The sequence below is a fragment of the Chrysemys picta genome, chromosome 4 (assembly GCF_011386835.1).
Source record: "Chrysemys picta bellii isolate R12L10 chromosome 4, ASM1138683v2, whole genome shotgun sequence".
Classification (NCBI taxonomy): domain Eukaryota; kingdom Metazoa; phylum Chordata; order Testudines; family Emydidae; genus Chrysemys; species Chrysemys picta.
In genome coordinates, this window is record NC_088794.1 from 127,828,070 (window position 1) to 128,116,427 (window position 288,358).

The window sequence follows — 288,358 nt, forward strand, 5'->3', positions numbered from 1 at the left end:
GCTGCCACTCCTATCACCCTGGGCAGTGATGGGGGATGGGGTACAGGAACAATTTGTATAATGGGGGTGCAGAGAGCCATTGAACCAAACTGTAAATCCTGTATATGATGGAAACCACGTCAAGCCAGGGGGTGTGGCAGCATCCCCTGCACCCTTAGTTCCAGCACTTCTGGTGGGGGAGGTCATCACACTGACACAATGGTGTCCTAGTGCAGGGGTAGTCAGTTTTTTGTCAAGGTCTATATTTCTTGGTCAAGGTCCAGACTCCAGAGAAAATAATAAAATAGTAAGTAAGTTAGTAAAATGATTTTGGGTTCTGTTCAAAAGCAACTGCTGGCCCATAGGCCCCCTGTTTACTACCCCTGTCCTAGTGATGATAGTCCCAGAAAAGATTTACCTGGGCCTGGTCAGCATTTGGATAACAGCAGCCCCTTCCTACGGCCTCCTGTAGCCTTGGTGAGCTGCATGAGTTGCTGCTGTGCAGCAGCGTCCAATTGAAGAATCGCAGCCTTGGGATGGTCCATTTTATGTGCAACACAGTTGGAGCCTGAAGACTTGGCCTTCACCACAGCTGTACTCTCACTGGTGGGTGCAGACAAACTGCATGTGTAATACAGTGCATACATGGGGTCATGTGCTTTTTACCTGTACTGCCATTCAAATAGCAAGCATCATCCTTCAACAGACAGGGTGGAACATTGGAACCCAAAGACTCCATGGCAGTTGGTGGCTCAGTAAATGGAACTAGAGGTAGAAAGAATTTTGGAAGCCTGAGGTTCCATGCCATTACCCCCTTCCCTCCCATACACACACTGGGGCGGATAGGCAGGAGACAGGGTGGATTGTTGGAACCAGGATGTACTGTGTCAGTTGGGAACAGCTGATAGATCTCACCCCATTACAAATGCTTCTTTCTAGTCTATTTTCCATCCTAGATGCCAGCAGCAAAATTTTCCTATAAGCCCAGTGTGAGGTATTTTACAGACTTGCCAGCACTTGCACACACTAAATTTTGCATCTCAGGAACTCCACTAAAGTCAGAAATCTAACAGGTATCACTGACCTCAATCATTCTACTTCTGCCAGCTGATCTGTAAGTTTGCCCCTCCCCACATCCTGAGCATTAGCAGAGTTCATTCTTACCTTAACCCTGGGTCCACTGAAGTAATTATTCATTCCTTAATTCACTTCTCATCTACTGCAATTCGCTTTCAATGGCATAATGTGCATGCTGCTGTATATTGTGTCTTCTGCATGTATCTTTGCACTGTAAAATTCAGGAGGCTCAGTAAGCTATAACCAAAAAAATATTGTTTTTCTCTCTGCAGGAATGGGGCAATATCAATCATATTAATTATTAATATTATTAATTTGCATATCTTGGCAGTAACATGAAAGCCAATGGCGATGTCCAGAAGGATACCATGTCACAAAATGGCAACGTTTACATAAGTTTTGGTCATCAAAAATCTACAACTTAAAGGCCAAACTACAAATCTTCAACGCAAATGTTATTTCCAACTCACATGGATATGAAAGCTGGAAATCCACCAAAGGTACAGATGAATGTCTAAATATCTTTGAAAGCAAATGCCTTAGAAAACTATTACATGGAATTAATTTATGACAAATGCTGAGATTCTTCAAAGAGTTCAACAACCCCTTATCTCTAAAGTTATCCAGAAAAGAAAATGAAAATATTTGAAATATGCAAAGCAACTGCCACAGCTGGCATGCCTTTGGGCAGCTGGAGGATCATGCAGAAGGCTCTGACCAAAAGAATCCCTCCTTTCAACATACTCAGAGAGGGAGGGAAAGCATATGGGACTTTACAACACAAAGGACCTGCAAAGAGCGGTCCAGGATAGACAGAAATGACTGAGCCTTATTTGTGCCCAATGTGACATTCAATGACATGGGAAGGATTCAGAATAATTATAATCATTTGTATTGTTGTCACACTCAAAGGTCCCACTTAAGATCAAGGCCACAATTAGGATCAGGCCCATGGTGCTAGGCACTGTGCAAACACATTAGATGATATGTCCCTGCTTCAAGTGCCTACAGTTTGATTTAAGACCAGACACAGCAAGTGAGTGTGACAAACAATAGGAGGAAAGTTGGGGAGGGAAAGAAAGAGAAGGTTACTCACCGTGTACAATAACTGAAGTTCTTTGAGATGTGTGTCCCCTAGGGGTGCTCCACTGTAATTGTAATAACACAGGTATTCATGAATTAACCATAGGTATAACTTGATGGGTTCAAATTATTAACATACTACAGTAGCACCTATAGGCCACAATCAGGATAGAGGCTTCATTGTGCTAGGCACTATGCAAACAAATAGGAAAAAAACGGTTACCTACCTTTCGTAACTGTTGTTCTTCGAGATGTGTTGCGTCATGTCAATTCCATTCTAGGTGTGTGCACACCCACATGAAGAGTTGTCGGCGAGTTTTGCCTTAGCAGTATCCGTTGGGCCAGCTGAGGCACCCTCTACAGTGCCACGCTCATGCCGAGTTGTATCAGGCGCCGCCGGCCCTACGCCCTCTCAGTTCCTTCTTGCAAACAACTCCGACGGAGGGGCAGGAGGGCGGGTAATGGAATGGATATGAGCAACACATCTCGAAGAACAACAGTTAAAAAAGGTAGGTAACCGTTTTTTCCTTCTTTGAGTGCTTGCTCATGTCGATTCCATTTTTGGTGATTCACAAACAGTATCTATGGAGATGGGCTCAGAGTTCACCGCTTGGCGGCTTGCAGTACTGTTCTATCAAAACCAGCATCACCCCAGGCCTGCTGGGTAAGCGCATAGTGACATAGGCGCTGACTCCATGGGTGCTCCGAGCTGGAGCACCCACGGAAAAAAATTGGTGGGTGCTGAGCACCCACTGGCAGCTCCCCGTGGCCCCGCCCCACCCCCCTGCTCCAGTTCACCTCCGCCTCCTCTGCGAGCGCGCCGCCACATCCTGCTTCTCCCCCCTCCCTCCCAGCGCTTGCGCCGTGAAACAGCTGATTCGTGGAGCAGGGAGGGAGGGGGGGAGGAGGGGGAACGCAGTGCGCTGGGGGAAGAGGTTGGGCCGGGGCGGGGATTTGGGGAAGGGATCCAATAGGGGCAGGGAGGGGGCGGAATTAGGGCGGGGACTTTGGGGATGGGGTTGGAATGGGGGCGGAACCAGGAGCGGGGATGGGGTGGAGTCGGGGCGGGGAAAGGGGGCGGGGGGGGCACGGGCACCCATCGGTGCCAGAGAAAGTTTGTGCCTATGTATAGGTGGACGTGAAGGTATGGACCAACGACCAGGTGGCTACCCTACAGATGTCCTGGATAGGCACTTGGGCCAAAAAGGCTGCCAAAGAGGCCTGCACCTGGTAGAGTGTGCGGTGATGATCGCCGGGGGCAGCACCTTTGCTTGATCATAGCAAAGGTGAATGCAGGCAGTTATCCAGGAGGAAATCCTCTGAGTGGAAACAGGTTGACCTTTCATCCTGTCAACCACAGCGATGAATAATTGCATCGACTTGCGGAATGGCTTGATCCTTTCAACGTAGAAGGCCAGAACCCTCCTGACATCTAGGGCATGTAGCCTGCGGTCCCTCCTCCAACTTACGCAGCTTTGGAAAGAAGACCGGTAAGTAAATGTCTTGGCTTGAATGAAACTGAGAGACCACCTTAGGAAGGAAGGCCAGGTATGGTCTGAGCTGGACCTTGTCCTTGTAGGAGACCATGTAAGGCGGCTCCGAGGTGAGCTCCCGAATCTCAGATACCCAGCAGGCTGATGTGACCGTGACCAGGAACGCGACCTTCCAGGAGAGGAGAAGGAGACAGGAGGGAGTCAAAGATTCGAAGGGGGGGCTCGTGAGCTGTGACAGCACCAGATTCACGTCCCACGGAGGACCAGGATCCCTGACGTGCAAGTAGAGGCGCTCCAGGCCCTTGAGGAAACTGGCTGTGATATCCTGAGAGAAAACCGACCTGCCTTCAAGCAGTGGGTGGAAGGCCGAAATGGCCATTAGATGGACCTTGATAGATGAGAGCGACAAGCCCTGATGCTTGAGGTGCAGGAGGTAGTCTAGCATGATCTGCAACAGGGCTCGCTCAGGAAAAAAACCCTTATTTGCCATACAGCAGGTGACTCGCTTCCATTTGGCCAAGTAGGTGGCCCTGGTGGAGGGCTTTCTACTGCCCAACTGGTGTATTGTGAGGCTTATTTAATATATGTAAAGGGTTTTGCGAACCTGAAATGAAAGGTACTATAGAGGAGCAAAATATTTCATCATCTGTGTCACATGGGTGAACCTCTGACTGACATTGAGCACACTGTCCCCCATTATTAAACACAACAAAATGACTAGGTATTGCTTCTAGTGCATACAAGGGGCATCCTTCTGCTTCTTCTTAGAAGAATAATTATATCCTGTGACAGAACCTAGGAAAGAATAGCTGTTCAGTCCTATGCAGTGGGAGTTGTCACAACACATGTGTCTATTTCTCCACTTATGTCTGGAGCACTGGCGGAAATTGGCATTCTTAATAATTTCTGAAGTAGAATTTAGCAGAAAAAACAATCCTTAAAAATTCTTTGCAGGCCACCCTTAAAGAAACAATTTGTTTCTGATTAGGGGAAGTTCAACTAAAGGGTACGTTGGGGAATTAGAGTTCTAAACTGAAAGGTTATTCATGGAAAATAAGCAAAAGGGCCCAGATTCTCAAGGGTATTTAGGCACCTAACACTCACGGATTTCAGTGGGAGTTAGACACCTAAATATCTTTGAAGATCTGAGCTAAGGATTCAGAGAAAGAATTGTGGGCAATTACCTTCATTTCCACACCTCTGCTCCCTCAATCAGTCACAGGAACATTTGATGTAAGGATACAGTAAGGATCACACTTGTGCTGTATTTTATCCTCTTTTATCATTCTGATTTAGGGTGACCAGATGTCCCGATTTTATAGGGACAGTCCTGATTTTGGGATCTTTTTCTTATATAGGCTCCTATTAACCTCCATCCCCTGTCCCAATTTTTCACATTTGCTGTCTGGTCACCCTATTCTGATTGTTTTTCTGTTTTGAAAACACTGATTATTTTAGGACACCTAGTTTGTAAGTAAAATTGATTTTAAATGTTTATCCCCAGACTGTAAATTCAGATAATTTCTTCACAAATTTCTTACAAAGATTTTAACACTAGGCTATGTAATGTAGCCTGTGCAATACAGAACACTAAACAAGTACAACATGCAGAGCATTTCAACTTCCTGGACATCCTGTAATGTGTTTTTATTATATATTATTATTGTTGTTATTTATTATTATTATTATTATTATTATTATTAAAACAGGTTGATTTAGGGTTACCATATTTCAACAATCAAAAAAGAGGACGGGAGGAGCCCCACCCTAGCCCCGCCCCTGTCCTAGCCCCGCCCCCATCCTGTCCTAGCCCCGCCCCTGCCCCTTCCACTCCCTCCCACTTCCTGCCCCCTCAGAACCCCCAACCCTCCCCCCCACTCCTTGTCCCTTGACTGCCCCCCAGGACTCCACCCCCTCCCTAAGCCTCCCTGCCTCTTGTCCCCTGACAGCCCCCCCCCAGAACTCCTGACCCATCTAAACCCCTCTGCTCCCTGTCCCCTGACTGCCCCCTCCTGGGACCCCTGCTCCTAACTGCCCTCCAGAACCCCACCCCCTATCTAAGACTCCCTGTTCCTTGTCCCCTAACTGCCCCCTCCTAAGACCCCCCCCAACTGTCCCCCAGGACCCTACCTCCTACCTGTACCCTGACTGCCCAAAACCTTATCCACCCTCCCCCAGAAAGCCCGCCCCGAACTCCCGACCCCCCCCGCTCCTTGTCCCCTGACTGCCCCCTCCTGGGACCTGTGCTCCTAACTGCCCTCCAGAACCCCACCCCCTACCTAAGCCTCCCTGTTCCTTGTCCCCTAACTGCCCCCTCCTGAGACCCCCCCCCACCTGTACCCTGACTGCCCAAAACCTTACACCCCCAACCCCCAGACAGCCCCCCCCAGAACTCCCAAACACACACCCCCCGCTCCTTGTCCCCTAACTGCCCCCTCCTGAGACCCCCCCACCTGTACCCTGACTACCCAAAACCTTACACCCCCAACCCCCAGACAGCCCCCCCCAAACTCCCTGACCCATCCAACCCTCCCCCTGCTCCCTGTCTCTTGATTACCCCCCCCCAGAACCTCCCTGCCGCTTCTCTGACCCCCAGCCCCCTTACTGTGCTGCAGAGCCACGTGCTCGACAGCGGGGGAGGGCAGCAGGCTCGGAGCTCCAGACGAACGGCCGCCGGCGATCTGTGAGTGCAGGGAGGGGGAGGGAGAGGAGGAGTGGTGTCAAGTTTCAGGAGGGAGGAGGGGGAAGTGCAAGCAGGGCTCTGGCTTTGGCTGTTGGAGCACCGGCTGCTTTGTAAGCCGCGCGCACGCTCTGCATGGGGGCGGGGGAGGAGGGGAAGTCCGGACAGTGACAAATTCCCCCCGGACGCTATTTTTAACCCGAAAAAGCCGGACATGTCCGGGGGAATCCGGACGAATGGTAACCCTAGGTTGATTGGATTGAGCAAGAGAAATAGGCATTGCCAACTAATTAAAATCTCTAACAAAAAAGGAAGGGATAGCTCAGTTGTTTGAGCATTGGCCTACTTAAACCCAGCGTTGTGAGTTCAATCCTTGAGGGAGCCATTTAGGGATCTGAGGCAAAAATCTGTCAGCAACAGTACTTGCTCGTGCTGTGAAGACAGGGGACAGGACGGGACTGGACTGGACTCAATGACCTTTCAAGGTCCTTTCCAGTTCTATGAGAGAGGTATATCTCCATATTAAAAAATAAATAAAAAATTGATGTCTTCTTCCATGTGACAAATGTTGTAAGGCAAAGAGAAATTTCTTTTTTTCCATTTCAAAATTTATACTGTTTAGTTGTGTTTTGTTTTTATTCTGTCATGAGAGATTTTTTTCCCCTATTTGTGTTAGAATACTCAAAATTGCAACCTTTAAAATTATTTTACTCAGTCTGTTCCGGTACTTGGCTTTGTTCATGCTATTGAGTTTTGAAATCATGCCAGGAGAAAATAGGTCGTGCTTTTTGGCTCTGTGCATCTGCTCAGTGTTCTAAAATGGATCCTGAAGTGATTTCTTACTGTAAGTCAATGGTGACCTCTATTGTTCTCTGCTGTTGAGACCAGCTACAATGTTGTCTTGTTACTTTACTACACACACTACATACAGTTTCACTGACACATTTTGAAATAAGCTAACAATTTTCTGGGAGGGAGTATTGCCCCACGGTTGAAGCAAATTGCTGGGAAGCAACAGACCATTTCTATTCTCAGTTCTGGCACTGGACTTGCTGTGACTCTTTGGTCAAGTCACTAAAATCTAATTTTCATCTGGACTGCAACCTGGCTGCCATTTTTCTAATTCGTAATTTTGCACTAGCATGTCTGCAGCTGCAATAAATTACAAGCACAAATGCTTATGACTTACCATTGTTACAAAAATATAAGGCAAAACAATACCCAAACAGAGTCCATTTTAAAAACCTAGACTGGGACTTTCAAAGGAGCCCAAGGGAATTTCAGTTAGATTTGGGCATCTAACTCCTTAAGGCTCCTTTGCAGATCTTATTAGCCCTGGGCTTTTGTGGTCTGTGCCTCATGCTACCCATCTGTAAATGAAGACTAATGTTTCAATGACATGGTGTTCAAACCCCACAAGTCAGGAATGGTTTAATGGGCTGCTAGGAACCCAATCACTCCCCTGACACCTGAAGCAGGTGCCAGGCTTCAAGGGAGAAGCTATAAAGGTGAGAGCCCAGCTCTGTTGGCAGCTCGCAAGGAGGGGGAGCAGACTCTCACTGCAGGAGAGAAGGCTCGCAGGGGCCAGAAATTGAGGAAAATGCTGCCTATAAGAGTGTCCCTGAGGGAAATTAGGCCCAGCCCAGAACCATTGCCTTGTTTAGCTGCCAATGACCAATTTAGGCTTGCATGAGGTGAAGCAGGGCAGAGGCATTTGTTCTTGGTGTGCTGCAGAGCCCTGGAGAGCTGAAGATTCTGCTGAGGACTGAGCCCGGGGTGAGGGGTAGGAATGTGTTTCTCTGTGTGTATGTTTTGAGTGACTAAAATACACTTTTGCTGCTTTTTATTCCTGTTAAGCAATGGGTTTGCCCAAGAGAAACAGAGGTTATAATTGACATGCAGCATCTTTACTTGTGATGATTTCAAAAGGAAAGAGCCCAGCTTGACTTTACAGATCCCCGGTTACGCTCACAGGCTGGCAGTTATAAAACTCATCATTTTGACTCAACAGAGCAAGAAACAAATCTGGAACCCCATATTGCCATTTTTATCAAAATTGTGTATGTGCTATAAAATGGTATCTGTTGAATGACACTTGGACCAATGACTTAAACACTAAAAAAAATCTTAATATTGAATTAATTAATCCGTTTCTCTGGTAAACAAAGACTTTTCTGTATTTGTTGATCTGAAACTTGCTTGTTCATTTTGTCAGGAAAGAAACACAACCAATAGCGATCTAGACACTCCTGCTTTTGCATATCAAATATAATATTTATTTGTGTCAGTGACTGTCACACAGTACAATATTGGTAAAGGGAAATCTAAGTACACAATTATTCCTAGGAAGCAATTTTTTCATATGAGCTGTATAGTTTTTGATGATTAATCAGAACAATGGTTTTAACCTGAAATGAAAACACATCTCTTGAGATAAAGAAACTAGAGCAAAAAGTTTATGCTGACAGCTTTGGAAGTGACTTGGATCACAACTAATAACAACACAAATCATCACTATGCCCATTTCTCTCCTTCCAAGTCTATAACATTTATTAATGAAGAGATCTGATTTACATGGGAACACTTACAAAAATATGTCAGTTTCAAGGGAAATGCAGTTAACTTTGGTACAGTATTAAATATAAGGGAAAGGTTTTATTCTCCAGTGATTAAACCAGAAAGCAGGTAGCCAGACCTTTGGGGGCCAGATCCTCAACTGGTACAACCTGTCAGTCAATGGAGCTCTGGTATTTTATGCCACCTGAGGATTGGGCCCTGGGATTCTACTTCCAGCTCTGTCACTGATTCTTGGTAAAACTTTGGGCAAGTCATTTAACCTCTCTTGCCTCATTTTAGCCATCTGTAACACAAGTATAAGAATATATCTCCTGGAGGTATTAGGAGAATTTTATTAACTAGCAATTGTAATACACTTGAGATTCTTAGACCATGAGGGGTATATAAGAATTATTACTCTGCAAAGTGAAAGATTTACCTGCAATATATAGTAATGGCTGACAGACAAATAATGTAGCTAGATTATCATTTTCTTATTAAACATACACATGGCAAAGTAAATTCCACAAGTGCACAGACCAGCCATAAAACATTACTGCAAAGATATTGAATTCAAAGTATTTACAACAGATGGAGCTATATATTTCACTTTGATCAACTCACATTTTGTTCAAAGGTAGCATGTATATCGAGGCAGGGGGAAAAATCGGTAGCTAACAGCACTACCCACTCAAGGATTGCATAAAGTCACTAGGAAGGCATTTAGAAATGATTGTAATAAGCTCTCCTGAAGTTTATCTTTGCAAGTCAAAAATTACCTACATACATGTTATTAATATCTAAGGACAGAGGTGTTGGTCAAGTCTGAGACTGTTGCAAATGTAAAAGCCATAGGCGCTGACTTCGTGGGTGCTCCGGGGCTGGAGCACCCATGGGGAAAAATTAGTGGGTGCTCTGCACCCACTGGCAGCCAAACTCCCCTCCTCCCCCCTCTGAGCGGCTACCACCAAACAGCTGTTTGGCAGCTTTAGCACATCCTGGGAGGGGGGCGGAGTAGAGCGGGACCATGATGCACTCAGAGGAAGAGGTGGGGCCGGGGCAGGGATTTGGGGAAGGAGTTGGAATAGGGGCAGGGAGGGGGCTGAGTTGGGGTCGGGACTTTGGGGAAGGGATTGGAATGGGGGTGGGGCCTCATGGAAGGGGTGGAGTGGGGGCATCGTGGGGGCAGAGGTGGGGTCGAGCACCCAGGGGAAAGAGGGAAAGTCGGCACCTATGGTACAAGCAATTACATGTGGCATTACTTTCAGCTCCTAGTAATCCAAGTCCATCCACTCATACATTCCCAGTGTTCAAATCCTGCACTCCATAGACACACGACTCCTAAGGCCTGTAGAACTTTGGCCCTACAGGCTTGGCCCTCAATTCTGCAGTTAATATTCACCTGATATCAGGATCTCACCAAGCCTGCTAAGTACTTAGGCAGTATCCTTAGCCACTGTACCACAACAGCGCATTGAAATGCTACCCCAATCAACAGCCTTAGTGCTAAAGACGTACAGACCCACAGCAGCCACACCCCAGGCCCCTCATTGGATGGACCGGCAGCACTCTCATTAGGTACCGGGGCTATTTAAAGACCGCAACAGGAAGAGGATGGAAGCTATCTGAGCAATAGACCATTGCCTGTTGGATGCTGCCTAGATCGCCTTGCCTGACCCTGCCTTGCTGCCTCGCCCAACCTCACCTCCCCAATCAGCTGATCTAGCCCCATGGATTGGATCTTCCGGCTACAGACTCTTGTGAGAATGCCAACCATTGCCCCAGACTGCCTCTGATACCGATTGACCTCCTGCCAACCTGACCACCCATGCACACTTGACTGCTGCTTGGACTGCCCCTAGTCCACCTTGGCAAACAGGCATTACATCTGAACAGCCCCAATTGCAGGATCAGGGCCACATATTGCAACAAATGTTGCAAATGTTTTTGTTTTGTTCCTAACTCTATCCTCATGCAAGTACCATTAAGAACCACAAGCTGAGTTCCATTGTTCTAAGCATTTATTATATCTAGGGACCAGATCTTGCACTGCTGAAGTGAGTGGAAGTTTTGCATTTACACCACTGGAAGCAGGATTGGGCCAGTATTAGTAACAGATCCTTAGAGGTACTTACTACCTGCAGGATTTAGGTGGGAAAGGATGGTCCAAAGGTTAAGTACTTCCCTACCTCAGTAGGGTATTGTGGAGGATAACTACATTAAACAGTGTGAGGTGTGTGGATTCTACAGTAAGGGGGGCCATTTAAAGTACCCAAGATAGATAGCCCATTAAACTTTCTGCTCTGATTCAGGCTATCACACATTTATTGAAAGATAACCCACAATTCTCTTCCCTACCACCTTCCTTTGTTTATGTGCATGTCTAAGTTTGTCCATTTTAGATTGTAAGCTCTTGAGGACAGAGATCCAGGCCCTGGTTCTCTGTGTTTCATTGTGCTTCTGCTACTTCCCCATCACTGATGTTCTGCAAGAGAAGTGACTGGGGAACACTGTAAAATGGATTCAGGAATCAGCTATTCACCTATTTAGCCACCAGTTCAAATGCTTAAAATCATAAGTGAAAAGGAGCTCAGTCAGTCTTATTCTAAAGCTGACATTTATCCACCTCTGGAAATGCATGATTCAGCAAAATTATTTTTGGAAGCTTACATAAGGCTTGACCCGATATACCTGATTCTACATGCTGGTAAACCTTCACCTTCCTAAACTCAACATCTACTCTTTTTAAAAAGTGACTGGGAGAGAAAATTAGGCTCCTGTTTTCTAACAATCGCTGTCTGTAAGTTTTCTGCTTGTCAAACTGTTTCTTAAGATTTCTTTATAACAAGCAAATACCGTCTCTTAGCATGAAAATAACATTATTGGAAACAGAATGGTTTCTCCTGAAAAAGTAAATGTAGCAAAGGAATTTCTCAGCATGGGAAAATATGCAGACAACAGATACGTACAGAAATTCTGTCCATTTATTTCAAAATTGGAGGTTTTATAAAATAAATTTTGAAGCTATTCACTCTTGCATCCTAGTGTGATTACAGAGCAACAGTTTCCAAAAGTTACCTCTTTTTGCTATTCGTATCAACTCTACACAAAACATTTTATTTCTCTTAATTTTTTCTTCACAAAAATCAGCACTGAACAATAATTGCAAACATTCAGGGTGGACTACTGTCCTGACCAAGAAAATATTCAGACGTATTTACAGATAAACTTCACTGTCTTTTAAATCCATACTTCCTTCTTAATACCAGTTAGAGTTTCAAATTCTCCTCGCTATTCAGCACAATGCAAGTGTGTGTGTGTGTATATAGAACAAAGAGGGCCAAGTTCTGCCCTCAGTTATCTCCCCAGAACAAGTCAATGGGGGTCTAACAATCATATCAGTGGGGTTGCATTAATGTAACCAAATTAAAGAATTTGGCACATATATTTGAACAACGTGCACAGAGTTGGTTTGATGGTGAGGCAGCAAACACTCATTTAAATAACCAGCATCCTTGACGATTAGTCAAAGAAAGGGAATGCTAATTAAAAACAAATGTACATTCATTTAAGTTTGCTGATGGATGTTTACTCCTGGCACAAAAGTCCCTCTAACTCCTTCAGTAACCTAGCACTTTACATATTAAAATTTAAACTGAAAAACAGTAACAAAAGTACAGTAAGTTAAGTAAGTTCATCTGTATTTTACAGGTAAGAGTAACATAGCTGAAAGTGTTAGCATACCTGAAGCACCAGTTAAGTTATGGTCCGTTAAGTCAATTATAATGAGATCACAAATGAAAGAAGATGGTATGATCCTTATAATTAAAAACAGAAGAGTTTGACTAAACAAAAGTAATACATTATTCCATGTTTCAGAAAAAAAAAAAAAAGTGAAGAATTGGATCACTGATTTCTAAGGATGGGCAGCATTTAGTCATCGAGATGAGATTCTCCACCCTTAATCATTTTGAGGGTACCTAACCAGACATTATTAATATTTATTTGTTACCATAGCACCGAGGAGCCCCAGTCATGCACCAAGACCTCTTTGTGCTAGGCCCTGTACAAACACAAAACAATTTACAAGAAGAATTTACAAGAAGTCCCACTGAAACTAATGAGGCTATTTGTGGAGTAAGGTATCTCAGAACATGAGCAAGGTTATTGGAATCTGGTCCTTGTTGAATGGGCATGTTTTTGTATTCTCGTGAGGTGAATTTGTTCCCCATTCCCCAGCAATAAAACCACAAATCAGGCTGTTAGTGACATTTTATTTCCTTCTCATATAGAAGTTAAAAATATAATAACCACTACTTAAAGGGTGATTTCATGTCCCTTAAGCAGAGATAGCTATTGCTAACATAAGCCTAGTGTTTCTTTCAGAGTGTGAAAATAAGGTATATTTCTCTCTCTTTTTTTTTAACCAGCAATAACCATTGCCTGGAAAGGGGGCAGCAGAAATTCTACTGAAGAGGAAGGACACTTTTTTTGACAAAGACTTCAGAGTGAAAGAACAATGCTTTGGTGGTCACTCAAGAAATGAACATGGCTTTAGCCCTTGAGAGTAAAGGGATCATCCAAGGTTCCTAAAAATAAGAAGCATGATTCCATTTCCCTCCCATGCCTTATTGTCGTATTCTGTTTAAATAAATTATATAAATGGATTAAGCATTCTGATTATACTTTCCCACATAAATTAATACCTAAAGATCCACTCCTTCACTGTACAGCTTTGGCAGTTTTGTGCTGTTCCAAAAAAAATAGTGCAAGTGGTATACTTATTGAAGAGAGGATTATAACAATTACAAATTAGACGTCATCGAAGTAGCATTATCACTGACACACAGTATTGCTTCTTGAGAAAAAAAAACACCTTTTTCCTGCAGTGTTAAGGTTGCAAAGTAAATAAATAACATTAGGAAATGGAAAATGTAAGGTTCCTACAGCAATGCTAACCTGTCCCCATTGCACATAAATGTATGCAATAAAATACTACACATGGGCAGATTGCGGCCCAGCTCGCATGGCAGTGCAGGGACATAATGGGGGTACCGTGCAAGATATTGTATATCAGGATACTTCCTCCACCCTGCACAGATGGAGACAGATTGTCAGATCTTATGGGCAAGGACTGTCTTTTAGTTCTGTGTTTGTATAGTGCATATCTCAATTGTGTCTTGCCCGGCCTAGGGCTTCTAGGCACTATGATAAAACAAATAAAGAATAATGAGGAAGTGGAATGGGGCAGGTGGAACCACAGCTCTGATCCCCAATGCACCAGGTGGCACAGCTATGCCTGGTATGGATCCAGCCCAGTTAACTCCCTCCTTGGAGAAGAAGAAACCAGGAGGGAGAGTGACACTCTCTAAATCACAATCTCCCCCCTGAGCTGCTCCAGAGGTCACATGCCCATGTGCTGTCCCTCACTTAAGTCTGGTCTACACTTAAATATTAGAACAACCTAGTAGCTATGTCACTCAGAGCTGTGAAAAATTTCACATCCTGAGCACCATAATTAGGTTGATCTAATCCCCAGGACAGACACAGCTAGGTCAGAGAGGTGGACTGACTACATGGATGGAAAAACCCCTTCTGATGATGTAGGAAGCAACTACATTACTGTGCCTCAAAGGTGTAGCTGCAGCTCTGCAACTGTGCCACGGTAGCGTTTGTAGTGTAGATATAGCCTCTGTCCAAATACCTATCTCACAATCTAGCCTTTAAGAAAATGAGGAACAGAAAGTGAGGAACATAGGATCAGTACTGTAGGAATCTTCACTCCTGCATTTCGTGGGCTTTTAGAAACCCCATATTAACTGTGCAATCTTAATATTGCATTTGTACATTTTTGCATTTAATTTCCCTGTTTTTCTTCTCGTGTGGGCGGGAGGAAGGGGGGGGGGGGTAAAAAGTCTCCATTAACTTGCTTGAAAGACTAAGGTTCTGATCCTGCAACTCTTATTCATGCAAATAAATCATCTTGTTCACATTGGGAGACTCAATGAAGTGAATGGGACTATTAAGTGAATAAGGACCTAGGTGAGCTGGCTCTTAAAGTGGCAGGTGCTCTTAGTCTGCCTTATGGTGTAAGTGCTTAAGTTGATTTAAAGCCACCATAAGGTTCTGATCTTGCAAGCTACTGAGTGCCAATATGTCCTATTGACTTCAATGGAAGTTGAGGACACTTAGATTTCATAGGACACATTCAATGCCTTGGCAGGATTTAGCCCTAAATCCTTAAAGCTGGCACAGATTAATTGAATATTAGATTACATTACTAAGTGCTCACTTATGAAAGACCCCATTTCTTTAAGGTCTTGGTCCTGCAATTGGATCAGTGCAGGTGAACTCTTGCGCCTGCGTGAAGTCCCACTGAAATCAATGGGGCACTGTACACCTGTTACATCTGTATAAAATCAGAATAAATTCATTGACATCAATAGAGTTATTCCGGACTTACATTTCTTTAGATGAGAGCAGTGTTTTGAGCAATGCATGGAAAATTTCAGCCCCTAAAGTGAGTTTTTTAAAAAGCTAAGGATACAGTGAGGAAAAGTGGGTCATCACTTAACCTATTTTGCAACCTTAACTACAAGTTTCACCACAAAACAAAAGCTGTAAAGCATCTATTTTAAAGGTTGTATTATATACAATTTTATATGATCATTCACCATATTTTTCAAGACTACTATTCATTGACTCACCTGACTCATATTTGCAGTTATTTTGTCATGTCTGCAAATTATGCATAAAATTGCATTACTTATCTGATATTAATTTTCTCATGATTTACAATGAATAGTAAGTATAACATTCATAAAATTATACATACTCTTAAAATGTTTTTACAGCTTTCAAACATAGATAAAATAAATCATTGTGATACAAAATAATATTTCATCTTTAAAACCGTTTTTCTTAGTTGAACTTTTAAGCTTTCTATAAGATTCTGTAGACACTTCAATTACACTGTAGAAATTCCATTAAAATAAGTTTTAGAGCTCAAGCCATCAAAAATATTGATGGTATTTAAAATGGGACTGTATTTTTTAAGGCTACACAAATGAAACTTGTATGGGTCACACCCACTGTGCTGACCCATTATTATCTATTTGGCAAGGGCTGCATTAATTTTCAGTTTGATTATATGCTTGCCTAATTTTGCAACTGAAAATGGAGTAAGAATCTGCCAGATAATTTATATGAAATTTCCTCCTTAAACATCATACCCTTTTTTACATAGGCCCAGATTCTTAAAGATAATTATGCATTGCTGCACTCAGCATCACAATGCCTACTTGATTTAGGAGCCTACATATAATTTGCAAAAGGGATTTAGGCACCTATGAGTAAAAAACTGAGGCCCCAATTCAGGAATGCATCCTTATTCAGGAAGGGCACTTAAGTAAGTACATGCCTAGGTTTAAGCATATGCTTAAGTGCTTCCCTGAATCAGGGCTTAATTATGTGCCTGAATATGGATTTGTGTGTCTAGCTTTAGACACTCAGATTAACAACTTTGGCCTCAGTGACTAGATCAATGTTACACAGCTAGGAACAGAACTGAAGAATCCCAGTCCTCTGCTCTAATCACCCACTTTTAATTTCTCCTCATTTCTGCCAAGCAACATTCCTATTGCTGCTGACATTGCCCACCAGCTCTTAAAACATTAGATACCCCTGGCTAGTCCTGCATTCTTTAAGCAAAACTCTCATGAACTTAAATGGGAGTTTTTCCGAAGTAAAGACTTCAGGATCAGGCTCCCATGCGGCAACATACCAATAGTGTACACAAAGTCTGATTACTGGTTAAATGCCTTGGTACATTTTAAGTACGCTGCATGTGGAATGCATTATTGAAAGGAATGGGAGTTTTTTTCATGGACTTGAGTAGGAGCAGGATTGAGCCCTAAATGCATATCATTGTAATTAATGGGACTTGAGTGCTTAAATGGGTGCCATTTGTGTCCAGTGCTGAGTATTCCAATAGACTGAGTGTTCCTTAAGGTGAGTGAGATCATATCTTTTATTGGACCAACTTCTGTTGGTGAGATAGACAAGCTTTCGAGCTACACAGAGCTCTTCTTCAGGTTGGGGAAAGGTACTAAGAGTGTCACAGCTAAATACAAGATTGAACAGATAGTTTAGCATAATTAGTTGCACATATTGTAAGGGACCATTCAAGCTGAACTGTCCTGCTAACACCCCTGTAGTTTTAGGACAAAAAGGGGGGCTAGTGGGTTACAGATTGTTATATATAATAAGCCATAAATCCAGTGTCCCTATTAAGACCATGATTTTTAGTGTCTAGCAAAGTTATGAATTTAAGCTCCCAGGCTCATCTTTCGAAAGTGTTGTGCAGATTTCCTTTGAGGATGAGAACTGATCGGTCAGATAAGGAGTTCCTTAAGGAGTTTATCAGAGGTTAATCACACCAGTAAGAATCACCCTTTGTTCTTTACCCTCAGTCCCCTTATTTAACAGCTGAATAACAGAGGCAAGATCAATTTTGTAGCAGTGAAAACAGCTCAATACATCATGGGTCCATCTAGAACTGTACTCAGCCTTTTAACACAAAGGGACATAACCCCACCCCACCCCCACCTCTGTTCATGGGATAGATTTGATAGTATTATGTTTAATCTGAATGATCTGTTATTAACTGCATGATGTTTAAGACAACAGCTGCAGACTATATGAGGTTTAATCTGCATGATCTGTTGCTTGAGTAGATATTAATCAGTGGGCTGGAATGAAAATAATATAGCTGTCCTTGTAGCCAGGTATTTCCTGGCAAGGAGATCTTTTTGGAAGGCTCTCACAGACACTACTGGCATCAAGCTGTGTTATATAGTTTCTGAGTTATCTTAATGATCTTTATGGTTGACTTTGTTTATTTCCTTGAGACATCCAATGAGCTCCTCTTGGTGAAATCAGTTTTTTGAGGAAGGATGTTTGGTTTCTTTGTTATAACAATGCCAGCTTTCTAAATATTTGGGAAACAAGAGATTATATCCAAGTTTCAAGAGATTTCTCTTGAAGCTCAAGAGTCTTGCAAGAACCAGAAAGAGCCTGATAAAATAATCTATTCAAGAATTTGTCATGAACAGAAGGAGTCTCCCTGTAGCGTTAACCAAATGTTACAGAGAAGTGAAGTCTTTTGCCCTAAATTACTGTATAGTGTTACTATGTGTGTTAAACAGCTGCCATGCTCTACCTCGGAGTTGGCTGCACTTCAGAAGTGGGTGCAGTGATTCTCGTATTATGTTTTGCAAAGGGATCCTTTGGGAGAAAAGGCACTAGTTCAACACAAGATATTTATCTAACTATGAAGATTCCAAAATTGTCATTGTGTGTGTGCCACTGAAACCTAAAATGTTTGAGTCAGTGCGAAGTAATGGAAACAGCTGCAAGCATGGCTATGAGTTTTTCTTGTTCAGACTATCACCAGGTTCAACCATCACTGGAATTCGTGGCCTCTTACGGTCTATTTTTTTGAGTATTCAGACATTTTGACTTCACAAATTACATTCATGCAGTGTACAGCTACAGTAAGGCATGTACAGTAACTCCTCGCTTAATGTTGTAGTTATGTTCCTGAAAAATGCAACTTTAAGCAAAACAATGTTAAGCAAATCCAATTTCCTCATAAAAATTAATGTAAATGGGGGGGTTAGGTCCCAGGGAAATTTTTTTCACCGGACAAAAAACTATATTTGTGTGTATATATATATATAGATATAGATATATCAATATCTATATCTATACACACACACACACACACACAATATAAGTTTTAAACAAACAATTTAATACCTTACACAGCAATGATGATTGTGAAGCTTGGTTGAGGTGGTGAAGTTAGAGGGTGGAAGAAGGTGGAATATTTCCCAGGGAATGCCTTACTACTAAATGATGAACTAGCAGTTGGCTGAGCCCTCAAGAGTTAACACGTTGTTAATGTAGCCTCACACTCTACAAGGCAGCACAAATGGAGGGGAGGGGAGGGGAGACAGCATGGCAGACAGAGACACACACCCGGTGTGTGTGAGAGAGCGAGATGCGCATTGCCCCTTTAAGTACACTAACCCCACTCTAAGTGCATTGCCTTTTTAAGTAGATCAGTAAGTTGATACAGCAGCTGCTGTCAGTAAGCTCCCTCCGTCCTGAGCCCTGTTGTGTGTCCCTTCTGCTCTATGTAGATGGGGAAGGCGGGGGGCAGGAGCAGGGGGACACCCTGACATTAGCCCTCTTCTTCTCCCCTCCACCCCCCCCCTCCCTCCGCACAGCAAGCAGAAGGCTCCCGGGAGCAGCTCCAAGGCATAGGGCAGGAGCAGCATACGGCTGATGTGGGGGGAGGGACAGCTGAACTGCCGGCAATTGATAGCCTGCTGGGCAGCTGCCACACAGGGAACTTAGGGGAGCGGGGAGCTGATGGGGGGCTGCCAGTCCACCCAGGTTCCAAGCCCCCACCACTAGCTCCAACAGGCTGCTCTTTCTGCAAGCAGTGGACAAAACAGGCAGCTGCCAAACAACATTATAAGGGAGCATTGCGCAACTTTAAACAAGCATGTTCTCTAATTGATCATCAACGTAACAACATTAACCAGGATGACGTTAAGTGAGGAGTTACTGTATCTATGCCATGCCAAGAGTCCTAGTCCATTGTGAGATCAGAGGTAACTTAACCAATCACTGCCCTTACACTACAGCTAAGTTGCATCCAACAATTTGATTGGTTGTATAGGGAGACTGCACAGCTGATGGATTAGTTGGCCCACTTGCCATAACCGTGCAACAGCACCGGCTTTTGGCCACTAATTATTAAATAACTCGTCAGACTTCAGGGATAGCTGCATGAAGTAAATGTCACAATACAAAAATCAGTTACCGTCCAATTGTCTGATCAACAAAAAGTGTACTCAGCTCAGTGTCTGGTTTGTGGTACTTTTTTTCCCTTTTTAACAAAGGCAGTGAGACTTTATCCAGGATCACCCAGAGTTCCTCCAGAGAAGTGCCAGATATGCGGAGACTTTTCTCAATTCTGTCATCTCTCTTCTAGAGATAGGCCTGAACCAAAACCTTGGACCTACTTCCCCTCAAATTTTGGGTGAAGTCCAGATCTGAATCTGCTTCGCAAATTTATGGCTTGGACCCATCTCTACTCTCGTCTGATGTTGGCAAAGGACTAGAAGATCCTTATAACGGACAGATGGAAAGAGCCCAAGGGTGAAATCCTGGCTTTAGTGATATCAGTGGCAATATTCTTATTGACTTAAATGGGCCATGATTTCACCCCAAGTGTTTAAACTATCATCCTATGCAGCATTATCTTCTAATCCTAATTGCACCTCCAAGATGAGGTGTTACTGAAAGAGGTCATAACAAGCTAATATCAAGAACCTATACAATAATTTAGTGCAGTGTGCAACGAAGGAAATACTCAGCAGACAGCAAGCCTTTAACAACTTTGAAGCATGTACAAATGAAGTGCTTAACATTCAAGTACATATATATGTCCTGTCTTCAAAGAGCTTTTATTTAAGATGAGCACTAAAAATAGCGTACTGAAAGGGAATCTTAAACATACAGCCTCTTATTATAAATACTTTTTATTCTAACAAAGTTGAGTGCAAGCCCATGAAACACCTCTTTTTTTTTTTATGAGGCGCTTTGTGGTCTGATGTATGGATGTTTAAATAGAACCAGCAGCATTACATGTCCTCATGAGGGCATCGTGAAGTCAAAATGTGCCTGTGGTGGCAGATGACTACACCAGAAATACCATGGGTAGAAGTTATTGCTATTGCCAAGTAGGCGACCCCAAGCTTATACCCCTGATTCCCATTCTGGCTAAAAGCTCAGTATACGCTATAAAGAAATCACTGACATCTTCATGCTTTTACTGTCCCATTTCTATACTGTTTTTGATCAAAAGACTAAGACCAAATGCAAGCCAGGATTGTTGCTATTTGTCTGGCGCTAGAAGTCCCTTCATATGTACTTGAAATTTTCAGAAAGAAGTAATACAGGCTGCCGACATTTTTCTGGATCTATTTCTCCAGTAGTCATTTCTTCCCCTATTGATCTCAGTGCTTATAATCTTCTTGAGTTGCACCTCCACCTCAGAAGGTGATAAGCTGGGTTTTTTATGATTTTTAGTGTCTTCAAAGGCAGAGTCTTCATATGATCTGATAAGTGCAATTCACTGATGCACCTGTTCCAGAGGCTGAATGGTAAAGGACAAGGAAGTAGATAACTCAGCAGAAGAAGCAAGAGATCCCAACTGATGTTTTCCTTCTGTAAAAATCTGCTTTGGATTGAATGATTAATCATTTATTTTAGAGAGATGCTCCTTGAAAGATATTTTAGAAGGTGGCCTCTTTGTCAGTGGTGTATAAAAAGAAGAAATGTCAATGTTTCCTGAGGTATCCTCTATCAAAGTCTCTATACCAGGCTCTCCTTTCCTTCCTTTAAATCTCTTCTGGTAGCAGCTACCTTGATCTTTCTTTTTTTTACAGCCAATTTGCTAATATAGAGGGTACAATGTTCAAAGATGAGAGGACAAAGATGAGAGGCTCAGAATAATGTTTCCTTGTATTTCACTAATGGAAATGTATTAGCTTCTCCTTCACCTTCATTCCAGACTTGAGCAAAGAATCTATATACAACAGAAAAACTTACACATCACCACAGATTCTGAGTGCCTTCCAGTAAAGCATGACTATACATCTGTCATGTACTATTTGTTCTCTCATATTATTCCCAGGAGACGTGTGTGCAATAGAGTATCTTGTTTTGGTAGCATTTTAGGTTTTTATTAAATATAGCAAGATTTATATTTGCAATTCCTCTGCCAAGACACAGTAACAATATGGGCCAAATTTTGATCTCAGTTACACTGGTGTAATTCTGATGCAATTCCATTGAAGTAAATGAAGTTATAGGTGCAGCAGATCAGAATCTGCTCCCATGTGTTTGAAAAGTCCTTTCAACTGAAAACAAAACACACGATGGAAGAATAATTGATGGAGGAAGGTTAAGCTTCTTCTACCAAAGTATTTCCACTGGAAATACAGAAAAGAGCTTATTTCAAGCCCTGCCAATGTGGATGACCAAGCTTTGACATGAAGTCACACATTACCCTTCTTTCACAGCTACATGGCCCTAGGTAAATAAGTGTAGCCAGAGGAACAATTTTTGAAGAGTGGAGCTCTAAATCATCTGTGTCTCTACTAATAATTATCAATTTTATTTAGCATTTTATAAAGCAAGGCACAAATGTACAAAAATTGTGTATATTAAATCATCCCATTTTCATATATATATCTATATATATATCTACACAATGTCACAATATAAAATGTGCTACAACATTATCAATAGCACATTAGTAAGTTAAGACTAATCTTCGTATCACCTTTAAAACCAGACCCTATATTTATCTGTGCTTCACCTGAAGGAACCGATTTATATGCATACACATGAAAAAAATCAAGCCACTGTCTTTTATTATTCCCACACTCACAGAAATCAAAATTTGTTGCTAACAAGATGCGGAAGGAGCAACAGGCAGTAGACCAGCACCCAGAGGAAAACAATGAAGTAAAATAACTCGGGTTGCTCTACATATGGAGGTTCAGGAGGTGGAATAGCATTCTCCGGAGCCTCTAAGTCTTTTTTCTTCCTGCAAAAATGGATGAGAGAGAGAGGTTGGGTTGGGGAAGGAAAACAACTGTAAATGTGCAGTGGATTGACTGAAGTTGTTGATGGAAAGATGGGAAGAACTATGAGGCAGTAGTTCAATTAATCTTACAGTCCAGCCAGCTAGAGAGCGAGTCAAAACTGTGAGGTACACAAGGGGTTGTGCAGTATCACTTCTTAGGAGCCAATGCACACAACTGTTTTAAGCCTCTGACAACTTCGGGCTGATTCTCACGTAGTGTCAATCAGTGCAACTCCCACTGAAGTCAATGGAGTTATGCCAATTTACATCGGTTGAGGTTCCACCCCTAACTGTAAACACCTATGAATATTGGGCAGTGTTCAAATATGGATTTTTAATTGAAACAAAGCTAAGATTATCAAAAATTGTTAGTGATATTGGGTGTCCAACTTGAGACATCTTAAAGGGACTTCATTTTCACAGGGTGGACCCGCAGCACTTTTTGAAAATCAGATCCGATTCAGGTTTCTCAAGATGGGCACTCACAAATCACTAGTCACTTCTGAAAATGCTCTCTGAAAAGGGTTTCAAATACTTGGAGTAATGAAGCCATTTATTTTGAAAGTTCTTGCCCAGATGGGTTTTGAACAATTTAATTATACATCGATAGCATACATTGGAAATCTTTTCTTGAGGGTGGGTGGATTCTCTGATGCTATTTGGTCAAAGTTCTCAAAAGTCTGAAATGAAATTTAAGGACTAACAAGAGCAACTCCAACATTTGCAAACTGGGAGATTTCATTGGGTCCTGTAATGCAAAACCACCACCACCACTTGGCACTTATATAGAGCTTTCCTTCTTCAGAGTGCCATAATTAAATCAGGAGAGACCTCAGGAGCACATTTTAAATGACACAAGATGACCCGGGACAGCAAACCATCCACATTTTACTAATGTGAACACAGCATCTTCTTCAGTGTGGTTCTTTTTAAATTTTAACTTTGAATAAATTTGCCAGTTTTTCAGTGAAATATATTCCTATGTTCTCTTTTGTTTTCGGAGTAACTCTGCAGATTTGCTTTCATTCTTCTTACTGAAAATCTGACTGGATATCAAAGGTAGTGAGTTTCATGCTAGAGTTTTGCAAACAGTCATAATGTGATACATTGTTTACACAGTTTTCAGAAAGTGTGGCACTATCAATCATGTAAATGAGAACTGGACACTCCTTTTTCCAATAGCATTTTTGCATGTTTTCCGTAATTAACTCCTGTGACCACTAATTAAGAGCCAAATTCTGGCTCCATTCAAGTCAATGCAAAACCCTCTTTGGCCTCAAGTAGAGGCCTTATCTACACTGTAGCTGCACTCCTGCAAAAAAAGTCCCAGGATAGACAAGGCCATGCACTGGCTGGAGCAGTCTCCTAGGGGCCACTGGCCCAGGATCATTGGAGCACATCACATTTTAACTCCACCCTCTCCCATTCTTTCCTTGCCCTGGAATGTCCCCTCCACCAAGTGTGGTATGCTGTTGGCTCATGGGGGAATCCTCAGCATCCCAATTAACACAGCTCTAAGTCTCCCTTGCTATGTGCAAAGAAGATCTAGCCAAGGTTGACAATCTGCCACTATATATCTATACCTACCAAATTTTGTACTTCAGACCTGTGAGGAGTTGTGCTGAATCCTATTCCATGCCAGTGCCTATAATTTTCTAAAGTATACATCAGTCTCAACCACTGCAAAATAATTCTGAATCTCACTTTAGAACACTTGTACAAGATTCTAGAAGTCTTGGATGCCATGAAAAAGACACTACCCACCTGATAATTAACAGATTTGTGCTTTCATCCATGTCTGTGTTCTTCTGTTTATTTTCACTAACATGTTCCTAAAATTACATATTTATAAACAAAATCACAATGAAAAGAGTCAAATGGCTTTTAAACAAGCATCAAAGACAGCGACAAAGATAGCAGCTGATTTTAAGTTAGGTACAAAAATCTTTCTAAATTTTACTCCAACAAAATAAGATCTGGCTTATACTACATTCCCCTTGCATCCAACACCTCAGTCTGATATCAACAATAGTGAAACACAAGCAGCCACAGACATTGCTGCTTCCAATATTTTTTATTCACAGTGGGTGACATTCTCGTTCCTTGCATACACTTTGAGTAGCTGAGCTTTATGGATGAAGTGTGTGTGCATTAAATCCTGGCTCCATTGAAATTAATGCAAAATCCCTATTGACTTCAAGGAGGTCTGGATTTCACCTTGTGTTTGGGAGAGTCACAGTCCCAGCTCAAAGAGGTGGAATGCAGCTGCATCATCACCTATTGCCTCTCTGTGCTACATACATCAATCTAGGGCCCAGTGAGGTAATGAACACCTCTTGAGAGAACAAGACAAACCACATCTACCACTGTGTTCTATTGTGCTATTAATTTCAGTGGCATAGGACTGAGCCATTAGTCAAGTGGCATGATGCAACAACCCGTGCAAGTTTGAGGCAATAAACCCAATCCTATGAGGTACTTGTGAAATGCTCAGCAATGTGCAGGACGGGTCATAAATGAGGTGTTGGGAGGCTACTGCACATAAAATACAGAGCATACATCATGTTCCTTGCTATTTACTGAATAGCAGAAAGTGTCACTGTAGAATTAAAGAAAACTCACTATGCAAGAATGGCAGCCAAAGTGAAATGTCAAGTCACTGACTGCTACAAAAATATTGAAATTACAATGTAGTCCCCAAATAGTTTGTATAATTGCATGATTAGACATTCCTTTGTGGATATACTTAATAACCCGAGGTTTGATTAAAAATTGTTTGTATTTTCCTTTAAAGCTTTTCTTTATTCCTAATATCTTAGTGCTTAAACCAGAAATTCTATGACTTTCATTTAATCAACAGGTTTATATTTGGTTGTGTTTTAGCAATCACATATAATTACTTTTTATAATTAGTAATCTACCACTTATTAGGCGTGTGATTTTAGGAGATAATTAGAGGTAATGAATGGGAGACACTAAATTTTTCCACATACTAACCTTTTCACTGGGATTAGGAATCCTTTTTCGGAGGTAAACACTGGAGTCGCTGTAGCTAACCCTGAAAAGTAAATAAAAATAAACTTTAAGTTCACAGAGGCAAATTTTCACAGGGGCTTTAACCTCAACAAATGCCCCTGCAGTTTTATGTACATCATCTTCAAGATATGCAAAACCTCAAATACACATTCAAATTCATGTTTTTAGGCATACAAAATGTTCAGGTGCAATTTCAGAAGCTGCTTTGGAAAATCTGGCCATGATATGAAAAACTAGCAACATTCCACTTTGAATAATTTCTGAAAAGCAATATCTTGATAGGTGTTGAAGGTGCACAAACCTAGGGCTACCATATGTCTGGATTTCCCCGGACATGTCCGGCTTTTTGGTCTATAAATAGCCGTCCGGGGGGGATTTCTAAAAATCTAAAAATGTCTGGGATTTTCCCCCGATCGGCTATTTATAGACAGAAAAGCGGCGGCCAAGTGCCACTCGGCAGCCAAAGCCCCTTCCCTGCTCCCCCCATCCCCTGCAGCCCCACCACGCCGTCCGGCCCCGCAGCTGTCTTCCCCCCTCCTCCCTTCCCCTGAACGCTCTGCCCCCCTGCTCCTCCCCTCCCCTGCTTCCCGTGAATCAGATCTTCGCAGGAAGTCTGAAAAGAAGCAGGGGCAGGCAGGCGGCAGCAGCAGGTAAGCTGGGGTGGGGGGTGAGGAGAGCTCCGGGGAGGCGCGGCCCTGGCCGAGTGGCTCCCTCCGGCCCGGGCGGAGCGGTGCCCGGCAGCCCTAGCGGCTCTGGCCCTGGCTCCAGCGGCTCGGGCCCGGGTTGGGCCCCGGGGCACCAACACCGGTTCTGGCCGAGTGCACTGGCCCAACCCCAGCCGAGCACCTCCGGCCCGGCCCCAAGCCCTGCGACCCCGGCCAGAGCGCAGCCCAATTCCTGGGCTCTTTAAAGCCGGCCCTGGTCAGGGGACAGGGAGGAGGGTGGGGTTTGGGAGTTCTGAGGGGGGCGGTCAGGGGGTGGGAAGTGAGAGGGAGTGGATGGGGGTGGGGCAGGGCAGGGGCGGGGCTAGAGCGGGGCTCCTCCCCCCCAGTGTCCTCTTTTTTGCTTGTGGAAATATGGTAACCCTAACAAACCCCATTAGATTGAAGTCAGACTAGATCCCCAAACTGTTACCATTTGTGCTCTGTTTTCTTTTTTGAACTTATTTTATCATGAAAGGTATTACAATGGTGGTTAATGTATAGGAAGCTTGGAGAAACTGAGTTAATGGGATTCTGGAAGTGAATTTCTATTGAGTTTGTTGCAGCTCTGATTAAACTCTTCACCAAAATGGCACAAATCCATTTTTGTTCAAATATTGCAACTAAACTAATATTCAAAAGAAACAGGAGTGAGAGTTAACTGAATGTTTCAATCATATATGTATAGAAATAATATGGGACATCAACCATTAAAGTAGTACAGTGGAGACACAGTGTCCGTGGTTATCTCTCCACTATAAGTACAATACACTTGTGTGTTAAACATGTTTAGGAATCTGTTTGGCTTTGCACGTGTAGACAAATCCAGTTGTGTTATGACGTCACATTGTTATTGGTTCCCCCAATATGTTTGTGACTGTAACATAGAGAAGCCCAGTGGGGATAACATGTTCTAGCTAAATGAGATTTGTTCAGAAACATACTACTGAAAAACAGTTTTACATCAAGGCATATTGAAGACTCCATAAAAGTTAATTAATTACCTGGAAAACTCCTGATAATCAATGATTTCTTCTTTTGGTTTATCAGGTAACTGTGTAGTCCCAGTTTCTGAAGTCTGAAAGTTTTCTGCTTGGATCACATTTTTCCTTTTTTCCTTCCTTTTACTGCTTATTTCTGATCTCAACATTGCTGATGATATATCCTCCAACTGGTCTACCATGACCTGTTTTAAAGAGAGATTTTCCATTAGACAATGACAAAAATAATACAGCTTTGCCATGACCCAGCTTTCAGATGTCTAATGTTTAGTCTGCGCTCCATAGCAGTGAATTGCATTTAATGTATAAAGATCTCACTGAACAGTATAAAAAAAGAACAGTTCTTCTTAGTAAGCAAGTTGTTGCTTAAAGGTTGAATTCGGCACATAGGGCTACATCATGCCACCAGTTCTTAAATAAAACTCCTCGTTTCTTTCAAAGTGGAATTTTGTATAAGAAATAATGGCACAACATGGCCCCTGGAAAGGATCACTTCAGATTTTTCTAACACATCTCTGATAAAAGCAAACAGCCTGTACTCTGTAGTAGTTTTAGTTCAGATAATCTATATAAGGGTCTGTCTTCACATGAAAGTTCTAGCAGAATACGATAAAGTGTGAATTTAAACTGCTGTAGTTATACCAGTGTAACTCCCCAGGTGAACACTCTTATTACAGAATAAAAATGCCCCTTTCCAGTTTATCTTATGTCATTTTGGAAGGGGTTTAAGCTAAACTGAAAAAAGACACTCTTATTCCAGAATAAGTGTGTCCACATAGTGAATTAGACTGGTATATCACTTTAACTATACCAGTGTAATTATAACAGTATAGCTGGTACAAACCTTAACTTTACTTGTGTGGTTAGTCCCATTCAAGTTAATATGACTACTTGTGTGAGGAAAGTTACTCAAGTGTGTGAGTGCAGGCCCTTAGATTTATACTCTTTAGGGCAGGAATTGTCTTCACTTGTATGTTTTGTATAGCAAGCATGCCGTTGGCCCTTAACAGCAACAGCTGTAATACCTAGGAGCCATCCCCATGACAGAAGGTTTATAAGCCAATATGATCACAGTGTCAGCTACACAGACACATTAGACAGTTATTTTAAATGCTAGTGGTATCCCATGAAAAAGTCTCATTTGGGTAGTAGTATTAGGGCTCATATTATATTGCCTGCAGCTGTTATGAGAACATTATCACACATGAGCCAATTCTGACATTCCATCCAGCAGAGGGCAGTGGTACACAATGTTTTGAGAGACTAGACATAGCGTATTTAATACAATTATTCAAAAGTCTTGTAGTGAAATTAAGGTGTTGGGGCCAACTTATACAAGCTAGTAGATGGCTGAAATTTAAAAATCAAGATGCGTACCTCAGGATTTTCTGGATTTGTAGAATCTTGAGAGTTTGTGGATATGCTGCCGTCTTCCTTGAGTTCCATATTCTTTCCTATTCGGGCAGCCTGTACTTTTTCAGAGGAGGACTTAGTGGAACTGTCAGGATCCACCTTCTCCTCTTCCATGTCCTCAACAACCATTTCTGCTGGAGAGACACTCAGGTTGGTTTGCAGACCTGGGTCCAGAATGCCTCCTTCATTGTTTAGTACCAATGGCTCCCCTTCATGCAAATAATTCACTGATAGCAAAGTCTGTGGTGAGCTGTTTTCTGAAACATAAGAGGCAGGACTAGGCTTAGCAAAAGCTTCCAAAACTGCTGATATGGGAACATTGTAATGTGGGTAGTAGAAAAGATCATGGGGAATTACAGAAACTTTCAAAGAATTTGATGACATTTTAGCTGAAGATCCATCTTCACTATGACTATCGAGATTCTCAGGAATTTTTGTAACTGGTGGGGTTGAATTTTCAGATTTGCAAGACAAAGATATTTCCATTTGACCTTTGAGATCAGAATCCTTGGATGAACAATTGGTATCTTGTACTGTCTGAAAAACAGGTGATTGTTCTGGATGTTCATACCCGTCTGGAAGTTTTTTAGATATTTCTTCATCTAGTAGACACAAAACATATTTACGTATATCCTCTTCTTTGGAAGCATTTTCCTGTAGAAAAGTTGAAGTTATGGGTTCAGTGTTTTCTACTAGATTTGTTGGTTCATTTGTATGTGCATCTGAAGTCTGAGATAATGGGCTCAAAGAACAACTATCCCCTGTTTTGTTGACTAATGAGTCCTTAATTTCATTGTTGCATTCAGGAGACATCTTTATAGTAAATTCTTCTTTAGAAGATGATTCTGAATCACCTGTGTCAACAGCATTTTTCTGATCAGGCAAAATAGTTGCTGAAAGATCATCATTCTGTTTCAGTTGATCATCAGATATGCTCCTCTCATTCTGAATCAGTTTATCACTAAGAACTTCCCAAGAGGAACTGGATTCAAAACTGACAGATCCTGTAATCTGCAAAGAGGTAGGCCTCTGAGGTTCTTCTGCAGACAACAAAACCAATGACTCTTCTGAGACTCTCTGTGAATTATCTGATAGTGGTTGATTCAATCTGTCATTAAGTTCTTCATCTGCAATTTCTGACTGGAGTTCCTCGGGCAAATCACGGACACAAACCTTTGTAGGAGGAGAGTGGCTCCTTTCATGGTTAACAGTGTACATACGTTCTCCATTTTCATTCAATATCAAGATCTTGCCCTCTTGTTCTGAAGATGCATCTTTGATTTGGACATACGTGGCTTCAATTGGGATTTTCTTATCAGGATCTGAAAAATCCTCCTATAAAGGATGATATAGCATTAAACAGTAATTTACATATCACTTTAGATTTTCAAATTGTCCCATTTTGTAAGTCAGGAAACTGAATTAACGAGGTTAAACTGTACAAGGCCACACAGCAAGTCCCTGACACAGTCAGATTAGAATTAGAAGATTCCAGTTAGGGTGACCAGATGTTCCGATTTTAAAGGGACAGTCCCAATTTTTGGGTCTTTATCTTATATAGACTCCTATTACCCCCCACCCCCGACCCGATTTTTCACATTTGCTGTCTGGTCACCGTAATCCCAGTTCTCAATCATTAATTCAATTCACCTCTCCATACGGCCTTTTTGGGGATACCTGTTTTATTAAGTACAGAAACTGGAGTAAAATAAACCCAAGAGTCCACTAACTACTGTAGATCATATTGATCTGCTAGTCTGATTTTTTTATTTACAATCTGATCTCGGCAGCTTATCTGAAAAGTAGGAAGAAATTTGAGTTTTTTTCTCACTCATAAAATACAATTAACAAACCGTAAAAATTGATGCTGTAAAACACAAGTAGGTTGAATAATGCAACTGGAGGCTTTATTAAACATAAATCTGAAGAAAACTAGTAGCAAAGTAACTTGAATGTGTAAGAGCTGTGTTTTTATCTGCTACTTGAGGAAGAACAAGAAAACTATCATCCTGCTTCTCCTGGGGAACAAACATCCTTGGAATCGCCTTTTCATACCAAAAAGGTGTAATTTAAATTAGTGATGACCAACCGCAAGAGATCTGAGGTTCAGATAAGCCCTGAAATATCTGGCTGCTTATACAGATTTAAATGTGATCTCTCCAGTTCCTACTTTGCTCTGATTCTCTTCAGCTCTTTGAACGTCTCCTATCCTTTAATTTCCCTTCCTCTGTTCCACAACAAACTCCTCTACCAGAGCCCCAGAAGACCCTCTTCATCCCCGACATGAAGTTTGCTTATCTACCAGCATTTTCCCATAAATCCCAAACTGGCCCCTTATCAAAGGTAAGGACTGCAGTGAAATCCTGACCCCATTTAAGTCAATTGAAGTTTTTTCCACTGACTTCAGTGAGATCATGATTTCACCTCTGCGGTCTTGAATCTGGTACTATGTCTTTTGAACATCACCACCAATCTGAGCTCAAATCTCATGAGATTTGAAGACAGAAACCAGTCCAACAAAGTCTGCCAAATTGTCTGAAATCTGGAGGTAGATTTTAGCACAAGGAGAAAGCCTATTAAGATTCAGGGATGAGAGAGGAGTGGGGTAGTACTTATTTGAATTGATCCTAACTTTTGTAAAACAGCTTTGGGTTTAATGTTTGGATTGAGTCTTATTTTCTCCAAAGCAGTTTAATGGCCCCAACTTAAAACCTAAGGTATTGGATCAGACAAACACAACAGGAATCACTAAAATATGATGTGGCTTTTAAACCACTTGGAATAAATTGTTTGTAATAATTATGAAGGTAAAAATGAGAACACATATCTGACTTCCTCAAGGATGCCATGACAAATTATGAAAATACTACTTTATGAAAGAAAAGCGTACCCCTTCTATCTCTTGGAAATGCTCCAGAAATTGTGCCACATACGTCATAATTGATTGTTCATCAGGTGACTCAACCATTATATCTATGGAGAAAAAACACAAAGCACTTGGCTCTTAAATACTGAAAGAGGACTTGCACAGAAATGGGCCTTGAGAGGCATATCCTACTTTTATGATTCAAGGTAGAAACATTCTTATGAAAACCCAGACTTATTTTATTTTATTTTATTTTTGAGGAGAGAAGGCAGAATCCTCTTAATCATTGATGGAACCTAGAGGATCCCTCAGTCTCCTCCACCTTAATACCCTTCCATCACTCCCCAAACTCAAACAAGTCCTAGGTCAGGGTCACCCTCCTTAGGATATTCCCATCATAGCCTGACAGAGCTGCTCTTTCACCAGTTAGTGGTTTCGTTGAGTGACAGGTAGTGATTTGTTTCCAATGGGAAAGCCAGGGATATCCTATGCCTCTAAATGGGTACCACTTGCATGCAGCCATCTGCCCACTTGCCATCAATTGCAGGTTTGAGGCCCAACTTCAATTAAGGCTTGAATCAGACAGAATAGGGACAGGTATTACAGCAGAAGTTTCCTTTACTCAAGGAGGAAAAAAAATGTAAGAGGCAAGGACAATTTAAAACTAAATTTAAGACCATTCAAAATAGGCAAAAAGGAAAAAAAGGAATTTTAGAATAAGCAAGGACAATTTTAAAAAAGGAACAGAGAGAAAATAACTGGAGCTAGCAAGACATATGCCTACCATCCACCTGATCATTTTGCTCATGTACGGGATCCCTTTATCCCACCCTTTGCTCATTTTGTCTTTTTAAATTGTAAGTACTTTGGGAGAAGGACTGCTTTGGGACAGTACCCAGCACAATGGGGACCCGATACTGACTGAAGCTAATGGAAACTATTGCAATAAAAATAAAGAGTCATAAATTTTTAATTATTTGACAGATGCACCAAGGAAGGCTGCTGTGAATGTGTTACCTTCTGGCTCCAGAAGTCTAGGAACACCAAGATTATCTTGTGCTATGCTGAAAGCATCCTCTAAGTTTTCCCGAGCTGATTTCTCCAGAGCTTGCTTCATGTCTACCAAGTTGGAATCTATTGCTTTTATTATAGCTAAGAAAGCAAGGCCACTCCGCCAACTGCTGGCAAAATCTTGAACTGCAACACCATATCTAAATTAAAAAACCAACAACAACAACAACTATATACACTGTAGAAATATATATTAAAAATAACAACCACCATCCCACAACAAAAGCAGTGCCACCATCTAAAACTCCTGAACTATAAGTAAAGTTGTCTGGCTATAGTCATTACAGGAGAGAGTTTCTTGGCTCTAGGACAGTAGGAAACGCTTTTATACAATATAAAGATTCACTGTAAGTTGAGCCAACAGTTTGGCTACCAACTGAGATCAACCTGCTTATAGGAAGTAGTTAACAAAAACAAAACCCACAAGTACTTAGTAACATTTACAAAACCAAATGTCTGAGTAATTACTGATTTTACTTTGCTATAGTGTTTTAATGCCATAGTATGGGAAAGGGGCCCAACACATAAGCATGTACAAAAAAAAATATCCACATTTGACAACTTTTGCATTTTTATAAGAACGAAAATGAAAGACAGAGTTCTGAAAGTTTCATGGTTTAAAACGCTACAACCAAGTTTTCACTATCCTGGTAATTGTTTTTTCTTTCTATGGAAGCTATAAAATGATTTAGTTCCCAACCATTGATTTCCTTCCAAACTGTATTTCTGAGTGGCACTGAAAACACGATGGCCTTGTTTATCGTTTCCATATTGGTATTCCACAGTTATCAATCGTATTGGTCAGCGTCACAGCTCTAGAAATAGGATTTATTCATTAACTTGTTCTTTCTCTGCTGTCTGGATTGGCAGCAGCTGATCACGAAACAACAGGCCAAATTCATCCCTGGTTTTTCAATTCCACTGACTTCACTGGAGTTTCACCAGGGATGGATGTGGTCCAATGGAGAAGATTTTTAGAAATGACCTTTTAATTTTGCATTTGCAATGTGGGCCCAAGTGTTCTCTTGTGAACAGCAAAGATTTGTACATGTCAATCTCTAATACATTAATTTGGGTAAGTGAATTTTGACCCATATGCCTCATAAACTCTGGCTTTTTCTTTACCATTTCTTTATGATTCAATGGGACTATATGAAAAATCCAGAAGAGACCTCTGCACTACAACAATTTTACAGTAACTAATATTTTTGGCCTAAACTACTTGTCAGTAATGTTTCATTTAAAATCATAACCTGGTTTTATTACAGAGTATCTTGAGATGCAAAGGTCAGATTAAGATGCAAGTTTCACCAAAGTTTAAGGGAGTTTTTAATCCAGTGTTCCCATTGGAGCCCACCTCTTGTTGCATAACACGTGAAGTGGCAGTTCTTATGCAAGGACAGGTCTGATTCTTTAGAATGAGCAGAGCAATCCCAAAGAGGAAAACAACAACAAGAACTATCTTAAATGCAATCAAAATATTTTGATATTAATTATTAGCAGATTCAAATCCTTCATTTATATCTAATCTTTTGATTTACACAAAACACTCAATAGATTGCAAATACCTCAGGACAGGGGATGAGTCTGCATCTGTGTCTAGCATACTGTCAAGACTACTGATTGCAGTTAACATATAATGCACAATATTGTGAAATCAGTGGCGGATTAGCCACTGAGCCAACAGGGGCCCCGGCCAATTCAGGGCCCCCTGAAAAATGGGCGCCCTTGCACTCCGCCCCCTCCAGCGCTCCAGCTGGGGAGCAGGGTTAGGATTTGGGAGCTTGCCCCGCTCCGCCCCTCCCCGCCGCTCCAGCCAGGGACTGGGATCAGGACACGGGGACTTGCCCCGCTCCATCCCCCCCGCCCGGTGCTCCTGAGGGGATGCGGAGTCAGGACGCAGGGCTTGCCCTGCTCCGCTCACCTGGTGCTCCTGTCAGGGAGCAGCAGGAGCGTCGGGCAGGCAGAGTGGGGCAAGTCCCTGCACCCCAACCCTGCTTCCTGGCTGGAGCATGGGGGAGATGCAGGGGGACTGCAGATAGAAGGGGTGGGGAGGGGCCCCCACTTGCTCTGGCCCAGGGCCCCATAACATCCTAATCCGCCCCAAGTGAAATAAGGAAGATACAGCACCTGATATTCTGCCAGTTTAAGTCAGTCAATTTAAACCACCTGAGGATCTCACCCAAAATATGCGAAAATATAAATTGCTCACTCTAAAACTTGAACACACTAAAACAAGGAAGATCCTACAGCATGTGTTATTGTCATAGATTCCTCCCATGGACTACAGAGGGAAATTAGTTTCAACCTCAGAAACAAACCCATTCGCAGCTGGTAAAATGGAGACTCTTCTAAGCTACCAAAAGGAGGTTGGCTTACTTTCTGGTTTTCCTTTGAACCCAGGTTAAAAGGGCTCTGATTGCTTTTCGCTGATCCTTCACTGAAAGAGACATGCTTCTCTCTATATTAGGAGTGCTCGGATGAGATGTGTCTGAGTCAGCCCCGCTGGGCCCAGATGACAGGCTGGAAGAGGAGGAGTTCCTATTGAGGTTGCCTGTCAGTTCTTTAATCTGTGTTGAAAAAGGTAAAACACAAGGTATTTCAATTTGATACAGACATCCAATCATCCATAAATCCTGCTTTCAAGAAAAGTAACTCTTTTGTTTCCTCTGAAATTCAGTTAACAGTCTAATTATAGGTCTGTGCATTAAAGAATTCAGCAACAACTACACCAACCAGAATAGACCTAACTAGCAGCACCCTTGTTGGCAGTCTCAACAGAGATGTCAAGACTGATGGGCAAGGATACATGCAGTGTTGTTATAGCCATGTCGGTATTAGAGAGACAAAGTGGGTGAGGTAATATTTTTTATTTGAGCAACTTCTGTTGGCCCGAGAGATAAGCTTTCAAGATTATACAAAGCTCAGATCTAGCAAGGATATAGATATTAGTTTGCATTGGTTGAAAATATTAGAACAAAAAAATTGTCCCGTGGGGAAATGGGTTTTAATTGAAATCAAAGGATAGATTTTGGTAGAATTTCCTGTTGAGAAAATCTAAATGACATGCTAACCAGAGGGGATGGGTTACTTCGCCTTTTAATAACGAGTTCTTCGAGATGTGCTGTTCATATACATAATAGTGCACTTCAGGTTGTGCATGTGCTCCATGCATCCAGAGCCAGAAATTTTTCCTCTAGCAGTGTTCATCTGGGCCACGCATGGTCTCCCCAGACTCCACACCAAGGAGATAAAGGGGGCTGACAGACTGCTGCCATCTTAGTTCCCTCTCTACCACCAGTTCCAGGTAGAGGTTGACCAGGCAGTGGAGAAAGAGGGTGGGTAGTGCACTGCAAATGTCAAAGAACTCAAGCTGCTGCAAGGTGAGTAACCTTCAAGTGATTGTTCCTATGTGTGGTGCACAAAGAGTGTCTCTTTCAAGGAGGTGGGTGCCTGAAATCTTAGGACACAACAGATTGCAGACTGAACTGCCCTGCCCAAAGTAGTATCAGAAACTGCTGCTTCCACCAGTGCATATTGTCTAGCAAAGGTGTGACCAGAACTCCAAGCTGCTGCTCTGTAGATGTCAGTAGTAGGGACATCTCTAAGGTAAACTACCCATGCTGCCTGAGCTCTTGTCGAATGTGCTCTCACACTGCTTTTGAGGGGGGATATTGTTCATCTCATAGCAGAGTAGGATGCATCCTGAGATCCATTATGACAGCCTCAGGGAGAAAATGGCCTCTTTTCATTCGTTCCACCAATGATACAGAGAGCCTAGGAGACTTTTGAAATGATTTTGTCCTTTGGAGGTAAAAGGCAAGAGTTCTAGGCATGTCCGTTGAGAGCCACACCACTTCTTCCCTGATAAGTGAGGTTTAGGGTAAAACACCAGTAGGTGGATACTTTGGTTAAGATGAAAGTCCACCACCACCTTCAGAAAGAACTTTGGATGCAGTCTCATGGATACCTCATCCTTGAGAAAAACTGTATTGGGGGGGTGGAGGGATCTGCCAGGAGCGCCCCATATTCCCTAGCTCTTCTGGCCAATGTGATAGCAACTGAAAATGCTATCTTCATAGAGAGATGTAGCAGACATGAATCTAGAGGCTTGAATGGCAGTTTAGTCAGGGATGATAAAACAAAGTTAAAGGTCCAGGCTGGTACAGGTTTAGCCACTAGAGGGAAGGCCTAAATCATACTCTTCAAGAAGTGGAAAATGACGGGGTGAGAAAAAACAGAATAGGTAATTACCGATGGATGAAAGGTGCTGATGGCTGGCAGGAGTATTCTGGGGGAACTAATAGACAGCACCATGGATTTTAAGGACAGCAGGTAATCCAATAAATTCAGACTCTTAGCCTATAGGGAAAACTCCTCATTGGTCATACCAAAACACAAATATTTTCCACTTTGCTTCATAATATTTCTGGTAGAGTCCTTCCTACTACTGCTCAGGATTGCCTGGACATCAGCCAAATAGGCTTTTCCAACTCCAACTTCCATCCAAACACCATGCCCTCAGATGAAGCATGACTGGGTTGGTGCAGTAAAGCCTTCCCTAATTCTCAGTTGAAAGGTGAAATATGCTGAAGATTCCTGACATATTGTCTGACGATCTCTAGGAACCCTTCAGGGCATATTCTGGAGATGTGCATCAGTCATAGTCCTTTCCAACTCGAGGACTTGGACTGCAGATCCAGTGGAGCTCTGGGTACTGGAGGAGGCGGCCACAACCTGCCTCAGCTAGTTGATGGTACCAGTGAAAGTCTGGCTCAACTGCTACTAAGGTCGGGGGTGAAAAGAGATACCATAGGGAGCTCAGTACCAGCTGAAGTCCCAGTACTTGGTGCTGAGCTCTGGAAAGCTGAGGGGATTTTGGTTCCAGGAATACCAAGAGATCATCTGGAGCCAAGAAACAAGCCAAAGTCGATGAAGTCATTTCTGTAACCCAAGTCACTGAGGCAGATGGCACCAACAGCGCTGATTTTGTAGATTTTAGTGCCCAAGTTCCAACCCTGGTACTGGAAGGAGCTGAAGTCTTCCCTTCAAAGAAATCTCAGTACGGTCCTTCCCAGTACCAGACCGTCCTGCTCTGGAGCATGAAGCTCCAATTACTGGTTTGGAATGTGGACTTCTGCCACTTCTCAGAGGGCTTGGAAGGGGATCCTTCCCTCTTGCTGTTGGGGAAGCCCCTATGTTTTTCCCTCCCATTTGTCTGTCCTGGCTCTGCTCTCCAGAGTCTGCCTGAGCCAAAAGAGGGGTGGAAGTCTTGGAACCACCCAGGACTGAAGAAGTGGGGCCTCTCCTACCTTCTTCAGGTCAATATACAGGCAATCTGTACAGTCAGAGGCTGTTCTCACCGCCAGGAGGAATCTTCAGAGGTTAGTCCTACTTGGGAACAACCGGGAGGTACTGTACCTGGATGGGATATGCGCTTCCTCCAGGCAGTAGAGACAGGTGTTGTGATGGTCTGTGACTTGGAAGGGCTTGTGGCACATATCGTGGTTTTAAAGCCAGGGATCTTTGGCATACTGCCCTGCAATCTGGTTCTCTTTGGATTGGCGGTGTGGGGGAGAGATACATCCTGGCTGGGGGGTTCCAAACTAGGGAACCAACCCCCTAAAACTATCCTAAGTAACTATATTAAAGAACAAACTAAACAGATTTTTTTTGAAGAAACTATTTACAGAGGGAACCTGAAGAAGTCAGCATGGACACTGAAACTCCATCTCAGATCACAAGAGGTGAGAAGGAACTAAGATGGCAGTACTCCAGCAGCCCCCTTTGTCCCTACATTGTAGAGCAGGAGGAGAGTGGGGGTGCATGTGTAGACCAGATGAATACTGCTAGGGGAAAATGTCCAGTTCTGGGTGCTTGGAGCACATGCACAACCTGAAATGCACTACACAGAAAAAATCACTCAAGCAAAACAAAGTGTTTCATTTCGGGTCAACATTAACGTTACCATTTGCCTTAGGCCTGGTCTACACTAAAAATTTAGATCAACAAAGCTACGTCACTCGGGTGTGAATCACAATGCTAAGTACTGCAGCTGTGTTGATCTAACCCCTGGAATAGACACAGTTAGGTCAATGGAAGAATGTTGACGTTGACCTAGTTACTGTCACTCAGAGAGATGCAGTTCCTACAGTGACGAGGTATGCCATTGTAGCCCCCATAGTGTAGACAAGTCCTTAGCAACTGTGTTGCTTCACTGTACTTGTAGTTCTAGGTCCCTCAACCCCCATTCTCCCCTCTGGGCCCTGCCCCCTGGTTAGGCTACATCTTCTGTGATGCACGAGTTCCTCTCTGTAGCTGAGCTGCTGCAACGCATCCCACAATGCTCAGCCACAGGGGAGAGACCATGGTGCATCTTGGAAGATGAAGTCAGGCTCCAAGACTTGTAGATCACTACTACAGGTGATACCTCTAGATCAGGGTTGAGATACTAGGTATAAAACTGATGTAAGTTAGAGGACGATCAATCCCTCTGTGCTTTATTTCTGTCTTTATGGATATAGGTCAGTACAGGTCTGTCGCATCTTACGCACATTTAACATGCGCGATTTCAACTTTACGCGGTTGGCAAAAACAAAGAGAAAAACAACAGTTTTAATACTATACCTGTAGTGCGGGCGATTTCGCACGCCATTGAACTCAATGGGGTTTTGGCTATACGCGGTTTTCGCTTTACGCGCTAACCGCGGAACGGAACCCCCGCGTAAGATGAGACAAACCTGTATTCTGCTGGAACTGAATGATTTTATAGACATAGTTCTCTTGTGATTACAGCATATAAATGGTTTTACCTGAAAAAACAGGATTATATTCCATATTAGTCCAAGTACCAGAGAAGAGTTTCCATCCACTATTTCTGCTGCATCAATGCTAACCAGTTTTACCTATAGAAAAGTAGGTTATAAGCTTAAGGGGATCTGTATATACGGATTACATAAGAAACACAGTTTAAATATAGAAAATGCATCAGCTCAAACCCAGACATAGGACAGTCACAGAACCCTTCTACATCCCAAGAAAGAGTCAGTTCTTGGAATGAGCTAACAAAAAATTGTCCTTGACTGGGTAACTTTTTTTTTTTTTTAAAAAACCAGTCCATAAAGGCATCAAAAACTGCCCACAGTCTCCAGAGCTGTTCTGGACACTCTTCAGAGGTGTCTGTCCTAAAGTCAGTACAAGGAAAATGACTGCAAAAGTTAGACATCATAAGGAATATATATTTACTGGCCTACTCTTTTCTTTAAAGACCACTTGGGCTACCAGATTTCTCTCATCTGCAGGGAAGATGCTGTTTTTATACACTCCCTATTTCCCAGCAAGCTTTACCAGGAATTAGGGTTATACATAGGGCTGCTCGGAGGGACTACAAGTCCCAGCTCCACCCTGTTTTCATGGATCTCAGAGAGAGATGAGAGCCTGGAACTACCAAGAGTCAACCTTGTCTCTCACCATGAAGGAGATGGGTAAGTCCTAGCCCACGCTGCTCATTTCCAGCCTCAGTCCCTATAGCCAAGGTCAGCAGAGCAAGTGTAAACCCAGTACCACTTCCCTGAGGGTACATCTACACTACAGGGGGGAGTCGATTTAAGATACGCAAATTCAGCTACGTGAATAGCGTAGCTGAATTCGACGTATCGCAGCCGACTTACCCCGTTGTGAGGACGGCGGCAAAATCGACTTCTGCGGCTTTCTGTCGGCGGCGCTTACTACCACCTCCGCTGGTGGAGTAAGAGCGCCGATTCGGGGATCGATTGTTGCGTCCCGACGGGACCCGATAAATCGATCCCCGAGAGGTCGATTTCTACCCGCCGATTCAGGCGGGTAGTATAGACCTAGCCGTAGACTATACTTCCTCCCCATCAGTGTCAGCATCTCCTTCCCTCTCATACCGGTATTTCTTCAATACAAACTTGGAACAGGCTTGTTCTGGCTCAGAAGATTCCACTTGTAAGCCTCAAAGGGTCTGCATACCTCATTACACTTTCTATACTTATAGTGAGGAATGAGACCACTTCAAAATTCAGACAGTTTGGATTAAATACAGTATAAACTTGAGGGAAGGGTAATGTGATCTGAAATCACTTTCTGTGCAAAGGAAAATAAAGCTTCCCAAGACTTCACTTTTCTTTTTAACATGCATCTCCCTTCCCCACACTTTACCTTATGGCTTCTTAAAGAGTTTATCGCTGATCTCTGACAAGATCAATTAGAATAATTGCTGGGTTTGCCTAATCCTAGCAGATCCCAAAGTTCCCACATTGTGGTTTCTTTCACATAACAACACCACGATATTATTCATTTAGACAATGCTGCCTTGTTGTTGGCAAAGTAGCAGAGCAGGAAGCAAGGAAGTTGTCAATATTGCAAATGACCCTCCAACTGAGTTAAAGCCCAGTATTATAGTCTGTATTTATCACTCAGAAATGTCATTCATGTGAATCACTTTATCCCACTACCCTACAGAACTGCTGACTGTGACAGGTTCCACCCCATTTGTGGTTTAATAAATAAACTTCTAGCTCCATATAGCCAAGGCATTTTGCCAACATTTTCATCACCACCCTTCACTCCCAGTTTGGTTTAAACTGAAATAAGTTTTAAATAGCATTGTAACCTGTGTTTTACAGAATAGTTTGCTATCCCAGTAAGAGGACTTCTTTAGCTGTCATACTTCAAGATTCAAATTTTCTTACAAAATAGATGGCATGGGACAATTTTTTAGCCTATTGCCAGGGCCGGCTCCAGGCACCAGGCAACCAAGCACATGCTTGGGGCGGCACCTGGTAAGGGGCGGCCAATCTTGGGGTGGCGGGGGGCAGCGTGGAGCGGCGCGGCATTCCGCGGGGGGGAGGGGTGCTCCGGCGGCGCGGTGCTCGGCAGGGGGCACTCCGGCGCGCGGCGCTCGGCGGGGGGGGGGGGGGGGGCGGCGCGGCGCTCGGCGGGGGGGGGGGGCGGCGCGGGGCTCGGGGGGGGGGGGAACTCGGCAGGGCAGCAAAATATTTAGAGCTGGCCCTGCCTATTGCATTTTTTAAATGCCAGTTTGTCTAAGGTGGGAGCTCTCAGCTGGAGGTTACTGTTGGACTGCTTCCAATATCAGCTGTTGTCTATCACTGCTGCTTACCTTTGTCAACCCATCCCTGTACAGATGACATTCAGTTGTAAGGTTTTAGCCGCCTACGCTCTTATGGAAACAATCAACATAGATTTGACTGCCAAATTGACACTCAGTTAAAAGGCTGATTGTGCCTTAGGAAAGCTCTACCCACTCTGTTCTGCCTTTAGAATCTGTAAGTGGGTTACAGACTATGACATAGAAGGGCCCTTAGCAACAGGGTGAGTGTAGACTGTGATGACAGCAGCATATGTAGAATTTAGTGCTATCAATGGGTGGAGCAACATGGGAAGAGAGGTGTTTTCAGTCTGCCCCTGGGTGTTGACTGGCTTTGTGACTTGTCAGCCAGGATGGACTTACTTGTGTATTTATTGCAAAGCTGGAGGGGATGACTTCACAAAGATGGGTCATCTCCCCCCAGTCAGCCCTCTCTGTATCTGCAAAGCTTAACCCTGCAGAGAGGCCACCGAGGAGCTGCCATGGGGTCAGTGACAAAGGAGAATCCTGTAGAAGCAGTGTTTTCTCCCACAGCCCAGATCCTCTCCATTCATGGAAGTGGAGGAGATGGTCTGCAGATCCAGCAGTCCTTACTGAGGCAAAATACTCATGGGCAACAAATCGCACTAAAGAAATAGGATTTTGCCTTAATAAGGACTAAGGACTGCATGATTTGGCCTTTCCCTTTCTTAATCTAGTCACATGCTGTGGTCTGCATAACGTACATTAAACACAGAAGAATTAGGGCACTGAATTTACTGTTTAAAAACGGTATTTGTTTTAAGAAACCTGTTGTACAGGCTTCTATTCTCTCACTCTTCTTGTATACACATGGATTGTCAAGAGCTCTTTAACACTATGGGATAATCCTCTGTGTTCCACCACTTAATAGGAGGCCAGATAACTCCATATTAATTTGTCTCATCTAATGCCTACTACTCTGTGCATATAGCCACTGGAAGAGAGTAACACGGGAGACAGTGTAACAAGGGAATTTCTGTTTAATTTTTTTTTTTAATGAAACCTACTGCACATGCTACTAATGTGTTCTTTTTAAATATACAGAGTCTGGTTATGGTCTCAGTTACACTGCTCTAAATCTGGAGTAGAATATATTTTTGAAATTAATGGGGTTACACCAGCCTAGATGACAGCAAAATTTGGCCCAATATTCAGGAGTGGGAGGTCTAGGGAAATGGCTCCTGGGCAGCAGTGGAGTGGAACAGAAGAGACACAGTATCTGGGAGGGCAGAGGCACAGACCAGCAAGGAGAGTTAGGTTAGTGGTAGGATTGTAGACAAGTAACAGCTGGCTTCCAGCATAAAGTTAGCAGCTGTAGCTGTGCTAGACGGCTAGCACAGGGGTGGAGCTGTACAATGGCCAATAGGTGCGGCATATGAGGAGCTGCAGATTTAGCTGAGTTGAAGAAAGAAAGGGCTGCAGTATGATGAGAATGCTGCCACCCTTCCATCTTACTGAGACACTTTAAAGGGAGTCTCACTATTACAGGGTTAATTTACCTATTAAAAAGAGTTGGGGTATGTGAGATACAGGAATCATGACAGAGAAAGTGTAGCATGGGACTTGGATGTTTCCACCATCACTTCCAATATCTCTCTGCCATGTTGTATCTTATAAGCAGTAGAGAATATTTTCATAAAACATCCATAACACCGGAACGTAAAAAAAATCTGGAGGAAAAAAATCAATATGGATTATTTCATTTTAAAATACTGGGCCAATGGTGTAAATTAGTAGCTCCACTTAAATCAGTGACATTGCACTAGTGTAAAAGTGGCACGAGAAGAAAGTCCGCTCTTATACAGTTTTGATTGCAAAAGTTATATATTTATTTATTATCTAATTTTTCCAGATTTAATTTTCTCCTGTCTTGGACTCATGATCAGCTGCTGCTGCAATTTAGTATGGAAATGCAGAATTTATGATAGTTAAAATACTTTTAATCAAAGGAAAAAGGAAAGAAGTCAATTATTACCTTCAAAGTAACTGAAATCAAGGCACTTAGAATCAATTCAGTAAAGATTACTTGAATTTCTAGTTATTTTCTTTTAATATTGGTCTCCTGATCCTTTAATCCTGTTGAACTTTTACATTATAAAATGAAAACATAATCCTTGTTTTTTAGACTCTGTAGGTGTTCTTCTACATTTTTGTGTGGTATTTTAGCCTTGCTGTTAAACAAGGCACAACTTTTTTCAATCAGTGCACTCCTCTTATGGGCATGCTGCGTAGAAAATTAGGTGCAATTATGTTTGCAATAGATACTGAGGAAAGTACGAAATTGAGACCGAGCTTTGGAAATACTTACATTACTATCCTCCAAAAACTTCAGTGCTTTAGCTATGTTGTTCAACCGAAAAATACGATGGGTTGAGGACTTATATTCATGCAGCTAGAAAACAGAAATATGTATTGTTTTAAAATGCAGACTAGAGATGAACACTTTGGATTATTTAAGTGATTTGTTTAACATGAAGAAAAAAAAGCACACAGCTGATCACAATGGTTTCTTCTGGTCTCAGAATCTAAGAATCTCTAAGACATTGTGCATGCGTAAAAAAAAAACACCACCCCCAACCCTCCCCCCTCATCCCCACTGTCTTCACTTCAGTGGCTAGCAAAGTGATAGAAGCAGTCATGAAAAAGGGCCAGTGCATAGCTTAGTGAGTTAATCATTTAGGCTTTGTATGCACCAGTGTTTCTCCATGACCGGTTAGTGGACTAGCGCCAGTCCCTGCTATCTCCCTGACACAGTTTAGGAAGCAGGGCCAGCTCCAGGCACCAGCCCAGCAAGCAGGTGCTTGGGGCAGCCAATGGAGAGGGGCGGCACGTCCAGCTGTTCGGCGGCAATTTGGCAGCAGGTCCCTCACTCCCTCTCAGAGCGAAGGACCAGCCACCGAATTCTGAAGCGGTGGCGGTAGAGCTGCCGCCGAAGTGCCGCAGATTGCGATCGCGACTTTTTTTTTTGCTGCTTAGGGCGGCAAAAACCCTAGAGCCGGCCCTGTTAGGAAGGCAGTAAGCCAGTCCCCGGTATCAAAAAATGTTGAGAAAAATTGGTCTACACTATATCTTTTAATCAAGTTTATAATTAGTTAGTGGCATGACCGGTTCTAAACAGGTTTTGTCCGCACATGATATGGTCAAGACTTAGTTAATAATCATTGCAACTAACAGTATTTCACCCTTGCTCGAGATCTAGGGTTTGTTTTCACTGCTAAAAAAACCCTACTTTTTACCTCAAGGTAACTAATGAGCATGAGCTAGCCCAAGGTAAAACACATAAAGACCGGCACGTAGTTTTACCATGAGGTAAACAGCCAGGGGTTGACCTTGGCACATTTATCTCATGATAAAACTAAATGCCTTGTCTTCATTGTATTTTTACCTCAGGATAGCTCAAGCACATCAGTTACCACAAGGTAAAAAACGCACCTTTCTTAGCAGCGAAGTGTGAAGACAAGCCGCTAGCTGCCCCATGGCCTTGTAACTCCAGTTTGGTGTACTGTTTTTTGTTATGTGGCTAGACTTCTGCCTGTGTAACCAGTTTGGCCAATTCTCTTTCCTCCAGGCTACCTGTGCAGTAGGACGTCCCAGGATGCATTGCTACACAGGTTGCTCACGCCATTCTGTGTGCATGCTCTGAGGACCTCTATCCCCTGCTGAGTCAGTGTGAGAGAGCAGCACAGATTTCCCCAGGCTGCACTAATACATACCCAGTTAGACAGGATGATAGGAGTGGACACACAAAATTGGTGACGCACAAAAACTGCAGTGTGCAGACAACTCTCATGCTTTCTGTACCCAATTCAGATGGGAGTTTCACCAGCTGATTATGAGAACACATTTACATCTGTAATGTGGAGCGGATCGTGGGGCCAATTTCTACTCTTACTACAAAGCAGGGTTACATCCACATAAGAGGGGCAAATCTGGTACTTAGCAAGTATAAATAAAAAGACCTACCAAGCAGTTAAAATGGGCAGAGGATTATCATCTGTAATGGATTGCTCATGTCTATAGCAGATGTTTCTATTTTCCAGGCACTGGGAACTTTGTACACAGTTTTTCAAGGTAATAAATGCCAGCAAGGTCAAAATCTGAAAACACATAGCTCCACATACCAGAGGGATTGAACTAATCTGAACCAAGGTATCAGGACTGAAACCAAGGGCTACTTCAGAAAATAAATCACATGCATTAAGCCACAGATCTTTTGGTTTAGTGAAATCTACCAAAAAATAAAACTATAATTTATAAATAAAAAATACAGCTCTACCAAAAATACTTTACCCCTTCCACAGTACCTTCCATTTGAAGAAGATCTCAAGGCACTGAACAAACATTAATAAAAACTTATAAAAAAAATCAATTAATGGAGATATCCTATCTCCTAGAACTGGAAGGGACCTGGAAAGGTCATTGAGTCCAGCCCCCTGCCTTCACTAGCAGGACCAAGTACTGATTTTGCCCCAGCTCCTAAAGTGGCTCCCTCAAGGATTGAACTCACAACCCTGGGTTCAACAGGCCAATGTTCAAACCACTGAGCTATCCCTCTCCCCAACTTGCCAAAACTCCTGAGAGGTAAAGGAGTTTACGTTGGTCCCTCACCAGTGTAAGGTCCCGTAAGGACCACATGACAGTGGGGGTAAGTTAGACCACCGGAGGCCAACCCACAGATAAGGGAACTGTACTGGGCTCACTGATGTGACCCTCTCCCCCACTCTGCTGTGTGTGGGAGAATCTGGCCTATTACATGTTCACACATGTACCCACACAAGGATAATGCCATACTACGTAGAGGTTTTTCATCCTTGTATACATACCAGATTTTGCCCTGACAGGACCTCCAGCAAAGCCATCAAGATTTTCCCATCTTGAATATCAAGAAACAAATCTTTCACTTCCAGAGGAGGATTGCACTGTGAGGAAAGGAAGCAGTGTTATCTGGATAGTGCTGGATAATCTTTTAAAAGCAGGACTTGGTAAATCATCATTATTTTTGAAGGAAATATGTGGAACTTTACAAAACAGGGATGCTTCTTCTTCTTTACTATTTGTATTACTGTAGCACGAGAAGGCTTCTTATAGAATCACAGAATCGTAGGACTGGAAGGGACCTTGAGAGGTCATCTAGTCCAGTCCCCTGCACTCAAGGCAGAACTAAGTATTATCTAGATCATCCGAGAGAAGTGTTTGTCTAACCTGCCCTTAAAAATCTCCAATGACCTCTCTAGGCAATTCATTCCAGGTGCTTAACTACCCTGACAGTTAGGAAGTTTTTCCTAATGCCCAATCTAAACAGCCCTCGTTGCAATTTAAGCCCATTGCTTCTTGTCCTATCCTCAGAGATTAAGAAGAACAATTTTTCTCCCTCCTCTTTGTAAGAGCCTTTTATGTACTTGAAAACTGTTACCATGTCTCAGTCTTCTCTTCTCCAGACTAAACAAACCCAATTTTTTCAATCTTCCCTCACAGGTCATGTTTTCTAGACCTTTAATCATTTTTGTTGCTCTTCTCTGGACTTTCTCCAATTTGTCCACATCTTTCCTGAAATGTGGCGCTCAGAACTGAACACAATACTCCAGTTGAGACATAATCAGTGCAGAGTAGAGCAGAAGAATTACTTCTTGTGTCTTATTTACAACACTCCTGCTAATACATCCCAGAATGATTTCTGCTTTTTCTGCAACAGTGTTACACTGCTGACTCATATTTAGCTTGTGATCCACTATGACCCCCAGATCCCTTTCCGCATTACTCCTTCCTAGGCAGTCATTTCCCATTTTGTATGTGTGCAACTGATTGTTCCTTCCTAAGTGGAGTGCTTTGCATTTGCCCTTATTGAATTTCATCCTATTTACTTCAGACTATTTCTCCAGTTTGTCCAGATCATTTTGAATTTTAATCCTGTCCTCCAAAGCACTTGCAACCACTCCCAGCTTGGTATTGTCCGCAAACTTATAAATATAATATGTTTATATCTACTGTGGGCTCTATTCTGAAGTTCTTCCTCCGCTTCTCAGTCAAAACGCTTATTAACATCTATGGAAGTTTTGCCCAAGTAAGGACTGAGCTAAAACTGAGGGCCAGATTCTGATCTCATTACACCAGTATGTTGGAGTCAATAGAGTTATTTCAGATTTACATCAGTGTAACAGAGACCAGACTCTAGCCATATAGACTTCTGGGCTCGGCCCTATGTAAGTACTGGATAGGCCAAGGGCCAGATTCTGATCTCTTACGCCAGTATCACTCTAATAGACATCAGTGCTGTTACTCCTGCTTTACCTTGGGATAAAGAAGATTACAGTCCAGGTCAATGACAGTATTCGGTTGCTTATGCTGAAAAGTTTCCCTTGGTGCCATTATACTTCCAAGTATACTGAATATATTTAAAATGACATGGCAACTTCATATATAGCAGCTCTCCTTTTCCTGAAAAGCCCTCCGAAGGGAACCATCTCCTCCACCCACATAGGTGTCTCATGATGTGTGCACTGTGAGGCACACGGCCAAATCTGCTCACTCCTCCAGAGTCAGTCCCAGCTGCAGAAATTACCTTCCATTTCGGCGTCACTTGCTCATTCATCCCTAAGGAGACACTTCTTTACTTCTTTGGTTGGACTGCATACTACTGTTTGATTAAGCACAACTTCTGGCAATTTGGAACTGGGCCTATTTGTGAATAGTCTTCCTCCCATGCAGCCAAAAAATATTATTCAACGCTACCCATGGGTCTGAGAAAGATATTAGTTTCTAAAGCAATAACCCACTTTGAACCAAAAACTTCTTTTATAACTTCCAACACCAGAAGGACCGAAACCTGCAATGTGCGGAGCATCCACAAGTCCTTCATTACGGGGGTTGTGAGTAACCAGCTGTTCCCAAAACCGGGCACATACCAAGGGGAACAGTGGGGGGGGGAAACGTTTAACTCACTTCAAGACTGATCTTGCTAAGTTTATGGAGGGGATGGTACGGTGAGACTGCTTACAGTGGCATATAGCCGATTTGCAACTGATAGCAGTGAATATCTCCAATGGCCAGTGATGGGACACTAGATGGGAAGGGCTTTGAGTTACTACAGAGAATTCTTTCCCAGGTGACTAGCTGGTGGATCTTGCCCACATGCTGAGGGTCTAACAGATCGCCATAGTTGGGGTTGGGAAGGAATTTTTCCCTGAGTCGGATTGACAGATGAGACCTTGGGGAATTTTTGCCTTCCTCTGCAACACTGGGCATGGGTCACTTGCAGGTTTAAACTAGCGTAAATGGTGGATTCTCTGTAACTTGAAGTCTTTAAACCATGATTTGAGGACTTCAGTAACTCAGCCAGAGGCTAGGGGTCTATTACAGGAGTGGGTGGGTGAGGTTCTGTGGCCTGCAATGTGCAGGAGGTCAGACAAGATGATCATGATGGTCCCTTCTGACCTTAAAGTCTATGAATCTGCACTGTGGAAAATAAGGACACACTAAGTCACAGAAGACACTTGAAAGAAGTTTTTCGTATCTGTAAAGGCAAAGCAACAAAATACCCATCCTTTAGTCGTATCCCCAGTTTCAGGAAATCTCACCATCATCATGAAGTATTCTGGCAATGCTCTCGTTCAGTTCAATATGTTTACTTTGACAGTTTCAGCAAACCTAGCGTCATCAACAGCAGACATTGGCTGTTGTCAAAGAGCATTTTGCTTTGTTGCAGCCAGGGAGAAAAAAAAATGGCAAGTAATCCAGAGAAAACACTCCACTTGCCCATAACGTTCCTAAGACTTCATGTGCTTGGTATGGCAGAATTAACAGCACCCCGCAGCCTTTTCATGATCTAATTCCTTTTGTAAATTAAAGAACTTTTTCAGAAGCCAGATGCTCAGCAAGCATTTCTGACAGCCTTCAAATTGCAGTTAGTTTAAAATCCTAAAGTCTAATTCACAAAGGAATTACACATTTTCTATTTATAATGTGGATTGTTCCCAAAGATCTTTCGGTCAAAACATCACTGCTAATCTTATCCTGTATTTCCAATGAGATTTAAGAAGATCCTTTCATCTCTTCAGTAACATAAACTGCAAAACTCTTAAGAAATAATATATTTAGTGACTTTTATCTGAAAACTCTTTACAAATCACATACCTACACCACCACTGAAATGCAGCCACCTCTGTCAGGAATTGTGGCAACTAGACCAAAAACTGCACAAAAATACAGCACATGCAGCACAATCCCGCACTTCCTGAAGCTTGGCCATTGATTCCAACGGGAGTAGGATTAGTCACCTCAGACAGAAGACTCTTCAGGGCAGAGACTTAGTTGTGGGTCTTGTGCTGCACTGAGCACACTATTGCCACATTAGGAATAATAATTTCCTTTTCTGCAACCTTCCCACATTGAGTAGCGCTTACTCCTGAGAGTAGTCTGACTCTCAGTGGGACTATTCAACCAAGAAACTACTTTTCAATGTTAGTAGGAGTTGCAGAATCAGATCCAAAGCACAGTGTGCGTGTGTGTGTGTGGGAGGGCGGGGGGGAGACACAGAGGAGATTGAGACAAATGGCTCATTATGAAAAATCCCATGGGGTCTTTAATATCTACAAAGAGCAGAAAAGACCTCATTTTTAAGGTCTCATCTTACCAACCCACAAATAATAAAATACAAGGAACTTAAATTATCAACCTGAGATGAAGGGTTGAGCTATGTTTCAAGGAATGCATGTATCTTAAACATGACATTTAGAACTCTGACTTGCTAATCCAATTTGAAAAGGACATTGTCAAATTTCTATGATGTATTTCCCAATGTGATGCCCAGAGCAACCAAACCACACATATCTATTTCTCCGTTATTTCTTTAGATTTAAAAAGAAAATAAAAATCTCCTATGCAGAAATTTCCATGTGCCCTAACGTTAACAATTAATTAATTTAATCACATAATGACTACCCCGCAGCATTAAATAATCATACACATGTAACAAATAAACTCAGTCAGCCAATGAATCAAAGCAACAGAAAAGCGCCTTTCACCCACACAGGAACATGCCCTCAACCTTCCCCACAAAATAAAGAAACATTTCAACTTCGCTATTTATTTTCTTTTAAAATAAGAATAATCCTGAATTTCCAGAGTCTTTAATCTGACACTTTTTAAATGCTTTTTGCATTGTGTTGTTCTTACATATCAGTATATAGCTAGTTTCCACTTTTCCTTCACACCACAGATGTGTAATTTTAGCTTTAACTCTTCTTTTGTTGACAACCATTTTCTTTTCTGGAGAATCATTCTTTTCAGGGCTCCAGTAGAGTATAACCTAAGGAACCAGTCCAGCAAAAGGAATGTAGTAGGATCAGGCCTATATTTTATATAGGCATACTGTATTCTAAAACTCTTTACAGTAACAGTATATATGAATAACACCAGAAGGAACATGAAATCAAGAAATATGCCTGGGTAAGGCAGAAGTTACGTTTTCAGCAGACAGGTGTGTGTGTGTGTGTGTGTGTATATCTTAGTATGGAGGTATTTATGGAAGATGTATGAACAGTTTTTATTTTTACAAATGGACAAAAGTATTTGTTGGCCTTACCTTCTCCAAATGTAGATTTATCCACCTGGTAAAGGTTCTCTTCTGCACATTTTCCCTCTCCACTACAAATAAAAAAGTAGGTGATTTATTTTTCAGAAGTGGAAAAATTCACAGCAGTTTCTAATGCATTACAAAAATAATCAAACCCCATACAATAAAGAAGTTGTGTGGCCAGTGGATCACACACAGTACTGTGAGTCAGGAGACCTTGGTTTGATTTCTGGCTCTGACATGGGGTATGTCTACACTTTGAGTTGGGGGTGTAATTCCCAGCTCAAGGAGGCATACCTGTGCTAGCTCTGATCCAACTAGCCTGCTAAAAATAGAGTGTCGCTGCAGTGGCATGAGGGTCCAGCTGCTGTGAATACATAGCCATTTGAGACGGTAGGCACATACGTGGGAAAGCTACCCCTCTTGCCACTCAGCATGAATCCCATGGACTCAGCATGTGACCCTGGGCAAACCACTTACGCCTACATTTTGAAGCATATGGGTGTAAAACCACAGAGACCCAGATTCTAGCAGCTGATTCATAAAGGTAACCCCTTCTGTGTGCACAGAGCTCTATTCCAGTTAATAGGGCTCTGCACAAGGACAGTTCCACTCACACAGATCAACTTGTGGGATAATCAGGACCCGGAGACACTCGGGCTGGCATAATGCTCCAGGGTTTTTGCATGCGCATTTTGAAAATAATAGTGCTAAACCTCCCTCTGTCTCCCCATCAATAAAAAGTGTAAAGGATAATTATATTTAGATCTATGGATGAAAAAACACTACAGACTATTATGATGATGTATTTTTCTATTATTGCCATGATGAGATGTTGCCTGCTGCTGGGAGTACGTCAGCCTAAAATGGGTGCAGTGAATATAGGCTGTCTAGACACTTTATATGAGTGACAAATGGGAGTTGGGGAAAAGGTTCAAAGATGGAGAAGATTACAGTTTCTCTCCATTTTAAGCTTTCATGCATGGGATTAAGTGAAAGACTAGCCATTGCTACTTCAGTTATGAGCTAAACTGTTTTAAAAATAAGAATACATGTAGTTGCTATGAACAGTGAATTTTTGGTTTTGGTAATGAAAGAATTAGAATGAAGCCTTTACCCCTTTAAAGATGCTTTAGAGACAGGCTTTTGGCTAAGATCTACTGTAATATGAGGTTATTATCTGATATTGGGATACTAAATCCTGCATTCACTGAGAGATGTTCTTGATTACCTAACAAGTAACAGTAACAAGTGTTTTCCATTTCTAAATACTAGAAGACTAAGTAGCCTAGATTTTATTAACTTTAAATATTTAAAACCTAAATTAACAACATGAACTAAACCTATTTCCATTAAGATAAAAGCAAATTTTAGTGGCTAAATTTAGCAGGAAGAAAGATAAAGAGCCAGATGCTGTGAATCAGCATAGCACCACTGAGCTATACCAATTGACATCAGTCGTGGGTTTGGCCAAAAACTAATAGCAGTAGTAATAATAATAGTACCTAGGAGTCCGAGCCATGGACCAGGACTCCATTGTACTAAGCAATGTAGAAACAGAACAAAATGATGGTCCTTGCCCCCAGGAGCTTATAATTTAAGTATAAAACAAGGGATAACTGATGGGGGAAGTATAAAGAAACAATGAGACAATATCGGTCACCATGATAGGTATGAGTCATGATAGGCACAAGTCTCATTATAAAAAGTTTGATTTACGCATCTTTTAGGGAAATGTTCCCATCTTGATTTAAGCCATTAGATAAGACTCTCATCTTCCGAACCTCTGAGCTATTATATTTTGCATCAAAATGCCAACTTTCCTCAAAGAATTTATTATTATTTATATTGTGATAACACCAACAGTCTCCAATTAGGACTAGTGCCCCATTATTTTGTACAAGTACTTAGGAAGACACAGTCCTCGCCACAAAAAGTTTACAACCTAATGTAAAAGGACTCAGCAAATGGTACATTTCCCTATTAAACAAAAGGGACAGCATAAAAAAAAAGTCATATTTTTGCCTGACTTCTATTTACCTACTATTATAAAAAGTAACACCCACATTTCTTTTAACTGAAAGAGATTAAAGAGAAAATATTTTCATTTCAGACATACAGTTATTCTCAAGTGGTTCTCAGCTTTCACTTAAATGAAGGAAATTTGACAACTTGCTAACAAAAATACCATATTAAACTAGTCATGTTGTGTTTCAACTTACTTGAAGAGCATATCACAAATATATTTACATTATTTTGTTTCTTTAGCAATAAGAAAATATTAGCTAAGCTACCTCCTGGGTAAGCATGTCCTGTAGAAGTCTGAATTGTTTTTATTGGTCAGCCTAATTATGGATTAAGCAGTAGCTTCCATCAATCACATTTTAATATTGTGCTTTTTGATCATTTTAATTCAAGAATCAGCAACCTCTAATGACATACAATTTTTTTTATTTTGATGTATAGGAATTGAGCTTTCAGTGTGAATTGTATCTGTCACTGCCAGCCATTCAAGCCTTTTAAATCAGCTTATTTCTGTAAAATCTGATTTTATGTAGGACTGAATAAAAGAAATTCATTACCCTTTAAGTGCTTTAGAAATCACAAAAAATGCCAAACTAATTATTGCTATTGGCTTTTTTCCCCCAAAATATTTCAGAAAGTATGTGCACAGATTTCCTCACACGTGAAACTGAAAGGTCACATTTATGGCTTTAGAATATCAATAAAAAAAAGTATCATCTATTACCTGCAGGTTTCAATATAAAGTATGGACAATGGCACATGCTTCCAGCACCTCCCCCCCTTTTGACAGCCTGTAAAGCACCAGAATTGGCATTATATATGGTCAGGAAACTGAGTCTACCCAGGCTATGTGCTGGCTGTCCTACATAGCGAGGGATGTATATCTTTTTTGGTTTAGAAAAGGACTGGAGATATCAGGAGACTAGATTAGTGTTTTTCCAATTCTAGTTAGGAAGAAAATACTGTCAGAGCAGTATTCTGGAATTTCTGCCCCAGGTGAAACCAGGTAGTCCAGAAGCATACAAAAGTCAGAGATGGGAGAAGGGAAGTTAACATTTTCTAACTCAGAAGAGGTTTCATTTTGGTCAGTTTCTATTTTATCCCAATCAGTTTGTGCATCATTGTTTCTAGGGTAAAGAAAAAATATTCTGCAGGCTGCATGTTACAAATGGGTATCTGCAAAAGCGAGCGTACAGTATGGCATACAGCTAATTTAGCTATATGAATCCTGCGATGCACGCAAGGCTGGGTTGCACATATACATGCAGATGTGTGCACACAAATCCAACTTGTACATCAGATGATTTACATACTTAGGCATGCTCATGCTTTTGCCCACAACCATATGAAAATTCAGGACATAATTTCTACAGAGAATAATCACTGGGCACAAAACTGCTACAAGGAAGAACAGTGACCCTGACAGAAACACAGTAATCGCCTATGTGATATTCCAGTGCTACAGCGTAGCAGTAATTGGACTGGGAAAAGCATATAACAGCTTATGCAGTCCATATGCTGATCTGGAGAATTAATGGGGGAAAGGTCCACACAGGTATTTACTGACATGTGCCTTAAGTGTTTTTCTCCTCTAGTTTTGTGGACCTCCCAGTTTTGATGCAGCCTCCCCTCTCTACAAGCCTTCTTCATTTGTGAGGGTTGTAGAGACTCTATAAACTTTATACAGTTTCCATAAATCAAATGGAACCTTTTTTCTTTGCACCTACCATTGCATAAAGGTGCAGAAAATCAGTCAAGTCTAAGATTTCTGCCCTGATGTATACAGTTTACTGAAATTGTGCTGGGTTTACTGGGCAACTAGAGAGCAATAACAGCATTATAAAAGAATAATTACACACACCATATGGCCAGCCTGCACACAAATCAAGTGCAAAGGCTGGAAAGGAAGAATGCCTGCTGTGAGGGCTGAATTTAGGGACATGTTAGATGGTAGTAAAGCTATAGCATTCTGGTTTTGGTTTAACATTTGAGTTTCAGGGGTCAAGCTCAGCTTTGACCTTATCATAAAAGACAAACAAAAATTCAAGATGTGAAACTTTGACCCTCAGAAGGCAGTGACTGCTGTTTTCAGAGAGCCAAATCTTGAGTCCTTTCTCAGGCAAGACTTCTATTCAACTTAATGGGAGATGTGCCCAAGTGAGTACTCAGAGACAAATGCTGTACTCTAATACCACACCCCAGTACACAGACAAATATTATGTGTAATAACTGAAAGGGAAGGAAAGTCCCTAGAGGCTACAGAGAAAACAGTGGTGTTATTGCAACCTTGGGAATTCCTCCCTGGCCTACAGCTACATCCTAGAGGATGGCAGGAATTGGATCAGAGATATTAAGTGTATGTTAATTATTAGAAAAAGTTTGTATCTCCTGCTACTCAGAGCCAGAAAACACATGCTACTATGGTGATATCTGTCAAACAGATTGCCATCTTCCTTTTGCTAACTAAACTGCATTCTGGGGTTTAAATCTTGAGTCCTACTAGGATCAATCAATGCAATTTTTCTGGTTCCCCTTGTCAGCTAATGGCACCATCCCCATCTTCTCCATCAAGGATTCCAGCCTTGAATCTATTCCTGTACTAATCTTTGAGGCCACTACTTTCTCCTCCTTCAAATCTCTCTTCAGGACCTACCTGTGCTGTGATGCCTACAAGAAATTCACCCACTAATGGTGGTGACATCGAGTGGCAATTGGAGGTAGCGGTTTTTGATTTGTTTTAAAGTCCTCTTTCTTCTGTTGTGGTAAAGCCAGCTGTAAACAGCCCTTTGGTATATGGTATCAATGGGCTGAGCACACTGATGAGTTGTGAAACATGGAGAAATACCGGACCCTCTGATTTGAGAGCTAAAAGCTTTTAGATGTAATTAGAAATATTATTATTCTATAAGACTAATTACATGTCCAATTGTAAATTAGGAAGCCCATAGGGCCAAGAGAGAAAGTCACTAAGACCAGGACTGATGGCACCAAGCAGCCATCAGGTCACAACAACTTTTAATAACTACCGATCTGAGCTGTAGCTGAATCAGCAAACTAGAGGTGAAAGGATCTCATTATCATTCTCCTGAACCCACTCACTCCCCCAAGCTCTGCTCAGGTATACTTTCATTTAGTGGATTTTATTCTGTTTCACTTTGGAAATAAAATTACAAAATGGAAATGGCAATGCTAATGAAAAAGGCTTTGTGTTTGTTTGTATAAACAGAGAATACCCTAACCAATAAGGTCTGGTTAAGGGGGCTGTGGGAGCTTCACCTCAACTTCCGCCCATTAATGGATTTAAGGTAGAGTTGTAACATGGTTTTAATATGCTCTAGCTGCATGTATTTAATTTCCTTTGTTTCCCCCCCCCTTTTGTTGGAATGGCAGCATGATGACCATGGATTGACATAATTTCATGACCTGGCCTTGATTATTTCCACCTTAATGGCATATTTTAATATAATATGAACTCTCGGTGCAGGTGGAGTAGTCAGGGATGGGTTGATGGTTATACAAGCATTAAAACACTGAATCCCACTCACCCTCAGTAGCTATTTCTGTTTCTTTGAAACTCTTTTCTTACCTGTGTTTTGTAATGTCTGTAAGTGAACTGCCGACTAAGAACTGGCTTCCGTAAACTTCCCCTGTGCAGAGCAGTTAGCACATGTGACTCCTAACTTGCTACACCCCTTGCAGTTCTACTCTAGGGCTTCTCTCCATGTTTTGTCATCTGAGCAAATGAGGACTAGGAGCAACACGAAAAGTGGACTGAAAACAGTCTATTGTATGTATGGGGGGAATTTATTTTGATCTGGGAGCAGCAGCCTAGGTAAGGCAGTGCTTAAAATCTCAGACATGGCTTGATTTAAAAAAAAAAAAAAAATTGTGTCAAGTCTGCAATCCCTTCCCACACACTTTAAGCATTGACTAGGATTGTTTGTTTAGGTAGTGGTGTCTTACATGACGCTTTACAGAACCAAAACGCATGTGCAAGAACTAGAAGATCGGTGTGGGAAGGATCCGTGAAAAAAGTAGCTTTTCCAGGAAGGATTTAAAGGAAGAGAAGGAGGGGACCTGGAGAGTGGAAGATTGATAAAAGCTGTAGAAGGCAGCATGAAAGAAGTTACAAGGCAAGTGTGGGAGGAGTTGATGAAGGGAGCGATGAAGAAAGATTGGATGACAGGAGGGTAAAGTAGTGACTAGGCCTAGGATATTGCATTTATTTTCCCTTGTGATCCAATCACATTTGAACACGGTGCTCTTGCCCAGAATATTGCACTAACACACTGGCATTCTCCACGCCTGGATTGCAGCTCTGTTCTACATCAGCTTTAAAAAAATCGCCGTAAAACAACTAACTCACGTGACAATATGTAAGTAAAATTCTCCTCTCCAATCTGCTTGGTGGAGTCCTCCCCTAATATTCTTTCCTCCTTCAATGTGTAGCTCTCCCACTGACATGAACAGCAGCTCCATGTACAGTATGTAAGTATGCATATTTGAGCAGTGGAGCCAAAACCCCAGGTGAGAGTTTTATTCAAACTGCCCACAAAATTCATTTTTATAGGCTTCAGAAAGCCTGAGAATTGTATTTTTTGTGAGTGTGCTTGAGAACTCACAACCACTTAAAGCATTAATATCAATTTTCTTTTTGAAATACATCTTGGCTAGAAACTTTTCTCAGCTTGATGAGATTTGGAGCACATGAAATATTAAATCCTTAAAACTATGGGTTTATAAAGGAAACATTAACTTCAGCATATAAATGTAGAAACCAATCTCAAGTTACCTACTCTGAAATAGTGCCACTGAACTTCCAGATGAAGTCGTTAAATTAATTGTTTGTTGAAAATGACCCACTTACTGGGCTACTTATTAAACTTCTATGGCAGGTGTTGAACATTTGAGGCTCTTTTGTTTGAAGGAAAGTTGCAGAGTTAAAACCTTATTGCAGAAATTATTAATGCTCAGGCTGGTATTACTGTTGTACAGAGTACAGACACCCAGAGGGCTCTCACAGAACCGGATTTTCATTACATGAAAGTACATTTTTTAGACAGAGTGCAGTTTTTGGTTAGGGTCGAATCTGCAAATCAATAACCAGATATTCCTTTCAAATGTTGAATGACGAATCTGAGATTCCCAGACAATTTTACTCAACTTTTTTTTAGTCCTCAGTATGTCTGAAGCTCATGATCTTCTCACCAGTTCCCATGTAATAGCGCTGCACGCTCCTTTGGAGGACAAAGCTGAACTCTTCTACTCCAGGATCCCCCTGAACCTTTTCTACCTATTCAAAGATATGGGGCTTGATTCTCCTCTCACTTACTCCAGGGTAGATCAGGAGTAATTCAACTGAAGGCAATGGAATTATGTCAGTGTATATGAATGTATAATCAGGCCCATGATGTACATTCGCCAGGGAGAAACTTATTACCTCCACCTTCCGCTAATTAAAACAATGGCACTGGACCCACCTCAGACTAAACACTTCTATTCTACTATCCCATGAGGCAATAGCTTCACTTCACTTTCCCTCCTGTTCACACCTCTATGCTTCTTTGCATGGACATACATCCCAACACCTGTATACCAAACCACCACCTGCCTTTCATTCAAAGCTCACCTAAACTCACTTCAGTGCCAGGAGTTTAAAAAGATTACAAAAACTTCAAGATGTTCACTGTGCAAACTTATCACTGGAACCCAATCCTGTGTTATCCCTTCCCCTCCTTTTGTTTACCCTCATTTGTTGTTGGAAGTCTAAAATCTAGACTGTAAACTCTTCAGAGCAGGGACTTGTCTTTAATTTGTTCTGCAAAGCACAGACCACATTTATGGACTCTGAAAAATATATATAATAATACCATCCCATGGCGGGGGGGACCCATCTTTTAGCTGACCAAGGTTGTAGACACACACTAAAACCTGAAATATAATAAGATGCACAGTATTCAGGAGAGTATCAGCTCTCTGAGACGGAACACAGCAACAGCCATGTTAAAAATCAAACAATTGGAGACAAAACAGCAAAATCAGAGTGGCTATCCGAATACAAGGATAGAATCCTACTTTCGACGTCTCCGACTCAAAGAATATTTCCAACATACCTCTGAACAGCATACTAACCCACAGAATCCTCCCTACCAGCACTACAAAAAAAAGGATTCTGCGTGGACTCCTCCGGACGGTCGAAACAACAGACTGGATTTCTACATAGAGTGCTTCCGTCGACGTGCAAAGGCTGAAATTGTGGAAAAGCAACATCACTTGCCACATAACCTCAGCCATGCAGAACACAACGCCATCTACAGCCTCAGAAACAACCCTGACATCATAATCAAAAAGGCTGACAAAGGAGGTGCTGTCGTCATCATGAATAAATTGGAATATGACCAGGAGGCTGCTAGACAGCTCTCTAACACCACATTCTACAGGCCATTATCCTCTGATCCCACTGAGGATTACCTAAAGAAACTACACTATCTGCTAAAAAAACTCCCTGACAAAGCACAGGAACAAATCTGTACAGACACATGCCTAGAACCCCGACCAGGGGTATTCTATTTGCTACCCAAGATCCATAAACCTGGATATCCTGGACGCCCCATCATCTCAGGCATTGGCACCCTAACATCAGGCTTGTCTGGTTATGTAGACTCTCTCCTCAGACCCTACGCTACCAGCACTCCCAGCTATCTTCGAGACACCACTGACTTCCTGAGGAAACTACAATCCATCGGTGATCTTCCAGAAAACACCATCCTGGCCACTATGGACGTAGAAGCCCTCTACACCAATATTCCACACAAAGATGGACTACAAGCTATCAGGAACAGTATCCCTGATAATATCACAGCTAACCTGGTGGCTGAACTTTGTGATTTTGTCCTCACCCACAACTATTTCACATTTGGGGACAATATATACCTTCAAGTCAGCGGCACTGCTATGGGTACCCGCATGGCCCCACAATATGCCAACATTTTTATGGCTGACTTAGAACAACGCTTCCTTAGCTCTCGTCCCCTAACGCCCCTACTCTACTTGCGCTACATTGATGACATCTTCATCATCTGGACCCATGGAAAAGAAGCCCTTGAGGAATTTCACCATGATTTCAATAATTTCCATCCCACCATCAACCTCAGCCTAGATCAATCCACACAAGCGGTCCATTTCCTGGACACTACTGTGCTAATAAGCGATGGTCACATAAATACCACCCTATACCGGAAACCTACTGACCGCTACACTTACCTACATGCCTCCAGCTTCCATCCAGGACACACCACACGATCCATTGTCTACAGCCAAGCTCTAAGATATAACCGCATTTGCTCCAATCCCTCGGATAGAGACAAGCACCTACAAGATCTCTATCAAGCATTCTTAAAACTACAATACCCACCTGCTGAAGTGAAAAAACAGATTGACAGAGCCAGACGAGTACCCAGAAGTCACCTCCTACAAGACAGGCCCAACAAAGAAAATAACAGAACACCACTAGCTGTCACCTTCAGCCCCCAACTAAAACCTCTCCAGCGCATCATCAGAGATCTACAACCTATCCTGAAAGATGATCCTTTACTCTCACAGATCTTGGGAGACAGACCTGTCCTCGCTTACAGACAACCCCCCAACCTAAAGCAAATACTCACCAGCAACCACACATCACTGAACAAAACCACTAACCCAGGAACCTATCCTTGTAACAAACCCCGATGTCAACTCTGTCCACATATCTATTCCAGTGACATCATCATAGGACCTAATCACATCAGCCATACCATCAGGGGCTCGTTCACCTGCACATCTACCAATGTGATATATGCCATCATGTGCCAGCAATGCCCCTCTGCCATGTACATTGGCCAAACCGGACAGTCTCTACGCAAAAGAATTAATGGACACAAATCTGACATCAGGAATCAAAATACTCAAAAACCAGTGGGAGAACACTTTAACCTGTCTGGTCATTCAGTGACAGACCTGCGGGTGGCTATATTACAACAGAAAAACTTCAAAAACAGACTCCAAGGAGAAACTGCTGAGCTAGAATTGATATGCAAACTAGACACAATCAACTCCGGTTTAAATAAGGACTGGGAATGGTTGGGCCATTACAAACATTGAAATCTATCTCCCCTTGTAAGTATTCTCACACTTGTTATCTAACTGTCTGTCTGTGCTGGGCTAGCTTGATTATCACTTCAAAAGTTTTTTTCTCTTAATTAATTGGCCTCTCAGAGGTGGTAAGACAACTCCCACCTGTTTATGCTCTCTGTATGTGTGTATATATATCTCCTCAATATATGTTCCATTCTATATGCATCCGAAGAAGTGGGCTATAGTCCACGAAAGCTTATGCTCTAATAAATTTGTTAGTCTCTAAGGTGCCACAAGTCCTCCTGTTCTTCTTTTTGCTGAATATTGAAGTGGCTTGGGTTAAATAAAGCATTTTAAAAGAAACTCTGCTCTCTCAATCAAGCATGACACTGATGGGCTTTCAAATCCCAGTGTTTAATAAAGCAAGCCACACATTTAAGAAGGAAAAAAACTGCTGATGAAAAAAATCAGGGACATTTCTCTTGACATTAAAAGACAGTTGAGAATTACTCCGCGCGTTTATGTTTGCTACAGCTCTTATCTTAGCAAAGCTGATGAAATCATTGTGACTAGATGCATTTTTATATACAAATACACACTATAAATGATACAGTTTGATAATATGAGCGAGAGCGTTTGTGTGCCCAGCATGTATCTGATACAATTGATTAAATAAATAAAACTACATGACAGCTTTCTGAGGTGAATTTCAGATGTTAGTACGAAGCCCAGATTTAAAAGCAGAATTTGTTTGACCTCTTTTGTCAAGAGTGGTAGCTTCAAGATACAATGCCAGGTCTATGGGACAATTGCCAAAAAGAGGCATAAAATATAGCTAGGTCTTTGCCTTATGTGTACAGGAATCCTGTGCTAAAGAAAATGCATTTCTGTTTTCTGACCATACAGTAAGTCAGGTAAAGAAAAGTACCCACAGGACGGGGTGATACGGAGTTACTTTTCTGAGCCTGTCGAACAAGCTAGGGTTTCCCTGCCAGAACTATTTTTCACTATGAAAGACAGCAGAAACAAAAAGCATCACCCAGCTGATATAAGGCAGATAAAAGGTTTATGGTACAACTTTGAACCACAACATCCCAACACCAGAGGAAATGTACAGAAATGAAAGGAGCAAGCAAAGCAAAGCCAAGTTATGTATGTACACTACTGTAGGTCCAGTATTAAAAGCTGTCTATCTAAATTCATTAATTGCCTAGGTCCCCAACCTGGAGCTGCCACTGCTAATGTGCTCGGTCAACAAACTTAAGGAAGAGGCTTCAAAGCTCTGACTGCACTCCATCATGGCTGAGCCACATAATCACAGTGGGTTCCATGTTTTCTCCTGCCTCTTGAACTGAGTTTAATGGCCTTTCTCAAAACTACTAAACAATTCAGAGGGAGGAGAAAAGCGTGAAGACAAATGAACATTAAAAGCATGTAAAAGTACATGCTATTCTAAAATAAAAGCTTGAGAGATTTACTGAGATTAGTATTAACTGGAACAAAATCCTGCAACTTTAGAGAATAAGCAAATGTTTTGTGCATCACGGGTTAAACATGTGATATGAGAACGGGCTGCAGATCATTACAGAAAGAGAAAAATCAAGTGCTCTAAGATTTGAGCTACAGTCTGATCTGCAATGGGAGAAAGGGCAGGCCAACAGAATCAATAACAATTGCAAGTACTATTTAAAACTTATGAAACTCTGCTGTACACTGGAGTGATCTAGCTGAAATCACCACCACAAGCTGAACTATAGTAATGGCCCATCATCAGTTGTATTAATGTACAGGCAAAAATCTAATGGAACCCAGTGGTTACTCTTTAAAAATCTGCCAGTTTCCTTAAATGACATGATCTGATTTTTTGCAGTATGCATAAATTCAGGGAATACTGTAAATACTAAGATAAGTGGATACTGTAGACGAAGCTGCATACATTAGAAAAAGGAAGCGTTACTTAGTGGACAGAGCATGGAACTGGGAGTCAGTAATCCTGACTATTATTCTCAGCTGAGCGACTGATTTGTCAGAGGTGACACAGCGAGTCATCTATTTTCTCTGGACCTCAGCTTATTTTTCTGCAAAATGGGGATTATACTGCTCCCATAACTCTCAAGAGTTAGGTGAGGTAATGTTTTAAATTGAAATGGAGATACCTAGATGAAAAGCACTATGCAAATACAAACTATTATTATTTTTATCCATATAGAGGCAAACCTTTTGACAGATTACTGATTTGCTCATACAGGCCAGGAGAACCCTATGTTCACTATGGTGCATGCAGAAACCATTAGCCAACATGAATAGAGAGATCGTTCATACAGCAGGGGAATCCTTCCATAGGTATTGGGAGCACTGCCTCTGCAATGCTCCTAGAAGCGACCAACTCATCAAAACAGAAGAGCTCAATTCTTCCCTCACATGGGTCAAGAGGGCAAAATTGGGTCATAAATTTGAATCTCAAACCTGGATCCTCATGTAGTACCATGCTGTACTACTGCTAGAATAGACCACTTGCTGTTTTTATATATTTATATACATAGATTTAAATAATAATAAAAAGATTTCTAATGTGAGGTTCTAGATGCCCTCACCAATGCTGGTCAGAAACTGTTTGTCCAAACTTTATATACGGAAAATGCCATTTTTGTTTAACTCAAAACATTCTGAAAAATGTGTCAATTTCAATGACTATTCCCACAGGAAAAGGGATTTCTGAAAAAAAAAAATCAGAGTAAAAAAATATTTATTCCATGTGCAGGCTTAGGCACAAAGTACTGCATATGCAAAGAAGAACAGAGGTAACTGTTGGGAACAAATCATAATTGTTTAGGGTTAGGTTTAATTTAGCGAGAAGTGCATCTCATAGTCCACAGGCCACTTCAGTTCTTTGACTGATGTGCTAATGAATGAAGAGAAGTTAAACTCTTTTCTCACTTCGGTAGTTATTTTCTTTATGCAGAAGTAGGAACAGCAGTGAATTCACAGACACTATTGTGTAACAGTCTAGAAATAGAAATTGTTATAGAGAGGGCAAGAGTTCAGATCTCAGAATACAGCAAAACCCCAAAAGCATGTCTGTCTGCTGAAAAAAAGGTATATAATCAGTCCCCAGATGGGCAGAAAGTGAAAGCATGAAAATATTTAGGGGGAAAAAACAAATGTAATTTAGGAGTAGATGTAGAATAAATCTATGCTACTGATAGAGTGAGTGACTGAAAGAACTTGTGGATAAATAAAAAATAAATAAAATAAATCTACCAGTTAAAATATTATCAGGCCCCATGAGCCTTCCCCTATGCAAAATACATACTAGTATCATGATCAGTGCAGACAACACCTCTACCAATAGGTAGTGCTATGTCTTTATCTGTGTGTTAAGTTGTTGTCTTGTTTTGATATGTTGTAGACTTGGTTCAGGGGTAGAAGGCTAGGAAGAAGTTCAGTCCTGCCTTTGGGTGCTGGAGTTGTTTCTTGCAGTGTTTCATAAATCTCTGTGGTTCTATAAGGAAGTATTACAACTGGTGGCAGCAGCTGCAAGATGGCAAAAGCCCTTTTTCCTGAGAAGTTTACTGATCATGCTGATGAGACTGAAATCTGGGTGTACTTGACAGATTTTGAGCTGTTGCTCTCTGTGAATGAGTTGTCTGAAGAGAAAGCAGCACAGTATCTAGCAATGTTTTTGGATTATAATGCCAAAGCCTTTTACCAGTAGTTTTCCAACCCAGTGTCTCTCATGGATTTTACAAAGAGGGGCCATGCTCAGTGTCAAATCATGAGAGAATCCTGTGTGAAAAGTCAGTTTATCAACAATTTAACAGGGGAACTTTGAGTATTATAATAATCATCATCATCAGAGAGCATTAGGATACAAGGGGCCATGCTACCAGTTAAACCGTAAACCCAACAGAACGTAAAGAAGTTGCATGGGTAAAAATGTGAACAGAATATAGTTCATAAAAATCTCATCCAGTTACATTTCAGTGCTAAAGACTAAAAAGAGATCTAATTAAGTCTCTCTCTTTGAAAATGCAAGTTCTAGTCGACCTACAGAAGAGGTAGCTGATCTTTGCCAGAAGCCAAAGCAAAAAGCACACTCATTCAGATTTTGGACAAGAACAGTTAGGGCTTCATAGACTCAGCAGCAAGCTGTACCTAAAAACCTGAGGCACAGTCCCAGGAAATTCAGAAACATCTTATTTAAAACAGATTTTTTAATGAGTTAAATATGAAAATGAATCATCCAGATCGTACTGGTATTGTGTTGATGTTACACTGCATTTGGATCATGATGATGTCATAGACTAAGGTCAGAAGGGATCATTGTGATCATCTAGTCTGACCTTCTATATAACCAGTATCCATTGACCTTACCCAAAATAATTCCTAGAGCAGATTTTAGAAAAAAATCCATCTTGATTTAAAAAAAAAAAAAATTGTCAGTGATGGAGAATACACCAAGACTTACTGAAAAATCAACATTAAATGGGCTAGTGACCTCCTCAGTCAGCTCTTTTAAAACTTTTGGATGCAAGTTATGTGGACCTGCTGATTTAAAAAATGTCTAGCGTTAGCAGCTTCTGTTTAACGTCCTCCTGAGATACTAATGGAATGGAAAGAGTGCTATCATCATCAGATAATGCGACTTCATCTGTTTTCCCCCCAAATATTGGACAAAAATATTTGACTACTGCTGCCTTTTCTGCATTATTATTGATAATTCTACCATTTCCATATAGTAATGGATTATTTTTTTCCTAAAATACTCAAAAAACTCCTTGTCCTTAATGCTACTGGCCATGGATTTTGCCTCGTGTCCCTTGGTTTCCCTTATCAATTTTCTACAATTCCCAACTTCTGATTTATATTCATTAGTCTCAACTTCACCTTTCTTCTATTTGTTTATTTATTTTTTGACACCTGCCTTCACTTCCTCTCTAAACCAGGCTGTGCTGGTTTAATGAAAAAATATATCAGTCTTCTTCCTCAGTTGTGGGATTGTGGCTTTTTGAGCAACTAGTGAAGTATTCTTAAGTGATTCCCAATTATCATTCATATTTTTCTGATTAAATTCTTCCTCCAAGAAGATCTGGGTCATAATTGTTTTCATCTTTGTGAAACTGGCCCTTTTAAAGCACCAAGTGTTTATTGCTTGTCTGGACCTTATTCTGCTTGCACATTATAAATGTGATCAAGTTATGATCACTTGTTCCTGAGCTACCATTAACTTTTATTTCTGGAATCAGTTACTCTATCTGTTAGGACAAGGTCCTATACAGAATTCCCTCATATTGGCTGCAACTCTTTTTGTGTTAAGAAATTGTCATCTATAATGTTTAGAAATTCCAAAGATGTTTTAGTGCTGGCAGCATGAGCTCTCCAGCATGTGTCACTCAAATTGACCTCACCCATGATCACACAGTATTTTCCCCTACACATTAGACACAGGTCTGAAGGAGGTGGTCATCCTGTTATGTAGTGTATCAGAGGGGTAGCCGTGTTAGTCTGAATCTGTAAAAAGCAACAGAGGGTCCTGTGGCACCTTTAAGACTAACAGAAGTATTGGGAGCATAAGCTTTCGTGGGTAAGAACCTCACTTCTTCAGATGCAAGACAGTTATGTAGTGTGATTTGGTGGTCTGTAGCAGACACCAACTAATACCCCATCTTGTGCTTTATTTGTTAGGACACTGATCCATAAGCATTCAAGATTATTTTCTTCCAAGTTATCAGTGACTTGGAAACAGAAAATGCCCTTTTTTACATAGCGCACCACTCCCTCTCACCTTTCGCTCACTCAGACCTTCCTAAATAGTTTATAAACATTGACTTTAACATTCCCGTTGTGTGAATCATCCCATCAGGTTTCAGTAATACTAACTAGATCAAACGTATGCTCATAAATGAGCAATTCTTTTGTTTATTAACCAGGCTCCTAGAATTAGTATATAGGAAATTCAAGCATTTCATGTCCTTTGGTTCCTTGATTGATTTTGTTCTCAACATCTCAATTTTGTGCTAAACGAGTGCTCATATTGTCCCCCTTTTAACCCTCCCCTTTTGCTATTAGTTTAACCCCCTCCTGACTACTCTAAGCAGTCTGTCCACAAGCAGATTGGTCCCCCTTCTTCTGAGGTGGAGGCCACCCAAACTATACAGCTCCCTCTCCCCATAGGAGAAGTGGGCCAATGTTCCACAAAACCAAAGCCCTCCATCCTATACCACTTACCTACCCAGTGCTTCACTTCCAGAATCTTCTGCATTCTGCCTTCCTTTGGTCATGGGACAGGATGTATCTCAGAGAAGATCACTTGGACATTATTATTCTTCTGCATGATTCCAAGTTCCCTAAATTCATCTAGTATCCGTAAGATAGCACTAATGACACTGTGTTGTGGGATGATATGAACCATCACCAATGGATCCTGGCCTGTAGGATTCAGAAGCCTAGCCAATCCTAGAGGGACATCTGGAGTTTTGGCTCCAGAAAGGCAGCACATTGTCCTGTTGTCCACCTTTCCCTTTTGGTTCTTCTGAGTACTGAATCTCCCACAAGGGTCCAACTTCCTTGGATGGTTAGAGAACTCTTTTAAAGGTAAGCTTGATTTTCCTACAGGTTAGACCAAGCTGCCATCCATATGTGTGTCCTATACATCTCTCCATTCCTTTGGACCTCCTGGATCTTGAGAGGCATTTTCCATAGTTTCCACGCTGAAGACCTGTTATTGATTTGAAATGTCTAGAGCTGTGTGGAATTTCTCCGGTTTCTCTTCTTTCTGGTAGCCATAGTCTACCTATCCTCATCTGTCTCCAACCATGAAGAATGTTGCCATGACCTCTTGTGTCCGGTGGTTACAAACTGCCAGGCCTTCTCTCTGACTTCTTCTCTCTCCCCAGTTCCCTTGTGACCAGCTCCATTCTTCCTTAGACCTGGGGTACTGGTGTTTCCTGAATCTGGTTGTCTAGGAACTCCTCCAGTTCTCTTATTAGAGTCTCAACTTGCCCCTCCAATTCAAGAATCTTTTCCTTCAGCACAGTCACCAACTTGCACTTCATGCACAGAAAATCCCTTCTGTCCTCATGCAGGAAAGAGAACATGGCACATTCCATTGCAGGCCACCACCACCACTGTTCTATCACAGGCCATCTGATCATATATAGGGCTGAACTGGGAAGGAAAGCCTCTCACACTCCTTCTGTAAGCTCCCTCTTTTCATAGCTCTCAAGTTCATCTAGCAAGTGACTTTTGATATCAAGTCTTCCTTGCTTCACTCAGTTTTGCTCTGCCTCTCACCACCAGAGAGTGATTAACCACTCAGAAATTTCAAACAGCTGATCAAAGCTCCAAGCGGTAGAGCCTCACAGTCTTTAGCAAAGCACTAATTAAAGCGCCAAGGGCTTACTTAGAGGCCCACAACCTGGCTACATAGCCTGTACCCAGAGAACAAACAAACAAAACTCACAGATGGGCCAAACACCCCACTCACCAAGTCCTGCTACCTCAAAACACACTCTGTAGCTGGAGCTACTCCCTCTGAAACTCTCCTGTTCACTACCTTTGTTTACTGCTCTTGAGTTCATCTATTCTAGCAAGTGACTTTTTATACTACCTCTTCCCTGCTTTGCTTAGCTCGGTTCAGCTCTGCCTCTCACCACCAGGGAGTGATTAACCACTCAAAGACTTCAAACAGCTGGGCTGACGAAAGCTCCAAGGCATAGAGTCTTGTGGCCGTTAGCCAGGCACTGATCAAAGCTCTAATGTCCCCACACTCAGTAAACTGCACATACTGCATTGAGAATGCAAAACTGCATTGCACAAGTAAGTCATCAAGGAACTGATGGTTTTGGCAGCTGCAGTGTTGTCAACTCAGGATTTTACCACAAGTCTTATAATATTTAAAGTTTTTCTTAAAATCCCAGCTCCTAAAATCATATAATTTCATGAGGATCTGAGTTTTCCTTTGTGAGTGTGTGTGTGTGTGTGTGTGTGTGTGTGTTGGGGGGTGGGGGGGTATTGTTTATTTGTTCAAATTAAGTTCCTACCCCATGATTGCAGAGCCTGAAACTGTGATGCAAATGTACCATAAAATATTCAAAAACCAGAAAGCCAATTTAAAAATGAAGTATCGGGGTTTAAACATCACATGATGTTTAATCCAGTCTCATGATTTTTGGGTCCCATCTCATGATTTTTAAATGCTACGTGTTGAAAATAGTGCAGCTGGGAGGGGCTTTTGACAGGGATTGTGAGACAGCCCATTTTCTAGATGTTTCTGTTAAACTGCTCACCAATGAAGTATTAACAAGTAAATAATCTTCCATCTTTCTCAGTTAGTGACCCAATTAGATGAATATAGGTGTGGGGGTGGTGTTTACACCTCTTTTACAGCTAGCGTTTCAGACCATATCTGCAGCAGAAAAGCACAGCATCGGAAGATCACCGTCTACAGCTGACTCAATACAGCATCAGTTTACACTGGGCTGATGTTTTCAAGGTTATCTTCACAATAATGTAGGCTTTTTTTTGTTTGTTTTTGTTTTTAAATAAAAGTTTAGGGTTTGTTTTGAGATTTAATCCAGAATAAAGTAGGATGCAAATTTAAAGCGGACTAACTATTCCTGATTAACTACATGTGTGGATGCTCTTATTCTGGAATTATTATTAGTTGTATTATCATAGGCCTAGGAGCCTTAGTCCCGGGCTCCATTGTGCTAGGCGCTGTACAAACAGAACTAAAAGTCTGTCTCTGTCCCAAAGTCTTTACAGTCTGGCCTAAGTATAACATATGACAACAGATAGACAAAGACAGATGGGGGAATACAGGAAACACTGAGACAGTGTTGATCAGCAGATAGGCAATGGCCTCAGCACACCAGGAGCTTAACTGTTGAGAGTTTTTTGTCTCTAAAGTTTGCAGTGGAACATCCTCTTCTCTTTTAGTTAATGGTCTTGGGTTAAAGCACTGGACTGGGGCTCAGAATATCTAGTTTTGATTCATAGCTGTGCTATGGATTCCCTGGGTGACCTCAGGCAAGTCACATGGTCTCTCTGTGCTTCTGTTTCCCCATCTTTAACAGGGGGATAATTCAAGTGGCTCATGCATGTTGTGAGATTAAATCCACAAATACTTGGAAGGCACTCAGTCAGACCTTGCAGTGACAACTCTGGCCTGATCCTGATGCCAGCAAAATTGATAGAAGCCAGGCTATAATCCATATGATGGTTGTTTCTGTGATATTTCTGGTGTTGCTTCTGTGATAATCATCACTACTTCTCCACATTATTGCAACGTCTCTCGATACCTTGACCTAGTAAGACTTGGGGAATGCACTCTGCATTCCTCGACTATCTTTTTAAAAAATAATTACATACAGTTTTGGCTGCCCTACCACTGCACTGTGCTTTAGCAGTAAACGGCTGCAATACCCTTTTCCCCTGTATATACTGCAAGAAATAGATCAAGCTTAAATATTAGACAGACAAAAATTCTTAAAATGAACTCTAAAAACAGACCATTCTTCCCTTGCACATGAGTAAATATCTGCAAACAGATCATCACAGAAACTGGGTGGGAATTTTTGTTCCCATATAGGATTGTGCAACTTTGGAAAAATGCGAAACTTCCCACATTTCTACATTTTGGTGCTGTTTTTCTTTTTAGTTAATTTCTCCAATAATAAGAGTGTCTGTAATTTAGCTGCAATCATGACTTTGAAAATATACACTGTTTTTTTCAATTTATTTCCAACAGCTGCATAGTCACATTATTTTAACTTTTTTTTTTAAAAGTGGATTTGCCTTGTCTTTGCCTCCCATTTAATAAAGTGATGAGTTTACTGAAAACTGCCTTTCCAGTTTCACTGGATTAGTAAGGTAAAGCCTAATTTGATTGAAAAATAACTTCACCCCATGTTGCTTTACTGCCATTCAAATCACACCATTGCCTACAGCTGTGCTTGGCCACAAGACCCATTGGTTTCACTCATTTGTTTGTTTTTTAAATGTTCAGTAATAGCAATACCAGTAATATCCTCACACACGCACGCAATCCAGTGCTGAGCAGAGTGTTCAGTTCAAGGTAAGTAGGAACTATCAAACTGGAGACTAAGCCTTCAGAGAGGGATTCTTCCTAACCTTGGTATACTGTGGGTCAGTGACTATAGCTTAGGAAATTCTGGACCAATAAAAAATAAGGCAATCATTTACCAAGCGATACACACAGACGCCAGATCATTTTTATCCCTGCTTTATAATGTGGCAAAAGCCTGCCAGAAAATCCCAAGGAGCAGGATTTGATGCTTTGATACACCACCCCTGTGTGGTGCTGAGTGCCCTCAGCTTCTACTGACATCCCAGACTGCACTCAGCTGCTTGTAGAGTTTGGCCGAGAGAGAGAGAGAGAGCATACATGTGCACAAGGGCAGGCCTTTTCCTTTGATAAGTCCCACAAGTAGTGGTAGGGCCAAATCCTGTTCACCTTACTCACTTGAGTGGTTAAAGTGAACAGATACGGCCCATCGTCATTTCCCTTGCAGACAGGAGCACAATGCCTAATCAGTTTGTTTGACATCTAACTACAAGGTTTAAAAGATGTTTTTGGATGCTTGTGGGATTTTTTTTTTTTTTTTTTTGGTCAAGTCGAAAGAGTACCTTTAAAAAAAAAACACCTGTGCACACAGATTGGCACATGACACCAGGAACATTAAAAGGTTTTCTGCTCTCCTTTAAAAATGTAGTTTAATTCAAACAAAACAAATATAGACTCTCCCTACCTCCTCCTACTTGAACTGATGTCCTAAAAATGGAGAGCCTAGGTGCAGACTTTAATAGATACAGGGCCTACCTGGCGCACTTGTTTGTGTGAGAAAGCCACTGCTCCATTGATTTCTGCTGCTTTTGGCAACTCTCAACACACTGCATAGTATAAAGGCCAGTAAATCATGACATTTATACCACTTCAAAACCATCAAAAAAATACAATCCCACGCCCTTATATAAGTGTTTTTAATGGAATTGATACGTCTTTTTCTTGTCAATGACTGAAAAGAAGAACCTGGAATTTGTGAATAAGAAAATTACAACTGACTAGATAATTACAGTATTCCTTACAAATGCACAATATTAGCAATTTTAACAAATATTTATTGCTGAAGACCATCATCTCTGCTCACTGAAATATAAATAGGGCCCTACCAAATTCATGGCCATGAAAAACACATCACGGACAGTGAAATCTGGTCTCCCCCTGTGAAAACTGGTCTTTTGTGTGCCTTTACCCTATACTGTACAGCAGTGGTTCTCAAACTAGGGCCGCCGCTTGTTCAGGGAAAGCCCCTGGCGGTCCGAGCCAGTTTGTTTACCTGCATCCACAGGTTCGGCCGATCGCGGCTCCCACTGGCCGCGGTTCGCCGCTCCAAGCCAATGGGGGCTGCAGGAAGCGGCGCAGGCCGAGGGACATGCTGGCCACCCTTCCCGCAGCCCCCATTGGCCTGGAGCGGCAGGTAAACAAACTGGCCTGGCCCTCCAGGGGCTTCCCCTGAACAAGCGGCAGCCCTAGCTTGAGAACCACTGCTGTACAGATTTCACGGAGGAGACCAGCATTTCTCAAATTGGGGGCTCTGACCCAAAAGGGAGTTGCAGAGGGGTCGCAAGTTTATTTTAGGGGTATTGCGGTATTGCCACCCTTACTTCTGCACTGCCTTCAGAGCTGGGTCTGCACTGCCTTCTGAGCTGGGTGGCCGAAGAGCAGCAGCTGTTGGCTGGGTGCCCAGCTCTGAAAGCAGCGCCCTTCCAGCAGCAGTGCAGAAGTAAGGGTGGCAATACCATATCATGCCACCCTTACTTCTGCGCTGCTACCTTTAGAGCTGGGCTGATTGAGGGCCCAGCTCTGCAGGGAGCAGAACAGAAGTAAGCATGGCAATACTGTACCATGCCATCCTTGCTTCCGCGCTGCTGCTGGCGGTGGCTCTGCCTTCAGAGCTGGGATCCCGGCCAGCAGCCGCCGCTCTCCAGCTGCCCAGCTCTGAAGGCAGTGCTGCCCCCAGCGCAGAAGTAAGGGTAGCAATACTGCAATCCCCCCTACAATAACCTACAATTACAACACCGTGAAATTTCAGATTTAAATAGCTGAAATCATGAAATTTATGATTTTTAAAATCCTATGACCGTGAAATGGACAAAATGGACAGTGAATTTGGTAAGGCCCTAAATATAAACAAACATTCTGTGGGTAAGTTCTTATTGTGAGGGACTCATACCAAGTGTCTAACAAGCAAATTTTGCCTTAGATTTCAGTCAGAAATTAAATCAAAGAGAAAACTTTTATACTGCTTTCTCATAAGATCTTTTATCTTAGAATCTCAACACACTTTACATATATTAATGAATTACTCCTCAACTCAGGGAGGTAGGTAAATATCACTGTATTCATTTTACAGAGGAGTAACATGAGGTACAGAGAGGTTAACAGACTTGCCTAAGGTGACACAACAAACTGAGGACAAAGCTAGGAATGGAATTAGGAGTCCTAACTCTTAGTCCATAAATCACACTGTATCTTGTTTACAGTATGGAGGAAGATAACAAATGAATCAAACAAGTGTCTTCCAAACCTATATAAAGGGACAAGGATTCTGAATTCCAAATACTTTAAGCCCTTTTCTTAGTGGTGCCCCATATTTGTTTATTTGCTTCAAAATTTACAGTAAAAACAAAACCAAACCAAAACCCCAGAAGAATGTTCTTTGTATAAAAAGGAAAGAAAAGCTTCAAACTAACATTTTTCCCAAGAGCCACATAAAAACCATGTCCCATGGTTAATTTCCAAAGCAACTAATGTTTCCCTGGAAACATGTTTCTAAATCGAGTTGCTTTATTCATATCTTGTACTAACAATTCGTTCAGAAAATGCAAAGACTGAGCTCAAATCCCCAGACTTGCCTTCTGCAACCAAGTCCCACTGTCCTTCAGAACACAGAATACTCTGGGTCTGATTATTTTAATTGCTAGATGTAAAAAAACAGAAAGTAAAGAAGTATGACCTAAGCCACATCTGAACACACTTCTAAAGTTTGACTCTAGCTTAGACCACAAGTGAACTGAATTTGTTTTCATTTTAGTAGGTTTTGGAATTCTCATCCTGAATGTATATTTTTTTCATGTGATAAAACCACTCTACATTATGATGGTATGCAATTCAACTGGCATTCTTCTCAGAAAAGGCCCAAAGGTGGTGCCTGCCAGAACGGAGATACACTGGCAAAGGTGTGTGGGAGTCCAGGGCAGAAATAGGTGGGGTACCGCCAATCAGGATTGAAATGCATTACAAGAGCTGTGTGGGGGTACAGGATGGAAATAGCAGAGGTGATGTAGGTTAGGTTTCATAGATTGCAAGGCCAGAAGGGACTATTATGATCATCTAGCCTGACCTCCTGTATAACACAGGCCATAGACCTTCCCCAAATAATTCCCGGAGCATCTCTTTTAGAAAAAGATCTAGTCTGCATTTTAAAATTATCAGTGATGGAGAATCCACCACAACCCTTGGTAAGTTATTCCAATGGTTAATAACCTTCACTGTTAAAAATTTACACCTCATTTCCAGTCTGAATTTGTCTAGCTTCAACTTCCAACCATTAGATCGTGTTACACCTTTGTCTGCTAGACTGAAAAGCCCATTGTTAAATATTTGTTCCCTATGTAGATACTTTTAGACTGCAATCCAGTCACCCCTTAACCTTTTTTTTATTAAGATAAATAGACTGAGCTCTTTGAGTCTGTATCTCTACACACCAAAAAACCCCACGGCAGCGAGTCTCAGAGTCTGGGTTAACTGACTAGGGCTCACGTTGTGAGGGCTAAAAAGAGCAGGGTAGATGTTTGGACCTGGGCAAGAGCCCAGGCTCTGAGACCTATCCCCCTCTCTGCGTTTCGGAGCCCAGGCCAGGACGTCTACACTGCTATTTTAACCCCGCAGCTCGAGCCCCGCAAGCCTGAGTCAGTTGACCTGGATTCTGAGACTGGCTGCTGCAGGGTTTGTTTGTTTTTTCCTGTGTAGACATACCCTGTCACTGTAAGGCATATTTTCTAACCATTCAATCATTCTCGTGGCTCTTCTCTGAACCCTCTCCAATTTATCAACATCTTTCTTGAATTGTGGGCACCGAAACTGGACACGGTATTCCAGCAGTGATCACACCAGCACGCTGACCAACATAATCTCAGTGTTTCCTGTACTGCCCCCTCTGTCTGTATCCATCTGTTGTCTTGTCTTATACTTACATTGTAAACTTTTGGGGGAGAGATTGAGTCTTTCTGTTCTGTTTGTACAGCATCTGGCACAACGGGGTCCTGGGCTATGGGCTAGGTAATAACAAATAAATAATCTGGGGGTTACGGTAATAACAAATAAACAATCTGACAAACCAGGCAATATTTACAAAGGGTTGTCTTTAAGTGAAATTGTCATTGCTGAGCTATGTTGACGACCAAGCTGTGGAAATGTAGCAAGAAACAAAACAACAACAAAAATAATGAACATAAAAGCTAAAGCAAATAAATAGGTATTGTATCCTGCCCTGAAGGCTGCTACACACACACACTGGTAGATGGCCACAGAGAACCAATCGCAAAGGCAAGGCCTTCCATACTGAAAATGCCCTGCCAATTATGAAGTGTAAACTCCTCAGGCACTATAATAGCCTTAATATGAGTCACAATGTAAGCAAAAGCCAATGTATCTTGTGCTCCAAAATCTAAGCTTTCATTACAAAAAAAATTAAGTCTCTAATCCTCCTGCTTGTGAAGGTAATACTAAAAATGTGAATGGAGTGTAAACCAATCCAGTGATATCTGTCTGAGTCTGCAGACAGCTTGAAACAATAGCTCTGAGAAAGTTGGGAATTGCCCCATCCATCTCAATGGGGTGATCTGGCACAGATAGGAAAGCAATAGGAATATGGGAGCCATAATGCCACAAGGTTTGTAGATGCTCAAGGAATCGCACAGCTATTGAGTCTTTGTGTGAATGGACTGTACTTCCATCTGTGGATGTCCACGGGAATTACCCATGGATTTCAGGTTAGGAGGCTATGCCATTTGCCTGTGTTGTGAGCAGTAAATCCCACACTGATGGAATCATAGAATATCAGGGTTGGAAGAGACCTCAGGAGGTTATCTAGTACAACCCCCTGCTCAAAGGACTTACTGGAAACTTTTTCTCAGCAATCTGCTGGCATTTCCAGGGGCGCAGGAGGAAGATGGTAGGATTTGTATGATGAATCTTTACCCTTACTTCACATTACTGCAGTTACTCCCTATGCCAGGTTTCAACAACAGCCAGAGTATTTGCAGAACTTTCTTTAAAATATATCCCTGCCCTTACCACACACATATCATTTACACTGCTTATCTCCCAGACCTTTCCTTGCTCTACAGCACAAGAAAAGACAAACAGTTAGAAACAGCATAAAATTGAGTCCTTGCAAAAAAAAAAAAAAAAAGTACCTATGTGATTAGAGAGAAAATATCTAGTTAATTTTGGTCCAAAAATGTAGATTTTGTTAAATAAGACTTTTCATACATTAAAACAATTACAAATATTTTCATGAATGTTTGTTCATTGATTAGTAAAACTGCCTCAGCTGAAATCAATCTCCTGAAGAGTTTACAAAGTGAAATTAATTAAGGGTGAAACTGACTAGTCCAGCAGTTCTCAAACTGTGGTTCGGGACCCCAAAGTGGGTTGCGACCCCATTTTAATGGGGTCACCAGGGCCAGCACTAGACTCGCTGGGACCCAGGGCAGAAGCCCGAACTCCACCCGCAGCCGGGGTGGTGGGGCTCAGGCTGCAGCCCTCTCTCCCCCGACCCAAGACAGCAGGGCTTGGTCTCCGCCCCCCACCCTCAGGAATATGTAGTAACTTTGTTGTCAGAAGGGGGTCGAGGTGCAACGAAGTCTGAGAACCCCATGACTAGTCCATTTTCATTATCCAAGTGGGGAAAAAATGCAAAAAGTAATTAAGCAAAAAGTAAATTCAAGGTTTTAAAATTCTTTCAATTTCAACAAACTAAGACATTAGTGTGGTTACCCAGGAAATTAAGATTCTTTTAAATATAGCAGCCATTATTGTCAGTTACCCCATTACTGCATCAGTTCAGGGCCCAAAGGGAGGAACAAAGTTAGCGTAAGTCACCTTTGCACATCCTGGGACAGCTGAGGCTTGCCCAGCCCCCAGGGTAAGTTAGAGCTTCTCTTACAATGTTCCCCGTGGTGCCTGGGGGGGACTGGAAGCAAAGAATAGTCTTAGTATAGCCGGTTCTGGCCATAATCCTGGCTTGCCTTCTATCTTCAACTCCTTGCCCCGATGCACCCCCTGTGCCAGGCACTGGAAGAAGGCTACAGTCCATACATGAGTTGTATGCTGGCTGGGGAGGGTCCCTGAGCAGGGAATATTCTTAGGGGTCCAGGAATTCCACCCTCTTTGTGCTGCCAGAGCGGTGTAAAGACATCTTTAGCAACAGAGAATCAGGAATCTTATTTTTAACCAGGTAGTGTCTTTTTAATAGTTTTATGCCTCATTTTCTCTTATGGTGATCGGGTCTTTGATGCAGTGGCCTCTTAGTTATTACTAGTCAGCACATTAAATCCCTTTTTATAGGCTACTTTGTTAATGTAGATGGACTTCAAAATCTTCACTCCTGAGGTAAGCCCTGAAGCAGGCACATGCTATAAACTAAAAATATTAAACACCTGTAACATGCTTCACCATCAACATAATGTGTTCATTTCACAACTGCAAAAGGCTAACCAGAATACCAATCAACACCTTATGGGGAGAGTGAAAAAACGCTTCACGATGGACTGCTAGAATGAGAACTTAGACACATGCTTTGTATTAAGCCTTTCAGCACCATATGACTAGCCTGGATCTACAATGCCATATGTTCTTTTCTAGTTCTATCACTTATATCACTGCAATTTACATACCATCAGAGGGCATGCAGATATCCTTTGTGCAGAGATCTGCTTAACATTCAAGAGCAGTGAAAGGACTAAAGTGGGCCAAGCTTCCAGGAACAGAAAAATTTGGAATCCTTGATTTACTCTATTCAGTCTCAAAAGTCCATGGAGAAAACCATGTGATAATTTATTTAATAACCAACTACTCAAAAAGTATCTAAAATATAAAATGCAATTGTAACACACACACAAAATTTAGCAAAGCGTAGTGGCTTAAGGATGGACTCTTCCCTGGGTGTACGCATTTAGCTGCTAATTGGGACTATGCATAAGTACAAAGGGATAAATGACCCCTATTCTATTTTACATTACTCATTCTTTTCCGTTTCAACTTTTTCCTTTCCCTGATTTTTTTTCCTTTCATTTTATTAACATTGTGTTAAAATACAATACAGAAAAGGAACAATGACTGAAACAAGGATGTTGTGTCTTTCATTTTTTTAAAATTAATGATAGTTTTATTTCCTTAGATTCTGGGCCCAATCCTACTTCCCCAGAATCAATGGCACTTTTTCTAATGACTTTGCCTGGAAAAGGATCAAGATCTTTCATTGTTATTCTCTCTCTTTCCATTTACTTTGGCCATTTTTCTGTGTACTGGTGCTAAACAGTTTCTGCCTCAGTCTTTGATCTCTTCTGCACTCCCCCCCCCCCCCCCCCCGCATAGCCTCGTTTGTTTCAATTTCTGTCTCTGTACCCATTTTTCTTCCCATTGCTTAGATCCCTTTGCCCAGAAGCTGCAGAGTTTGGTGTCATGCTAAGCAGTCCTCACAAGACCCTAGCAGACCATCATCTGGAAATTGATAATTATTCATAGTTCTAATGCTGCTCTGAGACCCAGATGCCATAGAAGGGGGGTTATCTATTTCAAATCACTTCAGCTGTGACACTTCAATCAGGACAAAGACTGTCCCTCAGGCACCTAACCATTATGTCGCCCAGCAGCAGCTGATGCAGTGTCTCAGGCTGCTTGGTAACAGGATTTGGTCCCTGCACACTCATTAAAAAGCAGCATCACAAGGGACCGAGGTCTTTGCATATAATGTATCCTGTGAGTTGCTCAAGCATCAAAGGATCCTGTACATTGATTATTGGAAGGTCTGAAGGGATGAAAGAATGAATAATTTAATGAACCAGGTAGAATGTACAAATACAAAAAATAAATTGAAATCCATTAGATATGGTAATTGAGACTTCTTTTTCCAAGCTTAAAATCCTTCAGACTATTAGAAGCTGAAACACAGAGTTTGCAGTGCTCTGCAAACCAGGGTCAAAGCCTGAGGTCTGTAGTCCAAGCTCCTATGGATTTCAATGAGAACCTTGCCTTTGTAAGGATTAATAAAAGGCAGAATAAGGAGTTCAAGACTAGGCCCATAACGAACAGGTAAGACTTCTACTTCAATCAGACCTTCAAATAGGAGCAGAATTGAGAGTAACAGAACAAGCCTTCTGTATACAAGTTTGGCTGGCCCTTGACTTCTGACCCAATTGTAAACTAAACATACTTTAGAGAAAAAAAATATTCAGACCTATACACAAAACACTGTCTAGTAGTTCTCCTTCTCTCAGGATACTCCTAATCTGGTGGTATGAGGTCCCATGTCCCAACCACATGTTGGATAGTCCTGAAGTACTACTGCTCAGGGAATATGAATTAGATGAGATGCTCTTCATCCACTGTCCAATGCTGTTATGCAGCGTTGCTATGAAACAGCAGCCATGTTTCATCTAAGACGGTTGTGTTTCATTGGTGGTTGAAGATTCTATTGCAGTTGAACATTAGGAAGAGTTCCAAGATTCTCCAGAATCAAATATACTACATCAAGTTAGAGGCAGTTCAAAGTTCTATTTTTTTAAATTATTGTCTCAGCTGTAAGATGTGTTCTACTAACTGAGATGGAATAAATGGGCCAAAGGTGTTAACATAACCCAGTCACCGTCCAATATTGAACTATGTTAAACAAGGTTTGGGATTGGGTATACAGAGACTTCAGCCTGCTTAGTACCATAGTAAACACACCATTAAAAAACCTTTTAATCTTTTATTAAAGATAAAGAAAAGATGGAAAAACAATTAAAGCATTTGAAATGTAAAGTATTAAGTCAGGCTTTCATTTCAACAACACCCCTTGTTTCCACGTCCTTTAGCTGGAGACAGTTTTTGAAAGGAACAAAAAAACATTGTTTGATAGTCTCTTAGATGGTATCAAAGATGGTAATAAGTATCCTTATGAGAAAAAGAAAAGTCAGTTGAGATGGGCTGAAGCTGTGGTGGTTGTTAAAGTTCAATCCTGTTTCATCTCAGGTGTTTTTTTGGGATTCAGCTGGAGCTGGTAGAGGTAGCAATGTCATCGTCGTCCCTCTCTGTAGCTTGGTCTGGTCAGGACATCTCTCAGGATCAGGATGACAAAGGACCCAGGTCCCAGAAGATGGTGGGGTTCTAGCTATGATTATGAAGCTTGTTCCATTAGCAAATTTTTCTCCCAAAGTTTCTTTCTTTAAGGATCCCAAAAGGGAGTGATGGGTGGAAAAGCCCATTCCCTCATTATTTTGTCCACCAATTAGGCCTTAGTTTCCAACACACCAGTTTTGGTTCACTGATTTCTGCTTCTACACTCTTCTTGTTTACCAAGCATGATCTTAACACAGTCCTGGATTTATATTAGTAGGCCTTTTGTTTGTACTAATTCATCCTGTTTCCCTTTTGTACCTTTTCTCTTCAACATTTATCGTAGGCTATTGTGATAGCCTTATGAACTTTCACATACTTTTTACAGTTGAGCTCACAGTTAGGTACATCTGTAGGCTGAGTTATCACAACAGACGTCACCAATGTTGAAACTAAACCCTAGTCTTTCAAATGACTGGATAGTCTTGCCGTTCACTCTACAATGGAAGCAGAGCTAGGATTCTTAATGTCTACAAAACTTTTTTTGACTGCTGACATTTCCAGGAGTGGTGTATCAATCAGAAGCCCATCTCGATAATTAGCTGCAAAGGTTGCTGTTAAGTAACAGGTCCTGATCTGCTTCTCCTCTGGCTATTGTGTGAATGTAGCCTATTTCCTTTGCTTTTATTTTTTAAATGATTTGTTTCAGGGCAAACTAAACATTTTGTCTGACCTGAAACAAATTTGTGTTGACTTCTTTGATTCACCAAATTTTGTTGGAATTTTTGGTTTCCATTCAAACCCCCAATTTTTTTTTAAATTTATTTGCCCAGTTCTGTTTGTAACATATTATCATTCTGTTTCTTAAGTTGTTTCTGTGACTGCTCACGGCTTCCTTTCAGGAGGTCAAAATCACCTGCAGAGTTACCCATCTACTGAACATCAGGTTAGTCATGAAGCAATATTGAGACAATGAAGGCAGGTGGCCAGAAGGTCACTTCTATTTACTCCTCTAGTTCTTTTGAAGGGTTAAGATGGCTATCTACCAACACTGAGCTCACTGTGCTGTTATATAGAAAGAAAAGCCATTGTTTGAACTATCAATAACTACTCCTTAAGTTTTTCCTGTCTTGGAATATTAATATTCATTCACGCCCCCTTTGGAAGTGTAAACAGGCAGAATTAAAACAGAACTATTAGAGAATAATAAGAACTTGCCAGGCAGGTGGGGGGAGCTGTCATTCCCCAGGTCATACAAATATATGGTGTGTTGTCACCCACCCCGACTGTCTCTAGACACCAACATATGCTTTAGAAAGGGTGCAGCAGAACCATACAGCAGGCTGAGACCATCAGAATTCCTCCAAGAGACTTCCAGGCAGAATTGCAGCAGCTACATCATCCTTGCCTTTGCACGTACCTCCTTATTGCCTTACAGGACTTTAGTGACCCACTAGGGGATAGTAGAGACTACGCCCCATGCACCCCCAATGGCCAGATCTTGAACAAGGGTGCAAGAGAGAAGCAAGTCTCTTGTGCTTTCTACCATCCTTCACCAGGGCCATATTTACACCTTACATGCCCCTAAACACAGCATCTTCAGTGCCCCCCCTGCCTACAGCTGACCTTCATGTTTTCCATAAAAAATTAAACAGAAAGAAATATAGACACAGCCTCCCTGGGAAAGCTCAAGACCCTCCATCACACACGGCGCTTCCAGCCTGAGATGGGGCGCAGCCCACCCGCCCCAGGCAAGGCACAAGGTGGGAGGGACTACATCTCTCTTAATGGCAAGCGGTTTCCGGGTGTCTTCTGTCCCTCCTGCAGCCCGGTGTGGCAGCCGTGCTCCGGCTCTGCCTGTACAAGTGAATGGGGTGCCGGCCATGCCCCTCCCTCTCCAACACGGGGCAGAAGCAGCCGGGCGGCCAAGACTGGGAAGGGGCTGGGACGCTCCCAGCACTGTCAGCAGCCGCCCTGCCCGGCCGTGGCTCACAGCACCCCCAGATGGGCTGCCTCGGACCCTCACCCTGCTCCAAGCCCAGACTCTGGGCAGCCACCAACCTGTGCCAGGAGACCGCCTGCCCGCAGGGGAGCTGTATGTATTAACTTTAAAACTTTTCACCCGTTTTTAACTTTTAGGTGCCCCTAGAACACTGGCACCCCTAGGCACATGCCTACTGTGCCTAATTGGAAATCCAGCCCTCTCCTTCACACCCCGTCAGGAACTAGCCAGAAGCTAGCCCTTGCTATTTGCATGTAGCCCTGTGTAATTGCACAGCAACCAATGCACAACATTAAATTCCCAATCAAGTTTAAGTTAGAAGTATGTGAAATATACTGTGCATTTCACAATAATATGAACAGATAAACTAAACATATCCAGACCCAGACCTTTCCCTGGAAAACTTCCCGTTGATTTCGATTAATCTACCCTGACAGTGTTTCCTGACTTAAAATTAGAACTGCCCAGTTCAATCTAGTCCTGGTTTCTGTTCTCTCTTACATACTTATGGCAATTCCAAGGCAAGCTTATTGTCGCTGGCCATAGCAAACCAAATGCCCTTTCTGAGCAGAGCTCTCTGTGACAAACAGGATGGGAAAGCATGGTGCAGTTCGCCTAGCTGAGCCTTGTTCTCTCTTGAAATATGAGTGACAGAACTGAAATCAAGCTTATGAGAACACAATTACTTCCCTTAGGAAAGTTTCAGCCCCAAGTTTGGGCAGCAAGGTTTTGGCTATGGATTTTATCCAAATGTAATCCAATCAGAGGAAAGCGAGTTTTTTTTTTTTTAATATTAGCTCTTTGTTTTCTGGGAAGTGATGTCATCAAAAGCTTATCAATTCTAATTCTTCATGAAAAGACATTGCTCTTGTCACAGGCCCAAGTGCACCACTTCCTGGCTATGCTCCGTACTGTGGCCAGATGTACTCTGTGAAAATATCTGTTGCCAACAAATATCATTTAAATAGTAACAAAGGGGGGACACACTTGGTTAGCCAAGCAAGTTGTGAAAATCTCATTCAGTGTTGTAGATCATATTAAGACTGTAAACTCTTCAGGGCAGGGACTGGCTACTACTCTGTGTTTGTACGGGGCCTAGCACAATGGGACCCCATTTTTGGTTAGGCTCCAGTCACTACCATAAAGAGACATGCTTCTAGGTTCTACATACATTACCTTTATTAGTCAATGTGAGCAGGCGTGAGCCCTAACACAGTAAGTGATCTACATGACAGGATTACCTGGATTCCTTAAAATGGGGCCTTTATAGTTCCAGTTCCAAACTAGTTGCCCTGGGCTTCCAACCATGCACCCTGGTTCTTATGATAAAGGACAGAAGTTCTGTGATCTACTTGGAAATCTTTTGTCGTCTCTTTTCTGCTCTCCCTCACCTGAAGTTTGACACCCCAGTGAATGGAGTTCCAAGACCCAGCTCCTTCCTGAAAGAGCCAATTCTAAGAATCACCTTGAACCATAAAGTCCTGCAGATATCTCTAGTAATGAAGTCCTTTGACATCCCTGATAAAACAAATTCACTCTATACAGGGAGAATCGCTGTAACTTGAATTTGTACTTTGCAGTGCAAAGAAACAATTCAGGGCATTTACACTTTTGGAATCCAAGCACTCTTGAGGTCTAATCTCAGCTCTGCCACTGATTTACAATGTAGCCTTGGGCAAATAATTTAACCCCTTTCTCTCAGCCTCCCCATTGTACAGATATGGAAGCTAATACCTACTTACTTGTTTCACAGTAGTGTTCTGAAGATTACTTAGTGTTTTTGTTATTCCCCACCTCTCCCACACAGCACTTGGAATAATAAAAAGCATTTTACAGTATAAGTATTATCTCAGAATTCATTATAATCAGATTCCACTGCATTGGGAGTTGGAAAAGCCAGAATGGAAGAACAGGTCCTTCAGAGCAACTGACACCAAGGTGCGAGAAACAGAAAGGAATTTCCCTCTAGGGATGGGGTGCAGAGAACTCCCTGGTTGCCTGGAAACAAGAGACTAACTGCAGCTCAATTTCCCCCTCCCTCTGCACTCAGGGGAAGGTCTTGCTGCTTGGGAGACAAAGAGGAGAGAGTGTCTGTGAAGAAAGACCTAGGGTTATAGCACTAGGTCAAATTCCAAGGTGGGGGAGTTTTCTCTTACTACTTTTTTCCCCCCTTACGCTGGCTTGCTTTAATTTCTGAATATAAACATTATCTTGTAGAGAAAACCATTGCCAACTACCTCTGTGTTTTGTCCACCAGATAGAGACACTAATTGGATAGCTCAATCACACAGTCACCGGTGAAAAGTCAGCAGTGGCATTGCTGCCTGCTGCTCCCAATGTGTGTCATTGCAGACAAAACTCTGCCAATTCAGTGAGGGAATATAATTAGGGAAAGGAAATAACCATTCAATAAGAAATATAAGAACAGATGATGATTTAAAGCAAAATTACATTCATTTCTATCATGTGCTCATTAGTCATATTTTCTGTGTATGCTGCCAAAGTGTTAGTAGAAATAACTGTGTGCCTGTTGCTAAAAATGTGATAAATCTGATCTGAGTTTGAAAAGTAATAATGATTAGAAACTTAGAGAACCTAACAACTGCTCTGCTTATATAGCTTCATGTAACAGATCAAAAGACAGAAGAGGATTCATTTTGGAAAACTGTATTGTGAGAGACAGAATACGGTGAAGTGATCTACTTTTATCACATAAATATTTTAGTAGCCACCAACAAACTCCTGAGTGCTCCACACTTCTGGTCCTGACATATGTTTAGAGCTATTTTTAGCAATTTGAGTTTTATGTAGATGTCCAAAAATTGGGAGTTTTCAGGCTCTCCTTATATATATTGCAATGAATAATGTCTAATATACACATTATTCATTACAGTAAAATATACTGTAATGAGGAATCTCTGTTCCCCAGTGCCCTTAACATATTACTGTTCCAAACAGCACTACATTAAAGACCATCTTAGTGTGCACCAGCAGGGTCTACATGCATCAATTAATGTGCACACATTAGTGCACTTTAGAAATCACAATTACTGCTCTGTGTAGACAAGCCCTTAGATACAAGTAAATTTATACTGTTTACTGGATAAACATCTTTTTTTTTTTTTAAACGAGGATGTTTTATCTGTGTTTACTGGTTCCAATGTAAAATCAGAAGCCCTACTTATGTTATATGCCTAACCCCTTGCAACTGGAACAGTGGAAATCCTGGGGTGCACCATGGAACTCTGTTGTGCTCAAAGGGTGCTACAATCTAAGGCACAGGTCGGCAACCTTCGGCACGCGGCCCATCAGAGTAATCCGCTGGCAGGCCACGAGACATTTTGTTTATGTTGACCGTCCGCAGGCATGGCCCCCTGCAGCTCCCAGTGGCCGCGGTTCACCGTTCCCATCCAATGGGAGCTGCGGGAAGCAGCGGCCAGCACCTACCTGCGGCCCATGCCGTTCCCCCAGCTCCCATTGGCTGGGAATGGCGAACCGTGGCCACTGGGAGCTGCAGGGGACGTGTCTGCGGACAGTCAACATAAACAAAATGTCTCACAGCCTGCCAGCAGATTACCTGATGGGCCTCATTCCGAAGGTTGCCGACCCCTGATCTAAGGGTTAATAATAATTGATGTTTAGGGCCAATACTGAGTTTAACATTTACAAGTAAATGTACAAAGCTTCTGCCCCAGGTGCTTACAATCTTAACTAATTTTGTAACACAGTGTTTGTTTTGGGAATTACCTAAATTTCATCTAAGAGCAGGTCTATACTTAACATGCTGCAGCGGCACAGCTGCCCCAGTGCTGCTGTAGTGCTTCAGTGACCATGCTACTATGCCAATGGGAGAGCTTCTGCTGTTGGCATAGTTAATCCACCTCTGCGAGAGGCAGTAGCTATGTCGACGGGAGAAGCTTTCCTCTTTAAATAGCATTGTTTACATCAGGGGTTAGATCGGTGTAACTGCATCGCTCAGGAGTGTGGATTTTTCACACCCCTGAGCAACATAGTTATATCAGTGTAAGTTTATAATGTAGACCTGGCGTAAGAAAATTTTCTTTATCTCAGATGGTAGAAGCCTGTGTCATTAGTGCATCCCAGCTCTCCTCTTGTATGTTTTACTATGTAGTAGAGTTAGTTTCTCCAAGGTTAAGGTTGCAAACATAATCCCATAGTAAGGCTGATTTTGATAGCTTTTGTAATTTTTTTTTTTTTAATACAAATTTATGCTCTCAAATTGGAAGGGAAACCAGCATCAGAGAATAGTTTCAGAGGACATTCAAACTGGCTACTTGTCACAAATGAGAGGAAACTCCAACATTTGGAAACTCCCTCTCCTCCATTCCCTACAGCAGAATGCTCCGTTGGCCTACCAGGAGGAATGTGCATAGGTACTTTACCAAATGGAGTAAATGAGAAACAGAGTTTAAGTCACTTTGTAACTGTTCCCTAAGAGGTCTGTAGCAGAGGTGGGAAGAGAATGTTGATGTCTGAGAAGGCAGAGCCACTTCTTGTCAGTAGAAGACACTGTCCCTCATGCAAAACAGCTCAAATCTCTGGATTTAGGTAAACTGTAAAATTGGGATAATAATGTGCCCTCACCCTTATAACGTGTTTTGAGGTCTACAAGTGAAAAAAACAGTAGGAAAGTTAACCTATCTGAATAAATGTGGCTGATAATCATTATACAGCTAATACTTCCAACTGGTTTCCCCTCTATTGGATGGAGAATACATAGGATACTGGTTGACAAACACATTTAACCCCTAGTAAGGATGGGTGTCATAGATTGGAAGCCACTCCCTGCAAATGAAAATATAGTTTTAAAGTCCATTTAGGCAGCTTGCAAAGGAATCAGCCCCAAAAGTAAACAAGGCTGACGCATAAAGCCAGCTGACCTGATTCTAATAAGCACAGCTTTAAAAGTTTATAGACATTTGGTACTGAAACAAAGATTTGGCAAGAAGTTAAGGAACTAAAATGCAATGAAAACAAACGGAGATCACAGAACTTCAGAAAAAATGTTGGAAAGTATGAAAAAAGGGAAGTTCTCTGTTTCAGTCACATGTACATGTCACAAGCCTCCCAAAACCATGCACACAGGAAGCTTTCAGTGCAGACATAGTGAGCTTGAACCCCATATGATTAATACATGGACTATATCATCTTTTATAAATGCCACAGAAGAGTCAGGAATTTAGGCTGCTAAAATGAAACAAAAATAAATAGCAAAACTGCCTAAACAAGTCTGCATTTGTATATAATGGGGTTAGATCCAGCCCAGAACATTCTGCTCTTTATTTGTTTGCACGCTGCATACTGTACATAAACACAGGCTGACTAAGTGCTCCCCACAGAAGAAGAGCAGCTTTCGTTTGACAGAAAGGGATTAGCATCTGCCAACTTTGTCACCAGCAAAAAAAAATCAAAGTGACCTTTGCCTTCCCACCCCCAGAAGCAGCAGGGATTAAGCCTTAGCTATAAGTGTTTAAGTCAATGGGTCCGAATTTCATCTCTGTTACACTGGTGTAAATCTGGAGAAATCCCACTCAAATCAGTGGAGTTACACTGCTGTAAATGAGAGAATTAGGTCCCATTTCTAAATCAGTCTTCTCACCCTTCACTCCGTTCCATTTGTCTTTCTTGGTCTTTTGCTTTCCTCACTCACTCAAGACACCAAGGGCCTGCTCCTGCTCCCATGAAGTTAATAGCAAAAAACTTCCATCAGTTTCACTGGAGGAAGATCAGACTGAGAATTAGTTTCACAAAAATGCATTTTTCCATTTCTAAACTTTATCCCCCTCAGATAAACTGATTAAAATTTAAAGAGTGCTTCCTTATACGTTCCCCCTTCCACCAACAACTACGTCGAGGATTTGGGCTGGATTCTAAGCTCAGTTACACTGGTGTGAATCCAAGCTAACTCCATTGTCTTCCCCCGAGTTACACCAAATTTATATTGGCGTAACTGAAATCAGCATTTGACCCCATCGTTAGCCTGCTGGAACAGAAAATGTATACACTTTATTCTGTTCTTTTCCACAGTTACTTTGAATATATACCAGAATTTCACCCATATCCATGCACTTGAATCACCATTTATTCAACAATGCAAAATATTATGTAGCTGAAGTACACAGTATTACAGGGCAGTATTGCAATGTATTACAGGGTCAACTTATAACATTGCCCATTATTAAGTTTGCCCAACACTTTCCATTATAAGACCCTGTTTTCAGTTGCTTATATGCTTTGCTAAACTTAAACCATTCATGCTGAAATTTTCCATGCTGGGTGTCTGCCTCAGACTTCTTTGATATTTTTAGGGCTGTCAATTAATCACAGTTAACTTACACGATTAACTCAAAAAAATTAATCGCGATTAATCGCATTTATAACAATAGAGTACCAATCGAAATGTATTAAATATTTTTGGATGTTTTTCTATATTGTCCTTATTTAGTTCAGTTACAACACAGAATACAAAGTGCACCATGCTCACTTTATATTATTTTTTATTACAAATATATGCACTGTAAAAATGATAAACAAAAGAAATAGTTTTTTTCAATTCACCTCATACAAGTGCTGAAATGCAATCTCTGTATCGTGAAAGTGTAACTTACAAATGCTGATTTTTTTTTTTGGTTACATAACTGCACTCAAAAACAAAACAGTGTAAAACTTTAAAGCCTACAAATCCACTCAGTCCTGCTTCTTGTTCTGCCAATCGCTAAGACAAACAAGTTTGTTTACATTGACAGGAGATACTGCGGCCTGCTTCTTATTTGCAATGTCACCTGAAAGTGAGAACAGATGTTCGCATGGCACTTTTGTAGCCAGTGTTGCAAGGTATTTACATGCCAGATATGCTAGGGTTACCATATCTCATAAATAAAAAAAGAGGACCCTACACGGGCCATGGCCCCGCCCATTTCCCCACCCCTAGCCCCGCCCCAACTCCGCCCCTTCCCCCACCCTAACTCCGCCCCCTCCTCCCTCCCACTCCCAGCCAGGGGGAAAGGGCTGCCCCAGTGCTACCAGCTTCACGGTTTGCCGGGCAGCCCCCAGACCCTGCGCCCCCGGCCGGCGCTTCCCCAGCGCAGCTGGAGCCTGGGAGGGGAAGCGCCCAGCCGGGGGCGCAGGGTCTGGAGGCTGCCCAGCAAACCGTGAAGCTGGTAGCGCTCGGGCTTTGGGCAGCCCCTATGCCTCCGGACCCTGCGCCCCCAGCCGGGCACTTCCCCTCCGGGGCTCCGGCGGCTCTGCGTAACTTACACTGTATAAGTTACACAGAGCCGAAGAGGAGCAGAGCCCCCGCAGCTGGAGGCTCTGCTCCTCTTAGGCTCTAAGAGCCGGGCTGCCCCAGCGCTACCGGCTTCGGGCAGCCCCCGTGCCTCCGGACCCTGCGCCGCTGGAGCCCGGGAGGGGAAGTGCCCGGCTGGGGGCACAGGGTCCGGAGGCAAGGGGGCTGCCTGAAGCCGGTAGCTCTCGGGCAGCCCGGTTCTTAAACAGAGCCTCTGTGTCAGTTACACACAGCCCAGGGGGCTGGAGGCTTTGCTCCTCTTTGGCTCTGTGTAACTGACACTGGGTCAGTTACACAGAGCCCCGGGGGCTGGAGGCTCCAGCCGCCCCCGCTCTGTTTAAGAGCCGGGCTGCCCAAGCGCTACCGGCTTCGGGCAGCCCCCGTGCCTCCAGATCCTGCACCCCCAGCCGGGCACTTCCCGTCCCGGGCTCCGGCGGCGCAGGGTCTCCAGGCACGGGGCTGCCCGAAGCCGGTAGCTCTGGGGCAGCCCAGCTCTTACACAGAGCCCCAGCGGCTGGAGGCTCTGTTTAACTGACACTGTGTCAGTTACACAGAGCCCCGGCGGCTGGAGGCTCCAGCCGACCCCGCTCTATTTAAGAGCCGGGCTGCCCGAGCGCTACCAGCTTCGGGCAGCCCCGTGCCTCCAGACCCTGCGCCGCCGGAGCCCGGGAGGGGAAGTGCCCGGCTGGGGGCGCAGGATCTGGAGGCACGGGGCTGCCCGAAGCCGGTAGGACATATGAATCTTTAGCACATCTGGCATGTAAATATCTGGCTACAACAGTGCCATGCAAACACCTGTTCTCACTTTCAGGTGACATTGTAAACAAGAAGCAGGCATCATTATCTCCTGCAAATTGTAACCAACCTTGTTTGTCTGAGTGATTGGCTGACCAAGAAATAGGACTGAGCGGACTTGTACGCTCTAAAGTTTTACACTGTTTTATTTTTGAGTGCAGTTTTTTTGGTACATAATTCTACATTTGGAAGTTCAACTTTCGTTATAAAGAGATTGCACTACAGTATTTGTATGAGGTGAATTGAAAAATTCCTTTTTTTTTTTACAGTGCAAATATTTGTAACCAAAAATAAATATAAAGTGAGCACTGTACACTTTGTATTCTGTGTTGTAATTGAAATTAATACATTTGAAAATGTAGTAAACATCCAAGAATATTTAAAATAGATGGTATTCTATTGTTGTTTAGCAGGGCGATTAATCATGATTAATTTTTTTAATCGCATGAGAGCACTAAATATTTTGTTTCATTTTCATTTCAGACAAAATGGGTCAGTCATTTCTGAGAATGAGGCTAGATAAAAATATGTATTGCCCGTGCTGAAAAGCTCTAGTTCCTGCATCCTTTGGAGCAGGGACCTGAAATTTAGCACGGGGTTCCTTTTGTGTCGGGGGATGTGCCTTTTGATATGCCTGGGAAAATCTGCCCAAATTGTAAGTCTTATAAGGAGTCATGTGGAAAAAATAGCATGTGATCATGTAATTAAAGACAGACAATGCTAATTCTGGCAATTCCTAACTTTTGAGTGCTTGACTTTGCATCCTTAATAGCGTCCTTTTAATGTAGTTTTTATGTGTAATATTGATATGCAGTAATACTCTGCACTTCTAAACATCTTTTAGTCTAAGACCTCAGACCATTTAACAAACATCAAATTAATTCTCACACAAGTTCTGTGCAGAATAAATTTACACTTTACAAATACTGTAAAATGTTATGGATATGGAAGACACAGATATGTTTAGAGCAAAATTTTCCACCTTGTGTGGCTAAAGGCAGGTACCTAAATCCTCGAGTTGCAAAATGTTGGTCTTAGATACTTGTCTAAAATATCGCAGAGAGACAGTGGCAGATCTGGGAAAATAACTCAGCAGTCCTGACACCAAATTCTCTGCTCTAACTGGTATCTTAATGCTACCTCTTACTCTCCAAAGTAATTGATGTATCATGGCTAAGGCTGTTCATTTGTCACTGCAAATTTTTTTTTTAAAGTATAGGGTCATATTATTGTAAGCAAAATATCCTTTATTTTCCAATAAGCCATTTTACACTGCTTAATTAACTAACAGATTTAAATCACTTAAAAACTGGAAGACTCTCCCAAATCCACAACATTGGTCCTTTATAGAACCAAACTATAAAAGTTCAGAGGCGTCCTGAGAGATAGCAGAGTGGCTGAGGTTACATGTTATGAAAAAGCCCTAAAAGTCAAAGGTCTGTCATTAAAGTGATGGCCATGGCAAACATATAGCTTTAATGAGAACTAAGCTAATGCTGGATCTTGTAAGCCCCTACTCATGTGAGCAATTCCAGTGACTACTTGCATAATGTAAGGACTACTTTGAGTAAAGAATTGCAGGAACACATCTCTAGTTAGCAACCCAAACAACTTCCCACCAGTCACAGTGAAGGTCTCCCAAGTGGAGCTGGCCTGTGAATTTAGAAAAGGAAGATCCAAGTTCTCACTCCATTAGTCTTCATAAGTACATACAAAAAGTAAATGCAACACTGAACAATGCAACTGCTTCTGAGGATATACAATCCCACTATGATAAAGTTAACACTGCAACTAGTGATAGGGAAGTAGAAGTCTCAAAAGTGTCTCTCAGTCTTCACTGCTATTTGGAATGCCTTTCTAAGATTTTCATGCATAAATAAATTAAGCTACAAAGGATTTCAAATAACAAAACCCTGCATAGTCAGATAAGCCAGACGAGATATTTGGACAGTTTGTTTAGTTTACACTAAAGCAATGACACTGATTTTGGCATATTACACATATTTGTATAAATTGTGCATATAAATTCTGCAGCCTCAGTGAGAATAAATTGCTTTGCTTAATGTAAATTACCTCTGTAACTTCTTTACCCAGAAATCAGACAGACTGCCGAAGATCCAGAATACAGCGGCATTTCTAGATAAGAATGTCCTGCCTCTGACCTCTTAGACAAATCTATTCAGTTTTATCATTCTAACCCAGAGGTGAAAGTAAGCCGGTACGCCCTGGTACGGTATACCGGCAAGAGCTGGTGCACCGTACCAAGGCGGATCGGCTTCCCCTGGCAGCAATTTAAAGGCCTGGGGCTCCCAGCAGCGGCTGGAGCCCCGGGCCCTTTAAACTGCTACCAAAGCCCTGCTGCCAGAGCCCTGGGGTAGCGGCGGCGGGGCTCTGGCAGCGATTTAAAGGGCCAGGGGCTCGGACGCCGCTACCCCAGGGCTCCAGCAGCAAGGCTCCAGAGACGATTTAAAGGGCCCAGGGTGGTAGCGGCAGCTGGAGCCCCGGGCCCTTTAAATCACCGCCCGAGCCCCGGGCTGCCGCTGCTACCCAGGGGCTCCGGCAGTGCGGCTCAGGTGGTGATTTAAAGGGCTCGGGGCTCCCACTGCCGCTACCCTCTAAGGCCCTTTAAATCGCCACCTGAGCCCCGCTGCTGGAGCCCTGGGGTAGCAGCCGCAGGGCTCTGGCTGTGATTTAAAGGGCATGGGGCTCCCGGCTGCCGCTACTGCAGCTACTCCTAGCCGCCTCTGCAGCTGGTAGCTCCGGGGATGATTTAAAGGGCCCGGGGCTCCCAGCTGCTGCTACCACAGCCCCAGCCCCGGGTCCTTTAGATCCTGATTTAAAGTGCCCAGGGATTTAAAGGCCCCATCTCTTCCAGTAGAGCCTCCCCCACCCCCGCCCTGCAGGACTCCGGAGTACCGCTAAGTCCTTTAAGTTACTTTCACCCCTGTTCTAACAACTATTAAGATCCAGCTGTCTGTTTAAAAATGGCATATGTAGTTTCTTTACATGTTATCTTCAGTGATATAGTATATTTGATATCATGAGGTTGAAGCTTCATTAAGAGATTAAACACACAAAATATTCTCTGGTAAATATATAAAGCTGAACATGTTCCAACTATATTAGGATAGTTGACCAGAAAACAAAAGCAATAAGGTTCAATACTGTGCTACTAATTTAAGGGAGTACGTAATCTTGATCTTTAAAAATGACCCTGAAATTTGTTAGCTTCACAGTTTATAGCTTCTGGAAATGTGACCATTCACACTGTATTTTCTGAGCCGAATTCACTGATTTCTATAGATGCATTTGTTCAGAGAAGGGCATACTACAGAATACGTGTTTACTGTCTCTTCTCTCCAGAAATCTCCATAAGTATATTTAAAGTAACAAAGCCTATTAAATCACAACCATTATAAAAAGAAAAAAATCCTACAGTATTTCCAAACCCTCTAGTAACCAGGGGCTAGCTACATTGTGTTGGACTGTTACTGTAAAACAGTGTAGTGATTTTTAGAAAGGATGGGCCAAAAAAAAAAAAGAAAGAAAGAAAGGAAAGAACACCCCCCGTGCTGGACTAATGGCATTGAAGCTCTACGTTACAGCGTAAGCAATAATTCTGCAAACTCCCCCCACATACTACTGTACCAGCGATATGCCTTAGCACTGTCATCTATGGAGAGTCTCTATAGGATGAACTCCATCTGCACAACCTATTAAATCACTTGTCTCTCTACTGTGACTAGAAATGGGACTGAGAAACTAAGGCCATGTCAATACTACTGCAACTGCAGCACCACAGCTATGCCGCTGTAACTCTATAGTGGAAATGCAACCTACAGTGACGGAAGGAGTTTTTCCAGTGCTGTGGAACTCCACCCCCAGAATGATGGTAGCTAGGTTGTCAAGAAACTTTCTTCTGCCACCCTCACTGCATCTACACTGGGGGTTAGGGTCAGCAGAACTATGGCACTCCCAGGTCTGGATTTTTCACACTCCAGAGTGAGGCAGCTATGTTGACCTAAGTTTTAACTGTAGACTAGGCCTCTCAGTCTTAATTAGTTCTGCAGACCCCTTCTGTGGCTGCAACTGCAGTTTTGGGGAGGCTTTCCCCCTCAATTTTACTGTCTTGGAGTCAGACACCAGAGGCATTTTTCGAAGTTGGGGGCGTAATTGTATCTATTATCAGGTCATCCAGGCAAATTTATATGCACAGAAATGAAGCCTATTCAATAGTTCTTGCAGCTGCCGAGGGTTAAGAAGGGCTCAGACTTCCAGATTGGGTTAATTCCTTGTTATGACAGAAATGAGAGGAAACACACTGGATTTTCTTTCCTAGTCTATTTTTATTTACAGTATACACATTGTTCTGCTGTTGTTGCCATGAGCATAAGCAGCAGTAAAAGCTTATACACAGATAGAGTCTTGCTCCAGCAAGACACAGCTCTGTGCTCAGCATCTCCAGCCAAAGTGTTTCTCTCTCTATTGCTTTCCCCAGAACAGTTTCCAGCTGTAGTGCCTGTGTCTTCCTTAACCCGCCTCCAAACATATTAAATCCTGTTATAAGAACCTGTTTGTCTTATCACTTCAAAATCACTACCCTTGTCTCCTACAGTCTCTTCTCCACCCCTCTATACACACACACATATGTAGTTAGTGCTAATCTGTCTGAGGCTGTCTTGCTAATAAAGAGCCAGATTATACACACCCTTTATACGGGTGTGCAAACTGGAAGAGGGTGGTGGAGGGAAAGTCTCACCCTACTTTGCTTTCCCATTCAGGGCCCAAGAACAAATTGTAGATATTGCACCTAAGTGAGTACAAGGACTGTACAGAACTAACATCACAACCACCTCAAAAGTGGCAAAGAGGAACAACCTTCCCTCTCCACACCTGCCAACAGAACCTGAGAGACAGCCATACGGGGGGGACCACATGCTGCGTCCTCCTCAGCGACTCTGAAAAAGATTTGGGGGTCATGGTAGATCATCAGCTAAACATGAGCTCCCAATGTGATGCTTTGGCCAAAAGAGTGAACATGATCCTGGGATGCATAAACAGGGGAATCTCGAGTAGTAGCAGAGAGGTTACTTTACCTCTCTATTTGGCACTGGTATGACCACTGCTGGAATATTGTGTCCAGTTCTGGTGTCCACAATCCAAGAAGGATGTTAATACATTTGAGAGGGTTCAGAGAAGAGCCATAAGAATGACGAGGATTAGAAAACCTGCCTTATAGTGAGAGACTCAAGGAGTTCACTCTATTGAGTGTTACAAAGAGAAGGTTGAGGGGTGACTTAATTACAGTTCATACTGAACAAATATTTAATAAAGGGTTCTTCAATATAGCACAGAAATATATAACATGATCCAATGGCTGGAAGTTGAAGCTAGACAAATTCAGACTGGAAATAAGGTGTAAATTGTCAACAGTGAGAGTAATTAACCACTGGAACAATTTACTAAAGGTCCCAGTGGATTCTCTATCACAGAATATCAGGGTTAGAAGGGACCTCAGGAGGTCATCTAGTCCAACCCCCTACTCAAAGCAGGACCAATCCCCAGACAGATTTTTGCCCCAGATCCCTAAATGGCCCCCTTAAGGATTGATCTCACAACCCTGGGTTTAGCAGGCCAATGCTCAAACCACTGAGCTATCCCTCCCCCCCCCAAGGAACAGTTTTGTAAGAGGGTACTTGGCAATTTTTAAATCAAGATTGGCTGTAATTCTAAAAGATCTGCTCTAGGAATTATTTTGGGGGAGGTCAGACTAGACAATCACAATGGGCCTTCCTGGCCTTGGAATCTACGAATCTCTTAAGGAGGTGTCACAGTAGCCACACTCCCACATGGGCTGAGGAGCTAAGACACAATGCACTTCTTGGAGCTCCCACATCACTCCCAGTGCAGAGCAGTGTTGAAGCAGCACAACCCTGTCCAAAAGGGAGCTATTTTAATCTAGCAAATTTGGAAAAATACAAAACAAAACAAACCTCCTCTCCTTCAGACAATGTGGTAATTGTTTGAAAAATTCCCCACGCTATTCTATTCCGGTTCTTATCTCACATTCATCACTGCAGTGTCAGAACCAATGCCTTAGGCTCATCTACACTTCGGAATTCGGCCTTTTCTACATTTGGGGACTGTCTAAACCAGGGGTAGGCAACCTATGGCACGTGTGCCGAAGGCAGCACGCAAGCGGATTTTCAGTGGCACTCACACTGCCTGGGTCCTGGCCACCGGTCTGGGGGGCTGTGCATTTTAATTTAATTTTTAATGAAGCTGCTTAAACATTTTTAAAACCTTATTTACTTTACATATAACAATAGTTTAGTTATATATTTATAGACTTATAGAAAGAGACCTTCTAAAAACATTAAAATGTATTACTGGCACGTGAAACCTTAAATTAGAGTGAATAAATGAAGACTCGGCACACCACTTCTGAAAGGTTGCTGACCCCTGGAAACAATTTTCACCATTTCTAACACTGGTGCAGTAGAGTGATAAAGGACTGATGCTGTGAGCACTTAAGCCACATTAGGGTTGCCAGCACTGTTAACAACACTGTTAGCAATGGTGGGAAATTTTCAGAAATTCCCTTAGATAAGGCTATTGTGCAGAGGGGCGAAATGAGTGCAGAACTCAGCCTCCATGTCAGAGGTCCCCAAACTGTGGGACGCACCCACCAAGGGTGTGGAGGAATGTTCAGGGGGACATGGCTGCGGCCTGGGCGAGCCCCCACGTGGGGCAGGGAGGGAAAACCACCCAGCTCCACTCCTGGCCCCAGCTGCCAACCCATGTCCGGGGCTCTGTTCCTGGGGCCCTGTCCCCAGATGTGGCCCAAGCCTCAGCCCCCTTACTCCTGTCTGTGTCAGCCCGCCCAGAGCCGTGGCCTCACTCCTTCCCCTGGGGGGGGGGCAGACAGAGGTAAGGGGGGCATGACCCTGAAAAGTCTGGGGACCACTGTTTTATGTTATGTTACCTCATACAAGGAGAAAGACGTTAGTGAAGCAGGCAAGTCAGAATGATTATATTACTTATACAATTAGGTTACATTTTGACGACACTATTTACAAAGCAGACAGGAGACAAATACCAAAAGCTGGCAGCCTGTTCATTTCCCAGGGTCAAAAAGAAGAAAAACTGAAAGACACAGGGCACTACAGGACAGGTGAACAAAAGAACTTCTGAGAATTAAAGACAACCAGCTCAGGTGGAATCCAAATGGCACATAATTCTGAGAGGTATAAATAGAGCTATCAAATGCGAGGGGAGAAATTATTCCAGGACAGAAAGACAAGTAGAGCCACACCCTGAATGCCTTGTGGAGTTCTGGTCACACTACAGGAAAGAAACAGAAAATAAACTAATAATGCTTTGCACTATTGTGTCCTATCCAAAAAATCTTCATGCATTTTACAAACAATTAGCTAAGTCTCACCACCACCCCTTTGTTTTACTTACATTTGATAAATTGAGGTAGAGGATTCAGTGACTAGCCCGAAGTCACACAGTGAGACAGCAGTAGGAGGAGGAAGAGAAGCTGAGAGACCTTAGTTATTCAGATTTCAGAGTGGTAGCTGTGTTAGTCTGTATCAGCAAAAAGAATAAGGAGTACTTGTGGCACCTTAGAGACTAACAAATTTATTTGAGCATAAGCTTTCGTGGGCTAAAACCCACTTCATCAGATGCATGCAGTGGAAAATACAGTAGGAAGATATATATACACAGAGGACATGAAAAAATGGGACATCCTGATTATCACTACAAAAGTCTTTTTTCTCTTGCTGATAATAGCCCACCTTAACTGATTACTCTCGTTGTAGTTAGTATGGCAACACCCATTTTTTCATGTCCTCTATGTATATATATCTTCCTACTGTATTTTCCACTGCATGCATCCGATGAAGTGTGTTTTAGCTCATGAAAGCTTATGCTCAAATAAATTTGTTAGTCTCTAAGGTGCCACAAGTACTCCTGTTCTTTTCGCTTAGTTATTCAGTAAGGTTACAGTCAAAGTAATCTATTTCCTGGAGAGGAGGTGACTGTTTTTTATGCTTTGAAAACAGATGTTATAAGGCTATTTGAGCTAATGTCTAATACTGGAGCAACAAGGCCTAAAATAAGTTATCATCTATTTATTCAGCTTTCTCAGAGTTTTGTTACCTCACCATAGTATCTGAATATCTCCCACTTTAATTAAATTGGCAAAGCACTTATTTGCATAGGACCAAAATTATGTTTTTCACTTTATAAACAGGGGACTAACCTACAAACTACCTAAGGCTACAGTAAGTACTGCTGGGACACATAAATAAAGCGTTAGACAAGCAGTCGGGGTACAACGGCAAATTCCAAGAAGAAAATGCACTAGCTAGCAATTCTAGACTCCTATCTTATGTTTTACTGAATTGATCGGGGCAGATGAGTCATTTCATAAAGTATAGTTTGCTGGTCCACTGCAACTGCAGCACAAAATGCAGTTATAACATTAGGCAAGATCTTGTTGTACAAATAATACATATCCAGATGGCAAATCAAGCCTCTGTGCGGAAAATCTATGTTAATGAGAAAAAGACTAGGGGAAGACAGTATTATATAATGTAGTCATTACATTAGTGGTGATTTGTTGCACAAATGTATGTGTCCAGATGGTACCAAAAAATACCCCTAACTTTCTACATATAAAAATCTGAGCTTTTTCTTATTAATAATGAGAAATGGCTTGAGTTAGAAGAATTTAACATATTTGTTTCCCCACTAACAGCCTAATTCTTATCTCTACCTACTGAGCTCCGCTCTATATTTGGGCAGTATGTCCACACTACTGCATGGAAGTAAATCTATTGGAAAAGCCATAGGTGAGCCATGCAGAGTGAGGAAGTGGTCCTGCAGGATACTTACGTGCAGTCACCTTTCCAGCACCACATAACATTCCACACTCAAAGTGTGTAGAATGCGGCAACCACCTAACTCACTCCCACAAGAAACACCTTAGCCACCTGGTTCCCATTTGCGCATCACTAAGCAGAGACAGGCACTGCCCTACAGCCCACTCTCTCATCAGCATCTCCCATTGGCTAGTTTAAGAGGCTCCCACCTAGCGTTCTGGATTTTGTGTATTGCATTCTCAGGTGCCTGTTTCTTCCCATTCATTGCATAGGGAACCTAGGCGCCTAACTTGGCCTTGTGGATTGCAATCAGGGTGACCAGATGTCCCGATTTTATAGGGACAGGCCCTATATTCATGGCTTTGTCTTATATAGGCACCTATTACCAGACCCTGTCCCTATTTTTCATACTTGCTATCTGGTCACCCTAATTGCAATGGTGTTCCTGTGATTTTTCTATGTACCTAAAAGTTAGGAGCCATGATGCTCAGAATTGCAATGCCTAAGTCCCTTTGTGGATATCCACTCTCTGTGCCTCAGTTACCCTTCTGTAAAATGGGGATAACTTTACAACCTCACTGGAATGTTGTGATAATAAATACATTAAACATTGTGAGATGCTCAGATGCTATGGTAATGGGAACCACATAAGTACCAGGGTGGATAAAAATCAATTACACCTCTACCCCAATAAAACGTGGCCTGATATAACATGAATTCGGATATAACGCGGTAAAGCAGTGCTCTGGGGGATTGGGGCTGCGCACTCCAGCGGATGAAAGCAAGTTTGATATAACACGGTTTCACCTATAACATGGTAAGATTTTTTGGCTCCTGAGGACAACATTATATCGAGGTAGAGGTGTACTTGAAACACAAAGAAAAGAAAAATCATATTTTTATTTAAATCAGGTTTTCTTTTCTTTTTTTTTTAAATAATCCTACTTAAAATTAAATTTTAAACTATGTTAAGGCCTAAACTTAGTATAATCTATTAAAATCATTTAATTTTTTTTTTTTAATTAAAGTAAATGTTTGCTGCTGAAGTTTTAAAGAAAGTAAAAACCACTGACCTGGTGGAAGTGACTGGCTAAGTGCTAAAACTGCTCTTAACAGTGGTAGCCTCTTCTGCAGATACAGAGAGAATATTTTCTTAATTTGTTTATTCAAATGGTTCAGTTCAATGACTAGTTCATTCAAAGTTAAGAAACTGATGGAGAGTTGAAAAAGCAGGAAAGTTTGATTTCCTCTTCCACTATATGAATAAAAATTAGGTGTGAGAGGATAAGATCTACTAGTTCTAAAGTCTTGAAGGACATGGTGACCAGAAACTGTTCATCTCACTAATTACAGATAATACTTCCCTTGTTTAATAAATCAATTTTAAATGCAAAACAGATTTTGATAAACATTTCCTTTTCTTATGTATCCAGCACATTTAAGGTAGTTTTATTTAACTAATAAAAAACAATTTTAAAATGCTGTTTTCATGCATTTTAATTGAATTCCAATTTGTATCCAATAGAGCTTGACATATATCACAAGTAAAAAAAATAATAATCATCTAGTAAATAAGAAATACATTATTCACCATTTTCTGATATACTAGAAAAATGTAAAAAATAATAATATGAATAAATATATAATTGCTTTAATAAATGTGTATAGATATAGTGTATCATCCTAAAAAAGAAGTACCAAATTTAGTGTAAAGGCTATATTTGGTTGCAAATCAACATGTTTTAATAGTTACCGATCAATAAAAATCAGCCTTTCTTCAGGAAAATAATTAAGAAGTACAAATGCAAAACAAGTTTAACATCGATTATTTAAATCAAGATTTCCTGCTTGCTGATTTAAATCATGATTAAAATTGGTGATTTCTCAATACACCCTGATAAGTGCCTTATATAGCCAGAACTCGGCTAACTTAGTACATATTAAAAGCACTGTTAGAATGTGTCAATGTGAGAATTTTCTGTAATATTTTTATGACCCCTATGTGTGCCTAAGTTGCCTTCTGTATTTTGCATTCCTACCCAGTGTATGCAAAAGGGTTAACACTGCCTCTGCAACTGCCCAGGAGACATGAGGTCTTCCTGTCACCTGACCGTCTGGGTGGAATGACTGAGTTGTTAAAGAACTGGTTGAAACCCACCAAAATCCAGGACAATGACAACTCCCCTTTCTCCACTGAACAATCAACACCTAACAGCAGGAAACTCATGTGGCAGAATATGTGAACTGAGCTGGAGAACAAAGGCAGAGGGGCAGGAAAGGAGTCCAGTGGCAGGAATAAGAGCTGTCCTTGGAAGGACTGAGGGCTCTCATCAGGACTAAGGACAGACAGACAGCGAGGAAAGAGACAGAAATGGGGTCCATACCAGCTTGGCTGGTTCATTGCACTGGCTTGGCCAGGTATGGACTATGGCATAACCTTTGCCTCTCACTGCTAACTGAAGCATTTTCAGGTTCTGAATTCCAAGTGACTAATACATTGTTAACTCGCTTGGAAAAGGCTGCCTGTGTCACTGCAAATACTCACTGGGAGCATTGTGCCCTGAAGGAGTACAGTACAAGCCTCCCGCTGGAGTCTCGCTTGGCTGGTGTTTGCTGCAGAGAGCCACAGAGAGAGACAGGGATTGCTGGTCTCGGAGTCTTGTGGGTACATCTACAGTAGAATAAACAACACATGGCTGGCCCAGGTCAGCTGACTCAGGCTCGTGGGGCTTGGGCTGTGGGGCTAAAAAACTGCTGTGGGAGACATTCAGGGTCGGGCAGGAGCCTGGGCTCTGGGACCCTCCCCCCTCACAGGGTCCAGAGTCCTAGCCTGAATGTCTAACACAGCATTGTAGACATTACAGCCCTGCAGCCAAGCCCCGCAAACCTGAGTCAGCTGACCTGGGCCAGCCATGGGTGTTTAATTGCTGTGTAGACAAACACTTGGAGCCACAGGCCTGCCCCTGTAGAACTGTGTGGGTCCTTGGGGTCCCAGCACAAGAAAAGGGTTAGTCCCAACGGACCTGGTTATAGGCTGGGGCATAAGACCAGACTTTGTGGATCTGTGACAGTCAGTTAACATCTTCTAACCTTTAAACCAGGGGTGTGGGCAAACTTTTTGGCCCGAGGGCCACATTTGGGTATGGAAATTGTATGGTGAGCCGTGAATGCTCATGAAATTGGGGTTGGAGTGTGGGAGGGGGTGAGGGCTCCAGCAGGGGGTGTGCGGGCTCTGGAGTGGGTTCGGGGTGCAGGAGGGTGTTTCCGGGCTGGGGCTCGGTAGCACATCGCATCCCTCCAGGCTGTCTGGTGGCCGGAGTGATAAGACGTAATGGTCCCAGCCCAGTTCCTTGTAAACAGGTGTCTACACCACAATAACGACCTCTGCAGTAGGCATTAATTGGCATTTTCAGCATAAAGACCAAGGATTGAATATGCATGGAAAACAACCCACTCCACAGCCAACTGTAGGACAGCCAGCAAGATGATTCTTTGGGCTCACCAAAAAAATCAGAGGACAGTCAAGGACTTCACAGGTCCCAGAGCATAGCAGCTGACGCAGCCTGAGCTGCTGAAGCAAAGTCTTTGAATGAACCAGGATGATAATATTATTTCCATTTCTGCATTTGAGGGAGGAATGGACATAATAAATTCCACAAGTTTTAAGAAATTGTGAGAAGAAGAAGTTGGCTACCATGTTTCAAAGCCCCACTCCTTCCCCTGTACACAGAACTCACAGACCCTTTTTTGCAATACAACATATTAGTGTCCATATGTGGCAAACATTTGCTGTTTACTTAGCCATTAGTGAACCTTTCCCTTTCCAGAAGTTTTCTAAATTCCTCCTAGCATTTCCTTACCTGTGTTACAATTGCAAAAACAGAGGCCTGGGGCGGAGAAACTTCTGAATATTTAACATGATGTTTTAACAAGCAAAGTCTCAAACAAGCAACCACATCCATGATTTTTATTTCAGGTGCGCAATTCAGTGCACAGGAGAACCTCGTTTAATTTTTTTAGTTTTGTGGTTAGTTTTTGTCAAAACACTAGGTTTCTTCAGGATGAATTTTACACTGAAAATAAGTTTTAATCAACATTTACAGTGCTTAGTACTGCTCTGCACAGGTTAGATTCAACCTTCCCTCACTTATGCAACAAATCAATAAAATAAGTGAGTCAAGGGACATCCCTCAAAATAAGTGATGGTTGGCCACCGTAGGAGTCATAGTCACAAAATTTATTTTCCTTGTGTAAACAGACCTTGGACAGATTGCAGAACCCAGCTCATTATTGATTCTGTTAAGGCTGAGCTTCAAATTAAAGTCAATTTCAATTGCACATGTAAAGAGTTTTATTAATTGATTTTAAAAAACAAAGATGGAATGAAATGTATTAAAACTGATAATAAGTATCATTTTAAACATTAAACTGAAGCTTATCATAATTGCATTATATACCTGAGTGCAGTAGAACTGTACACTTGAGAGAAAAATACATGGTATGTTAAGGGAAATGGTGTTTCCCTAAAATATCCCTTAAAATAAAGCATTGTCCCTTGTTTTTCCATGTGGTTTTCCCAAAGGCCACCACCCTAATGCCACCACATATGCAAGGGTCTCAAAAGTCAGGAGACACACACACACTGACTTTGCAGGCTCCTGGTCATGTTGTGGAGTACAGAGGATGTATGCAGTGCTATCCTTTCTTTTTAGATACAGGATATCATCCCTGGGGCGTGATTATTTCCTGACTTACAGTAATGGAACTGATGCAACCTTGAGATTCTGAAACTACAATATATTTATAAGTGACATTTCTACCATCAAGTGAAGCATTACACAGTAGACATTTAACACTGCTGCCTAGTTGTATTAGCAACCAAAACACGGCACCTCCTTTTGATACACATTTTTTGAAGACAATTAGATCTCCCCTTCCTTTTGATCCTTCTGATAAATGAGTAGTATTTGCAAGTTTTGAAAGGCCAGAATTAAACACTTTAAAGCACTGTCTGTCATAGGAAGAAGAAATTCAGCCTACCAAGCAAAAATTCATACTCAATCCTGTCTCAGCCAAGGTCAATAACTGTATCAACTCCTATAAGGGAACAGAACAAAAACTCTTTTTAACCTTCCAACTTTATGTCCTTCTAAACAAATGTGTTTCAAAAACTGAGAAAAAAGGAAGAGCTCATGCAAGAGTCCCAGTGTTTCAAAATGATGCCTTGTTCTGCCATAAGGAAGGGTCTTTTATAAAGAAAAAAACAAGAACTAAATATTATTCAATGTAATTCACCATCAAGGACAGGAAATCCCCTGCTGACAGATGGCATTTTAAGGGCAGAGGCCAGATTCTGCTCCTAGTTACACTGGTGTAAATTCCAACTTACTCCACTGAAGCCTCTCAGGATTTACAGTAGAAGCAGGCCCAGTAAATCCCTGGCCAAACAGGTGGAACCTTAAGGGCAGGAAATGCCCTGCTGGACAGGTGAAATTTTAAGTCTCCAGGAGTTGTACTTCAGTTAGCACATAATGTTCTACTAGAAAATAGGAGTTTACATTTTACACCACTCACCAAATTCTCCTAGGAATAACACTTAGTGCAGTGCCATACATCTTCAACACGTTTATAAATATTAACTAACTAATCCTTACAAAACCTCTATGAGGCAGGAAATTATAATAATCATATTACAGATGGGGAAACTGAGCCAGACAAGTACCTAAGGCCACACAGCAAGTCACAGCAGAGCCTGGACAAGACCCCAAGAAGGTCTCCTGATTCCCTGGCTTGTGCTTAATCCACTACACTCTGCACCATCTCAGAAAACCAGAGATATTTTGGATATTATTTTAATAGCCTAAGCCAGAGGTACTTAAGTATTAACTTCCAAAATCTCCTTTTCTCCCTAAAAGCCACCACAGGTCAGTGGGTTATCCATCCTCACTGTCCCAGAGTTCTATCTGAAGTGGGCAGGGTCTTTTTGGTTCAGAGACCCCGTCTATGGAAGTGAAGGTATTGAACTGTCTTCAAGCCTGTGACTGAAGAGGCCTCCCTGTTGGAATCAGTATAGGTTAGGGTATTTTGGCGTCCCTCCTCTTTGTAGTGGCTCTTCCCTTTAAGGACATTTTTTCCTGTTTGCCCACTTTGTTTGTCTTGCTACTGTCTCTGGGCACTCAGCCCAAATAGATTTAATTTTTGTTCCTTATATGCAGAGTCCCAGATACTATTTCTGAAGTGGGGACTTTATAAATTAATAAATATATAACGTTTATAAATAAAATATTATAACCACAGTTCATGTCAAAAAGAAGGAATTTATAACGAATGCCAATAAAAGCTAGAAAGCGCTGTGTATTAAGGACCATTCTAATGGGGAATCAGTGTTTTAACAGAATTAACCATGCACCAATGGATATTTTTATTTTTAAAGGACTTTGAACATTGGGGACCTGGTTCTCCTCTCACTCACACTTATTTTCCACTGGTGTAACCCAACTGATAGTGGAATTATTCCATCTTTACACCAGTGTGTGAGAGGAGAATTGGGCCCTAGACATATTCTACCCTCACTGATATCAATAGGGAGTTTCTTTACAATGACCAAGATGGAAATGACATAGGGTTATATGTACCCTTCAGTGCACAAAATTAATAGAATCCATGCATAAGAGCAGTAGCTGCACTTTGGTTGCACACACAAAGCTTAATCAAAAGCCCCTTGAAACCAATGGAAGTAGCGGCTGTGACTGAATTGGAGCTGCTCTGTAGTAATTGATGAATCCTGTATGTTGACCTGGCCATTGGGATGTTTACTGAATCAATATGTGATTTTTCCTAATACAGGACCATAGGGGAAAAACAGGCATGAAGGAAAAGGAATGGCTCAAACTAAGCCATCACTCAGCAACACTAGAGGGTTGTTAAGAGACAGCACCAGGATAGGAAAATGCCCGTGCACACTGGATATCAAAATAACTGTGGCAGTTTTTTTTTTTTAAAAGAACATTTTCTCAAGAAGGTGGGGGAGTTGTTCAGGGGAACCAGCTGGAGACACTTGACACGCTGCTGGTGGTGTCTGAAGAAGCTAGGTTACCAGCAGGAGGGGATGGGAAGTCTTTGGGTAAGATAGACACCCATGTCAACCGTTGGTTGTTTTCAAATGCTTTGTTCTGACTACAAAATAAACAATACTTTGGTTTAAGAAGACTGTCTGATCACTATATTCACCACTAGTCACAGACTCCTGCCAGGAAGAACCACAGGTGCTAGAATTCAGTAAGCATTGTCAATACAAAGGGTACCGTGACCCAGAGCCTGGTCTAAGGGCTGGTCCACACTAACCCCCCAGTTCGAACTAAGATACGCAACTTCAGTTACGTGAATAACGTAGCTGAAGTCGAAGTATCTTAGTTCGAACTACAAGGTATTTACCGCAGGTCCACACGCGGCAGGCAGGCTTCCCCGTCGACTCCGCGTACTCCTCTTGCAGAGCAGGAGTACCGGTGTTGACGGCGAGCACTTCCGGGATCGATTTATCGTGTCTAGACAAGACACGATAAATCGATCCCAGAAGATCGATTGCTTACCGCCGAACCCGGAGGTAAGTATAGACCAGGGGTTGGCAACTTTCGGCACGCGACTCGCCAGGGTAAGCACCCTGGCGGGCCGGGCCAGTTTTATTTACCTGCTGACGCAGCAGGTTCGGCCGATCGCGGCCCCCACTGGCCGCAGTTCGCCGTCCCGGGCCAATGGGGGCGGCGAGAAGCCGTGGCCAGCACATCGCTCGCCCGCGCCGCTTCTCGCCGTCCCCACTGGCCCGGGACGGCGAACCGCGGCCAGTGGGGGCTGCGATCAGCCGAACCTGCTGCGTCAGCAGGTAAATAAAACTGGCCCGGCCCGCCAGGGTGCTTACCCTGGCGAGCCGCGTGCCGAACGTTGCCAACCCCTGATATAGACGTACCCTAAGAGTGAGAGAACTATGGAATTCTACCACAAGATAGTAAAGGCACAAGGCCTGACCCCAGAAGGGGTGCACTCAGACAGACCAGGAAGAGAAAGAAGTGCAGCTAGCCTGCAACTGCAACAAGGACATTAAACCAGGCCCACAGTGTCCAAAGTGTCAAAAGTTGAAGAATTTTACTGCCTGGCACAACCACAGGCCTGGTATGGACAAGGGAAATATAGTAACTTGGGGCTGAATGCTCCAGTGGAGTTAGACTCCTAACTGCCTACCAGACAAGTTATTGATCTTGTATTTAAAATCCCTGTGCATATTGAGGCCTCAATGCTACAGTCTACCTCAGCAGGGCCCTATGCTTGTGAAGAACTCCACTGACTTTAACAGAACTCAGAAATGGCTGATATGTGTGGAGTCCCATTGAAATCAGTGAGGCTCACCACATGTACCAGAGTCCACACGCCTGGATCAAACTGCAGGACTGGGGCCTGACTAAACAGGAAATTTACCAGAGGCTCCATGTAAAACAGGTGTTCCACCTTACTTTCTTTGTAAATGATACTGAAGAGCAGAAGCGAAGGATTTGCCTGCCCAACCTGCTAGTTTGCAAAGTTCCTCCTCCACTCACATGGTTAATTATGTCAAGATAAAAAAAATTGGGACAACAATATACCGTATATACTCATTCATAAGCCGAATTTTTATAGTAAAAAAGGGAAGCATCAAAGAAGGGGGTCGGCTTATGAACGGGTAGAGAGAGAGAGAGAGACACAGCCCCTCCCCCCAACAGAGGGGGCAAGGAGAGGCAGCACAGCCAGAATCAGGTCAATGGGAAGGGATGGGATAGGGAGAGTGTGGGGATCCCGGGCTAGGGGTGGGGCGGGGTTACACGGAGAGGGGTCATGTGGGGAGGTCCCAGGTTAGGGGTGGGGTCATGTGGGAGGTGGTCATAGGGGTTATTCCCCTGACCCCCAGCTTCTCCCCCTCAAATTTCCCCTTCAGTTGCTGTCCCGGCCCGTCAGGGTAAGCAGCTGGTGCGCTGGGACACTTTGTTTACTTAGGTTTACCTCTGTGCCTGCGGACGCTCGAGGTAAACAAACCGTCGAGGCCTGCCACCGGCTTATCCTGATGGGCCAGGAGCCAAAGTTTGCCGACCCCTGAATTATAGGGTCAGCTTATGAATGGGTCATAAAAATTTGCCATTTTTACTTATCCATCTTGGGGGAGAGGGGTCAACTTATAAATCAACTGGCTTATGATCGAGTATATACAGTATTTTTTTTGGCAGCTAACCAGATCTGAGATCCAGGTTATCCACAAACAAGCCACCTTAAAAAGAAAAATACCCATCTTGAAAGACAAATATTTCAATTTGATCATAATCTTGTGGGGGAGAGGTTATGCAGATATTTTATAAACAAATAGATCTGCAAGACTGCAATATGAAGGGTATAGAAATGAATTCAACATTTTTCAGATTTTATATAGTCACTGGGTCTTATTATGCTCTGAACTATACTAATGTAAATCAGGAGGAACTCCAGTTATGCCAGTGTAAAAGCCCTGTGAAGCCAGAATCAGGCCCTTAATATTTTTTGTGTATGTCAATATTAGTTCAGCCCAGCTAGCAGCATTCCCTAAGCACTATACTATTTTAATGATTACATCTTGAGTCCTACCATCAAACAGAGTATTGTGTGCAGAGATCGCAATCCCCATTAAGTATTATTGATCACATCTTTTCAGGTTCAGCAGGATCTCTGATGGGATTTCTGACTGGAATTAGAAATCCTGTCTGCTTCCAGAATTACACCCTCATAAACTCTCATTCTGCAGAAATCCTGGCTTTGCTGTTATGAGCTGCATTAGAAGAGGATGATTAAAGTTGTGACTGTTACTTTAAATCCTCAAACTGAGCTCTACAATGTAGCTCGGCTGTTTGTACAGAAATATGCAACAATTATGATGAAGTCAAATCCATCCTACAATTCCAGTGATCATTATAGTAACCTGCATTCACAGTATTTACCTGGAGATAGATAAAAATAGCATAACAGATAAGCAACCGTATATCATAGGTCTGTTACTTATCTAAATGTTCCAGTGACATCATTTACCACACCCTCCTTGATACATATATGACTGCTTATCTGGTATTTTTTTTCCATAATATGTGAATTTTGAAAATCCATTTGACTTATAAATGAAGTGAAAGATAATATTCTGTGGCTCTTTTTTTCCTCCCATTCCTTCTCCTGATCTGCCCTTAACATCTGCCCTATAATAGTTGTAACTTTGATCATCACTGCACATAATCACACTGGTATTTTAAAGGACAATGTTAGGTCAAATAAAGCACCAAATTTAGGGGCTTTCCCTTAATTCCAACTGAAAGGATTTTTTAAACGTTCCTTTTTAGTGTTTGCAAATACAAATACTGTAGAGTTGTTTTTGAGAACAAGAAAGTAAAATAGCCTCGCAATTTTCTTTAAATGTAATTGAAATTCACTGATCTGTATTTTTGTCCAAGCTAACTAGAAATGCAAAAAAAAAAAAAAAAAAAAATAGCAGAAAGAGTGACAAGTATATTAGCTTTCTAAATCTCTTTCAGTTTTAATATGGTGCTTTGAGTTTTGTAACAACATTTGTTGTTTAAAAATGTGACTTTTAAACTGACACTGTCCTTTTAACTACAGCCAACCTACCTAGGTGTGTGACCTCACCAGGTCTCATTAGACAAGTGAGTGGGGTTGGGCCTTGTCAAAATTTGTATGGAAAGTCTACATGGAAAGAAACAGGACATGGTGTTGGTGACTGTCATCAGCAAAATATCCTCATGCTTAAAGTTAGCCACATCCTTAAGTACCTTGTGGAACTGGTGCCTAAGCAGGTGACATTCCTCCTTGTGAATAAATATTGAATCCATGGCCCAGCACAGAAGACACTACACCAGTTTTACATATAACTGAATGGAGAATCAGGCCCTCTGTCTTTTGGATTACTTGGAACAAAGAGGTCTTGATTTTGTCAATTCCTGGCTAGTGAGTAATTAAACATGCAATTTTACCTTTCTCTTAACTCCCACTGCTTACTTGTCTCTCATTTTGAGAGACTTCATCCTTTTTAATGCCATAGTTTCCTACATTCCATACAGATGTGGTCTTCCTTCATGTTTACAGCTGAAACTATGAAACTGAGGATACAGAGATATTTACAATAGAGGAATTAATCCGCTAAACTTTATGTTTCCTGCATTAACTTTTTTTTTTTAAATCTCTCTATTTGGGTCTTTGTCATACACTATGTTCCACATTTAGGCCCTCACAGGTTGAGAGGTGCATTTAACATTATTATTCCATACAAAAACTAAATTAATTCACAGTTCTACAGCACTTTTCATCCAAGGTTTCCAATGCACTTCACAAACATTAAGTCCCAGATTTCTCACTCCAAATGCACTTTACAAACATTAAGTCCCAGATTTCTCACCCTCACTGACTACTTTACTCTGCAAGCAGTTACTTTGAAATCAGGTTACTCAATCTGGAAAAGTTCTATCTGTTTGAGATATATTCCCTATATCTGAAATGCACACTGCTATAACTAGTAATAACTACAAAAAGGCAACTATTTTTTAAGGGTGACCATTGTAGGTATTATTATAACCAATATACATATTGGTAAACAAAGAGACAGAGAGGTCAACATTTTAAAAAACAATCCACTAATTCTGAAAATCTCTGTTTTTAGGTGTCTGACTTGAGACACATATGGCCTCATTATTTAGAAGTGCTGGGCATTTGAAGCTCATATTGGCTACAACTGGGATTGTGGGTGTGCAACACTTCTGAAAAGCAGGTCCAAGTCTTAAGTTGAGTACCCAAAACATGAGACACCCAAAATTAGTGGACCCTTGAAAAGGTGGCTCGAAATGACTTGCCCAAAATTAGACATTGAGGGCCTGACCCAAAGCCTACTGAAATCAACAGAAAGATTCCCATGGATTTCAATTGAATCAGAACCTGAATCTGTGGCACAGTGAGGAAAAGGACCCATGCATTCTGATTCTGGTCCACTCATCTCACATCTTAACAACCATAGAACTCTATTACCCAGGATTCGTACAGAGTGTTAAAATCATAAGAAATGAAGAGCACAGTTTTCAATAACTGCTATAGTACTAACTTCCTAAAGGTGCATAAAACCTCTGACTACAGAAGTGTCCTTCTCTACATATATCATTCTAGCTAATGTAGGGAAAGATGTGTACAGTATAATATACATTACTCAGACTATTACAGAGCACTGGATCACAGTCAAAAATATTCTTTCAGGAATTATTTTCTTTAACAGATGTTGCTTCATTCTAGTGAATAAAGCTAGGCAAATGAGCACACTCACTCATATGGCCATTTTTGAATATGCCTAAACTAACCTTCCTGTTGGGAAGATGTTAAAATATTCATATGTTGTAACAAAATGTTCTTGCTGTTATTGTGATAAAAATAATCTTCTTCTCTTCGCTGAAAATTAATTGTTGAGCATTCCACCGCTTTATGATGTACTCAGACATTCAGTGCATTTTTTCTTTTCTTTTTGGTGTTTAGAGGAATTTGGTACAGAGAATTTATGAACCGAGCAAATAGCACAAGGATATAAATATATCAAAGGCACCTAGCTGCATCATAAAAAAAAAAAAAAAATAGGAGAGAGACGCTTCAGTGATTTGTATGTCAACAAGCCAGGTACTTATTCCACATTTTTTCTTTCCCTTAGATTGTCACTTTTCTGAGTCTATGCCCTGAAATCACTCCTGGTTCTCTTATCTAAAATGGAAAATATTCTTGTAGCTTTTAGCAGCATTTACCTGAGATGGCCTTTTACTATCACTTCCTATTTTAAAACATTGAAAATAGGAGTTTTTAATAAAAAGGGAAAGTAAAAACCCATCAGCATATGGCCATGTCTAAACGTCCAGCTGGCAGTTCCATTTTTAAAACTGGCATTTATTTTCTTATATACCGTGTTTCAGTAGTCGCAGTGGTTAGCAGCTTTCGCCAATGGCTGTGCCAGTTTTAATCTTTTAGTAAAAAAGCAAGAATGTTAGCACACTATAATCTACCCCAATCAATTTTTAATAGAAGTGTACAGTTATCAGGCCTAATTCTGCTCTCAGACCAATGTATAAATCGAGAGTAATTATTGGAACCACATCACTGTAGAAAGTTGTGTAAAAGGAGAGCAGATCAATTCCAGTAACTGGCAAGACCTCAGTGCTTAATTTATGCCAGGGCTAAGCCCCGGCATCTCTACGCTTGGCAGCTCATAGCCCCAGCACCTCTAGGCTTGGCAGTTCATAGCCCCGACACCTCTGGGCTTGCTGCATCTATGAAAGTAAAAAAATTGCTTGGGCTCCAGAACCTTTTTCATTACAGATTAAGCACTGCTTGGCCAACTAGCAATTTTAATTTACACAGGGATTTTTAACATGTAAATTACATTACAGTGAATTATAAAACCGGAGAGAGAGAGAGATTCTGATGAAATCATGAACTATAAGTGCAGAGTTCAGATAGTTTGTGAGATCAAAATTTCACAGTTTAGTTACAACAGAACTACAAAGGTTCAAAATAAAGTTCAATTGCAAGAATTACATTAGCAATTTAAAAAAAGAAAATAAATCTTCATCCGTGAAACAGAATGAGAGGGCATTTGAAGTTAAGGGCAAAACTCCCACTCACTTCAGTGAAGCCAAGATTGGGCACAAAATATTTCAAATCATTTTTAAGCCTTGCTACAATAAAAGCATGCATCCCAATGTGAAAAAAAGATTGGGCCTACTTAAATAAACAATAGGTGTATCAATACAGATTGAAACAGTGTATCTATTCCACAAATATTTATAAATATTCATAAACTCTTTAGAATACTGATAGGCGTCTTTATAGATTCTGCAACTAATATAGTACTGGTGCTTTATAAAAATTTTAGATTTGGATAGAACTGAGATTTATAAACAGAGGGCCAAATTCTGTTCTCAGACACGTGTAACTGAAATCAACATCTTGCCCTTTTTTAAAAAAAATTATTCTCAGCGAGGCAGCATGTTACAGTGCATATTGCACTAGACCAGGGGTAGGCAACCTATGGCACCCGTGCCAAAGGCAGCATGGGAGCTGATTTTCAGTGGCACTCACACTGCCTGGGTCCTGGCCAGGGGCTCTGCATTTTAATTTAATTTTAAATGAAGCTTCTTAAACATTTTAAAACTCTTATTTAGTTTACATACAGCAATAGTTTAGTTGTATATTATAGACTTATAGAAAGAGACCTTCTAAAAACGTTAAAATGTATTACTGGCACGTGAAACCTTAAATTAGAGTGAATAAATGAAGACACGGCACACCACTTCTGAAAAGTTGCCGACCCCTGCACTAGACTGAAAGGCAGGAGACTCAGGTTCTGATCCTCAAAGGTATTTAGGCACCTAACTCCCATTGAAATCAATGTAATGTAGGCACCTAAGTATCTTTGAGAGTCCGGGCCTTGGGCTTTATTTCTGGATCTGCCACTGAGTTCCTGGGTGATGCTGAGCAAGTCTCTTAAACTCTCTGAGTGCCAGGTTCTCCCCATTTGTAAAATGTAGAGAATAATTCTTATTCACTTTTATAAAGTTATATGAGATCTATGATTTAAAGGTAATATATAAGTGCTAAGTATTATTATTTATGCTAGAACTAAGCCATTGTACATATCCTCATCTGATGCCTTTTCCCCCTTTAATAGCTAAGGTAAGACATGTCTTTCAAATATCTTATAGTGGTACATGCAGTGAGATGACAACTAATATTCAGAATTCCTCTTATATTGTAAGAAGGGAACGTGGTTTTTCGTGAACTCAGTGTTATCCAACGGAATTTGCCCCACAGGATAGGCTATTCCACTGCAGGACTGTAGGAATTTTAAGAGCGAGGCTCTCTAGAACAGTCTGTCTCTGTATCTTTAAGTTTCACAGAGGGTAATGAAGTTTAATTCATTCTTAAACAAATGATTAGGAGGTAAAGAAAAGAAGGGGTGATACATTTTTAATTAATTTTCTTTTATGGAATCTTTTCCTCAAAAATACACCAGTGAATTTTAGGGTAAAATCTTATTGTATATAATCAGCGGATAGTTATAAAGTTGGGTCATTCGGGGGATTTGAGGGGAATGGGTTCAGACAGTCCATGTTAATTGTCAGTGGAAGAGAGATAACCAAGAGTGGGTGAAATACTGCAATTATATTGTAATGAAGGATTGCTAAAACTAGAGACTGACTCAACCACAACCCCCCAAAATTTGGATAAATTCAAAATCTGAATATTGGAGTGTTCAAAATGCAGATCACCATTTTGTGAAATGAGCCCATCTCTAATTAAAATTCACCTGCACTTCCACAAATGGATAGCTAACAGAAAGGCTGGTTTTGGTCTCCTCCCAGGTAAATTAAATACAATATATTATGTAATAAAACCACCTTCCAGCAAATGCAATGTCTCTTCCAACATGTATTACTTTCATATCATTAGGCATCAACAGCAAGAAATAATGGCCTATAATCCAAGCCTTTTATTTTAATAGGAGATAGAGTTTATATCTCAGTTTAATGCAAATTGTTGATTAAGATGATTGGTAGGTTACATTAAACAAATTGTTTTCCTATCCCTGCACAGCAGAGCTGCTCTTTACGGTTACATCAGTTCACATTATCTCTGCCAACCATGGGTAATTGGAGAGGGGCAAACATAACTTTGGAGAAAACAGTTTATCGGGGCTGTACTATTTAATGGTAATAGTTATATCTCAGTATAGCTAGTATGTCCCACAGAAAGATAGCAAAAGTATCTGATAGTCAGTGTATCAGCTCTGCTTATGCTTATTCGACAGTAGCTCACAGGGGGGTATGTGACCTTTTTTTAATCAGATGGTGGGCTAAATTCTGTACGGTTACACTAGTGTAAATCTGAAGTGACAGTATTAACTTCAGCTGAGTTACTCCAAATTTTACACCAGGGCAACTGAGCAGAATTTGCCCAAAAGTGTGTAAAGCACTTTGAATACACTCCAATTGAACTCAAAGGCAAAGCTCCCACGTACCCCAACAATGCAGAATCAAATTTTGTGTTATGATCTCTGGCCTCCCAAAACACAGTGTTAGCTCACTGTTTATTAATTATTATCTAAATGAATGACTTTACATTAAGGTTAGGACTATCTTTATCCAGAGTTAAAACAAAAGAGCCCAAGCATTCTGTCAGGGTGATTCCCTATGTTATCTTTCTGCAGTTCAGAATGTGGGCCTCTCCTTTTGTGTCTTCACCCCATTTGAAACCTTGGCAGGCTGAGACTTCTAGCCCTCCCAAAATGTAGGTCCTCCCCAAAGGAAGAGGACATTAGCCAGCTGTTATTATTTCAGGAATGTGACTGGGTAGTGAAGGAAGCACTGCCTGAAAGTAACAACCTACTGTTGTCACCTCAGCAACTTTCCCAGCCCCCTTTCTACCTCTTACACACACTGCCCTCCCTTTCTTGTTTGTTTCCTTCCGCTAGTGAAAAGCCTGATCATTTCTTGCTGTGATTTTTGTCCAGGCTGTCTTTCGTTTAGGGAGATCCCTGAATCACAGCGCCAGGCTAGGTGCCCCCTGCACCCTGCTGCAGAAACTTCTCCACCCTTGAGATCTCACCACTGCCATGAGTGCCATAACACTGCCCCCTTTTGTACCGTGCCATTAATCTAACCTGTCCGAACGTGAACGTCCAGCACTAACACATTGTTGTTCTCCCATTCTCCCCTACAATACAGAGGCTCCTTCTGCAGGTCCCAAGCAAAGCAGGAAAGAAAATTAAATACAAATCTGACCTCCCCCCCCCAGCAATCACCCTTCCCCTCCCTGCCCAACCTCCGAGGGAGCCCCGTGCGCGCCCCGATCCAATGCACAAATGCCACACACACGTTTGTCTCCCAAGCTAGACCAAAGGAAACGGTGAGGTCAGCGCACGGCCGGAACGGGGCAGGCAGGAGGGAGAGGGGAACGGAACCGGAGTTTTCAAAGCCCCAAATCGAATCCATCTGGGAGCACAACACTGGGGGAGGGGGGCGCAATATAGGGATATTTACCTTGGAGGTTTTGCACTCGGATGTCGCTAATCTGCCCGATCAGCTCCTCCCGCTGAAACCAGTCCCACTCGTGCCCTGCCATGGAGGAGCAGGCGGGGTGGGGGCGCACACAGCGCTGCTTGGGAAACGGGGATCCCCCCCAGACACACGCACAACCGGGGTCTGGAGCCGGGAGAGAGAAGAGAGCCGGAGGAGAGGCTGGGGGCGGGGGAGCAGCGGCTAGGGGGGCAGGGAGAGAGGCAAGGGGATCAACAAGGCGCTGTGCACACACAGCAGCGGGGGCCAGCCGAGCCCCCTGCGCACAGGGGAGGGGGCCGGGGAGCTCAGTAGAGCCCCCGCGGGACAGGGAAAGCCCACCGCGAGGGGGGAGCAGGAGACAGGGGTGGAAAGGAGCCCAGCCGAGGCGCCCACGCCGCTCCCTGCCCCTCTCCGCAAGGGGCCGGCGGGCGGGCGGTCCGCTCTGAGCAGCCCCGGGGCCGGATCAAGTTTTTATGGCTCTCGCTGAAGTCGGAGGTCTCTAAGTTGCATATTGTGATGCCGCCTTGTGTCGCTGAGTTGACGCAGCCGCAGGTTGGGCAGCGGCAGCAGTGGGAAGCGGACACCCGCCCGGAGAGAGGCACCTGGTTAGTATTTACTGAAAAGCAAAGCAGGCGTGGTACACGGACCTCACATCCACACCTTCCAGCCCACAGGGGCTCCCCGCGCCTCCCTGGGCGGCCAGCCTCTACTTAGTAATGGGCACTGTTCATGAAAAAGGAAGTGAAAGCCCAGGCTCGGGGAGCTATTAACACACCCACGATAAATAAACCCCTGCATGCCTGCGAGGCATCGCCGACCAGTGCCGGAAAAACAGCACCGACAGGAAGGCTCGGGGAGGAGCGAACGTATGTAACCCTCCAACCTGTAGATACTGCGCGTCCAGGGCTGAATCGGACACAGCAGCCACTGGGAAGCAGTAGTTACCCCAAAAGGGCTTCTTCTGACATCTCTGGGAATAGCCATCAGGACAGTCCCTTTACACTGGTCACATGCTGTCTCCTCTCTCCTAAAATGCTCTTGATCTGTGCCATTTACTTTAAGAACAACGCCAGAGTCTCCGCTCCCCCTCCCTCCCCCCCCCCCCGCCACACACAAAGATACTCCACCCGCAGATACACAGAATTCAGAAGGAAAAGACCTTGTACGACCATTTGCGGTCCCGCTCAACACTGGATATTTTACAAAAGTCAGTTTGCTTGCACTGGCAGCAGGGGACCTGGATGAAATGTGAAGCTCTTTTCTGTTCCAGATGGTGGGGAGGATAGTCCTCTAAAGTAAATTGCACAAATCAAGAGAGATCTACAGCAGAAAAGGAAGAGAGAGGAAGTGTCGGGCAAAAGAATTTTTCCCAATCAGTATTATTCATAGATTCATAGATTCTAGGACTGGAAGGGACCTCCAGAGGTCATCGAGTCCAGTCCCCTGCCCTCATGGCAGGACCAAATACTGTCTAGACCATCCCTGATAGACATTTATCTAACCTACTCTTAAATATCTCCAGAGATGGAGATTCCACAACCTCCCTAGGCAGTTTATTCCAATGTTTAACCACCCTGACAGTTAGGAACTTTTTCCTAATGTCCAACCTAGACCTCCCTTGCTGCAGTTTAAGCCCATTGCTTCTTGTTCTATCCTTAGAGGCTAAAATGAACAAGTTTTCTCCCTCGTCCTTATGACACCCTTTTAGATACCTGAAAACTGCTATCATGTCCCCTCTCAGTCTTCTCTTTTCCAAACTTAACAAACCCAATTCTTTCAGCCTTCCTTCATAGGTCATGTTCTCAAGACCTTTAAACATTCTTGTTGCTCTTCTCTGGACCCTTTCCAATTTCTCCACATCTTTCTTGAAATGCGGTGCCCAGGACTGGACACAATACTCCAGCTGAGGCCTAACCAGAGCAGAGTAGAGCGGAAGAATGACTTCTTGTGTCTTGCTCACAACACACCTGTTAATACATCCCAGAATCATGTTTGCTTTTTTTGCAACAGCATCACACTGTTGACTCATATTTAGCTTGTGGTCCACTATAACCCCTAGATCCCTTTCTACCGTACTCCTTCCTAGACAGTCTCTTCCCATTCTGTATATGTGAAACTGATTTTTTCTTCCTAAGTGGAGCACTTTGCATTTGTCTTTGTTAAACTTCATCCTGTTTAACTCAGACCATTTCTCCAATTTGTCCAGATCATTTTGAATTATGACCCTGTCCTCCAAAGCAGTTGCAATCCCTCCCAGTTTGGTATCATCCGCAAACTTAATAAGCGTACTTTCTATGCCAATATCTAAGTCGTTAATGAAGATATTGAACAGAGCTGGTCCCAAAACAGACCCCTGCGGAACCCCACTCGTTATGCCTTTCCAGCAGGATTGGGAACCATTAATAACAACTCTCTGAGTATGGTTATTCAGCCAGTTATGCACCCACCTTATAGTAGCCCCATCTAAATTGTATTTGCCTAGTTTATCGATAAGAATATCATGCGAGACCGTATTAAATAATCACCACTACTAATTAAAATAAATAATTGATACTACAATTTATTTTTTGTGTTCTATCATCTAGTCTGGTAAGCTTTATTTGTGGTCTGTTGTGACATTTATGGTCTTTTCCTGTCATGCCATGTGGCCCCATATTTGAATCATTATTGGACAAGGAGACATTAGGATTATTGAGGTGTTTAATTACTACAGTGATGGCTGTCATATAAAAACCTAAATAGATAGTAAAAGCATGTACATTTTCTTTATATATAGTTATTTAATCTGTACATTGCATTGTTTTTATTATTATGCTTTCCTTGGAAATCTACAACATTAAATAATTTAAAAAAAAAGGAATTACTAATACAACCAAGTACTACTAGTAGAGTATGATTAGTTGGAGTAATAAATGAATTGGGATCTGTAAATTTTAATATCAGTGTATTGGAACCTGCAAATTTAAATATAACTGAACTGGGATCTGCAGGTTGTATCACTTAATACTTTAAAGTGCTTGTGAGATGTCAGATAGAAATTGATGCCATGCTCTCAGGCTGTTTCACCCAGTTCTGGAATGGACTCATAGTGTTCCCAGAGCCGGTCTAACAACTTTTCCTATCCTAAGTAAAAATCAGATGAGGAAAGCGGGGAAGCTAAATTATGAGCACAGCAACCAGTAAGCAAGCTATTTATCACAAGAAAATACCAAGAAATCGCTCCACACTTGGGCCTAGAATCAGCTCTGACTACTAGCATAATTATTATTTAGATTAGAGTAGGTAAAGACACAGCCTACCCTGAGGAGTTTACAAATGAAAAGGACAAAGAACAGAAGTAGCGTAATAGGGAAAGGGATACATTTTTAATTAAACAAACATCTGACTCATTTCTTGTAGGCATCAGGCAGAAGGGGCTCTTCGGGAAGGATCATGGTAGTGGCCTGGCATAACAGCTCTGGCAAAATACACAGTGTTTAGGGATGCAACTGAAAATAGAGCAGAGATGGTTGTGAGAGCAGTAGATTGTATGGGGCATCAAGGCTAACATAAGTAACTTAATGGAGAGGATAGAGAGTGACACAATAAGGGACATGGTCAGATAAATTGGGAGAGGCAGAGCTAAGTGGGATCTTCAAGGATATGATATTTACTCCTGATATGGCAGCCCAGGGAAGCAGGATTCAGAGCAACATGGTCACTATAGACCCTGATATTTAGCACCAGAAAGTATGTCCCATTCAGATGGGAGAAAAAAAACAGTATTGCCAACCCCAAGTATTGAAAAATCGTGAGTCAGGTCCCAAAAAATTGTGAGAGGGGCTTAAAAAATAATGAGATTTTTTTTTAAATAATAAATGTTGGCTTCTTATTTGCCTTTTGCTTTTAATCCTTTAAGGGTCATATTTTCATGTTTTCCCCCCACAACCATGAGGGCTAGAAACTTATGTAACCCCTGCTTGCTCAGAGTGGCACTCTGTCCCCCTCTAGTGGTGACTCTCTAGAGCAGTGTTTCTCAAACTTCTGTATTGGTGACCCCTACAGTGGGACCCTTCTTATAAATTAAAAACACATTTTTTATATTTAACACTATTATAAATGCTGGAGGTGAAACAGGGTTTGGGGTGGAAGCTAACAGCTTGCAACCCCCCATGTAATGACCTTGCGGCCCCCTGAGGGGTCACGACCCCCAATTTGAGAACCCCTGCTCTACAGATTTACAGCTTTGGCTAAGAGACATGCATTTTTTAATCCATGCATCTTTTAGCTCATGCAGTAGAAACTTGTGCATTAAGCTCCAGAGATCCCAGGTTTGATCCCCACTGCCGATTCCCCTGAGTGGGTCGGTGTTGCACTTATTTTTTAAAAAATATAAAAGCAGTGTGTCTTCCATAATCACCTCTCCAAATATTGTGAGACTCACACTCAAAATGACTGAGAATTTATGGGAGAGAAAGTCTATAAATGCGCTACATGCTTACTAAACAAGTAAGTGATAACATGCAATGAGGACTGGAATATTTATTTTAGGCAAATAACCGATGAAGTTTTTAATTAATAAGCTTGATTGCCTTTTGATTTTTAAAGGTAACAGTTTACTGTTTAATTAAATCCCTTGGCTTTTGCTGATTGGCCAAGGCAACACTGTAACAACCCAGGGAAGAATCTGAAGTATAATGTCAGGTTTATTTTAAAAAAAGATGGCACACTGGAAGGTGGGGAGTCTATCAGTTTGTACCGCACCTTGCACAATGGGGTCCTGATCTGTCACTGGGGCTCCTAGAAACTATGATAAATAATATTAACAACAACAACAGGGTGAAGAAGGTCTTTACTACTGCTCCCATCCTTCTCCATCCTGACTCTACCAAGCCTTTCATCATGAAGGCCAATGCACTGAACTTCAGTATAACAGCAGTGTTATCCCAACAATTGAGACCCAGTAGCCAGTTCCTCCCTTCTGCTTTCTAATCCAGAAAACTAAGCCTAGCCAAGTGGAACTATGACATCTGGGACAAGGAGCTGCTTGCAATTAAGGCAACTTTTGAGGAATGGCTTCATTTTTGGGAAGGAGCCCAATTTCCAGTCCAGGTCCTTATGTACCATAAAAATTTGCAGTACCTCCATTTGGCCCAAAACCGAAACCAATGCCAGACCTGATGTGATTTCATTGTGACATACTGCCCAAATGCAAGAAATAGCATGGTAGATGGCCTGTCACACACAGATAAACTTGCTGAGTCCTGCATGACACCATGTTCAACCATCTTTAAGACATCTAACTTGAACAGTGAACATGGACCTAACTCATTCAATCCCTGCTGCCTTGCGACCCTGACCACTCAAACCTACCAGACCTTGGGTGATGCAGACACCAAGCCTGCTTCGGAGTTTCAAATGCGGGATGGAATTTTCCACCGTGATAGTGCATTTATGTTCCAGATGACCAGCCCAGACTCTCAGTTCTTGAATAATGGCATGATTCCCAGCTCGCTGGCCATTTGGGCCAAACTAAAGCCAGGTCTTGTTCAGCTCCTATGCATCCCATCTTACCCCTGGTCTACTCAGGGCTGGTGCAACTGAGTAAAAACTGTCTAAAGAGTTCAGGATTTTGCCCATTATCCTTTTTTCCTGTGGATCTGTTAGCGATAGCTGCAGTTGGCCAGATCCACATAATGGTTTTACTTACCTGTTTAAACTTTGGCCTGATTTTTGTTGTCACTCGTGTGTGACTGGCTGACCTGATGACCCGCAAGTCTATTTCTTTATGTTCTAGAATGGCATAGGCATTAGGAATAGGACAAAGGTTGCAAAGCTTAAGGAAGAGAGACCATTTTAAAATATATTTCTTTAGGAATAATATCTTATATTCTACCCTAAAAGACACAAAAAATGACAAAGGCATAGGAAATAAGGCCTCAATTTTGAGAGTTGCTGGGTGTCTCCTAGGAGATATTTAAATTCCTCAACCACTGGCTCCCACCCTGTTGTTTTCAATGTCTTAATCTATCCTGCTTGATCTTAACTTGAAGGGGCACAGACAATCCCAGCAGAAAACAGAGGGCTGACATAATAATGGAGGAAACAGAGGCGATGCATGGGGGGGGGCACATGACTGTGCCCCCCCAGATTTCTGCCAGGGTTTATATGCCCTGCACCTCGCTGCATACCATCAGAATAGGGTTACCATATTTCAACAATCAAAAAAGAGGACGGGAGGAGCCCCGCCCTAGCCCCGCCCCCGTCTTGCCCTAGCCCTGCCCCTTCCACTCCCTCCCACTTCCCGCCCCCTCAGAACCCCCAACCCTCCCCCCCACTCCTTGTCCCCTGACTGCCCCCTCCTGGGACCCCTGCCTCTAACTGCCCCCCAGGACTCCACCCCCTACCTAAGCCTCCCTGCTCCTTGTCCCTTGACTACCCCCTCCTTAGACCTTCCCCCCATCCTAACTGGCCCCCTAGGACGCTACCCCCTACCTGTCCCCTGACTGCCCCAACCCTTATCCACACCCCCACCCCCTGACAGCCCCCCCCAGAACTCCTGACCTATCTAAACCCCTCTGCTCCCTGTCCCCTGACTGCCTCGTCCTGGGACCCCTGCTCCTAACTGCCCTCCAGAACCCCACCCCCTACCTAAGCCTCCCTGTGCCTTGTCCCCTAACTGCCCCCTCCTGAGACCCCCCCACCTGTACTCTGACTGCCCCAAACCTTACACCCCCAATCCCCAGACAGCCCCCCCCGAACTCCTGACCCATCCAACCCTCCCGCTGCTCCCTGTCTCTTGACTAGCCATCTTTTAAACAAAGCCAAATATTTAACTTCATTGTCACTCATAAAATCAGAGGACTTGTTTTGCTGGAACAGCCCAATCTTTAACACTGACCAAAACTGGATGCTTCAGTGGAAGCTAAAAAAATCTCTCAGTGCATTTATGGGGTATTTCTTACTGACCTCCATGAACAGCTTACGACCTCATCCATGAGGGTGGTTAGGCATTACAATTTATAACCTGTTTAGTGTAACCACACATGCTATTCTAATAATAATAATAATCCCTAGTTCATATATATAGCACATATAGAGCTTTTCATCAGTAGATCTCAAAGGGCTTTAAGTATCTAATTTTTTTTCTTTTACATTGCAGTTTTGTGCTATTTCTTGGTTTATTCAGTTTGAAACAAAATCTATGAGCTCTGAAACAATATTGTGTCATGGAAAATAACACAGTATATTTTAGTAATAGACTGCAGGAAAGGAGGTTGTGTGTAATTTATGCCTGGCACTTTATTGTAATACAGCAACGTGCACTGGCATGCTATAGCATTATATGCAAATAAACAATAAGGTTCCTGTGAAACTGCCTGACCTCTGTAACAACACTGGAAATGTTAAGTATTCTCCAAACTGCCTGTCATTCATCTCACTTCAGAGGTAACTCAACCTCTCTCCTGTTTGTTTATTTTTATTTCAAGATATGGGGTCAATTCTGCATCCAATGTCAAAACAACTCATTTGAGAGCAAGAGAGTAAGGAAAAATTCCTTCTTTCATTACCATAATATTAACTGTTCCTGTAACAAAGATATATATGGATATGGCTGTGGGAGGTGCCCATTATCTGATGACAGTGCTGTCTTGTGAGGAATGTTAGAGGTGAAAGCTGATGGACTCTGACACCTATATTGCTAAATTGGGATTCTGTAGCATAAGATACACTGTGAAATGACTCCATATCCTTCAAAGTTAGACATTTTCAAGCCATACTTATATTTCAGTCAGTATTTAATTTAGCTTTTCTTCCAGAAACCAGTGTCAATTTTTTTTTAAAAGGAGAAAGAACTGGGATCAAATCCTGCAGTTGCTCCTCAGACAGAACTAACTAGTTAATGGAGAATTTTGCTTTTAACGGCTTTTCACCAGAAAGCTAAGTCATTTTAGCGCATGATCTGGAGGGGTCGTACTAACACAGGGGTTCTCGTGAGGTTATTACATGGGGGGTCACAAGCTTTCAGCCTCCACCCCAAACCCCACTTTGCCTCCAGCATTTATAATGGTGTCAAATATATTAAAAAGTGTTTTTCATTTATTAAGGGGGTCACACTCAGAGGCTTGCTATGTGAAAGGGGTCACCAGTACAAAAAAGTTTGAGAACCACTGTACTAACATGATGTTAACCATGACTTTGCAGCTAATGTAGGTGGCAGTGTAGAAGTCATGGTTAACTCTTACGCTTCCAGTAGTGTTTTCTAGTTGCTACACTGTCAAATACTAGTCCTGTTTAACCTCCTGCTAGGTAACACACAGTTGTGATCTAACATGACCTAATTTTCTGGAGTGAAATCCTGGCCCCAGTGAAGCCAGTGGGAGTTTTGCCATTTATTTCAAAGGGGCATGAAGACTTGTCCTACATGAAGACTGATGGCCTGATTCCTCTTTACACTGCTCTGTAAAGGGGTCAGTAATGGGGTGTCCATCCACACAAGGCCTGAAGGGATAAATTAGGCCAATTAACCTATAGGCCGCACATGTTGAGGAAAGCCAGGGAGCTCTAAAGCCTAATTTTCTGATGAAATCCAGCAGGAGGTGGTTTGGGTTTATGAAGGCAGGAAGTTGGCAAAGAAAGGGGCTGTAGGGAAATAGGCTACAGTCACTCCCTGGGAGTAGGGAGATGTGTTTGAGGCAACAGGGATCAGTAGTCTGTAGTTACTCCCTGGGAAGAGTGAGTTTGAGCTGGTACACATGGGGAGACCGGAAGCTGTAGGAAGGAGTCCAGGGAAGGAACAACAGGGTCTGAGGGAAAGTAGACCACAGTTGCCAGGACTGGAACCCAGAGTAGAGGACGGGCCCAGTTTCCCCTACTGGCCCCTGGGAAAGTGGCGTCATCAGGGCAATACATGAGAAGACTGCCTGAGACTGTTGGTGTGGAAGGACTTTGATACCTTGGAAGGGGAAGACTATAGCGACCTGGCTGATGGGCCAAGCCATGAAGACAGAATACTCTGAGTCACAGGGAATGAGGGAGAGACAGCAGGGCATGCAGAAAGCTGCAGAAGGGTGCATCAGACCTGAGTGAAGCTAATCCCCAGATGCGGCCACAAGGAGGCACCCTACTCACCATGAAGAGTGACTCATCACGGGGCCTTAGCATACGCAAGAATCAAGTCCCATTAGAAGATTTCAGGATTTGGCCTTTAACTAGGAAAAGCAGCAGAGAATACAGACATTTGCACTTTCAAATGTGGGTGTAACAAGGGCAACCTGTCAAACTGTGTGTGCAGGCTAAGCCCTTGGAGGTCTGTAAACAAACTGGCATTTGTGTATGAATGATCCAGCTACTGTGGGTAGAAATGATGTGTTGCTAATATTTTAACAGGATCCCATTCAAATTCTGCTCTCTCCCCCTGTTCACCTTTAACCTGTGTTAAACTCCATGTCCTACTGATAGATGTGCTGTAGAGAAAAGAGTTGAGGGGCTGGGGAATTTATTTGTTTTCCCCATTTTAACAAAACAAATTCTTTTAAATAACAAACATCAGCTAAGGAGGGAGATGACACCATTTGGCAAACAAACAATCTTAAGTGCACTCTGATGAAAAGGTTATTTTGTTCTTGAGAAATGGACGGGAACAAATTATTCTCTGCTGTAACATCATTGATTTACACTGGTCCATAGAGCATGTTGATATCGTAGAACAAAGTTCAACTTGCGTAATTTGAAAAGGAGGTGGGGTGGAGGGAAGAAGAGAAGACCTTGTAGGGAGATTCTGGGGTATCCTTTGGAAATTTGGTGAAAATACCAGGTGAAGTCTGGTATAGTCCAAAGCTGAACTATTTCCTCGTCAGGAATACTCTTAGAAGCTCAAAGGGATAAAAAACATCTCTGGCAGATCAAGCAATCTGTATAGAGAAAATAAGCTCCATCATAGGCAACAAAAATTGCTCAAATTCTACCGTTAATGTAGTGGTGGAATATTAAGCCCAGTCCCTCTATTTTCAACCCATTTTATAATTACTGATATAAAAATGCCTTTCACCAACATAAAAGTCTGCCAAGGAAAACTCACAGCCTCGATGATACGTGGCAGCATCCCTGATTGTCCAGCAGTTGGAATTTTAAGAACTTTGTTGTATTTCCAACATGTCCATACAGTTCATTAGCTTATCAAATGTAATTCAAACAAGGCCTTTTATCAAGTATCAGGGGGTAGCCGTGTTAGTCTGTATCTACAAAAACAACAAGGAGTCTGGTGGCACCTTAAAGACTAACAGATTTATTTGGGCATAAGCTTTCGTGGGTAAAAACCTCACTTCTTCAGATGCATAGAGTGAAAGTTACAGATGCAGGCATTATATACTGACACATGGAGAGAAGGGAGTTTCTTCGCAAGTGGAGAACCAGTGTTGACAGGGCCAATTCAATCAGGGTGGATGTAGTCTACTCCCAATAATAGATGAGGAGGTGTCAATTCCAGGAGAGGAAAAGCTGCTTCTGTAATGAGCCAGCCACTCCAGTCCCTATTCAAGCCCAGATTAATGATGTTAAATTTGCAAATGATTTTAGTTCTGCTGTTTCTCTTTGAAGTCTGTTTCTGAAGTTTTTTTGTTCAATAATAGTGACTTTTAAATCTGTAATAGAATGACTAGGGAGATTCAAGTGTTCACTTACTGGCTTTTGTATGTTACCATTCTTGATGTCCAATTTGTGTCCATTTATTCTTTTGTGGAGGGACTTTCCGGTTTGGCCAAATTACATGGCAGAGGGGCATTGCTGGTACATGATGGCATATATAACATTAGTAGATGTGCAGGTGAATGAGCCCTTGATGGTGTGGGCAGGGGTCCTCTGATGGTGCCACCAGAGTAGTTTTAAAAATGCTACAATACCCACCTGGGGAAGTGAGGAAACAGATTGACAGAGCAAGACGGGTACCCAGAAATCACCTACTACAGGACAGGCCCAACAAGGACAATAACAGAACACCACTGGCCATCACATACAGACCCCAGCTAAAACCTCTCCAGCGCATTATCCACGATCTACAACCTATCCTGGAAAATGATCCCTCACTCTCACAGACCTTGGGAGGCAGGCCAGTCCTCGCTTACAGACAACCCCCCAACCTGAAGCAAATACTCACCAGCAACTACAGACCACACCACAGAAACACCAACCCAGGACCAATCCCTGTAGCAAACCTCGTTGCCTACTCTGTCCCCATATCTACTCTGGCGACGCCATCAGAGGACCCAACCACATCAGCCACACCATCAAGGGCTCATTCACCTGCACATCTACTAATGTTATATGTGCCATCATGTGCCAGCAATGCCCCTCTGCCATGTACATTGGCCAAACCGGACAGTCCCTCCGCAAAAGAATAAATGGACACAAATCGGACATCAGGCATGGTAACATACAAAAGGCATTTTATGTGCGCTTTTAGAGATTTCAGGCTGTGGTGAATGTGTGTGCTGCTATCAAGCCCTTGATCTTCAACTTATCGCCCAATGCACCTTAAGTATGGTGATCTTACAACATTGACACATCCAGTTGTGTCTTAGTTCACAATTATACATTGAATTTAAGAAATATTTCATTTGCACTGATCTGTAGCTTTGTGTGATATGGTGATCGCTGAGATGCCATTGAACTGGGAGGGAAATGTTCATGGATCTCAGTGTTCACTGATTGCAGTGTATAAGTACCTTTCCAGAGAAGAAAGATTGGGTACTAAAGGGTAAAAGGCATAACAAGAACCATGACTGGAAGCTGAAGCTAGACAAATTCACATTAGAAATTAGGCACAAATGTATAACAGTGACCGTAGTTAACCATTGGAACAAACTACCCAGGGAAGTGGTGCAGCAGTTCTGTCAGTGCTGGGGACTGTCCAGGAAACGGGACAGACCTGTCATTCAAGAGCGAGGCTCACCAGCAGGGAGGGATAAGGTAAGGAGCAGGGTGGGGGAGACTGACTCCTGGATGGGGACAGTAGCAGGGCTCCCTTGAGGGCTGAGACTCCTGGAAGGGGGGTGGGGTGGATGTAGGGGCTCATGGGCCAGAGGGGTCAAGCTGCTATTGGTGGACAGGGGGGCTGAGAGGTGAAGAGGAGGGTCAGGCCGAGGGGGGGAGAACAACAGTAGCAGCACAGACTGGGGGATACCATTATGGCCCCCCACTTTAAACAATGCTTTGCAGCCCCCTGCAATGGCCTATAATACACATAGGGCACTACCAAATTCACTGTCCATTTTGGTCAATTTCATGGTCATAAGATTTTAAAAAATCGTAAAGTTTGTGATTTCAGCTATTTAAATCTGAAATTTCATGGTGTTGCAATTGTAGGGGTCCTGACTCAACAAGGAGTTATCATGGGGTGGGGAGAGGTTGGGGTACTTCTACCTTTACTTCTGTGCTGCTGCTGGCGGTGGCGCTGCCTTCAGAGCAGAAAGTGGCAGCTACTGGCTGGGAGCCAGCTCTGAAGGCAGAGCCGCCACTGCCAGCAGCGCAGAAGTAAGGATGGCCTGGTAGGGCATTACCACCCTTACTTCTGTGCTGCTGCTGGTGGAGTGCTGCCTTCAGAGCTGGGCACTCGTCTAACAGCTGCCACTCTCTGGCTGTCCAGCTCTGAGGTCAGCACAGAAGTAAAGGAGGCAATACCGCAATCCCCCTAAAATAACCTTGTAACCCCCCTGCAACTCCCTTTTGGGTCATGACCCCCAATTTCAGAAACGCTGGTCTCCCTCATTAAATCTGTATAGTGTAGGGTAAAAGCACACAAGACCAGATTTCATGGAGGGAGACCAGATTTCTCAGTTTGCAACATGTTTTTCATGGCTGTGAATTTGGTAGGCCCTAAATATATAGGAGGTCAGGCTGGATGATCTAATGGTTCTCCTCGCCTTCATGAAACGATCTTAAAAGTATCAGTTGATTTTGTTGGTTTTTTTTCCTCCATGTTTCTAACTTAACTCAAATTATTTCTTAAATCAGACAGTAGCCAAAGTCCATTTCTTACAGACCTGTACCTTGGCAAATGAAGTCTCTGCTCATTCACACAAGCCACAGCAGCAACAGAACCTTCCTTTATTGAGGAGATTCTTCAGGGTCTTGACCTTTCTGCTGAGAGTGACAATTTTTACAGTTCAGGGCAACTGCACCTGTATTCCCCCCTCATCCTCCACCAAGGACACCCACTTTAGGCTCCCAGCTTCTCAGCTGTCACTTCTCAGCTCTCCCCCTCTGGACTGGGGTTTTTCCAGGTCTCAGTTTTTTGCCTACCATGTGAAAATCCCAGAAAGCCAGGCTGCCTAAATCTCTGCTGTCTCTTCAGAGATTATGAACAGTGTATTTACCTGCAGTCACAAATTACCACACAGATCTTTCTAAGCAAGCACATTTATTCTTAAAGTGATAGCATTACAGAGAACATATTTAAAACAATAAAAGAACCTACACACATGCTATAAAGCTTACCAGAGGTCACCCCCAACTCCAACCTCAGGCTCTGCTAGGTATTAGTCCTTCAAAACCCACAACTGGGTTTCCCCTGTGGTTACAGGTCTATGACTGTCTCAGATTCAGAACCAGAACAACCATAATCATTCAGTCTTTCCTTTATACAGCTTGGGCCTGTGATCTTGGCCTCATGTAACAGGTGATTAGCAGACAATGTCCCACTCCTTAAGGGAGTAGCTTTAAAAACCTGGGTTTTTGCATAACCAGAGGTGGGGAATTTGTTTCATCTCTATCATATTGTGGGGTGCAATTCAACCAGTGAGGGGCTGTGTCACCACCTGCCCTGCAACCTAGGATGCCTCACAATGTTTTGCTGCTGTAGCTCCCACCCTGGGCCTCTCAGGAACAGCATGCAGGTCACACCCTGAGTGTCTGTGTATAGCTGCAGTCCTGGTCCAGCAACTCTGACCCTAGCAGCCTGTCAGCCGCACACTAGCCACACTCTGGTTCCAGCAGCTTTGGATACTACTTGCAGGGTGATCCCAACACTCCCAGTCCTGGATTTCCCCCCAAAATGGGTATTCTGCACTGCCCAGTCCTCTTCTCAACAGTTCAGATATTAGAGGTCCGTTGCCCCTGTAATGGATCAATGTATAACACTTTGGGTAACTCCAGTTAGAGTAGCAAACAATTCAGTTTAGACACATTGGAATTTGATTCAAGAATAAAACAAGTTAATTTAACTACAAAGAGAGGTTTTAAGTGAGTACAAGTATAAGGCATTAAAGTCAGAAATAGTTACAAGAGAAATAAAGGTAAAACACTTCTTAGCAGCTAAGACTTAACATACTTCACTTGGTTCAAAGTACAATCCTTACCACAGGCTCCCAGAAACGTATGTGTGTGTGTGAGAGAGAGAGAGAGAGAGAGAGACGCTAGGGTGTTCTTACCGCTCACTTTTATATTTCAGTCACCCTTTCTGAAATGCAGGGTTACCCCTAAATAAAGTTCCTTCCAGCTGTAAGGATGGAGACGTGGACTCTCTTTCACCATGAGATTCCATGTTATTTGGTAAAATGCAAATTGATCTGCTCCTGCCCCCTTCACTGCTAAAGAATGGCCATCAACTTGATGAGAGCTGGCTAGAGGCGTCAGCTTATCTTTTGTCTTTGAGAAATTGTTTTTTCTCCTCCCCAGACTTGTCTGGTAAACACATTTCGGTCGTCATTTTAGCTTATGTTCATAACTTTACATATAAACATTGCTACACACACCTCTACCTCGATATAATGCTGTCCTCAGGAGCCAAAAAATCTTACCGCATTATAGGTAAAACCGTGTTATATCGAACTTGCTTTGATCCACCGGAGTGTGCAGCCCTTCCCCCCCCCCCCCCCCCCCGGAGCACTGCTTTACAGCGTTATATTGGGTCACGTTATATCGGGGTAGAGGTATACATTCAACCATATTCTTAACCAGCAAGTTATTCATTTTCAAATTATACCTCACAAGGCATATTTTGTACGAAGATCATTACAGTGGTGTGCAGGCTGTGAATAGAGGGGTGCATTTATTCCCCAGGAAAAATACTTAACAGTTTTTTGTTCCAAAAGTTCACTCATCTGGCACATTGTTCAATATAGTCCTTTAAATCCTCAGGTCTCACATCTGTTACATCTCCCCCCTCAAGAGGTTACACACAATCCCAGCTGAGAATACTACATAAACCATTAATTTAATACAATGGACCCCAAAGACACTTAAACTTAATTCAATAAGATCTCCCAAGGCTATTGCAGAAAATTATCATATCTGTCACAACAACAAGGGTTGTAATTAGTGCCAGCACTGGGAACTGAACTGTGATCAACACATTTCATATAAACCATACTGCCACCAGCAGAAATTTTTATCACTACCAAACAAGGCCACATTTGAAACAGTGTCCTGAATGGCTTAACAATCAATACTAATTATTATTTGATAATCCGTTACCAGTCCTCCATTCTCCTAAACACACCCATTTTAAACTGCCACACTTTTACTAGGTTCTATGTATACATAAACAAAAGCCTTGTAGTTATTTCCAAGATATACGTCTCTAGAACATTTAGGTGGGTTTTGTTTACTAGTATATTTGATTAAACAGTTGTGCTTCAATACCTAAAAATAATATAGGAATATCATGAAAGACTGGTGTAAAATAAAAGGGTGATCATTGTAGTCATTATCCAGAGCACCCTTTTTTCCCCCTCCTAATGCTGATCATATATACAATATTACAGTCATTGGTCCAGATTCAACTTTGATATAACTTCAGTGAAGTCATACATATTCATAGATTAAGCACCACTGTGATCATCTAGTTGGAGGTATAACACAAGCCATAGAACTTCCTCAAAATTACTAGAGCATATCTTTTATCAGTATATTATGACTGTATCTATACAGTGTGGGGAGATTTTCAAAGGCACATATAGCAGTTTAACTTCCAATGGGAATTAGGCACCTAACTGCCATACGTGCCTCCCTCTGCATCTTCAGGTATGTTTTGAAGACAATATTTTGCAATATATAGTAGTCTATGGGAAGGAGACACTGGTCTACCATAGTCAGAGCACTGGACTGGGATTCAAAAGGTCTGAATTCTAGTCCTAGCTTTAAAAAAAAAAAAAAAAAAAGTATATTTGATCAAAGGTAAGTCACTTATCTTCTCTGAACTCAAGTTTCCCCAGTTACACAATAAGGTATTACTGCTTACCATACTGCCTTAAGTGCAGGGATTGGACTAGAAGACCTCTCAAGGTCCCTTCCAATCCTACGATTCTATGATATCTACTTGACTGAGGTATTGTGAAGCTTAATAAACTAACGTGTACTCAAGATGGAATGTGCTACATAAGAACCAATTATTATTACCTCTGCAAATTCAAAGTTGCTGTTAGATTTTGACTAAAGAAGTAGTCACTAAATGGATTCTTTATTTAAGCAAATTTAAAACATACCAGCTGCACCTTCTTGTAACTCTTCTCCATACTCCCTCTAGAATAATCCACTATGTACAGTATTTACTTAATCCTACTATATGCAATTAGCATTGGTTGATGGGGTCATGACCTCCAGGTCAGGAGGTCACAACGACAGTGTAGTCCAGGGGTCGGCAACCTTTCAGAAGTGCTGCACCGAGTCTTCATTTATTCACTCTAATTTAAGGTTCTGCGTGCCCGTAATACATTTTAAGGTTTTTAGAAGGTCTCTTTCTCCAAGTCTATAATATATAACTAAACTATTGTTGTAAAGTAAAGTAAATAAGGTTTTTAAAATGTTTAAGAAGCTTCATTTAAAATTAAATTAAAATGCAGAGCCCCCCAGACCGGTGGCCAGGACCCGGGAAGTGTGAGTGCCACTGAAAATCAGCTCGCATGCGGCCTTTGGCATGTGTGCCATAGGTTGCCTACCCCTGGTGTAGTCACTTCTAACAATTCCATCATGAGGGTCGCTATATTTGATGTTTTCTCAAAGCTTCAGCTACAGGAGTCATGAGAATGTCTGTTTTCAATTTTTTAAAACGTACATTTCTGGCCCTCGGGGTGCGGTGGTGGAGGGGGGGGGTGCGGGAGGATAGAAAGAAAACAAGACTTGGTGCACCCTAGAGGCTACAAAACCAGAAGGTGGGGAAAAAGAAGCCAAATATTTTTTTAAATCATGATTTTTTTTAGGGTCTTCACTCATGATTTTTGAACACTTGGAACTGGCAATACTGTGACTCCCTTCCTTTCTCCCCCCCCCCCCCCCCTTCCCATATTGCTGAATCAGAGGGGAACTGCCCACTAGATCCCAGCTGAATGAGAAGAGGATCCCAGTATGGAAAAGGGTAAGAACCACTGCATTTGAGAAAACAGTGGCTTTAACAACAAATAACCAGATTTTATTTGAATGAAAAACATTAAGAGCAACTCATTTCTCCGGAATGTAAAGGAAACCATGCATACAAAATGCCTGAAACTAACATAGACTGGATTATGGGAGAAAATATTCCTCATAATGACCCTAAATTTATAACCAAACAATTTCAAATCTTTCACAGAAGAGAATATTGTATTTTAAAATGCACAAGCTTTATTCAAGTCCTGGTCTTCAACTTCTGACATTTCAGTTTTGTCCAGAGATTGAAGAAGCCGCTAACAAAGCACAATAGGACAGGTCTCTCACTGCACATTTCTTCTGACAAAACAGCCATTGAGCATTGATCAGTGGCCATTAGCAGCCTGTTAAAATGAAATGTAAATTCCATGAGAACTCATTGTTTTTACAAAGATCACATGCAATTTGTTGCCAAGCAGCCTACACAAATATTTAAAGCCTGCCTCTTTGACCAGCACAATTTAAAAAACAAAACAAAAATAACAGGATCTTTTCCTTTGTGCAGTCAGGATAAAGAGAAATTTACCCTGCACAGAACCCAAGTAACTGGCTTTTCTGAGAACAGTGAGTAGGAGTGGGATGGAATTAATCCCTTCAATTTGCAGACAAGGCACAGGGCTGCAGTCTAAACCTTCTGGAGCTGCTATTGCAATCTCTGGGCTGGAATAGCAGCTGTTGGCCCTTTGCACCTCAGCTTTCAGAGAGGTGAAACCACTTACCCAGTCATTAGCTGAGGCAGGATTAGAAGTTGGACATTCCTAACTCCCAACCATTTTCATTCCTCTAGACCAGAGTCTCTCAACCATTTCAGGTCCGTGGTCCCTTATTTGAAGTTAAAAAAAAAATCACAACCCCCCTACCTAAGAGTAAATGTACCAATGAGAAGCCTACAGAATATATGTGCGTATTTCCAGAGGTTGACAGAGAATACTTGACCTTGAAGGGTAAGGGTGTGAGGGGAGTGGGGGGAGCAAAAGTTTCTTTGCTTTAGATTCTGATAACATTTTCAGTACTTCACAACCCCCCCCCCCGCCAATTGCCTTTTGTGACCCCTGGAGGGAGGGGGTCATGATCCCTGGACTAAAAAACACTGCTCTAGATTGTGCTATACCTCACGATCCCTCGCGCCAACCCAGCCCTGATTCAACAAAGCACTTAAGCTTGCAGGATAGAGATCACGCAGAAGTGCTTTGCTGACTTGGGGCCTCAGTCATGAGACAATGTCCAATGTATTAAAATGAGGTGAAAATGCCAAAGCTTTGGATGTGTGGTGTGGAGGCTTGATGAAAACAGTGATTTTTTTTATTCTTATGGCACACCTTCAGTTTCATCAGTACCAGCTAGGGCACCAGGATTGTCCCTCCAAACTGGGACAACCTTGGTTCTCTGGGCTGTCTGGTCACCAAGAGTAAGCACGGGCATCACACAGTATAAGCCTATTACCAAAGGCAGAGTGACTCTAAATATAAAACATCAGCTCTACTTTCAGATATATGTTTTCCAAAGGACAAGCACCTCATACAGTGTATACACATCTCTGTGTAGTTATAGTACTCACAGAGAATAGTTTCCTAGCCAAATGAAAGCATGATGCCCTGGATCAATGAACCCAGCATCTGAGATCTAAGGACACATTTATGATCTGTCTTGGGTCAGGATTATTAAGCCCTCTGAGTGCTGTGACACAAAAATTTGCAAAGCCTCCCTGGCCAACAGCTGCAGCAATCCTATTTCCTGCTCAGCAGAGGCCGGTGTTATGAGGGGGTGATTAACCAATTGCAAAGCAGCTTTTAAAAAGCCTGATGACGTCACAAAGCAGCTGTGCTACGTTCAGATTGATACCACAGAACATTAACCAAATCCACCTAATAAACAATGATCTCAAGAACATTTTAATGTCCAGTTCTTATATACACATCAAATAAATGATCAGTCGCCAAGTTCTAATGACAAGCACTCAGCAGATCGCCTTTCTTCTTTCCTACATTTGATTTGATGGGTTCTCGTTTTAATCTTGGATATCACAGTTCAAAGGGACTTGTTCAGATTAAAATCATATACTGTACAACCTTATTGATTTAAGGGCCTGTCTACATTAGTAAATTTTTGAACCAGTTTTTAAACTGATTTTAAAACTAGTTAGAGGCATAGCATAAATCCAGGTTTGTAGTTTAAGGTGATCTAATCTATTTTTGCTGAAACCATTTTAAAATTAGAACATTTCCACAGCGTAGACATGAACTAGAACTCTGTTACCCAGAGCATGGTTATGTGCCCCAGCATCTGTTTATTACATTGGACATTCTCTCAAGTACCTAAAAGTCTCATTTATCCACGCTTATTCAATACCCTCTTTCTCCACTATTGGTAGAATTGAGGTAATGCTGTGTATTGCTAATATCATCTTGGGCTCCAGTCTTGTAAACACTTATGCACATGCTTAACTTTACTATAGTGTTATCGATTCCAGTAGGATTACTCAGGGTAATAAAGTTAATTGCGTGAGTCAGAGTTTGCAGGATCAGGGCCTTAGATTGTTAGAACTGAAACAGATTTAGAGAGTTATCTTACTTTACATTATATTTTGTTGGCTTTTATTTTTTGCATTTCCTTCAGCTAAGTCTACACTGGCAATGCTAAAGTGCTGTTGCGGCAGTGTTTTAACGTGGCTTGTGCAGTCACGGCAGAGCACTGGGAGAGAGCTCTCCCAGCACTGGTGCACTGTCTATACTGGCACTTTACAGCATTGAAACTTGCTGCACTCAGGGGGGTGTTTTTTCACACCCCTGAGCAAGAAAGTTGCAGCGCTGTAAAGCGCCAGTGTAGACAAGCCCTCAAACGATGTGGATAGACTAACAACCAATTTCTAGTCTGTTTCACTTTTGGAGTCTCATGCATTAACACAATGCTGCAATGTTTGGGTTGCAAACATTATAGGGGAAATATTTAAATCCATGTAAAAGAACCAATGTCCCTGAAATAAATGGTTCTGAAAACATTTCTATTAACACTAGTTGGTTTTGGGTTTTTTAATGAAAAGTGTAAAAACAAAAATAAACAAACAAACAAAGTCTAATCTATCTGGCACTACCTCTTTAAGCATTATAAATAACAACAGAATTCCAGCTGTCTTGCTCTAGGGAATATCTTTGGCAGAGCCGATTCTTAATATACAAAATTAAAATAAATAAGTAAACGGAACGGATTAGGGCCCAAAGCCAGACATTTGCCTGTGTTTTCATTACCATTTTTTTCCTTGTAAAGACAAGTACATTGAAACTTATCATCAGTGGCCATAATGGGTTGATTGACATAAGGAGCTTTCTAATAAAGGTAAAGCAGCATTATAGTCATCATGGGCACAACCCTGCAAACTCTTACTGCTGCGCATAATGCTTGCTAGAGGTTAGTCCCCAATTTGAATTTGCCACCTTTCAATTTCATTGAATGTCCCTTTACTCTTGTGATACGAGGCAGGAAGAACAGAAGTTCCTGGCCAATCTTCGCAATAACATTCATCATCCTCATCACGTCCCCTTTTTAGGCTCTGATCCTGTATGCTGCTCTGAATGGATAGACCTCTCTGCTTGTACAGAGCCCCAGGAATGGTGAGGAGAAGCTGTGGTTTATGTTAATGTTAGGCAGGAGATCAGATTAGATGATCATGCTGTCCCCTTCCAGCCTTAAAAAAAAACAAAAAAACTATGGATCTTTACCAAGCAGCTTGTAGCACAGAAGTCCCACCTTTATTAATCTTTTCTAAATGGTTAATGATTAATATTCAGAGTGCACATCAAAGAAAACAGGGCCTAATCCAGCAAAAATTCACCAGCTGCAGGCCTCAAGGGTTATGCAGATAACACTCCCATTGCAGAATGCCAAATTTGACAGTCCTGCTTCCTAACACCATGCCATCCAACTCCAGCCAGACTCTAATGAAGTGATCGCAAGGATAATCTGAGGATGCTCAGAACATCCCTTAAAAATGAATTGCCTTAGTTATGAGCACCACTGCCCTCTGTTGGTTGGAATATATATCAGTGGTCCTGTTCTCAAATTGCTTTGAATGATCTTTGCCTACATTTAAATACGGTACATTATTCATTATATTAATACAGTCCCATAAGGGTGTACTAGGTGCTTTAAGAGACATGGTTGCCAGCTTATGAAATGGGTTAGTCATTTATAAATAACTGCAAAGGTAAGAAAAAAGGGTAAGGTAACTTTCTGATCAATGCACCTTTACAGTGTCTCTGTAAATTAGAGATGAGCATGAATCAGCACCGCTCCAGGCAATCAAATATTTTTTGGGGAGTCTAGATGGGGATCCTACAAACTGAGGAGTGCAGAAGACAAGCTGAATACATTCAAACCCTAGAATCTTTCACATCTGAACACATTTAATGAAGGGCTTTTTCACAGCTTAGAAACCTTAATTTGGTGAAGGTGTGAAGCATTTCCCCACTCCTGCAGTTAACCTGAAACCACTAGCACATACACTGCCAGCCTCCTCTCTATGGAAAACTAATCCTATATTCAGAGCTGCCACATTCCAGAGACATCAGGGAGAATTTCCCAGTACCAATCTGCAGGGACATATGGGGTCTGATTCTCCCTTGCCCTGCACCTTGTGTAGTCACGTGTGCCACTGCAAAATGAATGTAAAACTCTGCCATTCTCATTGTATGCTCACTTTGCACTGATGCAGTTGACTACCCAAGGTCCAGGGAAATGAAGAACTGAGCCCTCCAAGTTTGTACCTTCTGTTTCACCCCCTTTCCATCAATTCTTTTTTTGACTCTCTTCCTATTCCAAACCTCTCCCTCCAGTTCTGCTGGTGGTCTGAGAATGCTGTACACCTGCAAAATGACAAGCCACCCCTTTTCCTCAGTCAGGCTAGTCACGAATGCTCCCTGCTCTGTCCTGATCCACAAGGGGGTCAGAGCACGGAGCCATGTGCTGGTTGGGAGAAAGGAACACTCCCTTAATTGGCACTCCGGCCCTGGGTTTCAGAAGATGGGGGAGGGAGAGAGGAATAGGTAGCAGCAAACAATGCAAGAACAGGAGGAGCTAGTGCAGTTGAGAGAGATTACAGGTGGGTGAGTGGGAGAAATGCCCCAAATATAGGACACGCTTGTTTCAGGGAATCTTGACAGCCCCACCTATTGCTGAAGGAAGAAAATTCAGCATTCATTAAATGTACAACTCCCTTTTAAGCAACTTAACATAGATGGAGGATGACGAGAAAAAGAACCATCTTAGAAATTACTACACCACATTCATCCCCCTTTGTTTCAAAAAGAATCCAATTTATTAAGCAGCAATACCTGAGATTATACTCACCGAGCAAAGTCTCAAAGGAAGCTTCCCCATCTAGGTGCATTTTTCATTACCCGCTAAACTCTGAACTCCACCAAAGGTGTTTTCTCATAATGTTAAACTCAGAGCCTGACAATTATTATCCAGCTCCATTTGGTGCCAGAAGTGCATTCAGTGGAGGAGTAATAAATCCTTTCATGCTGTTTAATAAAACAAGAAAATGTGTTGCTCACACTTGGATTCTAAACTTTATTACACAAACACAGCTAAAAAAATAAATGGAGTATTTCCTGTTTAGAAGTGCTTACAAGTCACGTGATGTTGATTTTCTCCAGGTGTTGCAATTTTAAATGAAATTTGCACTGAAGTTATTCTTAAAGAAATAAACTAGCTTTTTTTAAATTAAAAAACATGTCATTAAAGACGGAAAAAGCAATTGTAAAAGAGCATTCAGTGTACTGTAATGAAAGGTAACAAGGTGCATGATGGTTGCTAAATTATACAGGAATCTTGAGACACTCTGCAATCCATTTGAGCCCATTCCTGACCAGGCCCCCAAATTATTTACAGATTTGTTTCCAATGACAAGAAAATGAAGAAAGATCCTGAGAGTTTCTGAGCACCATTTTGTCTGTTGATTTTGTTTGTCTTGCTTCTTGCAAGGAGGCAGGGACTGGTTTTTACTCTGTATAGTTCCTAGTGCAATTGTGGCCTGGTCTTGACTGGGGCCTCCAAGGACTATGACACAAATAATAAATAGTCTGACTTCATTGTGATGTTCAGCATCTCTCAGAATTGGGTTCCTAACCTATAGTAATTCTCTGTTTTCACAGTCAGCGTCAGGAGTAAGATAAACCTACTTATGTATTCTATTCTGTTCTAGGTTCTTTTACTGCCGTCATCACTGTAGTATCTGAGCACTTTCCAGTAGTGCATTCAGTGACATGACCAATATCCATCACATGTGATTCATTCTCTGTCTCTCATCCTCTCCCCAGGAAAGATCTGTGTATCCAGTGCAGAGTTTTGTTTTGGGGGATTATTTTAAATGTACATGCTGCACTGTTTATGTTAGAGACAGCAAGGTCAAAGACGTGCACCTTGCACTTGGAGCAGAAGGTGGTGAAGCTTGAGATGATCCTTAGGTCTTTTGGGAGTTTATTGCAGATTCTCTCCTAGGCTCCCAAGAAAGGAGCTGTCTCCTGTATAGTTGAGCTTTACCCTTATGGTAGAAAATTCCATTGTGCCTGAGGAGTAAAATTGTTGACAACGGTCTTCATTCTGGAGCTTTAGGCCATCTTTCAGATATCCTGGGGGCAAGGTATTGAGTGCCTTGAAGATAAGGACCAGGACCTTGAACTTCACTCAGTAGTCCATGGGAAGCCACTGTAAAGAGTGGAGGACACGTCTGATGTTCTTGCCATAGACTGTGTTGCTGAGGAGATGCACCGTGGTGTTCTGTGCTAACTGGAGTTTCCTAAGGGCTGATGGCTTCATGCCCAGGTATAGCATAATGCTGTAGTATGAACAGCATAGGTGCAGACTCCGTTGCCCTGGAGCACCCTGGAGCACCCATGGAAAAAAATTAGCAGATGCTTAGCAGACATCCAGCTCCCCACTAGTGCCTCCTGTCTGCCGGCAGCCCCGCCAATCAACTCCTCCCCTTCCCTACCAGTGCCTCCTGCCCACTGCGGATCAGCTGTTCCGTGGTGTGCAGGAGGCGCTGGGAGGAAGGGGGGAGGAGCGGGGACAGGATGCGCTCTGGGGAAGGGGTGGAGTGGGGGCGGGGCCTAGGGCTGAGAGGGGGATGGAGCACCCCCTGGCAAAGGAAAAAGCCGGTGTCTGTGCCGGACAGGAGGTGATGAAGGTATGTATAACTGAGGCCAGGTCACAGTGTGCCAGGATGGGACAGAGTCTCCTTGCCTACCTGAGATGGTAGAAAGTGGTACTCATTGATCCTGCTATGTGGGAGCTTAGTGTCCACGAGGAATCCAAGAGCACTCCTAAACTACAGACTGTACTGACTAGTTTTGGATGTCACCTTTGACCAAAGGAGACTGCACTGTACCTTATGAAGCTTTCTTTATTCTGGTTTGTCACAAAAGGTCAGAATTTTAAAAAAATATTGCCTTGTCTTCAATAAAATGAATGTGACAGGAACAGTAAAATCTATTAATTACCAGAAGTTGAAAACAAGAGAGTTCAAAACAGCCTGTCCATTCAGAACTCATGTTACCAATAAACAAATGAGCTTGTTGTATTCTCAGTGCCTCTTCTCTACAGTGAAACCTTTTTTTTTTGCAGCAATGAAGGCTGAAGAAGCCTGTCTTGGTCCCTTAAGGTACCTCTGATACATACTGTAGACAAAATTTATTTCTGATAGCTTGGAATCTTGCAGCATAATAAATAATTAGTAATAATTAATACCTAGTTCTTCTAGAACACTTTTCAACAGTAGATCTCAAAGCACTTTACAGAGGTGGGTATCATAATCCCCATTTTACAGATGGGGAAACTGAGGTATAGAGTGGTGAAATGACTTACCCAAGGTCATCCAGCAGGTCTATGGTCAGAAGGTTTTGTCCTAAACACATCTGAAGGTAAATCAATATTGTCATCTTAATGGATTGTACTTGTTTATATTTTTTTAGAAACAGGATGAAGTCTGTAGAAAAAGTGCCTTCTTGATGAATACTTTAATTGACTGGAAGACTAATAATTCTGCAGACAGTGATTGCTCTTCTCCATATTAATTATTGCACAAATAATAATAAATACCAGGATTGGTTGTATACAGATGAGCTGCAGCTTCCTAAAAACTTAAAACTGATTTTCTGTGAGAGGGGGGTTTGTATAAATTAAACTTCCTACCATGAAGTTATTTGTCTTGTTAGTTGAGAACAGATTTATTCACCTTTCTTTGTACTGATGGTAACAGCTTTTCAGTCTGAATGTACCTTTGGCATTCTAAACTTTTTCAGTTAACTCCACTAATAGAACTTGTGAATCTTTTCCTGGCAAGGGTTCTTTTGCTATACAGTACTGCTATTATTGGCCAAAATTGTTCAACCTAGGTGCCTCAAGTTGGGCTCCCAAATCCATATTTAAGTACCTAAATAGAAGCCAACCTTGCTTTCAAAGGTGCTGAATATCCCATATAGCTCCCAATGAAGTCAATAGGAGCTGCAGGTGTTTACCACCTTTGAAAATCTGGCCACTTCTACAAGGGGAGATTGGAGGTAGCTACTTAAAATTAATTCTTCACTTTCACTCTTAAGCCAACAGGTGCTCAGAGCAATGCAGAAGACATATCTATATCCTATCAGAGTTAGGTTAACATCAGATTGGGGGTAGTGATAATAATATGGAAAAAAAGCTGGTAATACTCATGGCTCTGAGACAGAGTTGGAAGATGTTCCATGTTTAGTGTTCCTGGAGTATCACATGATTAAATGCAGGGATGCTGTAACAGTTTTTAGGGGGGGGGGGCAGGGGAGACCCATTGAACCAAACTGTGAACCCTGTATATGATGGAATCTACCAGCACCCCTAGTTTCAGCACCTATGATTAAATGAAACCTTTTGCTGACATTAAAAAAAATAATCAATCTGCCTGAGCTATCAGTTTGGTGGCATGGCCATTACACATTATATAAGAATTCCAACTGAAAACAGAACATCTGCAGAACTTAACTTGATAAAAGCATGTGGCGCATATTGAAATCTTTACCTGAATTTGTTAGTCCTACATGGCATGGCTGGCTTTAAACTTGGTTTTGCTGCACATGCTACCTGGTTAAAACTCGGTTAGTAACTCTTACAGGTCATAATACTTCACACCTGCTGGAGACCCAGAACAGTAATCCTCTTTCTGGAATTAGTTCAATTCACTGGTTTTTTTGGAGTGCAGACAGGACCCCTAAATCATGTTTTCCAGTCATTCTCGTATCCCTGGATGCATTGCCCCACATGCCACTGATGCCACTGTATGTGCATGTCCTCTGGGTGCTACTATGTGGTGTCAGATATAAACTAGATATATGACCAAAATATAGATAAGTCTCCAGAATCTCCTGAATCTAGGAGGGAACGTGGCAGAAAACTGGCAGAGGAGGTTGAAGCACTTCCAGTTTTCCAGACAGTAAAGTTTTGACTACCCTGAGAAATGAATTCAGTTTAAGGTAGGGAGTGAATTTAAAGCAGAAAAGCTATTCCTGATTAACTCCCTGTGCGGATGCTCTTATTCTGGGATAAGAATCCTTTAGAAGTGGATTAAACTAATTTGGAATAAGGCAGTCTGATTCTAGAAAGAGCATCCACACAGGGAGTTAATCAGGAATAGCTATTCTGGAATAATTCCCCACAAGACCTAAGTGGTATTGCAGAAACGTTGCAGAGGGTAAAATCCTCCACATTGTTGTATGTGGCAGACTCAGGCATTGAAAATCTACAGACTATTTCAGAGGCAATATGAACAAATTCAAAAATACTGTGAGTCACCAAGAATGTCACATTTCCTTTTCAAGAAATCATTTGCAAGGTGACACCACTGCTACAAACAAACTTAAAGTGAAGCCATGTGATTTTAAACAGTTACAGATGGACTAATTAGCGTAGTGTAACTAACCACTGGGTCAAAGTAAGGTTATTGCAAGAAACAGATCTGACTTGACAAATAACTTGAAAAAAAAGTAGATTCAAGGGATCTTACTTAGCATTGTTAGAACATTGCAACACGCTATTCACAGCTGTGATGGGGTGCAACTCACCACTGCAGTGCCTCCTGCTGGCCATCCTGGAAATTAGCTGTGGTTCACTGGTGCGCCTTCATCTAGTGGCCGTCTCGCTGCCGTTGCTTCTGCCATCAGGACCTGTGTCACTCTCAGGACCACAGTGCCCTCTTCTGGACACAGCCCTCCAGCTGTGTCCTATGCGATTCTCTCCCCCGCTTCCAGGGGGCAGCATTCCTCTGTCCAGCCACTTGCCTCAGTGGGAGGCTGCAGTCCAGGGTCTAGCCACCAGCATCAGGGGCGACTGGGGCCAAAGGAGGCAGGGGAGACCAGCAGTCACGCGCTGCATCATCTCCAACCCCCACCGTCTGTTTCCCTGGGCCACTTCCCTGCAGCCCTAGCACCTTCTCCACCCTTGTATCAGGGCCTCAGTCTGGCAGCGGTCAGCCAGGAGCTTACTCATGCTCCCTTGACCCCGCCCAGCACTGCTTGGACCATGGGGGTGCTGTCTCTTCTCCCTCCTTCAGGGCAGCCAATCCTCCCTTCTTAAACTCCAGGAAGTGACTCAAGTGGCTCTGTTCAGCAGCCCTTCTTATATGGCCCAACCTGGCCCTGATTGGCTGTCTCTCTAAACATTCTCCCTATTGGCTGTCTCTACAAGCCCTTTCCTAATTGGCTGCCTCCTGTGCAACCTCCCTGGGCTGCTTTAACCCCTCTTCTGCCAATGTGGGGCAGACCCCGCATCTCAACAGCTTTATAGAATCACCAGTTCAGAGATCTGTAGTCAAGTGGTTCCCAAACTTGTTCCACCGCTTGTGCAGGGAAAGCTCCTGGTGGTCCGGGCCGGTTTGTGTACCTGCCGTGTCTGCAGGGATGTACTGGCTGTCGCTTCCAGCAGCTCCCATTGGCCTAAAGCAACGATCGGCCGAACCTGCAGACGCGGCAGGTACACAAACCGCCAGGCTTTCCCTGCACAAGCAGCGGAACAAGTTTAGTTTGGGAACCACAGCTGTAGGCAAAAGGATAAAAATTTTACTGCCAACTTCTAAAAAATTTCCGAGCCAAATAAAATTCACCTTGGCATAGTTACAAGAGAAGTTTTACTACAAAAACTACTATGACAAGAGCAGAGGTAGGTCAATTTTTTTCAAAAATTTTGACATCCCCGCACACACACAATTAGCCCCATTTTTCAAACAGCTGTAGACAAGAATGCCAAACAGACCAATTGCCAAGGGGAGAGAATGTTGCATTTCAAACAGAAGGCAACTTGCCAAAGTAAAAGCTATACCATCTCTATCAATGGTATATATTATTACCACCTCTGAAGGTCTGCTCTCAGGAGGAACAGAAAACATCTAAACAGAACCAAGAGGGATCCTGTTGCTTATTTATAATGCTACAGACAGCGCTCACAGAGACAGAACTAGCACACGCCCACCCAGTCATGAACAATGAAAAACAACAGAAGCAGGAATTACAGATGCCAAGTGACAAAACACAGCCACAAGAAGTCACTGCAGATGGAGCCGTTTTGAAAACAAAAAGTGGTTGTGTGATCAGAAAGTCATTGAAGTGCATGAGTTACTGTCAGATGTCCAAATACCTCGCCTCCATCTTAGACATTATTAGCGTGCTCAGTGATGTGCTCTGTGATTGCTAGATTTGGTTGTTATTATATTTGCATTTGATTTTCAAAAAAAGGGAAGATGTTACAGTAGCCAGTCAAATCAGTGATTACTGACCTGTGCCAAATGCCAGGGATACAATCTCTTGTAACCCTGACACAGGACATATGACGGAGGTCAAGAAATGAAGCTCACGCTTTTATCAGCATTTCTGTGTGTCATCTCCTTAGCACAAGGAGGATCTTTATTTCTTTGTTATTATTATTGTTGTTTGTTCCAATTTTTAACAATAATCAAAAGCCATCTAGGTGCTGTTACCATATGCTAAAAATTCATGTTATCCAAGCACAAATTCAGCAATACAAGCACACAGATTGCATCCTTAATTAATTTTTCTGCCACATTTTTAACAGAAATTCTCTAATCTCTTTCTGCACCTATTAGAAAAGTTGCTTTGTTGCCTAATTAAAAACAAATCCCCATCATAGACACAGATCAGAGGTCAGCAATGTGGGGTTTTATATTTAATACAACTTTCTCTCTAACACACACACATGATCCCTGGGAGGCCTCAGTTTGTCACCTTTTACAGATTTGTCTCCTAGGTATCCTCGGAGTTTACTGCAGCTGACATTGCTTCCTGTGGACTTTCTCCTACATGCTTTCTTTATGTACCTGCAGGAGTTGATGGCTTTGCAGTCATTATTCTTTTCCTATTTTCCCATGTGCTTTTATGGCAACTTGAGCTGAATTTCTAGACTAGCTTATGTATCTGGGGCTTCTTTGTGCTTTTGTTAGATGTTTTGTTTTTCTTACTCTCTCCCCAATGGCAGTTACTTTATTGCATCTCAGCCTGTGTCTCCAGGCTTTATGCTCTGGGACTCTTGTTAGGTTTTCTCATGGAGCAGTCCTTTTCCCTTACCATTTCCCTGATGCCTTGTATTGCATTTTTATTACAACAGAGGCTATGTCTACAGGTCCTTCAGGCTGTTTGTTCTGAGGCTTTTATTGAATTCTCAATAAATATGTGTTTGCCATTGGGGGTCCTTAGCTGGTTTCCTTACCTATTTTATTGAAGCTGTGCTTCCAGACACAATGTTAAGCAGCTATTTCGACAGCAATCTGGTTTCTCTTGCACAGTTTCTTACATGTTTGAGTTGGCTGAGCTACATCTCCTGGCTTCTTTGATTTTTCCCTCATGTTCAGGTCCTTTGTTAGTTGTTGAAGTAGCCTAGGTACTTTTGTTCTAGATTTGGGGGAGGCAAAGAAAAGCAGATAATAAATATGCTTATGGAAACTCACCTCTTTGATAAGTAAGTCTGATGGCTTTTGCTGGAATTACATCATGCTCCATTGGGGGTGCATGTAGCAAAGAAAGAGGACAGATTTAATGTCTGATAAACTGACAGATTTAATATCCTGAGGAAGATCTTGCATTGAGAAACCTCAAATTAGCCTAGCATTCACATTAGCAGAATACTCTCCTTGGAAGTACCCCATACTCTCAAGATTTAGAGGCAGGCCTGAGCCACAAAATTTGGATCTAGATCCAAATCTGAAATTCAACAGAGTTCAGAGGCATTCAAATCTGGATTTCGGTTTGGTCCCATCTCTATCAGAAATAAAATGTGATATTCTGGCAGTTGGAGGTTTAGGGACACTTGGAGTCTGAGGCTGCATCCCTGACCATCTTGGCGAATAGCCATTGATGGTCCTATCCTCCATGAACTTATCTAATTATTTTTTGAACCGAGTTATACTTTTGGCTTTCACAACATCCCCTGACAATGAGTTCCACAGGTTGACTTTGCATTGTGTGAAGAAGCACTTCCTTATATTTGCTTTAAATCAGCTGCCTATTAATTTCATCAGGTGACCCCTGGTTCTTGTGTTATGTGAAGGGGTAAATAACACTTCCCTATTTACTGTCTCCACACCAGTCATGATTTTATAGACCTCTATCATATCCTCCCTTAGGCATCTCTTTTCTAAGCTGAACGGTCCCAGTCTCTTTAATCTTTCCTTGCACAGAAGCTGTTCCATAAACCTAATAATTTTTGTTGCCCTTCTCTGCACTTTTCCCAATTCTAATATACCTTTTTTGAGATGAGGTGACCAGGACTGCACGAGGTATTCAAGGAGTGGGCATACTGTGGATTTATATAGTGGCATTATGATATTCTGATCTATTATCTGTCCCTAGCGGGTAGATGGCAAATGCAATACTCTGGACAGACAGCCTTTCATCTCTGATTTGACCATTTTAATTTAGCCAAGCAGAGTAGTAATTGAAAATTTTTCATTTCTAAATGCTATGTGATGGCTGATATATAATCAGTTAATAATTTCTACTGGATTGGTATCCACATTATTTAAAAAAAAAAAACACCACCACAATGAGGATCAATTGGCACCCTTGTTTATCCTCAGCAGACAGGCCAAATACTGAATAAGAACAGAGACTGACCTCTGTCTCAACCTTAGGAACAGTCTCTAAAGGTGACTTTTATTATTATTTTGCTTTTAAAAAAATGTATTTATCAGTTAGTTATAGGTTTTTCTACGGTGCTCATCATTTTAGTAGCTGTGTGCCTCACAAACATTAATTAATTTATCTTCACAACACCCCACAGAGGTAGACAAGTGTTAATATCCCTGATTCACAGATGGGGATAGAGATTATATGACTTGTCCTAGGTCACACAGAAAATCGGTGGGAGAACACAGACTATAACCTATATCTTCTGAGTGCTAGTCTATTGCCTGAACCACAAGACCATCCTTCCTTCAGAATGAGGCATGTTGCCAGGGTTGATGTAATCATTGCTGATCACTAGGGCCCAGATTTTAAAATCAGTGGGAGTTAGGCTCCTAAATACCTTTAAAAAAATCTGAGCCGAGGCATCTTTAGGCACCTAAATACTTTTAAAAATCTGCCCCTAGATGACTGTGCTGAACCTATGAATGAAAAAATGGTTATCTACCTTTTGTAACTGTTGTTCTTCGAGATGTGTTGCTCATGTCCATTCCAATTAGCTTTTTCCCCTAGCAGTACCCATTGGGTCAGCTCAGGCGCCCCCTGGAGTCGCACGCCCATGGCGCCGTATATAGGGCCCTGCCGACCTGCTGTCACTTCAGTTCCTTCTTACCACCTGTGACGGTTAGCCGGAATGCTGTTCTCTCTTACTTCGGCAAACCTTCTCCTTAGTAGTCTTCAGACTGTTTTTTCTGTAGTTAGATCAATAGTTAGTAGTTGTAGTTAGTTTAGTCATTATATAGTTAGAATTCAGTAGGGAATTGTTCTGGGGGTACCCCCAAGGCATGCCTCGGTCCCTGGGGTTTAAACCCTGTGCAGCTTGTAACAAGCCTATGCCCAGGAGTGTCCCTCATACTTCCTGCTTAAAATGTCTGGGGGAATCGCACCAGAAGGACTGTTGCAAGATCTATAGGAGATTCCGCCACAGGTCTTTGACCAACAGTTGAAGATCCTTCAGATGGAGGCCATCCTCCGTCCCCACTCGGAGCCGGGTTTGGCCGAACCGATGCCTAGCACCTCAGCATCAATGTGCAATGCTCCAATGTCGACACAGGAAACGTTGGCACCTAGAAAGGACTTGGATAGAGACTCACGGCAATGGCAGAGCTCCCTGCAGAGGCTCCACGCATGGCAGCGTGCAGCATCATTCCCAGTCCCCAGTGCCCCACAAGAAGAAGAAGCCGGACAGGGGGTGCTCACCAAACCCAGACTGGGACAGAAGGATCCTATATACAGCACCGTGGAGGCATGACTCCAGGGGGCGCCTGAGCTGACCTGATAAGTACTGCTAGGGGAAAAACCTATCGGCTACTGTGCACGCGGCGTGTACACACCTAATTGGAATCGGCATGAGCAAGCATTCAAAGAAGAATAAACACTTTGTACTCAGCATGAGAGAAACCTTGGGTTTGCTGAACAACTACCTAATACTACCCTAGATGATGTATTTATCCTACAAGTGGCTTAGAGCTCTCCTACCTCAGAAGCAGCCGAATTGGTCCAAAGCTAACTGGTGTCATGTGGACAGAAATTATTTGACTCCATTTCTGAGCAAAAGCCACACAGATTCATTAGGTTGGCCACCATCTGGAATTATGTTCTTTGAGACGTTGCCTTTCTAGAACGGAAGACATTCCAATAGATTTAACGTGCCCATTTTGCCAATAATACTAATACTTGACTACGAATAGGGAGAAATGTTTGAATTGATCTACAGAAAAAAAATAGGTCAGGCCTCATCTTCCAGTGCCCTAGAGTGCAATATTCTGTCGTCTGCAGAGCCGGGCTGGGAACTGCTGATGTGGAGCCTACCTGCCTGCCCAATTGGGGCACAGAAGGGTGGAGAAGGGGAGTGAGGATCCGGGGTGGCGGCACAGCGGGGAGGGGGCGGGGGGGTTGGTCACTGGAGCAAGGGGCTGGGGCAGGGGCACAGCAGGGTGGTGGTGGGGGTTGGTCCCTGGAGCGAGGGGCTGGGGTGGGAGCACAGCGGGGGAGGGTGGGCGGGGGAGGTGGTAGCACTGGTACCTACCTCTCTGTGTCCAGGAGTCAGCCTGCCACTTCTATCCCTCAGCAGCTGAGCGAAGAGCAGCTCTTCCAGGCTGCAGTAGCAGCTGCTGCTCTTCCTGCCCTCTGGGCAGGGAGCCTGATCGTGGTTACTCTGGTGCTGACCGGACACAGCCAGGTCCCCTTTTCAACCAGCCTTTCCAGTTGAAAACCAGACACCTGGCAACTATTAATGAAACATGAGGATACTAAAGCATCTGGAATTATAACAGCCTCACCAAGCCACATTTCAGTGAGCTGGGTGCACAGAGCACATCTAGCTGCAGAATGAATGACTCAAGCTGACACTGGAGAGTGACCTGCAGATCTCCCCAGCCAGGGGACCAGAGGTTCAAGAGGGAACATAATGGAGAAGCAGGGACTCAAGAAGAGCTACTGTTCCCAAAGCCCCCCCAAGCCTCTGTCCCCACAGCCTGTCCTCTCACTTCTGTCTCCACAGGCTGTTCCACCTCAAGCCTCTACCCCCAGGACATGTTCCCCCATGAACTCCTGTCCCACAGCCTGTTCCCGCTGAGCCCCACTCCCCTGAGGCCCTGTACCTCACCCCATTTCATCCCTCTCACCTGCTGCCTCCACTCCTCCTCAGCAGCCAGGGGACTATTGAGAATGGAGAAGAGGAGAAAGTGTCACTTTCCTCCGTTCTGGCCCCACAAGGGCTCCTGGGGCTGGGATGCGTCACTGCAGCGGTAACTTTGCTCATGCCTTCACCACAGTTAATATTACTATTATTTTGATGGTGAGGGAAGAGTTGTAAGTTTCTTTAGGTTAGGATTTACTTTTGTATTTGGGTGTCAATACTATTTTTTTTTCCTGAACGGACTATTGTTAGAAAAGTGCTACACTCTGGACACATTTCATCTAGGACAAATTGGCAGTGCTCCATTGATATCCATGAGGCTCTGGCATCCATTTTATAATAGGCTATCAACAGAATACTCCACTTTCTTTATATATTTCTCCACTGCGTTTCTTGGGTTCAGGTTGGCAACTTATGAAATGTATCATCTGTCTCCCCTGAAACTCATGCTACATAATGGGAAAAGGTACCTAGGTTCTGCACATTAACATCTCCAAAAGATTTGCCTCTCAACTTGAACCTACTCAAGGATACAGGTGAAAATTACTATGCATGATCACTGAAATAATCACACCTCAGCAGGTACCCAGTGGAACAGTGGCTGGTGAGTCATTGTCAAATTTCCTCTCAAATATCATTAACTTTATGATGGTATCCTGTTACATTCAGGGTATGCAGTATGCCTGCCACTGAAATGCCTTCTGGTAGGCAATATTATATGCGTTTAAGTCTGTGGTTTGTTCCTGGTGCAATGCTTAATATTACTGTATAAACAAAGTGTCACTGAGCTTATGAGACACTTGATATATTATTTTGCCTTGTTGCTGTGATTTCAGTAGAAACTTATTCCTTTATTGTGTGTTGTATTTTTAGTATTAGACCTAACTATTGGTTCCAGCGATCCAGACCTAATAGTCAGACTTCCATGGCTGTATAACTGTCTATTGTGCGATAAATGGTCAGTATGGGGCTTCTGTTTAATGATCCATCATGGTACCATGCCTTGGACTATCCCATTTGACCCTGCTATGTAACAGTACATCTAACTGTGTCACAGAGTCCAATTGTGTTGGTAGGATGGTAATCTGCGTATATTCAGGTGTCAACATGGGGAACCAGGGAGTTTATCAACAAGACAGAAATGGGGAACTCACAGATGCACCCCACATATGGGACTAGCTATGTGTTTAGAACTGCTCAAGTGCACAGAGAGTTGGGATCTCCAAAGCACAGTCACAACTAGAGCTGCAAGACCCAGATGGAAGGGCAGGCAGAGGAGAAGGACTCCGGGTGAGGTCTGCTAGCTACTGAAAGGTGCCAATAGAAATGAAGAGATTCCTGGGCAGAGCTCCCAGAGAGAGTCTTTTGCCAGAAACAAATTATGCAAATGGTGTTTAAGAGATAAACATGTCTGAATATGATGGCAGAGTTTTCCCTTTAGGCCATCATTCCAGTGTGGCAGCCATAAATCTATATCAGGAGTGGCAATAATTCCATAACAATGTAGACAAAGAAAGTCTCCAGACATGTAAAAACACTAAAGCGGTGACATTTTAAATGCGACTAACCCAAAGTGAAACACCTAAATCCATATTTAGATGTCTCAATGGACAATTTATGTGCTTACACCAGATATTTAAGCACTTACAGTAAGTGCCCATTTATCTAAGGGCCTAAATTTGCCTATATTTGAAAATTGGGCATCAGTACTTCATAAAAAGTTTGTTTAAAAACAAGTCGTCTCAGCATGCTAGAATCATCCCTTATTAGAGAGTTGGGCTTCACGAGGAGAAAACAGCATTGCTATACAATTAGTCATGATGATTTTTTTTTGTTTCTTTGATTTCTTTGAAAGAGTTTAAAGAAATCTTTGTTATTTCTAATTCTTCTAGCCCTCTTCCCCAAAGATTGACTCTGGTTTCCTCGTCTTTGTTACTGATTTCTTGGACAAAGGGGCTAGATCCTCAGCTAGGGTAAATCAGCATAGCTCCATTGGGGCTTGGACCCAGAAAGTTTTATTTTGTGTATTGTAGTAAGGGTGCGACCATAGTCCCTGTGAAATCAATAGCAAACCTCCATTGATTCCATTGGGAGCAGGAGCAGGCCCAAGGCCTCTGACTCTGGTACAGGAAAGTAGTTCTAAAAGGACTTCAGCGTCTGCCTACTAGAGTAGATTTTGCACAAAATACTAAATAAGCAGAGTCCCAGGCCTAATTGCATCCTGAAATGTGATAGGGAAGGAAAAAGAGAATCCATTATTGTTCAAAGAGCACATTGGAGCTACACAAGCAGAAAATGTATTGCTTGATAATGGATATCCTTTTGGCAGGAATATCTAGTAAGTCTACAAGGTCATCAGAGTTCTGCAATAGTTGTTTTATAATGAAGAAAAAGCAGTAACTAGATCCCCATGCTTTGGGAAGGTAACAAATCTCTCCTTGCTTGCAGTTTCCAGATTCATTCCCTTGTGAATCTCTAAATCCTTCACACTTCTTTTATATAGAAATTTCCTTCCTCCCTTTTCTTCCTCCATTTTGGTAATGATAACATGTGCCTAAAATTGTATGTCTGAGTTGAGCGACTTAATTTCATTTGTTGTGGTACCAAGAGAAACGAGGGAAAGATGTCAGATACTTCAGAGGTGTTCTCACAGTTTCATTTGCTCTTTTATGTCACAGAAAGTGGCAAATGAGAACTCCATCCTACAGAACATTTGCAACATCTTTTATTCTTCTAAAGAAAACATTCTGATACTAATTTTTTGTTTGTTTTGCTATTTAAAAGAAAAGAAAAAAAATTGTAGCTGTGTCTGGCCAGTTGGAATGGAAAGGGTTCTGCATGATATGAGGGAGTTTAAATACATGTGCAATGTAGGGCTTTTAGTGTAGAATAGAAAAGTAAATAAAGATTGCTTGGGCCCTATAAGGGCCAAACACACATAATATGGATGGCTTCCCTCAGCCATAGTCCAAATTAAAGGTTTTTAACTGGGACTTGACTTCAAACCCAAAGCAAAGATAAAATAAGGCTCACATCAGCCATGTCCCAGAAAAGAATTAGCCAATTTCCCTTCCCGTTGGTTCTCTACGCAGCCCTGCCCCTCTGTCTCCTGTAACACCTTCCCCTTCAGTGTATAGCCAATGATTAGGAAATCAGCTGCCTGCTGCAAATGAGGATCAAATGCAAATCCATCCCTGCTATCTAAGGGAATGCAGAGATGGTTGGCAATCTGGGGCTATGACGTAACTTATCCCTGCCAGAACTAATGTGGGGGTCCCCTCATCCCATGACATAGGATCTGGTTGTTTTGGGGAGGTTTTTTAAAAGTTCCTTCTTCTCTTCCTAGGACAACAGAAAAATGTTACTGCCTCACAGGTTTTCAAAAAGGTCTTCTTTCTGCTTGTATGACTGTCAAAAAAGGGAAAGGCAGTTAAACTCTGAAGTTAATATGCCAAACATGCCTTTGCTACTGCAAGCTTAGAAATGAATCTTTTGTTTTTCTGGCATGTGTCTCATGCTCTTGTTTACTGTTGAACTCTTCAGAGAAATTCAAGGTACAGTGGTCAAATACAGAGGCCACTTCTGGCACCCAGAACAACAATTCATAACATCATCACTGAATAAACAAAGGCTCGGTTGCACAACTCTTCCTCATGTTGGTGAGTACTTAGTGACACAAGCAGTCCCAGAGATGTCAATGTGATTATTAATCTAAATACATGCTCATCAAGGAGAATGAGGTTTGCGCTACCTAGTGCTAAATTAAAAAGGAAAAATAAAAGAAACCAAAGGTAAACATATAGCTTCTATTTCTCCATAATTAGACTTTGTTAGTTATTCCGTGGTAACAGAAAGGTCCCCTCTTTTAAAGTGTTATGGGTGGAGCTTTCAATTATTATCTGAGCACACTGTTCAGATTTGTCCACACAGTGGGGCAGTTTACTCTATGGGGGTGTGATTTCTAAAGCACACTAATATGTTGTGCATTAATTGGTCTCTTAGACTCATAGACTTTAAGGTCAGAAGGGACCATCTTGATCATCTAGTCTGATCTGCACATTGCAGGCCACAGAATCTCACCCACCCATTCCTGTAATAGACCCCTAAACTCTGGCTGAGTTACTGAAGTCCTCAAATCATGATTTAAAGACTTCAGGTTGCAGAGAATCCACCATTTACAAACCTGCAAATGACCCGTGACCCATGCTGCAAAGGAAGGCGAAAACCTCCTAGGGTCTCTGCCAATCTGATCCGGGGGAAAATTCCTTCCCAACCCCAAATATGGCGATCAGTTTGATCCTGAGCATGTGGGCATAACTCACCAGCTAGACACCTGGGAAAAAATTCTTTGTAGTAACTCAGAGCCCTCCCCAGCTAGTGTCCCATCACTGGCCATTGGAGATATTTGCTGCTAGCAGTCGTAGATGGGCCACTCCTGGCAGTCTCATCATACCATCCCTGCCATAAACTTATCAAGCTCAAGCTTGAAGCCAATTATGTTTTTTCCACGATAGACCCTGATCCCTCTAGACCCTGCTGGTGCGCACTAAAGGTTCCCTAGTGCGCTTTAATGCAGTGTTGTTTGAAACAATACTAGTTAAAATTCCCAATTTTAAATCACACTAGGGAACCTTTCTTGTGCATTAGCAGGGTCTACGTAGACCAATTAACGCGCAACAAATTAGTGCACTTTAGAAATCACACCCCTGCAGAGCATATTACCTCACCGTGTAAACAAGCCCTTAGAATCACATGGACCGATTCTTCCTCTCCCTTACACTTTACAAATCAGGAGTCACTCTGCTTAAATCAATTGAATTACACCAGTGTAAATTTGGTGTGAGAGAACAATGAGGCCCTATGAACTCTAGCTGTCACAGACATTGCTGGCCTCATACAAAGATGTTGGCTGTAATCAAATATCATGTTACGTGGTGCCGAGATAGAGCTTTTCTCAAAATATGTAGAAAAGAGACGCACTCTAATTGTCCAACAAAAGTTTCCAACTCATGCCGCGAGGGAATAATAGACATGCCACTTCTTTTAAAAACAGTACTTGGTGTGTAAATTTAGTGCTTACGGATGGTCCAGATTGACCAGCTGTGGAGACAGAAGCCAATGGTTTATTCACAGAACAGGTAAAGCGTAGAAGGTGGCCCTGTAGGCTTCCCGCTATTGCTCTAACAATGTGCCCCAATGCTTACCTAGAAGGACCAGCTCTTTGGGTTCATTGCCTAGGGCCCATTCAGTCCTTGGCCTCTCCATTAAGCAAAGGCACTTACCGGTGATTTTTGTGACGTGGCCATTTAATAACCCAAATTCCACTATACTAGACATAAAGAAAGAAACATTTTTAAAAAAAATAATAAAACGTGAAGGAGTCTAGCTCACTAGCGGGTTGGCCAGGGAGATAAAGACGGAGACTTTTTATTCCTAAAATCCCGCCAAGTCACCATTTTTGTCATGGCAACGATGAACACCAAGCCTCAGTCCCTTTAGGGCACTGGTTTACATCTCAATCTCAATGAAAAATGACCTACCTTGTCATGCTGCTGCTCTGAAGAAATCATCTTACAGGATTCTCACTGCTGGGTCTCAGCCCCTTACTGAAAGATTGGTGAAGCTCCCCTGGTTTTTATAGCTTTTGGCCATTAAGCATAATGGTAACATGGTAGTGTGTGAACCAGGCCCACTACTGATGGTCACAAGCCATCCCCCGAGCATAAATGCTGCCCTCCAAATGTTCCAGTCAGTTCTGATTGCCTGGCTGTGTGATCATAAAGCTGCCCAGATTCCGTGAGAGTAGTAACTGACAGCTGCCCAATAAGAAGCAGATTATGCCTCTTGTTACAGGAGCGTTCTATAAATGCATAGAGAGATGCAAATTAGAGCTGATCAAAAATTTTCTGACAGAACACTTGTTCCCTTGGAAAATTCGTATTCAATGTAACCAAAACGGTCTGCAGGAATGTGTCAATTCTGTCAAAACTTTCGATGAAAACCAGGCAAGCAAGCAGACTAGCTGGCTGGCCAGCCTTGCTGTCTGGATTCCTGCCACCCAGAGGCAAGTTGTGAGAGTACCTGGGCAGCCCAGTAAGGCAGCTGCCCAGTGAACCAAGACGCATGGGGCACAAGCTGGCTGGGAAACTGGGGTGGTTGACTACCTGTGAAGGTGGGTAACCTGGAGAAGGAGCTGCCCACGCAGTCAGAAAGCCAGCCACCCAGGGAGCAAGCTGAAAAACTGCATTTTGGTTCTTCCAGAAAGAAATTTTTCACACTTTTTCCTCCCACAAAAATTTTCAAATTTGTGACCTTTGAGCCTGATTTGGGAGACATTTTTTCACAGGTGGGAAATTCCTCTTTTCAGCCAACTCTAAGGTTAATGTGTCTCAAACCAGGCCCTGCAAAAGAGAAGCACCTAAAATGAGTGGATGTTTTTGAAAACCTGAGTTTAAGGGTGAAATCCTGGCCCCAGTTAAGTCAATAGGAGTTTTGTCATTGACTTCACTGGGACCAGGATTGCACCTAAATGATTTATCCTTTGTCACAGAGGATGTTTTTAGCAGAACCAGAATAGAACCCAGAGCTTCTGATTCCCAATCCACTGCCCCAACAACAAGACCATCATCCCCTTAAAATGTAACCTCTGGGTCACTCTCCCTTTGTGCCAGCACTACACTTTAGATCATTTTTAAAACCTTTCCTTCTGGTTCAACTCCCACCTCTTTGCTGCCGCCCCTGTGCTCCCCCGTTCCTACTGATGCAAGATTTCCATCTGCTGCTGCTCCACTTTTCCCGGACTTCTTCTAGAAAGCTGTCACTTCATTTTTCACACACTCTCTTTTATTATCCATGTGTAAATGCTATTATTTCTCCCCCCCCCTCCACCTACTTGTCCTTTCCATTTATTTCCGTTCCTCCTTTTCCTGACATGTGCTTCTATGGACCTCTGCATGATTTTTGTTCTCCTTCGCATTTTACTTAAGATATCCTGGGGCAAAATTGCTACCTTTTCACATAGTAAATGGCCTCTCTGAAGTTTCTTAGGCTGTTGGTTGTCTCTCTCTCTCCAAGGACCCAGGGTGACCTTCACTAGTTTTATAAAAAAGCAAAGTGCAATAACCAGAAATGGGAGAGCTGATCTAAGCAGTTTTTATTTACTCAAGGGCATATTCACCATGTGACGTTCTGCAGGGATAGGACTGGAATGCAGGTCTGCAAGGTGCATAATGGCCAACACTTCTGCAACACTAACCAGCAGCTCTGGTAGGGCTGGGTGCATTACCACAGACTCTGTGGGGATAAATTTCACAGGAAAGCCCACCTCAGAAGGTCAGACCAACAGGTTCCCGTGTCACCCCTGGTTGGCCCAGGCACCCTATTTAGATCCAGGAGGTGGGCCAGGAAGTGTCTGAGCAACAAGTGGGCTCCTCTGCCAGTTGAATAATGCCTGTCTCTTGGACCCTTGACCTTGACTCTAACTCCTGGTTCCTGACTCTGGCCGCTGCTGCTCTGACCACTAGGCCAATGATTCTCAAACTTGTGTACTGGTGACCCCTTTCACACAGCAAGCCTCTGAGTGTGACCCCCCCCCCCATAAATTAAAAAAACTTTGGAGGCAAAGCAGGGTTTGGGGTGGAGACTGACAGCTCGTGACCCCCCATGTAATAACCTCACGACCCTCTGAGGGGTCCTAACCCCCCGTTTGAGAACCCCTGCACTAGGCCTTATTGCCCAAGTCCCAGTTGTGAGACAGCCTCACAAATGATGCCCATGTTCAGTCCAGGTCTACCCTACACACATTTGCTGACATACCTATGTCAGTTGAAGGGGTGATGAGGTGTGATTTGTGACCAACAGAGCTGTACCAGCAAAAGCCCCCAATAGAGACATAGTTAAACTGGCAAAACTTTCACTTTTGCCAGTATAGTTTATCTCACTCAGAGGAGTTGGAATAAGCCATGCCAGCAAAAGCAGAGTTTTGCTGGTACAAGCTGTGTCCACAGTAGGAGTGCAGTGCTAATATTGTGTAGCGTGTGTGTGTGTACATACATATATGCGCACGCATAGCTATACCAACAAAGCCTTCCAAGCATAGTTCAGGCTGGAGAACCATAATAGCCTTCAGCAGTGAGCTGCTGTTTAAAGTAGTTTATTCGGTGTATACAAGGGGTGGCCAAAAAATTTCAGCCTGGAGCTGTCTCTTCTTTATATGGAGATGTTGTCCATGATAAAAGCAATAGTATAGTATTATCAGGAAACATTCTGCCCTCAACTAAACACACTCAGTTCTCATTGAGTGAATTACAGGTTATGAGTCCATATTTGAGGTTAGAATTTGGACCAGCAATACTTAACAATTCTATCTGAGATTCTCAAACTACTTCACCAGCATAAACAGCTCAAGCCTCATAACCCCCCAGTGAAATGGGTATGGTAAGTATTGTTCCCATTTTGCAAACTGGGGTATAGAGAGGTTAAGCAGTTTGGCCAGGATCATGCAATGAGTAGTTTTGACAGTCAGGCTCAGAACCCAGAAATTCTGATTCCCATAACCCAGTGCTGACTGCACGACCATGCTGAGATGATGCAAAATATCCCATCAGAAAATACTCTAACTTAAGAAGACTGGTCCTTCCAGTAAGGCCAGATCCAGGGACTCAACGCCAAGCCCAAACAGTGGGCATCTTTGCAAAGATGGGACTGAAGGGGAGGAGAAATTCTCCTTACTCTTCAGTGTGGGTGCTTCACTGACTCCTAGCACCAGTGTTACAGAGCATGCCTACATTCATAAAGGCTGAAGTGAGCACTTACAATTGCCATGAATTGTGGAGATTTAAACAAAAAAAACCCTCAAAGAAAGTGTAACATAGCAGAGGGGAGAACAGGAGATTGGAACAGTCCCTTTAAATGAAGGTTTAGGAGGCACAGCTGGGCAAAATCCCCCTAATCCCCACTTCCTGCTCCCTTTCCTCAGTGTTTTGGGGGTGAAAGGCTCCCTCTTTCAGACATGTTGCTGCAGAAACCAGTTTTTAGACAATGGCATTTTTCCCCTGTTCTTCTGTGGGACAACTTTATGAAGAAACACTGAGGTCCCTGGTGCTAAGCCCAAAACTCTTCAGTGGGTACCCGAAGTTAAATGTTATGTAAACTCATTAGCTAGTGTGGGCTAAATTAATTCCTGCTATAACTCCATTGACCTCGTCGGAATTACATCAAGGGTGAATCTGACACCTAAGGCCACACAACTAATTGACTGTTCATGAGAATGAGTTACTAATTACCATTTCCAAGACGTTAAGTGTTAGGAAAATACTGAGAACATATTATATATTGTAGCTGCTAAAGTTATAAATTAACGTGCTCATTTCAATTAAAGGTAGAAACCAAGTATCTGTAGAGGCCCTCTTCTGGTCTAAAGCGAATCAGCTAGGGGCTGCTGGCAGCTGGAAAGCAACAGTTGAAAAAAAAAGGTAATCGTGACCTTTCAGAACTGCTCCATCGTGTCTGAAGACCAACTTCCCCTTACACTTCCACATTATCTGCAACGAAATTTCTTCCAAGCTAAACAATTTCAGAAGACTGATTTCAGGAATGCAGAAATGTCTGCTTAATTTCAACCTCAATAAGCCTGCATTGCAACTCATTCTTAATGTATCAAAGTTAAATGTTTTAAACATTTATCTAGTTGCTGTGGCTTTGCCTTGTGCATCACACACACTATCCATCAGGCATGACAACTGAATAATATTTTTTTATTTTCAGACACAGGTCACAGATTCTTCTCATCATGCTACTTTTTTCTCCCTGCCCTTTTGAGCTCACTGGAAAATCTGTTCTGTAATACTGCGGGTAAATGAATTACTGTCACAGATGGCCTGTAGAGATTTCATACATGCTGCAGTTCATTTGTCCAGGAATGAAGAAAAACCCTTGTCTTCTGTGGATAGTATCAGTGACAGCAGATCAGACACTATGAGGCTTGCTTGCACTCTGTACTCTACTGATTTCCTAAATTTTTATGACTCATCATTTACCATTCTTGGATTTAAACAAACTAAAAGTAGTATGTTCAGTTCAACAGTGCAAAGGATTTACTGCCATGAACTGTAGTAAGGGTCACAGTCCATTTTTATATTCCTGTCCTGTACTGTTGTGGTGAGTTGCTAAATAGCTGCAGTGTTCCACTTCAGAAGTGGCTGCACTTCAGTGGTTAATAAAAAAATCACGTCACAAGGGCGTGTTGAGACTTAATTTGTTAAAGTTTGCTAAGTGCTTTGAGATCCTCAGATGTACAGTGCTACAGAAACTGAAAATATATTTGATATTAGGACAATGGAACGGACTGTGTAAGGAGGGTGTGGAAGCTTCTTCACTGGAGGTTTTCAAAAGGAGGCTGGATAGCCATCTGTCTTGGATGGTTTAGACACAACAAATCCTGCATCTTGGCAGGGGGGTAGACTAGGTGACCCTTGTGGTCCTTCTAAGCCTATGGTTCTATGATTCTATATTAAATAAAATATGTAAGATGCTGTGAGTGTGTCCTGATCTGCATAGTCCAGGCTCCTACTGAAAGACTTGCCTGTTTACAGCCTATCATCAGGGTTCTCTGCTCTTGTTTAACACCCACCTCTGCCTCTGAATTCAGTCTGATAAGCAGTCAGAAACTGTATATCTGATGCATTACACACTGGGGGTGGGGAAGGGGAAAAGCTCTGTGGATTTATCCAATGGGTGAAATTTGACCCAATTTATATATATATCCACACCCACACTATCTTTCTTGAGGGTAGGCTTTGTGGGATGCTTACTCTAGCTAACTGCTGAGAATAAGATGACAACATACTTTACAAAATGTCAAAGAAAGGGTAGCATGGCATAGTGGTTAAAGAACAGGAATCAGAGGATTGGATTCTATCCCAGAATCTGCTTTAGACATGAAGCAAACATTGGGCAGATCACTTAGGCCAACTTTTTCCAAAGTGGGTGTCTAAGGTTAGGCACATGCATCCAAACTTAGGTCCTGACCCTCAGACGAAGTCCGTGCAAGTGGAACACTATGCCTCTACGAAGCCCCCTGTGTAATCCAAAGGCACTGTGCAGGGGTCCACCTATGCGGAAATCACTGCAGGATTAAGGCCTTTGGCACTGAAAAAAGTAGCCTTATTTTCAGAGGTACCAAGCACCCACATAGCCACGAGGACACTTTCATCTAGGTGCCTAATTCTGGATTTAGGTATCCCAGCTTTGAAAATGCTGGATTTAACTTCCCTATGGTACAATTTCCTGTTCTGTAAAATGGGAGTGACAAGATATACTTACCGCACAGGGGAGTTGTGAAGTTTAAAGACTCAATAATGGTAAAGCGCTTTGAGATCCTCTGATGGAAGCAGCTATAAAAGGGCAAAGTGGCAGTAATAGCTATTGAGTTTCCCAGCCATCACAGCAGGAGACAGTCCTGTATATAGCTGACAAGCCGTCACCGTCTGCTCCCTGTCTCTGTTTGCACTTCATCAAGTTATCTTTTTGCAAGTGAAGAAATCCCAGCTGATTAAACAGCACATTCATCATCTGGATTTTTCTATATCATTTTCTATATCAATAGTGTAATAAAAATCCCACCTCAAAAGTTCATGGAGATCTGCTCTATCTTCCACTCAAACCCCTAGAGGAGCCACAGCAAGATTGGCAGTTCAAATATACAGCTTATTCATCCAGAGTGCCAATCAAGGAACATTAAACAAAAAGATTAGTTCTGCTTTTATTTGTTTGTAACATGAAAAGCATGAAATATTTAACAGCATTGTAATGGATACCAGATGGGAATAATGCTTATTTTAAGGACACTGTTAACCACCTCTCTTCCACACTGCTCAAACAGCCAGGCAAATCAAGCAGCCCATTAGAACAATTTATGAACTTCCGCTGAGGGAGTTCTATCAAGAGGTCCACTGCTAATACAGTGCAACCCTGATAACATCTGTTAGGGTTATTCATTGAAGAGGATTATATTACAATCCTTAGTAATACCATGAATGCTACGGTAAAACCGGATGAGACTTCAGTTTCATTCGCTCCAGCAATGTGTGTTTATCAGAGTGTTTTTCCGCAGTTGGAAGCTGAGGCTGCATTCATGAAATGTCAAGAAATGAAATTCAGAAAGCCTGAAATATTAATTTAGGGAAAAAAAAACCCTCTGTCTTTAATCTCTGCTGGATGTAATACTCGCCTCCTACACACAGCACTGGTATTACTGCAAGGTGATTTCCACAAAGTGAATACGCCTTAAAATTCACTCCCTCTTAACTCCCCACTGTTGGTTTTTATTTCATTCAATATTTATCATTCTGTAATCTTGCTCCATTTTTTCTAATTTAATAGGTTTATAATGATGGTTCTTTTTTCCCTTAGTATTACCTCACCATATCACGAGTGTTCAGATCCAAAATGACATCATTATACTGGCAAGGACGTTTGTACAGTTACAATCTAGTGCTCAGGCATTAGACAAAGAAGAACTACAAAATTAGTTTTTTGACCATTCTGTAAGATCCCTATTGACTATGAGCCACATCTTCAGCTGGTATAAATCAGCCTAGCTCCATTAACGTTAATGAGGCTATGCCCATCTACACCAGTTAAGGATCTGACCCTCTTATTTTTTATTTATTGAACTTGCCACCTTTCAGTGTTATGACCTAAACAACAGCCTTTGTCCTCTTGCAGCGAGGTAACCATCTAAAACAGGTGGTTCTTCAATAATATCCAGCCTACATATTTATAACTGCCTAAGATACTCCTGTGGCCTCTAAAACCATTTACAGTAATTCTCGTTGGCTGCATCAACTCCCACTGATCAACTGCAGACTCCACGGCAGCCTGAACTTGGTCAGCCCACTACTCGCTCACCCATAAAAGAGTGTTTTTCTTTTCAAGCCTGTGAAAATCTCATGCACAACTCTCTCCTCCCTCCCTTCTAGAAGTAAATTCCCTGCATTATACATAATATCCGCAACACAGTAAAAGGCTCCCCAGTTTTATTTGGCTGTTTCAGAAAAACTGGCCTAACACAGGCCTATCACCATGAAAGGGGCTCGTAGGGGCTTGGTCACACAAACCCTGTTGGTGCCCCCCTAAATTAATAACCCACAAGGAGGATTCTATTGCAGAGAGAAAAGCTGTTAGTAAGAGTTGCAGTGTCATTTGTGTATTGATTTGAGCAGCCAATATACCATGGTGATATAATCTATAGGTCACCATAGTCTGACTTTCCTAAGGTCACAGAGCTGCCTCTATGCTTGCATGGTCTCCCCTCTACTGTTGCTGGCACCTCTTAGGGTAGCAATCACAGTCCTCTTCATGACCATTGCACTTCAGCTGAAGAGTTTAAACTTGCACAAGTGCAATCTTATGCCTTCTCCCTAATAACCTTGTGTTCTCCAAAATACATAAGGACCATAAAGGGGTCACAAAGCCCTATTCACAGCTCACCGGGAGTTAAACAGCACCAGGAAACACAGAGACCATCCCAAAAGTTCATCCAAACACGACTTTTAGGCAAAATACACAGAGAGGTTTTCCCTACTGCCAGAAAATAATTCTTCTTTGGAGTTCTTCAATTTTGATGCTTCTGGCTGACTCGCTCTTGCTAGAATTCAAGAAAGAAATTGGCAATTATTTGATTACTAATAATATTTCTGGGTCCGCACATACCACAATGGTAAGAGAAATAGAAGTAAAGTGTATAGTACATACCTAACTATAATAATGCTTGTTTACTTACACAGGATTAGACTAAACTAAACTTTGGTCAGAGGAGGAATTCCCCTATATCCAAATATATATTGTGTGTGTGTGGTTTCCTTCTCCTCTGGAACAGTGAGCAGGGATCATCATTTGGGACCCTTAGAGAAAAGTCCCACAGAGTCCTGTAGAAACTTAACAAGGTTCTGTAGATTTTGCTCTTTCTGTAGAACCTGCAGGGATATAATTTTCTTGCACATTTGCTAGGATGGTCTTAAAGAAAAGTTGGTATTTTCTAATAAGGGTTATGAGTTTAGGATCAAGTAGCTGTGTTCAGCACAATCATTTATTTGCCTGCAGTGTGTGAAGATGATGGGAAAGGAGGCAGCAAACACTCGCAGACATTAATCCTTCCTACCTTCTTGTTCTGTGTTCCTAGGACAGCACAAACATATGGATGGAAAGAATTCAAGGCAGAGAAAAGAAAACAGAGAATCCCCCAGTATAACTGAGAAGCCCTTAAAAGAAAATATATTTATTTACTGCATTACAACTGCAACACATACAATTATTTTCCCCTTTAAAAAAAGACGTGCAGTAAAGTATTCCGATTTTACAGTGCAGTTTAACATACAACATAGTACTTCATTGATAACAGTGACAAGCATCAAAAAACAGTCACATGGCAAGAGTTGCAAGTGATAAATTTCCAGTCCCTTTATCTTTATTGCAGACAGGAAAACCACCTCTATTTTATTGGCCATCCAATGTTTTAAAACACTGGAGCCTGATCTTGCCAGGTGCTGAGTCCCCAGTGAAGTTCTGCAGGATCAGCCCACACTGTGTAGGGAGATGTATGCTTAGTACCAAGTTGTGGAAGTATTTTCTAAGTAATAAGCAAAATTCTCCTCTATACACTACACTGTGAATCATTTAACAACCTAAGGCCTCATTTTCAAAGATGCTGAGCACCCAGAGTTCTCACTTACTTTAACGGGAGCCAGGGTGTCTCAGCGCTTTTGAAAAAGTAGGTGACTTCTGCATATTCTGAAACATTTTCCTATAGATTTCTATCACATTCATCTGTGCATGGGACTTCAATTGATTTCATCTGGATTCCAGCAACAGAACAAATCCAGACTATACAAGGGAAATCACAGTGCACACCAGAACATAAAATTTTGCCTGGAAATTCTCAAATTGTAACCCACTTCTCTACTTAAAAGGCTAGAGGCTTTCATTAAGAAAGGACACATTCTGTCTCTCTTATTCACCTGCCATGTTACCTTATTCTTAATAGGCCCAATTTAATTAATGGGGCTACCTGTGGAGTAACACACTGCAAAGTGCGAATAAGGATCATAGAATTAAGCCCCAAAAGGCTATGGTCTCATTATGGATTCTCCCATAATTTCCAGGCAGGGTTTCTTAGGAAATGTTACTTTACTATAATCATGGGTTCTGAAAGGGCCAAATTCATCCCTCTACATATGATGGAGTAAACACTAGAGATTAATTAAGTCCAATAATCTTTTTGGTTTTTTTTTTTAACGTAAATAAAGCCAGTCTCTTGTTACTGAAATTATAATTTTATACACTGTCATACATAGGCAGCACCGAGAAGCCAACAGCTTCTTTTGATCTGTCTGGAATGTAAGAGGATATTTTTGAAGACGAGTTTCAAAACTACAAGAAATTCAGTAGAATAAATATATATTATTTCCAAACACAAAGCAAGCGGCAGTTTACAAAAATACGATTGTTACAGTCTTTCTGCATCAAATGTGAGTAAGAGTAAAGGATTTGAAAAATTAGCATGACATTTCAAAAGACCACAGTTTTAATAAGAAAATAGACTGGTCCACATTTCCCTGAATCAAGCCAGAAAGGTTAAGGAAAGGTCCAAGACAAGGAGTCTGTCTTGGACTTGATATCAGCTGTGATAACTTGCACATGTACAGAGACAGCTGTTTGGCTCCAGTATTGTTTATCTTAGTAGAGAGCCCAATTTATCACAAATGTATTTAAAAATCAGAAGTTAAATGACAAAAGTGGAAATGGTCCCTGCAATATGAGTACTTGTGTTCACACAACAGAAAAGTGACAGCTATCCAGTTATTTACTTCTCTCTCTCTCTTGCTCGCGCGCGCACACATACACACACTGTATCCTAAATGTTACACTGAACAGCACGTGCATAAACAGTTATTAACACCAACATTAGTATTAGCTATCATATATGACAGCTGTTCGTGCTCTAAGTGCCTCTTACACTTGTTTTCTACTTGAATATTAACATTTACAAGTGGACCTGAACTGCAAAACTGGGACCTGGGTTCAGGTCTGGATTTCAAACACTCCCACATGGTAAGGCATTCAGATCCGGAGTTCTGAACCAGACTCTTACAGTGATTCGAGTCTGGGTCTGGACTCAGATTGTGAACTATCCTAAAGTTCACTTGTGTTCAGGATTAGGGATCTTGTCTGACCTTTTATAAAGTCAGGCCCTAATCATGGAAATTGGATCCAGATTGAGGTACAGATGCCAACAATTCCATCCTCTACAGTTTAAAGATGTTCAGATGTTGGCTTCCAGTTAATCTTTAACAGCAAGTGGAAAATATATCTACATATTTGTACATCTTTTAATTTAAAAAATCCCCTCAACATTTAGGGCCTAATTAAAGGAAACTTTAGAAAACCAAGTTGTTCTTATTCAATGTTTTGGGACAATACATTGACTGCAAGTGTAAATCCCACAGTTGTGCTTTTCTTTTTGTTTTTTTTTTTGGAAACATACATTGGGTACCTTTCAAGGGCTGTTAGCAAATTACCTTACACTTTCTTCCTACAATTAAACAAAGGTTGTGTGTGTGTGTGTGTGTGTGTGTGTGTGTGTGTGTGTGTGTGTGAGAGAGAGAGAGAGAGAGAGAGAGATGAAAGTAAGAGAGATGGAGTGTAAGTGAGATGGGAAATGTCCACAACCTCCTTATGACCTAGCTCTGTGAACTGAATTGGGCCCAACACAGCCAACTGGTTCTAGAAGTGAGGACAAGTCTTCTGCAAAAGTTTTGTGCACCCTGGAAAAACAATAATGCAACTTCCATTCTTAGTTGCACTTTTTAATGTCAATGAGATTGTAAGTCTTATGAAAAGTGATGTCAGAGAATTTTCACATGCACATTATTGTTCTTGCCAATGTTTCATGTAGGTCCAGTGCACCCAAGTAAACAAATGAAGAGAAAGTAAACTGCTGGAAATATAACTGTGATGTTTTTCAGCTGGAAATCACTCTCATGGAATTATCCAAGAAACTAAGAGAGCATAAGCCAATAGAAGGACTTCCAGTCAAATATACACGCCTATGACTTGGAGACAGAATTCAAACATAAGAATAAATCATGATGCATCTAAATAGCTTCAGAAACACAAAATGCTCAACCCGTGACTCTCAAGTAAAACTCTTAGGCTATGTCTACACAGCAGCCTCCCAGCCCGAGGATAGAGACACGCGCTAGCAGGGCTTGAGCTAGCGTGCTAAAAATAGCAGTGCAGACATTGTGGCTCTGGCGGAGAATCGTGCCACCCACCTGACCTCAGACCCTGGGAATCAGGGAGGCTTGAGAACCGGAGCTGCCAGCTGAGCTGCAATGTCCACACTGCTATTTTTAGCACGTGCCAAGCGGAAGCCAGGCTAGCGTGAATCTGTCTACCCGGGCTGGGAGGCTTGTTCCCAGTTGCAGTGTAGACATACCTTTAAAATGCCTGATCTGGCATGGTGCTGAATGGGAAGGTGAAGGCAACAGGATTTCAAGGGCTCAGCACCTCATGGGATCAGGCCTGAACAGAAAAAAATACTGAAAACTTGTTAAAATATATTTCTAAACTTTCCTTGCTTCATTTTAAAACAAACACTTTTCAGTTTAAAGCTGCACTTGAAAATTACACTGATCTGGAATGTCATCTTTCTTCAGGCGGTACAATGATTACCCTTCCCCTTATACCCACATTGCAGCAATGGCTAGGCTGCCCTTGCAGAGTACAGGGATACAAATATTTGCAACGAAAACCAAGTCTGTGGTGTTTTACTCTTATTGGAACTGACAAAGGAGACATTAGGATTTTGGGGGGCCCTGTGTTCTGAAAAATAAACCCTCCAAGCAAGAATTCTAAATGGAGGAAGACGTCAGCTCCAGGCCAGAAAAAAGCTGGTAATGGCAGGTAGGGTTGGAGCCAGCTTGCGTCTTCCTCTGGCAACTTTCCTTCAATATTCTCTCTTATTTTTCAGAAAATGTTTGAGTTCATTTTTCCAATGAACAAAAGGGCCAAAAGAAATGCTTTGCTACAGTGGTTGATAAATGGTTTGTTATATCAGTTTGTCAAAAGTGACCATTTTTCTGTTTGAAAAATACCCCAGCTATTTACGATGTATAATTGTGTCATTCAAATGTCCCAAGGGGCTCAAGGGCATGCAGACCCAGACTGCAGAGCACATGGTAGTGCTTAGACAGCCAGGGACAAGGCTGGGATAACACAGCTGAATTTGAAATGGTGGCCCTTCCTTTTCTGATTAAATGGCAACTTTCTATAGCTAGTAGCTGAATTATCCATGTATGCCTGCTTAAAGGGATCAGAATGAAGGGGCTTGGGCAGGTTGTTTGTAATACAAATGGCATGGCGGCTATTATTATTTGTTAGGCACTGACAACACACTCTGATCTGTGTGAGACACAAATGCTCCAGTGTGAAAGGCAGATTAGAGAGAGGGCAAGATGTACCGGGAGATCCAGAGAAGACCGTTCATTGAAATCAGAATAACTTTAAAATGTATCAGAATAAAATTCTAACATGGGTGGTGTTTGAGGGTCTTGTAGCAGAAGTCGGTCTGTAGGAGGGAGCTGAATGAGGAAAGGGGGCAGGGGGGAGAGCAGAGTACTCTCGGGTTGGGAGGCTGTTCCAAGGGGGGGCAGCATGAAAATAGGCAGGGAGAAGGAGTGAGTCAGTAACAAAGAGGTCAGTGAGGCAGGGATTGTTGGCACAGAGATAGGCTGTGAAGGAGCTAAGAAACTAGATCAGAGATGTAGGCTTGGGCAGAGTTGTGCAGGGTGTGCAGGTGAGGAGGAGCCATTGAAACAATGCATGGCAGGAGATATTCAAAGAATGGGAGCTACTGGCAGGCAAGGAAGACAGTTTAACAGCTGCACTGTGGACAGACTGGAGGGGACAGTTATGGGAGCAGAGGAGGGCGGACAGGAGAAGGTTGCAGTAAACAAGGCAAGAGATGGCCAGGTCACTGATAAGTCATCAGGCCAGGAAGGAAAGGTCAGATTTTAGCTATACCAGTGGGTGAAAAATTAACATTAGAGAGGGTTCATAGAAGGGTGATGAGAATGACCAAGGGCATAGAAAAACTCACATGTCAAGATACACTGAAAAGCCTGGGAAAGTTCACCTTAGAAAGGAGACAAATCAGAGGGGACATGATAAAAGAATAACAAACAACAAATAGTCTAGAGAATGGAGATCGAACGCTTTTGTTCTCCTGGGCATGTAACACAAGAACAAGGGGACATTCAACGAAAATGAAATTTATCAAATTCAAAACTGATAAAAGTAAATACCTTTTCACATAACATGTAGTGAGACTTTGGAACTCATTGCCACTTGATGCTATAGAGGCCAAAAATTCAGCATGATTCAAAGAGGGACTGGGCATTTATATGGATAACAAGAATATCAAGATTTATAATAGTTAATGCTAAGAACAATTCTGGAAGTCATATAAAAATATAAAAAGTGATAAATATGCTTCAAGATTTAACAAAGGTTTAACACAATTATTAGGGATTAGGCAGAGACTTCTGGAGCACATGGTGCTGGCCTCTGCCAGAGAGAGGATATGGGATAAAATCGACCTTGAATTGGATCCAGAATGGTAATTCCTATGTTCCTGTGTTACAGCACCTAGGAACCATTATGTCTTTTGAAGGCATAATCCCTCCTGCCACCTCTATTAGGGTGTTGCACCTCCTCCAACACAGCTCAGCCTCCCCAGTGGTCAGTACCTGTCAATTGCTAAAGTAGATTCGGTAACAATGGTTTGCTTGTGAATAGTATTGTAATTATAGTGGTGCCATTTAGGCATATAAAAACATATAAAACAGACTGCATGCTAGATTATTAAATCATATTTGATATTTTGGGGGAAACTAATTGTTTAGGTTCTTGGATTTGTTTTATTTTAACATTGTACAAGTGCAAAATGAATAAAGAAATGGCATGTCTGTGTAACTCAAAAAGGCCAGTGATTAAAAAAAAATAAGCGTGGTTAGTCCAAGACATAATCAAACTTTTTGAATCACAGTTAAATATGGTAGAGATGTTAAAATTGGTTACTGAATGGATCAGAGTGTCTGTGCAAAGTTATCTACAGTTTTTTTAGCAGGCAGACTTCAGAGAATAGCCAAGCACCCCACAGCTGGATTAACACAGTGAACCGTAAGAGCTCAGGGTAGGTCAATGATCTGAGAACTACGAAGAACTTGCCTGACTGCCCCCAGCAACCCTGAAAGAAGCCCTTACATTTCATTGGGTAAATGTGTTTTCAGCGGCAGAATAGTAACTAAACCAATGGACAGTAAAGTCTCCAAAAGCCAATACAATATAACAACACATAACCAAAAGCCATGCATGATTTCAGTCAAAGGTGTATTTAGCTGAGTAACTAGCTAAACTTTTTTCAAAGGCGGAAATAAATACATCTCCACCTGAGCCAAAATAAATATTGAATGTAAAATGAATGTTGTTGCTACTTAAATTTAGTCAACTATTATTCGACAATTCCCATGATTCCCAAGCAGCCAGAAAGACTTTTCAGTGCAACCCACTGGTTTACAGAATTCCATTTGCTCCCTTTTATTTATTTGTACAACTGAGTGTTTAAGCCCTATCTCCTCTTGAAGTGCTCTTGTAAGTCTCCTTCACACTAATGGGAGTACCATGCACACACCAAGTACAAAGTATTTAATGTTCTACACATGATCAAGCTGAGTAAATTCCTGAGATCCCAGAGCACCAGTATTTAACAGAGCTGGGAATTATTTTGTCTAAAGAAACACTATGTAGATAACTACAATAGTCACTTTTTGGAGAGACTGGCTCTTTTCTGAGGACCTTAATCAACTCCAATGATTAAGGATTAAGTTGAGATGAATAGTGATTTTAAGATCCCTGCAATTTATGCAAAGTGATCACTGTATAATGATTAATTAGTAGCTTTATTAATTAGGTTAGTAGCTTTATTTTCAGCCAGAAATATTTGACTAGAGTAAACATAACAGCCAGGCAAATAAGCTATTATGTGGCTTAGAGATCATGATAGCTCTGCAATCTTGGTATTATCAGGAGAATATTACTTTTTATGTGTGTTCTTAGAACATACCTTTTCCTCACAAAGAGCACTGGAGAGAGGCTTATATAAATAGAATTTAATACAATCTAAATTACTGGTTGGAAATCAGAGAATATGCTATAAATAGGTATGCAGCACACGAGCAATTTTCTACCTTATTGTACTGCAGTCATGGAAAAAATTGTTGAAAGCGCCTGGCTACAGAATCAATTACAATTCATAAATTAGACTGAGGCTTTTCTTCAAAGGCTGGGGCTGAAGTCTGAACTTGGAGTGCGTGGAGATCCTATTAACTTCCACGCATGAGCAGCTGAGTGCAGAATTTGGCCCTTTGAGCCATAGTTTCAAAGGGACATCATCCTGGCCCATCAGATAGTGGATGACATCTTGTATGCTAAAGAACTTTGGTGCATGCAGTTTTGCAAGCACAAAAATGTTAACTTGAGAACACAAAGTGAATTTGTATGCGGCCTGAGTAGTCAGGTGCTGGTCTGATTTGCATGTGCAAATAGTTCCCAAGCTCACATGTATTTAATTTAAGGGCTACAGCTTTCCTTGAAGGTGCTCTGACTCTGGATTAGCTGTAAACCGGTCAGGTAGCATGAGCACTGGAGGTGTGGCCTCTATCTTTTGCCAGGCATTTTAAGTACACCGTCAGCACTGATTCCATTCTGTGTCCAAAGCTGAAGCCCAGTTGTGAAGCATCCAGATTATTGACAGATGTCACAGATAGAGCTGTGTATAACTGATTTTTCAGGTCAGTGGCCAAACAAACAAACAAAAAATAATTTCAGGTTTACCCAAAACTTTTTTTTTTTTTTTTTTTTTTTTTTTACTTTTTCGGCAAATCAAACATATTGAAGAAAATACATTCAGGTACCATGAGGTGTATTTTAAAAAAAAAAAAAACTTTCAATTTTTAAAAATAAAACAGAAGTAAAAGTCAAAATGAAAAGCTGTTTTGAATCAAAAAGGCAAAATGTTTCATTTCAAAATATCAAAATGAAATATTTTGACTTTTTCAGAATTTTTGTTTGTTATTTTCTACTGAAACAATTAAGTGAATCCAACACACATTCATGAAAAAGTATCAGCCAAAAAGTTTTACCCAGCTCTAGTCACAGATGATCTAAGATTTTATAAAAGTTAGGACAAGAAAACCTGTCTGCAAAAACGTAGACAGAAATCTGTACCTAACGTTTGTGAGACTGCTTTTGAAACTTTGTTCCTTGGGATGCATTTTATAGATATAGGGGCCTGTTTTCTTGACGCAGGAAACCAACTATGAGGAAAACAGTCCTGCTAGGGGGAGAACTGAATCCACTTTCCTTTACCATTATTTGAGCTTCAGATCTTAATAGCAGTTACCCTCCCAAAAATCAGGCAAAATCTTCTGAATTAAATTAAGAAATGAGGAAAGGTTGGGTTTTTCTCTCTTTGACCTCCCCTACCCCCAACCGACACCGACACCACAAAGGACCTGATTTACATTTTTCTTACACCAATGTAAACTGGGAATTGTAGGGACGCATAGCTCCCGAATCGCTAGCCCACAGGTGCGGCAAACTGCTCCCATGGCTACGAGGCAGGAGTGACCTTCAATCCAGCGTTTGTGTTTGGGAAACTTATTTGGCTGATTTGATTGTACCCTCGCAGCTGGTGTTCACGCGCTCAAGAGATGGGTTCGTTATCTTATGTGCATGTATACTGCCTGGCTTTTCTATGCGCAAGATTTGTACCAATGAGAAGCGTTGTAAGCAGGGAAGTGTAAAAAATAAAAACCCCAGGAAAGTTTTCCTGGGAGGCTTTTTGCAAGAGGCTTTTGAAGCTCTCTGGCTACCAACAAACCTGGCGTTCTGTTTCCTTTCCTGTGTCGTTACCACAGGGAATAACTCCACTGAGAACAATGAAGTTACACCAGCATAAAACTGGTGTAAGAGAGAAATCTGAGCCTAATGCTTGAGCCGATTTCCATTAAAAACAGAGAAAGATTCACCTCTGCTATGTGATATTTGTATTGCTTAGTTTGTTTACAGAAAAACTCCAAGATTTACAGCAGAGATGTTAAAGAATAAATTCAATGCAAAACCCCAGCGGCAAAAAGGTGGTTCTAATTTAGATTTTTTTTTAAACCTGCCCCAACATTGAAACTTTAAGGTGACATGGAAGTTATTTTCATAAGACCCTCTGCATGGAAATAAGTTCTTTAATGTCCCCTACATTTGTATTGCCAACTCTTGTAAAATCCACTGCTGAACTCAAAAACAATCCAGACAAGAAAGGCCAGTGCCCAGAAACTCTTGGGAGATTCTGTAATTTTCATGCAAAAAATCTGACCATTTCCTCCTTGATCTTCACCTTAACTAACTTTTCCCACTTGTTATAGTTCTTTTTCTCTCCTGCCTTTCATCCTGTTTTATTTCATTTCCTGACCACAACACCTCTCAACGAAGCAGAATGTGGCTATGCTACAAACACTGCTACATCTCTATCCTGCCCCATCCCCCTTCTGGTTCTTTGTACACATTGAAACGGTTTGAAATGGAGGTGGGAGAAGCACATGGTTCAGAGCTTAGATGATTAAATTCTTGCTGCACAGAGTAGAATTTGCATGGCTCTTGAACCAGCTAACTGGGGGAGAGGAGGATGTCTCTCTCTTCTCTGCTGGAAATAACAGTTGCAAAGAAGGAATTCATTTGCTGCATCACTTGTGAATTATAGTCCCTTTCCATCTGTCTCCTTTGCAAAGGAGGACACAGCTTGATGCCTTCCTTTCCTTCCTGTTTATATTTAAACCCCTTATTTGTCTTTCACAATTTCTTCTTCTTGTCACCTTTCTGCTTTAAGTCACCGGTCTCCTCTCTCTTCTCCTAGCTCTTAACTGCCAGTTTTTAATCGACATCGCTTCAGATCCTCCTCTGCTCTTCCTTCTGCTGCATTTCTCCCCTCTGGCTCTGCCTACTCTTGCGTTTTTCCTTCTAATTTCCTAGTTGACTGAAAAATGTACAAAAATAACTGTTTCCTTTTTTTTTTGGAGCTGGATTTCAAAATTTCAATGACATTTTTCATCAGAATTCCTAAATTTGAAACATTTTGACCAGCTCTAGCAATGATCTAGCTCCAGTGTAGGTGGGCCATGAGCAGCAGATAGCAATTTGACCACCTTGTCCACTCCACCTGCTCTGAGTGGGGTTAGACAACATGTTTGTTAGAACACCAGTATTCTCGCTGTATTAGAACTCCCACCCTTGCTGACCCTGGTGTCACTGCAATTGCAGGAAGCATGAAGAAAAATGTTTGTGTAGACAAGACCTCCCTGACAGTGAGAACTCTCTGCAGGGGAATAGTCTCCTTAGAGAAATGGTAAAGGCCCCACCACTTGGACATTTGAAATTAGACTGGACAATGTACAATGGGAAATAATCCTGCATAAGCATAGAGATGGACTAGATCAGTGATTTTCAACATGTGGTCCGTGGACCGCTGAGGATCCGCAGACTAGGTCTAAGATTTCCAAATGGGTCTGCACCTCCATTCAAATTTTTTCAGGGGTCCGCAAATGAAAAAAGGTTGAAAACCACTGACTAGAGGGACCCTAATAGAGATTGTTCTTGCATTCTATATTCTTACCATTCATGCCTTCCTTTTTCAGATCCTATTCTTTTTTCTCCCACCTTTTCTATCTGCACCCACCTTCTTACCTCTCTACCCCCACTGCTGCCTATTCCCTTCTATTCAGAACTCCTCAATATCTCCTCCCTCCTATGCTACCTTGTCCTCTCTTCCCTCATTTCCTCTCTTTATAAAAAAAAATTTTTTTTTAAAGCTTTGGGGAATCTCAGATCTGAACTTTGTTGTTTCAACTCTTCATAATTATTGACATAGTAGGCAGGGGTAACATACAACACACAGTCAACCTGTGGGACTCTTTGCCAGAGGATGTTGTGAAGGCCAAGACTATAACAGGGTTCAAAAAGAACTATAAATTCATAGAGGATAGGTCCATTAATAGCTATTAGCCAGGAAGGGCAGATGGTGTCCCTAGCCTGTGTTTGCCAGAAGCTGGGAATGGGCGACAGGGGATGAATCACTTGATGATTACCTGTTCTGTTAATTCCCTCTGAAGCACCTGGCATTGGCCACGGTCGGAAGACAGGATTCTAGGCTAGATGGACCTTTGGCTGTTCTTGTAATCACCATTATACTTAGTGGAATTGGGTCTGTAGTTAGTCCATAATTTACATCAAATAATATAACACATGTAACTATGGGCCATATTCTACCTTTTATTTTAGGGAATTGGAGTTTTGTATGCAGAGTAGAATATGGCAGGATGTAATTAACCTCCTGTATGTTTTATGGTACAAAAAAATGTGAGTCCCACCTACAGGTATACAATAATGCGTATCCAGTATAAAATTGATACTATTTGGGGACTTGTTTGGCGAGAGACAAAAAAGTCAGTTGCTGCCACCTAGAATTCAAGTTTCATGCAAAGAAATAGCCAGGGTGATGGAAACTAACTAAGATTTTTGACTGACAGTATGACGAGTAGGACTCTGAGGATAAAAATGAACAGAAAAAAAGGGGGCTGAACCAAAGAAGTGCCACAAAGTATTTGAATCAATTCCCTTTCCTACCTTTGGACAAGATGCAGGCTCCAATTAGGTAAAACACCACCAGGAAATGGTTGTTTCCTCATAATAATGCTGTGAACCGCATTTACGTTAAAAAGCACACTGAATGCATACATTTCTGTTAAAAAAGAAGAGCTGATGAAAACAAGCACAAGACCAGGTAAAAGGATGACAATTCTCAGTGCCTCGGACCTCAGACTTTTTAAAAACTTGTAGTATAATTGTGCTGGATGCAGTTACACTATGTCAGGTTTTGTTAGCAAACCACTGCCATAACGCCTGCTAGGAAGGAATCATGTTTATTGACTGCATTTGTTAATATATTTCTGTGCTGAGACCATTTTGTATGCTGAGGCCGAGACAAGCTACATCCCACTGTCCAAATCATGGGGTCCATCCCAGAGCAATTTCTGTGCAAAAACCATTCGTGTGGATGATCTTTATAGTTTAAAAAGGGGGGACAAGATCATATTTTTCTCTCTTGCACAGTTCACTGCTACACAGAGCTTTGTACACTGTAGCTGCACAAAATAAAATAAAAATTACAATTTGGTTCCAAAATCATTTCACTAGAGTGAGGTTTAGAAAAATGCCCCATTATTTTCAGCTTTCCTTGCCCGAGTTAATCTCTCATACTTCAGGAGTGACAGAGGACAAAGCATTAAAAAAAAAGTTGGTAGACTGTCACAGAGAGCATTTGAATATACTGTGGGCCTGGTCTCACACCCACTGACGTCAATAGCAGTTTTTGCATTGGCATCAGTGGTGACTGAATCAAGCAATAGAAAAACTAGCTACTGATCCCAAATAGAAACTTCCCCTTTTGGTAAGGCTAAATGTTAAACAGCGTATTTAAACATGATTCCATTGCATCTCACTCTCTGAGACAATTTTTCCTAGCACATGATTCCACAGAACATCCCTTATTTTCTCACACTCACTTTGATTTCAGTTGTAAACAACAAGAACTCAGTTTTTTAAAATATCTGCTATTCGTAGCTGAACAAAGGCAGAAGCAAAAACATTGCAGGATTAGACCAAAACAGTGGAGTTTAGATTTTTTTCATTATAGTTATATATACACACACACACACAAAATATATATATATATATATACACTCATAGTATAAATATATTCATATAATATTGTAAAAATATTAATTTAGCTCTAACTGTTAATACCTGATTTATATGGACTAACCTTATGCTGCGTTTATTTGATGATGTTTCCAGTTAATCTAGTGGCCATGTTAGAAGCCCTAGATTTAAAGGACTAGCAATAGTCAAGACACCCAGGAAAAAGCAGCCTGGATGTCTAAACCAGTCACTTCTTGCCACGTGCCTGTAGAGGAGTTAAGTTGGAGGAGGGCCTTCGTATCTCAGCATCAAGTTGAAGGAGCGGGCAAAGTTGTTGGCAAACTTGCAGCTGTGGGTCTCCTCCACCAAGGGGAGCAGAAACGCCAGGAGCAGCAAGAACAGCAGGAGTATCTGCAGTGGCAGTGCTGCCCAGCACACGCGGTGCAGGAAAGGACACATCCTCCCTGGACGTCTCTAAAAGACACAAACCAAACGGGGATGACGGATTTATTGAGCATATTAACAAGAAAAATAATGACAATAATTGGGGGAGGTGCGACGGGCAGGGAGTAAAGACACCTCAAATATTTCCTAGAATCAGTGATAATGGAGGTGAAAAAGACCTTTTAGCCCATCTTATCCAGTGCAGAACTGGTCCCCGTGATATATTCCTGCATGTTCTGTGCAGTTTGACTGATTAAAGTAATGGTGCTTGAACCACCTCTCTTAGGTTATTCCATGGGCTAATAGACCTCAGTGCTAGGAATTATTTTCTTGAGAATTATTGCTTGGCTTCACTGGAGGAAGAAAACAATGATCCTCAGGGTCAGGTTTCTGATTACTAAGCAATTATAACTCCACATATGCACCCCCCCCAGACTGCTAATTGGTCTTCTCCCGGGGAATGTTGAAGAGAAAAAGTCTATTTTAGCAGCTAATATGTCACAGCAAAATGAAAGCTTTGCTTCCTGGGAGAAGCCAAACAGCCTTAGGCTTTGTCTCGGAAGAGGAGCTTCATATGCTGTTTGTATTCATTATGGCCAGATCACTCAGAGATCTGATTTGGTTTGGTCTCCCAGTGCAGTCTGATCCTTGGGCCCTCTCTGTTTATTGCTGACCTTCCCCATGGGTAGGGAAAGCAGGAAAAGGCTCCCGCATTATTACAGCCAATCCACTGTTTCTCATGCTTTGCCAGACAAATTTTATACTTCACAAGATGCAACAGAATGACAAAGAAAAGGCAGCAGCACAACAGATGGTGAAAGCTGGCTTTAACATGAAGTACCCCACGAAAGGAAGAGAAGAGCCAAATTCTGCTCAGTTACACTGGTGTAAATCGAGAATAATTCTATTGACCGCAAGGAGTTGCTTTGGATATACACCAATGTTACAAACCAGAATTTGGGCCTGGGACTTCAGGAAATACTCATTAAAGTGGAGGGTTCCCAGTGGCAGGATTCCTGGTGATTATTAAAGATCTCTCTCAGGAAAAAAAAAAGGTTAAAAAGTAACCAAATACTCGGGTGAGGCAGTTTTTTCAGCAGGCCTGGATTTACATTGGCAGCATAGTAATGATATTTAGCACCTACCCAATACCAGTCATTTACATGCTTTACAAATCTTAATTAATTAATTCTCATAACACACCTGTGAAGGGTAGTATCCTCATTTCACAAATGAGGAAACAGATAAGTTAAGTGACTTGCTCAAAGCCACAAAGGAAATCAGTGTCAGAGCTGGGATTAGAAATTCGAACTCCAGCTCTCATTTATACCTTCCTCCCACTGCATTACCAACAGACCCTGCCCTTTGAAAACACCAGCAGAGAAGATAATGTCAATAGACTAGAACATTGTCACAGACGAATGGTCTGTATTAGAAATTGTGGAGATGTTTCTCCCCCTTGTAACTAAGCTCCTCAACCTCCTGCTGCTATATATAAATGCTGGGGCATTTATAGAAATTGCCAAGGCACACAACCCAGACACAGTTTCAGAGCATGAGATAATGATTCTGTAAAAATATTCTTCTGTTACAGCTGATTTATTTCTGCTGCATCAAATGACTGATGGAGATCTAGTTATTGGATCTGGCGGATGTTGAGGCAATAGAGTGACAGGTGTTTGTTCTACCCTTTCTGACTTGCTGCATTGTGACTGGGTTAAGGCCTGATCCAAATTCCATTGAAGTCAGTGAAAACTCCCAGCCCTTTGAGAATATGTTGGGTGCTTCAGCTGCTTGTGTTCATCTTTCGCTTTCAATGAAGTACTAGAGAAAATTGGGAGTCTAAATTAAGGTGTTCCCTGAGGGAACTTCACCGTGCACAGCTGGCCTTTCCACAGCAAATCAAAACTTAGTGACCCTGGTAGCATTGCAGGAGCCATTTCTACATACGGATCTACTGTTCTTGACTATTGTGTCCAATGCACTAGACACAACTGGGTGTCCTTATAGGTTTTTCCCTTCTATTAGTCCTACAGGCCAAACCCTAACGTCCTTAGTACACTCTTAAATAAAAGTTTTGCCCAAGGACTGAATAAAATCTGAGCTGGGAGAGGGAATTCACACCCTTACTTTGAATAGTCCCACTGATTACAAAGGGGTTAGTCACAGAGTAAGGTACTAATAACCATGAGTACAGGTGGCAGCATCAAGTCCTGAGTGAAGTATTCAGGGTTCGGCTCTAGTTTCTACAAAACAGGCTCTTCTTCAACATCACCACACTCTCCTTGGAGCCATGTAAATCAATGGCATTTCACTAGGGATTTCTATTTTCACTAGTTCTTCTCTATTCCTGTTTAATTCTCCATTGCCACCATAATAGCCTAGTGCAGCAATGTGGTAGAGATACTTATTCTAAATTCCTGTCTTTCAGACTCCAGAGCCATGCAAAACCAGACCATGTTTACTGCTATTTGCCAACAGAGTTAGTTTTGTTTGATGGAAGATCTGAGGCAGAATTATCCTTGCCTTGTGAAGATGAAGAGTAACTCTTTCTCCCACTGTCAGAAAATGAGCACTTCTACCAGGAACAGGATGTGGAAGTACTATTCTCTCTGGCACAAGGTTTAATATCAGCATTATTAAAGGAGAGTTCCCTATAATAGTGTACAGCTCAGTGAGGGATGGACATAACAGATGAGATTTTCAAAAGCACCTGAGGGAGTTAATTGACTTGTGCTCCTAACTCCCTTTGGCGCTCTTGTAAATCCCATCAGATAACTCTCCAGAATTCAATATTGCCTTATGTTTGGAGCTAATTGCCAAGCCAGCTGCTCTGCATTTGCCCTCCTAGTTATTTATTCCTGCCGGAGAGGGGGTACAGAGGCACTAGGCTTTTCCATTTGTGGCTCATCTCCACTTCTGTTGTCATCCAGCAGGTGCCTTAACAGTATCCAGGACTTCCTAGGGCATCCATGTTGCCAGTAAGTGTAGTCTCTCTCTCACTCTCTCTTGCCTGTGCCAGCTCTCCTAAGGAGGTGTAGAGGGGAGGAGGTTGCTCACTGAGGGCCAAACTCTGCTTGGTCTTCAGCAGGTGCTCAATGGTGGTGAGAAGGGTGCATGGAGCCTTCCCCTCAACTTCCATGGACTGCCTGAATAATCCTAAAGGTGCACAAAGGGGGTTAGGAGGGGGAAGAGTCAGGTCCCTACCCCTCCACGCCAGCCTCAGGGATGGAGAGAGGCGCACCCCATAAAGGGGTGTAGTAGTGGATGCACTCTCCCAGCGCATCCACAAACTCCAGCAGAAATGGCCTCTGAGGCCGGCTCCTCCATGCCCCTCTGGTGTGGTGTGGCTCCATGCTCTGCTCAAGACAGAGCTATGGCTAATAGGCATCTCTAGCCCTGACTGTCTGGAAGCCCAGCTGACAGAGCTCCGTACAATGCTTGCCAGCAGGAGTTGTGCCTTAGGGATACAAGGAACACATGAATTCTACTCCCAAGCCCGGTCATTAATTCAATGCAAGGATAAGAAACCATGGCTCAGTTTCCCCCTCTGTAAAATAGGCAATGGCCTTACCCACAGATGTGTTACAAGGCTTAAATACTGCTTGTCAAGTGCTTCAAGATCCACCACTAAACGCTGCAAAACAATACTGCCTTTCATGGCTCTGTGTATCTTACATATACTATTTTTCTGAGGTTGCCTTATTTATAAGCTAAGACTTTATTTCACTGGGGCTTTTAGTAGAGTAAGATACCACTCAATGAGACTAACAGTAGCCAAATCTGGCATTACATCTACTGTGCAAAGAGGGACTTTCACACTGGGGAAAAACTTGAGGCAAGGAAAATGAATTTACTTTGCCTGCAGTTTCTAACCTATTTCCTTGCTGGGGTTGAAGAATAATTTTTTCCTACACAGCCCAGCTTCTCCATTTTGCCTGATCATATAGCAAGGTCATAATCTTGTATTTCACACACCAGTTTGTTCTTGCTCTTGTAGCTTGAAAGCTTGGTCTCTGTCTCTTTCACCATCAGAGTGACAGCTCTGGACCAATAAAAGATATTACCTCACCCACCTTGTCTCTCTCATATCCTGGGACCAACATGGCTACAACAACACTGCAAAGAATATTTTCCTACTACTCTCCCTCTGACTTGGTTTTGATCATAATCCAGAATACAGGAGAATGTTGTGTTAATTTGTCCTAGGGACCTAAGAGATAGTAGCATCATAAACTACAGCCTGTCCAGCTAATGGTACACTACTTATCTGTGAGTTTAATGACTTTGCTGCTACCTATATGTGCCAGGCATATCAGACCAAAAAAAAAAAAAAGTGCATCTCCAGAGCTCCTGTACATATCAGGGGTCCCATGGAAATAAAAAGTGATCACATAATTAAAGACCGTATCATAATGCACAGGGGGCTGAACTAAGATTACACAAACAATATTAATTCTGGCACTTCTTACCTATGGAATGCTTGCGTTTGTAACCTTAACGTTTTTAAAATAGGTGGGTGGGGATGTGCGTGCCCATGCAACATCTGTGGGGAATTTTGAAAGCTACCCAGTTCATAAGCAGACAGGCAAATCCCAGGGTTTTTAATTCCTCCGGTGCACTCAGAAGAACACAGAGTTGACTAGCCTAACAGCCACAGTCTTTGTACAAGGGTCAATTTAAAATCACAGCAAGAAACAAACCAGCAGTTTATACTCTGAGTCTCAGAAGACATATGGACGACATTTCAAAGTTTCTGCTGCAAAGTCGCTTAAAACTAAGTATGCTGCCATATGTTTCTGTGACACGGATGGATTTACGACAGCTAGTCCTACAGATAGATATGGCACAACATGCACTTAGGATAATAATGCCACAGGCAAAGTGGTGGCACTGGATCTGATAGAGCAGCATTGCAGAGAAGAAAACATTGATTTCGACAATTCTTTATACATAAGGACACACAAGTTTCTGGTTTTGAACTCACCAAGCTCATGACATGATCAATGGAAGCTGCTTTCTTTCTCTATCTCCCCCCCCTCCTTTATTTTTATTTTTTTTTAAATTGGGGATATTTGATCCTTGATAAGCGTTTAGGAAGCAGTGGGGAAGATTAATAAACAGACGTATAGGACAGTGAGCAGCAGGTATGGTGGTGCATCCAGGAGATAACCTTCAGTGCTGCTACAAAACTGACGCCCGGTCTCCCATTAGAATAGCTCAGGGGAATGACAGAGTCCAGGGAGTGAACAGGCCAGCGCACACTCTGATCACTCAAAAACCAATTAGTTCTGCAGAGAAAGTTGATTGAGATAATTAGATAACCAGGCTGGCAGGCTGGGTGGGACAAAGAGCCAATTAGCCTAGCAACCCACGTCTGATAAAAAAGAAGGAAGTGCGGGGGAGCAGGGGGGGGGAACAGGGCTAGCTGAACCCAGGCACACAACGGTACATCTACATGGCAATTACACACCTGTGGCTGGCCTGTACCAGCTGACTTGGGCTCCCAGGGCTCAGGCTGATGGGCTGTTTAATGGCAGTGTAGACGTTCCAACTCGGGCTTCAGCCCAAACTCTGGGATCCTCCCACCTTGCAGAGTCCTAGAGCCAGGGTTCCAGCCTGAGCCCGGATGGCTACACTACGATTAAACAACCTTGCAGCCCGAGTCAGCTGTCACAGGCCAGTCACGGGGTTTTAACTGCAGTGTAGACATATCCACAGAGACTTGAGGAACGGGCAACTTCTGTTCCCCTGAGGTCTTGATGAGAGGGCCTAAAGCACAGAAGAAATTGTAACCGGACAGTTGCATGGGGACTGTGGTGGTCAAGGGAAATTGGTGAAGGGAACACAAAATAAAAAGCATTGCAAATGCACAACTTGTGGTGTCTGTGCAGTTTTTGTGGGCAAGAAGACAGGAGCGAAAGCATGCCCTGTTATAAGCAGCCAAAGATTTATCCTTGTTCTGCTGAATAATCCCAAGCAGAATTATAGATAAGGTTTCTAAACAAGGTAATGTGCATTTAAACTGGTCCTATTCAAACAAGTGCCTTGAGAACCCTACCAGAGTGAAAGGTGGATGGCAGTTCTTATACAAATATAAAAAAGGTGTTTAAAGGTGCCAAAAACTGACTTTATTCTGCTTCTAGCCACCACAACTCCCTCCGGCTTCCTGCAGTTACGAGGCGATTACAATATTCCTTCACAAAATAACGCTAAGATTTGCCGTTACCGGAACAGTTCATTGGAAGTATCTTTCTTGCAAAGAAAATGAACATCACACCTTCAGTCAGAACTAACTGGAACCCTCCTGGCGTCCTCAGCAGAAGGATGGGACTCAAGGACTCAATGGACATGGAAACTAAGATACCTTCTTACTCCTAGGGTGGCGTCTCACCTTAAAGACCCAGGATGGGACAGTGTATGCAGCTTGCACTGCTGGTTTGTCTTGTGGATAAATAGGAGACTCCACTTTCTGGGCACATACTGTAACCAGCGCTAGATCTACAAACACTGGGATAGATTCACTCCCCAGAAGATCCCTTGGCAGCAGAATTAGGATGTAGTAGTAAGGTGAAGTGGTGGCTTCACTAGTGGGTGAAGCTGCCTGGCCCAGTCTCCCACTATGGGAGGAGGCAAAGCCAGGTTGATTCAGCCTTTTTCCTGGGAAGTCTCTGCTGATGGGGCTCCTATAACGTCTCAGCGAAACTGAACGCTGCCCTCCCCCATGCAGTCCTAGCCTACACAGTCGGCCCAGAAAGCAGGGATACTACCCTTATGTCCCTGGAGGGGTGAATCTATGTCACTGTTTTAAATGGTAAGAAGTCCATTTTGCTTGAATCATGCACGTTTGGGGCATGTATTGTTGTTTGATTCCTAAACCTACAGGCTGGCCTGGGTGCATGAAATGAACAAAAACCACATAGGCTAAGAAAACGTTGGGAAGAAAATGTTAATGGTTGGAGCAAAGATGGGCTCCTGCCACAAACCCAAGATCCAGATCTGAACTACTCCAATGACCTGGTATATTTGGCCTTGAAGTTTTGGTTCAAGGGGAAAGATTTCTCTTATTTAGGGGGAAAGATTTTCTCAGTGTTCATAAAACACGCATTAAACTGGGAAAAATGTGTCACCTTAATGCACTTTTTAAAAAGCAGTTTCCATTTTACCAAGCATGTTATTTTACAGCAAACTTCAAATGACCATACACCTGCCATGAGTCTGACCACCAAAACCATAAAACCTATGATGCATTTTTAACAGGACACTATATATATATTTATATAGTGTTACTGTAAACGGATTTTGTTTCCTGTATACTTCTTGTCATATCTTAAGTTCAGTCTGTGTTATTAGTGTTTTCTCCCAGACAAGGAGTGAGTGCTATAGCTTTGTCCACTGTTTCCTGGATGGCTGCATTAATTTGATTGACTCAAGATCTATGGTGACTTCTAAAGAAGATTAAATTACACACTCCCTCTTGCCCATGTGCTGCTTGAGATTACGTCCAGCAATTTCTCAAAGAGAAGCAATTAGATGACTACAAATTTAATAAACCCTAATTATTTTGTTTGTACAAACAATAAAGCCAAAATTATTTGTGCAACAAGGACTGTCTGCAAGGTGGGAGGATCCCACGGAAATGCTACCTAGCCTTAGAAACAACCAGCTTTGGATTTCCTATTTATTCTAAAAATGCTCATGGAATATTTTCAGTTGGCTAGGAGCCAACCTTCAAAGGTTACATGTGCTAGGTGCACTACAGACACATATACATACATGTTACCCCGTCACGGGCACCTGCCAAAAACTCACAGCAGCTGATACAATTTCCTGCAAATGTTTTTTTTTGGTTGGTCTATAAGATATCACTCTTTATGGGATAATGATCTCTTTGTGTTCATCTCGGGGGAAGGTCTAGCGAGGGGCATGTCCTCAGTAGACAAGAAGAATGAGAGAGGGAGTGAGTAGAAAGAAGCACATTAATATAAACGGAAGAGGCTCTGACATTGACAACATTCAGCCATGCAATGGAATGGAGGCAGAACGACATGGAATGAGACTGGCAGCATTTGTGCCCCTCTATACCCCGACCCCAAACTATTAAAACATGGAAGATGAAATGAGAATCACCAAGAACAACACATCATAGAAGCAGATCAATTCAGCACCTGATATTCTGCCCCTGCTGCTGCTCCTATAAGGCTTCTATAAAGAGGGATGTCACAAATCATCCAAGCCGAAATTCACCCCCTGAGCAGAGGATCAGCACATGGCCTAGGCACCATTCAAGTCCCCCAAACAGGGCTCTGCTCTTACTGCACACATGCTAGGGGAGTGGATTTTACAAGTTATGAGGTGATACAGCCCATTCCCACGAGTGGTGCAGTATTTCAGGTACAAGTTAATTAACTCAGGACATTATTAGTCATTCACTCAGAGAATTTTCATTTGCTGCAGTTCTGAAGGATACAAACAACATAAAATGTATATTTAAAAAAATTCTTCACTCAGCTACTGACACCACCATAGATCATTTAACCTGAATTTTAAAAAGCAACTACAAATATTTTAAAACTCTCATTTGCAGCTCCCTATTTATACTTTTTGTCCTTCTCCCAGCTCAGATAGCACTGAGACCAGACTGGTCAATGTCACTTTCTAATTCTCGTGAGCTAGAAACAAATGCTGTTATGTCAAGGGATGTTTAACTCATAGATGTATTTCTGGTCATAACGGACCCAATTCTGCTTTCAGTGGCAGCAATATGAATCCGGGATAACTCCATTGAGGTCCATGGACCGTCACTGGTGTAAGGGGGTGTAAATGACAGCAGCATCTGGATCATTAGCATTTCTAAATCACCTGGTACCTAGAAACGCCTGACAATGTTCTTTTAGGTGCAAAAGGAACTACTGTATTCTCACCCACAGCGCGTTCTGGTTCTTTTTCTGAATTTCTTTGTCTCTCTCCCTTTGCACTGCGTAGTCGTTCAGAAGTCAGGGAAGGGCTTCAGTGCTTCTCGGCAGGGATGATTTGCCTAGTGTGGGCCTAACTGATACTAACCTGCCAATATTTCATGCAGGTATCATCGGACATTACCAGTGCACATACTAGTACTTCACTAGGATATGAACTGGGTAGGGCTTTACCGCATCTTTTGTACACCTGGGGAATAGCCTTGCTGCACTGGGAAGCCTTGGCATGGGGAGGATTTAGGGAGGACAAGATCCGCATGTGCATAACAAGGAGACTTAATGCCAGGTGTGAGTGTTTAGCATCCCTTAACAGGAATGGGATGTGGTTCTCAGAGGGAGAGATCAAGAGTTATTTGTGTGGTGATATAATCACAAAACTCATTATTCATTCATTTAACTTTGCATTGTCTAAATAAAGTCTCAATCTGTACCATCTAATAACAAGGCAGATGAGATGATGTGAAGTGGGAACCAACTTTATTTATGAACCAAGCAAATGCTGGCAGAGATAAAAGGCTTGATTCAATCCCATTAAGGGCAATGGAAAGACTCAAGATCGGGCCCCAAAAGAAGAACTGCGCCTTAACTTTAATCAAAAGCTGGTGTTTTCTTCTTTTCTTTCAAGCCTATCTCTTTTTGTCTCTTCTACTGTCTCTGCTCTTTGTTGTTTCAGCCTTTTATGGGAGTCCCAAGAGAAATTCCTTCACAGAATGCTGCACAGAATCAGGGCTTAGTCTAATAGCTTTAGGCAAATTACCTTATTTTACCTACAATTTTTCACTTGAAGGGACATGGACTGGATGAGCTAAATTAAAATTCCAAAATGTGAATTAGGAACCTGTGACACACTGTACCCCACAGTAGCACCCAGTAATCCCCATATTCATCATTCATATATGGGTGTGTTGTATGGGTGTTCATACAAAGCGTGCCATGTGAGATATCTGCTGAGACCCATTGTTCTGTCAAAATATGTATATCGTTAGTGTGTATGAAATTATGAGATTCTGTTATATGGTTAGACTCCTTGTTGAAATATGTCGTGAGTTTGGGAGTCGCCCACTGATAGTTCTCCAGTAACAACAAAAGAGCTGACCAGCACCCAGGCCAGCCTTAAACAACTATTAATCAGTAGGGGACATATAAACAAGGGATTTACAATTCTGTAAGAGAGTTGTGCAAGCACCACACAATGTGATTCAGTTACACAAGACCGCACTAGGGGGACTGCTCAATTCTGGAACTCTGCAAAGACCACCAGGCTAGTGTTGACTTCCAATGAGATTTAGGCTCCTAAGGGCTAAATCTACAAAGGGGACTTAGGCTTAGCATTGCAGTGCATAATGTTTAGGCATCCTGCTGCCTAATGGAATCCACGGCACCGAGTTAGGTGCCCAGACTCCCCATATAATGCACAGGGACAGATAGGCACCTAAGAACAGGATTCATAAAAGCCAGCACACCGAGGGGAGAGCTACCTAACACAGCCAATAGGGAATGCTGAGGAGAGGACGTAAGCTCCTAAATTATTAGGTACTTTCAAAAATGTTCACCCTCATCTACACAGGAGATGGACAGACATCCAGTTCCTACGCTTCTGTGATGGTAGGATAGTCCAAGGGCAATACTCTGAGAGTAGAAGGAATTTAATTCCCTTAAAAAGGAAACGGCTTCTCCTTTTTAAACTTGGGGTATGTCTACACCAGTGTTTCTCAAAACTCTTTACCACTGTGGGCCGCATATGCCGTTCTCCTCTATGTGTTATGTGGGACACATCCACACAATCTATGTACTACCTGTATGGCCCTGAGGATGTCATGTGGGCCGCAGCTGTGTGCTAATTGGGCCGCAAGCGGCCGCGGGTTAAAAACCACTGGTCTACACTATAGCTGCTACAGCCGCTCAGCTACAGCATTGCATCTGTGTCGCTTACAACCGAAGTGTAGCCTATACCAATTGAATGGATTTTTCTGCTGAAGTAGTTAACCCAACTCTCCGAGAGGCGGTAGGTAGGTCAACACAAGAATTCTTCCATCGACCTAGCCCTGAACAACGTAGCTCGGTTGATCTAATTTTTAAATGTACACCAGGCCTTGTGGACGAGCAGTTTCCTTATTAAGGTACTTTACATAGACACTTATCCTAATGCAACCAACTCTTTTCAAGAACCTTAAAAAATCTCATTTAAAAGTAATTACCTGTGAAACTTCTAATCTAACATTTCTGAGTTTAATGATTGGAAAATATTGTACCTTTCTGAATCCATCGGGTTCTTCCAAAGATCTAGGAGTCTGTTAAAAAAAAAATAATGAAAAAAATAAACACAAACACAAAATACCATGAACCTGAGATCCCAGTGGAACCTATAACGGAATATTCATTTCACAGGGGGAACATTTCTTTCAAATTTCTGGTCATCTGGATAGGCTGAAACAGCAGGTGACTGGTGTTTAATGAGCTTTTAAATGCACATCAGGAATAAAGCCCAAATGGATTTTGTTTCCTAACAATGTAAGTCAGATGCAGTGTTACCTAAGAAATAGCTTTGATTTTACTGACACCTATTGACTAAATGTATTCTTACACAAGGTACTTGGGCAAAAAATGTACCACACAATAACTCTGATTTTACAATATTTCTCATTAACAGAGACTGCTCTTCACCTCCACTGCAAATCAAAGAATTTGTGTTCTAAATAAATACTTTCAATTTGAAACTCGTTGACAGCTTCTTTGAAGACTAGCGGAGAAGGACAAAAATTAAAGATTTTCTCCCACACCTTACAGCCAAGATGCGCATTTGAAGAAGTGGGTTTTAGCCCATGAAAGCTTATACTCAAATAAATTTGTTAGTCTCTAAGGTGCCACAAGTACTCCTTGTTCTTTTTGCTGATACAGACTAACACGGCTACCACTCTGAAATCTAAATATTGAGTCATTTTAGGTGGATCTTTTTTCAGGTGCCCAAGTTACAATACTTTAAAGAGGATTTATTGCCAAAAGTGCCAGGTACCCACAATCTGAAAACCAGACCTCAAAATTTGGCACCCAGAATCACTAGTCACTTCGGAAAATCAGAACTTAACTATGCAAATTTATGCTAAAACTAACTGCAAATATCTTTATCATTATTTGCAATAAACCACTACCCCGATATAACGCGACCCGATAGAACACAAATTCGGCTATAACGCGATAAAGCAGCACTCCAAGGGGGCGGGGCTGCGCGCTCCGGCAGATGAAAGCAAGTTCGATATAATGCGGTTTCACCTATAATGCGGTAAGATTTTTTGGCTCCCGAGGACAGCGTTATATCGGGGTAGAGGTGTATTTGTTACTGGATAAACTCCACCTTCTTTACAGTGCTTTCATATACAACTCTCTGATATAAAGCTTTATGTTTACCCAGACCTATACTTTGGTCCTCACATTAAAATCCATTACAATTGTCTATGACATCAGCTCTTTATACCATTCCAAATGCTTAGCCCATGAAGCGAATGTTATAAAGAATCTGGCTCCTTCTGTAGTTTCTTTCTGAAACAATCTGCTCTGTTCTTGACTATACTGATCACAGTGGCTCACAGAGCACCACAGAACAAAAGACAATTATACAAATAGAGTTCTGTGGACATATAACCTTGTTACAGTAATTGTGCAAAAGAACATTCTGTAGGGGAGAGAAGGAAGCCCCTGATTGAGAGTTCCTCATTACATGTCTTAGAGAAAGTTATATATTACACACACCAACTATGAGTTGGGGATTGGGCCTGCTTTGAGTAGGGGGTTAGACTAAATGACCTCCTGAGGTCCCTTCCAACCTGGTATTCTATGATACATGGTGTGAGGACCCAGGGACTAGAACCCAGGTCTGTAGAATGTAGGAGAGTTGATATTCCCACAGTACCACTAGGAGGCCATAAAGAGGCATAGCCAGGGAGCACTGTGGAGAGTAGGTGCCGCAGGAAATACAACCCAAGAGACTCAGACTGACAATACCCTGCAGCCCTCTGTTTGGCCAAGTGCTCCTACTTAACCCCAGTGGTTGCCCCAGGAAGTTGTCTGGGCAACTACACAGATTTCAGTCTGCTGCAATGCCAGACTTCGCCTTTACTCCTGATCTCTGACTCCAGCTGACTTCAACCCTGATTCTTGCCTCTCAGTTCTAACCTGGTTCTGCCTCTGATCTCCAGTCTCTGATCCTGGCACTTGTTTATGAGACCTAGCCTTGCGATTCCTCCAACTCCAGCCCAGCAACTCCTGTCCCTGGTGGACAGACCTCAGCCCCGCTGAGACCACTAGGCAAGACCATCTACGCCTCAGTCCCTTACATTATATCATGTTAGATGAGATCACAATTGGGCCAAATCTGAAGTCTTTACTCAAGCAAAAGTAACAAGCATTGCTTGTGTGGAGATAAAGAGGCCACAGGATTTCTAACTGAATATTGAAAGTGTGTGTATATATAAATACATTCAATTGACTTCAATGGGATTACCTATATGCTTAAAGTTAAGCATATGTTTATGTCCTTGCTGGATTGGGACCATATTTGTCAAAAAGCAGTGGTTACTTAAAAGAATCATGGAAAAGTACTACAGTGTCTTTAATACTAACAACTCTGACACCTGTTCACCTACCAATGAGCTGGTGGAGTCTTTGAGTTTAGATTTGTAGAGCATCCATTGATAACGCAGGTCCTCCACATCTTCAGAGGTCCCAACAACTGTCTGAAGACTACGGAGATCTTCGAAAAGACGTTGCCCCTCAGGAACACGAGACTGCAGCTCCTTCAGGGAAAGACAAGCTCATCAGCAACATGGCATTTAAAGGAATCACTGCCTTGCCAACACAAGAGATTTCGTCATTTTAAAGGACATTAGCATTGCATCCAGTTGGTGGGAACTCTGCATTTACGTTTATGCATTTATTTTTATTTTGCTATCACATATTCATCTAGATGGTCTACAGCTGCAGAATTTCTCCACATTGAGGATTTTTATTGTTAGGTTTGCTCTAATAGTTGTAATTGTTGGTGGATTTTATTGCATTGGTTATAAGTATTAAAATGCTGAGGATAAAGAATAAAAGACAGATTTTAGCCAGAAATGTTAGAATATCTGTGCCAAACAAGGCTGTTTGTGACATGGGAAAATGTCTTACGCTAATGCTGTAGTGTGACTCTGCACTTTCCATTGCAGCATGGCTGCTCTTACAGATCTCCCCTAAAAGAGTGGAATATTTGTGGAAAACTCCAATGCTTCCCAGGACACCCACCTCGCCTGTGAGTTTTATAGAAGGGAGATGTGATATGGCCCTGGATGCTGATTTTAGCTTTTAAATAATTTGGAAAGGCTCCTGGCCATATTTCAGCCCCTGTACTGTGGAGGAGGATGAAAGTCTTGGGAAAGAAGAACATCAAGCTGGAATGGAGGGAAAAGATACCATAGTTGGGACCCTCCTTCCAGATGATATCATGGTATCCTCTTGCACTGAGGATACCCCTACGGGGGAGGGAATCCCAGTTGTAAGACACAAACAGATAATAGTAACCAGGGATTCAGCTATTAGAAATATATATATGCCGTATATACTCGATCATAAGCCGGTTTGTTTATAAGCCGACCCCCCCCCCCCCGAAGTAAAAATGGAATTTTTTTATAACCCGTTCATAAGCCGACCCTATAATTCAGGGGTCAGCAAACTTTGGCTCCCGGGCCATCAGGATAAGCCGCTGGGGGGCCGAGATGGTTTACCTCGAGCGTCTGCAGGCACAGAGGTAAATCTAAGTAAACAACGTGTCCCGGCCTTCCAGTGGCTTACCCTGATGGGCTGGGACAGCAACTGGTGGGGAAATTTTTTTGGGGGGGAGAAGTGGGGAGTCAGGGGAGTAATCCCTGTGACCATCCCCCACATGACCCCAGCCCTAGCCCAGGACCCCCACACTCTCCCCATCCCATCCCTTCCCATCTTATCTGGGGAGAGCCAGGGGAGGATGTCTGTGGCCTGGCTGGAGCTGCTCCGGCAGGCTGGGCAGCGCGGCCGCAGCCTGCTCCGACGGGCCAGACTGGGCGGCGTGGCCGCAGCATGTTCCAGCGGGCTGGGCGGCACGGCCACAGCATGCTCCGGCGGCGTGGCCACAGCCTACTCTGGGGGGCGGGGCCGAGCGGCAGGGCTGCAGCTGCTTTGGAGGCTGGGGGGAGAGCAGCGTGGCCAGAAGCGGAGAGACTCTGGCCCCGCCTCTTCCCTTCTGTCTCTGCTGGCTGTGCTGCCTCTCCTTGCTCCCTCTGTCGGGGGGAGGGACTGTGTCCCCCCTCTCCCTCTCTATACCCGTTCATAAGCCAACCCCCTTCTCTGGTGCTTCCCTTTTTTACTAAAAAAATTCAGCTTATGAACGAGTATATACGGTAGTTGGTTTGTGATGACCAGGAGAGCCACATGGTGAATTGCCTGGAAGGTACAAAGCTTGTGAACCTCTCGAGACATCTAGATAGACATAAGTTCAGTGCTGGGGAGGAGTGGTGGTTGTGGTATATGTAGGTACCAGTGACATAGGGAAACGTAATAGAGAGGTCCTCGAGGCCAAATTTAGGTTGCTAGGTAAGAAATTAAAGTCCAGGACCTCCATGTAGCATTCTCTGAAATGCTTCCAGTTCCACAGGCAAAACTGCACAGTCTCAATGTATGGATGAGATGATGGTGTTGGGAGAAGCAATTTAGGAACTGGGGAATCTTTTGGAAAAGGAGGAGCCTATACAGGAAGGATGGGCTCCACCTAAACCAAAACGGAACTAGATTGTTGGCATGTAAAATTAAAAAGGTCATAGAGAAGTTTTTAAACTAAGAGATAGTGGACAGCTGACAGCTGTGAAGGAGCACACAGTTCAGACAGAGGATAGGTAATACATTCCTTAGCAGAGGATTGATTAAAGAGCATACCTCTATATCCTAGTAAAGAGGAGAGGATAGAAAGTGATAAAGTAGAGGTAGTAACTGAAGAGAAACAGTCAAATGAAAAAGAGTCCCATTCAATTGCATCACATGAAGGCAGACAACTAAATATTGACAAATTTTATAAGTGCTTGTATACAAATGCTATAAGTCTAAATACTAAAATGGGAGAACTTGAGTGACTGGCATTAAATGAAGATACTGATATAAAAGACATCACAGAAACTTGGTAGAACAATGATAATCAATGGGACATGGTAATACTAGGGTACAAAATATATAGGAATGACAGAATAGGTAGTACTGGTGGGAGAGTGACATTATATGTGAAAGAAAGCATAAGAGACAAATATAGTACAAATCTTAAATGAATCAAACTGTATCTTAGAATATGGTACCTTAGAAAGTCCAAACTTGAATAACAAGAGTATAGCAGTAGGAATATACTGCTGACTAACTGACCAGGATGGTGGTGACTGTGAAATGCTCAGGGAGATTAGACAGGATTCACAGATAAAATTTCTAGGCACCATTAATGACTGCTTCTTGTAGCAGCTAGTCCTGGAACCCACAAGGGGAGAGGCAATTCTTGATTTAGTCCTAAGTGGTGCACAGGATTTAGTCCTAAGAGGTGCATATAGCTGAACCACTCAGTAAAATCAACAATAATATACTTAAGCTTAACATCCTTGTGGAGGGAAAAATATCAAAGAACCCTATCACAGTAGCATTTAACTTCAAAAAGGGGAACTACACAAAAACGAGGAAGCTAGTTAAATGGAAATTAAAAGGAACATTCACAAGAGTGAAATGCCTGCAAGCTGCATGGAAACTATTTTAAAACACCATAATAGAGACTCAAACTACATGTAAACCCCAAATAAAAAAAACAGTAAGAAGACCAAACAAATGCCACCATTGCTAAACAGCAGACTAAAAGAGGGGTGAGAGGCAAAAGGGCATCCTTTAAAAATTGGAGGCAAATAGAAAGGACAATAAAGAGCATAAGCAAGTCAAGTGTAAAAATACAATTAAGCAGGCCAAAAAAGAATTTGAAGAGCAACCCGCAAAAGACACAGAAACAAACAAAACATTTGTTCAAGTACATCAGGAGCAGGAAGCATGTCAATGGATGATCGAGGTGCTAAAGAAGCAACCAAGAAAGACAAGGTCATCACCCAGAAGCTAAATTAATGATTTGAATCGGTAGTTTGATGAAATTAAACAGTAATATGTCATCAAGACCCGATGATATTCACCCAAAAGTTCTGAAGGAACTCAAATACGAAATTGCAGAACTACTATCTGGAATATAGAACTTTTCGCTGAAATCAGCCTCTGTATCAGACGACCGGCAGGGAGCTATTTTAAAAAAAAGCTCCAGAGTTGATCCTGGCAATCGCAGGCTGCGAAACCCAATTTCAGTACCAAGCAAACTAGTTGAAACTACAGAAAAGAACAAAATGACCCGACACATACATGGACACAATACGTTCGGGAAGAGTCAACACGGCTTTTGTAAAGGGAAATCACGCCTCATCAATCTATTAGACTTTTTTGAGGGGGTCAAACATGTGAACAAAGGTGATCCAGTGGATACAGTGTACTTGGACGTTGAGAAAGCCTTTGACAAGGTCCCTCACGAAAGGGTCTTAAGCAAAGCAATGAGTCGAGAGGACCTTCCCTCTTATCCCATAAGTATCAGTAACTGGTTAAAAGACAGAAAATAAATGGTCAGTTTTGAAATGGAATGCAGTAAACAGTGAGGTCCCTCAAGGATCTGTGCACAGTACAACATATTCATAAATGATCTGTAAACAGGGGTGCTGAGAGCCATTGAACCAAACTGTAAACCCTGTATATAATGGAAACCACTTCAAGTCAGGGAGTGCTGCAGTATCTGTGTCTGTAAAAGTGTCAGTGTGGTGGCAAAATCTGCAGATACTAAATTACTGAAGACAGTTAAGTTCATAGCTGACTGTGAAGAGTTACAAAGGGATCTCACTAGACTGGGCAACAAAATAGAAAGATGAAATTCAATGCTGACAAGTACAATGCAATGCACATTGGAAAAGATAATCCCAACTATACATATAAAATGATGGGGTCTAAATTAGTTGCTACCACTCAAGAGAGAGATCTTGGAGTCACTGTAGATAGTTCTCTGAAAACATCCACTCAATGTATAAATGCCACTGTATAAATTCATGGTATGACCACCCCTTGAATACTGCATGCGGTTCGGTTGTCCCATCTCAGAAAAGATATTAGAATTGGAACAAAATACAGAGAAGGGCAACAAAAGTGATTAGGGGTATGGAACAAATTCCATATGAGGAGAGTTAAAAAGACTGGGACTGCTCAGCTTAGAAAAGAGATGACTGAGGGAGGATATGATAGAGGTCTATAAAATCACGAATGTGTGGTGAAAGTGAATAGGGAAGTGTTATCTACCCCTTGATATAACACAAGAACTAGGGGTCACCCAATGAAATTAATAGGCAGCAGGTTTAAAACAAACATAAGAAAGTAGTTCTTCACACAACACACAGTGAACCTGTGGAACTTGCTGCCTGGGGATGTTGTGAAGGTCAAATGTATAACTGGATTCAAAAAAGAATTAGATAAGTTCTTGGAGGATAGGTCCATTCATGCCCATTAGCTAAGATACTTGGGGATGCAACCCCATGCTGCATGTGTCCCTAAACCTCTGACTGCCAGAAGTTGGTACTGGACGACAGGGGATAGATCACTTGATAAAATTGCCCTGTTCTGTTCATTCCCTCTGAACAATCTGGAACTGGCCCCTATGAGAAGACAAGATACTGGGCTAGATAGACCATTGGTATGACCCAGGATGGCCATTCTTATGTTCATCTCGCAACATAATTCCCTACACTCAGAAAATTAGTGTTTGAAAACCAACCTTTAGCTTGCTGTGTATTGCTTTAACTTCTTCACAACTGGAGGGTTTCATGACAAGAATCTTGCTCAGTTTGTCATTTTCTACATGTAACCACTGTTCAAAGTCCTTCATGAGTTTAAGGAGGTGACTGTTCTCTTCCTCTTTGCTCACCTTCACCTGAGTCACAGAACAAAACCCAAACAGGAATTTATAAAAAATGAAACATACATTATTATTACTGCCTTCAGACACCAACAGCCAATCATGTTCCTGCTGAATTCCCATTGACTCCAGTGGGGCATCACCAGGGTCCAGGTCTGGTCTCTCCTGTCTCATCTCAACTGAGGCCAATTCTACAAAGTGCTGAGTGCCTCATGAGAGGTGCTGAGCACCCTCACCTTCCACTGAAGTCTCAAGTCCCACAGGCTCTCAATATAAGGAAGAACTTTAGGTCTGGATTTCCCATGTAGACAAAATCCCCTATGATTTTCATAGGAGTTATGCATGTAGAAGGACAAAATAATTGGAAATGGAGCAGGAGGCACCAACCATCTGTGATTTAAATTATAATTAACTGGTCACAGGAAGGAGATGGAGGGCCAGGTCCTCAGCTGGTGTAAACCATCTGCACTGGAGCTATGCTGATTTATACCATCTGAGAATCTGGCACTGGGTTTGCTCTACTAAAATTTGACAGTGGAATGAGGAATTTAGCAAAACACAGACGGTTCCAGGTGTTTTTTTCCCTAACTCCCTGCCTGGCATAATACTGGCATGTACTATTTACAAGGGTCTCTACTATAACACATACCGTTTCATATCCAAAACAGTACATGTGAGTTTGACTGAGTGACTTCCACTGATTTGTATGGGAGTCATGAAGCTATGCTCCTACATCAGCCTTTGCAAATTGACGATGTCGGATGTGCTTTCTAATGACCCAGTAAGGCTCAGAGCCTTGATCCCCACATTTCAGATGTTTGCTGGACTTTGCAAATTGGAGAGTTTTACATTCGGTACCAGACAGAACCAAGGGAAATGGGCTTTGTAAAGTTATTAAGGAACGCTGATACAGATTATTTCTCTCACCTGGGCGTGCTTGAGAGTTACCGCTGAAGAGCCGAAGGCAAACCCAGTCGTCAGTGGATTACCCACAATGGTTATATTCTTCCCCGTATCAACCACTGTTGTATTTGGCTGCATGCTGCTGAGGAGGCTTGAAAATACAAAATCAGAGAAGTCAATGCAGTGATGCTGACAACTGATACATTCATGGAATGGGGCGAAGGGGTGGGGAACCAAACCAACATACCTATGCTTAAAAATATTATTATTATTTCCTTACTATTAATAAAGTAAGAACAAGTAACAAATCAGCAGTGTTACAAAAAGAAGAACAGGAGTACTTGTGGCACCTTAGAGACTAACAAATTTATTAGAGCATAAGCTTTCGTGGACTACAGAAAGCTTATGCTCTAATAAATTTGTTAGTCTCTAAGGTGCCACAAGTACTCCTGTTCTTCTTTTTGCGGATACAGACTAACACGGCTGCTACTCTGAAACCAGTGTTACAAAGTATTCGTAGTAGTCAGGGCTAGAGCTGACTTGTAGCTCTTTAAGGAAAGTTATCAGAACAACACTCTTCTCTGCACAAGCAACACCACTGATAGGCTGAAGTATTAAAGCCTGTCTGTTGATTTCCTTGACATTCTCCCTCCTTGCACCATCTTGAGCCCCCTGTCTCTACAGTGCTTCAAGCCCCTGGAAAGCAAATGAAAAAGCACGGGACTCAAACTTGGATGCCCCCCCACTACTGTCCCATGTAGCAGTTCTGGTGCCCCCTCACTCTACTGGGGTCATGTCTGGCTGATTAGGGTACCAAGAGGCTTTTCTGGTAGCAAGTAATCACTGGAGCATCACCAGTAACCCTAATCATATAAATGTAGCTCCACACTGTACAAGTTGGTGCAGGTTATTTTTGTGTGAATATGGGCACATTCGCATGCACAGCACTTTGTTAGAAGTACAGCAAGGACCAGCAAATCTGAATAGCGCTAGGTACTATAGTGAACGCTGCTATAAATACAATGAGAATAGATAGGTAAGAAAGAAGATTAGCTCTGCTTAGCATGTTGCAAAACATTAAGAGCCAACTCCAGAAGTGGCTCCTTGGAAAAGTACAGTTGATGTACTTTCAGAAGAGAAGGATGGTCTTGTGGTTAAGGCACAACAGCAGGCGTCAGCTGATCTGGGTTCTATTCCTGTCTACCACAGACTTCCTGCATGACTATGGGCTAGTCCCTGAAAGGGATACTGTCAACTTGAAATCTAGGCCCTTTTAAAAAGGGAAGTTAAAGGTAGTTTCAGGTTCTATGCCTGAGCCTGAATGTCCCTGCCAGCTTTTGTGGGTTTTACAATCACATTTGCATATTTAAAAAATATTTTCTCTCCATTATTGTAGTGTGAAAGCACTACACATGGGAACCAGTGAAATTAACAACAAAGTACTGTCAAAATATATATAGTAAACAACATGAGAAACCTTTTTCCTCTATTGTCTGAGTTACAGTTAACACCTAAAATGACTATCAGTACAATATTTTTGGAAAAGAAGGTGATTTTTTTTTAATGTTGCTAGCATCCCTTTAGCCCTTCCATTCCTCATTTCCCCCTACCACACAGAGATGGGCCTGAGCTGGATCCAAACTTTCTCAGTTTGGAAGCGCTTGGCTCTTGGGGTTTGGTTCAGGCCCATCTATAATTTTAGGCTCTGCCTCTTTAAGTATCCTTTCCTCTAAGGATCCATATCAGGAGTGTTTCTTGGTGTTTCTATGTTTTGACAATCTAAAATATTCTAAACAGTTAATATCAAGGTCTGCTGGTATTGCCTATAGATTTAGTATAGTGCTGTATCTATGTACATCCAGAAAGCTCACATAATTAACATAGCTAGAATACATAATTTGTGCCCACTGATGCTGTCATTTTATTTTCAAGGGCTCCAGTTAGCAAAGTGCAGATAATGAAATGCCACCAGGAGATCAACTTTTGGCTCCCAAACATATTCTTCATTCCCAAACCTCAGGGACTGGGAGCATGGTGCAGGCAGAGTGCTCTAACTAATTTGCTTATATGGCTCCCATCAGGGGAATACCTGACTGACTCACCAGCTATGATGAATTTAGCCTCACAGCATCCTTGTGAAGTAGAGATTATTATCCCCATTTTACAGTTGGGGAATGAGGCACAGAAATGCTGAGGCTACGTCTACACTAGAAACTTCAAAGCGCTGCCGCAGGAGCGCTCCCGCAGCAGTGCTTTGAAATGTGAGTGTGGTCATGTGTGAGCGCTGAGAGAGAGCTCTCCCAACGCTCCTGGTAATCCACCTCCACAAAGGGAATAACTCCAGGTGCTAGGAGCGCATCTCCCAGCACTCGGGGCCTGTCCACACTAGCGCTTTAAAGCACTCAAACTTGCTGTGCTCAGGGGGTGATTTTTCACCCCCCTGAGCCAGCAAGTTAGAGCGCTATAAAATGTAAGTGCAGACAAGGTCTAAGGTCATGTCTACACTACAGCTGCTACATCAGCATAGCTTTGGCCTTCTCTCTCACAATACACGGCGAAAGAATTCCCAGCGTGACCATGGGACATGTCCTACGAAGTCTCAGTGCCACACGAGTGCAGTGCAGACACAGAAACTCAAGTATTATTTTGCAGTGCAGCTGCTCTCACTTGAGCTAGGCAAACATGAGAGAAATAACTCAAGTGCAAACCGCTAGTTACCTCTGCAGTGAAGACATACCAATAACAGAACAGCTCATTTTAAAAGAAGCGGGGGTGGAGGGGAAGGGGGAGGCTAAAGCAGCCAACAGAAGAACAGACAACAGCCTGAAAAATAATGAATGAAAGAAATGCCTCAGAACATCAAGGGTGGGTTGCACTGAGCTCCCTAGTGAGTCAGTAGTAGCTAGAGATTTTAGCAAGCCTTACTCTGGAGCAGTAGCAGGCAGGACTTGAAGATAATTAGTTTATTATTAGAGGCTTCAGAGTAAGCCAAAAGGGTTGATGAGTCTGGGAAGATGATCCAGCCTATGAGAGAAGAAATGTGCTTTAAAACAGGGGAATACAATGGACCGAGGGATGGGATTGCACTGCAGAAGAGGCATAGCAGATACAGGAGAGCGTAGTGTCAGGAAAGCTAGCCATTGTTATTGGTGGGTTATTTTATTCAATGAGCACCCAGCCCGACAGTGCACCAACTGCACTCAAACAGACAGCTACACAGCCTATGGCCTGACGGGAGCCCACTCTCAGTGTGGACATACACAAGTAGTGATGGTCATAAACAAAAATGGAGTAAGGGGAACGGTAGGGAAAGGGTCACAGATACATCTTGGGGGTTTTGCTAAATGTGGATTTCTTAATACAATTTTTATTAGCTTAATTCTCAGAGGTGCCACAGCAGACGTGGGATCTGAATGAGGAAGTGGTGGTGGCCAGGTTAAAGAGTTGCGAGGAGGAGGGAAGGAGAAGCGTGAAAGAAGGCATGAAGATAGAAAAAGGAGAAGGAAAAAAAAAGACAGTAGCACTGGCAGAGCCAAGAGTGTTTGGCGGGAAGGGAGAGACAAGTTCGAAGTTCTAGGTCAGGGCTGAGTGAAAGCCAGAGGGAGCTTGTGACATTACACCCCATATTCTTTATGGAAATATGCTTATGTCATAACAGATATATTTTATGCAAGATGGGTCTTGTAAGGTATCATCGGAAAGGTTATGATTTACTGAATGTGATTATCCAATTTGTATGCATGTATCATTTCTGTATCGAAAGTTAGGAATATTGACTATGTAACAATTACAACTGTGTGTGTATTTGGGAGACACCCACCAGACAAAAGGCCATCAGCCTTGATGAGTCATTACGAAGAAACAATAAGACTTTGAAAATACTAATCTCTCTCCTTCCTGAGAGGCTGACACTACTAGGTCAGTTGGCCTGTCACCTGGTACTAAACACCCTCTTGGACTTCTAGTAATTTTCCACTAAAAGGAGGGGAGGTCAAAACTGGGAAACAAAAGATTCCCACCGTATGTAAATTTTATTTAAGGCTGGAGAGTAAGGAAAACAAGACTCTTCTCCATTGCCTTCCTGCCCAAGAAGAAAGACTGCTGAAAGTACCTGAAGAGACAAAGGAATTAGGCAGTGGGAAAGGCAAGGGCTGAGTCCAGACTAAGACAGGAGTCTAGTCTGTAAAGAGAAATAACTGGAACTGTAAGCTACAGAAACTCTGCAACTTGCCTAAAACAACATTTAGGGTGAGAAATTATTTCTTGAAACCAGTCTCTCTAAGATCTTAAGCTTAGTATGCATGTTTTGTTTTATTTGCTTAGTAATCTGCCTTGTTCTGTTTGCTATCCCTTATAATCACTTAAAATCTGCCTTTTATAGTTAATTAACTTATTTTTGTTTATTATTAAACCCAGTTTGTACAATTTCTAACTGGGCGGGGTGGGGGAGGAGGAGAGACAAGAAGTTGTGCATATCTTCCTCCACATTGAGGGAGGGGTCGAATTTATGAGCTTACGTTGTATAGATTTCTCTACAGCGCAAGATAATATTATTTTGGGTAGACTTTCCAGAGGGGAGCTGCACTTGAGTGCTGGGCAATTTCCTAGCTGAGTCTTCTGTTTGCGGACTCTGTGTGATTCTATAGCTGGTGCATCCCTACCTATGTGTGTGCGTATGCTGCCAGAGGCCGGAGAGCCTAATTCAGCAAAACAGGGAGAGGGAGCCCAGGCTAGTGGAACAGGCAGGCTCAGTGAAATCCCAGTACATCAGATGGCATCCCAGAAGGGGGGTCCAACCCGTCACAAAACTAGTGTGAGGTTAGATACCATGTGAAAGATCTTTTTATGCTGAGTGGAAAATAAACCAGAAATTGGCATTAATGGATAGAAGCACTTTTGTCTCATTTGGAGAGAGCCATTTGAGGGAGCAAATTCCAAAACGAAAATAATTGAGAGTGCTCAAAAAAAAAAAAAAAAAAATCATCAGAAGCAGGTGAGCAACCTGTTATTTCTTTGTGTATTTCTCAACAAAATCTAGGTCACCAACAGAAATCTCGAGAGCCGGAGAACTCCTCCCAAGCACGTGGTAATCCAGACAAACCACTTGTAAAAGAACCCAGGAGCTCACCGCAGAGACGGAGAGGGAATGTGTGGTTCTAATTAAGCAGCATTCCTTGACAGGTAACAGCCAAGGCATCTGGTAATGGCAGGGGTAAGAATGTCTTCCAAAGTGACACTTAACTGCCGGCAAGACCTAATTAAAGAGTGAACTCTGTGTGTGTGTGTGTGTTTGGCTTGGCTTGTTTCTGAACGGCTTTAATTTGAATTGTTTATCCTTGGGAGCCATGCTCTGAAATCTAATGAGGTTTCAACACAAAACTGTGTGAAACTGTCACCCCCATTACAGCTCGTTTGCTGTGGCTGCAAGAGGCACAGCTCAGAGTCTCATTATCTCCTACTAATGCTTGAAGGATACAGGGGAGGTGGAGACTGTGTCAGTTTGGGGTGGCGGATCATGATAATTAACCTAGACACGCTATCACCGTGCCTTGGTGAGCGTCTCAACTCCCCCCACCTAAGTCCTCTTCTCTGCCATCACTAACAATGTCACCCTCAGGTCTCTAAGCCCAGAGGCACTTCTGACTCTGCTCTCTCCCTAGCCCCACATATGCAGGCAATATCCAAGTCTTGCCTCCCCTTCCTCCTCCATAACCTCTCCAAGATCCAGACTTTTCTCTCTGTTCACTTCTGCAACACTCTCATCCAAAGCCTTATTTCCTGACTCAAGTACTGCAAAGCTCCTGTTGGCTCAGGCCTAAGGGAGATTTGCCAGGTACAGTGTCTGCTCACAGACCACAATATCCTGGCTGAAGTCTGAGAAGAGGTACTGTGCAGGTCATAGACACAGTTGGCCTGAGTCTCCACCTTCTTACACCAGCGTAAATCAGGAGTAACTCCACTGCAGTCAAACAAGAATTAAGCACAGCTCCTAACTTTCAATACTCCTTTAGGCTTAGCGTTTGCAGGGCTGGTTATAGAGCAGCAGAGAGAATCCCCCTTGAAGGGACATGGGAAAGACATATATGAACACTTACCTGATTGTCATTTTTTTGAGTGATCTCAAAGATTCTGTCAGCTGGTTCATTTCAGTATGGACATGTGCTGCCCCCTCTGGGGAAGAACTCTCAATCACCAGCTGGCCATGAGCCCCAACAAGGTGCAACTGGATCTCTTTACTTGGGAATTCAGCTAGCAGCCCCTGAAATTCACAGCACTCACAGTCACTTTCAGGTGTCGCTGCTATTTCTGAAGCTTTACCACAATGCAGGATACCGTGTCAAATGAAGGGCTATGTTCAGCCCAGGATTAGGCTCGTTTCTCTTGGCACTACACTAGTTATGGGTCCCCAGCAGCAAAATCTGCTAGGGGTTCCTGGAGGAATCCAGCAAAGCCCAAGAAGTGGGTAGCATGGGATTAGGGAAGAGGTGTAGCTAGTACGTCCCTGCTGCAGGGTAACACTGTGGGGCTTCTCTGGAGCCCCCAATGGAAATTAAAGCTGCTGCTTCCCGCTCAAGGGCCAATCAGCCCAGGCTGGCACAGGAAGTGTAAATCACCAGTATGAGTGAATCTGACCCCAAAGTATTTCCATGAAGGGAAAATTGAGCAACTGTGGGAACGGGGACATTTTCCCTTTTGCACAAATAAATGCAATGTAGGATAAACCAGTAGAGTAACCTACCATTTAATGCTACATTGCTGTGTGTCTGGAGAAACCATCCTGCCAGGAGGAATTCACTTTCAAGACTGGATTTTCCTTTAATGATGCTGCAAACATTTCAACAGAAGCTTGATGCTTCTTTTGCCCTAACCACCCAGATCATCATGCACTCATCATAGAGCAGTCCAGTTAGGCAGTAGGAATCTTCTGTCCACCAGTTTACATGGCAAATGCAAATGGAAATGGAGTCCAGGGGAACACACCACTTCCCCTAAACATCTACCTGCTGCTTCAATCACAAAAGCAAATGGATGATGACATCATATGCCAAGATGTGGTCCTCACCTCCAGGTCTGCGACTCTGCTCTCCGTGTTCCTTTCCCCACTGGCATCCTGATAGGATTCCAACTTCTGTTCAGTCATTGTGATCCACCGCTGAAGGTCTGACAGTTTGTTATTGAACGTCCAATGCTCCCGAACGTGCTTCTCAGTCCGCGCCAGGATGATCTAAAAATACCAGGAGTCACCAAAACACATCAGTGATAGAACACAAAGAAACAGCAGGCTTCACAAGAGAGACTATGGCGACGGATGCTATAGAAACACAAAGAGAGGAAATAAAAATATGGATGAAAGGCAGAAACTCTTAGCTGTTTAGTACCATGACATGGAATGCAACTCCTAACTGGATATCTACAAGCTCCTGCAGATCTGAGCTTAGCCACATGGTGGGGCATTATGTATTAGAATAGTTTCCCTCTTTACAGATGACTCAAAGTGAAAAATCCTATATTTTAGTATCTGAACTAAGTACTGCCTCCTCCCCTCTTTGCATGCAAAGTCACACTAGATATAATAGAAAGGGATCTGCCATATGGTACTTTTACCTGGAAAAATACTATTTTAGTGATATATTTGTTTACTATTTGTGATTAAAAACTAGAATTCCCTAGCATATTAGAGTCAAATTTTATTACGGATAATTTTTTTAGTGACATAGCAAACTAAGGCTTGGTCCACACTGGGGCGGGGGATCGATCTAGGAAACGCAACTTCAGCTACGAGAATAGCGTAGCTGAAGTCGACGTTTCCTAGATCGAACTAAGTTTACTTACTGCGGGTCCACACGGCGCAGGCAAGCTCCCCCGTCGACAGCGCTTCCTCCTCTCGGCGAGCAGGAGTTCCACAGTCGACGGGGGAGCGCTTCTGGGATCGATTTATCGCGTCCAGAGACGCGATAAATCGATCCCAGAAGATCGATCTCTACCCGCCGAATCAGGCGGGTAGTGTGGACCTAGCCTAAGAGAATTTTACACGCTCTCAGTTTGTTTTGGGAGGGAAGATTTTTATAGCTGTCTTTACATGCAACAAAATACTTTCGGTCAGCAGTTCTCAACTGGGGATCTGCGAGCCCCTGAGGGTCCGTGAGCCCTTTCAGGGGGGCCGCGGAGCCCCGAGGCCAAAACCTGGTGCCCCAAGCCCCAGTGCTTAAGACGGGCGTGGTGTGGAACTAAAATCGGCACCGCCCGCCCCCCAGCTGGGAGCAGTGCAGGGCTGAAACTGGCAAACCTCCCCTCCTCACCAAGCCAGGAGTAGCAGGGGGCTGAAGCTGGGAGCCTCAATGCTCCGCCCTGAAGCTGGGAGCTGCACTGGGAGCCCCCCCCCGCCTGTACACAGCCCTAGCTACCCCCTGCCTGCACCGTGAGCTATCCCCCTGCCTGCACACAGCCCCAGTTACCCCCTTCCCTGCACCCTGAGCTACTCCCCTGCCCACACACAGCCCCAGCTACTCCCTCCCTGCCTGCACCCTGAGCTACACCCCCTGCTCACACACAGCCCTTAGCTACCCCTTCCCTACACTGTGAGCTACCCCCCTGCCGACACACAGCCCCTAGCTACCCCTTCCCTGTACACTTCCCCCATGCCTGCACACAGCCCCTAGCTACCCCCTGCCTGCACCGTGAGCTACTCCCCTGCCCACACACAGCCCCTAGCTACCCCTTCCCTGTACACTACCCCCCTGCCTGCACACAGCCCCTAGCTATGCCCTGCCTGCACCGTGAGCTATCCCTCTGCCTGCACACAGCCCCAGTTACCCCCTTCCCTGCACCCTGAGCTACTCCCCTGCCCACACACAGCCCCAGCTACTCCCTCCCTGCCTGCACCCTGAGCTACCCCCCCTGCTCACACACAGGCCATAGCTACCTCCTCCCTGCACCCTGAGCGGTTTTCAAACGTTTTGAACTGAGTCCCCCTTTGAGTTATATTTTTTGGTTACATCCCTTCTCAGCCCAGACAGACTGGTGGTTTCCTGAGTGAGTCAGTGGGTGGAGGTGGCACTCCATCCCTGGACCATGCTGTGCAGAGCTGGCTCAAGCCCCACCACCCCTTGCCCCCCACAAAATAGAAGTAAAACTATGCCTATGCCCAAGGGTCCTCCCCCGGCCTGGAGCCCAGCGCTCCCCCTTCTTCCCCCGCTAGGCCGTGGCGTTTTTATAGCATGCTGAGGGGGGCCTCAGCAAGAAAAAGGCTGAGAACCCCTGACCTAGGTCAAATCAGTCCTTGATGTAACCGCAGTGGTTTTGGTCCATTAACTTTTAGGTCTTATAAAGCCTGCGATAAACCTTCCAGATGACCCAGTACTAAATGCCCTATGCAGCAAATCCCAAGAACATTGCATGAGCCCAAGCCAAAAAGATCTGGACACTCAGCAATGGATTCAGTCCCACAGAGTGGGGAGCCTCACACTGCACAATTGAGACTTTCCAAACCAACACATAGTAGTGTTTATAGACTCTAAAGGGGAGTCTATCCACTCCTCATGACTTGTCTGAACACAAAAGTTGTATTGTTTAACTATATTGGTGTAGTTAAAGTCGTACAACCCTCACTAGTGTGGACACAGTTATATTGGTATAAAGGTGCTTATTCTGGTATAACCTATTCCCATATAGAATGGGACGGGAGGAGGGATAGCTCAGTGGTTTGAGCATTGGCCTGCTAAACCCAGCATTGAGAGTTCAATCCTTGAGGGGGCCACTTAGGGATCTAGGGCAAAATCAGTACTTGGTCCTGCTAGTGGAGGCAGGGGGCTGGACTTGATGACCTTTCAAGGTCCCTTCCAATTCTAGGAGATAGAATATCTCCATTTATTATTATATAAAGGGAAATATACTGGTATAAAGGTGTTTTAGAGCAGTACGGTCTAACTGCATCCACTGTAGATGTAATTGCAGTGGTTACTATATAGGTAAAAATTCCCTGCTCCCACAACCAAAATATTTCAACATCTAAGTGTAGCCTCAGTTGGTAGGATGATGGCCACAATGTAGGGTGAGGAAGATTAAAACAGAGAAAACTGGGGAATGTTTAAAGATTTATCAAGGCCATAAGAACTCAGCCCCTGCCTTCCGCTAACAGAAAATGTCAGCGGTTGAAAGCAGACATTATGATAATGTGAAAGGATAATTTTCGCAGTTGCCACTTTAAATTCTCCACTAAATGATGAGTTACCTCCAGAGATCTCTTCAGTATCTGATAGTCAGATGAAAGCTGGTTCATTTTATGCCTGTGGGTGGGATTAGATTGAACTAGATTCTCCAGCTCTTCCATTTGAACTATAAACTCTGCCAACTCTTCTTGGATCATCTATAGAAAAAAAGGAATACTGTACATTGGCTACTTACATACTGAACACGATTTGGCCCTACAAGACAGGTGAGAACATTGATTCTGAAGTTGGTTCCATTTGACAGCATGAGATGTATTAAAGAAAAATAACTAATTTTAAAGCAATTTAGTTTCTGATGCCTAGAACTGAAAATTTACAAAAGAAGCCAGCAGGCTTTCTGATACATTAGCAGCTGATTACAAAGAAGCCAAGTGATAGCATGCTTGCTGCTAGTAGGCTAATTAAAGCACCACAAATGGTACAATAGCATCAAAATAGCAGCAATTTAAGAACTTGATTTTGCTGTCACTGAGACCAGGTCTGCACTAAAAAGTTAGGTTGACCCAGCTGTGTCGCTCGTTTCTCTTTGCACTACAGAAAATATCCCAATTCCCAACCCCGATTCTCACCACTGTGAGATCAGAACCAGGCTGTATACATTTATCATAGAAAAAACATCTTTCTAGAATCAGATAATCTAGAATCAGACTGGTGTGACAAGTCAAGCAAAGAAGGGCTTCTCCTTGCCCCGGTACTTCTGACATTAATAAATTATACATTTTGCCTAGAAGGAAAATAAATCAGTCAGGCCATCTGCCAACGTGAACATGATTAACATGCAAGTAGCATAGATAACCATCATTGTAACATACCTGTAGTCTCTGGAGTCGTGTTTCTTTACCTAAAAGGTCAGGTTGTGGTTCATTCTCTAGATCTACTTTGGCTCTGATAGCAGATAACTTCTTCTGCAGAGGCACAAAGCCTGCATCAAAGTCTTTATGTTGAGTTACCAAACTCTAGGCAGAAAGAGCAAAAAGAGCACTCAATATAACTACAGTTATATTATTTTGTGAGGGTCTACTTGACACTCTGAGCAAATAAGCAGCTGCCCTGCACAATAATCTACGTTTCTATTAATCTACAAAATGCATCAGACACAGTTGATTAGTATTCGTGAATTTATTTATACAAATCTGGATTAATAAAAGATTAATCACAATCTTTGGCATGGATATTAAATAGTAAGCAGGCCTTGGAGTGAACTTAATATTAACTGCTCACCTGCAGTCTGCTTCTCCTTTGCAGCAGACTTTTGTGTAGAATTTCTCTCTCCTTTGCCGTATCGGTTACTTCCACAAGGAGAGACTTTGCTCTCTCCTCACCAAAGATACTGCTTAGCAAATCCTTCTTCAGCTGTAACATCATCAACTGCTCCTTGAATTGGGAGCTCTGAGCCAGGCATGCCTACAGGAGAACAATTCTTCTAGTGAAATCGGAACACCAAGGGCTACATGAGTGGATCAGGTGACAAATGCAAAGAAAAACAGCAAGGCCATGACTGTAGGACAACAGTATCTTGAGCATACCTGCTATACCACAAGGCACCCACAGTATGCCCAGCCGAGAGCCAACTCAGCAACTTGCCAGAACCCTCAGGGCAGCACTCATTTTTTTAAAATAAAGGGACCCAATTGCAGTCACCTTCATCCCGAATATGGAGATGAGGCCCAATGGCTCAGCATGAAGCCTGGCTGCTCGCATCAAGGTGAAGCATTGTTTGCTGGGATCTGTCGTCTACACTCTTAAAAGGAGGAAGCTGTGGGCAACACTGCAGGGCTCTGCGGGCCTACTCCAGTCCTGGTACAATGTATGACTCAGGCTGCTATACCACAAACTGCATCAGGAAGGAGTAAACTCTGCTCACAATATTTCTTTTATATAAACCGGACTGCTTCTTTGGTTCTGCAGCTGCTTTGCTGACCTGCATGAAGGAAGCCTACTCAGCTACAGGGGCCTGACATGAAACTGTCTTATCAGAGTTATGGTTCAGTTTGATCCCTGTTTATGAAAGCATTTAGTCCAGAGATCCAAGGAGTGAGGGTTTCGCCATCACTACTCAATTCATGGGTGCATGCAGCAATTATGCATCTTCATCTCTAAACTATATTATTAGAAAAGTATTAATGGAGTTCTCAGATTTCCAACCCAGATGGATTTGGGGTTACTGCCAAAGGCAATAATAAGGCACTTAGCTCTTATATAACATTTCTTACTCAACTGGCAATTCTAGCTCATTACATAGAATGCTCAAAATGATGTGATTTTGTTACTATTAGTGAAGATGTAGGCCTGAGTTTCAGCAGTGTGTTATTTCCTACAGGAACTGGAAAACATTCTCAGTTGTCGCCATCAGACAGCTGCATTCGTGCACATGTCACTACAGCTTGTGCCGTGCGAACAAGATACTGGCTTCCTAACTTAGCTGCAACTCTCTACCTCAATCTGAAGTAAGAAAGCATGTGTCAGGGAGGGCTCAGCAACGTTAGCAGTGGAGTCCAGAAGTCTCTGAGCTGATGGCTTCCACAGCTGGAACTCTCGCAGCGGATTTTGAAAACTCTGCCTGAGCTCAGTTTCAGTCCCAGTGCTCATTTTAAATGTCTTTCCCTTGACCCTGCAAGAATAAGCAGATAATGGAGAGAATGATTAAAGTGAAATCTTTAGCTAAATGTGCAATTCACTGAGGGACAAAATAGCACAATCCTCGTGTGCCTGCTAAACCCAACACAAAGAACCTCAGTTTTCTCCTTGTGTACTCCTGGCTTTGTCCACCCTTTACTAGGCAGCTGCTTCTGCCAGTCAGATGTCCAACAAACCCTGCTTAGATCTGGAGGGACACATTCATCTCTGCTCCAACTCCACTGAAATCAGTGGAGATGTACCAGGGATGAAATCTGGCCTGGCAGTTCCAATGCCAAACAATCTCATTGTGTTCCGTTTGTTACCTTCAGTATTATCCACCAAGTAAGAGCAAAGGAACAATGTGGCTGATGGATGGGAGAAACAAGCCATGTATGTACATCTAAGAAACCTAGCGTTTAGCTGCACCCCCCTTTAGCATTTATACATAAAAAGGTGAAAAGGGAGTTTTGGTCCATTTTTAATTTTTTTTTTTAATCTTTACACACAAAAAATAAATGTTTGATAACCCAAAATTGCCCAGAATAAAGGGGACACAAATAAATTTTCCTGGTCTTTCATTCTAGATTTCTTAAACTTCTTAGAATCATTTGTGTGTCAAGTTAAATCAGTGGATAAATTAAAATAGCAAACACTCATTAAACTAATATATGGTTTAAATATCCAGGTTCCCAGTATGAAGGCTGGTCCTAAATGCTGTGGGGTTGTGAGAGTAACTTATGCAGTTCCCTTCCCAGTGGCAGACCCCCCTACAGTTATCTCCTACTTCCCTATGCTTTCCTGACCTTGGATCCTGAAGTCAGGAACATCTTGCAGTATAAAGTTTACGCATAAAAGGAAACATTGTTCTGTTAAGACACAGGAATGAGAATCAAGAGACTAGAATTCAACTCCTAGTTATACCACAGACTTCCAATGCAATCTTGGCTAATTTCACTTTTCTGCATCTGCTTCCCCCTCTCTGAAATGGAGATAATACTAGTTACCCACATGTCACAGGGGTGTCTGCAATGAGCTTAGCTTTCTGAGGGCCCTGAAATCCACAGATGGAAATCTCTGTTATTACTTCCTTTGCCATCCACTCTACAGCCTCTGCCAGCAGCAGCCTGTGACTTTGCCACGCCTTTCAAAGAAGCAGGAGTAATGGGAAAAGCTGGCAACTCATTAAACAGTCACTGATTTCTGATCAGAGGCAAGTTTAAGTCTCCTATAGTTGTTCTTCAGTGGAAAATAAATCCCAGTTTGTTTAATTTTTTTAATGTGAAGTGCTTGCTTTTCTGCATCAATTTTATTCCTCCAATCTTTTTCCATTTGCCAGCACAGTCTGCTCTAGGGATAGGAAAACCAGTTTAGATACAATAAAAATAAACTGACCTTCTTTTTCCCTTCCCAGACTGATCCTTTCTTGAAGTTTGCTACTTGCAGCCTCTGAACTTCCTGATTCCAGACAGCCTGGAAGCGGAAGTGCTAAAGCACAGGGAGAGGCTAGATTTGCAATGTTTCCAGCCCGAAAATGGAAACAGGAAACAGGAGGTAGGTAGTCAGAGAAGCTAGAATAAGCCCTGACAGATAACTGGGAGGGGAATGATTCATCAAAACAAACCTCCCAGAAAAAGGCCATGTGCACTCTGCAGTAATTCAGCCAAACCATTTACAACAACAGTTCCCAGTCTGATTTTTAGTTGAGCATGAAAAGCAATCAAAAAATAAAAATACTGATTCTACAATGCTAAAACAAGCAGTCAAACCAAATATTTCATCCAGACTATACACAGTACAGCAAGAGAGGGATCCAAGAGCAGGAGATAAGGAATTTGTGTTCCAAACCATTATGGAGCCTGACAATATACTGTACACACAGTCAAATCTCCCCACTACATCAGAGAAACCACAAAGATCAGTTTCCTTTGCTATTTTTAACATGTAAATGCATGATCTCGCTCCCATTGAGGTCAGAGGCAAAACTCCTACTCACCTCAATGGAAGCAGGCTTGGGCCCTAAGAAAGAGATTTTCTAGCACTCAGAACTAGGGCCAGATTTATGGAAGTATTCAGCCACTGAGCAGCTCATGTTGCAACACTTCTAGCCGGAATGCCAAATGAGGCCAATGCACAATGGACTGAGCTCTTCTGAAAAACTGGCTATTTATTTTGGTGCCTAAACGGGAGTTGAGCTCTTCTGGGACTTCTCCTGAGTCAATGCTTCTCAGCAAGGTTCCAGGAACTGGTCCCAAGGCAGCAAAGTTAACTGAAACGTGGGATGTGGCTATCACCAGTAAAAAAGAAAAACAAAAGAAAACCCCCCAAACCCTTTGTGACTCTGCCACCTAAGGTCAGTCTAACTTGCACTTTTTCCACGGGCCCCTGCTGATTCTTGGAGCCACTCGGTCCCCAGTGAAGTTTTATGTCAAACTGCTAGCCGACCCCACCCACATTCCCCACTGATAAATACCTTTGATATTCCCGTATTGCGGCTACAACACCGTCAGAGAGTGGTTGTATATTCTGTGAAAACCGGAACAATTCCTTAAGCTGAGCCTTCAGTCTCTCAACCTTTGACTCTTCTGCTGCAAGCGCTGCTCTTGTTGCCTTAATCATAAAAATAATGATCAGTTTGCATTATGAGCACAAAACCTGGAACATGAAATGTATAGACTATGCTGAATCTAGAGATGGTTAAACTATTTGCCACAAGCCATTTGTGTGTCAAATTTGGCACTTTTTTCTGTTCTCAGACTGTCCATGAACCGATCAGGATTTTCATAAATGTCCATGTTGTTTGTTATAGTTAGGTGATTAATTTTTAAAAACACCTTTGTGCCTGTGGGTGTTTTATAAACTGTTCACAGCAAGTGCTCTGTGAGTATTTTAGATGCAGAATTCACCATTTGAACTGTATGACTGGTCAACAAAGTCACATGGCCAGGGGTGCTGGAACAATTTTTATAGTGGCGGTGCTGAGAGCCATTGAACCAAACTGTAAACCACGGCCATCCTTACCCATACACAAACTACGCAGCTGCGTGCTGCTCCAGTGGCCAGCCTGATCGCCCGCCCAGCTGAGCTGGCCAGGAAAGCTGCCCCCGCTCCTACCCCACCCCCACTCCACTCCTTCCCCATAGCCCCTGCCCCTGCTCTGCCCCTGCCCCTCCTCTTCCCACCCCTGCTCCGCCCCAGCCCTGCCCCCACTCCACCCCTTCCCCTGAGCTACATGCTGGGGGACTGCAGCAGGGGTCGGGCGCCCTGCACTCACCAGGTGGCAGGAAGTGGAGCGACCCAGCCCCAGTCTGCTCTGCTGCAGTGAGTGCTGGAGGGCGGTTCTCCCCTGCCCCCCGTGCCTGTTTCTGCCCCCGCCCCCCGCAGAAGCCTGGGGCCAATCACCCACACACACACGGGGGGGGGGGAGGCGGGCTGCATAGGGCACCGCAATGTCTAGGGACGGCCCTGCTGTAAACCCTGTATATAATGGAAACCACTTCAATCCAGGGAGTGCTGCAGCACTGCCCCCCAAACCAAGTTTCAGCACCTATGCACATTGCTTAATTTCTATTCCCTGATTGGGCGACCTAAGGCGAGCAGCACTTCTGGTACAATTACAATCAAACCTATTTGTGCTAATAGCAGCTCTTCCGCAAACAGTACAAGAATACAATATGGTTATATGGATGTGCATGGAAAAGGGAACAAAAAGGGGTAGGTACACAGCTGGACTGAAACACAGTTTGGCTTTAGTGAATTATGTTTACAACTACTTTTGCTTTACTCTTTGCACAGTACTTGCTGAATATGACATATAATTAGGCATTTTGGATTATAATGAAAGTAACAAAAATGATGACTGATGTATAAATGTTACAGCTGTTACCAGTTAATAATGTGTGATTTTGAATATTCTATCTGCAAAAGACCCTCTTTTTATGCCATCTTATGTTTAGAGAAGTTTGATTTTTTTAACATGGGAGTTCTACAACCTGAAACCTGAAATTATAAGTGTGCGTGCACATGCCCATCAGTGCGCACTTTTAATGGGACTACTTGCAGAGAAAGACACAACCCCACATAAGCAGGAACAAACAACATTATTTGCTGTACCTAAGGAGAAGCTGGGAACAGATAGTGTGAGGCAGAGACTGAAAATTTTTTGGTTCTTTTCTCCCTATTCACATTTTTCCTTATTCAAGTCCACATACATTCTTATACCGTCCTCAGCCCCATAGTATCCGAGCACTTTCCTGTAATGCACTGTGACAGGACTAATATCTGTATGATCAAGGGTGGTCATGTACCTTCAGTTTTGTCAATGTGTTTACCACACGTCTCTTGTTGTTTTTAGGCATACAAAATACAACCACTTACGATGTATTTTCTCCACAGGGCTACTAAGTCCTCTTCACTCTTCGGCTTCTCCCCTGACTCCAGGTCATCTTCTAGTCTTTGTAGCATCTTTCTGAATTCCTGGACTTCTGCTTCCAACTGTCTGGCTTGGGACTGATAGGCACTTTCTGACTTAAGGATCTTATGCATTCTCTCCTCTTCCTCAACACATATTAGTTTCAACTTCTCCAGGGCTTTCCTCAACTCCTCCAACTCATCCTTCATCTTCCCAGCTCCTAGGGGGGAGGTGTTCTGGATCACCTCTGTAGACTGAACCTCCAGGCATTTCAATTTCTTTTCACCACGCTTGACATCTTTGGCAATGTTCTGAAGAAAGAAGGGAATCAGAAAGAGTTAAGTGGAAAGAACGGTGGGGTGGGGTGGAAGTGGTGGGGAAATGACACCTGATAATATTTACTTTTATCTGTGTATTTATTTTCTTCTCCAATTGTTGTTTCAAGGCATGTCACTTATGAAGTGGCCAGCTGCCAGATTTGATATACTTACTTAAAACTTGCAGCCTTATGATTTAGATAATATAACAGCGGGAGCATGGCTTCCCAAGAACTTGAGGAATCTTTTAAACCTGTTGGGCCTGATTTTCAAAAGTGTTCAGCACCCACAGGGCCAGTGGAAGTCAACAGGAGTCACATGTACTTGGCAGCATGGATACTCAGGCCACTGTGTCTAAAGTTTAGTAGCCCAAACTAAGGCACCCAAAATTGGAGACCACTTGTGAAAAATGGTGCTGTTAACAATGTCACCAACCCCAAGCATTCAAAAATCATGAGTCAGGCCCACCCAAAATCATGAGATTGGCTTAAATCATTAGATTTTTAAAAATAATAAAGGCCAGGGTTGTTTTTATTTGCCTTCTGGCCTTTGAGCCTCTGCGTTACATTCAGATCATGTTTATATGCTTCTCTCTGTAACCAGGAAGGCTAAAAACTTACATTTCTTTTTTTTAAATGAAAGCTCAGATTCTCATGTAATCACATGACTCCAGGAACTGGAGCTTTAAGAAAAATGTCAAATAGCATGAGACTCATGATAAAATTGGGAGAGTTGGCAGTGGTGTGTTAATGACATCATAGAGAGAAAGTGGCAACTGGACAACTCCTGATTCAGGACCCCTTCTTTAGCTACTACACCAGAATTTGTTTTAAATATTCCCCTCTGATAATATACCTTCCCTCCCCGCTTCAGATTTCTCCCCAGAGCCAGATTTGAACTTGCAGTGCTTGAATTCTAGGCCCACAGCATACTCTTGGAGCCACACAGCTCTTAGGAATATACTATTCTGTTAAATACTTGTATGATTTGGGGAATATACACAAGAAGGGATTCAAATGAGAAGAATGCATTTCTTAGCAGCGCTCTCCCTCCCCCTACTAGAACTGTATCATAAAGAACCTGCAATGTCTTTATCCCATTGTCTGCTGGCAACTTTGTTGTTTCTCCGATGCAGCAGTTCAATCCTTCAGTCACACCATTCAGCCACGATTGAAATTGGTCAACGCTGGTCTTGTATTGCTCATGTTCCTTCGTTATCTTTTCAAGCAATTTCACTCTGCACTGTAATAAGAAATGTCCAAAATGGTGAGGGCAAGAGCTTATCTGTCTCTTCACAGGTTGCATTTTTAACTAGGAAAACCGAGCCCATTTCCTTTCACCCTCATGTCACTCAACCTTTTCAGGAATTCACACCTCATCTCCAGTATGAGGACAAAAATATGTAAAGCTTTCTCCGGATCTTGGCTGTGCTGTAGCACCTCAACATTTATTCAGAGAACAAAAGATGGCAAGGTCCTGTGAGGTCAGTGCCTCGCCTCCCCTTTCCAAAGCTTCATATTTTTCATTAAAAAGCGGTATTATCCTTTCCCAACTTTGCTTTGAAACAGGAGACAATTTATGGGGTCAGCCTAGAAGCTACAGCGAGAGCCTCCATGCTGGCAAAAAGTATAGGATTACTCTGTCTGATCATGCCTGGGGCATGTAAATTATTTCACAGCACTTGCCATTTAAACAAGATGTAAAGAAACTACTATAATTGCAGCATTAGAAACTCTGCAATATTTTTAGCATCTATAGTAACCTCCAAAGACTTTGCTTTCATTGGCACAATATATAGGGCCTGGCAGTGTTTGGCTCTGCACAAACTAGGGGCAGGGTGCAAGGAGACGTCTCTCTACATACATCTTATGCCCCTATGCAGGGCCAGAGACAGGACTGGATCCTGGGATCTGGCTGATCTACACAGAGGTCAGGTCACTGATCTAGGGGGACAGGTGACTCAAAACTCCCATCTGCTTTCTCCTGACCCTGGAGCTGCTCTGTGCAGACCCTGCATCAAGTTGGAATAGTCTGAGGGTACCTCTATCTTGTGTCCTCTGCAAACACGTCTGAAGACACCATGGTATAGGAGCATTCTGGCCATGTCACCTCTCCTCCAGCCATGCCAGCAGCGCAGAGGCAGAGAAATGCATGAGGCCATATGTCAGCTCCAGACACCAGAGGATCACCCTTGTGCTAGGATGATCCTCTAGAGCCAGTCCCTCTTGCTTTAGGGCCAGACCATGACAGTGGTGCAATGCAAAGCAGCTACACTGCACTGGAGAATCTGCCCCACAGTGACAGTCTTTGCAGTCAGAAGGCAAAATTCTGATCTCAATTACGTGGAGTATTGAAAACGCTGTTGAAATGGGAGTCTGTCCTTTAAATTTCAGGGCACGTTCCTGAGCCTGCTTGCAGGCTAGGGAGCTCTGTAGGGAAGCGTGTGATCTGGGCCTGGCCTAGCCTAGTGTAAGGGATCATAAACCTTGAATCAAGCCTTGCACATAGTGGGCCAGATCCCTTGGCAGAGAAAGTGAAATGAAGACATAAATACACTAGGACAGGAAGTGCAAATTGTAAAAACTCTCAAGTGGCAAGATTCAAATCTGATTGATAAACAGAATTATGGTGAAAATGTACTTCAGCATCTTACAGTAAAATTACAAAGGTTGATTAAGGAGAAGATGCACAGCTTAAATTGAGAAGTAGCTTAACCTTTGCCTGGGACAAGCTGTTCAATCAAAATGAAGCAGTCCATGACTTGGAGATTACTGCTGAAAATGTTGCGATCAATCAGGTCATGTGATAATGACACACATTTGAACAGACACAACATTGTGCTAAGCTATCATATGAAAAGCTAACCAAGGGCAGGCTGAAAACCTGCCAGACTGCTAGACGGGGCTGCCTCTGAGTGCAACTTTTAATGAAGAGAAAGACGCTGCCAGACGGGGCTGCCTCTCAGTGCAACTTTTAATGAAGAGAAAGACGCTGCCATTTGCTCTGTCAGGCAACTAATTATTCTTTTCACTGAGAAGCAACACAAAAGGAGCATTAACTCTTGCCTTCTGCAGAAGCACTTGAATAATCAGAGAACATCTACCAGGCAAGATATGGCATGGGAAGGAATGTTTGTATTGACAAGAAAATAACAGATCCCAAGCAGGCTGAGATGAGGAATACTAAGAGATGACATTGTGAAGAATATATGCAGGTTTTTGGTTTCAGGTTCAGACTGGCTTTTGGTGCACCGTTACCCAAGAGATCAAGCATGAAGGTCTACCCCATTCTCTGGCCTCTATGGGTATGTCTACACTGCACACTAAGCCCAGGTCTACGGGACCCAGGCTTGTAGACTTGGTGTTTCCAAATCAGAGTTTGAGTGTTCACACTGCATTGTAAAGCTTGCTTTACAATTGTGGGACCCATGTCTCAGAGCTGTGCTAATATGTCCACACAGCACTACGCAGACCTTCTGACTCAGGTCTGCAGCTTGACCTGGGTCCGCACTGCAAAATGACAGGGCTTGGATCTGAATCACAGCGGGAATCAGGCTTTGACCCACTCCCTTAGCGGGACCCTAAGACCCAGGTCCTGAGTGCTTGCTGACCCGAGTCAGACTGATGTGTGTGTGGACAGAAGTGGGGCTTGGGCTCAAGCCTGAGTCAGAGCCCAGGTTTAGTGTGCAGTGTAGACATACACTATCTGCCACTCTAGCAGCAAACAGGGGCTATAAGTAGCCAGCAAACAACTAAGGGAGAATTCCTGGTGCAGGCATTGTGTTAAGCCACTGCTGGCTCCCTGCAAGCATCGGTACAGGACGTGTGTGAGGGCAGTTGTGGGGCTGGAGACAGAAGAGAATGTATTGGGGCAGAGCTGTACAACATGCTACCATGGCCAATCTGGCTTGCGCTGGAAGCCACAGGGAGCTCTGCAGAGGATGCCATAACTTAGGGGTGCCTAAATTTCGCTAGAGGTTGTTTCAGCCCCTGGAGCAGCCCAGAATTGGGAAGGTGCCAAAAATGACTTCAAGCCACCCTCTGCCACTCTCTCCCCCTAACTCACATGGGATTGTCTGAGAGTAGAATGAAAGACTGTAGGTTTAATTTAAGAGAACCAACAGGAATCAAAATATTTGTGTTTTGCACCAACCTAGATTGAATAAGTGTTGAAAATTTACTTCACTACTGTTCCTGTTAAACAAGAAAGACAGGATGTCTCCGTGATTATTTATATTTAGATTACATTCTTGGTTATTACCAATAACTTTTTTGGGGGGGGGGGAAGGGGGAGGGGATGGAAGAGACGTGTGGAGCGGGGGAGGGAATTGGCTGCTGTGTGTAAAAAATATTACAACAACTGTAATTAAGAGAAATTCTGGTGAATATAATTTTCTATTTGGGAGTGAGAAGGATACTCAGTGGCAGCAAGAAAATATGTTAACTCACCGGAGAAGCAATATCACAGTTAAACCATTTGAGAAATGGAATCCACTTGCTCAGCCTGTGACAGAAACGGACAACTGCACCAGATCTAAAAAAGCTTCTTGAGTACTAGTGAAATTTACAAGTACCAGCAAGCTGTCTCCTGTAGCCAACTTTGGAATTCAGCTGTCATTTGCAATTTACACGTAGTCTGGCTCCCGATCATGAGAGGGGCTGAGACAACTCCTTAGATTAAGGGATCTCTTTCATTCAGTCCTCCCTCCCATTGTGAGAGGTAGCAAGGTTCCTTCAGCTACCATTATTCACTTCCTGGCAAGACTCCCTAGCTGCCTCTAACCTTGGAATTAGCCAGTGAGTCCCTCATTTATTTCAGTCACGAAAACTAATGTTTTCCACCACCCCTTCCACCAGCAGCCTCCAGAGATTTTTCAACTGGATTGTTTCACTTTCTCTTTTGGCGCAAGGTGGCATTTGTAGCTGCTTCAACTGCCTTTTCTAGAGCCTCAGTTAGCTGGAGACATCAGCATGTATTTTACCTAAATACACTGGGCCTGATTCTGATCTCACAGCAGCAACAATCAGTGTAAATCTACACCGGTGTAAAACTAACCTAAGAGATCTGACTCAGGCTCTCCGTATTCAGATAATTTGTTTGAGGGAACTAGCGAGTCCAAATATCAAACTGCACAACACAAATATTAGCTGTTCATGGATTAAGGACAAACCCTTGTTTAGAGGGAAGTCACTAAACATTTAAATTGGGAATCTGGTGAAATTTATAATCCCAAGAGTTGAATTGCCAGGAGCAAAAAGGGGTGTTTTTAATGAATGGATTTACTCTGCAACCTGACTTTGATTAAATGTTTCTTTAGATGTATTTATGGCTAGAAAGTGTGACTGCAGCAGCTGCAGGCACAGAATAGGGGTTTATATTTTTTTAAATATTTTTAATGAACAAGTTCATCCCCATGAAAGATTCTAGCCCTGGAGACTCAAGGCTTCTGTTTCCCATAGAACCACAAACTTCCCCACATTGCCCCTTCAAGGAGACTCCATGCTCCCCTTTGATGATGATTTCTTGGGATGAGAGTGTCCAACAATCACCATGACCACCCAGTCCTTGGTCTGGGTGAAGAAGTGGGAAAGAAGAGCAGGTGTCATGGTTGTACAGGCAGATGACAGAGCTCATGTAACAGAGTTCAGTTTTATTAACACTAGTTGTTTGGATTAGTCAGTTACCAGACACTGGAATGCCTGTTCTTCCCCAAGGCAAATCCAAAGCCACTGATGTACAAAAGCTACTGTACAGGTGGCTAGATAGACCCTAGATATGTCCTTGATCTACTCTCATTTCTCTAGAGTCTTGAGCATCCCTACGTGTAAGCCTCTCCTACCCACCAAAGGCAAATCCTTGTCCCATAGCCAGATCCTTCCCACTGGTTGTGGAAATGAAGGGTATTGTCTCATCTCAAACCTTCACCCAAACCAACTATCAAAGTGAGTCATGGACATGAAAAGGTGAATTATGATGTTGACCACCCTCCTGTCTAATGACCACCGTACCTCTGAAATTGAGGGCAGGTTCAGGCTGGAAAATGAATTAGCATCTATTGAAAATCTTTTAGCTATTAGTGTTGGCTGCCTATTCTTTGTGTTGGAAAAGCATTAACTGCTTGCCAACTCTGTGAGTCTGGATCTGGGGATTTGTGTTATAGCCTCTAATGAGGGTGCAGAGTTGGGATGCTTCCTCATCTCCTTGGATGGATTATTTTGCATCAAGATCACACTGAGATCTTTGATTTACCAAAGGACAGGGAAGCATTTGCTTTGGGATTGTTTGTATTAATCTTGCCCTGTTAAGAACACTCAAACCTTCTTTGCACTATAGATACATTCTTTTCCCATGAACCATATTGGGGAACTCCTAGCTCTCATATCAGAAACACTAACAGTAAATAATGCAGGCTAGTAACTGGTGAGCATCTTAAACCCTCCTCTCTTTTATAGTTGCATTTTACCTGAGCTTCTGCCTTTATTTCTTCATATTCCACCTTCATCTTCTTCTGGACATCCTCATTGACACTCGGGTCACCTATCCTGTTAAACAAGGAAGCAGCTTCCTCCAGCAGCCTTTCCAGCAGGACTGACTGATTTAGGACATCGTTCAGCAGAACCTGGGAGTGGCTCAGCTGCCATTGCTTCTCCTTTAAACCGAGCTGCAGCTCTATGTCAGGCTCCAAGGTAACCTTCATGTTATGAATCCAGGCGTAAAACTCATCCTGGGCTTTCAAGTATTCACTCCAGTGCAGCCACACCCATTCGATACGGCTGTTGGGGAAAGTGACAAACAAGATACATGAGGTTCTCCCAGGACCAGTGAAGAGGGTGAGGAGTGCCAGATGCGTTAAAAAATATTGGCAATAAAGAATCAGATTCTCAGACAGGATAAATCAGCCTAGCTTCATTGACTTCAGAGTGTCACAATCCACTTCCCAGCTCCCCCCGGCTGTGGGAAGAAGTACCCTGTGCTAGCCCTGTGCCTGGCAAAGATTATTTCTCAGGTCATTGGCCTGGCATATTGTGGGTAGATGTAGAGCCAAGGTTCCACCTACTCCCTGCTCCTTTCCAACATATGCATGGGAACCCAGTGAAGGCTCCTCTCTCCCCCCCACAATACAGATAGCCAGAGCGGGGAGTAAGGCGGCATTGTCTGAGAGCATTAGACAATATGTCAAATAGAGTCTTTGTGGAAACAGCATGTGTCCTACCTGTGGCAATGAGTAATGTAGATGGCTGTTTCTTCCCACATGGCTTTAATGTCTTTCAGTTTGGATAGTATCTCATGCTTTTCCTCCTCGCTGATGCAGCGAAGAAGGGCATCTGCTTTCATCAGGACCAAATCCATTTTCAATCGACCTTCTGGCTCCAATGCACAAATTTTCTATTAGAAAACACAAAACTGAAAACATTAAAAAAAAAGAGAGCCTGCCAGTGTAGTTATTGAATTAGAACTTTGTGTTTATATGGAAATCATTACATCCCTGCTGGAAAATGCCTACAACATTTAATAGAAATAAAAACTTTTCTACTGTTTTTTTCAGTATTCTTACAGAATTTAATTAATAGAGAAATATATCCCTGTTGTAAAATAGTTACCACCACCAACAGATAGTAGATCATTCTCTGTTAACTTCTGTAGGTTTTCATGGTAATTTCTACACAGCCCTGTTGGGTTAGTACCTATTAAGTTCTATAGGACTTGCCTGTAACAGCAGTATCTCCACTACTGCTACAGATCTATTGCACTACATAACCACATGACGTCTAATTCACTTTCTTGGAATAAGTGCAGAGGAGACACTATTCATGGGAAACATTGAGCAAAGCCAGTATTGTAAGTTGCACCAGAACATGCCATGGGATCTGCACAAAAAAGCACTTTGTTGCAAATCATAGAAGACACACTTTGAGCCACCCTATAAAAAGATTAGAGAATGATATCTCTGCTATTAAATTCTATTTCTAATTCAAAAACATGTTGTGTATCAGTTAAGGCTCTGGCACATACATGCATACCTAACACAAAACCTACAAGCAAGGAAATGAAAGTTAAGCCATCTATCACTATGTATCTTCTACTCTTCCACCCAGAGACAAACCTAACCCCTAGTACAACCACCCCACACCACACACACCACCTTAATTCTGTCCTAGTAGTGTTGTCAGCCTTCCAGCATCACCTTCCCACTATCACGCAGACCACTAGACTTCCTTTCCCTGCTATTCCTCTGCACAGTTCTGGGAAACCACACTCATTCAAGTTGGGGGAAGGGGTGCCAAAAGGAAAATGTTGAGACACTCAAAATCTGAGGTCATTTTTGAAAATTTAGGCCTAAGTGATTTTTCCAGAGTGATTTGCCTTATTACCATAAATACATCATTTGATTATTTACTTGTAAAAAAAAACAAAAAACAAAAACAGAGCACGGGGGAAAATATAAACCACACCCAGCAAACAATAGAAAGATTCAAAACCAAAACTTAGTCCAGGCTTCAGTCTTATTCCTGCTTGAAATGACATGAGCAACTGAGCCCAAGATAGAGAAAGCTGTGGTTGGAGCTGGCATTTTTTTTTAACGATTGCTTTCTTTGGCCGGCATTTTCATTAGCAAATTAACAGAAAATAAATCATAGTGAGGAAGCCTGAATAAATGCAAGCCAACTGGGAAAGAGGCACTTGGAATGGATGTTTTTATTTAAAAAAAGGCAATGAGTGAAAGAATGAGCAGGCCAGAAGGCGGTATCAGCTGGGTGGCAGAGGAGGAAGAGGGGAAAGAAAGGTAGAACTAATGAAGAGCCACTTGCTTTTTGTTTAATAATAATAATGATGGATTTCCAATATCCAGATTGAAAAAGCTACTATAACAAGGATTTTCTATGCATTATGACCCTGTTCCAAAGTCCAACAAAGGCATCAGCTTTAGATCAGCCCAGGTAAGATCACACAAACCACATAATCTTCATTCTTGTGATCTGTAATGTTGACAGAACCCCTTGATAAACTGTCTCCCACAGCACTGACTTTCCTGAATTCTCTGAATGCATTATGATGTTGTCTGTATCAACATTCCTTAGGCAAAAGGTAAGGGCTGTGCTCATCCGAAAGCAGAAACAAATCCACAATCCAAAATGAAGTAGGAACTTCCAGCCTTTGTGACTGCTATGCAAGTCGGCCCATCACCACCAGCTCGCGGATGAGTGTCTATGCTAGGCCTGGTACATGCTGCAACCCACAATGAACCCCATTTGAAAAAATGGTCCTGAAAATACTGCAATGCCAATATTTAAACCACCCCACCAGGAGTGCCATTTTTCAGTGCTAGTCATCCCAGCTCAAAAACAGAGGGGGTTCAAAGATGTGGGGGCAAACATGACTAGATACACAGAAAGATGTTCATCTGAAGAGAAACAGAGAAGGCTGTTTCATTTAGAGAACAGGCCTATCACAGGGAAATATGAGAGATGTATAGAAAATAAGCTAGTGCGATGGGGTATACAAACCCCACACTGGGGAACACAGGGTTAATGAGCTATTGTGGGCTCAGTTGGCCCTGCCTTGCCACACCTGAGAGAGATGTCAGACTTGAAGGGAGGATTTTAAAATGGTAAAACACGGCACAGCTAGTGGCAGAGCAGGCCTTGTGGGAACTCCTCAGATCAGTGCGGCCCAACAGCCAATCCCTGATGGAAGGGACGACTCGATGCTGATCCACTTTTGCTGGGACTGTTCTTCCATGTTAGCCTGTGAGCCTCGTCGGGGCCACAGGAGCTTTACAGAAGCCTTCAGAAGAAAGAGCCTTACGACTCCTGTGGGACAATCCATTTGTGTTCATTCTTTTTGCAACCCTGAAAGGAGCAGCCTGCCCAGGGCTCAGCCAGAGAAAACTTGTTTTTGTACACTGAGTACCTCTTGTGACTAGACTGGCACAGTGGAACACTCAGGCGTCTCAGAGCAGAGGCCCAAGTGAGTGCAAAGGCCCAGCCTGAGGGTGCCCTGGTGATAGTAGTCTCAACCTACTGCCCCACTATAATAATGAATGGTACAGCTGGGGTAGATAGGAGCAGCCAGTTTTCTCAGTGTACAAAAACAAGGGATATCGAATGAAATTGGAAGGCAACACAATTAAAATGGCTAAAAGGAAACACTATTTTTTAAACACACAAGGCATAATTCATCTGCCACCAGATCTGAGGACAAGAGATTAACGGGATTATACAAAATATTATGTATCTATGTAGATAATGCGCAGATTCACAGTTCCATTAAAAGGATGAGAGCTATAAACCCACTAACTGACAGGGTTTAGGAAGAAATTTGCCCTACAGACAGATTATTCCCTAACTGTCCATCCCTGGGATTCCGGTACCTTTCTCGATAGCATCTGGTGTCACCCAGGGATTCTCAGAACCCAAAGCAGTGATAACTTACTGTCCCTCTCTAGGTAGGGTCAGGAATAAATCAACACACACACACACACTCTCTCTCTCTCTCTCTCTTCAAAACAAGTATATTTACCTACAGTTAAGAAATGATTTTGAGGAATCAGTGCCCAGCCTCCCAGGGGCCCCCACCTTCCAGCTAGCTGCTGGGGAACTTAGCTGTCAGATCTGAGCCCAAAAGAAAGCTTCCTTGAAATGTTCCAAAGCATATTCTTTCATCTAATCTTTTATAGCTAAACTTCAAAGCACACAACCTATAGTGACTCCTACTGGGTCACCAATTCTCCTAATTTCAGCAAAACTAGTCATTATCTCTTATCATCAAAACATTTCTAGTCAGAACAATGTGTCTGGGGCACTTAAAACCTAGGTCACTATTCACTCACTCTCTTCCACACTTGTTAACTTTCTGCTCCATCTTCCCATTCTGATTAAAAAACTGCAAGTATGCAGCTGTCTTACCTTGCCTCATAAAGGCCAAAGATTTTGCTAGCTATGTGATGTTTGGTTTTCAGCTGGGAGTGGCTGAACATACAAAACTGCTGACTGCGTCATTATCAAATTCTGGGGTAACAACGGCATTGTCCCATCAGAGACGTGGGATGAGATGGGCTACTGGTCTCATCTGGTAGCATCGTTTCCTGCACTGCATTGAGTGGTTGCAAACCCCAGCCTTGTGATTGCGAAAAGCAACTAAACTTCCACTTTAGCATGCACAAATGAATGAGTGCTGGGAACAGCAGCTGAGATAGTTTGGTAAATCAGGATTGCTCTTAGTCTTCCAAATACACATGAAAAGTCTGGAAGCATCTAATCTAACAGCAGGATGCAAACCTCCCTGCCCCCATCCCTCCACACACATTCTATTTCCTTTTTTTATGACAGCAATAAGTGGCTTGCAAAAGAAGAAGCTGGAGAGAATGCTAAAGTGATCCTGCCCAAATGGGAGCAACCTTACAGCTAATGAGGTTATTTTCATGCCGAATCCAGGGCCGGCGCACTCCATTAGGCGACCTAGGCGGTTGTCTAGGGCGCTACAATTTGGGGGATGGCGACCGCAGCAGTATTTCGGCAGCGGGACCTTCCGCCGCCTCTGAGGGGGCCGCATTTCGGGGCGGGACCTTCCGCCACCTAGGGCGGCAGAAAAGCTGGCGGCGCTCCTGGCCCTATCCCACCTTGATCGTCTCCTAATGGAAACTTCTCCATGACTCCTGGCAGTCCCTGCAGTGCCAATGCCACTTGTGAATATGTCTCTCAGAAAGGAGGATCAGTCTTCCCTTACCTCAGTCTCTCTTAGCCTGGCTTCCAGGGCAGACCGAGGTCCCTTGGTGTTGTCATTGATCCGCAGTCTCTCCTGGATGGCTTTCATCCAAGCTTCTGCATTCTCCACACTTGTGTCAAATTCATCCTGGGGCTGCTGAGTCATCGCATTAGAGGAAACTGAAAAGATAAAGAAATGAGGAATTAAAAACAAACAAACAAACAATTCTTTTATCAGGAAAGTCTCTCACAGTCTTAAGCAGCAGGGAAAAAAGGAAAATAACTTTACTGATCTCTTTTTGATTAATGGCATCAAAATCCACAACCCACAGTAGTCCTAAATCTCTATGTGAGATTCAGCAGAGGGGAGTATGGAATAAAAGCTCAAACTCAGAGCTCCTAAAATGAAAGTATACAAGGGAACAAGATGAAGTTGGGACACTCCTTTAAGCTCTGTGATTTGGGCTGACATTCAAAGGGATAAGAGTCACTGCATTTATTTGAAAACCAAATTAGGTTAATTTGGTGCTTGTGAAATGTACCAGACTGAACACTAACGTCCTTTGTGTTTTCACAGAACATGCACAGCACAGTCAGCGGGAATATAAATATGTCCATCAACATGACTCTCTCTCAGCCCATTTAGGGCTCAGCCCTGCAAGGTACTGAGCACCTGGCTCTGACCTAGCCAAGCACTTGCGTGTGTGCTTAACTTTAAACATGAATTGTCTCAATGAAGTTGACCAGATCAAACCAAAATACTCAGCACCTTGCAGTTAATCCTCTCTGCTGAAACTTCTAAGGAGGCTGACAACACTGGTCTACAATTTTTGAGACGTCGTCTGCTTCAGAGATAAAATGTGCTATTTATTATGTATTTTGATGTGCTGAATTCAAATATGACAATTAAAACAACTGATTGGCTACCGTTGCTAAGATATTTAAGTTTTTACATTTTATGTCTATGTATATTGTGTAGATAGTAGAGTTTTAATCATAAATTGTAAACCTAGGTCTTTTCATGTGTTTATGGTTGCTTTACATGATAATATTTCACCTGTCCTGTTTATGTAACACTTTAAAAATCACCAAAAGGGTTATATAAATAAAATTTATTATGAAACAAAAGGCAAAAAACTATTATGTACATAGTTTAGTCCTATTCAGTGTCTACTCGGCGCTTCTTGGCTTGTCTCTTGTATTCATTAAATGGAGCATCTCTTGTCACTGTCCAGCAATAGTCTGCAAGCATTGATGGGCTCCATTTGCCCTGATAGCGTTTCTTCCCTTTATAACTCACTTATCCTCCGCCATTCCCAAGTCAAGGGTCGTATATACTGACCCAATAGCATATCTTGAAAACTAGAGCCAATCAACAATTTTAAGCATCATTTTCGTTCTCGGTGACCCAGAATTAGTAAAGTTTGACTACATTTATTTCAGAAGCATTTTGGCTGTACAGCAGTGATCAGAGCAAGTTGTGGTGATGGTTTTGTGATACGGACCCCATTCCTGCAGGAACCGGGCTGAGACAGCTAACACAGATCACTAGTCAGTCATCAGATGAGAACATCTTTCAGTGCCTGTGCACTTTGGGTGGATTTGAACTGGGGACTTATAGATAAAAGGCCCAGTGGACCAGATCCAAAGTCAATATAAAGAGGCTCCTGGAGTTCAATGGGTTTTGGATCAAGCCCTACACCCACTGCCAATGCCTGCCAGCCAGTTTCTCCTTAATGAAAATGTCACACCTATTTGTTATCCACAATTGAATGTCTTTCTTTAAAGGTCTAGAGATAATTACTGAGGCCCCATTTTTGTCACATTACTCTGACCAATAGTACTTTACTCTGGAAGCGTTCCCACTGATTTCCATGGGACTGCTCCCACGCAGTCCAGTACTGTGCAACGTGAGCAAGGGAAGGCAGAGTATGGCCCTTGGTGAATCCAGCCCAGGATTTCTGATTACATCTTGAAATTGGAAGACACCCTGATCATAACCACTGGCGGGGGGGAGGGTGACCTGTTTATGTCCCCATCCCCCACTTTCACTACATACCCCCACTCCTCCCCTAGCTTTTCATTAGCCTGCTGCTATTCCTCTCAGTGTGGTGGCAGGGCGTGCGCATTCTCACACGCTTGTCACAGCTGGAGCGGCACCCTGAATCAGGGGCCAAATGTGCATTCCTCTGTGCCCATGGGGGTAGCTGTGCTGGAGAGGGGATTCTCCTTAGGCAAGGGAGCAATACTGCTACTACCCTCCACTGAGGGTTCTCCTGGTGGAGGGCACAGGCCAGGGCTTCGTGAGAGCCCACAAAGGCAAAGCCTGCCCAGGGGAGACACTGACTCGCTCCATTTCCCAGCCAGCCTGAGCCATGTGTACCCTTGGTAGTTGTGGCGGCTGGGTCCAAGCTCCACAATGAAGCAGGGGATGTGGGCGGGTTGGGCTGCTACTCTCTCACTTCTACTGGGCCCGGTTTGACAAGCTTACCTACCTAGCAGACAAGGTTCACATAAGGACTGGGTGTGCCACTGCTCAGCGGGGGCGGTGGAAGGATTGTGTGTGGGAAGGATTTGGCCTGCCTAGGAAGCCTCTAGGAAAGGAAATGGGTAGTCCTAGGTTGCACAAACCCTCCTATGACAGAACCAGGAGTGAACTCATTCTCAAGGTGCTGGCCAACTGAGAACTCTGGCTTGGAAAATCAAACCTAGCTCTCATAGAAACAGTTTAAGAAATATTTGGCAGCAAGGCTGGACAACAAATGGTCCTATCTTATATATGTTCTATGAGTTGTCCAAACCATCTGGCCACACATGAAGGAGGACTTGTGGGCTTCAATGAGGACTGAGGCACTGCTCATGCTACTCTGGGTAGTTTAGTTTGAGGGATGAGCCAGAGGCACAGTACCACAGATACTTGAGTCTGGTGTGGCTCGAACAACCTCCCATCTGAGATCTATAGAGGTGTCTCTTGGAACCGTTTTTGTATAAAGATTCTAATTTATTTATGTATTAATTTATAAAGCACATTGATAATGAAGAAATCTGTGCCAGCATATGCGAGTAATAATTAATCATAAGAAATAAAGGTGTAAATAACAGAGCACTGAACAAAGCAGTCACCCCCTGTGGGACAGGCAAAAGAGAGGAGAATATTCCAAGATACTGAGAGATAGTCTATCTGGCTAACGCAGGCCAGCTTCTCAAATATATCCAGGGGTTATAAAAAGTATTTGAGGGCTGAGTCTGAGTAATTTGGTAAGTGGAAAATAGAGATGGCCAAGACCGGACCCATTTAGCTGATCCACTTTTCCGATCCCTACCTCGCCCCTCCCCACAGCTCTGACCTCCTCTCTTCCCCTCCAAAAAAACAAACGTTGGCCATTTAAATAAATAGGGATCGGGTCAGAAACAACCCTGATTTTACCAATAAAATACTGACCCAGATACTGAGCTGTGGCTAAGTTCTGCTCAGCACAGCTCAGGACAAAGGATGCAAAGGTAGCTTAATCACACATGTGCACCCGCATGGCCATGGACCTACCGGGCTGTCCAATCCCTTGTATAAATTAGAGCAGCCAGAGGCACCGTTCTGACTGCAGGGGATCATTGGGGCATAGGGATGCCTGGCTGTGCTCTTATTTCCCTGGCCATACCCCTGCACAATCGCCAGAATGGTGCTGGTGTAGGAGCTGTTCTGCATCACCTGAATAATCCCTTATCTCAGGGATTCAGTGCAGGCTCAGCTGGGTTTAGGGTCAGAGCAGCACCTGCCAAGATTGGTGTAGGCATACCTGGTTCTGTCTCAGAACAGGGGGGTGGACAAGATGACCTCTCAAACCCCTTCCAGCCCTACATTTCTATGAAACCAGCTTTCATGTACCAGAGGATCTGGCCCTTTATCTTCATTGCGTTCTCTGAACTTCCTGAAGTATTTTTTTTTTGTTAAATTTATGCATCCAGTTTAACTATCTTTCAAATAGGTTTAACAGTCCTCATAGGGTATTGTGAGGTTTAATTAGTTAGTGTTTGTAAAGCACTACTGAGATCCTTCAAAGTCACTCTAAGTGCAATGTATTTTTGGCAATATTATCATTATTTTTCCAAGTTTCCCAATACACATTTTTTCTCCCTGCAAAGCCATTCCGCTTTTCCTAACGTAACACATTTTTCACAATCGATCCCTTTCTTAAACATACTTTTAAACCAAACATTTATAGTGCACTCGCTTTTAAATGGTTTCAGTATGTCTTGAATTCCTGTGCTCATGTACTACTTGACTCACTTCCAGAACCAAGCTCTCCGAGAAATAAAAAGAGAGGGAAAGAAAAGTGCTCCAGGAAAGTTAAATCACTCGCCATTAGGGACAGTATTTTCCAATTATTGAAATACTTCAAGCTTTTCATAACTCTTTCCATTTGGAAGAGATCAGGGTTCTGGGTTTGCACATGAGAAGTGTTTTTAAAACACTGCAGTGTGTCAAATTTTATACAAACGCACAAGTGTGGAAGCTATTGTGGGAATTGTTTGGTACTTGGGTCCTGGGGTAATTTAATAACTGCTCAGCTGGCCTGGATAGTGTAAGGAGAGTTCTGAGAGAGAGAGACAGTTGTATAGGAGCACAAGTCTTTCGAAGTGGAGATGGAATTAGCATATAGTACTGTAGAAGCGACACATCAATCTCCACGATTCCAAAGCTGAGAGTTCTTGGCATACTAATAATTCTACAGCTCTCAGTCATGCTATTATTAGCACATACATCCCTAGATAAGGGACTAGATTATTTCAGTGGGAATCATACCAACAGCAGAGCTAAATTCGGTCCAGTTTGAGTAAGTGGAGAAACTCGTGAAATTCTAGTAAGCATTAGCTGTATCCCCAGCAATCTGCAGCTTCACCATTTTTGGGGTTCAGGACATTAACCTTAGCACCTTGAACATCTTCCCAAGGCAGTTTTTTCCTGTACTATTTGTGGTGAATGTTTATGACCATCAGAAATTGTTTGTCCAAACTAATGTACTGAAGAATAAACACATGCTGGATGTTCTTGGAACAATCACTTTCATTTCCTGCTTAAAGTTAATGGCTATAGCCAAATGGTTGTCACACGGGTGGCAGGGTGTAGAGCATTTACTTGCAGCACTGCCATTTCCTTTCGTCTCCTCTCCAAACAATATCCACTCTCAAGGGAAACCCATAGCTACTTGACAAACCCAACTGCCACCACGTGATCACAACTACTACTTTTCAGTGTAACTGACACCTACCACATGTCACTGAACATCAGAATGATAACACAATTTGTTGGATCTGTTCACCAGCTCACAGCGAAGCTAATTCTTTCCAGCACACAGATCTGTTTTAGGCTTGGTCTACATTAGAAAATAAGGTCAGTTTAACTACATTGGCCAAGGGTGTGAAAAAGCCACACCACTGAGCAGCATAGTTAAGCTGACCAAAGTCCCAGTGTAGACAGTACGAGGTCACAATGGAAGAATTCTTCCATCAACCTAGCTACTGCATCTCAGGAAGGTGAAGAAGTGAGCTGTAGCCCACGAAAGCTTATGCTGAAATAAATTTGTTCGTCTCTAAGGTGCCACAAGTACTCCTGTTCTTTTTTCAGGAAGGTGGATTATCTAACTGAATCCCTCTTGTTGTCATAGGTAGCAGCTACACTCAAGTGCTGCAGCTGTGCCGCTGTTGTGTTTTAAGTGTAGACAAGCCCTTAAACTCCAGTGGGAATAAAATATAAATGTAATTAATAAGATTGGGACTTTTCAGCTTGGAAAAGAGACAACTAAGGGGGGGGATCTGATAAAGGCCTATAAAATCATGATGGGTGTGGAGAAAGTAGATAAGGAAGTGTTATTTATTCCTTCTCATAACACAAGAACTAGTGGTCACCAAATGAAATGAATAGGCAGAAGGTTTAAAACAAACAAAAGGAAGTATTTCTTCACACAATGCACAGTCAGTCAATCTGTGGAACTCTTTGCCAGAGGATGTTGTGAAGGCCAAGACTATAATAGGGTTCGAAAAAGAACTAGATACATTCACCGAGGATAGGTCCATCAATGGCTATTAGCCAGGATGGGCAGGGATGGTGTTCCTAGCCTCGGTTTTACCAGAAGCTGGAAATGGGCGACAGGGGATGGATCACTTGATGATTACCTGTTCTGTTCATTCCCTCTGAGGCACTTGGCATCGGCCACTGTCGGAAGACAGGATACTGAGTTAGGTGGACCTTTAGTCTGACCCAGTATGGCCGTTCTTATATAATATCCCTTCACTTTATAAACCTAGGCCTTGGCTACACTTACCCGCTAGTTCGGCGGCTGGCAATCGAACTTCTGGGTTCGACTTATCGCGTCTAGTCTGGACGCGATAAGTCGAACTTGGAAGTGCTCGCCGTCGACTGCGGTACTCCAGCTCGGCGAGAGGAGTACCGCGGAGTCGACAGGGGAGCCTGCCTGCCGAGTGTGGACCAAGGTAAGTTCGAACTAAGGTACTTCGAACTTCAGCTACGTTATTCACGTAGCTGAAGTTCCGTACCTTAGTTCGAATTAGGGGGGTAGTGTAGACCTGGCCCTACTTTTACACTTCCATAACTTCCAGTTCTAAGAAGCTATTTGCAAAAGTGTGGACCAATAATTCTCCTCTAAAAGGAAGCTGGACTTGTAAATAAATCAGAGCTGAGCTCCAGGGTTAATCCCTTTTCACTTCAGGGGTGGCAACCAGCAGAACTGGATGCAAGTTTTTAAAATTTTGACATTTTAAATCTTCAAAATTTCAAAGTTTTAATTTTTGGGAGCGGGAGGGGGGGAAAGAAGATGCTTTTCCTTTTAATTGCAAAATCTCCCACTCCCCTTTATTCTGCCACCTCGCTCTAGTAGACATTATCCTGCTGTAATTCAGCCAGATTAGTAAAATGCCGGGGTAAGTAAGGGCACTTCTAATTTATTTTTATGACCAGTGAAATACTGTACAATATCTATCTTAGGTATTTATATGGCCCCCATCATCACATGATCTGAGTCCCTCACAATCTTTAACGTAGATATCCTCACAACATCCCTGTAAGGTAAGGCAGTGCTATTCAGTAGATGGGGAACTTGTTATAATATGTATAACAAACAGCCGCCAGGGGGAGCAGGCAGATAATCAGATAAGGAAATGTGTGGCTGTTCCAGGTTGTGGTAGGTGCGTTGTTGGAAACTGCTGGAACTGTGGGTCTGTGGAGCTACTGCAAAGTTATATACTTGTTGCCTGAATAAACAGACAGTTAATACTCAAAGAAGCTGGAGTGCATACAGCTTACAACACAACAGAACTGAGGCACCGAAAGGCTAGGTGACTTGCCCAAATCACACAGCAAGTCTGTAGCAGAACTGGGAATTGCACCCAGGTCTCCCAAGTCCTAGACTAGTGCTCTCATCCCTGGACCATCATTCCTCTAATATGCTAGTAGGGAATCCTCAGAACTAAGCGTATCTTCTCCTTCTGCAATTGCCAGTAAAAGGTAACTAGTAGCCTACCTGCAACCTTCAGATTGTGAACTCGGAACCCCTCCTGGTGAAACTGTCCAGACTAGATTTCCAATTTCTGCTCAGCTCCCTAAAATAAGAGGTACACCATCAGTCAGCCAAGGGAAAAGCACTGCAAGCCAAGCACATTAGAATCATAGCCCCTGGGGCTTGGATTTATGTAATTAATTAAATCCCGCCTGTCTGCTAAAGATTGCAGGTCCCCCCAGTTCACACCTGGGTGCCATGCATGGGTACTGATAATATTGACCAATAATGTTCTACAGCGTCTCGGTCTTGACTGGGACTGGAACTGCAGCTGTGTGAACAATTTTTAGTGAATAACGTATCTGATAAATTTCACCCCTTTTGCTGGTCACACCTTGCATGTGAACAATCTATGATTTTCTGACATGTGTGTGCTATTCAAAATTATTTTCCAAATAAATTCTGCAAATTATTCTTCCTCAGCAGATTGTTCTAACAGGTCATTGGGAACACCCAATACTCCAGTTGTGATGATTAGTTTTAATTAGACCCAAAGGTAATATGGTAATCATGGTTTCTGTCCTCTGACTGGATGAGAGTAACTCTTATTATTAATGTATAAGTATACCTCTACCTCGATATAACGTGACCCGATATAACATGAATTCGGATATAACACGGTAAAGCAGTGCTCCGGGGGGGTGGGAGGGGGCTGCGCACTCCGGTGGATCAAAGCAAGTTCAATATAATGCGGTTTCACCTATAATGCGGTAAGATTTTTTGGCTCCCGAGGACAGCGTTATATCGAGGTAGAGGTGTATTTATTATTTGTACTGCAGTAACGCCTAGTATCCCAGGCCCCCATTGTGCTCTTAGACCCTGTACAAAGAGAATAACTTACACAGCACCCTACAATGAGCCTGGATGCTTTACAGAACAAATAAGATAAACCCCCTGCCCTGAGGAGCTTATAGTCTAAGTACCAGACCAGACTGAACAAGTGAAAGCAGCAAAATAAAGTGCCGGTAAGTATGGGGATAAGAAATGATGAACAGAGGAAGGGGCAACAAGGCTTACACAGACACATAGATTGCTGTGAACATGCCCTGATGATTCTAATACACATCTCACAGCTCATCTTCCTCACTTGGAGCCAGAACCACTCATCCATAGGAGGGGCTAGACATTTCAGAATCTAGAAATATGCCTGAAGTCACCAAGTTCAGATCCTTATCCGATCCAAATGTTCTCAATATTTGAGTGTTTGGAACTGGGACTTTTTGCTTCAGATCAATCTTTTTAAAAGAACTGACTTTGAACCTGATATGCTAACTGCCTATCTCTGACAGGTGATGGGGAGCACTCAGCACACAACTCTGAAATCATTGGCCCTTGTAGGTAACCTTCAAGTATATATTAGAAATATAAACATTTACAACTACTAAACGAGTGTTCAGAACTTATATGTCAGACCTTTCCCTCTTTAAAAAACAAAAACTTGAAAAAAAAAATTTAAGTCCTAATTTTTGCAAATCTTAAAAAACCCTTCATCTTCATGGAAATGAAACTGGCAAAGTTTGCCATTTTAATTATTTTTAAGTTAAAATTAAAATTTAGGTCTGTGGGAATGACTGTCTTATGGAAGAGGGAGTTTGCAAACACAGCCCTATTCTAAACACTGCATTCAATGCTTAAAATAACTGTGTGATCTCTAGAGGATCAAAGCTCATGATCAGAAATACATGAACATGCTTTTATTTACACCACCCTGTGACATTTTTTTGAGAATAGCATATAACTGCTCCAGGGCCTAAAACATTGGAACCCTCTCAAGAGCACATACTCCAGGATAAGTAAAGTTGCGTGTAGATAATCCAATAATTCAGACATTATTCATAACAATATCTGCCTTGAACTGATGCCAGGGCTTTCTGTTGCAAAAATGGCATCGCTTTGTGTTCAAACAAACCCAAACTCTAGAGGAAGCTAAGCCTTGCCTACATCCCAGGTGCAGTAAATTATTGAAGCTGACAGCAACCTTATCCCCAAGCTCTTTCTTCAGAAACTGAACAGTCCACTGCAAACCGTAAATAGCATCTAAATTAATTTTGAATGGTTGAGAACATTTCTGGAATTGAGTAAAATAGGCTGCCTTCCTGTGACTCATTTCTGCCTGAACTCTAGCAGTTTCCATAGCTTAGTCACCCTCCCACCGTGCCTATATGCCAGGCACTGTGGGTCAGTAACAGAGCAAGCATATGCTTTCAATCCCAAAGACTATTCCTATTAGCCATTGGAGTTTGCTGTTGTGCTCAGTTCCTCTAAGAGATTAACCCCAACACAAAGTTCTGTTACTGTGTAATTTGATACTTTTACCATCAGTGAATCCGTTCTATATGAGAAGCAGCACTATCTTTTTCAGTAGAGCATTAACTAGGGTTGTAAACCTAACAAAGGATCCAATCCTGATCCCATTGAAGTCACTGTTGGTTTGCCATTGATTTCAGTAGCAGCAGGATTGACCCCAAAGTTTTGTGTCAGCAGTCCCTTTCCAGTGAAAATGTTCTTGGAGCTATTTTAAACTGGAGCTGTGATCACAGATAACTGCTGCTGCTGAGCAATGAAAGAAAAGCAAACATTTAACACTTCCTACTCCAGTGGAATTCAACTTTGCTAACCTTTTGGAAATATAACAACTTACATGTTAATAACTATACCTGGGATTTTCAGTCATAGCACCTAAAGGAGTTAGAATCTAACTGTTAGCTGCTCAAATCCCATTGAATTTCAATGAGTATTAGGGCCCAGATCCTCACATTTAGATACCTTAATTCCCATTGAAATCAAAGCTGAAATTAATGGGAATTAGGAGCCTAAATACCTCTGAGGATCCGTGCCCAATTTCCTTAGGCTCCTTTGAAAACCCTGTGCTAAAATTATGGGGCAGATCCCCAGCAGTTAATTGTCAGGTCAATTGAAGTCAATGGAGCTGTAACAATTTACATCAGCTGAGGGTCCATCTATATACAGATATATCTATACACCCACGTTTGTATATTCAAAAAACAATTAAAGTTGCTGAGTGATGATAATGTCACATCATTCACAAATCTCAAGCACTTAAAAGTAAGGATATGGATAGTTAAGAATATCACAGATCTTATATATCCCACCAAAATATTTTTTCTTTATTACATTAATGTATATTCCACCACAACACAACAGTCTGAACTCTCACCCAAAAGAAGTAATAGTCTTTCACCAGTAATCTCAAAGCACAAACACAAAGCTCGTTAGAACACCATGTGTCATTAATGTGAACATAGGTAACTTGTTTTTTTTTTTTCAAAAGGGTTTTGTGTTGTATCAACTATTCCCCACCACCGCCAACCCACAGAGTGTGACCCAGCAGTTATGCCCTGGCAACCCATATAAGATATGCACACCACAAACTGAGAAACACTGACCTAGAAAATAGGTAAACATCACCTTTAAGAAGGAAAATTTGAATATCGTGTCTGTGGGGCAGTACTGCTGTTAACTGAAGTGGAACAGAGCCTGTGACAGACACTTCCTGCACAGGGCTCACTAAATGCAAATGGTGAAGCTATAGTCAAATTATGTTCTATATTTGCAAGTGTAATTAAGTTTCCTTAACCTTTTAACTTGCTCTATACACACAGGGCCATATCTTGCACAGTGGTCTGATAATACTGAACATAGGAGGTGTGGTGTATTGTCTGTTAAATTGGAAAAAGCTAGAGTTTACTATAGAGTTACACTATTTCATTGACATTTTCCTTGTGAAATACATTAACAACGTTCCAGCAAATCTAATCTAGAAAGAAAGTGGTAAGGTTTGCCTGCATATCACCTGCATGAAGGTCAGTAGAAGAGGTGTGTCAAAGCCAGAACTATTTATACAAACTTCCTCATCTTTAGGAGATCTCAGATCAAACGGGACTTGGATCTGAACTTCTGGTTTTCATTTTGCAGAAACAAACCCATATCTTAGTTCTGTCCATCTGGAATTCTAAAGATCCTGTAACTTTAAGGTCAGACTATATAGCAAACCTAAGGAAAATTATCCACAGCTTCCAGGAGTCCCGATTTAGCCAGGATTGTCCTAGGTTTTAAAACTCAATCCCCAGTCATTTCAGTCGCAGCTACTGTTCTAGATCTGTAGTGTTGCTATGCCATGTCTTCCTGAATCACAGCCTCTTCTGGTAGTTCAGCAGCATTGCCTATTGACTCCTGCTGGCTGCTTCTCATCTGCAACTCTCAATCCTGCTACTGGAGGCTGGCACCAACTCATTAATACTTTTAAAGATTCTCTTTGTGTCTTATGTTAATATCAAGTGGTAAATGTAGAAGGATCATGTGGATAACAAAAAAATCCTACAAAAATCTCTGACTGATTCCTAGGGATTCTGGAAAAATTATAGACAAAATTCTGTTCTGATTTCACCACCATTCCCCATTGGTTTCCGGTGCCCCAATCACAACCCAGCCTAAGGATTTACTTTTTGTTAGGAGTTGTGACATCAGTGCAGCATGGTGAAATAAATTAGGACATCTGAGTAAGAAGAAAAAGAGATGGGTTTCTTTTTAGTCATGATAGTCAGAGAACAGGATTTCCCCTTACTAAATGGGCATGGGTGGGAGACGAGAAGCCAGACTACAGATCAATCTGACCAAAGAAAGGACAGCACACAGCATGATGCCACTGTTTAAAAGGTGAATAAGATTTAAATAGAGATAATCCCCAAGAAACTCTCTAGAGTTCAGGTCACCAACTAACTAGCTGGTTAACTCCTGTAGGATTAATGTTTGAAATTATTATGTCTGACAGATGTTTGTAGAACAGGAATTAGCATATAATACCCTGTACTAAGAACAGTAAGAAGCAAAAGTGCAGCATGTTTACAAATTAGACTGAGATTTCAGAAATCATTGGACACAGATGTAACTTTTGTTTGCCTGTCTTAAGTATTTTTCTGTTTCTTCTGCACTTTCCTGGCAGTAGATTTTTCTTCCCTGTACTGCTGAGAAGAATCTGATTGACATATTAGCCGACTGTGCCTCAGTTACAGCTCTACAATCCCAGGAACAGAGGGCAGAATTTAGCCAACTTCTTCAATCAACACCAGCGCTATTGCTGTTTGGCCAGGGATCTCCCAAACAGAATCTGTGTTTCACGCATCACACTTTTCTGATGCTCAAACTCATTAGGCGTTGTCTGTCTCCTGACTTCCTGGAACCTTTGGAAAATAAAATGCAGTGTTTTCCCAACTCGGTTCTGATGTCTTGAGCCATTGTTACTGTCAGGCTAGCTAGCAAGTCAAACCTGCAGGATGGCACCGCTGCTACACTGGGGTAGTTTACACTTCCACCATTAGAGCATGCTGAATCCAGTTTATCTGCTCCAAGGCACAGCCAGATTGCAGTCTCACTCACACCAGTGTAGATGCAGAGTAACTCCACTGAAGTCAATGGAATCTTTGTGGATTTGGACTAGTGTAAATGAAAGCAGACCCTGACCCATGTCATCTTTGGTCAGATTTCTAGGATTAAGATGAATGTAAAGAGGAAATAATGACTGGAAAGGTAGAGCAAACATGGGGATGGAGAAGAAGAAATGGTCAGGTCTGATCCTCCTCTCACATCACAATGTATGTCCATTGACTTCAGGGAAGATACTCCCGGCTCACATCCATTTAAGTGAGTGGAGAATTATGTCCAGGAAATGTAAAAGCAAAGCAGGGAGAAAAGAAGAACACTGTAAAGACTCAAAATCCAAACAGAAGACGACAGCTGGAAGAGAAACTGGGTACTAACTTAGCCCCTAGAAGACCCCCTGTGACAGAGTGCTGGGCAAGAACTGCTGACTCAGCCCTCTATCACACCAGCTCCCATTAAGGGAAGTAAATTGGGGCTGGCTAGAGAAAACCTGCGCCTAATTGGCAAATGGGAGACACCTGCAAGCCCAATTAGCCTGGGGTTATATAACAGGGTGGGAGGAAGGAAGCCAGGGGGAAGGGGAGCAGAAGCAGTAGGATAGATAGCTCTTCCTTGTCCCTCCTGGGTGCAGACACTAGAACCCACGCTGTGTATGGTGAAGAGGTGGTGGGAGCACAACCCATAAATAAATGGCACCGGTGGTTACTGAACTCCAGGGTCTCTGAGTGACTTTGTCAGCACAACAGGGGCAGGAGCCAAGAGGGCCCTGCAGTGCCCTGCTACACCCCCTCAGAGACTGTTAGCTAAAGAAACAGATAAAGAACTAAGCTAGAAGCTAAGGCCCAAATTCTCCTCTCAGCTACAACTGTGCAACCCCAGTGTTGGCAACTGAGAGTATGGCTTGGGGCAGAATTTGGCCACAGCTTGAAAAAGCAAACCAGGGACAGGAAGGTGTGAACATCAGAGAGAAGCATCTTAGGAGTTTACTGCTTCTATGTTCCAAAAAGGAAAATGATCTATCTGGTATTTTGAAAGTGAATTAAGATGCCTCTTGCTACCAAGACGATGACTACGCAATCCCTACAATGACAGAAGCTCTCTTAGCACAGAGCTCTATGCAGATGGAAATGAATGAAACTTTCTTGCTGTGCTGAGGAGCAGGCCCGCCTATCCAAAAAGAAACCAGCTTCATACCTTGGGACTGTCAAGCTGCCTCAAGGGCAAAGGTTAGAATGTTCACAGGTGAGCCTCCTCACTGTCCTATCCACTCTCCCCTGCTGGGAGTAAATCCACAGTGGCTGTGGGATTCGCTACAGCCCTATAGCATTTGGGCTAAGAATGTACTCCCTAGGAAGGAAGGAAGCAAGCTTAGGCAGCCACATAAGGCCGAAATCCACATTTACTTAGATCGTAAGTGCTTTGGGGCATGGATGGTCTTTGTGGTGTTTGCACAGCACCTAGCACACTGTCTATGGCTAGGGCTATGAAGCACTATGGTGATAAAAATAAATAACAGGAACATTGTGCAGCTGCTTCTACAGGGGAGATGCTCCCTCACAATGAGAAGCAGCCTCTGTTGATGACTATCCTAGAAGACTCATGGAGCTCAGCAGCCACTAAGGCGATTTAGATGGACAGAGCCCATTACCGATAACATAAGAATCATACTTAGGGCTTGGCTACACTGGCGCTTTACAGCGCTGCAACTTTCTCGCTCAGGGGTGTGAAAAAACACCCCCCTTAGCGCAGCAAGTTACAGTGCTGTAAAGCACCAGTGTAAACAGTGCCCCAGCGCTGTAAGGTGGAGGTAGAGTACCTGCAGCACTGGGAGAGCTCTCTCCCAGCGCTGGCGCGCGACCACACTTGCACTTCAAAGCGCTGCTGCAGCGGGAGCACTCCCGCCGCAGGAGCGCTTTGAAGTTTTGAGTGTAGCCGCGGCCTAACAGGCAGAAATCTGCCAATTCCCCAGAAAACTTTCAGTGAGTGAGCACTGAAATGTAATATATATTTTAACAAATCCCAAATTACTATTTATGAGCACAATTCCCCTCAGCCCGAAAGCTGATTGTAAACGGATATTGATATTTCATAATAATGCTTCACTTTCTGCATGTGCCCCCAAGGCCTGACTTCTCTGTTAATAAAGTTCCCATCCCTTTGGTTTGAAGGAAGCTGTTTTCAGGCTAGGTTAAATGAAGGTTTGAGCAGCATTTTTTCTTTTTCTTGCTAGCACTTTCAAACCCATCAATGTTGCAGCTGGGTGAAAGGCAGCAGTGTAAATGATAACTTTTGAATCTAAACAGTTCTGTGTTCAAACATGAATTCAAGTATTCCTATAAATAAAATTGGTTAGATGTTTTCAAATAAGCCCACAGTCCACATGCTGCAAAGGAAACACAGGCCATTAAACACTGAAGCCAATGGAGTTACTTAAAGGATTATTTTGGCTCACTGTTTAATCTACCGTACTTAAATGATGCCCTGGGCAGACTGGCTTAGTTGCAAGGTAATAATCTGCAACTCTGCACTGCTGCATGGGTTTGATTCCCAGTCTAAGGGCTACCGGGGGGGACAAGAGATCTCATGTTGCCTGACCTCCAGTACTTAGGGGACAAGGTTGATGCGTTCCTAAGACAGTTTAGTCTAGTTCTCCGGGGCCACAAGATGGCTGACACACATCAGGGCCACAAGAATTGTAGGGTACAAAGCAGGATAAAATTTCTTCATAGCTCTGACAAAGAACTAGAAACCCCCCGTTGGGGAGGGAATACAGAAGCCTTTTGACTCTGTAGAAATGGTTGTTTCGCAGGGCAAAAACGTGGCTTACGCGACCATTCAGCAATATCTAAGGCATAGGGCCACTAGACACCACAGTGATGAGCATGGTGTAAACGTTGATCAACGGATTGATGTCAAAGGAATTTCTTCTAGAGTGCTGAAGGAATCCACCATCCACTGGGTGGGGGAAGGCCGTCACTCAAGCACTGACAAGCAACAAGTCAACTACCCAACAACAGCAGCCAGCTTTAAAGTCAACCCATCCCTGTTTAAAACAGTGGGATCTGCTGATATTTAGTAATTTACATAGTTATATTTAATCATTCAGCTATTAATTACTACTACTACTACTACTACTGCAGTAAGGTTCCCAGTTAGGCATCAGGGCACCATTATACCAGGCTCTGTACAGACAAAGAACGCATAGACAGTCCCTGGCCCAGAGAACTCACAAAATCTAGGATTCTCACAGTACACAACATAAACAGACAATTGAGGTAGGAAGACCAGGCAACACTAAAGGGAAGGGTGTTTGTGTTTTAGTGACCATGACATCTCATTTGTCCCAGGTGGCCACCAACATAACCAATGCCCGAAAAGAAGGAAAGGAAGATTTTAAGGAGGGATTTCAAAGAGAAAATGGTGGTTTTGCAAATTGGGATGAGAAGTATCTTCCATAAGCATAAGGAGTAGCATGTGAGAAAGTGCCAAGGTACTTCTAGAAAAAGCAGACAAGGGGGCTGCCAGGCATAAGTAATTCGAGAGCTCTGCGTTGAGCACATAATTAACCTCTGTTAACAGGCTCTCTCATTACCATTACCCTCATTCTCTTTCCCCTCCCGTACTTTATCTCACTAACCATGAACTTGTTGATTGTAGTCTTAAATTAGATTATATGCTTCCCAAGGCAGGGACCACATCATTTTATGCTTTGCGCATTGCCTATCATCACAATGGGGCTCCCACCCTGCCTGACTAGAACCTTTTGACGCTAGCGTAACAAATAATAATTTTCAAGGAACAGACTGATCTTGGGCACTTTGCCTTCAATCTTCAAGGCTTTTAGAGAAGCAAGTTTCCCATGTTTTGCTAGCCAGATTCACAAACCTGTTTGGCAACCTGGAAAGATGGGAAAAGGAGTTAATTCTGCACTGAAAGTGTCATTAAAAATGTCTCTCTAGCAGACAAATGGGTGTTCTAATGCACGATGGGATTTAAAGCTTTGATGCTAAATCCATATCTATTTCTTTCATTCTGGAGCATGTAAGGCTGAGGATCTTATCTACGCAACAGTGCCCTACGTCACCTGTATGTGAAGCACTTTTTATACCCTCAGCACAAAAATTAATAGAGCTCTTTTGACCTTTAATCTGAAAGTATGGGGTGAAATCCTGGCTCCACTGAAATCAACAAGAGTTTGGCCACTAACTTCCATAGGGCCAGGATATCACCCATGATTTCTACTGTCTTACAAGTCAACAATTACACTGCTCTACAGCCAAATGCTTCTGAAATAAATGTAGTCAAACTTTACTAATTCTGGGTCACTGAGAACGAAAATGATGCTTAAAATTGTTGACTGGCTCTAGTTTTCAAGATATGCTATTGGGTCAGTATATACGACCCTTGACTTGGGAATGGCGGAAGATAAGTCAGTTATAAAGGGAAGGGATCTCAATTTAAACCAGAAATGACTAAAATACATCTTTGATTGGATCTATGAATAAATCTATGACTGGGTTTGGACAGTCCTTGCTTTTTAAGCAAAACAATGAATGATGCAATCCAAACCTGGTATTGCATCATACATGATATGAATTGCATCATGTTATTCCTAGAAATCATGGATGATGCAATCATAACGAAGCTTACATCACTCTGCTGAACAAATTGCTGTATATCAGCTCTAGAAATCATACAGTGTGTGCTCTCTTATTTGTCAGTGTTTGATTTTGCAAAGGGACACATTTCTGTTTAGCCAAAGTGAGCAGAGATGCCTCATACTTGTGTGAAGAGTGCAGATAACTTCTGCTATGTTTGTGGTGAAGTGACTTTTGCATCTCAAAAGCGCAGTATAACCACTATGGTTAAGAAAGCCTATCACCTTTATTTTGGCTGCAAAATTGGAGATTGGGACAAGAGGTGGGCCCCACACATATGCTGCAACACTTGTGCAACAAATCTTCACCAGTGGTTGAACAGAAAAAGGAAATCTATGCCTATTGCAGTGCCAATGGTTTGGAGAGAGCCAACAGATCATACCAGCAATTGTTACTTCTGCATGGTGCCTCCAGTTGGGAAAGGTGTGTCAAAGAAGAAAAAGTGGACTGTGCATTATCCAAACATTCCATCAGCTATACGCCCAGTACCCCACGGAGAAGGACTGCCGGTTCCTGATGCACCAGAATCATTCTCACTTGAGTCAGACGAGAAAGAGGATGAAACTTCTGGTCCTGAACCATCAATGTCACAGGACCCACATTTTCTCCCATCCTCCTCCTCTGAACCACACCTCATAACACAAGGTGAACTGAATGACCTTGTTAGGGATTTGGAACTACCCAAGAGTAAGGCAGAGCTGTTGGGCTCCAGACTACAGCAGTGGAATCTCCTGGCAGGTGATGTTAGGGTTTCCATGTTCCGTGACCGTCAAAAGGATCTTGTCCCATTCTTCTTCATGGAAGGTGATCTTGTAGCCTGCAACAACATCGATGGTGTGATGGCAGCCCTCAACATTGTTCACGATCCAGATGAGTGGAGACTGTTCATTGATTCATCGAAGACGAGTCTTAAAGGTGTTTTACTGCATAATGGCAATGTTTTGCCATCAATTCCAGTTGATCATGCAGTCCATATGAAGGAAACCTATGACAACATGAAACAACTTTTGAGGTACATAAACTATGACCAACATCAGTGGCAGCTCTGTGGCGATTTGAAGGTTGTTGCTCTCTTGCTTGGTTTGCAGACTGGATACACAAAGTACTGCTGTTTTCTCTGCAAATGGGATAGTCGTGCAAGAGATTCCCACTATATCAAGAAAGATTGGCCACTCCGACAGTCATTGGAGCCTGGGAGGAAAAGTGTTCAGCATCCACCACTTGTTGAATCAAGGAAGATTTTGTTACCACCCTTACACATCAAGCTGGGTCTGATGAAGAACTTTGTCAAGGCCATTGACAAAACACAAGCAGCTTTCAAGTACCTCCGTGGAAAATTTCCAAGGTTAAGTGAAGCTAAGATAAAGGAAGGTGTCTTTGTTGGTCCTCAGATTCGTGAACTTCTTCGAAATGATGCATTTGACCATGCACTGCGTGGCAAGGAAAAGATGGCATGGAAAGCCTTCCAGTTAGTGGCAATAAATTTTCTCAGAAACAACAAGGCAGACAACTACAGGTTGTTGGTGGAAAACCTCCTCAAGGCATACAAAAGCCTTGGTTGCAACATGTCACTAAAGATACATTTTTTGCACTCTCATCTAGATTTTTTTTCCACTGAACTGCGGAGCAGTGAGCGACGAGCACGGCGAGTGATTTCACCAGGACATTGCAACAATGGAGAAACGCTACCAGGGCAAATGGAGCCCATCAATGCTTGCAGACTATTGCTGGACAGTGACAAGAGATGCTCCATTTAATGAATACAAGAGACAAGCCAAGAAGCGCCGAGTAGACACTGAATAGGACTAAACTATGTACATAATAGTTTTTACCTTTTGTATCATAATAAATTTTATTTATATAACCCTTTTGCTGATTTTTAAAGTGTTACATAAACAGGACAGGTGAAATATTATCATGTAAAGCAACCATAAACACATGAAAAGACCTAGGTTTACAATTTATGATTAAAACTCTACTATCTACACAATATACATAGACATAAAATGTAAAAACTTAAATATCTTAGAAACAGTAGCCAATCAGTTGTTCTAATTGTCATATTTGAATTCAGCACATCAAAATGCATAATAAATAGCACATTTTATCTCTGAAGCAGACGACTTCTCAAAAATTGTAGACCAGTGTTATAGTTCTCCTTGGGTTCTTTCCTTTTGAGCAGGAGATTGAAACTAAGAATGAAGCCTCTCATACATTTACTGAGCCAGCCTGATGTGCTACATATTTTACCTACAAACCAAATACCAAATCTACCTGAACTATACAACATTCTTGGTGACTTACATAAGAAACATCATCTACATTTGTCAAGCATTGCTGTCTTCCAGAAATGTAGCCACCTACCACATTCCTGCAGAGACTGAAGTGCAGCCATGCGATGAGAATGTTTGCATTAAGGAAAGTCAGTCACTACAATTACAGAGAATTTATTGCTCAGGGAAGACACTGAACTGACAGCTCCAGAGGTTGGTTTCTTCTGTTCATCCACAGAATATGTATGGCATAGGCAAATTTCCTCACACTGCCCTGCCATTAACTTGTCTTGAAAGGACAACAGGATAAGTCAATCTCCAAACATATTCTGCCCTTTGCCTCTCTGCTGAGAATGCCAATAGGATTTTGCAAAAACAACAAGGAGTCTTTGTGGCACCTTAGAGACTAACAAATTTATTTGGGCATAAGCTTTCGTGGGCTAAAACCCACTTCATCAGATTCATGGAGTGAAAAATACAGTAGGCAGGTATATATATTACAGCATATGAAAAGATGGGAGTTGCCTTACCAAGTGGGGGGGTCAGTGCTAATGAGGCTAATTCAAACAGGATGGATGTAGCCTATTCCCAACAATTGACAAGAAGGGGTGAATATCAACAGAGGGAAAATTACTTTTTGTAGTGACCCAGCCACTCCCAGTCTTTATTCAGGCCTAATTTGATGGTGTCAAGTTTGAAAATTAATTCCAGTGCTGCAGTTTCTCATTGAAGTCTGTTTTTGAAGTTTTTGTTGTTGAAGAATTGCCAGTTTTAAGTCTGTTATTGAGTGTCCAGGGAGACTGAAGTGCTCTCCTACTGGTTTTTGAATGTTACAATTCTTGATGTCTGATTTGTGTCCATTTATTCTTTTGCATAGAGACTGTCCGGTTTGGCCAATGTACATGGCAGAGGGGCATTGCTGGCACATGATGACATATATCACATTGGTAGATATGCAAGTGAACAAGCCCCTGATGGTGTGGCTGATGTGGTTAGGTCCTATGATGGTGTCTTTTGAATAGTTATGCGGACAAAGTTGGCAATGGGGTTTGTTGCAGGGATTGGTTCCTGGGTTAGTGTTTTTGTTGTGTGGTGTGGAGTTGCTGGTGGAGTATTTGCTTCAGGTTGGGGGGCTATCTGTAAGCGAGGACTGGCCTGTCTCCCAAGGTCTGTGAGAGTGAGGGATTGTCCTTCAGGATAGGTTGTAGATCCTTGATGATGCGCTGGAGAGATTTTAGTTGGGGGCTGTAGGTGACGGCTAGTGGCATTCTGTTACTTTCTTTGTTGGGCTGTCCTGTAGTAGGTGACTTCTGGGTACCCTTCTGGCCCTGTCAATCTGTTTCTTCACTTCCCCAGGTGGGTATTGTAGTTTTAAGAACACTTGATAGAAATCCTGTAGGTGTTTGTCAATGTCTGAGGGATTGGAGCAAATGTGGTTGTATCTTAAGGCTTGGCTGTAGACAATGGCTCATGTGATATATGGTCTGGGTGAAAGCTGGAGGCATGTAGGTAAGTATAGCACTCAGTAGGTTTCCAGTATAGGGTGGTGTTTATGTGACCATTGCTTATTTGCACTGTAGTGTCCAGGAAGTGGATCTCTTGTATGGACTGGTCCAGGCTGTGGTTGATGGTGTGGTGGAAATTGCTGAAATCCTGGTGGAATTCTTCTCAAGGGCCTCCTTCCCATGGGTCCAGGTGATGAATATGTCATCAATGCAGCGCAAGTAGAGTAGGGACACTAGGAGACGAGAGCTGAGGAAGCGTTGTTCTAAGTCAGTCAGGATTTTGGTTACAGTCTATATAGGAGTCCATTGGGAACTGGACTGAGACCAACTCATTTCACATAAGTCACCTCACAGTCATCAGATGGTAACGGCTTTCAGTCACTGCTGACCCAGTCTGGATTCAAGCCAATCACCCAGAGGTAAAAGGCTCTATACCCCATTATTACCAATCTGCCAAGCCATCCAGTCCCCAATGGCTGTCTAATATAGATATCTTTGCTGCAGACATCCAAAGGTTCGGTGCATGTGTTAGCATTATAAAATGCTGATCAGTTCTGTAAAATTGTTTTTTAGTCTAAAACACAATACCCTCTAATCTCCTACAATTGCTTCATTATTATAACAGTAAAAAAACCTGGTGTCTGATTCCTTAAATCAGACACCATTGATCCACATAACAAACAGAGGCTACATTACAATTTAAAAATTATCCTAGCTCTTTAGTCACAATTTAATTTTCTTCTTGCTGCTGTCATTCCAGCCCATGTGCTAGCTTATTTACTTACTTACAGGCTTCTCTACAGTGCTCATCATATTATCTCAGTGCCCCACATTCGTGAATGGATCTTGCCTCACAACACTCTTGTCCATTAGGAAAGGATGAGCATCCTCATTTTAGAGAGAGGCACAAAGGAAATTAAGGCCATGGTTTCCAGCAGTGACCTGTGATTTAGGGTGCCAAACTCAAAACACCTCAGGTATTAGTCTGTGGCAGAGCTTGAAATATGGACCCAGCTCTCCTTGATCCCAATCCAGTGCCTTAACCACATGGCCATCCTTCCTCCCTTAACAATTGCCCACCTATAAATTGTTTCAAGGTTGCTTCACTTCACAATAGGAGTTGACAATATACTCCTTAGAAACAAGGTGGGTGAGGATATTGGGCCAATAAAAGATATTACATCCCCCACCTTGTCTCTCTCATATCCTTGGGCCAACACAGCTACAACACTGCAAACAATATACTGCTTGCTCAGGCAAAACTCCCAAAACTTCAATGGGAATTTTACTTAAATAAACAAGTGTAGAATCAGGTCAATATTTATTAGATAAATAAAAGGCTTTTCAAGAAGGCTCTTGTTCTCTCAGAGTTAGCGTTGTCCTGAGTCTTCTGCCATTTAGAACCATGAAGCATGACATTCAAGGAAACCACAAGACACCATTGCACCAAAGTAATAAATGGGAGGGAATGTGTTTATTGGCAGGAGCACAGGACTGCTTGGACTCTGGACCAGCTGTTCTATTCCTGACTGTCACTCAATCACTGTGGCACTTGGGTAAGGCACTTGGTCCCCATGTGCCTTTGTTTCCTGAACTGTAATAGAGATATAATGATATTTACCTACCTCCCAAGGATGTTTGAAACATTCATGGGTCTGATTCTTCTCCCATTAAAGCCAGTGCATTTTTTACCACTGACTTTCATGGGAGCGGCTTATGGCCCAATATCTCAAGTGTTTCTGGGATCCTCAGTTGACAGGCATTATGCGCAAAAAATAAATGTGCAACCTTAAAAGGTAAGAATAACCTTTTACAGGTCATTGCCACTAATGACATGACCACATTTCAGAACATTTTGAGTCATAAGTGCCTTACTGCATATTGCAGTTATAAGTGTTAAGTCAACTTGTAATAAATACATACATAGATACATACGTACAAGCAAACCAGGAAAAACACAGAACCAGCCCCCACTTATCTGAATTCTGAATGAATGTTGGCCTACCTGGTTTCCTTGTTTCCCATCTCCCTTCCTTTCCACTTTCCCCAGTATGTTATCTGTGCAATTTGGATGAGGCCCAGGGTTAGGGCCTGACACCTGATCCAAACCCCAGTGAAGTCAAAGGAAAGAGTGCCGTGGAGTTCAATGCATTTTGTATCAAGCCCCTAGTCTCCTATTGGCTGTAAAGTAGGATGGACACCAATGGTAATATATAAATAAAACATCAAAACCACAAGGAATTAAGTAGTCTAATAGCAAACAACCTAAAGAGCACCAGATGGGGCTGTGCCTTCTTGAGAAATCACCACCTTTTTTTCTTGCAGTGCAATTAAGATGTATGCCCAAATTTATTTCAACACAGAAAGCACAGGCCATCGAAGATTGTTTATTAACTGAAGGCACGCGCACACACACACACACAAATCACAGCATGGCATGACCCTCCCTTACAAACAGTCCCAGCTTCTATGTTTACATTATACAGACTGGACTGGACATTAGGCTCCTGTCATTAAGTGAGGCAGGGCTCCTTAATTCAGCAGAAGTTGAAAGTTCCATAGCTGACATCACAATGAATCATTTCATTGTAATAAGGCTAATGTCATCCTGGGAGTAACTCAATTTAATCTGTCATTGTGACAAGAGTCTTGGTTGTCAGTGAATAGCACAGGCACAAAACATAAAAAGCAATGGCTCGCCCCACCTTGCTAAACCCATGAGTCAACCACAGCCAAGCACAATGATTAACAAATCTGATGCATTTACTGTTTGCACTGGCTTTGTATAGCTGAAAGCTAACATCTTGCAGTGTTCTGAACTCATTTGATGCTCTATTTAAAACCCCAGGTCCTGTGGATGAGCGATTATGTGAGAATCTTCTCTTTCATTTTAAAAGAAAAAGTACATTTCTAAGCCACTTGGTTACAGAGAAGAACTTGTACCCCAAAGGGAAACCCCTGAAAGCAAATAAAAAGAACTTTTTCTTTAATGTAATGGCTTTTAAGCCAATTTCATTTTTGGCTTTTGAACATCTGGGGTTGATAATGCTACATCTTGTTGGACCGTAGCTAGAATCTCTACTCTCCAGATGAAACGTCAATATCAGACATGGGCCTGAGCTACAAAATTCAGCTGCAGATCCAAGCTTTCCCAAAGTTCAGGGGTGTCTGGCTGTTGGATTTGGGCCTATTGTTAGTCAATATTGGGCTGAGTTTTAAAGGGGCCCCAACCGAGCCTCCATTTTGCTTCACCTATTTTATGCCTTTTATTGGAACCAACTTCTGTTGGCGAGAGAGGGCATGTCTACACTACAAAATGAAGTCGACTGAACTTATGTTGGCATACAGCAGCCACAGTAATTACATTGCTTGTGTGTGTCTACGCTTTGCTCCTTGTGTCGACAGTGTGCATCCTCATCAGAAGCACTTGTGCCGATTTACTGTCAGTGTGGGGTATTGTGGGACAGCTTCTGAAAGACAGTAACTGTCAATGTAAGCAACACAGTTTTAAAAATTTTAAGATGATGTTAAAAAAAATAGTATCAGAGGGGTAGCCGTGTTAGTCTGAATCTGTAAAAGAGGATAAATGGACACAAGTCAGATATCAGGAATGGCAATATACAAAAACCTGTAGGAGAACACTTCAACCTCCCTGGCCACACAATAGCAGATGTAAAGGTAGCCATCTTACAGCAAAAAAACTTCAGGACCAGACTCCAAAGAGAAACTGCTGAGCTCCAGTTCATTTGCAAATTTGACACCATCAGATCAGGATTAAACAAAGACTGTGAATGGCTATCCAACTACAGAAGCAGTTTCTCCTCCCTTGGTGTTCACACCTCAACTGCTAGCAGAACACCTCACCCACCCTGATTGAACTAACCTCGTTATCTCCATACTGATTTATACCTGCCTCTGGAGATTTCCATTACTTGCATCTGAAGAAGTGAGGTTCTTACCCACGAAAGCTTATGCTCCCAATACTTCTGTTAGTCTCAAAGGTGCCACAGGACCCTCTGTTGCTTTTTAAAAAAAATAGTGAAGAGTTTGAGCATAGAAGTTTCTGATTATCAGGGAATAACATACAGATTATCGAGGATGCAAAGTTTAGTTTAAGATAAAGTGGCATGAGGAATACATAATCTGCAATATCCCCGATTGGGGGTAAAAGGTTGATGGGTCAAAGTACAGACATTGAGATATGAGGATATGAAGTTCATAAAGTGGCTATGTTTGGGTGTGGATTATAATGAGTGGATATGATGCTGAGGATGGATTGACCCTCATTTGGTGAGATTTAACGTTCAGGGAGTTTATGGTTCCAGTTCATATGATCCAACGGAGAAGGTCACTTGGTCCCTTTCTTGTAGTGGGAGAACGATGTCACTCTGGCTCACGCCTCCTGGTACTATCTACACTGATACTGTGTCTACCTAACTACATTGATATTGACTCTACGTCTCTCGTGGAGATGGAGTTATGAAGTTGGTGTAGTGGGGCAGTTACTTCTGTAGGAGCAAAATTTTAGTGTAGACACTTACATCATTGAATCGTTGACCTAACTCTGTTGTGTAGACCAGGCCTGAGACAAGCTTTTGACCTTGTATAGATCTTTTCTCCAGGTCTGGGAAACTTAATGAGAATGTCACAGCTAAATGTAAGAGATTGTTTAGCATAAGTAGTTCAAGGGACCAGAAGTTGATCCAATAAAAGATATTACTTCACCCATACTATCTCTCTAATATCTTGGAACCAACACGGCTACAACAGTACGTACAACTATTTTATACTGACAGTTTAATGGAAACCACTATTAATCGTGGGCAGAAACTAATGAGATGTTACAGGAGCTGATCTGTATTCACAAAAGGAGGCTGGTCATGAACATCTACTTGATATTAAGTCAAATAGAAACACAACTATATCAGGCTTGAGAAAGCTGACATGTAATTGGACTTTAGGAAGATTTATTTTAGCGTTAATGTCCTCCTATCAAGTATTCCATCATAATAAGATTAGGCCTGGTCTACATTTAAAATTTTGCAGGCATAGCTATGTCAGTTAGATGCGGGGGGGGGGGACGACAAAACAATCACATCCCAACTGGCCTAGTTATATCAGCAAAAGCCCTAGAGTAGACACAGTTATACCAGAAAAAAAGTCCAGAAAAGCTTATGTTATTTGGAGAACCAATATAAGCTGCATCTCCACTAGAAGGGTTTGCCAGTATGGCAAACCTTTTTAATGTACCCAAGGCCTAAGAATTAAAAAGCCAATGGTTTGTCACAGCTAATGCTGATCCAATACTGGATCTGCCAACCTACCATTTCAAGATGCATTTGAGCACTGTCATTCAGGGCCTACAGTCTGAATGCACAGACTCAATTTTTACTACAGAGATATCCAACGTCTAGTGAGTATTCACTGTGGAAATGTTTCTCTTCATTTACCCACCTGCAATGTGAACAAGACTTTTAGACTCACTCAAATACTGGCAAGTGCAGAAATATCTGTTGCTCAGAATGTCTGTTCCCCTTTCACAAATATCATTTTATTTTTAAATCTCTTGGTTCTGATTTCAGGCTACACTTGGCACAGGACCCAAGGCTGGTGGAGGGAAAAGGTGAAGCACTGCATGCTACCTTCGCACCCTGGCTGCCAAGGGCCTGCTTGGCCCCGGCATACATTACAGCCAATTTCTCTATAATCATGTATGGCCATGGTGCATTCCAATGGACTCCTATTACCGCCTCTGCACAGACCACTGTATGTGGCTTTTAAGGAGCTAATTGCAAACATGTAGCACTGCCCTTTTCCTGTGTGTTTCTGCATGCACACTTTGCTGTGCACATTGAGATAATTGAGGTCATAATTATTTAGTGAATTCAGTGCTTATGAAAGGTGCTGGACTGGCAGACTTGGAAAATGGAGTCTTCCAGGTACAACATGGGCACTATCCAAGCAAGCTACTCCCCAAAGTGTCTCAATGCTGGAGCAACTACCTCTAGATATGAGAAGGTAACTCAATATCTGTGGCCAATTACGTTTTTGGTCTCTATGCCTGGGCTGCCAATGTGGATGCCAATAAGAACAGTGTTTTTTGTAATCTCTCTAATGGGAACTGATGAGACCATGATATTTGTTTCACATAAACCACCAAACAGCCATCAAATGGTAACAGCTTTTGAATACCATTACTATTCCCAACCTGCTGCTGGTCTGCACCACAACAGTAACTGTTCTAAATATTTTTGCAACAAACCGCAGTTTGCTCCTTCTCTCAATTAAAGGGAACATTGTCAAAGCGAACAGCCCCATATTTTTTTATTACTAATTTTTTGTACTATTTATTTTCTTAAATTTTTTAAACATATTTACAGGCATCTATCCAGTGCTCCCATCGCATAAATTAAAATTTACAACATACACATAAACAAAGAACTGGCCATAAATATATCCAACACAACAGCCTTAACAAAGAGAAAAACTGTCTCACTAAAGACCCCAACAGAGCTCAGGGCCCCATTGTGCTGTACAATCAAGCACTTGAAGGACACAGAAGACCAGAATCTTTCCTTGAGGAGCTAACACTGTAAAAGACCTATGTGATGCACCAGACAATGGTTTGGACATAAGGGTCAGAGATGTTGTTAGTGAGATCAGGACACGAAGGTCATGCAAAGGAAGGCTGTTCAAAAGGAGTAGCCTTTCAGGAAGGCTCTAAAGGAGAGGGAGAGAGCTCAGCATGTGGGTTGTGGGAGACTGCTCCAAGAGGAGAGCGGCAGGGGCACAGAGCCGGAAGGAAGAGGTGGAGGAGGAGAAGATGGGAGCAAAGGAGCACAGTGCCTGACCCTGCGAGGTGCCAAATGCTAACAGGAGCTGAGAGCACTCAGCACTTCTCAGGATTGGGTCCACAAAGAACGTGGGAGCACAGGATTAGAGGAGAGCAATGATCTAATGAGGAGAGTATTGTTATGTATTTTCATAGAAGGACTATCAGCTTTGACAGAGTCCGCTTCATCGTAACTCGTTCGTAAACAATAATGTTCATGTGACTCACTCAGAGTTATGCTTTCTGTAGAGATCAAGTTGCTATGGGCCGTAACTGGTTACATTTTCCCTCAAGACCCAGTTGGCTCACATCCTTGGCAACAAGAGATTCTGCATTTGTGCACGTCCACTGCCCACAGATTTGAGACCCTTTCAAAAAACACTGAAAAACAACTGATGCCTTTTATTATTTCTTTTTTACAATCCTTAACCAACAAGGAATTACTATGTACAAAGATTTTTGAACAGCTTGCAACAGACAAGGAGCTAGAAGTAATGTCCCAAGAAGTAATCGCAAATGGATCTCATTGGAAAGTGGTGCTATTTGTATTATTTTTTCATTATTTATTTAGCACCATATGGGGGACATGATGATTCAGAGGCAAATGAGAAGACAGCCCCGCCTTAAAGAAAATCCTGCAACCCTTACTCATTTGAGTAACCCTTACATATGTAAATAATTCCAACAGACTTCAGTGGGATTACTCATGTGACTAAGGGCTACTTGCATGAGTAAAATTTTGCTGAAAGAAGCCCTAATGCAGACAGATACCATAAACAGAAAACAGGCATTTGGGAACAGGGGAGTCAACAGAAAACAAGGGGATAGGGAACACTGATGCAATGATGCAACTTTGTGTTTCCCCTCTTTACAGCATGGATGTGTAGAGTCTTGGAAGTGAGAGCACGGACTCTCAACTGAATGCTGGAGAAAACAGGGAGCCAGGGAAGAATATTAAGGAAGACGTTGGGGGAGATAAGCTCAGAGCTGCAGGAGCAGAAGACAGGTTTTTCTGGGGTTCTCTTTTATCACACTTTTATCTGTGCCAAGCAAAGTATTGTGTAAGATCATAGTCCACCGTATATCAGAGGCAGTTGATAGCGTTCTCAGAAAAGAGCAAGCTGGTTTTCAGAAATGGTGTGGATGCACAGACCAGATCTTCACTCAGGGCCGTCTTTACCTATGGTGGTGCCCTACGTAGTGCAAGCACCTGCACCCACCCTGCAGGGGAGGGGGGAGGCGGCCGCTCTGCTGTGGGGCTGGCCCCTCTGAGGGGGGCAGAGGGGGCTGCACTCAAGGGCTGCAGCCGGGCCACGGGGGCAGGAGCTGTGGGGGGCAGCAGCAGGGCAGGGAGGCCCAGGACAGCGCTGGGGATTAGCGGGTGGCCTGGCGCCGGCAGCAGGGGTCGGGCCTGCCCCTCCCCCCCGCACTCACCGGTGGCAGTGGGAAGCAGAGCAACCCGACCCCAGTCTGCTCCACTCCCCCAGCTCCCCGCCCTGTCGCTTGGGGGAGGGGGCTTGGAGGAAGGGGTCAGGCCCACCCCCACACTCACCAGCGGCGGTGGCGGGAAGCGGAGCAACGCGGCTAGGAGCTGGTGGAGCGGAGTGGGCTGGGGCCAGGTCGCTCTGCTTCCCGCCGCCACTGCTGGTGAGTGTGGGAGTGGGCCCAACCCCTTCTGCTGGCTCCAGTACCCCCGCTAATCCTGCAGGCGTCGTCGTTCGGGAAAGGGGGTTTGGGGGAAGGGGTGGAATGGGGGTGGGATGGGGGCAGAGCAGGGGTGGGAAGAGGTGGGGTGGGGGCTTGGGGGAAGGGGTCAAATGGGGGCGGGGGGAGCAGGGGGACTGGCAGGGAGATGGGGTTGGCTGCTGGAGCCAGCGCCGCATACGCAGCATGCAGCTGCCTAGGGCACCACGAAATTTGGTGCCCCAAATAACATGGTGCCCTACGCAGCTGCGTATTCTGCATATGCCTAAGGATGACCCTGTCTTCACTCCACAAAACATAATAGAACAGTGCTTAGAATGGCAATGCCAACTCTACATAAATTTCATAGACTTTGAGAAGGCGTTTGATAGTTTGAAAGAGACTATGGCACATTCTGTGGGCATATGGAATTCCTTTCCATACAATCAGCATAATCAAAAGCTTCTATTTCAACTTTACATGCAGTGCTGATCACAGTGAGCTCAGTTTTGAAGTCAAAACAGGAGTACGTCAGGGGTGTGTCATGTCTGCAATTCTCTTCAACATTGCCATCGACTGGGTAATGTGGCGTACAACAGAAGACATGCCACAAGGCATTAAATGGACACTCTTCTCATCCCTTGAAGACCTGGACTTTGCAGATGTTATCGCTCTCTCATCACATACCCAACACCATATACAGGAAAAAACAACTTGACTCAACGCATTCAGACTGCAAACTGGACTGAAAATCAATCGCAATAAGACAGATATCATGACCTTTAATATTGCCTCACCATCAGCAGTACTGATAGAGGATTATGTTCTCACCAATGTAGAAACATTCATATACTTGGACAGCACCATCAGCCAGGACAGTGGAACACGCCAGGACCTCCGGAACAAAATCAATAAAGCCAGGAACACCTTCAGGAGCTTAAATACAGTCTGGAAATCATCAAAATACAACACCAAAACCAAACTCAAGATTTATCAGAGCTGCGTACTTTCAACACTACTTTATAGTGCAGAATGAGAAAGTATGACATGTCCAAACTGTCTTCATTTCATACAACCTGCCTCAGAAAAATCCTCCATATATTTTGGCCCAGAACAATCTCAAACCAAGATCTATTGACACAGTGCAGTCAAGAGGATCTGAGCACCAGCATTGCCAGGAGGTGTTGCAGATGGATCGGCCATGTGCTTCGGATGGAAACAGATTCCATCTCCAGAGTAGCAATAAGATGGACACCTGAAGCCAAGCGAAAACGAGGCCACCCGAAAACAACATGGCGAAGAGCTGTGGAAGCTGAGCTGAAAAACCTGGGGCACAGATGGGGAACCATTGAAAGGCTTGCCAGAAACAGACAGGAGTGGAGGAGCTTCATCACTGCCCTAAACGCCAGAGGCGTAATAGGAACATGATGATGATCAAACTGTGGGTCAAGAGCCCAAAGTGGGCCGTGACCCTGTTTTAATGGGGTCACCAGGGCTGGTGATAGACTTGCTGGGGCCAGGAGCCAGAGCCAAAGACAAAGCCTCACCACCCAGGGCAGAAGCTGAAGCCTGAACCCCACTACCTGGGGCCAAAGCCCAAGCCCCACTGCCCGGGGCCAAAGCCAAAGCTTCAGCCCTGGGCAGCAGGGCTCAGGTTACAGGCCCCCTGCCTGGAGCTAAAGCCCTTGGGCTTTGCCCCCCACCTGGGTGGTAGGGCTCAAGTTTTAGCTCTCCACACACATGGGGGGGGGGGAGGGGCTCAGATGGGCTCAAACTTCAGTTCCCCTTCCTTAGGTCATGTAGTAATTTTTGTTGTCAGAAGGGGTCGCAGTGCAATGAAGCTTGAGAACCACTGCACTACAGCCTGTTGAATAGACTGGAGGTAGGAGAGGTAAGGAGTGAGAATACAAAGGAGATGGCTATAAGGGTGTTGGCAGTGAGGATGGAGGCCAAAGGAAAGTTGCTAGCAATGGTAAGCAACCGGATTTAACGAGAGTTTGGACATCAGGAGAGAAGAGTGCAAGATGGCACACAAGACTGTGAGCCTGCGCAACAACGTGGATAGTGCGGTTGCCAAATGGGACAGAGATAAGAGAGGGAGGAACAGGAGCGAGCACAGCAGGAAAGATGAGAGGTTCCATTTCTGACACATTGATTTTGTGGACAGCTTAGTACAACTACAACCCCTGAAAACAACGTCTGTTGTTGGAGTACAATATATAGCAAAGGAGAGCATGGTGATTTAGGGTGGGCCTTATGGAGCTGAGGCCAAACAACAGGAAACACATTTTAACTGTCTCTGTGGTTCCTTTGCCCCAGTCACTCACCCAACTGACCATTTCAAAGGAGTTTCCCTTCCCTGCCCCTTTGGTGGAAGCAACTCCCCTTCTGGAACAATGATGGTTTATTCTTCATTCTTACTGGCCCCTGCAACTGCCAGTCAAACAGCGTGGGCAGGATTCCCTGAACAGAGTATGCCAGCAACACATCTACAACACTGGAGTACTGTGTGCCAAGTGGTAATTACACAGCTTTGCTATGTGGCCTTGGATGAGCCATGATGGCCAAGTAATTACACACAGGGAAATGTGCCTTTTACATTAACCCTTGAGGGCTACGAGTCAAGACTTGTTCACAATGTAATGGGATAATGAAGAGCAAATTACACATTGATGTCAGAGATTTAGACTCTTGATTCCAAGTTGTAAAGGACCAAACTGCAGATGTCTGCCTCCCCCTTTTCCTCCTAGCCCCCAGCCACATCTTTCATTTTAAATGAGATTTCATTCTATCAGAGTACAAAATGGGACACTATCATTAAACTGCACCAGTTTCCAGGGCAAACTCCCATTTTTATTCCATTGTTACTTTACATTTATTTACACAGTGTCTTTAATACAAAAGCAATAGCAAATGGTGATAGCTGGTTTTAAGCGCTTAAAGAGCTCTCCCAGGATTATAACTTTATACAACAGTGGAGGCAGGGGGCAGTTCGCTCAGGCACCTACAAAGGTGCTATGGGGTCTTTGATGTCTATGTAGTTATTTATATTGCACTCACCATCGTGACTGTCTGAACACTGAGTAATAATACATATCTCTTCCGTAGCACTCTTCATTGGTAGGTCTCACGGTGCTTTACAAAGGTCACAATCATTATCCCCATTTTACAGATGAGGTACAGAAAGGTGACGTGACTTGCCCAAGGTTTCCCAGCAAACCAGCAGCAGAGCTGAGACTAGAACCTAGGTCTCCCAGCTCTATCCACTAGGCCACACCGCCTCCCATAGTGTTAACACCCACAATGTTTACCAGACAGGACTGTTTTTACATTTCCATCCAACAGAGCCAGACATGGAAAACTGCCTGGTGCTCAATTTATCTAGTGAAGAAGAATTAAGGGTGATGGAATCTGGACTTCTGGTTCTAGGTATCACAAACACAGAGCCTGAGCCTATAAAGGGAGCCCTGGTTCAGAATACTTAGTGCTCCACTTCAAGGGCACCATTTGCTATGGGGAAAGAAGACAGCTTCCCCCCGCCCCCAGCACTGTGTTTGCCACTCCCCCCACACTTTTCATCTTTATCAGTGGTGGGCAACCTGCAGCCCGCCTGCAGCCCGTCAAGGTAATTCGCTGGCGGGCTGCAAGACAGTGTTTATATGACCGTCGGCAGGCACGACCGCCTGCAGCTCCCAGTGGCTGCGGTTCGCTGTTCCCAGCCAATGGGAGCTGCAGGAAGCGGCGGTCAGCACGTCCCTGCGGCCAGTGGTGAGCTGGAGCCGGTTTGCATCGGTTCGCACAAACAAGTTGTTAAATTTTGAAGCGGTTTTAGAACCGCTTGTTAACTGGCTTCCCTGCGAGGGAAGCTTTGATGGGCTCCGTCTGGGAAGCGTGTAATTCCTCCTCCCGGCCGCCGGGGGGCGCTGTGCTGAGGGAGCCACGTGGGCTGCCTCCTGGCCCTGTTGCTGCTGCTGCTGCTGCTGCTCCTCGGACCTCTGGCCCTGGGGCTTCTGCTGCTGCCTGGTGGGTCCCTGGCTGCTCTGTTGGGCTTGGCCTGCGTCCTGCTGCTCCGAGCTACTGTCCCTGTGTGAGTACCCACCACGCTGCCCGTACCCAGCCCCTGCTGCACCCCCTGCCCGCAGTCACCCCCTGCCCACAGCCACCCCCTGCCCATACCCAGCTGCACCCCCTGCCCACAGCCAGCCCCTGCTGCACCCCTGCCCACAGCCACCCCCTGCCCACAGCCAGCCCCTGCTGCACCCCTGCCCACAGCCACTCCCTGCCCACAGCCAGACCCTGCCCACAGCCAGACCCTGCTGAACCCCCTGCCCACAGCCACCCCCTGCCCGCAGCCAGCCCCTGCTGCAACCCCTGCCCGCAGCCAGCCCCTGCCCACAGCCACCCACTGCCCGTACCCAGCCCCTGCTGCACCCCCTGCCCACAGACAGCCCCTGCCCACAGCCAGACCCTGCCCACAGCCAGACCCTGCTGCACCCCTGCCCGCAGCCAGCCCCTGCCCACAGCCACCCCCTGCCCGCAGCCAGCCCCTGCTGCAACCCCTGCCCGCAGCCAGCCCCTGCCCACAGCCACCCACTGCCCGTACCCAGCCCCTGCTGCACCCCCTGCCCGCAGCCAGCCCCTGCCCACAGCCAGCCCCTGCCCGCAGCCAGCCCCTGCCCGTACCCAGCCCCTGCTGCAACCCCTGCCCGCAGCCAGCCCCTGCTGCACCCCCTGCCCACAGCCACCCACTGCCCGCAGCCAGCCCTTGCTGCACCCCCTGCCCGCAGTCACCCCCTGCCCACAGCCACCCCCTGCCCACAGCCAGCCCCTGCCTGTACCCAGCCCCTGCTGCACCCCCTGCCCACAGCCAGCCCCTGCCCACAGCCAGCCCCTGCTGAACCCCCTGCCCGCAGTCACCCCCTGCCCACAGCCAGCCCCTGCCCACAGCCAGCCCCTGCTGCACCCCCTGCCCACAGCCAGCCCCTGCTGCACCCCCTGCCCGCAGCCAGCCCCTGCCCGCAGCCCCTGTCCACAGCCAGCCCCTGCCTCCAGTGTCGCACCCCTTGCCTCCAGCTAGCCCTGCCCCACGCCCCTGTCTGCAGCCAGCCCCATGTCCACTGGTGCCCTGCAGTTCCCAGGGCAGTAACCCTGCACACCTGCTTCAATGAGGGGGGCAGGGAGCAGCTGGGACCCACACATGTGCACACCAGTTAGGGTGACCAGACAGCAAGTGTGAAAAATCGGGACGGGGATGGGGGGTAATAGGAGCCTATATAAGAAAAAGACCCAAAAATCGAGACTGTCCCTATAAAATCGGGACATCTGGTCACCCTAGCACACCCCCAGGGAGTGGCGAGGACCCACACATGTGAAACGGAGCTCATTTCTAGTTCAGGCCCATCTTTTTAAAAAAGAAACTTTAGGTAGGGTTAACATACATCCATATTTTCCTGGAGATGTCAGGCTTTTTGGTTCTTAAATCGCCGTCCGGGCGGAATTTTTAAATTTTTATTTTTTAAACTTAAATTTTTAAATTTAAAAATTCCGCCCGGGAAAATACGGACGTATGATAACCCTATTGGTACAAAAAATACATACTGTGGCACATCCCTTAAATCAGAACTTTTTATAGGGAACCGGTTGTTAAGATTTTAGCAGCTCATCACTGCCTGCGGCCCATGCCGCTTCCCACAGCTCCTATTGGCCGGAAACGGCAAACCGCCGCCACTGGGAGCTGCAGGTAGCCATGCCTGCGGACGGTCAATGTAAACACTGTCTCGCGGCCTGCGAATGGATTACCCTGACAGGCCGCATGCAGCCCGTGGGCCACAGGTTGCCCACCACTGGTCTATATGCACCACTTCTTCTCCCCTGACCCCGAACTTTGCAGGCTATATAATCAGATATAATGTTCTATATGCTGATACAACTTTGAGCCCCACAGAATTTTTCTGAAATGACTTTGCTGCTCTGCATGGTCACAAGGGATCTGTACATGTGGAACTGTTGACAGGATCGGGCCCCTGAACAGCTTCAGCTCTTTGTAGTTTATGCAATACCAATTAAAGATGTTTTCATTTTGTGCTCATGTTGCAACTCCAAACAGATTGGAATTTTTAAAGGGAACTCCCTGCTAGCCTAGTATAGATCTCAGTTTCACTATACTCTGCCCATACCATGTGTTTGCGAAGGAGGGGGGAGCGGATGTTAAAATGAATACTACCATTAAGGGCTGTAGCATAGTAGCTCTGACACCACCCGCAGGGCTGCTTGGGTTAACTATAAATACATTATACTACATGTCCATGTTGAATACCAGAATGCCATTGCACTACTCCTATCCCTCCCCCCTTCCTGCTGACTGACAGACACCTGCTGAACGCAACATAGTGCGGGTGCAGGATAAAACACTGAATGGAGCCTCAGAAATAATATTAACACCCACAGGATTCAAGCGCAGGGCAAACCCACCAGTTAAGTGGTTCTCAACCTTTCCAGACTACTGTACCCCTTTCAGAGTCTGATTTGTCTTGTGTACCCCCAAGTTTCAACTCACTTAAAAACTACTTGCTTACAAAATCAGACATAAAATTACAAAAGTGTCACAGCGCACTGCAAAACTGCGTATTTTTGCCATATAATTATAAAATAATTCAATTGGAATATAAATATTGAACTTACACTGCAGTGTAAAGTGTATAGAGCAGTAAAAGCAAGTCATTGTCAGTATGAAATGGTAGTTTGTACTGACTTCGCGAGTGCTTTTTATGTAGCCTGTTGTAAAACGAGGCAAATCTCTAGCTGAGTTGATGTACCCCCTGGAAGACCTCTCAGTACCCCCAGGGGTACCCGTATCCCTGGTTGAGACCCACTGCACCAGCTGGATCCAGGGAAACGCCAGGGGCAGGAAAGAGTTAAGCTCTGCTGCCACCCAACTTGGTGGCTTCCCCTCTCAGGTTGAGCGCGAGACTCACTCATTTCCCCAAGCCCTGCAGTGGTGCTGGAACAATTTTTATAGTGGGGGCGCTGAAGGCGGAAACTATGTATTCGGGTTGTTATTACGACTTCAAGCCTGGGGGTGCAGCGCTCTCCCCCCCCCCATAAAGCGCTGCTCTCTACGCTGCCTAGAAAAAGTTTTTTTTTTCAGCAAAAGGGGGGACACAACGTGCCAGTCTCTCCTCTCCGCTTGTCAACACGCGGATCCCGCCTGCCATGGCCTTGCCAAGGAGGCTGGGACTTGGAGGGCTCGGCGGCCCCTAGGCGTTCAGCAGCGAGCAGCAGTGAATGTGAAAGTGACATGCAGAAGAGCAGAGCTCTGCCCTCGCCCAGGACACCCCGCAGTGCCTGCGTCCCCCTTCCCCAGCACTGAGACGGAGAGCCCGAAAGGGGTCACTTACCCAGCATGGGTGCCAGGGGGCTGCTTGGGACGAGCCTCTGCAGGAGGAATCCGGGAGCAGCCAGCTGCGGCAGTGGCGCCTGCGGGGTTTGAATGGCGTTTGCGGAGGCCCCTCCTTCACGGGCTCCCTCCCCTCCTCTGTCCCGTCCCCGATCGGCCTGGCACTGCCCGTCCCCGCCACATGCAAGCCAGGGAGGCGAGAGCAATGGCGAGCCGTGCCCTGCCCACTGATGCCCCGGCTGGGTGGCTGCGCTCCGCCAGCTGCTCCCCTGGATCTTCTCCAGTTGTGTTGCAAACATTCCTTCCGGCCCGCATGTCCCGTCCCCCCCGCCCACTCCAGGGGACGCCGCCGCAGCCAGCACCCCCCTCCCCTGGCCATGCTTGGAACCGGGGGGCAGGAGCCGCGCAGACAGCGGCAGCCCGTTATGTAACCTCATCAGGGGGCTTATGCAACGGACAAGCTCTGTGCGGTGCACAGGCGTTGAGCGCTAGCCTCCAGAGCGAGGGAGCCGCTTTCAACTGTGTCACACTCACATCAGAAAGCCAGCCCCCGCTTTCAGAATTGCCTTGGCACTTTTGGGTGACGAGCTGCAAAATCCGTTTGCCTGGTAAGCATGGCTTCTCTGCCTCGCCCCTGCCCATCTCCTCCTCCTCAATCCCGCAGCGTGTGTGTGATGATCCCCCAGCTCCTTTCCCACGCAACAGCTTGCTATGTCATACACACGCAGGATTATGACTTCATCCTAGGATCAAGCAGAAGGAGAAGCTGAGTTAAGAGGGAGAAAGATTTTATTAAAGCTAGAGTCTCCTCTGCAATGGGCAGGGCATTACAGGGAGAAGTAAATGAGGTTTGTGTTAATCTACTGCCAACCATCATAAGGCCCTACACACAGCAGGTAGGTTGTTTGACTCTGAAGGGTCTTGCCTTTTAAACTCAGTTATTTTAATCCAGCATTGTGCACATCCAAGAGCTGTGTATTACTTTAAAAGCAGCATAAGTGTTGGAACGATGCACTTAACAGAGCAGGCTGTTTTCTCTTAATACCTTTTTCATACACCACTTTTGAGAAGTAAATGGTGCCCTTACAAAACAGTTACCGATTCATCTAGGACTACACACACTGCTGTCACAAGGGTAATCAATTCCATCACCAAAATAAGAACAGCAGCTTCTATTTTAATATCCATGATTATTGTTTATATGATAGTAGCACCTCCTCTCTCAAACCAAGATTAAATATATAGTTATATAAAAACAGAAAGACCAAAGTGTTTTGATTTTCCAGCACTAAGGTAGTCTTTGTTTACATAACCAAATAAAGGAGCCCAGGCAGCAACAAACATCCTACAGTTTGACCTGTAGCATCAGAACATTTAGCTATAATCATTAAAAACCACATTGTATCAAGCAATTCCTGTTCTGTCCCAAGGTAAAGCTTTTCTGTATCCTCATAACATAATTGAAACAAAAATCAAATGAATACCTAGAACTTTGCATTGCAATGATTAATAAGGTTTAAGTGAGGGTGCATTCCTAAAAGAAACATTGAGGCAAATCTAAACAGATGAGGGGGTTTTGGTTGTTTGTTTTGTTTTAATGTTAGATCTAAACTTTCCATTGCTGGGACATATCCACTACAACATTTCTACAATCCATTAAAAAAGTATCGCCAAAGTGACTGCCTTGAGCCCTGAACTTGCTTTTAGGTGTGCTGGATTTAATAAAAAAGTATATATTGCATGTAGCTTATACACTATTATCTACATCTATAACTAAATAAAACGTATTGGCTAGCAGGGATGCGTATCACTGGTTGCTGCTGCACAGTATTGGAATTGCTCAACTTCACATCACAGTCCCTGAAAGGTATTTAGACAACTAATCCTCATGGATTTCAATGGGAAATAGGCACCTAAATACCTCTGACATTCTGGGCCCATAAACCTCTGGACTGGTTCGCTGGCCCTTGACAGTAAAGTTCCAGCACACTACTAAAGGCTCCCCCTCCCCCGCACTTCTGCCATTGTTTTGGAAACCTCCCTCCCCACCTAGCAGTGACAGGGTTAACTTACTAGCTAGTGTGTCAAGGGCCTGAAAGGAATATGGCAGCATAGAGAGTGGTCAGGCTTCCCAGGCCATCCTCTACAAAATAGTAGAGGCCAAAGTCCGCATAGCAGTTACAGAGGAGCTCCCAGAGGGCTGGGTGAAGGGGGTACAACAGTGCAGACTTGACAGTGTCTGTTCCATATCCATGGATCCATCTGATTTTCTTCCCCTTAGCCTGTGGAAATGGATATAACCCTGAAGCATTATGCACCCCGTGTGTGTGTGTCAAGATTGAGTAATTATATTTTATTCTGTATCTACACTAGAAACATTGATTCAGTCACCATTACGAGCAAAGAGGCCACTGACTCATTTGCTAAAAGTCCTGCAGATAAGAAATGAGGTTATACTCTCTGGTCTGTTAAGGCAGAAAAAGATGGTCTAATGCATTCAGAAAGATTTCCTTTTCCATTTGAACGGCCCCAAATGGTCAGTGTTCAGAGACACACTTTGAAGGTTGTGTTGTCTTTACCATTAAATCAAAAAGTTGATTGCATTGAACTTATCTTCTAACATTTCCCAGTGTTGATACCAGATTTTATATTATTAACCAAGTTCAGGGCCGGCTCTAGGCACCAGCAAACCAAGCATGTGCTTGGGGTGGCGCAATTGCAGGGGCGGCATTCCGGACACTTTTTTTTTTTTGCTTCTGCAGTTGCGCTCCTGGAGGTTTTTTTTTTTTTTTTTTTGCTTGGGACGGCAAAAAACCTAGAGCCGGCCCTGACCATCTGATTGGCTCTTGTCATTGATGACAGTTTGTGATATGCTTAGGTATAAAAGTCATTATCATTGTACAGACAACCAACATGATTAAACAAATGAGTACTCATGCTTATAAAAACCAGTCTGCTATGCAAACAATGGAAGGCTGACCTCAGCAGGCTATCACTTCACACCTAAAAAAGTAGGGAGGGATTAAATGATGAAGGATGAAGTACAGGGGTGGAGAGCCTGTCAAAAGAACTGAACAGCAGCTCTCTCTTTTTTAAATATATGTTTTTTTTTTCTCTCCAAGATAAAAGTCTTCTCTCGCTGACAGACATTTGTGGTTTGATTTAGTGTGCAGCAGTTTCATACATTTCCTGTGACAGGCAGAATGCCTCAGAGACTGGGTGGAAAGCACAAAACAGTTGCTGGCAAGCAATAGTAACATTTACATTGGCACGATTTGATCGTTAGGCGGAACCTGTGCAGCATCTTTACAACAATGCGGAGGCATTTATAGCACCACAAGGTAACTGGGCTCTTCTATTTTTAGTGCAATACACCCATTTGCACATTCTTGTAGTTGATGACAAGCAGACATTATAGAGAATCTATGAAATTCTGATGTTTCCCTTTTATGTTTTTGTGGACAGGGATGTACCCAAACCAGAGAGAACTGCAATCCTTACATTCCTGAAAACTATTATTCAAATGTTATTGAGTCACTTGGCAGACCTGAAAAAGTGAGGTAAGATGTGAGAAGTAGGGCATTTGTGTGGTGTACCAATGTCGTCTTTGGAATGATAAAAACTGTAATATCAGGGCTTTTCCTGCCATAGTGTAGATTTTAAATAATTTTAATATTAAATCAGTCTGTTCTTTGATGCTGCACATGGTTGTACAGTGGACATTCAGAGGATGTCACTAGAGGAGGTTACAGAAAACTTCTTTCCCTACTGGGAGGGGAACAAAGAGTTCTAAAATCCAATGGATCAGATCCTCTGGGGTGCTGCTCACATACCTTGTGCACTCACTAAAACAGGAGTTTTGTTGCTGCAAGGAATATAAGTAAGTTTGGACCTTTTGTCTGAGCAATCTTGGTAGTGCCACTTAACAGATGATACCCAAATCAGGTACAAAGGCTATCTGTTAATGCTTTTCTCCCGGCAGTCAGCTATGTCCAAAGAAGCAGCAAGTCCCTGTAGCATCCTTATGTGTGAAGAAAGTGTAGCACATACCACAAAAGAACACAGCAGACAAGATCCTCAGCTGATGTAAATCAATGCAATTCTCTTAAAGTCAATAGAGCTATGCCAATTGACACTAGCCGAAGATCTAGCTCAATTACACAGTTATGGGCAAAACAGTTTTATTATAACATATGGTTTGCAAGCTAACATTCTTCCCATGAATATAACATTTGCTTCAGTCTCGCAGTATTTTTGAGTGTACACACTGTGTAGCAACAATCTGTGTTCATATTTTGGAGACATTTGAATCTTTCAGGACATTGGAAATATTCATAAAAATACAATTGTCACAGCCTTGATCAAGTTCCCCCGATGGACATCACCATTGTGTTTTGATCCACACTGTGGTCATGCATGTGCTTTTATGCTCCCCATTGTCTGGGCAAGCTTTAGTCAAGGTCTCTGAGTCCAGCCCCTCTGACACACTTGCTGGGCACAGAATCAGTCTGATATCTCTCTTCTGGAAGTCTCAGAAATGCTGAGTCCCTAAAACACCACGATTGCCGTAAGAGGGTGCTTAAGCTCTCTGGTTTATAATTTACCTGATAGTTGTAGCAAATAGACACAGATTTTGCAGGAGGATTCCTAAAACAATCACTCTTTATTTTAGGCAGCACAATATCTATATATAGATTCATAGAAAATAAGTACACAGTTCCTTGCCTCTGTTTCCTCACCACTCTTGAGAGTTCTTTGGGATTTGGTCACAGTCCTCGGGGGTGGGGGGGGGGGGGGGAGTGTAGAATTCTTCCTCTCCCCCCACTTCCCTTCTATATAACCTTGCCTTCTATTTCCCTTTTCCTCAAATGGCCAGAAAGAGGACTGGGAATGGCTGAGCCATTACAAACATTGAATCTATCTCCCCTTGTAAGTATTCTCACACTTCTTATCAAACTGTCTGTACTGGGCTATCTTGATTATCACTTCAGAAGTTTTTTTTCTCTTACTTAATGGGCCTCTCAGAGTTGGTAAGACAACTCCCACCTGTTCATGCTCTCTGTATGTGTGTATATATATCTCCTCAATATATGTTCCATTCTATGCATCCGAAGAAGTGGGCTGTAGCCCACGAAAGCTTATGCTCTAATAAATTTGTTAGTCTTGAAGGTGCCGTAACTACTCCTGTTCTTTTTGCAGATACAGACTAACACGGTGGCTACTCTGAAACCTTCCTTTTATGGACTTCAAAGTACCCCATCAGGTGATCTGTCACTTAGTCATCACCCACCTGGAATTCACACTTGACAAACTGGTTTCCCCTAGGTGGTAGGCAGCTCTTTCCCCCCAAGGGTATTTTCATTTGAATGGATGATCATCAAGGTTTAAGGGCCCGCCCTTGTTAGCTCTCAGGTGCAACAGTTTCATCTGGTGCAAGAATTTCCCCTGAGATATCCTTTGTACCTGATTTGGGTCTCATCTGTTCTCTCTGGTTTGGGTACATCCCTGGCCACAAAGAACATAAAAGGGAAACATCAGAATTTCATAGATTCTCTATAATGTGTGTGTGGAGGGGTTAGGGGAGAGGAAAGAAAAACTCCCTGCCTCCAGGGATATATTAGGGTTGTTAGAAGCAAGGAAAGGAAAAGAAACAGGATCAGGAACTTTGGAGACAGAGGCTATATCTACATTATGGGTGCTACAGCAGCATAACTATGGCACCAATAGCTATGCCCCTGTAAACCCACAGAATATATGCAGGCTACAGTGACAAAAGGGGTTTTTCTATCGCTGCAAAAACTCCCCCACCCGAGTGACTGTAGCTAGGTCAATGCAAACATTCTTCCATTAACCTAGCTACCACTACTCTGGGGGTTAGGTCAGTGCAGCTGTGGTGCTCAGGGGTGTGGATTTTTCACACCCCTGAGCTCCGTAGCAATGTCACGTGTAGATCAGGCCATAGCAATTCAGTGCTTGTTTACATATCTATCCTTGAACAACCGCACAGTTATAACTTAGAGAATTTTTCACTTGACCAGAGCTCAAAGAGCCAGGAAGCGATTTACTAGTATAAAGGTTAACCTGGGGGCTTGTCTACACTTCCATTTTATAGCACTCTAACCTGCTGGCTCAGGGGTGTGAAAAATCACCCCCCTGAGTGCTGCAAGTATGAGCACTTTAAAGTGCTAGTGTAGACAGGCTCCCAGTGCTCAGAGCTAATCCCCTTGTGGAGATGGATTACCAGGAGCGTGACCACACTCACACTTCAAAACACTGCCGCATGAGTGTTCCAGTGGCAGCGCTTTTGAAGTTTCCAGTGTAGACATACCCTGGTATAACTTTAAAGAGGAATAAACTATACTGGTCTAAGGTGCTTTTTTACTGGTGTAACTGTTTCCACACTAGAGGTTGTACTGTTATAACCATTTCAGTAAAAAGCAACACACCTCTACCCAAAATAGTTATATCAGCACAAAAGCTATATGTAGACCAGATCTCAGACAGGTTAGGGATGGGACACAACCCTATTTTAATAAGTTGGGGACTTGATCTCAAAGTAACTGGAAGCAACAGGGCAGTGGTTGGGAGGAAGATTAGAGTAGCTGCAGCTGGAGTGGCATTAATTATTTCAAGGGCTGGATCACTCTCTCCATGAGCTGGTTACAGGTGGGAATGCTTTTGCATTCATTTTTCCTATATTTAGTAGTCTTGCTAGAGATAGATGCCAGGTGCTCTGTCTCATCCTCATCTTTCTGATCATCTTGTTACTGTCTTTACAATTTACTTCCAAAATTCACTATTCTGCATGTTTCTCATCAGTATTTTTCAGCAGGAGCTGTCTCCTCCCAGCCACCTGTAGCCTATTGACTTAGGGAGAGGAATAGTCTAATATGTAAATAGAAAAGTTGTGTAATGATGGGCTTCGGGAAAGCACTATGTTAATGTTAGAGATAATCTCTCTTTCCCCTTTCCTGTACCTCAAGCTTACCTCTCTGCAGGGATACAGACCAGAGTTTGGCTTTTCAGGACTTTAATATGTATCTATATATAGAATACAGAGTTAAATATGAGAGAACAAAAGTGACAAAATCTCTAAAGGAAAAAATGTACTAAATGGGGGTAGGCAACCGACGGCATGTGTGCCGAAGACGGCACGCGAGCTGATTTTCAGTGGCACTCACACTGCCCGGGTTCTGGCCATCAGTCCAGGCGGCTCTGCATTTAATTTAATTTTAAATGAAGCTTCATAAACATTTTAAAAACCTTATTTACTTTTCACACAACAATAGTTTAGTTATATATTATAGACTTAGAGAAAGAGACCTTCTAAAAACGTTAAAATGTATTACTGGCACGCGAAACCTTAAATTAAAGTGAATAAATGAAGACTCGGCACACCACTTCTGAAAGGTTGCTGATCCCTGTACTAAATCATTCTCTGTATAAATACACAACTCTTTACTATAACCCATGAAACTGTGAATATTCTCAATAATAGCTTTTTAAAGATAACACTTTTGCAGGGGTGGGGGTTGTTCCCCAAGTTTTACTATTTATTACCATAAGTTCAATGCAAAATATGATTTATGCACATACAAACAGTCCCTTAAAGCGCTTCTCTGGGAAGATTTATCCTTCTCAGTCTCCGTGGAATAGTACCCAGCCTGTATGTACCACACACCAGCTCCTTGAAGTTGAAAAACAAGGAATAGTCCCACAGTGTCCTTCAAATTCCCTTGAATTTTTGGAACAGTCTGCAGTTTGCACAGCCTGCAGCATTTCTAGTCCTCTTCTCCAGTAGGGTGAGGAGCCGCCAATCTAATCCAACAAAACTGGCAAAATCCCTGAAACACAGTCCTTACAGCAGACACTGGTAGTCTTCATGCTGCTTCACCCCCAATGTGGCTTCCACTCCTACTATTTATAAACTTCTCTCCCTTCCCTTGACTTCCCATTGGTTGCTTTTTCGGAGTTACTGTGCGTGTAACATGCCAGGTTGTTTGCCCACAATGGAAATCACCCAAATAGCTTCAAACAGCTAATGAGCACACTTAGTAACTGCCACCTCCAATTTCTGGATGGTCGGGACCATCCAGCAGAGTCACCATATCTAGCTCCAGCAAGTCTGCAGGCACACAGGATGCTATCCATGTAGGGACTTATGTGTTGCATCACAGCTCTTAACCTTTAGGCACCTAGAAAATCACAGGAACAACACTGTAATCCCCAAAGCCATGTTAGTTGCCAAGGCTCCCTATACAATGAATGGGGAGAGAGAAGCCAGCACCCTAGGCTGGAAGCTGCCTATGCTACCCAAAGGGAGATGCTGATGACAGGGGTGTGTGCTAAGCCTTGCCCCTCTCTCAGAGATAGATGCTTAAGTCTGGCCTGCAGGGAGGCATCTATCTCTGTTAGTGATCCACAATTAGGAATCCCTCTCCTGGAGACAGGCAGCTTGGGCACCTAAGGCATTTCTTGTGGGACTCTATTAGACACCTGCCTTGTTCCACACAAACTGGCTGGAGGCAGAGATGGTGTCACCCACTTTATGACTTTTAGCCCAGAAGTTAGCACACTTGCCTGGGATTTGGGACATCCAGGTTCAATTCCCCCTTCTTCCAGCATGGGAGAAAGGATGTAAACAAAGGATCCTACCTCTCAAGAAAGTGTTCTAACCACTGGACTACAGAGTCATTCTCACACACTCCCTCTCATTAGCCCAATGACCATTTAAGTATTTATTCACAGTGGAACATGTGGACAAACACCTATGTTCCCCTGGTTTGTGACTTGCTCTGGGGTTTAGGCAGGAGACAGGCATCCACACATGTAAAGGGAGGCAGCAGTGCACGTACTCAGAGGCAGAAACAAAGGCACTTAAGGAACTTTTACTCTGAAAATGTAGGCACCACCAAGTAACGTTAGCTATGCACCAGGAGATTTATCAGGACTTTTGTGAATTGCAGTGGAGCCAAAACTGGGACTTAGGTGCCTAAGTACTTTGTGGCTCTGAGCCAGAGTCCCTCAAAACAAAACTGAGAACTGTGTATCCTCTCCACTTTTCTCCCTTATTTACACCAATAAATGTTGCAGTGGAAACATGTGGATTACAGCTGCAAACCGAACAGAAACAATGCCACTGAGAAAAGATGTTCTCTTTACGTCACAGTCTGCAAGTTGAAATGACAGCCTATTTGTACTATTTGGGGGAAAATGCTATAAAAAGTATAAGCAGCCATAAGTAATAAGGAGCAAGAAAACTTGAACTCTCGTCACCAAAGAAAAGTTAAAAATTTGGTACAATAGAGATGACACCAGGGTAAAAAAAATTAACAAGGGTCCCTCACCATGAAGTTTGTGGGGGGAAAGGAAAAAAATACCCAGCTTGATCAACTCAAGTGTAGTTTGTTTGTATGCCAATAAAGAAACCTCAGTGATGAGGCTGGAGTTGAACTGATTGCTTGGATTTCAGAGAACTGGATAAAGCATTCTCCCAGAACTGGATGAGGTGTTCTTGATAAGCCGAGTTTGAGAGAATCCCAACCCATAGAAATCATTTATATTCAGTTCTGAGCATAAACAACATATAGGAAAGTTTATTTTACAGAAATAAAGAAAATAATCCTGGCATTTGCTCTTATTAAGTTCAGTGGCAACCAACTGCGCTCCCCTCTCCAATTTCTTTATTCACAATGCACAGTGATAAATGAAATGTTGCTATCTTGATCTTCCTGACACACAACTGCCCAGAATCCTCCCTTCCCCCTCCACCTATACTACTCACTCAGCTTTCAAGCATTCAGACTTTAGATAGTAGAGTTTATTGTTATTTGTATGCAGTCTTTCAGCTAGCGGGAAACAGGTGCAAGGCCAAAGGGCTCTTGCTGGCTCATGTTTAAAGGCTGCAGTTCCTGAAACAAACCTTTATTTCCACTTTCCCACTTTGGCACGTGCCTTAACCCTTCCACTGCTGCAGCTCTACGCTAGAGTGGAATGTGGTAATGTTCGCTTGGCTCATCAGTGCCTCCATGTGAAGAACCTGATACATCTGGCAGCTGCATAAAATATGTACTTTTCTTCACCTGCCTACCATGTCTGGCAACAATCAAAAAGCTAAAACCAAAGCAAATATGTGCTGAGGCCCAGACAGCTAATGGTTTAGAAAGGAGTCCTGGCAAATAAATAACATCAAAGGCCATTTGCTTTACCGCACTTACAAAGAACAAGTCCATTGTCAAGGGGAAAGGGGTAGTTATTTCATAATCCAAAGCCATTTCCAAGACTTTGTATACGGGATGAAATTAACATTTGGTTATGAGGTTAAACAGATGCCCCAATCACTCACAGGCCCAAGAGACATTTGTAAACATGATGCAATTGAGTGAAGTTGACCTTCTTGATTCAGGTACTGAATGCTGCAAGATGCCAAGTACTTCCAGGGAGGTGTTCAGCACCTTCAACTCCCATTGACTTCAATAAGAGTAGGAGGTGTTCAACACCTTGCAGGAAGTGCTCAGTATCATGCAGCATAAAGCCCTACCTCCATTATGATGAAACTACGTAAGTGCTTACTGTTTAGCTTATATCTGAGCTAGTCATTGAACAACCAAATATTTTTATGTGGATGTATAGCAGGTGTATACCTCATTTGTTTGCAGAAAGGGAGCGAATTACTCTAAAGGGATATTGTCAGCATAAAACCACAAATTTTGGTGTGAAAACTCTATTCACTGATAGTGCTGCAAGTTAACACCTGAGATCACTATAAGTGAAAGAGATTGGAGAAAAAAGTTTCTCATTTCCCCCCAGTTTGTTTACTTTGTGCATTTGACAGCACTTCGTAAAGAGTCGATTTTAGTGAGTCCTCAGAATGCTCAGTTAAATCAGATTCCCAGTTTTTATGGATTTTTCCGTGCAAAAGGGGAGAGAAAGACATTTTAAAATATAAGAAAATAATTGTAAAGCCATAAAATTCAGCAGAGAGGGCCCTTAAATGTTCATTTAAAAAAAGAGTTAAGTTTATGGTGTCCCTTTAGGATAACTAATTTTTAGTTCTCACCACGGATATTCTGACTCTATTCTTTGAATCCTTATCACTTGTGTTGCAAATGTCAGGATGCCTAAGTAACCATACCCTCCAGGGCATAATTACAAATGGTGACCCATACGGGGATTAGAACTGCTAAAAACCTTGGAAGATTAGGATAAGTTTCTGATGCATTACTTTCACTAATTGTGTGGCTCTTTATTCCCCTCTAGTGGCTAGCCCACACACAGAGGTTTACGAGTCTGCTACTGCCTTTGAGCTAAAGCAACTTGTCCTTTATCTCAAGTAGTATTTTGCTTAATTTCTAAAAATATAATAAAACACCCAGCCACTGTTTAGGTTACCTTGACAATCTTTCTAAAATTTCCCCAAATAAACAGACCAATCAATCAAATAAAACTCAGCAGGAAGCTGAATAGAAATTAATGTACCCCCATGCAATTCCCACAGTCCCCCTTCTTCTCCCCGCCACTCCCAAGTCCCCTTGCACTGCCAGTCTCAGTTCCCCCTTTCCCAGTTCATCTGATTTGTCTCCTCCCATGCCCAATGTTCCCCAGTCCCCATTCCTGAACTATTCATCCACTCAGTGCCTCCCAACCACCCCAAGCTCATTATCCCAATCTTTGCTCAGCCAGGAACAGTTCTCACCACAAACTGGTTCCACATCATGCCTTCCCCACCAGTTCCCAGCCCTCCACCCCTCGTTCCTCATCCAGTACTCCCCTCTGGTTCCCAGCCCATCCTGTTTCTCTTCCTGGCTCCCAGTCTCAATCTCCTTGCTCAGCCAGTACCAGTTTCCCTCTTTCCCCCTCACTAGCCTCCAGTCCCAGTCTCTTCCCCACAGCAGTCTCCCACCTTGGTCCTGCAAGGGCAGAGGGAGCAGATTGGGACAACTCTTTTCCCCGCTGCATTTGAATCAGGCAGCTTCTTTCTCCACGTTGAAGGAATCCACAGGGGGAGGTACTGAGAACACAAGACAGACAGGCTCCCTGCTCTCAGTTCTGGTGCCTGGCTCTGAGCCCAGCACAGAAATTTCAGGGAAAGTCTTCCTCAGCCTGTGGCTGGGAGCATGGCCCGTGTAGAAGGAATCTTCGGAGATTTTTAGCTGTTAAACTCCAAGAAGTCTGTATTAAGCATGTACAAACTGCAATTTTTCAAAGGCTCAAACCTTCGCCAAATCTGAGTGAATTTTCATAGAGACAAAAAAAGGCACTTCCCTTGCCAAATTTCAAGTCCATATTCCAAAGCACAAGGGTATTACACTATCTCAAAGAAAAGGTCACCAGAATTTTTAACATGAGCAAAACAACATATTTGTCCCTAACCTCATTCTTGGAAATCCTTGGGATATTTTGTCTGAAACTGTCAAAAACAATTCAGCCTGAGGCAGATTGAAATTTTCCATGCCACCAGTCCAACTGGTTAAAAAGTTTAGTAAACTGAAAACAGGGTTTTATCATGGAAAGTGTTGGGCAACCTTAATAATAGGCAGCACTACTCACCCCACCTATAACATCAATATCATTTTGACAAATTCTAATTTGAGGCTCATTTGAAAATTTTCTAGTCTCCTGGTTCAGTGTCTCACCTTAACACCTCAATAAATACAGGTATATTACACATTGTGGTGAAGAGGTTGCAAGTTTATATTTTTACAGAAAGAACAGACACCTGACACGTAACAAGTCTTTTTACAGCAGCGTCACCAACGATATTATTGTTAGACCATCAATAGATTGCATGTACTCTTTCACAGCTAAACTTTTTTAAGAGTGCCCAGATTCACTATGAGAACTACAGATTTGTAGGCAAAAGCAAGTGATGCAAATTGGGTAAGTTTAAGTGTTAACAAGACATCTTTCTTCTTGCCACCATATAAAACAAAAACAAAAAAACTCCCACCATTGTAGTACAAAGTGGCTCTGGTGACCTGTATGAAGAACTTGAGCAGTTCATGCAGTCAATGGATAGGTTTATACTACCAGACAATAACCTAAAGACAGAATAAAAATGACTTTATTGAAAAAAATATTGCAATTGTAAAAGATGTTTGAAAGCCTAAAAAATGTTTAAATTAGGGTAAAAATATGTATCAAAAGTTGAAGTCAGGAAATTCAAAGAAAGGGCTCTACAAATATCCCTAACTCCATCACCCCTCCATACCCTGCTACAGCATGTGCCACTCACATGACAACTTCACATCTAGGCTAAGTATTACAAATAAATAGGAATGAAATAAAAATGAAAAAGCATCACTCTATTAATGTTTATACCTCTCTGGGCAGTAGGTAAGATAATCTTTGAAATAGGCAAGATCACATGGCCCTCTCTGTTCAATAAAATGAGATGACCTGTGGCAATTTTTGGTAAGGCAGATACATATTTCATTATGTGTATGGAAAGTCTGAAACCATACAGGGGGGTGAGGGGAGGGAGAAGATCTCTACTTTCTTAATCTTCATACAGAAAGGAATATAGGATAATTTAAATTTATAGCAGTTCAGCTGCCTTGATGTTGTGGCTCACAGTGGATCAAGTAGATAGCAGATATTTAGTGTAGGTAGAACTGTGAAAATGGTCTCTTGATTAGAGTGAAAAATGGGATAGGAAAGTGCTAAGTCATTGGTCTTGATAAGAGACAAGATTTTGGTGCAACTGGCTAACAAGGGAAAGATTAATCAAGAAGAGCACGTAATGGAATAGGTAGCTCTTACACTAGTATGGATTGCTCCTGAAGGGATGGGGTGGAAAGTGACTCATACTAGGAGCACAGAAAGAGGTATAGGGCATCTGTCTTAAGGAGAAATGGCTTGATTAGTTATCTGGTGGTGTTGGCCACTACCTTTCTCCTGCTAGTTTCAAATATGTTCAGTGAAAGGATTCTACTGCTTTTCTGGCTTCCCTCCTTCTGGGGAGAAGTTAAGAGTTCACAGAAGGAGAGGAGGATCTGGAGAGCTTTAGGCTACGTGGATGGGGTGGTGGTGAAACTGTAGCTTTGGCACTTATCACCCAACATATAACTGGAGAAATGCAAGGAAACATCACTATGAAAGCACAGATCTACTTAGGAAGGAGTCCCACATTGAATCACTTGGTGAGCAATTATCCACCCAAGAGCATAGGATACAACACTGGAGTGTTTACCTCTTTAGAAGTAGCTTGGTCCAATGGGATTTTTGGACATACATTTTAAAGAATCATTGATGGGGAAGTACAGCCCAGTTTGCTAAAGTCATGGGCTGACTTGTCTTACCAGGTGTCTCCAGAGATTACACTGATGTGTTGGGAAAAAAAAAAAAAAAAGCTCTGCTTCCCAACAAGCTCTTCAAACTCTGATCCCCTACTCATTGGAAAGCAAGGGTCTGTGGGCTAGGAGCAATCATAGCACAACTCCTCATTAGCTGCTTTCCTGCTCCATGATGGAGAAGTGGAACAGAGAGGCTATGCAGCTGGCCCCATTCAGGGAGCAAAGTTCTGCAAATTTGGGACTTGGAGGAAAGAAAGATCAGTCTCCCCCCCTTCCTCCTTAAAAGGGAAGATTACACTTTTATATCACTGTTTGTACCACTAGAAGAAGAGAATCTGGCTCTAGGGCAAAGGCATGGGCAAGCCCCAAGGCCTTACAAGAGAGGTAGAGGCTCAGCCTGACTATCTCAGACTGGGAGAGCTCAAGATCCAGAAAAAGCCATTCCTTATTCAAGGAGCTCAATGAGAAATTCCATATACAGGAGTAGTTGAAGGGAGGGGCTCTAACTCTAGCTTCCAATATAAAACTAATCACCATCTTGACTACACAGAGACTAGTAGCTCTCTAGATTAGCCAGCTACATGGTATAAGAGTTATCACCTACTGGTCTCGTAGTAGGCAAGAGCTGGAGATTTCTATTTAGCATGGAGCACAAACACCAATCCGGCCCTAGAGAGGTTTGCGTCTGCTGAATACCAGACTCAAAAATTCCATCCAACGTCTTCTGCAGAGACCACACAAGGACTCAAAATGTCCTTGTCATTGCTTACACAGTAGGGCTCTGTGCTTTAGAAAGCAGAAAAATTACTGATATGCAGCATATTATACCTTGACACCATTTAGAGTCAGAATCTATGGATGGTTTAGTTACTCTGATGTTTCTTGTTCTTCAAAACCAAACATTCAGAAGCCCCATAACCATACCTTCTGTTTGCTGGCTTTGGAACTCACGGTCTTCTTTGGTAACTAGCATGCTGCAATTCTTCTGTATGCCTCTCCTGAACTCCTCCCCAAAAGAAAACACCCCACTGTAATTTATTTTAGTAGGCCAGGTGTAGAAAGACATCTTGTTAAGAATGAATGCAAAGAAGCCTGAAAAAACCTTTTAATGTTCAGGAGAGTCTAAAAACAGGACTAGACAAAGAATTATAGGAAACATTTGATATTTAGATCATTTTTCACTATTGTTTTTATTAGCATCAAATTTAGAATTATCATTTATACTGTAGCAACACCTAGTAGCTTTAGCCAAATCATACTGTTATTGTGCTAGCACTATACATTTCTCATAAAAGCCAGTATAGGTCATTCTTATTTACATTTCAGGGAACATAATGGAAAACAGATAGAGAAATAATTCCATTGATGGGTTCTAGATGCCACTCAAGCCACTTCAGCTTGTCACTCCAATACCAGAAGTTAATCAAAATGAAGTTTAAATGGAGTTTCCTAATCTCACTTGTGCTCTGGAATACAAGAATTGATGCTAGCCTTTAACTACTAGTGACAGTTGTGTGATGAGTTGCAGAAAGCGTTTGTATTCTTTCAATAAAAAAAGGAAATAGGCAAGTGAGTGACTACAGTTAATCTTAGCATATTTCACAAGTGTTTACTAATAGTCCTTTTATTTATCCAGCGATTACGTATAGCTAGTTTTGTATCTCATGAAGCCAACATGAGTTACACAAGGGTCAGTTGTGTGGTATTGACTAACGTATTATGTAGCATGAGCAATGTCAACAGTACAAGAACTATAGAGTTTAAGTATTTCACTGGAAGTATGCTACAAATCAAGTCAGAAACTACGTGCTCATTATAATAGGCAATCCAATTCAGATTACAAGAACAAATTAGAGGGACTTGTATAAACTCTGCAACTTCACTTAAATGTTACTGATTTTTATCATATATTACATGTCTTCATAATGGGATGAGATTGGCTTCCCCAGCAGGAACATCTGCAACATTAGGGGTGCATAAGATGTCCTTAAAATTCCCACTGAAGCCACATTCAGATTTCTTCAGAGCAGGTGATTTGAATCACTAACCTGGCAAATAAATAGAAAGGTTTATTAATGAGTTTGAATTTTAGAAGATTACAATTGAATAAAAAATTACAACCAACAGCAATGACTAGTTATAGTGAAATGGTTAACAGACTTATTAGCAAGGATCTCTTTTGCCATTAATTGATATCTATTTTATGGAACAGACACATGCATAGGAGAATACAGTTTATACTACACAGACAAACGATCTTGTTTGGTTTCAAATTTATTCAGGGTTCCTGCACATAAATCCAAATATACATTTTGTAAGGACAGGTTTGAAGGAACCAACTGAAAGTTTATAGCAGTTTTTAGTGTTCAGCAAAAATTGGTATTTGCTAAACAATATCAGACTGCAAAGTTACTCTTACTGTTGGTAGATGGATAATGACATGGAATAAGTCATTATCTCCGTGGCAACAGAATTAGGATTGTTGGAGGAATATTGCACATGGTTCTGCTATTACTCTTACAGGCATGCCTCGGCTTCCTCAGACAGATGCTCTCTCTGCAAGCCTGGTAAGCCCCGAGTACAAACAACCCAGGGCAGCTCCAAGACCACAGACATGTCATACGAAACTCAGAAAATCCTGGGCAAAGTTTTCAAGAGTGACGTAAACACGATGGAGCCAACAGTCAATAGAATCTAGGCACCTAAGTGCCCACATCATTTATAAAAGCAGGGACTTAAACACCTAAATCACTTCAGTGACTTTAAAATTTTACTCTAAGATTCAGCTTTTAACTACTAGAGAAAGAGGCACTGTGTAGGGTGACCAAATAGCAAATGTGAAAAATCAGGATGGGGATAATAGGAGCCTATACAAGAAAAAGACCCAAAAATCAGAACTGTCCCTATAAAATCGGGACATCTGGTCACCCTAGCACCGTGCGTCCCTTCACCAGGCACCAACCAGGTTACCACAACTCCCCCCCGCCTTGAATATCACCCTCTCCTACAGAAGCCCTGCTCACAGGTAACGGCTAGGTCTTGATAGCGACCAGCGGGAAGGTGGTTAGAAGCTCTTCCCGCCCCGCTTTGCTCCGTCACGCACCAAGGCGGACGGAGCCTAGTCTCAGCGAAGCCGGCCCCACCGGAGGGTCTCTAGGGCCCTCGGGGAAGCGCGATGTTACCGAGCCTGATGGGACACCCGGCCTCGTGGCAGCCGGACACGCCTGGGAGACAGTGACCAAGCCGCTTCCCCACTAGGCCTCGGCCGTCATGCGCGGCGCGGCCCGCCCAGACCTGCTCGCTAGAGCCACAGGCACCCGAGCGCCCCGCGGGGCGAACCGACCCCGGACAGGGCGCGGCACCACCCAGCGAGGCCCGTTGTGCTCCAGCAAGGCTCTAAGCCCAGAGAAGCAGCTCGCGGATCGCGGTCAGCGCCGGCCGCCGCAACCAGATTCCCCCACCCCCGCCGCAGACACCGCGAGCCGCACCACGCTGTACCTCCGAGATGCCCCGCCACACCGGAAGCGGAAACAGCTAAACATTACCTACCCCACTCCGCGGCGCCGCCGCCGCCTCCTTTCTGTAGCAGCACCCTGACTACCCTCACCCTACGCGGCTAGTGCAGCCAATAGTAATGCAGAAGGGGCTGGATTAATAATTCAGTGGGAGGGCCCATCCGGATGTGCGGCGTATTATTGGTTGCCCGGGTCGATTGACACATTTTTATATCCACTCAAGGCCTGCCATATGATCTCTGGCTCTGCCTATAGGGAGGAAGCGCCTTGAACTGGTGGATGGGCCCGAAAAAGTCTCTGATGCAGTCTATTGGCAACGGATGTGGATTGACAGATATTTGTGCCTATCTGTGGGTGAGGCTATCCGTGACGTTTTGCCGCTTCTACCAATGGGAGGAGGAACGGACTGGAGGTGGATCGGCGTGCCTATGTCTCTGGGAGTAAGAAGCTGCCGCTAGGCAAGGCAGCGATGAGCGGTTCTTTGTGCTGGCTGCGCGCGGCCTCGCTGCTGCGTGGTGCCCCGCTGCGATGGGGCGCGCGGCCCCTCAGCCAGGCCGCGGCCGGGGACGGCTCGTCCCCTGGCGGCGGTGAGGGTGGCCGAGGGTCGCGGGAGTCGGTAGAGCGGCTGGTGCGGGCGCACCCCGTGGTCGTGTTCATGAAGGGCAACCCGGCCCAGCCTCTGTGCGGCTTCAGCAACGCCGTGGTGCAGATCCTGCGCCTGCACGGGGTGCAGGACTTCCAGGCGTACGACGTGCTGCAGGACCCTGACCTCCGGCAAGGTTAGCGCCCGGTTAGCCTTAGGAGGCCGTGGGAAGCCAGACACTCCCCCCCCCACACACACACACGCTGGAGGGGGCGGTGGAGGGAAGACAGAAAACTTCCACGTACACACCCCAAAGGGGACCCAGTAGGGGTAGGCAACCTATGGCACTCGTGGCACGCGAGCTGATTTTTGTGGTACTCAGACTGCCCTGGTCCTGGCCACCTGTCTGGGGGGCTCTGCATTTTAATTTATTTTTAAATGAAGCTTCATAAACATTTTAAAAACCTTATTTACTTTACATACAACAATAGTTTAGTTATATATTATAGACTTACCGAAAGAGACCTTGTTAAAATGTATTACTGGCATGCGAAACCTTAAATTAGAGTGAGTAAATGAAGACTCAGCACAGCACTTCTGAAAGGTTGCTGACCCCTGTGGGGTTTGCTTTTCTCCAAGGGTGCACCAGCAGCTCTCACTGACTTTAATGGAGCTATAGGTGCTCACCAGTTCTGAAAAACCGGGTCTGAAGTGCTTGCTATGAGAGAGAAAGTCACAAGGGGATGTTATCCTGTTGTGAGCTGGCATCCCTCTTTGTCACTCCGCAATGGCCCGAGTTGTAGCCCATCTCAGGAGTAGCTCAGATTATCAATTGTAGAGGAAGGGTGATATTGGGACTTGGAGTATAGAGACCTGGGTTTTGTTCATGACTGCTGTAGATGTGTGGTTTTCTGCTGCAGTTATCAGTAGGGCCTAAGGAAGTTAAGTAACCAAATCCTATTGACTTTCAGAATCCTTTGAAAATCTATTTCCATGGCACATCTGTAAGACAGAAGTAAAATTTATCTGCGTACTTCACTTAGGCAATGTAATCTTAATGTTTCTAAAACACTTGAACCTCTTCAGTTGGAATGTGCACAAAGCAGTATAGATATCAGCTCAGCTGTACATTGTATTGCCTGAAAGCATCGTCCTGGCATAACTTCATCCTACAGTGAAATTTTGTAGTCTCTGAAAGTCATCCCAGAACCCATTAACACTTTGGTTCACCATGTTTCAAATTGGGATGATCCCTGAGAGTCACAAGTGTGTTCACGGGTTAAAAGGTGAGGCCCACAGAGAGGACAAGCTGTGGCATGATTCTTTATCTTGGTCTGAGCAGCCAATCCATGTGGCTTGTTTTCTTTGCAGATTGCATCATTTTTCTTTTTTGAAAGAAAGAGTCTCAATTCACCTAGACCCGTGCTCACTGTTACAGGTAATGGTGCCAGTACCATATATTAAGGGAAAATGGAGGCTATAAACAAATTCTGCCATTTACACACTTAAACTTGTTTATTATGGGCTTTTTAAAATGACTAGAATACCTGAAACATAGTGTATGCCAGTAACAGTGGAATACAAGAATATTTTGTCTATTGACTCAAAGCTATAACATTTCTGAATAAGCTTCAGTAGGAAAATAATTTGTCAAAATCATCACCATCAGCTTGCTAGAACACTGTTTTTTATATGCTTGACTGGAGCAACAGAAAGCTGTGAAGGAATATGTTCGCTCAGACAAGATAGGCAAGGCTCATTATCTTCATCCTACTGAATTCAAATCTTAATTTGAGTTACAGTTTGTGCTCTGTTCTGTTTATGCAAATTATTTGCAGTCCTCCAGACTCTTACAAACTTCCAGTGTGGTCTCTAGGTTTTGTGAAATTTGGGTCAGAGGTGGCACAGTTCAGAAGTTATGACTGAATGACATCTCCTTTTGGTTCTCAACTCTTTACAACTTGACAGTTGCTTTGCAGCTCTCCTGATCTTAAACAGCCATTGACACTTCATCACAATAGTTTTGGAAAATATTTTGTTTAGAGACAATTCTATTTTGGTTTGTATTTTCCTCCCCACCATTTGAGTATTATTATTAGGAATGGTAAGCATTTATACGGATAACAAAGATGGATGATAATACTTAGTCCTGCCTTGAGTGCAGGGGACTGGACTAAAGTCCTCCCAAGGTCCCTTCCAGTCCTATGATTCTATGGTAGTTATATGATAGTTATAGTAGTAAACCTGAAAAAAAAATCAGCCTAAATGTTCATGTTTCAGAACCTGCTAATGGACAGAAATTTCCCCTGAGGCTAGGTTATTCTATAAGTATATTTTATGGGGATTCTTGCATCTTCTATTAGAGCATTTGGTAGTGACTGCCGAGAGAGAGAGAGAATACCAAAACTGAATACTTTTTAAGCCACTAGTCTGATCCCTTATGTGGCATCTCCTTCCCTCTCTTGTCACTAGAATCTTATCCGCTCCTAAAACTTCTCATTTGAAAATCTTGGTTTCGGTTTTACAGCAGGTTGATATCTTAGAGAATTGGGATTTCAGTTGTTGGAAGTGAAGCAGAAGCCACAGATGAACTATGAAAATTGGGGGGGGGGGGGGGGGGGAGTACATAAGAAATAATCCTTCCCGTACTTTAATTTTTGTGATATTTTTTGTGACTACCAGATTTCTAGCCACCCCCAGAATACAGTGGTTCTTGGACTGTCATCCTTGGAGATCTGGCTGTTCACATACTGCTTCTTGACCTTGTTGAGATGCTAAATTGCATTAAGAGGCAACTAAATGTGTTGTTATAACAATACTTTTTCTTATTGTAGTTGCCTCGGGAATGTTGTGAGGTTATCAGGAAAATTATTAATGGAATGTGAAATGGCCCAAAATACGATCTGTCTTAAGGTGTGATGGACACTGAAAAAGTCTGAGAACTCCTACCACAGTACATCAGTTTACAGTGTATCAGCATTGACTGCTCAGGACTTTCCCTTCTTTTGATAAAGTATAAAATATGCCTTCTCAGACCCCAATAACATGCACAAGAAATATTCAGGGAACACTCTGCTATCCCGAGCAACCTAGAAGCTAGCTTATGTGAAAGCATTTGTGCCTGTTTTACTGGAACTCCATTTCTAGAAGGTTGCTAGTCTGATCACATGAAACTTCTTTCTGCTTGCTTCCCTTTTGGACATGCCTAGCTTAGTGCTAAGGTTTTATGGGGTTACTTGAGTATAGTGATTGTGAAGTGGGATATTTTTGCCTTGAAAGCAGACTTGCAGGTGTAGGGCATTAGCAATGCTTACTATGAACACTTTACAGCACGTTTGTTTGTTTTTGGTAGGATAGGAATGTAGTACTTTATATTTAGATCCATCAAGTGGATGATTTCTTTCTCTGCACCCCCATTTTCCCCTTTACTTATTGCATTTGGGCCTCTGCCGTCTTCTTTTCATTTAGCTTTTAGTTGAAAGGGTTATATCTGGACTTCATTTTTTTTTTTTTTTTTTTTTTTCAAATTGCTTGTCAGTTTCATGACTTAACTGTAGTGAGATGTCATGGTTAAAGTAAAATATTAATACCAAAAGGTCTTTTACATTATATTCAAACTATCTTATTTTAGTTATTGGTAAACTTGAGATTTTAGGATCATGCTTTCTGGAAGTCTTTATTAAACTTCAAAAGATAAAAATGTTGTAGCTCTTTCCATTTCTAAAGTAAAATGATTTGTTAATCTTACGATTTAATAGAATGAATTGGTAAGTAAAAAATAGCATGCAGCTGGGTTTCTTTCATGAACCTTGAACAGGTCAGTAGTTCATTGTGTAATGATCCACAGAGTGAGTTTATTTAAACTCTGGGATTGGATCATAGGTATGCAGCATTGAAAACAATGTTATGACATTTTATTTGTTTTCCCCTTTTGTAATAGGAGAAGTTGGTGCACTATACACCTAGGGGAGAATGTTGATACGTTCTTAATATTTACACTTAAGGACCTGTTCAACATTCACTTCTCAGGTAGTGTTCTCATTGTTTTCAGTGGGAGTTTTGCCCAAGGAAGGGAATAAATAGGGAATGCTGAAAGAAAACTGACAGTAGGGAGTAAGGAGGGACACCAGACTTTAGGGGATGGAACTGCAAATATGAGAGAGAGAAGAATTATTTTGTTAGACACTTTCATCTGTAGTGAAAATAAAACATATCCTAGGTAAAGGGGCTATTTATAGTTAAAATGGTACTTTAAAATGCTTTGCTGTGACTGTTTAAAATGTAAGCATATTAAAATGTTAGCTATAACATATCTCAAGATGCAGTTTCTAAAGAATTAGTGTTGATGGGATTAGCTTTCTGTATCTGCATTGTTGACTGTGTAAACCATAATCTCTCACATGATTGGAACTCAAACATTTCCTTTTCAATATATATTTCAGTATGGAAGTGAGTAAGGAGAATTGGTTAATCTGATTAGAAATCAGAAAACAAAGCACTTATTGAGGTAGAAATTTGTTTATTATAGCAGCTAAATGAGTAAATGGTTTGGATAGGTCATATTCTTTCAAGTGGAGAAAACAGTCTAAGATTGTTTAGCTTGATACAGTATCATCTGGGAGGCACCTTTAACAGCCATTAGGAATTTTCCATAATGTACACTTTAGATAGCACTGTTCTATTGTCAAAGTCAAATTTGTAGTAATCATGAAACACAACAGGTCTTATAATTTTTAAAGAACTTTTAAGGCACAGATAAATCATAGAATTTAGGTGGAAAAGACTTAATTTGACTCCATTGTTTGACTGCAATTTGCAGAACATAGTCTCTTGCATATGGATATA

General features: G+C 42.9%; 3 protein-coding genes, 2 long non-coding RNA genes and 1 other non-coding gene across 18 annotated transcripts in view; 2 read left to right on the plus strand and 4 right to left on the minus strand.

The window, feature by feature from the left end:
- Nucleotides 1–7,392: 7,392 nt before the first annotated feature.
- Nucleotides 7,393–13,447, plus strand: LOC135983192 (uncharacterized). Its single transcript, XR_010600744.1, has 2 exons — nucleotides 7,393–8,088; nucleotides 13,299–13,447. It is a non-coding gene; the product is annotated as an uncharacterized LOC135983192 (long non-coding RNA).
- Nucleotides 11,835–140,001, minus strand: CLMN (calmin). Of its 9 annotated transcripts, none has more exons than XM_008165762.4 (14): nucleotides 117,732–117,922; nucleotides 117,067–117,228; nucleotides 51,417–51,478; nucleotides 46,660–46,755; nucleotides 44,145–44,228; nucleotides 39,498–39,590; nucleotides 35,065–35,255; nucleotides 32,632–32,825; nucleotides 31,639–31,721; nucleotides 28,713–30,083; nucleotides 27,339–27,520; nucleotides 25,595–25,655; nucleotides 24,362–24,429; nucleotides 11,835–22,558 (listed from the first exon to the last, which is right to left on the minus strand). In XM_008165762.4, exons 2-14 carry the CDS (start codon nucleotides 117,146–117,148, stop codon nucleotides 22,405–22,407), a joined length of 2,721 nt encoding a protein of 906 aa, XP_008163984.2. In that variant the 5' UTR covers nucleotides 117,149–117,228; nucleotides 117,732–117,922; the 3' UTR covers nucleotides 11,835–22,404. The 9 variants fall into 9 exon arrangements, with proteins under 9 accessions (XP_008163984.2, XP_065449619.1, XP_023958911.2 ...); XM_065593547.1 differs by having other exon boundaries at nucleotides 117,702–117,922; XM_024103143.3 differs by lacking the exons at nucleotides 117,067–117,228; nucleotides 117,732–117,922 and adding an exon at nucleotides 139,807–140,001.
- A 23,062-nt stretch (nucleotides 140,002–163,063) lies between these two features.
- SYNE3 (spectrin repeat containing nuclear envelope family member 3) lies at nucleotides 163,064–265,761 on the minus strand. Of its 4 annotated transcripts, XM_065593550.1 has the most exons (20): nucleotides 265,123–265,260; nucleotides 235,339–235,417; nucleotides 227,826–227,983; nucleotides 223,312–223,484; nucleotides 222,562–222,871; nucleotides 217,179–217,340; nucleotides 215,748–216,092; nucleotides 213,844–213,980; nucleotides 211,191–211,365; nucleotides 209,976–210,158; nucleotides 209,567–209,710; nucleotides 208,757–208,891; nucleotides 205,589–205,750; nucleotides 204,621–204,784; nucleotides 198,550–198,676; nucleotides 197,482–197,637; nucleotides 192,245–192,394; nucleotides 189,857–189,895; nucleotides 178,310–178,659; nucleotides 163,064–164,965 (listed from the first exon to the last, which is right to left on the minus strand). In XM_065593550.1, exons 3-19 carry the CDS (start codon nucleotides 227,967–227,969, stop codon nucleotides 178,462–178,464), a joined length of 2,904 nt encoding a protein of 967 aa, XP_065449622.1. In that variant the 5' UTR covers nucleotides 227,970–227,983; nucleotides 235,339–235,417; nucleotides 265,123–265,260; the 3' UTR covers nucleotides 163,064–164,965; nucleotides 178,310–178,461. The 4 variants fall into 4 exon arrangements, with proteins under 4 accessions (XP_065449622.1, XP_065449623.1, XP_065449621.1 ...); XM_065593551.1 differs by lacking the exons at nucleotides 235,339–235,417; nucleotides 265,123–265,260 and adding an exon at nucleotides 265,656–265,761; XM_065593549.1 differs by lacking the exon at nucleotides 235,339–235,417 and having other exon boundaries at nucleotides 265,123–265,629.
- Nucleotides 265,762–280,580: 14,819 nt separating this feature from the next.
- On the minus strand, nucleotides 280,581–282,972 carry LOC101937124 (uncharacterized). Of its 2 annotated transcripts, none has more exons than XR_010600745.1 (2): nucleotides 282,914–282,972; nucleotides 280,581–281,463 (listed from the first exon to the last, which is right to left on the minus strand). It is a non-coding gene; the product is annotated as an uncharacterized LOC101937124 (long non-coding RNA). The 2 variants fall into 2 exon arrangements; XR_256846.4 differs by having other exon boundaries at nucleotides 281,937–282,917.
- Nucleotides 281,761–282,030, minus strand: LOC112059203 (small Cajal body-specific RNA 13). The gene has a single exon (XR_002888454.2). It is a non-coding gene; the product is annotated as a small Cajal body-specific RNA 13 (non-coding RNA).
- A 333-nt stretch (nucleotides 282,973–283,305) lies between the features above and the next one.
- GLRX5 (glutaredoxin 5) overlaps nucleotides 283,306–288,358 on the plus strand; it is a 7,416-nt gene continuing 2,363 nt past the window's right edge. The window contains exon 1 of the mRNA XM_005307521.4: nucleotides 283,306–283,709. Within this exon, the coding sequence (XP_005307578.1) occupies nucleotides 283,400–283,709 (310 nt within the window). The 5' untranslated portion in view covers nucleotides 283,306–283,399. The remainder of the gene's footprint in view (nucleotides 283,710–288,358) is intronic.

Bases quoted from the DNA above. Each gene is read 5' to 3' on its own strand.
- CLMN (XM_065593545.1), bottom strand. From the start codon at position 117,018: ATGGATTCGATTTGGGGCTTTGAAAACTCCGGTTCCGTTCCCCTCTCC. The intron at 39,591-44,144 runs GTAAGTATTTCC...ACTTTTCTATAG, and splicing joins AGTTTTTGGAGGATAGTAAT to GTAAAACTGGTTAGCATTGA. The intron at 24,430-25,594 runs GTTAGTATGTGG...ATGTAATTTTAG, and splicing joins TTCCTAATCCCAGTGAAAAG to GAACATGTTAGTGAAAATAA.
- SYNE3 (XM_065593549.1), bottom strand. From the start codon at position 265,558: ATGAGGTTACATAACGGGCTGCCGCTGTCTGCGCGGCTCCTGCCCCCC. The intron at 222,872-223,311 runs GTAGGACACATG...TTTCCCCAACAG, and splicing joins TACATTACTCATTGCCACAG to CCGTATCGAATGGGTGTGGC. The intron at 208,892-209,566 runs GTATGTTACAAT...TTTTTTCTATAG, and splicing joins CACGACTCCAGAGACTACAG to ATGATCCAAGAAGAGTTGGC.